This window comes from Mytilus trossulus, chromosome 1, assembly GCF_036588685.1.
Source record: "Mytilus trossulus isolate FHL-02 chromosome 1, PNRI_Mtr1.1.1.hap1, whole genome shotgun sequence".
NCBI classification, from domain to species: domain Eukaryota; kingdom Metazoa; phylum Mollusca; class Bivalvia; order Mytilida; family Mytilidae; genus Mytilus; species Mytilus trossulus.
Window position 1 is genome coordinate 64,632,802 of NC_086373.1, and position 248,349 is coordinate 64,881,150.

General features: G+C 31.5%; 9 protein-coding genes and 1 long non-coding RNA gene across 16 annotated transcripts; 5 read left to right on the forward strand and 5 right to left on the reverse strand.

Annotated features, from left to right (window-relative positions):
* Positions 1 to 1,219: 1,219 nt before the first annotated feature.
* Positions 1,220 to 19,873, reverse strand: LOC134682079 (cilia- and flagella-associated protein 100-like). Its single transcript, XM_063541683.1, has 16 exons — positions 19,781 to 19,873; positions 18,213 to 18,285; positions 17,502 to 17,582; positions 17,017 to 17,108; positions 16,313 to 16,493; positions 15,743 to 15,810; positions 15,191 to 15,354; positions 13,730 to 13,886; positions 12,454 to 12,644; positions 11,467 to 11,515; positions 10,618 to 10,769; positions 9,023 to 9,121; positions 3,506 to 3,622; positions 2,955 to 3,051; positions 2,299 to 2,418; positions 1,220 to 1,739 (listed from the first exon to the last, which is right to left on the reverse strand). The coding sequence occupies exons 2-16, from the start codon at positions 18,271 to 18,273 to the stop codon at positions 1,623 to 1,625; spliced, it is 1,746 nt and encodes a 581-aa protein (XP_063397753.1). The 5' UTR covers positions 18,274 to 18,285; positions 19,781 to 19,873; the 3' UTR covers positions 1,220 to 1,622.
* LOC134682091 (ribonuclease P protein subunit p30-like) lies at positions 19,841 to 38,070 on the forward strand. The gene is made up of 11 exons (XM_063541692.1): positions 19,841 to 19,963; positions 21,232 to 21,314; positions 28,334 to 28,393; positions 29,186 to 29,260; positions 30,838 to 30,903; positions 31,874 to 31,963; positions 32,902 to 33,018; positions 33,468 to 33,497; positions 35,016 to 35,053; positions 36,924 to 37,003; positions 37,747 to 38,070. The coding sequence occupies exons 1-11, from the start codon at positions 19,885 to 19,887 to the stop codon at positions 38,037 to 38,039; spliced, it is 1,011 nt and encodes a 336-aa protein (XP_063397762.1). The 5' UTR covers positions 19,841 to 19,884; the 3' UTR covers positions 38,040 to 38,070.
* LOC134682103 (uncharacterized) lies at positions 21,810 to 24,969 on the forward strand. The gene is made up of 3 exons (XR_010100783.1): positions 21,810 to 22,553; positions 23,956 to 24,064; positions 24,555 to 24,969. It is a non-coding gene; the product is annotated as an uncharacterized LOC134682103 (long non-coding RNA).
* A 1,185-nt stretch (positions 38,071 to 39,255) lies between the features above and the next one.
* On the forward strand, positions 39,256 to 59,872 carry LOC134682125 (MTRF1L release factor glutamine methyltransferase-like). 5 transcript variants are annotated; one of them, XM_063541726.1, is made up of 10 exons: positions 39,256 to 39,369; positions 48,235 to 48,643; positions 49,601 to 49,683; positions 51,069 to 51,162; positions 53,269 to 53,388; positions 54,453 to 54,570; positions 56,768 to 56,873; positions 57,650 to 57,745; positions 58,263 to 58,370; positions 59,394 to 59,871. In XM_063541726.1, exons 2-10 carry the CDS (start codon positions 48,245 to 48,247, stop codon positions 59,422 to 59,424), a joined length of 1,155 nt encoding a protein of 384 aa, XP_063397796.1. In that variant the 5' UTR covers positions 39,256 to 39,369; positions 48,235 to 48,244; the 3' UTR covers positions 59,425 to 59,871. The 5 variants fall into 5 exon arrangements, with proteins under 5 accessions (XP_063397796.1, XP_063397785.1, XP_063397779.1 ...); XM_063541715.1 differs by lacking the exon at positions 39,256 to 39,369 and adding an exon at positions 47,672 to 47,871 and having other exon boundaries at positions 59,394 to 59,870; XM_063541709.1 differs by lacking the exon at positions 39,256 to 39,369 and adding an exon at positions 47,673 to 47,892 and having other exon boundaries at positions 59,394 to 59,869.
* Positions 39,486 to 47,761, reverse strand: LOC134682113 (E3 ubiquitin-protein ligase TRIM71-like). The gene is made up of 2 exons (XM_063541702.1): positions 47,697 to 47,761; positions 39,486 to 43,402 (listed from the first exon to the last, which is right to left on the reverse strand). Exon 2 carries the CDS (start codon positions 43,396 to 43,398, stop codon positions 41,878 to 41,880), a length of 1,521 nt encoding a protein of 506 aa, XP_063397772.1. The 5' UTR covers positions 43,399 to 43,402; positions 47,697 to 47,761; the 3' UTR covers positions 39,486 to 41,877.
* Positions 59,873 to 64,403: 4,531 nt separating the features above from the next.
* On the reverse strand, positions 64,404 to 103,147 carry LOC134682178 (synaptophysin-like). 2 transcript variants are annotated; one of them, XM_063541748.1, is made up of 6 exons: positions 103,021 to 103,147; positions 99,854 to 99,931; positions 77,031 to 77,161; positions 73,724 to 73,928; positions 69,953 to 70,150; positions 64,404 to 68,364 (listed from the first exon to the last, which is right to left on the reverse strand). In XM_063541748.1, the coding sequence occupies exons 1-6, from the start codon at positions 103,033 to 103,035 to the stop codon at positions 68,239 to 68,241; spliced, it is 753 nt and encodes a 250-aa protein (XP_063397818.1). In that variant the 5' UTR covers positions 103,036 to 103,147; the 3' UTR covers positions 64,404 to 68,238. The 2 variants fall into 2 exon arrangements, with proteins under 2 accessions (XP_063397818.1, XP_063397819.1); XM_063541749.1 differs by lacking the exon at positions 99,854 to 99,931 and adding an exon at positions 99,736 to 99,801 and having other exon boundaries at positions 103,021 to 103,069.
* A 4,022-nt stretch (positions 103,148 to 107,169) lies between these two features.
* Positions 107,170 to 115,904, forward strand: LOC134682204 (proteasome subunit alpha type-5-like). The gene is made up of 9 exons (XM_063541750.1): positions 107,170 to 107,251; positions 108,091 to 108,198; positions 110,617 to 110,743; positions 111,582 to 111,649; positions 112,151 to 112,258; positions 113,436 to 113,494; positions 113,937 to 114,039; positions 114,815 to 114,901; positions 115,640 to 115,904. Exons 2-9 carry the CDS (start codon positions 108,103 to 108,105, stop codon positions 115,715 to 115,717), a joined length of 726 nt encoding a protein of 241 aa, XP_063397820.1. The 5' UTR covers positions 107,170 to 107,251; positions 108,091 to 108,102; the 3' UTR covers positions 115,718 to 115,904.
* Positions 115,905 to 119,608: 3,704 nt separating this feature from the next.
* LOC134709492 (caveolin-1-like) lies at positions 119,609 to 123,207 on the reverse strand. Of its 2 annotated transcripts, none has more exons than XM_063569662.1 (3): positions 123,081 to 123,149; positions 122,578 to 122,657; positions 119,609 to 120,099 (listed from the first exon to the last, which is right to left on the reverse strand). In XM_063569662.1, exons 2-3 carry the CDS (start codon positions 122,629 to 122,631, stop codon positions 119,767 to 119,769), a joined length of 387 nt encoding a protein of 128 aa, XP_063425732.1. In that variant the 5' UTR covers positions 122,632 to 122,657; positions 123,081 to 123,149; the 3' UTR covers positions 119,609 to 119,766. The 2 variants fall into 2 exon arrangements, with proteins under 2 accessions (XP_063425732.1, XP_063425724.1); XM_063569654.1 differs by having other exon boundaries at positions 119,623 to 120,099; positions 123,085 to 123,207.
* Positions 123,208 to 128,140: 4,933 nt separating this feature from the next.
* Positions 128,141 to 184,077, forward strand: LOC134682220 (uncharacterized). The gene is made up of 17 exons (XM_063541751.1): positions 128,141 to 128,334; positions 141,960 to 142,023; positions 154,200 to 154,853; positions 156,811 to 157,092; positions 159,825 to 161,099; positions 167,994 to 168,122; positions 170,640 to 170,833; positions 172,982 to 173,122; positions 173,499 to 173,593; positions 175,012 to 175,183; positions 175,952 to 176,173; positions 176,456 to 176,495; positions 177,046 to 177,137; positions 177,683 to 177,807; positions 178,046 to 178,314; positions 178,998 to 179,070; positions 179,911 to 184,077. The coding sequence occupies exons 2-17, from the start codon at positions 141,969 to 141,971 to the stop codon at positions 180,527 to 180,529; spliced, it is 4,437 nt and encodes a 1,478-aa protein (XP_063397821.1). The 5' UTR covers positions 128,141 to 128,334; positions 141,960 to 141,968; the 3' UTR covers positions 180,530 to 184,077.
* A 13,150-nt stretch (positions 184,078 to 197,227) lies between these two features.
* LOC134687541 (ankyrin-3-like) lies at positions 197,228 to 209,393 on the reverse strand. Its single transcript, XM_063547951.1, has 4 exons — positions 209,174 to 209,393; positions 206,140 to 206,366; positions 201,625 to 201,835; positions 197,228 to 200,345 (listed from the first exon to the last, which is right to left on the reverse strand). The coding sequence occupies exons 1-4, from the start codon at positions 209,391 to 209,393 to the stop codon at positions 197,401 to 197,403; spliced, it is 3,603 nt and encodes a 1,200-aa protein (XP_063404021.1). The 3' UTR covers positions 197,228 to 197,400.
* Positions 209,394 to 248,349: the final 38,956 nt, after the last annotated feature.

Genomic DNA, 248,349 nt, shown 5'->3' on the forward strand with positions numbered 1-248,349 from the left:
TTCATGAGCAGAATATTATATAGTTTAGTAAAATACAAACTTTTAATCCCATCGAAGTAACATACATAAATTTCATGAAAAACAACCAAAAGCTGACCAAAAAAGACTTATTTTTGCTAGAGTTATCTCCCCTTCCAATGTTAAATTCCATAGGAAATTAAAAATGCTGATTTTGAGATTTCCTCAAGTCAGATTTTATGGGACATTTTTCTGTGTATGTAAAGGGCATAATGCTATAGATTAGAACTAAAACATTTTCTGTTGCAATTAGTTTTAGGTTAAATCTTAGTTTGACTGAACTAATAATATACATATACAAACTGATAGACTGAACTTGTCACAACATCATCAAAGTGGAGTTAAAGCCTTATAGGATTGTTAGTATGTTTTATTTTATCACCTTGCACTTTCACATTTTGACTGAACAATTTGTTCAATATTCTGACCAGTTGAACAATTTGGTTTAATAAAACAAATTGCAATTTGGTCAAAATTTTGAATGAGTTGCAATTGGTGGAAAGCAACACTAACAGTCAAGTCACTGTAAAAAGTTGTATGGTATTTTGCATTAAAAAGTATGAAACAGATGGTAAAATTATCTTCAGAGTTTTTGTCAGAACAGAGAACATGGTAAAAGAAGACAAAATCACATCCACAAAAACATCACTAATTAAGCAACAGGATATCCAATCATAAATGGATGGGCTTCCTTGGAAAGATGCACATTTGTGCTCCAATATAGCTATAAATAATATTTTATATCATTGGTGTTGAAATATTTGCCTCTTTTACTATGCTTTGCAGACAATTTGGTCAGTTTTAATATAAGATAGAATAAAAATAAAATAGCAAACACTATCAATCAACAGAAATAGTGAAAATAATCAGGTTTAGAATAGCTTTGTAGTTGTGTACAAGCCTCTGATCGTCATGCTTTCTGGCAACTTAAAATTCTACATTTAACATGAAAAACTGTCAGTGTTCAATTTGTATAGTTTTATTTGTTTCTTAGCTACTTTAAGCAACTTGTCAACTATATTTAATACATAGATTGATTGTGGGGTGAATATGTGTGTCTGGCATGGTTTTCTGACCTTGACTTCAAAGTTGTATTTCAAGTTTGGTTTATCTGACCTTGACTGTGTGCACTCTTTTATACAATAATCATGATAATGGATCAAAACCAAAAATATAATAACATGAAGAATGAACATAAAAGAACGTTTAAAATATTGTATTTTGTTTCAAATAAAAAACAAATGTAAGATAAATAGATTTCAATATCACAACAATTTATAAACACCAGTGAAAGATAAAAACTTTCACAAATATTCCATTTTTATCACAATATATAAAATGCATTTTAGTAAGAATACTACGTGTTTACCTCCAAATGCATGTGGAAACAAAATAACACATTTTTAGTTTGTAAATTAAAATTGAAGTGTACTATCACCTTGCTATAGTTACATATGAAATCTGCCACACTAAGATCAATGGCTAGAAATCATAATTGGTTTGGCTTTTCTGAACACTTATGCTATGTCTATTTGAAGTCCATCAAATTTTTATCACATACAACACTCCCTCCTTCTTTAGAATCATTGTGTCCTCATTTTATTCTAATAGTGATACAAGTATTGTTCTTCCTCTAACAAAGCACTGTCTTGGCCAGCACCATCATCTTCTCTTTTCTTCTGTTTTGGTGGTTCTGATCTGAACACAAGTTTCCTTCCAGTCTTAAATATAAATAAACAAGATTTGTATATGATTTTAAAGCAGTCATTCAATAAAATTAGTAAAGACAATTTGAAAAATTCATGACTTTTGTAGAAACAAAATTGCTTGAAATTATGCAGTGTTTGATAATTAACATTTTTGTAATCAAGATTCATCTATTAAATTTTGGAAGAAGAGGCATCAAAATTAAACACGATACATAAGCAAAATGCATGAATGAAATGGAAGTAAAAATAGCAATAAATTCATTCAAAATATATATATTATGTTATCATTCAAAATATATATATTATGTTATTTTGAAAGTACCCCAAAATAGTAACAAAATCCAATATCATAGAAAGATTACTAGTACATAAAAAATTAATGTATAGTCAAACTGATTGAGATAAAAATTAGCAGATGTGGTATGATTGCCAATTCAATAAGATGACTATCCACCATTGATTGAGTAGGATTTAGTCAGCATCAAAGAAATAGTAAAGTGATAGTTTTTTTCTCAGATTTTCTGTCAGTTCCGAGTGATATTATAGATATATATGTTTTTATTATATTTACCTGTTTCTTCGGTTCAGCTCTTGCTCTTTCCATGGCCTTCCTAACCCTTTCTTCTTGTTTTAACCTTTGTTCTTCCACCTTTTCTTCTCTCATTTTTAATCTTCTTTCTTTTTCTTTAGCCTTTAAAAAGAAACAAATTCAATGTAATAGTACGCATATAATACTGTTGATATTGTCTTAGAATGACTAAACAGATTACTTTAACAAGATCAGAATCATGGATTAAGTAATGTTCTATGAAAACTAACATCTTTTGAACATTTGAAGAAGTTTTAAAAAAATAAGAGACCTTATCATTCGTCTTTGAAATATCTAGGTAAAAGCCAAACAAGAATGTTTCCATAATACATGGATGCCCCACTCGTACTATTATTTTCTATTTTCAGTGAAATTGGGGACAAAACTTTAGTTTGGTATTAAACTTAGAAATATTATATCATAGGAAACCTGTGGACTAAGTTTCAAGTTGATTCATCTTCAATTTCAACATAAACTAACTTGACCAAAAACATTAACCTGAAGCAGGACAGAGTGATGAATGAAGGACAAATGAACAAACTGACAAACAGACGAACTGACGCACAGACTGAAAATATTTGAATAAAAATCAACTGAAAGTCATCAACAAAAGACATTAACAGAGAATATATCCTTACCTTTTCTGCAGCTTCTACTTTGTCTGCTGGCATTGTTTCTATCTGTTCTAACAATCCTACTAACTGGTTTTCTAAATTGGTTAACATTTGTAATGTACTGAAAAACAAAATACAAACATATATATATAATAGAAGATATGTGGTATGATTTCCAACGAGACAACAATCCACCAAGTCCAAATGAATTAATTATAGGCACTGTTATGATAGAAAGATTGCAAAAATGGATGTGAAGTCAAAGTAAAATGTATATCATATGGATTCAACTATTCAATTAAATCAAAACAAACAATACAATATTGAATGTACATTTGAATATTAAAATCAAAATTCAAAAGTCTTTCCTCTTGAACTCTTATATTTGACAATTCATAAAATTTTGAATAGAGGAATAATGCAATAACAAACTGATGACCAAGAAGAAAAGAAATGTTCGGGTCACTTCAATGAAACAGCTTCACAAAAACACAATATATCTTAGAATTGTATGCATTTCTTTGCATGAAATGATCCAATTTCATCAAAACTTTAAAAGTTCTTATGTTGCTTACCTAATTTGTGCCTCATTATCTCCTATACATGTTTTATATACATCTTCTACTTTTCTATTTAATTCCAGTAACATTTTCTCTTGGTCCTCTTGTTTGAATTCTCCAAATGAAAACATTCTGTAAATGGAGAATAAATTTACAGTAAGTTAATACAGAAAATGAATTAATAATAAAAAAATCATCAAATACATTTTGGACTAGTTCTAAAAGTTAAAAATTTGACTAAAAATATAAGTGTTCAGCATTTTTTTTCTATTTCAAAGAATGACAGAAAAAAACATCACAACTTTTCCTATGCAGTTTTGGAAACGGGCAGGGGGTTGTTTAAAGAAGAATACACAAAAAAAATAATTTCTGATGTTGATCATATATTGTGTTTATATTGTACATATCGTAAATATAGTTTGATTATAAATGTAGAAGATGAAATTAATATGAGTAATGTATGGGACTCTATACAAGTTTTTGAAAAAGAATATTGGCACCATGAAGTATGGAATGATAAAAATAATGTCAATGGTAATAAATTAAGATTTTATAGATTGTTTAAAACTTGTATTGGTACGGAGCCTTATGTAAAGGTAGTTAATAATAGATGCCACCGACGTATTTTGTCACTATTCAGAGCTGGTTCGTTACAACTTAAAGTTGAAACAGGTCGATATGCTAGACCACCAGAACCTCTACAAGACCGTTTATGTATTTTTTGTGATAGTAACCAAATTGAAGATGAAAAACACTTTCTTTTTAATTGTTGTTTTTACTCTGATATCAGACATGAATTATATGCCAAAGCCTGTCTTTTAAATGTTGATTTTGAGAATTTATGTGATGTTGAAAAACTTTGTTATTTTATGTGTAATGAGAATATGGTTCCTCTTTTAGCTAGTTCCCTTTATCATATGTTTTATCGACGAAAACATGTCATCTAGAAATTATATATGTTTTGTTATTTTTAATTTTTTTTTTAATTTACGAAATACATTTTAAATGTATCAAAGCTGTCCTTTTATGTATGTATTAGATGTTTGTTTTAATGATAGTGTCTCATAAGTCGTTTTCGGCTGGCATCCTTTTACATAAATGTTGGGTTCTTATGACTTTATGTGTATATATATATATTGATATTGTAATGGATGGTGACACTTTAATAAAATAAATCTTATCTTATCTTATCTTATCATAAAAATGACAACATTAATAGCCATTAAAAATGTCAACACAAAAAATGAATTTATTTTCTATCCCTAATTGAGATAAGGATTATGAAGACAGGTGATCATGTGACATGAAATTGACATGTTACAATCTATAACCTTGTTAATACATATATATGAAATAGACACCTGACAACATAAAGTATAAAATTTGACTCAAAGAAAAAATACTAACCACAAACAGTACTTGTAAACAAGATAATTATTAAATCACTCTTGCTGGTTTACTGAGAAATTATTGATCAAACAATCTTTCATATAATTATATAAGAATGAAAAAACTCTGATTTGTGGCCATTTTATATACTACAATGTACCTATGTTATGTACAGTACCATATTTCAAATGAATCTCTTGTTTTCAGTGTAAGAAATCACTCTTGCTGGTTTTGAGTAAATCTAGTGATTAAGAGAGAAAACACTCTGAATTATGACCAAGTTATAATATACTACCTATGAAATAAAAACTAAGAGAGATATTGAAGAAAAAATCACTAACAAACATCAAGATTCACAGTAAGAAATCACTCTTGCTAGTGGTGAGTGAATTAGGGTGATTGCTATTGTTTTAGAGAGACAACACTCTGAATGACGACTATGTTGTAACTATCTTTGTTACAAACAAAGGATTTCAGAAAGAATCATTCAGCAGCATTCACTATAATAGTTCACTAATAAGAGTGATTTTTAGCTCAAGAACTTGTGTGTAATGTAAGATATCACTGTAACTTCCATTATCATGAACCAAAACATAGCATACTGCTTCAGCTAAGTTCATTGTTCTTATAACTTGTTTGTTATTTCAAAGGATATGTGTCAACTTTTTACATCCTTTTTTTTTGTTTGGAACTGTTTTTATTTTAAAAAGGTGCATTTATAAAATTTATAGTGGTTCAAACTTTAATTACTAATGAAACTTCAGTAAAATAAACCAATAATACATTTTGAATCATATTAAAAAGTAAGATGAATATATCATTAAATAGATGCCATTCCATTTAAAATAAATCAAAAAGTTTTGTAGATTGCAACTGAAATGTGATATCCTACACACAAGCTAAAATTTCCAAAAAAAATGAATATCATTAAAAATTTTGGACATCATACAAATACATTTCATTTATAAAACATGAATCTTCATATAAAAGACACCTCTGGTTGAGGTATACCGATAGTTTATGTTGGGGCCCAACATTTCAAGAATACAAAGTTATCTTTTAGAGATATATACACAATTGTTAACACCATAATGTACCCTTTAATATATATAAAATTATAAATAAGTCATGGGAACCAACACCTTCTGACATTATAAGCTGGTTGAGTGAATCGGGATAGATACCAAAATATGCTGCGGTTGTCTTAAAACCTGATTAATTCAAATCTATAAAAAGGACAAAAAACATCCTGGCTACTGCAAGGAAATTATTTTTAATGTGGTCAACATGTTTACCTACAGTTTATGTACTTTTTTACCATCTATTTATTGTCCTTAAATTATCACTGTAGCTGTGAAACATGTTGACCACAATGAAATAGTTTCTATACTGTAACCAGGATTTTATTGTCTTTTAAGGTTTAGATGTACAATTTTAGATCTAATATCAATATTATCGATATACTGTTGGAATACTGTAAATTCAGAAATAATTGCATGAGATTATTTATTTCATGAAATGATGCATATTACTATTCAATCGAAATTAAATATTTCATATTGATAAAAAAAATCACAAACCATAATGAATTTACAGTACTTGAATGTGACTGTAAAAACAAATTAATAATGTACTTCCATAAACCATGAGGCAATTACAACCATCACTTTTTTTTTTATCATTTTTAGCTTAACAAATAAATCATATTTTTCTTATTTGATATATAGTTCAAACCAAAATACACTAGCAAACACTTATAAATCAACATGAATGGTTTAAAAATTATAATGTTATTTCATATCTTAAATCAATTTTCTCTCCAAAACACTTGTTTTCTTTTATTTGATTGCGTTAACTATGAAAATCTTCAAAATACTTCATAAAAAAAAATTGAATGAAAACTTGAAATCAATCTTTTTTTTCTGATTTTGAAATTTCAGTGTTCGATAGTGTTTCTTAGTTCTAAACATTTTATTTATTAGGTTATATTGAAGAAGATTCTTTTCAAAATTTACTTTTAGAATTTAAAATTAAAATATGTTTTCAAAATTGATGTTTTAGTCTTCAAATCAGCATTTAGAAAAACAACATCGTAAACTTTTTTTAAAGTTCAATTAACTTCTTCTTATATTCAGTATCAAGAAGAATAAGTAAAATATGTAATAACAATACAGTTATAACTTTAGATTTGATAGAAATAATAAATGGGAGATAATCCTGAAAAGAATCTAGACATGATTTAGGATTCCTTTATATTTTTACCCCCATTCATCTGCTGTAGTTTTCACATCACTAATATATAAAGTAAACAACATAACAAATTGACTGATTATATGACAAGTAAAGAATAAATCTTTTACACATTGTAAGAACCCCTTTTTCAGATTCATACAGGTACATTTTCAACATACAGGGAGATCAAAGGTCACAATTACGTATGTAGAAGGAGGCCAAATGTGAAATATATACACAATATTAGGTCAATAGAAAAATATAAGCTTTTTTGTATGAGGCTGAGACACTGGGGAAGGGCAAGGTTTTACCGAGCTCTTCCTCAGTTTTGTACTGAGTACAAAAATGTTTTAACGTTTTTCTGAAATTGACTTAATATTGTTTTTATACTGCAATTTAAATTAATACATTGATAGCTATTCAAATTGTAAAAGTAATTTCAAACTTTGTTTCATCCTTTAATGAACCTCTGATTTTGGAAAAGTGATCCATATTGAATTGACATTGCACAAAATATAGCTAATACTATATTAAGAAAATAAACAAAACGAGTTGCAGTATAAAACTTGTTTCAATCATGCAAAATATTTTGTTCACAATTTATATATAGTTTCGTAACAATAACATGTAGAATTGTTAACATTCATTTTTTAGGGTCTGTGTTTCATGCTTAGGTTCAATATGTGCACCATCTTAACATGCTAGGTATTTACAGTACCATGCTTCAACATAACAGAAAAGGAGCCATGTGAATAATACAATACAATCATTAAAATAGGCTGCTCAAACTATGAGATAACTTCACAGTTGACACAAATCTAAATCGTAAAATATCATAATTATGTAATATGGTATGTTTCATAATACCCTATATGCACACAATTTTGTCTATATATTAAAATAAGTAGACAAATCAAAATGATCATAAAACCTGAAACAATCAAAATTTAATCAAGTACCAGTTTTGCATTATAAGCAAAAGAGAATTCAGTATTTTCCAAATTTTCAATGGCATATTATTAATTTGATTAAATTCAAATTGAGTGACCCTGTTCCAGTAAAAGACTGATACAGATTTTTTTTTCACATGAAGAAACAAAAAATGAACGTGTTCATCATATCTGAATCATTTCAAAATGGTGTGCACATCTAGTCATGTTCAGGTAGTTTCAGCTTTTTACTGAAAACAGTTCTATGAATTGTGATGAATTGATTAATTATTGTTTACTTAACATTCATTGGTTTATTTCATGCACTTTCAGGATGACTGCATGTGGATAAAGCTTATGGGAAGCAAATTTCTTGATAGCCGTATTCCATATTTTCTAAACTCATGTTAAATCATGTTAAATCAGGTAATTTTGATATAAAAATGTATTTTTTCTCTTTCAATTATATTCTTTAATAATTTTTGGATCAGTTCTTGACACTTATTATTTCTATTGATTCTATAAAACTACATGCTTATAACATGTATAATAACATTTATAAAAATAAGATTTTTTATTTTTTATTAACCTAAAAGAGAGACAATAATTACAAATATTTTAAAACATGGGAGACAACTTTTGGATATAAAAATATGGAATATGTGCTGATAGCAGGGAGGAAAGCTTGTAGGAAGTGTGTTTGATCTTTGTTTGTGTGTATGTGTAAATACTCAAGTTGATGTGTGATCAGTAAGACTTAACTTACTTGTCTTCAAAATAACTGCATCCAGATTGTCAAATGTAAATTTTACTTATTAGTTCACATTTGGACATTACACTTAAAGTTGTACTGGTTCATACTATTTTTGTTATTGATTCAGAAGTGGAAATCAGTTAAAGCATAGTTCCATTATATCATGAGATAAATGAGTATCAATTTTATTGTGATGATATTCGTTTGTTTGTAAATTAATATACATACTTTGCTCTGATCTTTAAATCTTGTGCCTTGCTTTCTTCCCTTTTGATTTGATTTGTAAGTTTGTTAATTTGTTCTTTTAATATGGCTGTCTCTTTTTCCCTGAAAAGAAAAACAATAATTGGATAAAAATAAAATTTGTTTGATTGAATACATGAAATAAAGCGCAATTACAGGAAAAAACATTGATCCCTTAATAGTTAAAAACAATTATCAACAGTAAAATGTCCACATGACTTTGTGTTTGACTAAAATTGTTAATCTTAAAAAAGAGGTGTATACATTTAAACAGCTTGGGTTGACTACAGGGGTTGTTTAGTGGGTCAGACTTTTTCCCTAATTCCCATTTTTTTCTATAGTAAGTAAGTAAGTAAGTAATTTTTTTATTATAGTGACATGTGTATTGTTTCGTGATTTTATACGACCTGAAGCGTCAACTCGCAGAGCGCGGCCGCCTGGGATATTTCGTAAAACGGCTCTTGCGTTAACTTCTATCAATCGCTTGATTCTTGATTTGCTGCTTTTAATATAGATATTTTTATACGTGTCTGTTTGTTTTAATTTCATTTTATTTCTCAGCACTTTTACTTTTTCATCTAAATTTCTGAAACTTATCTTGACAATAGCTGGTCTATCACTAAACCTCGACGGGAGGCGAACTGCTGCTGTAACATTTACATTATCTGAAACGTCTTCACCTAGGGCAAGTATCAAGTCATTGGCTTTCTCTACTATATTTTCATCATCTGAAAACGGCAAACCGCTTGCTGTAATTGTGATATCGGGATTGTCTAGAGGGTTTTGTGTTTGGTAAAGTGAGTGGGATAATAACGGTACACTGTTTTTTGATGACGTGTCTTGCTCGAGGCTATCTAGTCGAGTTTGTATAGACTGAACTGTGGTTAATAATTGATCTGTTCTATTGGTTTCACGATTTATATCCATCGATATTTCGTCTCTCAATGCTCTAACTTTGTTATCAACATTTGCCATTAAATCCGTTCTTAATTTATCTAATTTTGATTCGAACATACGTTTCATACTGTCTTGGCTTGTTTTTAATTCCTTTATAGAGTTTATAATAGAGTCAAGTTTATTTGAAACATCAGGATCGGGATTTTTTTTGGTACTTTTAGATGCCATGTCTTTCTGTTTGTTATCACTCTTTTTATCAGTGTCTTGCTTAGAATCAACGAAAACAGAACTATCTAGCTCGTCTGAATCATATAACACAGAGTTAGTTTGGTTTAAAATGTCACTCACCGATTGAAGATCGTCTGTTTTGAAGTGTTTCGCTTTGTTTACAGAATCTCTAGAGGGGTTATCTTTGGATTCACTGCCACTGCTACTTACAGTATAGTCTACTGTTCCATTAGATTTTTTTGAATTTTTAAAATACCTTGATACTCAGGGTATAAATCACATTCGTCATTCATATTTGCCTAAACCATAAAATTCTGATTTCATGTAAACATTTCCCCCAACTGTTTTCATTGATCAATGCACCTTAAGACTAATTCTATCCTATGGTGACCATTATACCTTTTCCTATTAAGCATGCATTGTCATGAAATGTAGATTGGTCAGTTAATACTTACATTTTAACCTTTGTCTGTTTAATATTTGTTTTCATTTCTTCTAAATTTTCTTCTGTTTCTTGACTATTTTGTATTAAAGATAAATTTTGTTCCTCAAGTTCAGCAAAAATATCTAACAGTTGCTGGGGCCCAGAGAAGAACAATTCTAATTCCTACAAAATAAACAACAAATTTATAAAGATTTTAACACTCAAAAATCTTGTCCCTGTAAACAAGTTTTTCTTTTACCATGCTATTTTAAATTCTTGTGACTAAGACAGAAAAGTTTACCAAATCAAAGCTTTTATAACAAAGAAATTTTAATTAAATTCATAATGCTATTTTTAATCAGCTAGCTCCTGAAAATTTTTACTGAAAGTAATTTGTTACCAGAAAACTGGTTAACACTGTACAGGATTGATACTATCCAAATATAACTTTTATACATGACAATAAACAAATTAAAAAATTTGAAAAAAAACCTATTCATTGAAATAAAATAAAAAATCAACTTCTTTAGAACTTTGTTAATTTTTTAACTGAATTCTAAATTGCAGATATATCTTGTCTTACTTTATATATTCTAATGATTTTTATAATTGAAAATTGAAATGCAAAAATCACATGATGGTATCAAATAAGTTTTTATTAGTTTTTTGTATTTAAAATTCCTTCTTTTCAGACATTAAAATTAATGGAAGAATTTTCTTTCCCAATTACTTTTCGAGATATTTTTTTAATATTTATGAAAAAGTGATGTGTCACCACAAATTAAATAATGTCTCAAAATGTAAGCTAAAAGGACTAAAATATACTAAAATGCAGTCTTTCATAAAAAAAACTATTCAGATAAGTAAACTTTATACTTACATCATCATCAGATGATTCCTCGGCTGGTGTAGTGGCAGCTGCCTCGGCTCTTCAAAATAAACATGAATAAAATGTTACAAATAATGCCAAAAAATTATACATTATATCATTATTTCAGACTACTTTGGATTCATTTATTTTTTCTGGATACAAATTTTTGTTCATAAGGGAAAAAATGTATTTAGATGTGTATTTGATCTTGTGGATTTGCATGCAAGTATTTAGGAATTTTAAACTTGTCTTTTTGTTGAACAAATTAGTGCTTTTCCTTAACACACAAAAGTTGTATTCAACAAACAAGTATGAAGTCATAGTATATACTTTTCCTTTACAGGTATCTATTGTATGCTTTTTAACCAAATGAACTTTTATCATCTTCTAGTTATGTATATTATACTATATATCTGTATTGGAAAAAATTGCAGAAGATACCAGAGGGATGATAAAATCTCATAAATCTAAGAGAGACCGACTGAACCAAGTAAAAAAACAAACAAAACAGACAAACAACAGTCTTTAAAACACTATAGTTTCAGTTTATGGTTAAGGTTTGTGAGTGTTAAAACCTTTAAATCCGCTTCATTTTTATGCACCTGTCCTAAGTCAGGGATCTGTTGTTCAGTGGTTTTCATTTGTTGATTTGGTTCATAAGTGTTTCTCATTTCTCAATTTTTGTATAGATAAGACCATTGGTTTTCTTTTTTTAATGGTTTTATAATTGTCATTTTTGGGGCATTTTGTAGCTTGCTGTTCGGTGGGAGCCAAGGCTCTGTGTTGAAGGCTGTACATTGACCTAAAATGGTGTACTTTTAACAATTGATACTTGGACAGAGAGTTGTCTCATTTTCATGCATACCGTATCTTCTTATATCTACTTATATTAAAAAGAAAATTATAACCTTAACAATTTTAACACAAGGACCCATCAAAACCAGGGCTGATCTCGTGCTCGAGAAGGGTAAGTGACATCATATAATTAATGATTACTTTTTAGTTGCTGAGCCAGTTTTTTGTGTCTGGAGTCTTCCAACTGGTGGTTTCTTCCTTCCTTTCAATAAATCAGCAGACTTTTCTCCTGCATCTATGCTACCTTTTTTTTCCTTTTTAGCAGCCTCTCTTTCTTTCTTTTTCTCTTCCCTTCTCTTATCTCTCCTTTTAATTTGTTCTTCTCTTATTTCCTGTTGAAATATCACAATATTGTCATATAAAATCAACAAATGGGACATAACTCTATATAAAAAGGGAGGATCTTGTCAACAGTCCATTTACATTGTAGTTGGAAATCATCATAAATCATATAATAAAACAAACTTTCTTTTGCTAAATATACATGATAGGGTGTATCTCAAACCAACTAATTACCAAAAACATAATATTAAAATAACTTATTGGGGCACTTTTCCATATAGTTAAATACATTTACCAACATTTTTTTTATAATTTAGGAATATTCAACTCTGATACAATTGACAAGTTAAAAATGGTAAAAATTTCAAAGCCAATTAATTTCACTCTAAAGGTGTAGGTCCAGTAAGGGCTGGTTTTGGCCTCAAATTTCAAGTTTATCTGACGAAAGATTTTGGACACTTTTTAAACACTTAAATGTCTATTTCAATTAATTCAATTATTTTTTGTGAAAGATTTTAACTGATTCACTTATTAAAACGCTCTGATTCTAGCCTAAATATGTAAAATCTATCAAATATGCCAAAAACTGTCACTTTTCATATGTTTAAAAATGAAAGTGACCTTTATATATATTATGTATTATCATTAAACACAACTTACATTTCAATATCAAGAATGAACACAAATGTAAACCATCTAAAATTTAACTAAAATGGTAAAATTGTGAAGATTTCAGTAATTTAGCATGACTTAATGATGCAAGTACCCGATACATGTGCATTGTAATGCCAAAAACAGCCCATAACAATGTAGCAGAGGCATTATACCTTTCAAAAAAAACCTAAAAGTTTACATTTAAACAATTTTGTAAAACTGCTATATTTTGGGGCCAAAAAGGGTCTTACTGAACCTACTCCTTTAACAATAAATAATATGATTTGGATGAAGAGAGCATTGAAACTTACTATATGTTACATTTGATTCAGATACTTGTTTTGCAAGATTTTCTAACAAACAAAAAACTTGTTTGTGTAAACATTTTTTTTATGAAAAAAAACAATGCAGCATTAAATCTATTTTAAATACAGTGATATTTCATAAAGTATAACAAATATGTGCACCCCATCACACAAACCTGTGGTGTAAGAGTATCCAAGAACTTTTTGTACATGTGATATTCTTTTAAAATGTCTTCAAATTTAGAGATCTCTGATTTTATTGTCATTATATCTGCGTTCACTCTCTTTATTTCTTGGACTTTTTCCAGTTTGGCTTTGGTTTCATTTTCAGCTCTAGAGAAAAATAACAAAAATTGCTAATACCATTAAAAAATTTCTTTTTTATTTCTGACAACATTTTGTCTTCATATCTTATGAGCGTAAATTCAAACCACTGACACTTATAATATTAAAATTCAAACATTTCATTTTATATTTTGGATTTAAGAAAACAAGTTTTCAGTATGAGTATATTCACTCATAAATCAAAATTGTTAAAGTAAATTAAGTGGCATTTTTTTTTATAAATACACAATGAATATCACTGAAAATATATTCACAAGCAATACAACAACCCATGTGCTTTTCTGCAGTCTATATTTGTGTTATTGCCTCAAACTTCTTTCACCTTTTGCACATTTTCAAATCAATAAACAGAAGTGTGCTTTACAAGTAGATTATATAAAATGAACATACTATAGCAATCCTATGTTATGCAACAGGTTTTGAAATAAGTAGACAATTTTAAAAATTTAACCCAATATGATTTTTTTAAAACATAATACAACTTTTTAAACATAATACTGTGATGTGGTCTAACAAAAAAAATACACAACTTCTTTAGACTCAAATAGGTAATTTGGAATAGTGTGAACATAACACACGCATTTCAAAGATAAAATATCAAGCATATACTTTGCAATTAATAATCTATTTTTAAACACACATGTGAAAAAGATGTTTTTTTATTGTTTTGAATCTCTTTAAAAAATGTTGATCCGTTTGAAAAATTACCATAGAATTACTATAGTACATGTAGTATGTGACAAATGTATATAAATTGCTCTTCTTGATATTCCAACCCCTCACAAAATCATTTCTAGAAAATCCAACCTGAGGCGTGACTTTCTCAAGAAATTTCTTGAACAATTTAAATTCTCTAAGGAGGTCTTCGTAATTAGATATCTGAGATCTAATAAGACTCATCTCTGTGGAAAATGCTTTGATCATGGTCACTTTCTCCTGTTTTTCTCTCATTTGACCTTCATACCTAAATATATAGGTTATCACTAAATACCACTTGCTTAACACAACCATGAAAACATGTGATCTACTTGGTTATTTGGACATGAAAAAAATCCATAAACATGTTTTGTGTACAATTGTAGGTCAAAAACAAAAATCAAAAGAAAAACTGTTGTAGTAAATGAGTAGTAAGCATATACATGTATAAATAATAAGTTTTTCACGTAAGTTTTGTTTTTTACAATCAAAATTAATTCTTGCAGAAAATTGATTAAAATATAGATTTTTTGTAACAGCACTATTTTATTAGGTGTTTTTTTTTTTTTTAAATCAGTGTAACCTTGGTGACTTACTCTCTAACAGCTTCCACAGAACCTGTGTCATTTTCTTTTAAGAATTCATCAAACATGCTGGCATCTTCTTCTAAATATAATTCTGCCTGTTCTAATTTTTTCTCTTCAGCCTGAGCTATTTCTTCCAGTTTCCTTATTTCATCTCTTTTAACCCCTAATGAATACTAAAATACAGACTAGACTTTAAAACATTTATCAAAGCCTAAATGAAAGTTTTGTTTTAAATAAATAATATATATATACACATGTTATATATTTGATAGTCACAATCAAATGCAGAGATAGAATTCTGTAGATACAAGTAAAAAAAATATATCCTTTGTGTATACAACTTTTAAAACAATGTTTTACTTACGGTATATTGAAAAAAGTAAATTATATTTTCTTTTGTAACTTTATTTTTATGATGTTAGTTTTAATGTGAAATGTAATGATGTATCCCCTTTAATAGAATAATATTTGTGTAACCCAAAACTTAGTTGTTATTAAGCAACAGAATAAACAAAAACAAATCCTTCCTTTTCTTTAAACTCTAACAATCTATTTAAATACCTGTACTAAAAACATTTCCCTTTTCTTTTGAATATATTCTGCTAATGATTCTTTTTCTACATGTCGGTCTGGAAAGAAAGATTTTTTTTTTATCAAAACACTTATTTGTATACTTTATCACAGTATTTTAAAAGTTTTTAACAAAACTGCAAACTTTGTAATCCAATAAATGACATTTCATATTGAAGTCTTAATTTACATAGAACAAATACTGGTTAATCTGACTATGATACATGTATTGATAAAACTTAAATTTTGCCTTTTGAAATTGCTTTGTGAATACCAACAGTCTTATAGCATGTGTATTCAGAATTTTTTTACTCTATGCTCAATTTTGTACTTTATTAATCTTTAAATTTTTTTTTATTTGAGCATCACTGATGAGTCCTTTGTAGATCATGTCTACCATGCAGACACTTGATTAGTGTCTGCATGGTGCACAAAATTGTTTGTGTTATCTTTGATAAGTTTTTTTTAATTTATGGTTAATTTTTGTGTGATTTTGATAATAAATGTAATTTTTCTGTAGCAAATTTCAACTAACTAATTTCTCTCACTAATGAAACATACCTCTTGTGACAGCTATTGTGAATTGTGGATCATCTTTTACTGCTACAGCTTTATCTGAATCCTCTGCTTCCCCATCTTCATCGGAGTCAGCTGGTCTGATCATAGATGCTGTACGGAAATTTACTTTAGAGGCATATGTTGTTTTCTCATGAACTTTCAATTCTCGCTGTTTCAATCTTTCCTGGAAATAAAATATGCGGATTAGTTTATAATTAAAATTCTCAATAAGGCATATAATCAAGACATGTATGTCGAATGTACATGAATGTTTTGGTGTTTAGAATGATGTCCATTTTCACTAAACTGGTGTACATTTTTATTTAGGGGCCAGCTGAGGCCCACCTCTTGGTGTGGATTTTCTCACTGCATTGAAGACCCATTGGTGGACTACTGAGCACTATTATCTGCTCTTTGTTTAGGTTGTGGTCTCTTTGACATATTCGACTGTTTTATTATCAATTTTATTAATCTCTATCACTGGAAACATAACAAAATGATATTCTAAATAGTTTAAGCTTATATATAATAAGCAAATGGAGGAACTGTAAGAAACATTAAATCAAGTCTGTTTTGATAAAGCAAAATACATTGATTTCACGGTAGGTGATTTTTATGAGCATTGTCTCAATAATTTTAATTTCAAGGGCAGTTAACTTTTGTGTAAAAATAGAAATTTCAGAATAATTATAATATTAAAATCAAACCTGTTTCTTTCTCTGTCTTTCTTTATCTCTAAGGACAAATATGTCAACCTCTGGGGGCATCTTAAAGGGGTTTCCTTGTGGAACCATATCATCTTTTAAATATATACATTTTTGTTGAGGTTAAGCTATTTATGCATGTAACATTGACAATACAGCAATGCGTGATTGCTTACTAAAATAAAGCATTTTAATTGACAAATATATTTATATAAAATAATATCACAAAAAATCAAGTGGCTTTAATTTTTTCACGCTATTACAAATAACCCTGAAATCTATGAAAATGTTAAGACCACTAGCTACTTTCAAGCATAGATTGTCATAAAAAGTAAGTTTCCTAACCTTTAAGAATTGAACTTTATTTTGTTATGGCTGGGTTAGGGTCTCCTAAAATTAACCACGACAATCTTTTTCTATTGATATTCAAAAAGAATGTTTAAATTCAACATCATCACAATTCAAATAAAAAAAATCCACATTTGTACCTGATAAAACAGATTTGTTAGATCCTGATTTTGCTGAATTTGGGAAAGTAACTCTGCCTGACTGTCTTGAACCATCCACTCCTACAAGTAAATATTCATAACTTAAATATCAACACAATAACCTAATGTTCATTGCACTAAATCATTTCATGAAATAAGTCACTACATTATATAAATAAGGAGGTGTTCGTGTATGATTGCCAATGAGTCAACTTTATCCATTAATGTTTCAATTGATAGATAATGTGTGTCTACTCACTAATAGTGGACAAAGGAAACCTGAATAGAAATAAACAACTTATCTGCATTATTTTTATTGTAAATAGGTAAAGTTCAAATGAAATTGATTTATGTTCATGTATCGTTAATTATTATTTAGAAAATTATTGTTTAAATATTAATATCCATTTGTTTCTTATTCTTAATGACAAAATTGCAATTTTACTTTTAATCTAAGTTACTCCAAGCATTCTTAAAATCGTTTCAGATTATTTTTATATAAGCACAAACGTGTGCTAAATTCTATTGGTCCAAAATTTATATTTTAGCAGAATTTTTTTTAAAGAATCAATCTTTTCAAGTCCCTGTCTTTACAATGTTTATGAATAAAATTTATATAGGTAAGAATTTTTAGAAGTGTCTCTTTCGAAAGAAATATATTTTTTGAAGATTTTTAGTCAGATAAAACTTTTCAACTGAGTAACTACTTACTGGACTTTTTCCCTGAAGCGTCTGTGTCAGGAGATGGAGCACCTGTTGGAGAGTCTGCCATTTTGTATTAATTCTGAAATATAACAATATAAAATATGAAGTCATCAGGTTTATCTCATTGAAATCTGTTTTCCAATGGGATTTGTTTGTATATTTTTTTGTATCCTAGCTGCTCTACACTATTCAATGAAGAATTATAATATCCATTCATTTTTGCTAGAACATGTACATTTTTTTTTAATGTTTTCCCATGATTCATTGCATCAAAGCAAAGAATGAATTCTGTTTCCTAAAAAGTTCGAAATATTAAAAAATAAGGACCATTTGATTCACATATCAATTAGAAAATATGTTATGTACAACTGCTGTATTTATATTACATGTGTGTCCTTATTTGGAAATCTGTGTGACCGTTGCTTGACCCTAGGATCTGCACACCTTGAACTATTGATAATCACATTATACAACAATCTCTTTTCCATTGTAACTTCAATACTTTGAGGTCTGAATCTGGCATGTCAGTATACATAACTGCTAGTAGTCTGTTGTTATTTATGTAGTGTTTTATTGTCATTTTGTTTATTTTCTTTTGTTACATCTTCTGACATCTGACTTCTCTTGAACTGAATTTTACTGTGCGTATTGTTGTGCGTTTACTTTTCTTCATTGGCTAAAGGTATGGGAGGAGATCTCAAAAAACATCTTTAACCCCGCCACATTTTTGCGCCTGTCCCAAGTCAGGAGCCTCTTGCCTTTGTTAGTCTTGTATGGTTTTTAATTTTAGTTTCTTGTGTATAATTTGGAGTTTAGTATGATGTCCATTATCATTGAACTAGTATTTAAATTTGTTTAGGAGCCAGCGTCTCGGGGTGTGTGAAGTTCTCGCTGCATTGAAGACCTGTTGGTAACCTTTTGCTGTTGTATATTCTATGGTCGGGTTGTTGTCTCTTTGACACATTCCCCAATTGCATTTTCAATTTTATTGTAACATCAAATGTTTATTATGACCTCAAAATTTTACAAAAACCGTTGTAATATTCGGTAATGGCAATCAAATCATGATTACTCAAAAGGTGTATTTTGACATATGATACATGTATATACAGAAAATGCAGAAAATCCAATTAAAAATATTTTTTTTCTTAGTTTTAGACAATGAAAATATATTTTGTATCCTATATAACCATCAAGAGATCATTACATAGAATACCTCAAAGTATCTGAGCAATTTCAAATGTGTCTTAACTAAAGTCTATATGGTTTATACAAATTTATACATTAATTTTATTTTTGTAATATCTGCAATTACTACTGGAAACCTTTCGAAAGTATCAAATAAACCTACATGTATGGGACATTAATGTATTATGTAATGTTGCTGCAGCATTAAAGGATTTATACAAAGGCCTTTACACAAATCCTTGCTTCAGGGTAAAACAATTTCAAAGTTTACGCTTGAAAAAAGCAGAAACTACTTGCATGATTCCCAAATGTTATGAGTATTCATATCATTTATTCAAAAGAATTATTCATGGGACATTTGCATTATTATAAAAAGCTAAAGTTACCAATAAATGTAAATTCAGGCACCCACTGTTTACAATTTCCGTGGTTACTAACTCCGGAAGTAAATTTGTATGAAAAGGGGAAGTAAGCAATATTGACTTCCGGAATGGCTAACTTCATGGATTTCAACGTGCAGGTTAGCGAGAAGCAACCTTTAGCCAAAACACTTGCTATGGCAGCAAAATGTAAATATCATATTCTTGTTAAATCAAAATATTGAATAAGTTCTTCACTGACAAACCTTGTGTGTTTATGAAATCAAAGCAACATAACTCCAGTTCAGTTGTCCCGACCTAGTCCAAATAAATTATGTTTTCGAGACTTTTGGCCATACACCACTTCGGCATTGGTCGTTTCGACCCATTATTCACTTTTTTTAATTTCTGTGCCTATTAATATTTTGAATAAAAAAAAGGAGGTCAGTGTATTATCAAATAACATGGAATAAGACTGCTAATATAAAACTAATGATTTGAAAACAAAAAAATAATGTATTATTTTGCCTCCTAATCTTATAGAAAAAAACTAGGTCCCTTTGCCTGAAAACTGTTAATCCTCTTAATTTTATTGCTAGTCTTTAAAAAAAAAAAAAGGTTCATCTGTACAATTATGAATAACATTTGTAATTAAGATATATATATTTATCCCGAAATCTCGAGCTTATAAACACGAAATCCCGAAATCCTGGGCTTAAAAAATACGGAATCTTGAGGTCCTGAAATTTGAAAAAAGAATCTGGATCCCAAAAGGGTCAATCCCGAAATCCTGAGCTTAAAAACACCCGATTCCAGAGTCCCGATAAAGGTCCTATCCCCCCTCATATATAGATTTCCAGAGTCCCATATTAGTGTTTTATTATAACACTTTTAAAGCCGATTATATTTAAGGGAGGCGGTGATGTTGCCTTCAAATGCTACATGTACATCTTCATTTGAAATTTGGTGGATACATGTAGTTGTCACATTGGCATTCATATCATTTCTCCTTATTTTTCATATTTTACAGTCTAAGCGAAATTTAAGGTAATCATCGTGATGATGTTGTCCCATATTCCATGTATTCTCGAAAATGGTTTACTTTTGAAAAGTGATATCAGCTTGACATTAGACAAGGATTTGTATAGTAAAATTATACAATGTTAAACTATGTTAGCTAATATACCACATGTACCAGGCATGCCATATGACATGTATGATGGGTTACCTGTGAAAGAGGATTTCATATTGATTCATCAGAAAAAAAGCATAAACGAAAATGACAATAATACAGCTACCCAGCAAATTTCATCTGCAAAAATTTTTACTCTGTTGATAATCATTTTTCTTTATCATTGATCAAGGACCAGCACAATATGAAATATGGCAGCTCTTAATTTTTTTAGAATTATATTATTGTAAACTTCTAAATCTTTGAAATATAATATGGCTATATGTTGTTTTTTTTGTTTAAACAGTGGGCTATAGTGTTGCTGCTGTCAATCATTGTGCACCAAGTATAGACAGTATTGTAAAGAAGAAGAAAAAAGACAAAGATTATGTAAGTACATGTGCTGTAACAAATTTGTATAGATAATGTATATACACATTTGTAGATAGTAACAATTATATTCATGATATATACATTGTACATGTGTAAAATATGTAGATTCTTGTTAGAAAATGATGGATTTGAGAAATGAGTCTTTTTTGCATCATTTACATGTAGATATGTGATCATGTAATAGTAAGTGAAAATAACTGGATCTCAATTTTTTAATGTTTGCTGTAAATATGAAAAAAATATAAAAAATCTGTCTTAAGATTTTATAGAATTTGATTGCTAAGTACACAGTCTTTACTATGATTATATTGAACATGCTTAAGAGGCAATTCCAGAGAAAACCAGGCAGAACTTGGAAATTTTGTTCAACAGCCTTTTTGAGATAAACGTGTTTTTGTAATGTATCCACCTTGTTTTGTTGGGAAATGACATTTTTAAAAGTCATATTGGGTTCTTATGTATAAAAAAATTAATTTGATTTTTCAGTAAATTTGACTGCTTATATAGGGAAATAGGGGTATTAATTTCTCAACAAAAACAGCCTACAATATAACAATTGATATATATTCTAAAAGATGACCATGAATACAGCAGGAAATGATAATAACATCTTTGGTATCTGTTGATATGTAAATGTTCTAATGCAGTAAACTGTCAGGAAACAGCAGTTTACTTTCGTCTTTTTGGTGTTTAGACATACCAAAAGTGATGCTCTTCAATTTAAAAACCGATAAAGGTTGTAACCAGCTGGTAATGTTTTGACAGAAAAATGAACTTCTGTTGTATATTTTTATACATAATTGAACATTTTGATAAGATTTAAGAAAAGTACATAACTTTGTGGTGTTGGGAAACTTATTTCCCTCACCAGGAGATTGTTGCATACATGTACGGGTGATCACTTCCAGACAGAGGCAGTTACAATATCTACGGGAATGAGGATTATTTATAAGACTGAAATTATTGTATTATTTGCTGGAAATGTGGAATATGAGGAATTTAAAGCCATCCGTGAGTAGTTTTAGATGATTCAGCTGGACAAATGCTGGAAATTATACAGTTTTCTCCCACCTTAAAACAGTACATGGTATATCATGGACACCAAAAGCAAACTATAAAGATCTAAATGCCATAATTTTGTGCATCTTGAAAACTGGAAAGGCGGATCACTTTGAAGCAGATGATAGTGATAGTGTTTAAAAGAATTCTTTGCGACAGTTATACCAGTTGGAACAGGTAATAGTTTAAATTATGAAAGTTTAAAATTACTTCTAGAATAAATCATGTGGCCCGTTGAATAATTTTAATACATCCCCCCTTTCCCTCATATTTTTAGTTACAATGTGAAATTATTCTCTGCAAATGTATGATCTGTGCTGAAAGCAATTTTATTCAATTTTATTCATCATGTTCAAACATTATTTGAATAAGATAATGATTTAAAATTAAAAAAAAATAAACTACATGTATCAGACTCAAAAGTTACAAAAAAAAAGAAGATTTGGTTATGATCATGATGATTGCCAATGAGAAAATCACATGTACAACTATCCTCCATATACACAACAGACCATACATGTCTGTCACCTTATTTATTATGCTTATCATTAATATGTACATGTCAGTAAGTTATGTTCATGTGCCAAAATGGATGAACATGTAGGCAAAATGTGACTTCAACTGAATACATTTGCATGTACATGTACATGTAGAATAGATAAATGTATAAAAAGATGTGGTATGAGTGTCAATGATAGATCATGATACAACTCTCCATCCAAGTCACAATTTATAAAAGTAAAGACAATCCTACAGTTATCAGGATAGTCATACATGTATGTATGTTTATGTCAGATATACATGTAAACAGTAAGCTTAATTTGTTAAAAAATCAGGAACATCAAATTTAAATTTTCTGTAATTTTGATTGCTACATATACAGTGTACCTATATATTATGACATATGAAAGACACACATATATTGAAAAGTGATTATCATGATTACATATATATATTTATTTATGAAAATAAAACTTGTATATCAAATCTTAAGATAATTAGATTCTTAATCCACTATTTAGATGGGATCTTTTGGGACGGCAATACCTTTGTTTCATAAAATTGTTGTTTATTGTCCTTCGTGTCCTTAGAAACTAAATTAGACATATGATATATACATGATACAATTGCAAGGATTTCAAACTTTTAACATTTAGTTCAAAACTGAAAAAAATATTTTAAAATTAGCACATTTTGAGATCTTGTCATTATAATTAAGATAAATTTACATGTACATGTACATGTGTGATCCTGAAGCGCATAACATATAAGGTTAATTTGACTCAAATATATCAAGTAAAGTTGTTTAGTAATTAGTTAATCACAATTTACCTTTCTGCTTTAAAGTGTTCATTTAGATCATTTTATACATTAACCTGTCCATTTAGAAATAGAATTAATCATACAAAAAAGTCTTGTAACTTTGAATGTTTTAATGTAGTAAGATGCTAACAGCTCATTATATATTTTCCACTGGTTCTTAAGATAAGAAAATAACTAATTTGATTTTAAACACAATTTTCCAAATTCAATTCCAAGAATAATTGATCACCTTATAATCTGTTATTTCTTTAAACAGATAAAAGATACATCAGATGACAGACTTACATATAGAGGAGCCTATAATTAGAGAAATTGATCAACTTGATTTTGAAGTTAACCTACTGCATTAATATGAAAATTCATAAGTGAGTACCAATATCTCTTAGAGTACATTTTTTACATGTTTATCTTTATTTTGATACAGTACCATATGAGATACATAGATAAAGTATGTGAAATCTTAAATCCTGTAAATATACTAGACATTACATCAGTACATAATGTAAATCAGAATAAGAATGCATAACAAATGAATTGTTAAACATTTTAATATGAACTGTGTCGGCTTAATTTAAGAACAAATTAAAACACAGATGACACACATATAAAAATTAATGATACCAAGTGTGTATTTTCAAGATATGCAAGAAGGGTTTTAATCTCTCACTACAAATGTATTTGAAGTCCTGAATGTGAAATCTTCTAAAAAATTATACTAAACTTCAAATATGTGTACTTGAATATATGTATATAATATTAAAATTCATCTTATTTAACATAATTAATTTAAAACATTTTCAAGCAAAAAACTGATGTATAAATGTATAGCTTGACTATTCCTTCATTTGTTTTCAGGTGACTGAGCTTAAAGAAAATCACACATGAAACTGTAACCAGTTTGGGAGACTCATACAACAGAACATTTCAATACCTATTAAGTTTTTTATGTATATGTTTGACTTTTGGTAATATTTTGGAAGTTACTTTAGTAATTTAGAGACCTCAATGTTGAAAATGAAAATTTTGATAGAGGACAATTTTAAGAATATCAACTTAGTTGTTTATGGATCTTTATCTTTTAAAATATTACTGGGTGTCTGAAAGAATATTTCAAATTTTTCTGAAACTATTTAGATATTTATCATGTTTCATGTGTTTATATAGGCAAATATTTATACATGTCATTTATGTTATGCAAGGGTTTATATGAATTTCCAAAAAGATGTATATGTGTTGATAAAATAAGTTCCAAATTATTACAGAGTAACAAAAAATGGGATTAATGTATATTAAAACAAATCTGTTAAAAGGAAATGAAAGGTCAAAAATTGTATTTTTTAAAATAATTGTGTTAACATTTTTGTGCTATTTAGAAATATGTACACCAAAAAAAAAAAAAATTAATATAAGTATCAATGTAGTATGCCCTCATTATTTTTTGTTTTGTGCAGTACATGCATTTGAATCTTGATCAAAATTTATGGATTGAATTAATAAACAGCCAATTTCAAGGCTACATGTACCTATCACAGTTCTCTTTAGGCCATAATCATTGTGATGTATGGGAATAATTCTCTGTTGTCATATTCTGACTTTTATACAAACCAAGTGATGAAGATAAAGGGTGCTTCTATTTCCAAAGGTTTTGAAGAAACTGCTATGGAACACAATAAAAATGATAAGATGTAGTATAACAGTGGCGGATCCAGATATTTTCATAAGAGGGGGGCCCACTGACTGACCTAAGGGGGGCCCACTCAAGTCACGCGTCAGTGATTCCCTATATGAGCCCCCCTCCCCCCCCCCTAAATCCACCTCTGCATAATTGTAATCAGACAACTCTCCATTAAGAGACCATACAATGTAAAAGTTTATAGTAATAGGTACAGCCTTCAATAAAGATTTAAACCACTCTGCATAATCATATTTGATTTTGCAAAAACAAAGAGCATGCTTATTTATAGATTTTGTCACTATAAATTATATATGTGCATGTACTAATGTATTCATGTGGTGCCTGTCCTTGATTTGAAATCCCCCCTCCAAAAAAAAAAATAAAAATGGACAAGATTGATGGTCATGCCAGTTGGGAGTTCAGAATATATAAGGTTGAGAAATGAGGATCTAATCATTTATTATTCGACCGCAAACAATTTTTGGGAATGTATAATGGAATGATGTCGTCATTGTTGTTGTCTGAAGACACATTGGTTTCCGGACAATAACTGTAGTTTAAATTAATGGATATCTATGAAATTTTGTTATAAGGTTCAATTCCCCTAAAGGAAGGTTTGGATAAATTTGGAGATGATGGTCCTTGGAACACAACAGATTGTCTTGAGGTGCTGCACACATGTGCCAAATATCAAAAGATTTTATCAAAGGGCAAACAGATAATGCTCCTGACACAAAATTGTAAACAAAAGTCATATTTTTACTTTGAGGTCAAAGGTCAAAGTACAGCAAAAAATTGTATTATAGGTATCTGTGGAATTGACTTATGATCTAGATGCCAATTCAGTGAGAATTTTCTTGCATCTTCCAACTAAGAACTTTCATGGTGAAAATTTGTACAAAAAAGGCCTACAGGAAAGGAATAGTGTACATTTTATGCTTGCTATGGCAACCAAAGGAACAAAGTGGCGACAAGACTACAACTTTTTTTCTTTATTTTTTTCATCAAAAACTCACTAAAACATGATAAATACAATAAAGATGCAAAAGTGTATTGGTATTTTGCATCTTAATCCATGTAATACCATTTTGGTTTGCCAAAGCATAATTTTCTCAATATTACAATTTTCCTTATTTTTGGCATTTTTTTACTGAATTGTTTTAAAAAGAGTAAAAAAGATACCAAAAATTGTACTTTCATATTTTTATGCCCCACCTACGATAGTGCCTCCGTTCGTCTGTCCGTTCGTCGTCTGTCCCGCTTCAGGTTAAAGTTTTTGGTCAAGGTAGTTTTTGATGAAGATGAAGTCCAATCAACTTGAAACTTAGTAACATGTGCCCTATGATATGTTTTTTCTAATTTAAATGCCAAATTAGAGTTTTGACCCCAATTTTACGGTTCACTGAACATAGAAAATGATAGTGTAAATTTCAGGTTAAAGTTTTTGGTCAAGGTAGTTTTTGATAAAGTAGAAGTTTAATCAACTTGAAACTAAGTGTACATGTTCCCTTTGATAACATCATTATAATTTTAATGCCGAATTAGAGAATTTATTCCAATTTCACGGTCCACTAGACATAGAAAATGATAGTGCGAGTGGAGCATCCGTGTACTGTGGACACATTCTTGTTTTAAACCAACATAGTTCTAGACTTCCATATCAGTAGTAAGTCATAAATGTTGTTTTCCTCTGGTGATGGATAATTGAAAACGGTTAGAAACTGGCTTTTCTTAAATTTTCTCTATTTTTCTTATTTTAGCATTTTTTTTACCTTATTTTTTTTTTTAAATCAAAAAGATACCAAAAATTTCATTTTCATCATTTTTCACACCAAAATAGTACTAGACTTGCATATAGGTAGTTTATTCATAAGTGTTGTTTTCCTCTGGTGATGGATAATTGAAAACGGTCAGAAAACGGCTTTTCTCAATTTTTCTCAATTTTCCCTATTTTAGCATTTTTTTACCTTATTTCTTGAAAAAAATCAAAAAGACACCAAACATTTTATTCTCATTAGTTTTTACACCAACATAGTACAAGACTTACATATAGGTAGTTAATTCATAAAGGCTGGTTTTCTCCAATGATTGATCATTTAAAACGGTTAGAAACTGGCAGTTCTCAATTTTCCTTATTTTAGCATTTTTTGACCTTATTTTTTGAAAAAAATCAAAAAAGATACCAAAAATTTTATTTCAATTATTTTTACACCAACATAGTTCTAAACTTCCATATAGATAGTTTAGTCATAAGGGCTGTTTTTCTCCAATGATGGATCATTGAAAACGGTTAGAAACTGGCATTTCTCAATTTTCTCAATTTTCCTTATTTTAGCTTTTTTTTACCTTATTTTTTGAAAAAAATCAAAAAGATACCAAAAAATTTTATTTTCATTATTTTTTACACAAACATAGTACTAGACTTCCATATAGGTAATTTTGTCATAAGTATTGTTTTTCTCCGATGACGGATAATTGAAAACAGTAAGAAACTGGCTTTTTCCCCATACATTTCAATGGAAAATAGCGGTTTGAGCCCTTATATTGAATTTCATTTAAAAAAATGTCAAATTCACAAAAAATTGAAAAAAAAATTATATGTTCCCAGTCAGTATGTTATACTGAAAGGGTAAAATATAAGTTAGACCAATTTTTTTTTTTTTAGTTGAACAGTCCTGCCTGGTGCTCTCTGACATTGCCTCTTAAAACATATACATAAAAAAAATAGAGATGAGGAATCTTCCAAAGGGCAAACAAAATACCCTAATTTGGACGAAACTCAAAACCAGGATGAAACTAGTGAATTCCAAGTGGTAACAATCACCCAATTTGTTATGTTTATGTGTTGTACAAAAAAAGATGCAGCTTATTATGAGTCTCTGCCAAAGCACACTCTCAGAAACAACAAACTGTTAATATATAAATTATGTATGACTTTATTTCTTTTCTTTTTTCGTAGCATGCAATTCCATTACCAGAATCTTTGAAAGTTGATGCAGAAACTTTAAAGAATATTATGGTACGTAAGATACATGTATATGTTTGAAATTCTGCGAAGACATCATATTTTTGGTTGCCTGCTGTTATATGATTATTTTAGATAGCCTTATTCATACCATTTATTTAAGATTCATCATTATCATTGTTCATAATCATATTAAAGGATGAAAATTTAACTGCATTATTTTGATGAAATTTTCAAATTGGTGTGTTTAATTTTTGCACTTTATATTAAATAACGAGCACAAAATAAACTAATATTTATGATGAAGTAAGAAAGGGAGATAAATATTGTATATATTTCATACATTGGATTATTTGATATAGAAGTCAGACATATAATTGTGAAACACACTTTAAGTTTATATACTTAAAAATAGTAAAGAATGAACTATATATTCAACTCTAAAGTAAGATGTAGGAAAATTAAAAAAAAGACATTAAAAGGAGAAGATGAATCACCAATACATCAACGAATAAAATTGAGAATGGAAATGGGGAACAACCACATCCCAACCATGCAAACCACTCCAAAACCACAGACAATAACTGTAACAGATCACATCAACCACAGCAGACAAAATGGACAATGCAAACAAACCAAGACAAACAATACACATTATAGGTAGCCTGATTTGGTACAGACACACAATAATGTAGGTTTAACCAAGTTTTGAGGGCACATCAACCTCATTTTACCTTCTTAGACTGTTTTGTAAAACTAAAACACACAATAAAAACAGTGCACAATGCAGCTACCAACACAAAGTCCAGAATCAGAAATTATGATAAAATTAACTTTGCTTTTTAGATAGGAACAAAAAAATTCCGACAGTTATCAAGATTTAGCACCATAATGGAAGATGTTGCACAGTTACAAAAATTAGTAAGTTTAATTACATCAGTTGATATAAAAAAAAAAGAAAAATAAAGTATTTCTGTAACATTTTGACTAAAATGAATGACAATTCAGTAAAGAAGTTAATTAGAGATGAAAAATACTTTTTAACACAAGTCTTGTATATCATAGAAATACATCTTATACTTTTGAATACTTGAATATCATAGAAATACACACAGATACATTTGTGTTTTACATGTTTTATGCTTATAAGGAATCATATCATGACACAATTCCTGTTGTGAACAAATTGTAAAGCGAAACAGAGTTACTTACAGCATAAATGATATCTGTATAAGCACTTTATCGGTAATTCGTATATTTTCCCTTTGATTTTACTGCCTAATATTTTCAAGTATCAACATACTGGCTGTATCACTAAAATTATTAGGCAATACATTGTGTGACATCATAATTACCGATAAACAGAATAATAGGTAGTTTCGTTTTTGATACTGACTATATTATATGAAATATCTCAACTAACCCTAACAGGCTCGTGTAGATATTCCACATGATATCAGAGTTGGGGTAATTGTAATTGTAATTGTTAATCAGCTGTAATTGATTACAATTTTTAAAGTAATCATTGTAATCACATAGATGCCAACCATTACGATTTGCCCTTAGTTTTTCTGATTTTGCAATAAAAACTACGCTATTACGGTCAAAGTCAAATAGTTACGGATTCCCAATCATCACCGTTCAATTTTGTAAAACGCGGATTTTTATCATGACTTTTCCGTCATGGTCCGGTGCTTAGAAAATGCCAATGTAATGCTTCCGGTTTCCCGGGAGTTATCAACCTATTGTTAGGTAACTAACTGACTTCCGAAGAGGCAAACTTGCATTTTATGAATTAGCTTTCCCCCTTTCTCTACTTCTCCTTGACAAAACGAAAATGTACGAGTCGAGAACATCTGAACAATTAATGAATGGAATACATACCACAGACAACATGTTAAACAACAAATTTTAGTGCATATTACTTTGCAACCACTCATCAGTAATTTTTATTGGTAAATGCACGTTTATGAATGATTACTGAAAACTTTTCAAAAATACGGAAAATTTGATAGTTTGTTACTGATTGTGTCAAAAGGGGGTTGGCATCTATGTAATCATTAATTAGCCAAAAATCTGATTACATGTAATTTAATTTAATCAATTACTTTTCAAAATACCCTGTAATCCTGATTACTTTATGATTACATTCTGATTACAATGAAAAACATCTTAAACTGTGTTTATGGTCAATAAAGGAAACTTTTTATTTTTCTTATTCAATTTATATTGAACATGTCATCATGTAAAGATAGTTTGATTTACTTTTTTTTTATAAAGCATGACAATTGGTTTGTATACTTCAGTAAAATAAAAACTGTTACAGTATTGAAAAGTCGTCAATAGCCTAAGAAGAGACATATAAATTAATACAATGATGATATAGTCAGTATCAAAAACGAAACTACCTATTATTCTATATGTTTTTGACATTTAAATTGTATCTAAATCAATTTGAAAAATTGTTACCATTGATACAGATATAATATCTTTTACAGAATACTCCAGAGATACAAGCATTTGATTTGGTGGCAGTACAACCCTTAACAGAAAAGATTTTCCATGTAAGCGAACAAAATATTTTAGCATAAAATTTTGATTGCAAAAGGGAGTATTAAAATTTATTGTATTAGATTTTATAAAGTATAGTTTAACATATGAAAAAGCGCATTGAATAATGTTATTTATTCAAGAAATCAATAAACATAAGTACTGGTCATTATTATTTGAGACTCCAAAAGAAATTAAACAGTTCTATTAAATCTTTTCACTAAAACTTAAACTATGGCAGATCTGAAGTATTTTCTTTACACATGTATGAAATATAAAACAGATATTGGGTTTACAGATTATTTTATAAAGTAGATTAAAAAGGTTTTGCCTAAGAAACAGACATGACGAAAATCATTATCTTTTGATGATATTTTCCTTTATGTCTAGTGGCAAATATTTCATACAAGACATTTAATTCTGAAGTAACATTCAATGTATTTTATACCATTGTCACAGGAGAAATGAATAGAGTAATAAGAATAATAGTTGTAGAATGGATAAGGGGAGATAATTAGAATAAAATCCTATTTGCTACTATTTTGTTAAAAAAATCAACTTATATTACCAAGCACACAAAAAAATGAAGATGTCTGTATATTGTAATGTCAGATTGCCTTATCAATGGAATATACACCACATCTCATTTATGTATAAAATACTTAACATTACCAATTTAAGACAAATTATGTGTTTAGTCGGAATATATTTTTATGCCAAAGTCAGTGTCCAGGACACAGAAAAAATGTTACTTAACAGAGTTTGTCAATGCTTCTGTTTTGTATAAGTTGAGTGACATGTAACATTTTTTCCAGTTTACCCACTTTTCACTTAGTAAAAAGCGCAGAAAATTAGTTACCATCTAGGTCATATATGACATAATCATTCTGTTTGTTTACTATGTTTTTAGAATTTATTATGTTCACTTCTCTGAAGAAGAGTAATACAAACAATTTATGCAAATGAAAATATTCTCTTCATTAGGTTGCAGTGAGTTCATTGAAGATTGACATAATTACAGTAGATGTAACACAGAAGTTACCTTATCCAATAAAAAGACCTCTAATTAATGTGGTAAGTTAATGAAATCATTTATATAGAAGTAACTACATTGTATATAAAATTGATAATGGAAATGGGGAATGTGTCAAAGAGACAACAACCTGACCGTAGAAAAAAAACAACAACAAAACAGCAGAAGGTCAACAACAGGTCTTCAATGTAGCAAGAAATTCCCGCACTCGGAGGCGTCCTTCAGCTGGACCCCAAACAAATATATACTAGTTCAGTGATAATGAACGCCATACTAATTTCCAAATTGTACACAAGAAACTAAAATTAAAATAATACATTAGATAGAAGACTTTTTAAACTATTCATTATAGATAAAGATATATCAAGGGTAATACAACATTTCACCAATTAAGATTTACCAAATTTGAATTATGCAAGAGCAGAGAAACATTGTATTACACTAGATTTTATCGTTTTTGATGTGCAATAATTAAAGTTACAAAATATTGTATTTCACAGAAAATTTGAAACGAAAAGTCCAGTATTTAAATGGCAACTCTAAAAGCTCAAACACGCTCAAATGACTGGACAAACTGACATATTTGTGACAATAATAGGCCAAAGCCATTACAATTTCTAATAAAGTAAACTGATGAAGTTACAGTTCCAAGAAAGACCAATTACTTTACACATTCCTCTTGGGGTGTTTCATCCTTGCCTTTATTACCTTCTCAACATTGCATGATTTTTTTGGGAGCAGCAAATGTCAATTTTAATGTCTTTGTTTGATCTGGTGTGTAATTAAACCCCCAACCTACGATTTTATGTAGGTTGACAACATTTTTAAGGAGCAGTAGAGGCAGTTTAATTTACTTTGATGTATAGCTTGGCTTGCCTGTGCATGCAATCAATTTATAATGATAGAAGTTAAATATCGTGTATGACAAAAACATTATAGATTACTATTCATAATAATGAAATTTCTGATTATTTTTCAGGCATTAGAACGGGGAATATATTTTGAAATCCAGTATAGTCCTGCTATAAGAGATAGTACAAGTAGAAAATATATGATAGCAAATGCACAGACTTTAATAAGAGTTTGCAAAGGAAAGGTTAGTCAGACTGAGTATAAAAGTTATTTTCATTGTTTAGCAACTGGTTAGAATATTTTTTCTTTTCATGTGAATTTCTAACATATTATGAATAATGGATATTATATTTGGTACATGTAATTCTGGCTAATTCTACATAAATTTCAGACAGATATTAACCGTTTTCAGAATAATTAGATTTTTTTCCTGAAATAAATTTTCAGAATTACTGGTTCACCAAAATATTATATTCACATCTATATATTATCCACAACAACTGTGCAAAAAAGTTGAAAATGTTTGGCCTTTTCCCTATACTTTTAGATTTTTTGTATTTACAAAAATTGTTGTCAGAAAAACAAAGTGGGGTTTGCATACCCTCGATGTGGGGTCCTGGAGGATGCAGGGGTTTAATAAAGTCTGAAATGTGTTCATAACTGTACTATTAATGATGAATAATTCTATTGCAGAATGTGATCATTAGTAGTGGCTGCCTAAAGGTAAGTTATATTTTCAAGGTACTTTAACTAAACTTTTTGACAGGATCCCATCAAAACATGATTCATTTGATCCTTCACTTGTTATTTTGGAAACATGATAAAAGGGAATGTGGTATTTATCAATGAAACAGCAATACATGAACACCCAAAAATTAAGAAATTTATTTTACATTAGTTTAGGCTGCGATGAACATCCTCTGAATGTCTGATAAGAAACACTTGAGATGTATTTTCTAAAACCAGTTTTTGAAGTGTTAACAAGGGGAAATTACTGTATATATGAAGGTCAGAATAGGATTTGGGTATTTACTTTTTAAATTTTTAGCTCACCTGGCCCAAAGGGCCAAGTGAGCTTTTCTCATAACTTGGCGTCCGTCGTCTGTCGTCGTCCGATGTTAGCTTTTACAAAAATCTTCTCCTCTGAAACTACTGGGCCAAATCAAACCAAACTTGGCCACAATCATCATTGGGGTATCTAGTTTAAAAAATGTGTGGCGTGACCCGGTCATCCAACCAAGATGGCCGCCACGGCTAAAAATAGAACATAGGGGTAAAATGCAGTTTTTGGCTTATAACTCAAAAACCAAAGCATTTAGAGGAAATCTGACATGGGGTAAAAATGTTTATCAGGTCAATATCTATCTGCCCTGAAATTTTCAGATGAATTGGACAATCGGTTGTTGGCTTGCTGCCCTCCAATTGGTAATTTTTAAAGAAATTTTGCCGTTTTTGGTTATTATCTTGAATACTATTATAGATAGAGATAAACTGTAAACAGCAATAATGTTCAGCAAAGTAAGATCTACAAATAAGTCAACATGACCTAAATGGTCAATTGACCCCTTAAGGAGTAATTGCCCTTTATAGTCAATTTTTAACAATTTTTATTAATTCAGTAAATTTATGTAAATTTTTACCAAATTTTTTTCTCTGTTACTAATGGGCAAGATTCATTATAGATATAATTGTAAGAAGCAAGAACGTTCAGTAAAGTAAGAACTTCAAATTCATAACCATCACCAAAATACAATTTTGTCATGAATCCATTTGTGTCCTTTGTTTAATATGCACATAGACCAAGGTGAGCGACACAGGCTCTTTAGAGCCTCTAGTTAATTATAACGAAGCAATTTACAAATAACTAATATGACAGATGTGACCTAACTAACAACTGTTCTAGTACAGGCTGCCACTTGGGACATGCACATATAAACAAATGTTTGGGATTTAGATAAGTATGTGAACAATTCCTTTAATTTGGACTGTGGTGTATCATGTAGAGCACAACGGGAAAAAATTCGGTACAATTGGCTTTACTCAATAGATGAGTTCAATGGCACAAAATTGACTAATATTAAAAAAAAAATAGACATAGACATGTTAAGTACACAAATAAAAGTTCTCACAACTACTGTACTTTTTTAAATCCAATTACCAGTAGTAAACATGTTCTTTCACACTAAAGTGTATTTTTGTGGATTCTCATAAAAATTTTAAAACAAATTTGTATATTTTTAGGCAATGGATTTGAGAGGACCACATGATGTTGCTAATTTGTATCCTTTGTCATTTTGATAGTCTGTCCCCCACTGATAGTCATGATGATTTCATCTAATGGTTCATTCAACTCATGATTAAATTCACTGACAAGTTCTATTGATCAGATCAGGGAACATTTTTACAATGCATCCATTATATTAGGCGAATGCCTTTTAATGATGTAAATGATAATGTTTAAATTAAAAAAAAAAAAAAAAATAAGAATAATTTTGTGTTTGTGAAATTCAATTGTCAATAACTAGACACACTTCAAATTCGTAGGGACCCTTCCCACAGTGTTTAAAACATGACACACATCAAATTTGTAGGGACCCTTCCCACAGTTTTTAGAACATGATTGACATCAATTTTTAGTTTATTGTTCTTTACACCCATTCATTTAGGTTTATAAGTAAGTAAATTATTTATTATCCTGACATGTGTTTTTCACAAAATATTTTATAATACAGTGAGATATAAAAAAAACAACAACATTAGAACACCTGACCCTTTGGGTCTATCAGTCACTTTAAACATAAATTTCAATGGTATGACGAAAACAAAAATAAATAAAATGTTATCGAAAATTATAAATAATCAAACTCCCAAAATAGTGCCTAATAAACATTTATGGAATTGTTGACAAATCACACATTTCCTGCAGATATTCTTTAATTATTTTAGGTAATTTTTATGCCCAACCTACGATAGTAGAGGGGCATTATGTTTTCTGGTCTGTGCCTCCGTTCGTCCGTCCGTTCGTTCGTCCCGCTTCCGCTTAAAGTTTTTGGTCAAGGTAGTTTTTGATGAAATTGAAGTCCAATCAACTTGAAACTTATTACACATGTTCCCCATGATATGATCTTTCTTATTTTAATGCCAAATTATAGTTTTGACCCAAATTTCATAGTCCACTGAACATAGAAAATGATAGTGCAAAAGATCAGGTTAAAGTTTTTGGTCAAGGTAGTTTTTGATGAAGTTGAAGTCCAGTCAACTTGAAACTTATTACACATGTTCCCCATGATATGATCTTTCTAATTTTAATGCCAAATTATAGTATTGACCCCAATTTCATGGTCCACTGAACAAAGAAAATGATAGTGCGAAGTTCAGGTTAAAATTTTTGGTCAAGGTAGTTTTTGATGAAGTTAAAGTCACATCAACTTGCAACTTTTTACACATGTTCCCCATGATATGATCTTTCTAATTTTAATGCCAAATTATAGTTTTGACCCCAATTTCATGGTCCACTGAACATAGAAAATGATAGTGCAAAAGTTCAGGTTAAAGTTTTTGGTCAAGGTAGTTTTTGATGAAGTTGAAGTCCAATCAACTTGAAACTTATTACACATGTTCCCCATGATATGATCTTTCTAATTTTAATGCCAAATTATAGTTTTGACCCCAATTTCATGGTCCACTGAACATAGAAAATTATAGTGCAAAGTTCAGGTTAAAGTTTTTGGTCAGGGTAGTTTTTGATGAAGTTAAAGTCACATCAACTTGAAACTTAGTACACATGTTCCCTATGATATGATCTTTCTACTTTTAATTCCACATCAAAGTTTTGACCCCAATTTCACGGTTCACTAAACATGGAAAATTATAGTGCGAGTGGGGCATCCGTGTACTATGGACACATTCTTGTTTTCTATATATATTTTTGCCTATTACAATCTTTTTTAATATTTTTTGCCTGTTATATTTGAGCACATTATTCTCCATTCTTTACATTTTGTTATTTTATTATTTTTTCTTTAATTTTGTTTTTTATGGTCTATTTTTCTGTAATATTTGCCCAATGTAATTTATTCTGTAAATCCTACTCAGAGAACAGTAATTTTCTGTAGAATAAATTAAGATATGATCCTTAACACCAACCAGAGGTTTATTGTTTGGTATGTCACAGGAACAGGCTAAAGCTGCCATCTCAACTAACTGTCAATCACTTCTGTTACATTCAGGTAAGTCAACTTAAACATGTGTTAAATAGGCTTAATAAAAAAATAGGAGATGTGGTATGATTGCCAATAAGACAAATGTGTAGATGTGTAAGCATTTATTTGTTATTGTACCACCTTCAACAATGAGCAAAACTTGTAGTCAGTTAAAAAAAAAATTCTCAGACACTCATGGTGAACTGTGTATGTCAATATTTTTGTTGTTGTGAAAACATATTTTTTTTGTATATTATAAGGCAAATAAGGCAATACTTAATGTTGTTTCTACACCTACAAAAAATATAATACTTCTTAACTTCACCATGTTGAAGCTTTCAAGGAGGCACATGCTAGGGAAAATTAAAAATCTAAACTTATGTACAAAAAAATGTCTTGAATAATATATAAGAGAGAAATATCAATTAGATTAGTTCAATTGTCAATTGCAATATGGCAAAGTATTTACAGATCATTTATATTTAAAAACTGTTGTGTATTAAATATTGAAATAAGAAGATGTGGTATGATTGCCAAATGAGACAACTGTCCACCAGAGACCAAATGATGTCAAAGGCAAACATATCTTCATCCTGGAAGATCCCGATCACATGACCTATACACAAGTGACCACAGATGAAGACCAGAATATAGCATTACCTTTGACAAATGTTTGTTGTTTTTTTTTGTTTTTTTTATAGTTTTACTGTATTTACTGTATTTATTGAAAAATTGTTTATTGATTCTTTCATTAAAAATTTTCATTACAGAATCCAGAAAAATAACAAAGTCTACAGTAGGAGTTGTACTTAAAACAAAACTAGAAGAAAAAGACAAATGGATTATAGAACAAAACAGTGCAAATTCTAAAAATAAAAGTGAAAGTAGACTTACAGATAGTGAAAGTAGAAAAACAGACATTAAAACAGACAATGATAACAGTAAATCTGTCAAACGAGTGTTGAGCGGTATACAATCAGAAGATATTTCAGAGGTTAAAAAATTAAAACTTAATGAAAAATGTATTCAGGCTAATGATATTAAATCTGATGTAATAAAGTAGATAACAAACGAAATTTAAAATTATTAATAATGCCTTAACCTTTGATGTGTACTATGAATATGTAAAAACCAAAATTTAAGAACCTTTACACCAACTAGATATGACAGAAAGATTAATTGTTGTGTCCTTGCTGAGTGTTGCTGTTTTTACTGTGATTTGGCTATCTAATCACTTTTATAGGAAGACAGAAAAAAATGTTTGTGACAACTATGACCATAACTTAACAAAACTATGGTCACTTTAGGTCTTCTTCCTTCTGACAGTATGGCAGTAAAGCCCTTGACAATATTGGGCATCTGTTCAACTGTGCAACTTCGCAGCCAAATTATAATTTGCTGGAGATGATAAATCCTATGCCTTGTATAGAGATAGTGCCGTGCTCTTTGTACATTAAGAAACTTTTAGAGGGGTCTATAGTTGACATGTTTTAAAGCAGAATTTCTGTCAAAGGTGACAGTTGAAATTCCAATTACCCCATTGAAAAATGTGTTGATTTTAAATTGTCATTTATTCAAAACCTTGCCTGTAGAACATGACCTATTGAAGGCAAACAGTTTGGATATCTCTTTTTTATCGTTTTTGGTTGAATTGTGAAGTTGGGTGAATGATTTTATACCCTGCTTTTAAAAAGATGGGGCATATAATGTTTTAACTCTGTCCATCCATCTGTCAGTCTGTTTGTCCCATGAATATTTTTTGTCCCATCTTTCTCAGGAACTACATTACAAGGATTTCTGAAATCTGATTTCAGGGTTTATATATGTCAGCTATACTGGTGTGATGTGTTTTCAGATTCATCTCTCAACAACTTCATGTTAACAGTCAAGTATTTGGCCAGGGTTATCATCAGTGAGCTTCCACAGTTTCACCTGTTATTATTATTAAAATGTTTAAGGCTTATAGTGTGTCTTTTTATGTTGTGATGTTACACCATTGTTAGGTTAGGGTGAATATTGCCCGTTAAAATGTTTAAACACTGCATTTGTTTGCACTAATCCTAAGTCAGGAACCTGTTGTTCAGTGGTTGTTTGTTGATGTGGTTCACCAGTGTTTCTTGTTTTTATACAGAGAAGACCATTGGTTTTCATGTTTAAATGGTTTTACACCAGTCATTTTTGAGGTCCTTTATAGCTTGCTGTTCAGTTAGAGCTCAGACTCCATGTTGAAGGCTGTACTTAGACTTATAATGGTCTACTTTTACAAATAGTGATTTTGATGGAGAACTGTCTCATTGGCACAATACCACATCTTCTTATATCTATTTACAATAGAACGATTAAAACTTCAGCCATTTCAGATGACAGATCTATATGCATCAAATGAATAAAAGGTAAGTTTTCATTGAAAACATTATTTATTTGCAAGTAAATGCTCTTTTACAAGTTATAGTCATTTAAAATATTTAAAAAAATAGAACATAAAAAATACTATTTTGTAAATTTTACAAATTGAGAACTATAATGTGTATACATTAAATTAATATGATAATCATTCATGTTGTGCTGATATTTAGTGTAGTTGTAAAGTAAAAAATAATATATATATATGTAAAAAAAGATCTTCAATGGAGACAAATATTTTTAATTTTTTGGTAATCTTATCTGCAAAGTTGCAAAATATAACAAACAAACAATCAAAAACTTCTAAAATTAGTAAATTCCCTAGGAGTTTCTTTTGAGTTCCAAATCTTTTTACTAATTGACTACATTATTTCTACTTTTAGCTGAAATACATTTGTAATAAAATAAAAATCGAATGATTAAAATCATGAATGAATTTATTAACAGGAAACAGGAGAATATTTTCAAAGGGAGATTTGTTCAATGAGACTTTTAGTCCCCTTCATGGGAAGTGGAAGGGGACTTTTGGTTTGCACTCTGTCCATCAATCAGTCCAGCAAATCAGTTTTCCAGACTTTTTCTTCATGCTTGAATATATTGATTAGATATTTGGTGAATTGTTTTATCATGACAGGTTACAGGTCAAGTTCGATTTGAATTCCCTAGAATTTTATATGAAATACTTATTAATTACATGTACTAGATTTCTGTTCAAAGGGAAATAACTATTTTTTTACTTTCCCTAGAATTAATATTTTGATGAAATACTAATTAGTACTCGATTTCTGTTTTAAAGGGAAATAACTCAGTTGTTTGTAAGATTTGTACAAGACATTATTTTAAGATGAATGACAATTCAGTTTTTTCCTTTTCTTAAGTAAGAATTTGGTTCCATTACAATGATTTTTTTAACCATTAGGGAACTATGTTTTGCCATGCAATACTCACAGAAAGCTTGTTAATAATAAAATTGTTATTGCCAGGCTCTGATTTAACTTCTATAACTGTGATGCCATGTTACAAAGACACCATACTTGATGAATATAAAAAATTTAATGCCTAAATATTTATGACGGCTTTACCAAATTTTAGATCTGTATATGATATTTCTTTCTTTAAAATAAGATCTAAGATATGCATATATAAAATGGTTTTAAATACAACTGCCTCCAGTGAAAACAATTCCAACTTCCCAACTTCTCTTCCTTGGATGTGATATCACTGAATGAGACTTAGCAAAGAATTTGAACTTACAATGAGCAATGGTGGGTGCCACATGTTAATTATATGGTAAATTGTTTTATGATTGAGTGCTCTAAAGTGTACAATTCTTGCCAGATATTTATGAAATTCCTATAATAGATTTATATTATCTGTCTTTGTGGAGTTCAAAATTTGTGCTGATCAATTATTTTTAAAAAGAGTAACCTCTAGGAATAAAATTGAGAATAGAAATAGGGAATATGTCAGAGAAAAAAACCTGACCAAAGAGCAGACAACATTGATTAAGTATTGGTTTAATCATGACAGATATGTTCAATTCATTCCAAAATTTTATGAAACTTATATTATAGATTCATATCAGCGATTTTCTACGAGACTTTCAAAAGAAAGTTTTGATCAAACATTTTTAATAAGTTTTGCCCCTTGGAAATATTAATTATATTGGAGATCACATTGCCTTTGCTCTGAAGCCTTCATTTCTCTACGCAGCTAAGTATAAATTGATAAAAAAAAGTTTGTTTTATTTTAGTTATTGCTCTTGAACCTTAGATGGATAAAATATTCGCAACACAGGGGACATTATAACTCTGTTCTTTTATTAAACTAGAAAAAGAGTGACCAAAGATCATATACTAATATCCTATAATGAACAATATATGACATCTATAACTGCTATTTAAAAAGTTTATGTTTTATTAAATTAGAAAAATGCATACACCATTTGGACAAACAAAAAACTGATTTGTTTAGAAATACTTAAAAAATAACAAACAAAACTATACATTGCTTTCTAATATCTAACACTAATACATGTAATAATAATGAAGTTTATAAAAATTATAAAACACTAAAGTATAATGAAAACTTTTTTTTAGTTATTCAAAACAACACAACATTACTTAATGATGTGACAGTGTGTGATGCATCATTTAATAATGTCAATATAAATTTAAATACATTATGTTCCCTGTTTCAAGCAAACAGATTTCGCTTGCCAGACCCAATAGCCATGATAACTTTTTTCAGGTAAATTCATAATCGAAAAAAAATCACTTAATGTTTTACAAAAGTGGCTTGATTGACATGAAGATTCACACTCATTTATTTATGACAGGTTAGGCTTACATTTTGTACACACTTCACACTCAAATGATTTGAACACGTAAAAAGGAATGATCCACATTCGTAGAAATTTTGTATGATCTGATCAAGAATTTTGACAGCTGATTGACAGAACATATACATTTTGTAACGGATTTAAAAAGCAGTGAGACTTAAATCTGTAGTCCCAAACTGTGTAGACTAATTGTGTACAATTTAGCATTATTACCCCCAATCCATAAGAAACTTTTCAAATCTACTGCAACCCTTCTCGGCCAATTTCTTTCCAGTTCCTTGAATTGGAGAAAGGTTATGAAACTTCCATCAGGTTGAAGAACATGGATTGTATGATTTTCGTAATCTGCTATGTATAAATGACCCATTCTGTCATTTGTTACACCATCAGGCTGGAAGGGTTTTGGTCCTGCTGGATTTTGAGATCCATTATAGGTAAACTTAACTTTTGTGAAATCCGGATCAAATCCTTGTAATGCTCTAGTTTCCCCATCAATGACTATGAAATCATCGTTAACATTTTGAATAATTCTATCGGGTTTTTGAAACATTTCTCTTCCATTTTGATTCTTTGAATATTCAGCCATAACATTACCAGTGGGACTCAGTTTTACAATCTTACCATTACTGGTAGTACGATTACTATGAAGGCAAAGCAGAACTTCGCCATTTCTTGTGACACACATACACCTAGTTATAAATGGTGATGCATCATAAAATTCCTGCTTCCATCCACAAAAGGTGAATCTCCAAACTTTTGTACCTTGTTCTTCTGATACTAGTATATCACCATACTTTGTGATCTGCATATCTTTGAAAACAAAACCAACAAGAATTTTCATCTTGTCAGCGCCTTTTTTAGTTACCAAATGTAAAGTTCCTGGGCGCTGAAATCCAATCCATGCTAATTCCCCATGAACTGGAACAACCGTCCCAACATGATGATAATTTGGAAAATTGCTTTTAAAATCGATTGAGGTATTCAGTTCTATTTGACCTTGAAATTCGTCACCTGAGCAAACATGGTCTTCATAACAGACATTTTGGAAACGACCAATCATTCGTGCCATACGCTTTTCATCAATCTCTATTGAATCCAATCTATATTCAGATGGTTTACCCAATGCCATTTCTGTTAAGAACGACCTATCTAAAAGTGGATCAAATCTATTTTTAGATATCCAATGAATTAAATCAGTATCATTGTTAGATAGCTGCTTCTCTATAGTTTCCATATGCTTTTCAAGCTTATCCCTGCATGTTGCAGCTTTCAGTTTACAATAACCCAAAAGAGTTTTGTCTATTTTCTGTAATGCCTTGAATTCTTCCTCTAGTTTACATTTAGCTTCTTCAACTTTATCTCTCACATATTCAGCTTTTTCCGAAATGGCTTTTGAAATGACTGATCTTTTCTGTTCCATTTCATCAAGATGTTGATTATTTTGCTTTTCTCCATCTTTAATCAGTTGTAATTCATCTTTCATGCTTTGAAGGTGACCTTTTAGCTCCCGTCTTTTTGATTTTGCATGTTCACTGAGATCAGATAAGGTGTGACCTCTGTGTATGCCAGTTACACATAATCTGCATGCCAGTGTATCGTCATTTTCACAGTAGAACTGGTACACTTGCATTGGATGATGAGTGCATGTATTGGTAACAGGTACTTGAGCTTGAGCCATTACCCTAAAAAAGAGGGAGATATTGGTAAATGATAAATTTTCACATAGAAAAAACCTTATTTTGCATGTCTCACCAGCTTTTCTTTTCATTATAAATGGTATTTATGAATTTACATTTTAAAGGATAAGGTATTAAGTCAAGTGTCACATTAACTTATTATAATGAATGATCATATACATTTGTAAGGTCAAGGTCAGATGAAGCCTTTCAAAGACATGAAATTTCACCTTATAATCATCCCATAAATCAAATACAAATGACCTAAAAGTAGTGTTTTAAGTACCTGAGAAAAATAAAAAAACATAAAAAAAAATATTGTATACTAAAGAAATTTATCCTGTTGAACTTACTTAAAATAAAGCTAATACTAACAATGACCACTGCCCTTTCCTTGATCTTGATATCTATATCATTAACGAGAAGCTTAATACAAAAATTTATGATAAAAGAGATGATTATTAGTTTCCTATCGTTAATTATCCATTTTTAGATAGTGATGTTCCCTTGTCACCATCTTATTGTGTTTATATATCTCAACTTGTATGATTTGCTCGTGTATGTAACAACATATTAGATTTTGGCGAAAGAAATTTATGTATTACAATGTACTGAAAATTTATTACACCAGGGTTATCGATATCACAAAATAGTCAAAATGTTTACTAAATTTTATCATCAGTATAAGAAAATAATTCAAAAATATAACTAAACATGCAGACATCTTAGACGTTCATGTATTTCACATCCAATCTTTTATGGTAATATTCTTTACATAGCACAAAAATGACAGTGTTCACCTCAAAAGCTTACAAAATCTTTAAACAGACTTAAGAAGGGATATAGTTACGATACTGTTGTCAGGTCATTAAAGATTGCATATTTTGGTTTAATACTGATTTACTCATAGGGTCTTTGCATCAGAACCAGAGGCAGATTTAGAGGGGGGTGGCCCTTTTACAGAAAAAATTGGTTGATTATATAGGGAATCACTGAAGCGTGACTGGCACGGGCCCCCACTTATTAAAATTTCTGGATCTGCCCCTTGGAACTAAACACATTTATTGAAAAAACAGTTGTTGGCATGACACAGGTTATGTTCTTCTCATATATTTTATGATAGTATGATACTAAACTTCTTACGGGAGGGATTGTGTCTGATATTCATATGATGAAGACATAATCTTCTAATCAGTTCAATCGAGGTCTGGAGCTGGCATGTCAGTTAACTAGTAGTCTGTTGTTAGTTATGCATTATTGTCATTTTATTTATTTTCTTTTGTCACATATCGTGACATGGGACTTGGACTTCTCTTGAACTGAATTTTAATGTGCGTATTGTTATGCGTACTTTTATCCATTGGCTAGAGGTATAGGGGAGGGCTGAGATCTCATAAACATGTTCAACCCCGCCGCAATTATGGGTCTGTCCCAAGTCAGGAGCCTCAGATGGCCTTTGTTAGTCCTGTATTATTTTTAATTTTATAGGACTTCTCTTGAACTGAATTATTATGTGCATATTGTTATGCGTTTAATTTTATCCATTAACTAACTTCACCTAGAAATTAGTTTCTTGTGTATAATTTGGAGTTTAGTATGACATCCATTATCACTGTACTAGTATACATATTTTTTAAGGGGTCAGCTGAAGGATGCCTACGGGTGTGGGAGTTTCTCGCTACATTGAAGACCCATTGGTGGCCTTCGGCTGTTGTCTGTTCTATGGTCGGGTTGGTGTCTCTTTGACACATTCCCCATTTCCTTTCTCAATTTTATTACATTGGCTAAAGTACAATAAATATGTTGTAAAGGTCAGATGAATTCTACCAGACAGACATGTTGAATCATTTCGTATATCAAAAATAGATGATCTTTTGCTTATAGTATTTTAGATATGGAATTAATTGGCTGATTAATATACCAACAAATGAAAAATGTGTCCATGAGACACAGATGATACCCCTCTTTCATTTAATATTTTAAAGGGCATAGCTCAATTATGTTTAAAGTGAGGCTGCCAAAATGCTAGGATGAAATTTGAAAAAAATAGGCAGGACAGGAGTTTTGAGTTTAAAAAAAAAAGCAGGATGAGACACTTCAAAAAAAAAATAGTCATGTCGACAATTTAGGTGAAAAAAAGTCAGGATAAATTAAAAAAAAAAGGCAGGACTGAGCAGAGTGAAAAATGGAAAAAATAAAAATGCAGGACAGAGATTACAGCTAAAAAAAAATGCAGGACCAAATTTTTCATCCTCATTCATTTTCATAGCCAATAAGATGGTTTTAAAGAGTATAAACTTCATTATACTTTCATTCTGTGAAATGATTAATTGTCAATGGTCCGTGTTCTACTGAAAAATTCCTCTACACATAGGTTTTCAATGGTTCTAAAAATTACCACCAGTGATGCAAGTCAAAGAAAGCAATTTATAATATTCAGTATTTTTTTCTCTTTCTAATAAACCCCAAATCAAGTAATTTTGTCACATATTGGTTAACATTTGTCTTTGTTTTATTGGTAACAGGAAGTACATTAACACGAATCCATGACAAGTCGCCCCACTGGCAAGTCGCCCCACACCTAATCGCCCCACTTTTCACCAACTCGCCCCACTTTAAAAAAAAAACGCCCCAACCTGGATTACCAAATCGCCCCACTTTTTAAAAAATCGCCCCACTTGTGTTAAATCCCGTTAATATTACTCCTGAAAACTCGCACCACTGAATGAAAAACGAGAATATCTAGATTAATATATTATTAACCAGGATGAATTTAGTAATGCCAACTCTCCCCACTTATGGAAAAAGATATTATTCCGTGAATATTACTCCTGCCAACTCGCCCCACTTATGGAAAAAGATGCTATCCCATTGAAAACCTTATAGAAACTTCTTATATTATTCCTTTTTTTTTTAATATAGCAGTAAGAAGTGAGTATTAATATTTCGGTAATGTGAATGTCAACTAGCCCTACTTATGAATAGTACAAGTATGAATAGCGTTAAAGACTACCAACTATCCCCACTTATGAATAAAATAATTAAACTGAAATGTGTGTTGACTTTCCAATTGGTCCCACTAATGAGAATGTTTGAAATGCTTCCTTTTTTTTGTTCTTTTCTTCTGGATGTTGTTAACTGCTTGGTGTTTAACCCATAAATGAAAGGAATATTTTACAATATTTTTTCTCGTATCAATTTCAGTTCCGTTTTTTAACCGTAACAACCGCAAACTATGTTATATATATACCAAGCAAACATTTTGAAATACCAAAACATTCATATTATTATTTCAGTTGGCAGGAGTTAAACATATATATTAAACATGATTTAACCAATTTCACATGTGGGGCGATTTTTTAAAAAGTGGGGCGATTTGGTAATCCAGGTTGGGGCGTTTTTCTTGAAAGTGGGGCGAGTTGGTGAAAAAGTGGGGCGATTAGGTATGGGGCGACTTGCCAGTGGGGCGACTTGTCCTGCTTCCCATTAACACTATGTCACCATATTAAGTTCCATCCCTTTTTGTCTTTATACTAGTTAATTGTTTAATACCTGCATGTATAGTCTAGCTAGTAGTATTGCATCTGTAAATGTCCTAAATGCTCAATCACAACTTCAGATAAAGACAGAGGCGGATTTAGGGGGGGGGGGCAGGGGGTTGCTTATATAGGGAATCACTGAATTGTGACTGGAGCGGGCCCCCTCTTAGGTCAGTCAGTGGGCCCCACTAATGAAAATTTCTGGATCCGCCACTGTGAGTAAAAGACTTTTTAACCTTTAGATGAGTTCAAACAATTCATACTTAATATGTGTACAACTATATGCTATTATAAACTATACACTTTTTAAAGACACTACTGTCGAATTTGGTTTATTTTACTGTATTAAACCATATACTTAAATAGTCATGAAGTGACAATATTTTTCTGTTGTGATTTTGGTTTCCAACATGTTATTATACTTTTTACAAGTATCATGGTATGATGTTGGTGTTATTAATAAAACATTGCATTGGTAACAGCATTTATATATATTTTTATGTGCTTTCACTTGTCCTGTGTTCACTTTGCCTAGTCCAAATAATTATGACGTCTGGCCATGTAGTCGTCGAAGTAAGGCGTCAAAGTAAAAATTATAATAGCCTTTCAAGACGTCATAAATTATTATTTGGACTACTTTTTTTTCTGGGACGCCTTCCTACAACGTCCTATATTCATTGATATATAAGTTGTGTCCGTAGTTGAGCAAAAAACCTGTTTGATAATGATAACCCTGACTTTAACGTGTTCTAAGTCTTTACCTCAAAACTTAAAGTAAAGTTGCGGACCAGGAAATGGTTCAAAACTCTAAAACCGAAAGAGAAACTAGACCCAAATACCAGAAAACTACCGATCATCGAATCAACCAATCAGTAACAAGAACAATTAAAACGAAAGTAGGAACACATGTGGAGATAACTGTTTTGTTTAGGAAAGGTAACAGAGAATTGTGATTAGGTACCTACAAAATAAATATTATTTCTATATTTTCCTGCACAATGACAATCACTAAGACACTTGATAACATTAAAAGTGCATGAATACAGGCGATCCCCTCTATCTGGTAAATAACACCATAAAGGGTGCACATAATTGAAAAAAGTTTTTTCTGGTGAAGGACAAAATCGAAAGTGGTCTATTGTATCAACAGGAACACTAATATAATGATTATGGTGTTGTAAAATATAACAAAGTTTACAAGTTTCTGCTAGGTGGGACAAATTATCATAGACACCAATACATCTAAAATCATGAACATGCAGGTTTATTTATTGCACAATATTTAATTTTTCTATTTAGGTCATAATAAATGAAGACGTTACAGAGACCAGGATGTTATAAACTTCATCAAATCACAGAACTTATTACTGGGAACATCATTGGTCATCCAAACCGATTAAATAAACCACTAAAGTCCACTGGAATAATTAATCACTGCTTAAGAACGGTGTCCTCTGCTTCAATTCATCACAGAAAATATGGGACAGTATTCCTGCCTCCAAAACAAGGAACAACATATTCTGATGGACACAGAGGATGGTTGTTCAAACAAAGTGTTAAACTATTTTCAACTGGTTCCTTATTTGAGAATCAGTCTGATGTAAAAGAACTGTCAAAATTATGGACAAAAAAGTTTGAAGAGGAAGATGTGTCTGAGCCTCAGACATCTGCAGAGCTAATTATTGCTCATGCTCTTGGAAAGAAAATGGTAAAACATGTATAAAAATAAAACATGTGGTATATTGCCCATGAGACAACCATCAACCAGACACCAAATGACATAGGATAACAGCTATAGGTCACTGTACCGTCATCAACCATGAGCAAAATCCATACCACATAGTATACAGCTAATCTGCTATGAAAGGCCCTGAAATGACAAATTTAAAACAATTACTGAAAAACAAATGTAATATATATAAACAAAAGACAACACTGAATTACAGTATCCAGACTTGGCAAGTTGGGACAGGAAAACATGTAAAAAAGTTAATTGATCCCGCCTACCATTTAGTAAAGATTAAAAGTCAACTCAGGGCAGCTCTCTTATTAGAAGAATTTAAAATGTTTGATGTGAAATATAGCTAATAATGGAAAAAAGTAATATACATGATATAAGCAAGATGATAAGATTATATTGATGTGCAACCAAAGTTAAAAACTAAAACATTGACACTATAAGGGGGGTCTCATTGGGGGGTTCTGATCCTGGATCCCGCTTACTGTTTTGTCAGATCCCGTATCCCGCTTACACTATATACGTAGGCAATTCTCATTTTTTTGTCATTTCCCGGGTCCCGCAAGACCTCATTTCCCGTTTTCACAACACAATAATTTGACTTTCACGCTTACAAAAAATCATCAATTCCGCGTCACGCTTAGACCCCAATGAGACCCACTATAAGTATCTTCCATATTAAAAAGAAAATCTACCATTTATTCATTAAAAATATTTAATAGTTAAAAAAAAAAGAAAGGATTAGATACCAAATGTGTATTCTTTTGTTTAACAAATGAGAAATTTTATGAATTTGCTTAGTTTGGAATCTATATTTGTAAGAGGAAAATATCAACTTTGAATTATATAATATATACCAGCAATAACATTCATGACATTTCTATAATAATTTCTCAACAAATTTGTGATCAATTTTACTTTTTACAGTTGCATGAAGTCCCACCAGAACATACAGTTGACCTTTCTACAAATTTAGTTATTCAAGAACTGTGTCAAAGGCGATTACAAAGGTTAGATTGTGTCAATCAAATTATTTGGTAGCTATTAACATAGTTAGTACCATAGTTTTATGCCTCGTTCACATGTACCTTTAATTCGAATTGAATTCGCATTCACACAACCTTTTTTTTAATTCAAATTGATTCAAATTATCTAATTAGAATTAATTAATTCTCATTAGAAATACGTCTTTGTTAATCCGAATTATAAGTTTATGTTGTTAGGACAGTAAAGCAAATTTGACACACATTCCTATTCAAATTAGAATTGACGTTAGGATGTTAAACATTTAGAATGTGAATTAAACTAATTTGTATTCATTAATGCTAATCGGATTCGAATTTCGTGTGAACTCATCATAAAACTGCAGATTCACATTTTGACATGTTATGTTTGTATTCCATATCTCCTATGCCTTAATGTGGTTGTATAATAATTCTAGAGGAGCTGTTACCAAAATCTCTGTTTTGGGTCTTTTTATTTAGAGGAATTTTGCCAAACATGCATTGTTGACAAGACAGTATTTTACAAGAACAAATTCATAGGTGTTTATCATGTCTGGGTTACAGTCTAAACAGGGACCCTTCATTATCAGGCATGGAATCATGAATTTAATTTCAGAAGGCCTTGGCCAACTTTATATTGTTGCCAAGCATATATCAATCTAAGATCCCTTCCCAAGTATTTATCATGTTGAGATGACTTTCTGTTATTAAATATACTTGAACCAACATTTTAAGGGAAGGCACTACAGGCACTTGTCTTTGAAAAAATACTCTATATATATATATATACATCAATGTATCACATTCACATCTAAATCATATCTTCCTTATATAAGGTTAAAAGACATAACTCCAATAATCTTGTTATAACCAGAATAAATTTTTAAAATGTGAATGTTTGAACTAAAAGTCAACTGAAAGTCTATTTTTTTGTTGAAATCATTTTTTATTTGAAGAAGAAATAGGGACCATATTTATGATAATGAAGCTTTATTAAGAACCTTTTTCTTTTCTTATTTTCCAATATCCTTTCATGTTTAGGTATGTTTTGATTTACAATTTTTAATTTTATTAGTTTTTGATTCAACAGGCAAACAATACTCAAGGGACATTCAAAATCTAAGTTGAAAACCATGGCCAAAAAAAGATAAAAAGACGAGCAACGGTACACAAAACACAATTTATAAAACTAAAAACTGAGCAACACAAACACCATCAAAAACTTGACGACTTCATTTGCTCTGGAAGGGTACTCAAGTCCTGTTCCATATGTTGCAAATGTTGTGTTGCTCATGACAAATTTTTTATACATAGTATAGCAAAATAAAATAAAACTAATTGTTGTGTGTTTTTTCTAGACCATGTATAATGTGAACAAGTTCATATTTAAGGGTACCAGTACAGTACATCATTGGAGAATGGGATTTCCATGATCTTGTTCTAAAGATGAAAGAACCAGTATTTATACCCAGACCAGAAACTGAGGTAGCTATTCATGGTTAAGTATATTTTGCTTCAATAGTGTGAATTATCTCCCTTATAAAACTAATATAAGGGAGATAATCGTTTTTTTCTTTCTCTTTTGGCTTTACTACCAACAGCCAAATTCTGACAAACATTAACAAATATTTGGGCTGGACAGCTTGATTTGGTACAGGCCCTTAATATGGTCGGATTGAAACTATTCCTATTAAACATTCCTATTAATAAAATGATAGGTTGATGTAATAAAACTTACAGTTAAAAAAATTATCAATTCAGCAGTCAACAGAATAGACTATTGGTTGAGATTTAGTAGTGAAAAATGCCACTTGATTTGGAAAACAGTGTCAAAATGAGATATCACAGCTAACTGGCCCAAGAACACAGTTATTTTGAAATTCGTTTCTTTTAGAAAATAAATTCAATTTAAACAAGAATGTACATGGATGCCCCACTCGCACTATCATTTCACATGTTCAGTGGACCATGAATTGGGGTCAATACTTAATTTGGCATTAAAACTAGAAATGTCATATCATATGGAACATGAGTACTAAGTTTCAAGTTGATTGGACTTCAACTTCATCAAAAACTACCTTGACCAAAAACTTTAACCAAAACTTTAACCTGAGCTTCCCACTATCTTTTTCTTTGACTAACTTTCACTTTTAACTATACTATATTCTTATTTTACTTTCACTTTCTATTTATATCTATAACATTGTCATAACAACCTCTATTGTTCAGCGAACCATGCAACCGCAAAATTTGTACTTCACTGTTTGGTTTCATGTGTAATATTGTCCTGAAGACACCACCCTTGTTGGTGAAACATGTTGACCAGAATAAACTTACCATGCGGTAATTGATGGGTGTTGTTGTCTTTATTGTTTTATTTTTTATCTTTTTTTCTTTGTTCAGTGGACCGTGAATTGGGGTCAAAACTTTAATTTTGCATTAAAATTAGAAAGATCATATCATGGGGAACATGTGTACTACGTTTCAAGTTGATTGGACTTCAACTTCATCAAAAACTACCTTGACCAAAACTTTAACCTGAAGTGGGACGAACGGACGCACAGACCAGAAAATATAATGCCCCTCTACTATTGTAGGTGGGGCATAAAAAATTACACCTGCTCTATCTAAAAAAGATTTTTACAGTGTAGTTTACTACTATTAGGACAGATAATGTCAAAATTATAGAAACTTCTACCAGCTCTAACTCAAAATATTTACAATTCTGTGTTTAGGGGTCTAAAATTTAGTTTGACAGCTTCAGACGTACTAATTTTTTACCTTTTTTAACTGGATCAAATCATTACTTTACAGAAAATTTAGCAGCCAAATTTTTTTAACATGTAATTTCATCCCCTTACTTAATATTTCATGCATTTAATATCAAGAAATAAATTGGGGAAAGTGTGACAACCAAAAAATTGCAAGTTATACACTGTTCACACTAAGGACTATATTCACACCACATCTTCCTATATCTATAGACAGCAAAAACAAAGGACGATAACTGTGTCCTTAGACCAACTTTAGCTTTTGGTTAGGCCATAGTTATTATATTTTTTGTTTTACGAAATTTTTTGACAAAACCAATGGGTAGGAGGACGAAAAAAAAAAAAAAAAAAAAAAACTGCTGCTGCTGCTGATTTTTTTTTAATACCAACCGTCAATATCAAATTTGTTTTTTTTTATTTCACCAGGAGATTTTCTACTAGTGTAACAACTATTTTTTTCTTGACACGGTTTGAATTGAAAATCAATGTGCAACAACTTACTAAATCACCAAGAGCATAAATTTAGATTCTTTCATGCAGTTATGAACTAAAATTTATTTATTTTTGCATAAAAAACACTGGGTCGGAGGAGAAAAAAAAATAAAAATCAACATTTTTAATTTTATTTTTTTTCCTATTTGGCAAAAATTAGGGTAGGAGGGTTCGTAAAACTAAAAATAAAAAAACTACGGCCTTACTTGAAAAAAATGAGATATGCAAGATATTTTTGTTACTTTTTGATAATTGACAAATGTCCATGTAAGTGCCTGCTAATTTTTGAAATTAGGATAAATAAAATTGAGAATTCTTTTAATTTTAGGAACTGGCTGATTTTGTATGCAACTATATAAGATCAAATAACCTTCAAAATGGCAAATTTCTTGACATAGGCTGTGGATCAGGAGCTATATCATTACACATATTGAATTCATTCAAAACGGTTAGATATATTATATTATTATTATCGATAATTGTCTTAAGTCAGCTTATATACCCTTAAAAAATGCAGATAACACATTGTGTAATAATCTTGATAATAGCTTTCTTCTGTTAAGTTTTCACCGAAGTTTGAACATTTAGTTCAAGACCAAATTATAAAGATAAAATATATTTTATTTTAATCAATAATTGTCGGAAGTCATCTTCTTTACCGTCAGAAAAAATGCAGAAAACACATTGTGTACAGTGTTCCATTTTGGAGAAGAAGTTACTAATTCGAAAAAATTTTGTCTAATCCATTTATCCTTTTTGAACAATAAAATATGTTTAAACTACATTTTGTAATAATCATGATAAAAGCTTTATTCTGTCTAATTTTTCACTGAAGATTTCCAACTATAATGCAAGATCCAAGAAGAGTCCAATGTTCCTCCTGTTGCACTTATTAAATATTTCCAAAGTTCATAACTCATTTGAAAAACGTCAATCGTCCACCAATATAGAACTTGTCCAAGATATTACTGATAGTACCTCAAAGTATAAGTTTCATGAAAATCTGGCAAGAATTGTACCTGTGTGCATGGTGAGAGTGCTAATGAGCCAATTTTCCATAAATTTAATTTTTCCAAGGGACCATTATAGAACTTGTCTAAGATATTGCTGATATTTTATATAAGTTTTATGAAAATCTGGCAAGGATTGTACCTGTGAGAGTGCTGACAATAACCAGACAGATGGACACCCAGTATTTCCATGTCCCAACTCAACATGTTACTCTGGAACAAAAATAAGAAGATGTGGTAATATTGCCAATGAGACAACTCTCCACTAGAGACCAAAATGACTAAGTTTTAATGACTATAGGTCATGTACAGCATTCATCAATGAGCAAAAACCAAACCACATAGTCAGCTATAAAAGGTCCCAAATGACAAATGTACAACAATTCAAAAGAGAAAAACAACGACCCCACAAAAATACCATTCTATTCCTGGATTAAAAAAAAAGATTATAATATAAACAAAGTAAACCTTAGTCTCATTTGTTATATTTCATTTCTTTCAGATCACTGGGGTAGCAATAGATAAACATAATCATGCCTGTGATTTAACAAAAGAGAATGCCAGAAACCTAGGGCTTAATGAACGACTAAATGTTCACCAAATAGATATCTTCCATAAAGGTAACTATTCAGATACCTAGTGCCCTGAATTAAACAATCAATTTGTTATTTACATAGATATAGGAAGATGTGGTGTGATTGCCAATGAGACAACTCTCCATCCAAATAACATGCATGTGAAATATAGTTCAACAAGTAATATATATGTGAAAGTCACAACTAAGGTTGTTAACTTATATACTGAAATGCTTTTTAGCTCACCTGGCCCAAAGGGCCAAGTGAGCTTTTCTCATCACTTGGCGTCCGGCCTCCGGCGTCCGTCGTCCATCGTCTGTCGTCCGTCGTCCGGTGTTAGCTTTTACAAAAATCTTCTCCTCTGAAACTACTGGGCCAAATCAAACCAAACTTGGCCACAATCATCATTGGGGTATCTAGTTTAAAAAATGTGTGGCGTGACCCGGTCATCCAACCAAGATGGCCGCCACGGCTAAAAATAGAACATAGGGGTAAAATGCAGTTTTTGGCTTATAACTCAAAAACCAAAGCATTTAGAGGAAATCTGACATGGGGTAAAAATGTTAATCAGGTCAAGATCTACCTGCCCTGAAATTTTCAGATGAATCGGTTAACCTGTTGTTGGGTTGCTGCCCCTGAATTGGTAATTTTGAGGAAATTTTGCTGTTTTTGGTTATTATCTTGAATATTATTATAGATAGAGATAAACTGTACACAGTAAAAATGTTCAGCAAAGTTAGATTTACAAATAAGTCAACATGACCAAAATGGTCAGTTGACCCCTTTAGGAGTTATTGCCCTTTATAGTCAATTTTTAACCATTTTTCATAAATCTAAGTAATCTTTTACAAAAATCTTCTCCTCTGAAACTACTGAGCCAAATTAATCCAAACTTGGCCACAATCATCTTTGGGGTATCTAGTTTAAAAAATGTGTGGCGTGACCCGGTCAACCAACCAAGATGGCCGCCACGGCTAAAAATAGAACATAGGGGTAAAATGCAGTTTTTGGCTTATAACTCAAAAACCAAAGCATTTTGAGGAAATTTGACATGGGATAAAAATGTTTATCAGGTCAATATCTATCTGCCCTGAAATTTTCAGATGAATTGGACAATCGGTTGTTGGCTTGCTGCCCTCCAATTGGTAATTTTTAAAGAAATTTTGCCGTTTTTGGTTATTATCTTGAATACTATTATAGATAGAGATAAACTGTAAACAGCAATAATGTTCAGCAAAGCAAGATCTACAAATAAGTCAACATGACCTAAAAAGGAGTTATTGCCCTTTATAGTCAATTTTTAACAATTTTCATTAATTCGGTAAATTTATGTAAATTTTTACCAAATATTTTTCTCTGTTACTAATGGGCAAGGTTCATTATAGATATAATTGTAAGAAGCAAGAACGTTCAGTAAAGTAAGAACTTCAAACACATCACCATCACCAAAATACAATTTTGTCATGAATCCATTTGTGTCCTTTGTTTAATATGCACATAGACCAAGGTGAGCGACACAGGCTCTTTAGAGCCTCTAGTTCTATTTTTATAAAATTATATAGTACAATACATTAAGAGTTATTTAAAAGGTAGGTAAGAAGGGTTGTATGCTCAAAATGTATTATGTGTTTGTCAATATTAAAGTTCAAGTTAAGGTACACAACATTTAACAATGTTTAAAGGGAATAGATTTCGTAACTTCAGGGACTAAACTTGGGAATTTCAAACTGGGAGCCCAGACCAGATATTTCATAATTATTTTCTATATGTTCAACTTAACTTTATCTGAAAGTTTAGGGGCCCAGCTCAAAATCTAGGAGCCATGGGCGACTGGGCTCCCTTTAAGTTTTTTCCCTGAACTTTTTTGACAATACAGGATGGAAAAAATCTCACCATAAAAGAAATTTTCTCTCTACTGTTCATGCCATTGTCTTCTTTTACCTTCTTGGTGGTTTTGTGGTAAAAAGTAAAATCACAAAAATAATGAACTTATATTTAGATAAAATGCAACATTCAAGTGGTAAGAGAAAAGACTGATCAGCTCACAGTCAAAATGATGTGTCAGGGTAGGGATATATTTTTACCTTTTGTACAAGCACGATCAAATTATTGCTCAGTGTGGTCTAGTACAAAGCAAGGTTAATGTTGATAAAACATAAACATTTTCATGTTCCATGTATACATTTCATTTGTCACTTAATGTCAAGCAGATAACCATCATCATAATCATTTTAATTTTCAGATACAGTTGAGAAATTACAGGAATATTTACCAGTGGATGTTGTTATCAGCAATCCTCCTTATATTCCTACCGCGCATATAGATAGTTTGGAACCTGAGGTTGAGAGGTAAGCCCTTGCATTCAACAAAGCCCAGTAGTTTTCAGATCTCATGTATGTAGTAATTGTAAGGCCCTTGGAAACTTATTGATAATTGGTTAGTTTACATGTATAGATGTTTCAAACAAATTCCATCATTTTGATTTGCAGTAAACAATCACAAGTTGTTTTATTTTCCATATAACACCTAACATCCATGACATCACATTCCTACCATAACAATAAAAAAAAACAATTTGTATGGATACTACAAACAGAACAAGAACAAAAAACTGTTTTAGCATATAGTTTGGTGTGCTAAGCATCAAAATGTGGTCATAAGAATTAATACTTCTGTTTTGTTGTTTTATTGGATTTTAAAAAAGGGACTGAGCACATAATTGGGGTCTCATTGGGGGGTTCCAATCCCAGATCCCGCTCATTGTTTTGTCAGATTCCCGTATCCAGCTTACACTATGTACATAAGCAATTCTCATTTTTTGTCATTTCTCGGGTCCCTCTAGACCTCATTCCCCCTTTTCACCTCTCAATAATTAGATTTTCACGTGTCACACTTACAAGATATCGGCGATCCCAAGTCACGCTTAGACCCCAATGAGACCCACTATAATATCATCCTTACAATTCATCAATAAAAGGATCTTTATTTATTTTGATTTAATTATCCAAGTAATTTGGCTCTTATCAAACCTTGCCAACAATACATAATTGAAATAGGTCACATAGGCTGTGGCCCGATCAGCTGATAGATAAAAACAATTGGTAGATATTTTTTTGCTTTTTAGATATGAGAGCAGAGATGCTTTAAATGGCGGTAAAGATGGACTTGATGTTGTAAGACAGATTTTGTACATGGCTCCACAATTTCTTCCTGTTGGAGGGTAGGTCAATATTCAGTGCTGTTCTAATGCACATTCTCAGGATATTTTTTACTAAATTTTCAGTATTTTTCTGTCATTTTATATTAAATACAATTACGTATGCACATGTTTTATACCCAATATATAAAAAGAAGATTTGGTATGATTGCCAATGAAACAACTGTCCACAAGAGACCAAAATGACTCAGATATTAACAACTATAGGTCACCGTGCGGCCTTCAACAATGAGCAAAGCCCATACCAAGTCAATTTTTTTATCAGAAGTTTGCAATCTGATTAAAATACCGATTCTTTGTTCAAGCTCTGCTTACAAGTATGTGACAAAACTTCATTTTACTTTCTGTTCTGGAAATTATCATAATGAGTTCAGATTTATGATACCTGCTGACTTATAACAGCTTCAAATGGCTGGAAGTTCTCTCACAGTTTTAGTTAGTGTTTTTTTTTTTTTATCAGCAATGTGGTGTCCAATATCATGGGGAGATAACTCATTAAATAAGCTGTTCCATTTTTCAGGCAAATTTGGTTGGAAGTTTACCTGGATGAACCAGAAATGATCAAGGAACTGGTAAAAGAAAACAAGTCCATTATATATCTTACAACATTGAAAGATTTCACTAAAAGGTACATACATATCAAATATATTTTCTGTCATTTTTTAGAGTGCATACACAATATTACGTGTCAAAGTGTTTCATTGGAAGTGAATAATTGAAATGGGAAACATACATTTGCACAAATTTGAATTTTGACATGCGTTTGTGGTAAACTTATGGTATTATACCAGCGTGAATTTATCTGTGTTTTCGTCCTGACAATAAGCTGTACTTTATGATTTGTTTTGTTTAGAATAATTATATGGATAGATGATTTATATAATCAAAAATGTCTTTCATTGTTTATATGATCATTTATAAGCAATATATATATGTTGAATAGCAAATTTTTGAAATAAATACATTTGACTTTTTCTTGAAAGGAACAGTCTTAGTGTAAAAACCAAACTCTGGAATAAAACACAGTATTTTATCTCAACAGCAACACTGAGGGAGGATAGGATGGGTCCTGATCCTGAAATCCCGGGCTTAAAAACACGAAATCCCAAAATCCCGGACTTAAAAACATGAAATCCCAAGGTCCCGCAATTCAAATAAAGAATTTCAGGATCCCGTAATGGGTCAATCCTGAAATCCCAAGCTTAAAAACACCCGATCCCGGAGTCCTGATAAAGGTCCTATCCCCCCTCAACACTAGATAAGTCAGTCATTGCTGTGAAAAGACTCTTTTAAGTTTTCATTAAGGACAATCTACCACACTCTAAGACTCACGCAAACATAGTAACTTTTCAACAGTTGAATTTGGAACTTTTGTAACACATTGAAATGGTAATTTTATGCACATAACACATACATTTGTCCTAATAAATGCTCTTAATTCTAAGAGCACCTTCTCTGTTTAATATTTAGTCACCTGTTATAAGTTACTTCTATTTGTCATTATGATGTGCCTTTTAAAATATACTGGAATGACAAAATAGGAAACCAGAAAGGGGGAAGATGATAATCCATGAACACATGTTTTCTTCATTTCGTTTTTTTAAATTGAAAATTATCCAGTAATGTTCATCAATTGATTCTTCCTTTGAAGGGACAGATTTTGTGTTTTACAAGTACAGTGATGGATTCCAAGAAGAGGTGATACATCTTGAGTATTTTGTGTTTAGTAAAATTTCTGAAAGATCTGATAACATGTTGGCTTGAGAACATCACATCTTTAATGAGTTTTTTGTCAAGCAAATTGTGAAATTGACATAATATTTAAAGAACTGCTGAATCAAAGCCTCCGAAATTTCATGTTCTTAAAGTTCTCTCAAAGGGATACTGATGGTATGTAAGGTTGACAAATGAAAATAATTAGTAATGACAAAATATGTATTCTTTTGTTTATGAAGTAAGAATGCATGTTATTTTATATGATATATTTTACTTTTAGTATAATTTTTACTTTTATTTGTTATTGTGAAATAAAGGATATGAATGCCAAATTTAATTCTATATCCCCTTAAATTTTGCTTGTTTGTGCAGAATATAAGGTATACCTTATCTTGTCTTTCTGTCATCCATCCATCAGCCAGTGTTGGTATCTCTATAAATAAACTCATCAAAGATACCAGGACTAAATTTTTTATATACGCCAGACATGCGTTTCGTCTACAAAAGACTCATCAGTGACGCTCGAATTCAAAAAGGTTAAAAAGGCCAAATAAAGTAGGAAGTTGAAGAGCATTGAGGACTAAAATTCAGAAAAAAAATCCAAATCCAGCAAAGGTAATCAATGTCTGAGGTAGAAAAGCCTTAGTATTTCAAAAATTCTAAATTTTGTAAACAGTTAATTTATAAATATAACCATATCAATGATAATTCATCACTATTACGTATCTTCCTGCTTCACATGCATGTTTCATACCCTTGACACATGTCGATATCTTGAAAGTCAAGGTTAAACCATTTGATTTGATTACTGGTTGCTTAATATCCAGTGGCAAATATTTCATGCATGTTCAGGACAAGAACTACAACTGGAAGATTCCGTAATACAAGCAGTCCATGATGAAGGTTGGGAAAATATGAACTGCCACTGGAGAATAAAGGAATATGCAACAGGCGATCTATGATTACCTCAGACCATGATCCAAGAATTTCTTTACAAATCATTGATATTATGTTGATAGTCTTAAGTATGAAGCTTTATTAAAAACTGTCACATAAACTTAACATTAACCAAGATAACTAAACAAAGACCAATGAACCTTGAAAATGAGGTCAAGGTCAGATGAACCATACCAGGCAGACATGTACAGCTAACAATGCTGCCATACAACAAAGATAGTTGACCTATTACTTATAGTTTAAGAAAAATAGACCAAAACACAACCAGATGCTTCGCAGGGCGTAGCTTTATACGACCGCAGAGGTTAAACCCTGAATGGTTGGGGCAAGTATGGACACAACATTCAAGCTGGATTCAGCTCTAAATTTGGATTGTGATTAAATAGTTGACACAGCATAGGTTTCTGACACAGAATGAATGTGTTCTAATGAACTTAAAATTTTTGTTTTCTCTTAGAGCAATTCACTATGCTGTTCAATATTAATCCTCTCAAAAAAATGTTTGAAGAAATTTTCTTTTTATTTATGAAATTTCAAATGAGAAAAATTGAACCCAATTTTTTAATCACATCCCCCTTTCCCTTATTCCAAAACTAATCTCAATTAAAATATTCTAATGGAGTTTGCAACAATAACTACTCATTTAAATACATCATAAAATATTAAGATGTAAAAAAACTGCTTGTTATCACTGAATGGTAAAGATTATTCAAATTTATCAGTTGGTAGTAAAAAGTGAATATACATTGTATATTGTATATAACAAAGATTTAAGTTGATTCTGGACAAAGAAAGATAACTCCAATTAAAAAAAATTCTTGCAATAAGATATTTCTTGCTTACTATTTTGGACAAAGAAAGATAACTCTAATTAAAAAAATAAAATGCTATTTCACAATATTGTGAAATTAGATATTTCTTTCCATTGCACAATACTGTGCAATTGAAAAGACTTGTTATTGCACAATACTTAATATAATAATTTTAGATCCTGATTTGGACCAACTTGAAAACTGGGCCCATAATCAAAAATCTAAGTACATGTTTAGATTCAGCATATCAAAGAGGCCCAAGAATTTAATTTTTGTTAAAATCAAAATTAGTTTAATTTTGGACCCTTTGGACCTTAATGTAGGCCAATTTGAAAACGGGACCAAAAATGAAGAATCTACATACACAGTTAGATTTGGCATATCAAAGAACCCCATTAATTCAATTTTTGATGAAATCAATAAAGTTTAATTTTGGACCCAGATTTGGACCAACTTGAAAACTGGGCCAATAATCAAGAATCTAAGTACATTTTTAGATTCAACATATCTAAGAACCCAACCGATTCATTTTTTGTCAAAATCAAACTAAGTTTAATTTTGGACCCTTTGGACCTTAAGGTGGACCAATTTGAAAACATGACCAAAAGTTAAGAATCTACATACACAGTTAGATTCGGCATATCAAAGAAATTTGGGCCCTTTTTTGGCCCCTAATTCCTAAATTGTTGAAACCAAAACTCCCAAAATCAATCCCAACCTTTCTTTTGTGGTCATCAACCTTGTGTCAAAATTTCATAGATTTCTATTAACTTAAACTAAAGTTATAGTGCGAAAACCAAGAAAATGCTTATTTGGGCCCTTTTTGGCCCCTAATTCCTAAAATGTTGGGACCAAAACTCCCACAATCAATACCAACCTTCCTTTTATGGTCATAAACCTTGTGTTAAAATTTCATCGATTTCTATTCACTTTTACTAAAGTTAGAGTGCGAAAACTAAAAGTATTCGGACGACGACGAGGACGACGCAGACGATGACGCCAATGTGATAGCAATATACGACGAAAATTTTATTCAAAATTTGCGGTCGTATAAAAAATCAATCCCAACCTTTCTTTTGTGGTCATCAACCTTGTGTCAAAATTTCATAGATTTCTATTAACTTAAACTAAAGTTATAGTGCGAAAACCAAGAAAATGCTTATTTGGGCCCTTTTTGGCCCCTAATTCCTATAATGTTGGGACCAAAACTCCCAAAATCAATACCAACCTTCCTTTTATGGTCATAAACCTTGTGTTAAAATTTCATAGATTTCTATTCACTTTTACTAAAGTTAGAGTGCGAAAACTTAAAGTATTCGGGCGACGACACAGACGATGACGCCAACGTGATAGCAATATACGACGAAAATTTTTTCAAAATTTGCGGTCGTATAAAAACTTAACACTGAGCAATGAACCATGAAAATGAGGTCATGGTCAAATAAAACCTGTGCGACTGAAATAAAGATCATAAAATATTTCCATACACCAAATACAGTTGACCTATAGCATATAGTATTAGATAAAAAGAACAAAACTAAAAAACTTAACTTTGACCACTGAACCATGAAAATGAGGTCAAGGTCAGATGACAAATACAACAAATATAGAAGATCTATTGCATACAGTATGAGAAAAACAGACCAAAACACAAAAATCTAACTATAATCACTGAACCATGAAAATGAGGTCAAGGTCAGATGACATCTGCCAGTTGGACATACACCGAATATACTAGCCCTTTTGCTTATAGTATCTGAGATATGGACTTGACCACCAAAACTTAACCTTGTTCACTGATCCATGAAATGAGGTGGAGGTCAAGTAAAGACTGTCTGACGGGCATGAGGACCTTGCAAGGTACACACATACCAAATATAGTTATCCAATTACTTATAACAAGAGAGAATTTAACATTACAAAAAATATTAACTTTTTTTTCAAGTTGTCACTGAACCATGAAAATGAGGTCAATGACATTGGACATGTGACTGACAGAGTTCGTAACATTAGGCATCTATATACAAAGTATGAAGCATCCGGGTCTTTTACCTTCTAAAATATAAAGCTTTTAAGAAGTAAGCTAACAACGCTGCCGCTGTCGGGATCACTATCCCTATGTCGAGCTTTCTGCAACAAAAATTGCAGGCTCGACAAAAAACATACAAGACTAACAAAGGCCAGAGGCTCCTGACTTGGGACAGGCGCAAAATTGTGGCGGGATTAAACATGTTGTATGCAAAAATTGGAAAAACCATGAAATCCAAGTATTCCAAAAAAGTATCCCTCAATCAGGGAAAATAAATGGATCTGCAGTATATATATCTTAGAATGTTCTGTGGGCAATTGGCTGTTATATGTCAAAAAGACAAGACAACAAAAATTAAGTTACATCTAGAGGTAAAGATAAAGTTTTTAACAGTAGTGACTTCTTCAAATCAAGTTATACTTCTCGCATTTGCTGCTTATGACCCAGTACATTAATTTATCTGTTATTGTAAAATTTGCCCTAAATTTCCATTTCAAATTGTCTAATTGGTCTATGTATGTATAACAACAAGGTATTTTATCCCAAAATCAAGATTTTCTGCCTTTGAAGATATAAAACCATTTCCTGTAATTTCTGATAACTTCCTGTAGCAACTTGCAAAACAGAAAATATTCAATGTCGCCTAAAAAAATATTTTTTTGTCAACTTTAGTCAGTCAACTGTTGTAAAATTGAGTTTATAATTATTTTTGTAAAATCCCAGTCATTGATAGTAATGTGTTTTATCTTGAAACTAATGACCATATTTGATGATTTTGGCAGTTGTAACATTTTAAAATAGTTAACTTTCATGGAAAAAAATAAACCATAAGAGAGGTTCTTGATCTTAGTGTTAGGTGTCAACACCAGCAATTGTCAAGATGAAGAACAACAAGAAACGGGGATGTTCATTTAATGTACAGGTATGGGCTTTGCTCAATGTTGAAGGCAGTATTGTGACCTACAGTTGCTGACTTCTACATGTATGTCTGACTCATTTAATCTCTGGTAGAGACTTATCTAATTTGCAATCATACCACATCTTCATTTTTAAGAGATCTTACAGATGTTTCTTTGATATACATGTACAGTCACCTGTTTTCCCTTCCTACGCAAAATGCTTCAAAATTAATAACAAAACAAATGTGCATGATAAATACAAAAACTTTTTAATTCTATAAACAGAAGAATATGTTAATAATGAGCAATATAAAACAATCAACACACATGATAACGAAGCTTTTATATATGTACAACAGTCACACTATGGCATGTATAACAAAATATAATGTACTTTTTCTACTTCCTAGCAGACCTTACGATAGCTGGTTTTCTTAAGACATATACTATAACTACTACTTGCTTTCATTTTTGATGTGGTAGGTAGTTTAAGCTAAGACAAAAATTAATTCTTTATACCAGATTAGTTTATTTCTTTAAAATATTAAATTAAACATGGAAAAATGATGACATGGACATTTTTGTTCTATCCTTGTCCTGTATTACTAACCTACTGGTATACATAAACTAGGCTGCATGTCTTACATGTTGACATGTACTATCATACATAATACAATAATATAAGAATTCTTCTTATAAATCAATTCATGCTTCTTTTAATTGGCATATGCAGAAATTGTGTTGCAGTGTTAGAACAATGAAATGTACAATACAGAGTCATATTTAATTGAATAAAGACGCTCATATTGTAATTTTATCTTTAGTATCATTTAAAAAGAGTGGATTGTATTTTTTAGAATGGTATTATTTATTATCAACAAAATAATGTACTAGGTAAAATATAAGTTTGCCATATTTACAAACTACAAATTAGGGCTATTCCATTTAAATGTATGTGGGAGGGTAGAAAGGGACTTTCAAAATATTCCAACAACCAAGAACCATTTTTAGATAATTTTGCATAAAGGACACAAAATGAAAAAATACCGGACCAACATTCAATAATCTCGCTTCCCTTCCTAAGTATACCCTCCCACATATATTTAAATGGAATAGCTCTTACAAAATGCAAACAAGTTTACCTCAACCAAAAATTTAGTACTGAGAGTATATATTATGCTTTTCAAAAATAAACAACAGATCTATAAATAAGTACACTAAGTCCACACAAAATAATTTCGAAATAAGTGTGATATTGAGAATCTGGATTTATTCACTTTATAGGTTAAAGTTGTAAAAAAACATGATTTAAGTAAAATTATTTTTAGAGGCCATGCATCATATAAATGCTATAAAATACTCTATATATTAAAACTAATATCTTTTTGGAATGTGATGACAAGCTATAATTATACTATACATTTATATTGAGTGGGAAAATTTGTACACCAAATATTTACATGAACTATAGCTATCCTTAAATAAGCCCATACATTAAATAAACCCACTAGTTTAGTCCACTTCAATAATTTTTGGAATCGATAAATTATCAATCTTATTTTTTAAATTCATGACTTTCCTAAGTTTCCTAAATAATCATTTTGTAGGAATTCAAAAACTGATAATCATTTGATAATCCAATTTTATTACACCCAGTTTTCAAATCTGAATCAAAAGCAGTCCGATCAGATAAATGCAGTCTGCTTCCAGGGCTTTTATACAAATAAATATTCATTGTTGTAAGTCTCAAAAACAACTTGATGTTAAGAGAATAAATTGTCTACTTTATAAAAGTACTTGAATCATTTAAAGCATGTTTCTTTCTCTCTATTGTGTGGATTTCATAAAGAACTTAAAAAAATATGACACAGAATAACACTTGCACTCATAACTCTTATGCTTAATGTGTATAAGGCACAAAAAAATCAAAAAATCAACATTAATAACAAATAAATACAAAAGCTAAATCATCCATCTTGATTTCTTCACTAACAATACTTCGCAATTAAAAACTTTCTTATCAATGAATTCCCTCTATTAAGACTACAATGGAAATTTTAACTTACCATATTGAAAAGGTCAAAGTTCAGGAACTTTAATTACCCTGAAAACCTGACAATTGATTGGTGTTGACTTAACCTCCAGTGGCAAATATTTCCTAGGACAGACATTTTCTTTTATCTTATTGATGCCAGTAACAAGAGTGTAATTGCTTAACCCAAGTCATGTAAGTTGACAGAGATTAATTCCCTACAATTATTAATTGTGAATTATAAAATATTTTAGTTTCACTGCAACTGCTACATAAGGAATGGATTTCAAAGGTTTTCAACAAAATTAACAATAAAAATAACTATGCATTTCATATCTATCCTAATGCATAATATAACAAACCCTACACTAGGAATTGTAATGTATTAGGATTAATATAAACTTTTCAAACTTTTCAAAGAACTATATAAGCTAGTCAACACAGAATCTTAAACATTATGAACATGCTTACTTGCAGTACAAAATGATCTGCATATTATAAGCTGAGGTAAAAAAAAATCACAATGAAACGGTAATGTTTACATTCAGCCATAAAACGAACTTTTCAAACTAACATGTCAACAAATAGTTTAAATTTTTCATGCCTAAATATGTAAACAAATTATGCTTTTCAACATCCTCTAACATTTCATGAACATATTCCTGTTTCAGTAAACAAGTCAAAATTCAAAATATATCAAGGATTTAATATCTATATAGTTATTTTAAAATTTTGTTTGAATTTTTCAAAAAATATTGATCACTTATACAATGTATACCAAATACATAATATTTTTTTAATTTTTACCATGGCTTGCTTAGTACACAGGAAAAATTGTAAAGTAAAATAAATTGTTTTCTTTCCATTACATAAGAACAATCAAGTTTTTGATTCACAAAATTTAATCATTCAAAAATAAATATGAATAAATATATCATCATGCAACCTTTTAACATGTCAGATACATAATAAATAATGAACTTATTTATACAGGATTACATTTAAACTTTACAATTCTAAGATATGACAATATTATAGATATAAGTACATATTAATTCGTCCTGATCTACATGGTGTACTACAGTCAATATTCAGGGTTGAAGACATTACAGATCTTACTCTGCAACTTCTTAGAAAATTGGAATCATTCTTTGTGTTGGTGAATTTTAAATCATAAATTTGATTAAGGTTTAAACCTGGGACTATTACATTAATTAAATTTTTCTGTTTAACCTTTTTGCACTTAAATAATAATTAGAAACTCACTTTTTTTTTTCCAAAGCAGCAAAAGCTATAGAGCTTGAATTAAAAGGATTAACAAACCCTGAGCTTGTGAGAATGAATGCTGAAGACTATGTAAGCATGAGAATGTACATGTCATTGTCCAATACAATAAACTACTCTCTTACATTACTTAGGTGTTGTCTGCTTATGAAAATGAAGCATATGAAAACCCCTTAAACTAATGGTAAAGGAATGTAAATTCTGACTAAACACTAACCAAAACTGGTTATTGTTTAGTAGATAACATGAAAATTAATAACCATGGCATGATTTAGTACAAATTGCAAATGTATGAATCAGATGAGGTTTCTGTCAGTGTGCATGTACCATGAATTTATCAATGTTACCCTTAGTAAACAGTTAAAAAAGATTTTTTTTTATTCAGCACAAAAATAGCTATAACTGTGAGTACATTGCTTAAAATCAGTAGATCTTGTACATGTACAAGAATAGGTCAACCAGAAATCATTTGACAAATATTTTTATAGTAAAAAGTTGATCTCGGAGCAGAAAGGCAGCCATTTTGATAACACTCACTGTAAACTTTAGTATTATTTCCTTTTCAGTAAAAGCTTATTAGAACAATCTATAGTAGATCTTTTTCCAGTACATTTACATAGATTATACAGATAAATATCCAAACTAATTATACTACTATCAGAAATATTAGAGCTTTCAGCCATTTCCAAATTTGAAAACTATTTTAAAACAAATACACCATTCTACATTTTTGAAGAAGCAGACGTCTGCTGTTATACACAGACACTCTATATTCGCTGAGGATCTGTGGAAGGTTCCTGAGGAGGTTTTGATCTGACCTTGAACCATGGGGTCTCCTTGTACAGGAACCATAAGTTGCCTGCCCACACCAACATATTCAGAAATCCAAAAATCTGAAAGATAAGACAAAATTATTATAAATGTTATTAAACCACCTTATATTGGAATTGTTTATGCTAGAACCAACAAAGAAACTGTGTATCCTTAACTGTACAAGGTTTTTTTTTTTTAGGTTAACTGATATTTTCCTAGTCAGATTTACAAATAATTGTATATTCATTATATGAATGAAAATCCCAGATTGACTGGTCTCATTGAGGGGAAATGTATCATAGGAAACATAGTGTAATTATTGCTTTACTCCTTCAATATTATTCCAGGACAAAATGCACTCCTTGGAAGATAGTGTACTAAGCCAAAACTTATCACATTTCTTTGATTTGTGCTGCTTTTTGGTTGTTTTTTTTTAAGTTGCTAGCTTTAAAAGACAGAAAGACATCAATAATGTAGCTAAAAACTTAGGATTAGTGGAAACACTCAAACAACATCAAGGTCTGAGCTCAACACTTAGAGTATGTCAGAAAGCCTTAAACACACAGTGTCATAATTTAATATTTCACTAGAGTGTATTGTGAACTGGAGTTGAATTAAATTTTCTTCACAGGACATATAATTTCTCATATAACCCTCCCGAAATGATTTATATCTGTTTAATTACACCAAAATCAATAGAGATGGTTTAGTAAAAAAAATAAAAAATAATCCATTATTCCTCTGCTATCAAGACCTTATAAACAACAGCATATTTTAATGAGTATCTGGACTTTATTTGTTTGCTCTTTATTCTGCCCTTTTTGCCCCTTATTTCCTATTCTGTGAACCCAATCCTTACCCTCTTTAGTATACACACCACATTACCAGCTATAGGTACACCAGATACAACAGGTAACATGGAACAAAATCTGCTATTCATAATTGTAAAGTCAATTATAACGAGGGTCTGGATGGGGATCCTTAATTTCTTAATTTTTATTTTTTAGACAATTTTTCTCTATTCTTTAATTTTATACTTTACTTATACATTCTGTCATTGTGTTATTGTTTTATGATAATTCTTGTATTCTTGTCTTTCATTTTTGCTAAAGTGCTTGATCAGTATGTCTTTTTGTGTTCCCTTGATACAAATGACGTGGCTCTGTATTTATACATCCCATCATTATCATAATAATGTTATTGTGCTATTGCAAATTTTTGTTTTCTTGTTTTTTATTTTAGCTAATGTGCTTTGACTCTATTTCTTTTCTGTGATTCTTTGTTTAATACAGATTTCTTTGTTATTATAGTGATTAGGATTATAACACAATGTTGACTTCTGTACCCATAATTTTTACATTTTAACCTATTATGTTTGTTTAAAAAAATTGATCTCGCACTGTTGTCAATATAATGGAATTTGATGTGACGGTCATACAAGTGAGAGGTTTAGCTCACTATTAAACCAGGTCTACATTAGAAAATGCTTAAGCTTGTTCCAAGTCAGGAATATGACAGTTGTTATCCTTTCCTTTTATCTTTTGATTTTGCTATTTGATTAGGGACTTTCTGTTTTTCAATTTTCCACAGAGTTCAGTATTTTTATGATTTTACTTTTTACATAAGGTGTTTAATTATCATGATTGCCGGTATTTAAAAAATACTTACCACTGAAACATTCAGGCTAGCAAAATTGGGAAACACAGTCTGCACACAGCTGTTACTTGGTATCTTACAATCATCAATCTCATCAAACTGTCCACATTCATTAAAGTCTGTATAGTATTTCAAATTCACTAATCCTTGTGCCCAGGCTGAAGATCCAATCAACCAGAATAGGGTTAGGACAACAGAAATTATAAAGTCCTATAAAAAAAATATTAAACAGAAATTATTATTTAATTATATTGTGCGCTTTAGTGAATTCAATTAAAACAGATACTGCACAAACGTAAATTTTTGGGGTAAAGTTTCATATTTTAGTATCTAAATTTATTTCATGAGTATTAATTTTTGTGGTTTCAGGTTTGTGAAATGTCTTTCTATGGAAGTTAGGGTTTTTATAACGTTGATATTCCCTATAAATAAAATAGACGACATTTAAACCTTGACAATTATTTGTGCCTTAAAATTAACAGTAGTTGAAAACTAGAGGCTCTGAAGAGCCTGTGTTGCTCACATTGGTCTATGTGCATATAAAACAAAGGACAGATGGATTCATGACAAAATTGTGTTTGGGCGATGGTGATGTGTTTGTAGATCTTACTTGACTGAACATTCTTGCTACTTACAATTTTCTCTATCTGTAATGAACTTGGCCCTTTAGTTACAAAGGAAAATATTTTGTAAAAAAATTTGGTCATGTTGACTTATTTGTAGATCTGTTGCTGAACATTATAGCTGTTTAGTGTATCTCCATCTATAATAGTATTCCAAGATAATAACCAACCAGGTGCTCCGCAGCTTTGTACGACCCAAATGGTTGAACCCTGAACAGTTGAGGCAAATTTGTTCACAATATTCCAGCTGGAAACTAGAAAAATGTTTGTTTTGCCCCTTTTTGACCCTTTATTCCTAATTTTTGATCTCATAAGTCATAACCCATAAAATTAATCCAAACCTTCTGCTTGTAATTTAAACATTGCTGTATAATTTCAGAGCAATTGAAATACTTGTACATTGTACACAAGTCTTTATCCTGAAACTAGAAAAGTTCTTGTTTCTGGACCCCTTTTGGGTCCCTAATTAATAAATCGTTGGGACCATCATCCCCAAATCAATCCCAACCTTCCTTTTGAGGTATTGAACCTTCTGAAAAAATTTCATAAAGATCTATTCACTTAAACTAAAGTTATTATTTGGAAACCAATGTGTCTTCAGACGACAACGCAGAAGACAACATTGTACCATTATACGATCCCAAAAATTTTTTGGGGTCATATAAAAACAGCAAAATTTCCTTAAAAATTACTTAATCAGGGGCAACAAACCAACAAACAGTTGTCCGATTCATCTGAATATTCTAGGGCAGATAGATCATGCCTTGATAAACCAGATGCTTCGCAGAGCACAGCTTTATACGACCGCAGAGGTTGAACCCTAAATGGTTGGGGCAAGTATGGACACAACATTCAAGCTGGATTCTGCTCTAAATTTGGATTGTGATTAAATAGTTGACACAGCATATGTTTCTGACACAGAATGAATGTGGTCTAATGAACTTTAATTTTTTGTTTTGCCTTTGAGCAATTCAATTTGTTGTTGAATATTAATCCTCTCAAAAAATGTTTCAAGAAATTTTCTTTTTATTTATGAGATTTCGAATGAGAAAAATCTAAGACAAGTTTGGATTCAGCATATCAAAAAATCAAACTAAGTTTAATTTTTGACCCTTTGGACTTTAATGTAGACCAATTTGAAAACAGGACCAAAAATTAAGAAATCTACATACACAGTTAGATTTGGCATATCAAAGAACCCCATTTATTCAATTTTTGATGTAATCAAACAAAGTTTGATTTTGGACCCTGATTTGGACCAACTTGAAAACTGGGCCAATAAACAAAAATCTAAGTACATTTTTAGATTCAGCATTACAAAGAACCCCAAGGATTACATTTTTGTCAAAATCAAACTAAGTTTAATTTTGGACCCTTTGGACCTTAATGTAGACCAATTTGAAAACGGGACCAAAAATTAAGAATCTACATACACAGTTAGATTCGGCATATCAAAGGGGGTCTCATTGGGGGGTTCCGATCCCGGATCCCGCTTACTGTTTTGGCAGATTCCCGTATCCCACTTACACTATATGTAAGCAATTCTCATTTTTTTGTCATTTCCCGGGTCACGCAAGACCTCATTTCCCGTTTTCACGACACAATAATGTGATTTTCACGTGTCACGCTTACAAAAAATCGGCAATCCCGTGTCACGCTTAGACCCCAATGAGACCCACATCAAAGAACCCCAATTATTCTATTTTTGATGAAATCAAACAAAGTTTAATTTTGGACCCTTTGGGCCCCTTATTCCTAAACTGTAAGAACCAAAACTCCCATAATCAATACCAACCTTCCTTTTTTGGTCATAAACCTTGTGTTTAAATTTCATAGATTTCTATTTACTTATACTTAAGTTATGGTGCGAAAACCAAGAAAAAGGCTTATTTGGACCCCTTTTGGCCCCTAATTCCTAATCTGTTAAGACCGAAACAACCAAAATCAATACCAACCTTCCTTAAGTGGTCATAAACCTTGTGTCAAAATTTCATAGATTTCTATTTACTTATACTAAAGTGATGGTGCAAAAAACAAGAAAATGCTTATTTGGACCCCTTTTTGGCCCCTAATTCCTAAACAATTAGAACCAAAACTCCCAAAATCAATCCCAACCTTCCTTTTGTGGTCATAAACCTTGTGTCAAAATTTCATAGATTTCTATTGACTTTTACTAAAGTTACTGTCGAAAACAAGAAAATGCTTATTTGGGCCCTTTTTGGCCTTTATATCCTGAAATGTTGGGAAAAAAACTCCCAAAATCAATCCCAACCTTCCTTTAGTGGTCATAAACCTTGTGTTAAAATTTCATAGATTTCTATTCACTTTTACTAAAGTTAGAGTGCGAAAACTAAAAGTATTGACGACGACGACGACGACGACGCAGACGACGACGCCAACGTGATAGCAATATACCACGAAAAAAATTTCAAATTTTGCAGTCGTATAAAAAATGAATGATTAAAATTCAGAGCTGCATGCATATTTTGGTCAATACACAAAATGATTCAGTTAAATAAAGTAGGAACCTGTGATGATGCCTCTACTTGTATAGCATAACAAATTATAAAGGGACATAATTGAAGAACATAAAAAAAAAAGTTGAACTTGAGTTTTATTAAGACAATTATTGTGTATAAGTTTGAAGTTAAAAGAACAGAAACGAAAAATATAGAGATTTTTCCATTTGAAGGGAAACAACTCTAGAAAAATAAATGTGATTCAAATTTGATCTGTGTTTTGTGGTAATGAGCATTGTGTATAAGTTTTATAACATTTGTTTGAGGCAAAATAAAGTTAGAGAACTGATACAAAAAAGGTTCAGCAATTTTTCAATTTGTGACCGGGAATAACTCTAGAACAGTAAAAGTGATTCAAACAAAATTCAAACTTGATCTGTGTTTTGTGGTTATGAGAATTGTGTATAAGTTCCTAACATTTGGTTGAGGCAATTTCTATGAAGTTTTTTTATACTGATATAACTCATTGTATCAATGTTATGACCAGAAAATTGAGTCTGAGCCAAGAAATAAATTGCCTCAAATTGATTTTGGCAAACCCAAATCATTCTGTTTCAGCTGGAATGCAGACAAGAATAGAATTTACAGTACAAATTTTGAACCAATGCCTAGCTGATAAACGTAAGGTCCTATGTACTTACTGCAGTTACTATATTGGTGTTCGACCGATAGACTTCATCAAATAGCAAATATAATGCTAAGGCTGCTAAACAATACAGGAACACAAAAACTCCTACAAACACATAGAATTCGGCTGATGACTTTGCTCCTTCCAACAATGGCAGTTGGCTAGGGCCTCCTGCTGGTGTACTGCACAATGGCACCATAAAATACTCATTGTGCAAGCTGAAATTAGATGCAACAAATTTATTAAGGTCAAGGAGCAGAAAATGGGCTTTGTCTCAGATTTTGCTAAAAATTTGTATACAACCTTGGCTCGTTGAACTACAACTGAAAATCGAAAAAATAATACATTTATCTCTTTTATTATCTGAAAAATTGCAGATTGATTTTTTTTAATATGGGTGAATATTTGTATAGAAAGCACATAAAATCGGCGAAAAACCTTCTAAAATTTGTCTTTAAATCGCCAAATCTCTTATTCTACTCCATAGATTTTTCTTAAAAAACTACCCAAGAGAAAACGAAAACGGGATCGATCGGGATCCCAATGCAATCCCGGTGAAATTGTCGGGATAAGCCAGGATAAGCATCTGGAAGCGGGATCCCATTCGGGATAAATATCTGAAACTGGGATCCCATTCGGGATAAATGTCTGAAGCCGGGATTCCAGTATAGATGAAACGGGATAAATATCAGACACTGGGATCCCAATAGGAACTGTTTAAAGCCGGGATCCCAATCGGGAAAATTTTCTGATGCTGGGATCCCAGTCTAGTTAAAACGGGAAATTGTATGAACCATAATTAATTGTTGTTGTTGAAAATATGCAAGTGTTTTGTTTGTGTATACATATGTCTCTAATATGTGTATACATATGTCTCTAATATTAAACATCAAGTATAGGTTATTGGTGTTAATTAACAATGTGTATGACACCAAAGCTGTCAGGTGAAGCCAATCACATTTAAGTGTCACATAATATCCAGTTTGACAGATATTTATAAGTCAGAAAAATGCCAAGATTTTCGCGATATAATGACAAGTCGTCCGAGGAAATTTCAACGGGTGTTTTGCCAGACAAGCTTCGGCTTTTCTAATGTTCCCCAAGTTCTCATAAGTGCGTTTCTATTAGTTGTCGTCCGGTATCAATGATAAGATAATGACTGACGTCGTAAAACGTTGGTTTCTTAACTTATGTAAAAAGTAAAAAAAAAATGATGACCACGTGCTTTGTTTTCAATTGTACTGAACAGTTCGACCCAAGAAAATACTGTCCTAAATAATGGAGCCAATATCTTATCCGCATGCACCAGATGCCGATTACTAAAGTATTCCTTTCTTATATTTAGTAAATACTGGCCAGTAATTAATACTTTTATGCGATAACTTTAATTTATTTATAATACCGTTACGGAGACAGATCAACTTGGCCGATATAATTTGGGGCGAGATTGTCACGTCGACGTTTGTGTACTGGTAAAAACGTCATCAAAATTTGTTTACGCTGAATTATGGATATTGAGGACGAAGATGATGTTTTCAGATAGGTGCATTTATTATTTAATTAAACATGTGTATATGTGCATATAATAAATAAAAATATAAATAATTGAGGAACTATGATTTGTATGGTTTTTATCTGAGCAAATCAACATCAGAAAGTCTTGAAAGCATAAACTGAAAATATATTCCGACTCAGACGTATTTATTTTTAACATATATACAATGAATAAACTTGTTAACTTGTCACATAACAGGCATAAATAGTAGGTATGTCAAAATTTAATTCAGTTGTGTTTTATGTTTATTTGGTGAAAATAATAAGTCGCTAGTTATTTATCGTCAGGGGATATAAAAAAAAGGGGGGGAAGGTAATTAATTTGCAAAAAGATTAAAATAACCTTCCGAGACTTCATAATTATTTGGACTAGCTTCCAATCTACTGTATTCTATAAACATTAACATGCAATAATATTTCTATTGAATTTGTTGCTTCAAAACGTATTGAACAAATGATTCTTTGTGGATTTTTTTCATACTTTTAGTGGATATACTGATCTTTTTAAATGGAGCTGCCAACGAAACAGATTGCATGCAGATATTCCAGTTACCATAATTTACTCAGCAACTTTAGTTGGACGTACAGACAGCAAATTAATTAACAGAAAGGAAAACATGACATGTATCCTTTTGCATAAATAACACAGGAATCCCAGTGGCAGTGCAATTTGAATTGGTGCATGTATATCCTGCTGGTATTTATTTTTGGGATCCCGCTTTTTTTTCCCGGGAATCCCAGTATATTTCCACTGGGATTAACATCGGGATCCCGCTTCTTTAACGGGAATCCCGAAATTTTATCCCAGTACATTACATCGGGATCCCGCTTATTTAGCGGGAATCCCGAAATTTTATCCCAGTGGGATCCCAATTGAATTCCCACAATATCCCAGTGGGATCCCAGTATATTTCAACCGGGATTTACATCGGAAATCCCGGACTTTTGGCGGGATTCCCGAAATTTTATCCCGGTGGAATTAGGTGGGATCCCACTTGGAATCCCATCAAAATTCCAGCTGGGATTCCAGTGGAATTCCAGATTTATTTTCTCTTGGGTATATATTGTTGACACATAAATTTCTGCTTTAATGATATAAAATAATCATAGGGTCACCGACTTGGTTTTTTGTCTAATAATCAATTTGTTACCTTGTAGGTAGTGAAAAACGTAAAAAATCAACGTTTTATGGCCTGCAACGCATTAACTTTACAATTATTTCGACATTTTGTTTAATTTTTTCACAAAGAACGCATCTTTGAGTGATGAATACCGTAAAAATGAAGTCAGTGACCCTATCTTTATTTTGCATCATTATAAAGGAAAGTTATGTATCAATAACATATAGTTTTTTAAGAAAAATCTATGTGTTCTTGACAACACATAGTATGTTACCTTTATCTGTGGATTCATTATTATAATAATTTGTTTGATACCAATTTTCGTGAATTTTCTTGGATACAGGAAAATCACGATTTCAAATATTCATGTAGCCTTTGTAAATGTTGTATGCAGTGATTGGCAATACCATGAAAATCAAATTACAACAATTCGCAAGTTTTCCTCAATCCACGAAAATTTGTACCTATGAAAACAAACAAATCCACAGCACATGCATTTTAATTGTCTTTTGTTTATTGTTGTAATTTTTGGTTGCAAGTGTACTGCCTCTCATTGACATGTACCAAACATCTGTAGTAGTTAAGATATCTGGGGTCAATAACTTAATACTTTTTAATCAACCTTATTATTTTCTAAAAACTTACTCATATGGATAAGCAACCTGAATACTTTCAGTTTTGGTGGTTATATTATGTGTTCCATTTCTACAGACAGCATGAAAAGAAATTCTCTCATCCAAACTAACAGTTGTTGCAAAAGCAAATATTGATAGAATCTGAAATGAAAAAAGATAACTTTCTTTAATTTCTTTTTCAAAACATAATACTTTTGATGTACTCTGAATTGAGAAATTATTCGAAGTTTTAATCAATGCTTATAATTTGAATGGATCTATATGTATGTATGCATATTTTTGGTCCTGTCCTAATAAATTGCAACTATATGCAAGCACCAACTTCTGCAAAAGGATTCACAAAGGGTTAAGTGCTCTGAAACCCATATAACACACTGGATTAACATGTGTCCAATACCTGTAGTCAGCTCAGTGTAGGAGGTTTTAATTTGGAAACAAAAAAACACAAACTAACCCTACCTCCCTATTCCAAGTAGGAACACCCTAGATACCCTCCCCCCCCTTCTTTGATTAAATTCTGAATTGCCTCCAGAGGAAGCTTACAATAAATGATAGCAAGGTCATCTATTACTCATCAGCTTGAGCCAAGTTTATAATGAATTATATATAATATAATGTCCTTGTAACTTGTATGTCTGCATGGTTTCAGATAGTAACAATTTTGATTTCTTCAAATTTGTTCATGTTTATAATACATTTTTTTCCTTCCTTTTTTTCTACAAATGTACATTTTCTTTCTTATTTTTTTATATATATATGTATTGCATGTGTCCTAAATAATTATATACTTCTTAAATGTGTCTGTATGAGATTCCATATTATACTAAAATGCATTATTCAATTGTTGATTGATAAGTTAGGTATAAAACAAATCCTTCTTTGTTGAAAATAGATAGAATTTTTCTAATAAATCAATTTCTAATGAATAGAAACCCTTCCTGCATCTATTTTCAACTGACAGAAGAAATTCAACCACACTTTTAAAATCTTTTAAAAAATTGTCATCATTAGAAACCATAGATTTTCTTCATTCATTATCTTAACAAGTAGAAGATCTTATAAGTGAATTTCATCTCTTAAAAAAATCATTAATAGTAGTAAAGCTTCAAAAGAAAAATGACTTTTACACAAGAATCTCATCTGAGTTTGAAACAAGTGGTTAAACCCCCTATCAGTGCTTAATGATTATAGAATTGTCAATATGCTTCAAGTTGAGAACAATCAAAGAGTATTGCTGATCTTGATTCCAAATCAAAAGAGTATCGCAGATCTTGATTCCAATATGACACACTGTCATACTTAGCTGACTAGTTAGAAATGTGAACTGTCAAGGGATTATTAGAAACCTTTAGCAATATAATCACAGACCATCAAAATTATTTTTAAAGGAAAAATCTTTAATTTTCCCATCAAGGGATTATGAGAATGACAAGCATAAACTTTCCACTTATTTATTATATTAAAGAATAAAAGGATGCTTAAAGATTGTTGTAAGGAGTATGTGAGAATGTGGATATTTGTCATGTATGTACTGGTTCAAGGCAATGCATTAACGGAACAAAAAACATAGAATCACTATTTAAAAGTACTTAAATATTTCTCGGTTTATTTTCAGGACACCTATTCTAATTCAGATTAAACCTCAATTAGAATAAAGTAATATTAATTAAGCCATTGTAAAAAAGAATCCAAAATAAGTCTGCAAAAGACATGCTTCAATAGAAGAATTTATTATGTTTTTTACCAATTGAGGAACTTTTCAAAAGTTTTGTTCAAATTTATTTAGACTGTATAAATGGTATAATGGCCATGAGAAAGCATACATTAACTTCTGACAAAAGTATCATGCATATGACAGGCATTACTTCGTGAAACAGGAAAAGTTTTCTGCTGACCTAAATTCACCAATGGGTATTTGTTGAGGTTCATGATAATGCCGCTTATCTTAAGTTTTCTGTGTCTTGCATATTTTTTCTCTTGGCCATGCCAGGTTTTGTTTATTAAGTTTTTGAGATCCCTGGGTATTTTATCACTTCTATTTCACACCACAGGGTATAAAACCTTAATTTCAGTCCATTGCTTGAAGCTGAATTATAGTTCACCACAGGCACAGATTCAAAGTACTACCGAGTGCATGCACTGCTTGCATGATAAAATACCATTCAAATATATTTAAATCATTAATCATTAATTTCAAAGTGTGTTTGCTGTTAGGTCAATAATTTTAATTCAAACCTGAGTCAATAAAGATAATAGAAGCCTTAGAAGGGTATAATTTAGAATACAATGGTATAATCTTTTTTTTTCATTCAAAATTCAATATTTGATAAAAAAAAACAAAAAAAACATGTAAACAAATACTACTTTAATATTCTTCAAATTAAAGTACTACTAGCTGGTCACATCCTTGTTTGTTTGTGGGTTTTTTGTGGCTTAGTATAGTTTTCTATGTTGTGTTTTGTGTACTGTTATTTGTCTTTTGGTTGTACATGTCTTATGTTTTTGCAATGGCATTGTAAATTTGTTTTCTAGTACGTAAAAGTTTGAATGTTCCCTTAGTATCTCTCCCATCCATTTTATAATATCATGTTTTTATTAATCTTTTACAAATATGAATTACATGTAAATGCAATATCTGTGTAGAATCGTGCAGTGAATTTATGAATTAAATAGAGATTAATACATGGCCTTTTCCATATCAGCCTGGGTATCATCCCGTGACCCTCATATCAGCCCGAGACGGAGTCTGATATGGGTCGAGGGATCTTGATGATACCCAGGCTGATATGGAAAAGGCCATGTATTAATCGCTTTATCATATACTTCCGACAATAGTTTTCTGTAAGGCAAAAAAATAAATGTAACAACTAAAACAGTGAAAATTTGGAAGAGTTTTATGATCATTATTACTCCAGGTTTGTTGAACTATAAAATGATTCATAATTGCCAATGGCATTTGTTAGCAAGTACATAACTATCCCCACAAAAGTTCACGTAAATTTTGACGTCATAAAAAATATCTGATGTCACAATGGATAAGTAAACAACCGATACCAGAAACACGGGAAGTAACTTGCACGAGAAGCACTGTTATGGGTTTTTGCACGAGACGCCCCTGATATGGGTTATCAGATCGAGCTTATATGGGTTATCAGCCTTGGTGGGAAGTTATGGCTTGTGTACTTCCGTTCGTAACACATATGCAAAAGCTATCATATTAATGCTAAGTATATGATAAGCACTTATATAGACTCATCACTGGCTAGATTCAAGCCATATGTATACCAGGATTTTAAAAACTAAATAAAAAGTGAAGCAATTATTCTTGTTGTCAGGATAAAACACCAGGGAAAGGTTTATACTGTTACAAATATTTATTTTTTAATTAATTTGATCAATTACCATATAAATATCATATAATTTAGAAGTGATAGTTTTAGTCTTAGATTTTACAAAGGATAACCCTTTAAATATAGTACATGTTGTAGAAGTTGTAGAACAGTATCATTTAATTCCTTGATGGTTTTGGTTTTTGATTTTAAATTTAACCAAGTTTAAAATACATTTTTATAAAGAACATGATTTTTCATCATCTCATATAACTTTAAATCCACATTTTTTTCTGCAAAATCATTAATTTCCAAATGGCTGAATGTATAATAGTAAGTACATTCCTTTTCCCACATAATTTTGATATATCTGATATGTCTTTTCCTAAAGATTTCAAATAGGAAAAAAAATATTTTGAATTTTAATTGCCATCTTAAAAAAAAATGGTGAGATTATAAAACATTGAATCTATTTTTTGCTGCATAATCCAAAGCTAGATAATACTGGGCTTTTTTTTTAAAGATAAAAGGATAGCACTAAAACCTATGAACAAAAATGTTACAATATAATGGGCTCAGGTCTATACTATCCTTTTTAAATTGAAAAAAAAAAACATTACAAAAACTTAAGCATGACACATTCTCAAAATTCTCAAAATGAATGCACAATAAATAAGTATTTTAGTTTAATCACTATCAATATTCAAACTGCACCTTACCAGATTTACAACTTTCAGAAAAATAATAGTAACAATCATTTTACATCCATCGTCAACTGATAGTGTGAACAATTTATTATCCTCCTTCACAAATAGACAAAGCTTCACTAATAACTCGCATATATCTGATTCTCAATGCTTCCATTAAACAATGACAGTATTGGAATTATCCAACGACAACAACAGAACTGTGAAGGTATTTAGATAATTAAGCCTGTGCCCTGTTTTCATAGTACTTAATGTGGGTTCATTATTATTCGTAGGGTACCAATTTTCATTGATTTTATTACAATAGGGCAACCATGAAATTTAAATTTAAAATATTTTCTTTAATCTAAATGTTATTTACAAACTTTTGTAAAACCGCAAAATCAAATTTTAATGATAAAACAACTTTTTTGCAATTCCACAACAATTGGTATCCAGGCATATAAAAGTTCAGCAATTCCTATAAAATGTCACGTTGCAGCTGAGATGAGACTACACAATAACCTTTACAATGTTTGTTTTTTCTATTTTCAAATTTGATATTTTAGAGCAAAAATTTGAAATACTAACTCTAACTAAAAACTAAGTTTTATAGGTGAAAATAACTTATCCTGTTGGTATAGATTTCATAAAACAACCAGCACATTTATTACTTCTGGTTACTTTTGATGTAGACATTCACAATCTTTTGCTACACAAGTAGAGTTTAATTTCAACACAGATTAAGCCTCACAAATGAAGAGTTTATAGAAAAAAAAACAATTATAGCTATAAACAGACATCTAGATTGTAGGGAAGATATTTTTTCACATCCATTGCAGGAGACATTATTTTACAATAAAGATCAAAGGAAACAGGGTATCTTCCTTAACTCATCCTTTTTGACAATGAAAATGGTTTCCATACTCAGAAACAGACCAGCTAGAGCTGGGACCCCTCAAGAGTTCTTCATATGCAGAGAGTATGGCAATTAAGCTCTTTACACTTGGCAAAAGATTTAACATTATTATTCTGACCAGACATGGCTGTGTACTTCTACATCCAGTATAGCCAAATGAACATCAAACTTTGATAATGGTTTTACTACCAGTCAGAAGAAGACCAAGTGAACATATTTCTATTTTTAAGTCACCATTACAGGCTGGGAAGGATAAGATGAATAAAAGTATATTAAGGTATTTTAATGTAACAACAACCAAACAACACGAATAACAAAAGAAATCTAAAAGTTATCATTTACGAGTCATGATGTCCATAGAGATATTTGAAATAAATTATTGGAGAAGATCATCATTTTGACCTTTTACCAGATATGACATTAATATTTCTAAATAGCTGAAGTTATTTTCATAGTACATTATCTATTAAGGAGATTAATTTCCCGATAAAACCATTTGGTTTGTTTTATACAGAATCCTGGTGACATAGTCTGCTTGACACCTCTTGGTCTGGTGACTTGAACAGAACATATTGATTCTGTAAAACCACCCATAATTGGACTTTGATTTTATGACCTTAATTATTCTCTCTAATAATTTTAAATCTGTCCATTAATTTTCTATACATTACATTTACACACACATCCTATTAATTTGATATCAGGGTGACAATTTAATCATCATTACTGTCCCCAGTAATGGCAATACCATTAAGTAATAGATTTTTAATTCAGGACAAATATACTGAGTACAAAAAGTTTAGCAACAAATACTGTAAATTCAGAAATTATTGTATGCAATTATTATTGCGATTTTGTCATTATAGACTTAAATGCAATTTTATTTTTTACGATTTTGAAAAAAAACATGTTTAAGTCATATAAAATATTTCAAAATGCGAGTTTAAAAAATTGCGTTTACAACTCTGTCGCATTTTTCGCAATAATAAAAACCTCACAATAATTTTTGAATTTACAGTATATTGAATTCTATAAGAAGACACTGAAAATGGATTTGAAAATTTCCTATGAAAAGACCACGAGGATATCAAAAAGATAGCATGCACATTCCACTGGACCTCAGAAGGAAAAAGAAAGAGAGGAAGACTTAAAATGACAAGGAGGAAAACTGTAGAGGCAGTGGCTAGTTAGGTCCAACAGACACATGAGATAAGGGCACAACTGCAGAAAATTATGTCAAAGAGACAACAACCTGACCAAAGAGCAGAAAACAATGGAAGGCCACAGATGGGTCTTCAACACAGCCAGGAAATCTTGCACCTGAAGGCGTGCTTCAGCTGGACCCTTAACAAAAATGTGTACTATGTGCTGTTGTCTGTTTTATGGTAGATTGTTTGTCTCTTTGACACATTCCCCATTTCCATTCTCAATTTTAGTTGAGTGATAATGGACATCATACTATACTTTAGTTGTCAACCAGATGCTCCGCAGGGCGTAGCTTTATACGACCGCAGAGGTTGAACCCTGAACGGTTGGGGCAAGTATGGACACAACATATTCAAGCTGGATTCCGCTCTAAAATTGGATTATGATTAAATAGTTGACACAGCATAGGTTTCTGACACAGAATGAATGTATTCAAATGAACTTAAATTTTTTGTTTTCTCTTAGAGCAATTCACTATGCTGTTGAATATTAATCCTCTCAAAAAAATGTTTGAAGAAATTTTCTTTTTATTTATGAAATTTCAAATGAGAAAAATTGAACCCAATTTTTTAATCACATCCCCCTTTCCCTTATTCCAAAACTAATTTCAATTAAAATATTCTAATGGAGTTTGCAACAATTACTACTCATTTAAATACATCATAAAATATTAAGATGTAAAAAAACTGCTTGTTATCACTGAATGGTAAAGATTATTTAAATTTATCAGTTGGTAGTAAAAAGTGAATATATATTGTATATAACAAAGATTTAAGTTGATTCTGGACAAAGAAAGATAACTCCAATTAAAAAAAAATATTGCAGATATTTCTTGCTTACTATACTGGACAAAGAAAGATAACTCTTAATTATAAAAAAATTTGCAATTTCACAATATTGTGAAATCAGATATTTCTTGCCATTGCACAATACTGTGCAATTGAAAAGACTTGCTATTGCACAATACTTAATATAATAATTTTAGATCCTGATTTGGACCAACTTGAAAACTGGGCCCATAATCAAAAATCTAAGTTCATGTTTAGATTCAGCATATCAAAGAGGCCCAAGAATTTAATTTTTGTTAAAATCAAACTTAGTTTAATTTTGGACCCTTTGCACTTTAATTTAGACCAATTTTAAAACTGGACCAAAAATTAAGAACCTACATACACAGTTAGATTCGGCATATTAAAGAACCCCAATTATTCAATTTTGAAGAAATCAAACAAAGTTTAATTTTGGACCCTTTGGGCCCCTTTTTCCTTAACTGTTCGGACCAAAACTCCCAAAATCAATACCAACCTTCCTTTTGTGGCCATAAACATTGTGTTTAAATTTCATTGATTTCTTATAATTTACTTTAACTAAAGTTATTGTGCGAAAACCAAGAATAATGCTTATTTGGGCCCTTTTTTGGCCCCTAATTCCTAAACTGTTGAAACCAAAACTCCCAAAATCAATCCCAACCTTTCTTTTGTGGTCATAAACCTTGTGTCAAAATTTCATAGATTTCTATTAACTTAAACTAAAGTTATAGTGCGAAAACCAAGAAATTGCTTATTTGGGCCCTTTTTGGCCCCTAATTCCTAAAATGTTGGGACCAAAACTCCCAAAATCAATACCAGCCTTCCTTTTATGGTCATAAACCTTGTGTTAAAATTTCATAGATTTCTATTCACTTTTACTAAAGTTAGAGTGCGAAAACTAAAAGTATTCGGACGACGACGACGACGCCAACGTGATAGCAATATACGACGAAAATTTTTTCAAAATTTGCGGTCGTATAAAAACTTTGTATTTTTAAATTTGAAATTTTTTGAAACTTTGGGAATTTTCAATATTTGTTGCTAAGCTATTTCACTTAGTATAAAATATATGTTCTATAAAGATTCCATCACTCAAAGATCAATCAAGAGTGGTGGCGAAAGAACAGATCTTTAGCTAAGGATAATACTTTAATAGCTAGCAAAAATTATAATCTCCAAAAAAATAATCTGTGAAAAGAAAATGGTGATGATATGGATCATCTTTTATCCATATTTACTTTTTACTTTAAAAGCCATAGGTTAAAAAAACATCTTTTAAAAAATGCAACTAGGTTAAAAAAACATCTTTTAAAAAATGCAACTGATACTAATTGGGACGATTCTGGAAAAGGAAATAAATTTACTATCACCATCAATAGTCAATACGACAACAATATATAACAATGGAGGCCAGGAACATTATTCAGGCTAATAATTAGAATTAGACACACCAGTATAATCAGAAAGGTTTTACTAATGGTATCCAGTCAGGGAGACCTGTCAAACAGTACTTATTTTCTGAGAATTATTATCGCTCCAACAATATTGATGTTGTCACAGTAAATGCACCATTATATGTGCTTTGATGAATGTCATTAATTTCTGTCTCCAAATTCATAAATTTCCCATCCTTTTGACAAAATTTCTCTTGATGAAGTCTTCAGGCTAATCATACAATAATGCACTGTGAAAGATTTTTTGCCAAGTTGACAATGTGTACTAATCTATTGGGGAATTTCAAAGTAAGGAATATATTTTTTAAAGGGTTAATGCTCTGAATGTAAAATAGGACAACAACAATGACACTACAAAGTGTTAGATTTTGTTGATTATTTCAGGGGCCATAACTCCAATTCAAGTTGACAGATTTGTATCCAATTTTCAGGATATCTTGTCATTCTGATCGTTTTTTGAATTTACACGTTTAAGCTAGCTCCTCTACTCTAGTTTTTTAGAACACTGGCAGAGAAATGCAGAAAAAGTTAAACATTGCAGGGGAAATAAATTCAAAAGAGGTGGACTGATTTCCCAAATTTTTTAGATAAGATAGTACAATGTAATTGCTATCTGACCGATTCTACCCTAATTAGTTTTACTTTAGTTGCTATAGTTTTATAGACATAAGCCTAAACTGTAGTTTCACCTATGTTTTATGTTGAGGCATGGCAGTTTGATGGTTGATCAACATGGCTGAAAAATCACAAACTTTACAAATTTGTTTTCAAGCTTTGGTTTGCATCTAAATGTATTTAGGAGTTTCAAAGAGAAGATTTTTAAAGAATTGATTATGTTTACGCAAAGTCACTTTAAATGATGGCAAAACACCTACTTGCCCCTTGGGCCAGCCTGATAATGATTGGACACACAGACCGTTAAACAAAATACAACCTCATAATAAAACTAGAGGCTCTAAAGAGCCTGTGTCGATCACCTTGGTCTATGTGAATATTAAACAAAGGGACACAGACGGATTCATGACAAAATTGTGTTTTGGTGATAGTGATGTGTTTGTACATCTTACTTTACTGAACATTCTTGCTGCTTACAATTATATGCATCTATAATGAACTTGGTCCAGTTAGTTTCAGTGGAAAATGATAGTGAAAATTTACAAATTTTATGAAAATTGTTAAAAATTGACTATAAAGGGCAATAACTCCTTAGGAGGTCAATTGACCATTTTGGTCATATTGACTTATTTGTAAATCTTGCTCAGCTGAACAATATTGCTGTTTAAAGTTTATCTCCATCTATAATAATATTCAAGATATAACCAAAAACAGTAAAATTTCCTTAAAATTACCAATTTAGGGACAGCAACCAAACAACAGGTTCTCTGATTCATTTGAAAATTTCAGGGCAGATAGATCTTGACCTGATAAACAATTTAACCCCATGTCAGATTTGCTCTAAATGCTTTGGTTTTTGAGTTATAAGCCAAAAACTGCATTTTACCCCTATGCCAGGTAAAAAAACACAAATTTTAAACTAGATACATCAATGATGATTGTGGCCAAGTTTGGTTTAATTTGGCCCAGTAGTTTCAGAGGAGAAGATTTTTGTAAAAGTTAACGACGACGGACAACGGATGACGGACGACGGACGCCAAGTGATGAGAAAAGCTCACTTGGCCTTTTAGGCCAGGTGAGCTAAAAATTGTATTATCTTAAGTTTTATTTCTTTCTCCGTTCTATGTAAAAAAACCTTATATCTGATTAATAATTTCATGTAGCAATCATAATGCATAACATCAACTATAAATTTGATATAAAATGTAAAACCTGTAACAAGTGTGTTAATCAGAAACTGGATAAAATATGTCCTAAAATACTATAACAGTTGTCTGTTTATCAGAATTCTAAGAAAGCATACTTAAAACAAGGAAATTAGTTCCTGGATGGCAATCAAATCAGAAAAATGGGGAGGAAATTAAATTTGTCTGATAAATACACTAATCAAAATGAGACATTTTATAATGATGACAGTAATCCAAGCTTGTTACTGTTTGATTACAGGCAAAATAGACAAAAACAGTGAAAACCACATTCACAAACCCACTGAGGAACATTGGATTTTGTTCATATTAGACAAAGGTTGAGTTTATGCAGTTTAAATTTCTCAAGAATTTCATTTTCAGTGTTCTCATAGATTTCATTGTAGACAGGTTTCTCAGGTTACTAGGATTCTTTTATAAAAGGTTTCACTGTACTGCAAATTGCAATGCAAAACAGTGTACTGTCTACAATAACATAGTCTAAGCTATCTAATATAAGGAAACAACTAGATCTAAAATACATCATAACAAAAACTCTGACCTATATGACTCCCAATTGCTTATATAATTAGAAACTAACTCAGACCATTCTCAGCAATTTAGGCCAATTCTCTTTTAAATGATCAAATTCAATATTATCAAGAGCTATTTCAAAAAAATTCAGATAAAATACGAATTGCTTAGATGAAATCTTCAGCAAAGTCACCTGAACCAAAGGTGCATCACTTTAGCTATATTCATTGATATTTCAGCTACAAAAACATTTTATTAACAGTTCTTTTTATAGAATTCAATTGAATTGATTTAGGTATACACAGGTATAGTCTTGGGTTTATCTCTTAAAGTAATATTTCACCATTATAACATTAACATGATTACATGCTTTTACAAAGAATGCTCCAAAATTCCAATCAATATCCATAAAATAGTTATGTCATATCATGAACATGATGAATTTGAATAATAAAACTAAAAGTCTAGCAATTTTCCTTAAATTTAAAGAAATGGCACCTTATTCAAGTAATGCAATAGAACAAAAATGCATTTTCTGCAGTCTTCAGGGAATATTTTGATAAAACAATAACACTATTAAGCATTAACTCCTAATAGAAAGAAACCATTTTGTAACCCATCTGTGTCAAACTGTGTTATAGTTCTCTGTAAATCAATTTTGATATTCATTCAAAATTTGTAAATTTCATTTTGCCTCTATTTCAGGGATGCAAGTTTCATTTATTTATAAATTTCCTTTTCCAAAGGTTTTCCAAGAAATAGTTAAGAAAATAAAAGCTTTCCCGAGAATAAGTTATGGTCTACCTGGCCATTTATAAAATAAAATATTACAATTTGAAGTGTCCAACAACAGCTATTGATCTGTCATAACATGATACGTCAGTTCATAGAATGGAAACTATAAATTTTTCCTTGAAACAATCATTAATTGATTTAATTGGCTGAACACAAAAAATAAACTCCTAGAAATGAAAATACATGTACCAATACTGAACTATATAACACACTGACACTGCATGCGATGTACTATTCATTCAATATCAACAGTTTCATATGAGTTTATTCTACTGTAATAATAAATTGTTTTTTAGCGGGTCACTAGTTTGTACTACAGAAATGTTGACTGCATTGCTATCATACATAACCAGTTTTAAGTTTTATTACTATAAAACCAAAACAATTTAATTTAAATTCATTTGCAATATGCATCTATGATTGATTTTTTTAATAATTGATATGCTTAATAAAAACTGCCTGTAAACAGTTTAACAAAAGTCTTCACAATAAATTTTACATGCCAAAGGCCCATTAACCTCATATTTTTTTGGTTGGAAAAACTAACTGCAGTATGAAAACTATGTTCAAACTTTCAATTCTTTGTACATTGCATCCTTGGACTAAATGCCCCTAATCTAGTTGTTTTTACTCTTGTACTTTTCATATAATAAGTGTTATATTCCAATCAATAATTCTATGGTAGGCAATATCATCCCTAATTGGTGACGGAAATCTTTCAAGTTACAAAATTACATTTTCAATGCTTCAAAGTAATTAGTTTAAATGCCATTTTTTCAGGAAACCAATCAAAACAATCACTTGTAACAATCTTGGAAGACAAATTTGAATAAAAGAATCCTCCAAGCTTTTGGAATTCTAAAATTATCACGGGAAAACATGATGTCTAATTGTATTATATAAAACTATTTCAAGATTGACAGTGATGCAAAAAGGTTACAGTGTACTAAAACATATATAAGATATTTAAGTGCAGCTAGGTATTTAGAAATGCCCAGGATGATAAAAACAATCTTCAGGGCTTTTTTAATCATATTTATGCTATAAGGAGCATCAAAAATACTTTAAAATTTAAACAAGAAGATGAGATATGGTTACAAATCATGCCAATGGGACAACTACAAAAAATAGTACTCTCCATCAGAGAGCAAATTATATTAAAAGAGCAAAAAAACCTATGTGCTCTTCCAGCGAGAGAAAAGTTATATCAAGTTATATCATCATGTTTATTTTATTCTTTGAAAATTCATAAACTTTTGGAGATCTTTGATACTGTCTTAAATCCTGTTCATTCCATTCACAATCTTTCAGACTCAGCAATTTAGTGTTTGACTTATTGATTGATTTGGGGTTTTGTGGTGGCTAATTTATATAGATGGAGGAAGACAGATTGAGTGCCTGTGGAGAACCAACAACTTTCGTTAGGAAAACTAGTTTCACTTATTGTATACACACTTAATAAACATATTGGCTGTTGTCTGTTCTATGGTCGGGTTGTTGTCACTTTGACACATTCCCCATTTCCATTCTCAAGTTGTCTGCTCTATGGTCGGTTGTTGTCGCTTTGACACATTCCCCATTTCCATTCTCAATTTTACACTTAATACATGTATACTGGTCACTGTCTATTGTTACTGTTGACTTTTATATAAGACTATTATGTTCAATATGTTGACCTCTTAATCTCTTCTGACTATGGCATGTTTGTGTGTGGGATCTAAATTCTAATTTTTAATTTTACCTATCATTTATATTATTTTCAAACCTTTCACTAAAGGTGACAACAGAAAAAGAACCTTATAGTGTTTATCTTGTTCTGTGTTTTTAATCTGATATTGAAAATTAAGTAAGATCTTGCTTTCCATCAGACAACCCAGTTCTTACTGAGTGATATCATATAAGGCTATAATTACTAACTTCTTTGTCACTTGTTCCTTTGGTGGAGAGTTGTTTCATTAGCAATCATACTACACCTTCTTATTTTTATATTAACACTGTCCCATTTTATGATTTATGTCACGCTTATTTCCAGGATTTCAATCAGTCTAGAGGCCTGAATAAGGGTATAATTAAGGTAAAATTGTTTTCATTATTTTTCGCTTATGAACCAAAAATTAAATCAGCTTTCTTAATACAATCACACAATTCCGTTATATAAATCCAACAGTATTAACTTTTTTTATTCAAAGTTAAACAAAACATTTGCAATCCATAAAAATCTGTTCTTACTGAACCCCTTAATAGATTTGTCCGTAAATCTGAGAACAAGGCATTAATGAAAACAGAGAAAATTCTAATTGAAAAGGTCGTTCTGTAATTCTGTAGAAACGTGAAATGAAATCCCGGACTGTAATTCCGTTATGATCTATAGAATACTGATTTCCCAGGAAAAACTCCTTGATTAATTTTTCTCTCTACGATCTTGTCCATTTATGAAATACCAATTATTCATCTAATGATAAAGTTATGCTGGTACAAATAAATTAATGGGTAATATTTATTACAATCCTTTTTTGTTAAAAAGTAAACCAAGCTTGACAGCAGCTAAATATAGTATGATTAAAGACATAAAATAAGGGAAAATAAAACTGTGTAGTGATGGAGATGGCATTCTACTATAAATATTCATCTTTCCTGTCACTCTGATTGAAAAAACTTTCAAAAGATAAATGTGCCTAAAGTTAACTCGGTTGTATAGAAGTTTATTCCCATAAAACGTGTACGAGTTTTATCTCAAATAAATAAATATGATGTTATAAATGTTTATTATTATATTTAATTAAAGGCTTATAGATTAGTGCATGCTTAATATTACAACCACAAATATATAGAGAATAATACATGGCAAAATCCGTATCATAATATGTCGTATCATCCCGAGACATCAATATCAGCCCGAGGGCCTTTAGGCCCGAGGGATGATATTGGTCGAGGGTGATACGGCATGTGATACGGATTTTGCCATGTATTATACGCTTTATCATATATTTCAACAGAAGAGTATTATAGTATATGAACTGTTTTCTGATCCAGAGCACTGGGTTACCTTCAGTTCTGCTTTTGTCTTGTTTCAAAGCTTTTAAATAACTGCTCAATTATTTATACGAAGCACCTAGGTTACCTTACAATCTGTTGTTTTGAAAATATTTTGTTTATTATTGTATATATTTAAGTGTTTTGTATTTTTTTATAGTTGCATTGAGTGTGCCAAAAAATATGTTGTAAAAACTTGCTGTTCGTGACGTCACATACAATATGAAAACTTGATGCACGTGACGTTACATACCAAACAATGACGTCATTCAAAAAAATACCTATTTTTAGGAAAAAAAATCTGAAGCAAAAAAAACCCCTAAAAAACTGACTTTAGTTAAAAAAAAAAAAAAAAAAAAAAAAAGGTATGCGATACGGGTTTTACCATGCGATACGGGGTATGCGATACGGGTTAAGCCATGCGATACGGGGTATGCGATACAGGATAGGTGATACAGACTGGAAAAAGAACCTTTATTAGATATACAAAATAGCTGTATTTTGTACTAAATATATGATAAAAAGCAATATTTTACAGGACTTTACGGAACTATGGTGACATTTTACCAATGTTCAAATGACATTTAAAATGAATGTATAATGTCGACCATTTCTCATCAAAATTCATGAAGACTAGTCCTGATAATTTCCTAATTTCCCTGTGGTTGTGATATCAATATTATGATTGAAAACAAATTTTTAAACATTTCATACTGACAGTACAAAATTGTTATTGTACAAATCCTAAGTATCTTTCTATTACCTGATTACAAAACTTAACTAAGATTTAATTGAGGAAAATCATTTATAATTCAAAACCTATAATTTTCAAAGATCTTATTTCAACTACTGTACTGAGAAAAAATCCAGTCAGATGGATAGTTTTTTTTTTTTATAAATAATCAATGATGACTACTGTAAAACAATAAAATTAGTTTAAATACGTTCAATTTCAGTGTACAGATTCAATAAATAGCCAGACAGGAACATCTTTATTTACTATTTTTGTATTTTCATAACTATTAAATTTGTTTTTTATTTACTGGGAGAAGACATTTAATGGATGCAGAACAAGCAAAATATTTCATCCACTGCAAAAAAATACTTCTTCAATGTCAGTTTTCACAAATAACCTCTTTTATATGTCCATCATTTCTCATTGATAAATTCATTGTTCTTTTCTAATGTCTGTGAAGATTACATGTAGTTTACTCTCATCAAAAAGTCCTTTACAATTTATACAAAGTGGTTCTGGTAGAAATCAGCCTTGTTGACCAGTATTGACCAGTACTGAATAAATCTCAGAGCAATAGCTGGCCATTTATGATCCTAATCTCAACCAATGGGCCATATATTGCAATTTATCATTGAAATGAATTATTAGTCATGAACTTCCCCTTACATTGTCTTAGCCTTAAATTCCTAACACAATCTGCAGATCCTACCCTTAGCATGCTTAGAATTAGTGATACATTTAAGATGAATTATAAAATAAGAGATGTGGTATGATTGCAAATGAGTCAACTATATCCACCAGAGTCTAAATAAGGTTGAAAATTCAGGTCATTTGTATATGAGGATTATATAAATCCCAGAGGTGGATTTAGGGGGGTGGTCCAGGTGACAAGGCCCTCCTCCCCCCTTTTTGTGGGAAAATTTTGGTTGATTTTATAGGGAATCAATGAAGCGTTGCAGAAGTGGCCCCCTCTTAGGCAGTCAGTGGGCCCCTACTTATGTAAATTTCTGGATCAGCCGCTGATCCCTTTATATTAAATTAAAAGGACCACAGATTGAAATTAACATCTTGGAGAGCTTCTTTTAGTATCAAATTCTTTATGAAAAAAATTCAAAATAGCAGAATTTATTGCAATTTTCACAATGAATATTCACATGGAAAGAATAAGCAAGACATTAATTTAAAATCTGTATAATAAAAATTGATCTAGAATAAACAGATATAAATATGATATAAAACAAAAGAAATTAAACTTATAAAAAACCATAAAGCATTGCTATTGAAAGATATTGGTATGATATACTTGTATATACAGAATTTCTAGATTGTATTTTGTTACATACATATATCCTATAACATTAAAGCTAAATTTACAACAATTTACCAAGGATTTGTATAGTTATCTAACTATACAAATCCTTGAATTTACTGATCTCCCCAAAAATATAAACTCTTTTTATTTCATCAAAACATGATCAATGTATACTTGTATATTTAAACATCAATAAGACATACAACTAGAATGTAATAAAGATTGATTATGGCGTGACAAATTTGATATGAGTTAATGAATATAATTATTTTACATCTATTTCTAAAATATCTCAAATTGTAACCTGAAAAAAACATTTCTATTTGTTTTCACTGCTTCCAATTGATGATCAATAGTTAAATGACATCTGATAATCAAGAGTTGTCTTTCTTTGATTTAAAAGTACAGACTTCTGTATCCAAATTGAATGTACATTTTGTAATTTGACCTTGACCTTGATGGTATCCTTTGGAATCATTATAGCATAGATTATGAAATGTCAAACCAGTGAAGCATTTACCATGTCTTCACCAGTTTTAACATAAGCAAACACTGCTTTCAACCATGACAGATTTAGCCAACTTTTATAAATGTAAAATTAATAAAATTGAGAATGGAAATGGGGAATGTGTCAAAGAGACAACAACCCAACCGTAGAAAAAAACTACACATGTACATTTGTAGTACATTGAAAACCAGATGCTCCGCAGGGCGTAGCTTTATACGACCGCAGAGGTTGAACCCTGAACGGTTGGGGCAAGTAAGGACACAACATTCAAGCTGGATTCCGCTCTAAATTTGGATTGTGATTAAATAGTTGACACAGCATAGGTTTCTGACACAGAATGAATGTATTCAAATGAACTTAAAATTTTTGTTTTCTCTTTAATAGAGCAATTCACTATGCTGTTGAATAATAATCCTCTCAAAAAAATGTTTGAAGAAATTTTCTTTTTATTTATGAAATTTCAAATGAGAAAAATTTAACCCAATTTTTTTATTCACATCCCCCTTTCCCTTATTCCAAAACTAATTTCAATTAAAATATTCTAATGGAGTTTGCAACAATTACTACTCATTTAAATACATGATGTAAAAAAACTGCTTGTTATCACTGAATGGTAAAGATTATTTAAATTTATCAGTTGGTAGTAAAAAGTGAATATACATTGTATATTGTATATAACAAAGATTTAAGTTGATTCTGGACAAAGAAAGATAACTCCAATTAAAAAAAATTCTTGCAGATATTTCTTGCTTACTATACTGGACAAAGAAAGATAACTCTTAATTAAAAAAAAATTTGCTATTTCACAATATTGTGAAATTAGATATTTCTTGCCATTGCACAATACTGTGCAATTGAAAAGACTTGCTATTGCACAATACTTAATATAATAATTTTAGATCCTGATTTGGACCAACTTGAAAACTGGGCCCATAATCAAAAATCTAAGTACATGTTTAGATTCAGCATATCAAAGAGGCCCAAGAATTTAATTTTTGTTAAAATCAAACTTAGTTTAATTTTGGACCCTTTGCACTTTAATTTAGACCAATTTTAAAACTGGACCAAAAATTAAGAATCTACATACACAGTTAGATTTGGCATATCAAAGAACCCCAATTATTCAATTTTTGATGAAATCAAACAATGTTTAATTTTGGACCCCGATTTGGGCCAACTTGAAAACTGGGCCAATAATCAAAAATCTAAGTACATTTTTAGATTCAGCATATCAAAGAACCCCAAGGTTTCAATTTTTGTTAAAATCAAACTAAGTTTAATTTTGGACCCTTTGGACCTTAATGTAGACCAATTTGAAAACGGGACCAAAAATTAAGAATCTACATACACAGTTAGATTCGGCATATTAAAGAACCCCAATTATTCAATTTTGATGAAATCAAACAAAGTTTAATTTTGGACCCTTTGGGCCCCTTTTTCCTTAACTTTTGGGACCAAAACTTCCAAAATCAATACCAACCTTCCTTTTATAGTCATAAATCTTGTGTTTAAATTTCATAGATTTCTATTTACTTATACTAACGCTTTGGTGCGAAAACCAAGAAAAAAGCTTATTGGGTCCCTTTTTGGCCCCTAATTCCTAAACTGTTGGGACCGAAACTCCCAAAATCAATACCAACCTTCCTTTTGTGGTCATAAACATTGTGTTTAAATTTCATTGATTTCTATTTACTTTAACTAAAGTTATTGTGCGAAAACCAAGAATAATGCTTATTTGGGCCCTTTTTTGGCCCCTTATTCCTAAACTGTTGAAAATAAAACTCCCAAAATCAATCCCAACCTTTATTTTGTGGTTATAAACCTTGTGTCAAAATTTCATAGATTTCTATTAACTTAAACTAAAGTTATAGTGCGAAAACCAAGAAAATGCTTATTTGGGCCCTTTTTGGCCCCTAATTCCTAAAATGTTGGGACCAAAACTCCCAAAATCAATACCAGCCTTCCTTTTATGGTCATAAACCTTGTGTTAAAATTTCATAGATTTCTATTCACTTTTACTAAAGTTAGAGTGCGAAAACTAAAAGTATTCGGACGACGACGACGACGACGACGACGACGACGACGACGACGCCAACGTGATAGCAATATACGACGAAATTTTTTTCAAAATTTGCGGTCGTATAAAAACAGGTCAACCAAGCAGAACATATTATTGCATTCCATTCTGCATCAGGTACATATTTGTCATTGTAATCTAACTCATCATGAGACTAAGATTTATATAGCGAATATATAGTGAAAATAAATATGTAACAACATACTATTAGACATAGCTGAATGACTTGTACAACATATGTATGTAAACCATCATCAATAATTAAAAAACAAAAACTAGAGGCTCTAAAGAGCCTGTGTCGCTCACCTTGGTCTATGTGCATATTAAACAAAGGACACAAATGGATTCATGACAAAATTGTATTTTGGTGATGGTGATGTGTTTGAAGTTCTTACTTTACTGAACGATTTTGCTTCTTACAATTATATCTATCATGAACTTTGCCCATTAGTAACAGAGAACTATATTTGGTAAAAATTTACATAAATTTACCAAAATAATGAAAATTGTTAAAAATTGACTATAAAGGGCAATAACTCCTTAAGGGGTCAATTGACCATTTAGGTCATGTTGACTTATTTGTAGATCTTACTTTGCTGAACATTATTGCTGTTTACAGTTTATTGCTATCTATAAAAGTATTCAAGATAACCAAAAACGGCAAAATTTCTTTAAAAATTACCAATTGGAGGGCAGCAACCCAACAACCAGTTGTCCAATTCATCTGAAAAATTCAGGGCAGATAGATATTGACTTGATTAACAATTTAACTTCTTGTCAGATTTGCTCTAGATGCTTTGGTTTCATAGTTATAAGCAAAAAACTGCATTTTACCCCTATGTTCTATTTTTAGCCGTGGCGGCCATCTTGGTTGAATGGCCAGGTCATCGGACACATTTTTCAAACTAGATACCCCAAAGATGATTGTGGCCTAGTAGCTATAGTTTCAGTGGAGATTTTGTAAAAGATTACTTAGATTTATGAAAAATGGTTAAAGATTGACTATAAAGGGCAATAACTCCTAAAGGGGTCAACTGACCATTTTTGGTCATGTTGCCTTATTTGTAGATCTTACTTTGCTGAACATTATTGCTGTTTACAATTTATCTCTATCTATAATAATATTCAAGATAATAACCAAAAACAGCAAAATTTCCTCAAAATTACCAATTCAGAGGCAGCAACCCAACAACCGATTGACCGATTCATCTGAAAATTTCAGGGCAGATAGTTCTTGACCTGATAAACATTATTATCCCATGTCAGATTTCCTCAAAATGCTTTGGTTTTTGAGTTATAAGCCAAAAACTGCATTTTACCCCTATGTTCTATTTTTAGGGGTGGCGGCCATCTTGGTTGGTTGACCAGGTCACGCCACACATTTTTCAAACTAGATACCCCAAAGATGATTGTGGCCAAGTTTGGATTAATTTGGCCAAGTAGTTTCAGAGGAGAAGATTTTTGTAAAAGATTACTTTAATTTACCAAAAATGGTTAAAAATTGACTATAAAGGGCAATAACTCCTAAACGGGTCAACTGACCATTTTGGTCATGTTGACTTATTTGTAGATCTTACTTTACTGAACATTATTGCTGTTTACAGTTTATCTCTATCTATAATAATATTCAAGATAATAACCAAAAACAGCAAAATTTCCTCAAAATTACCAATTCAGGGGCAGCAACCCAACAACCGATTGACCGATTCATCTGAAAATTTTAGAGCAGATAGATCTTGACCTGATAAACATTTTTATCCCATGTCAGATTTCCTCAAAATGCTTTGGTTTTTGAGTTATAAGCCAAAAACTGCATTTTACCCCTATGTTCTATTTTTAGGGGTGGCGGCCATCTTGGTTGGTTGACCAGGTCACGCCACACATTTTTTAAACTAGATACCCCAAAGATGATTGTGGCCAAGTTTGGATTAATTTGGCCAAGTAGTTTCAGAGGAGAAGATTTTTGTAAAAGATTACTTTAATTTACCAAAAATGGTTAAAAATTGACTATTATAAAAGGGCAATAACTCCTAAACGGGTCAACTGACCATTTTGGTCATGTTGACTTATTTGTAGATCTTACTTTACTGAACATTATTGCTGTTTACAGTTTATCTCTATCTATAATAATATTCAAGATAATAACCAAAAACAGCAAAATTTCCTCAAAATTACCAATTCAGGGGCAGCAACCCAACAACCGATTGACCGATTCATCTGAAAATTTTAGAGCAGATAGATCTTGACCTGATAAACATTTTTATCCCATGTCAGATTTCCTCAAAATGCTTTGGTTTTTGAGTTATAAGCCAAAAACTGCATTTTACCCCTTTGTTCTATTTTTGCCGTGGCGGCCATCTTGGTTGGTTGACCAGGTCACGCCACACATTTTTTAAACTAGATACCCCAAAGATGATTGTGGCCAAGTTTGGATTAATTTAACCAAGTAGTTTCAGAGGAGAAGATTTTTGCAAAAGATTACTTTAATTAACGAAAAATGGTTAAAAATTGACTATAAAGGGCAATAACTCCTAAACGGGTCAACTGACCATTTTGGTCATGTTGACTTATTTGTAGATCTTACTTTGCTGAACATTATTGCTGTTTACAGTTTATCTCTAACTATAATAATATTCAAGATAATAACCAAAAACAGCAAAATTTCTTCAAAATTACCAATTCAGGGGCAGCAACCCAACAATCGATTGACCGATTCATCTGAAAATTTCAGGGCAGATAGATCTTGACCTGATAAACATTTTTACCCCATGTCAGATTTGCTCTAAATGCTTTGGTTTTTGAGTTATAAGCCAAAAACTGCATTTTACCCCTATGTTCTATTTTTAGCCGTGGCGGCCATCTTGGTTGGTTGACCGGGTCACGCCACACATTTTTTAAACTAGATACCCCAATGATGATTGTGGCCAAGTTTGGTTTGATTTGGCCCAGTAGTTTCAGAGGAGAAGATTTTTGTAAAAGTTAACGACGACGGACGACGACGGACGACGGACGCCAAGTGATGAGAAAAGCTCACTTGGCCCTTCGGGCCAGGTGAGCTAATAATAATAAATGTGTACATGAATGTAAGAATGGAATGGGGAGTGTGTCAAAGAGACAACAACATGACTAAAGGCCAAGGCCACCAATGGAACTTCAACAAAACGAGAAAATCCTGCACCATAGATGGGCTTCAGCTGGCCCCTTAACAAAAATGTGTACATAATGTAGTTGACTAGTTCAGTGAAAATTAACATCAAATAAACTTGGAAACATAAAAATAACCTTAAATTAAAAGAACATACAAGACTAACAAAGGCCAGAGGCTCCTGTCTTATGTCAAGCACAAAACTGCAGAGGCCAAGAGAGAAGAAAACATGTTTTGAGTGATACAAAAATGTGAAGTCACCCCCTCCCCCTCCCCCAACTAATATATCTACAAAAAATCTAGCTAATGTAGAAAACTAGAATAAACAAACACACAGCAATATACAACATGTTACAACATCTATGTCACTTACCCACTGTATAACCTTAATGAAACCTCTGGGTTCTTTTAGTGGCTCAATACTGAAGCTCATAGCATTCTGTAAATCATAAAAGATCTTTCAATGTACAAAACTTTAATATAATACTTACAAACTGTAAAAGCTTAATGAAACCAAGAGGTTCTTTTAGTGGCTCAATACTGAATTTCATGCCAGCCATCATGGCATTCTGTAATTTAAAAAAAGACATTTAAATTAACAAAAAACAATTATAGACATCATGCTTTCTAGAACTGTCTGATGATCTCTTAAAGGTGATTCAACATTGCTCAATTATTAATCCTTTAGTTTTGCATAGTTTCTACACCACTATATTGAATGTTAAACAGGATTTTTTCTGTCGACTAATTTTTTTTACACGAAAAAATAAAAATAAAAAAAAAGATTTTTCCTGCCTGCTAGGCTGCTGAACCCTAGAATAACTGTCACATGTCTGGGAAAACCAACATTCATTTTTCCATTCCCCCCCAAGGGTGACTGGGGAATAGAAATATGGTTACTTGGTCTTCTCCCCACAGGCAGTAAAACGCTTGCCAAAGTGGGGTGTCCGTTTGGCTGTGCAATATGTACATGTATCAAGTTCGCAGTCATGTCTGGTAAGAATAGGTACATTAAATATGATGTCTTGTGTAAAGTCAGTGCCACACTCATTGCACTTTAAGAACCCTTACAACAACTCTTTAAGGACCCGTATGTAGGTGGCCTGTAGTAAGGCAAATTTTCTGTCCCTATCCAATACAATGTATACCCTCATTTCTAGTGGCAGTCGAAATTTCCCCGAACAACATCCCTTATGGCTTCTATTATGACAAGACCTACCTATTGTATTTATTGTGAACTTGTTCTCAACAATATGCCTGAAATATTTGCCACTGGACGTTAAGCAATCAACAATCAATCAATCATTTTTCCATGGCCTGCGTTACTAAAACCTAAGTTGATCATGTTGATTAAAATCAATTGCAAACTGAAGTAATACATGTATATTAAAAATCGACTTTGATTTTGATTTTTAGCAGACATGACTGAACAAGCTGAATGCAAGTGATTTTAGTTGATTAAGTCTAATTTACAAATGTACATGTCCAATAAATTTTTATTTTCTGCTGCTGTCTGACATGTCTGCGGATGGTCAGTAGTTTGAAATCAAATAAAGACACTTCTGGAAGTCTGTGATTCTACATTTTGTTTTTCTTTTATCTATAACTAGGGAGACAGATTCATGAAAAAGTCCAAGTGGGACAACATCCATTATGCCGCCATTTAATGCGCCTAGAAATGAGGAACTCAAAAGTCATGTGTAAAGAAAAAATGTCTGTGTAGTGATATTGCACATGTTTCTATTTTTTACAAATGACTGAGCTTAACTATTTGTGGTGATTAGCAAAGAAGAGGAACATAGAATAAATGTGTAAAAACAATGAAGCTATTAAATGTGTTCAAAGTATTAAATTTTCAAAGAACTTGTTGTGTTAAAAAGGGGATATTTTACAACAAGGAGCTGCATTTTGAAAGGATGTTCAGGGTTTGCTAATTTACGGAAAAAGTAATCTCACTTTCCCCCTGAAAATTTAACCACATGTGTGAAAATGTCACAGCTTCCAAATGAGCTATCATACATATCTAAGTTTACGATATGGACTGAGCAACAGGAAAAAATGTTACCATTACCACCTTTGTAAAAACAATTAAAGATATTGACCCAAGTGTATTAAACATAGAACTAGAAATTGTCAATATTGATCACTGTGTCTAAGAAATGGTTGGTTGACATGGTTAATAAAAAACAATAATTGTTATATCTTAGTATCATGAGTATGACATTCTTGAATTGAAAAAAGGATTTTGAATTTTTGAAAGATGATGAAAAAAAAAAAGAAAAATATTTCCATGTACATGTATGATATATTATACCATGTAAATTTGTACAACATGTACAATGTACAAATGTTTCGTACAACTAAAATAACTGAGGCTTTTAGAAAGTTCACTAAAGATAAAACACATTGACAGTATGAAAGATATAAAGACAAAATGATAAGTTAAATTTTTGATAAATTGTTTTGATTTTTATTTTGTTGAGCATGTCATCTGCATGTTGAGAGAAAAAACAAAAATGTTTTAAAGTTTTAAAAGGGAAGAAAAAAGTTATTATTGATTTAGAAGGGAAGAAAAAATAATTGTTTCAGAAGCTTAAGGAAAAGTGAGCAACACTTTACTTGGAAGGGATGTTAAAATAGCTTGTTTCTACTGAAACTTACAGGAAACATACTACAATGTACATGTACATGTATGATCATTGTTGAAGTTGTTGGTTTCAGGCTTTGATGCTGTTGAAATTGGTTTTAAAACTTAGAATATTTGTTTTAAAACCCTTTCAAATGATTACTCAAATGAGGGATTGTTACTCATTTAGGGGATAGTTCCCCATTGGATGGGGTTTTCCCAACCTGTTTGCCTGCTATATTGTATATACATGATATATCTCTTCATGCTCATAATCCCATACATGCATAAGGATGTAATTAATGTCAGCACCTCTCAACAGCTGAAGGGTGTACTTCCCTTTGGAATTCATTTTTCCATGGCCTGCTTTCATGGCCTTTAACTATAAACTAAGTTAATTAAAATTAAATGTAAAGTAATTTATTTAAAAATCGACTTTGATTTTGATTTTTAGCACTGACATGACTGAACAGGCTGAATGCAAGTGATTTTAGTTGATTAAGTCTAAGATGTCTAATAAGTTTTTATTTCCTGCTGCTGTCTGATGGTCAGAAGTTTGTAAGGAAAGTATCAAGGTTTGGCTGATTTGTGTTTGAGACAGTAATATATGGCAATAAATAAAGGGGGATAACTGATTAGTGATTAAAAATATCAATGACTCATTATCATGTTGATGGTCAATATAAATTTTAATTTAAAGTATACAAATATAATGTCAGTTGAAGTTCTACTCATAACATCTTTATTTAAAAACTGATGTTGAGAACTTAGTTATTTTCTCAGAACGAGTCAAGACATTGCACAAATAAAAACCAAAACTGGAAAAGAATATTAAAAGGATAACTTCTTAACTATAGCAGACAGGTCATGCTACTCATTAAGCCGGTCTGTCATATAATTTGACTCAATATCACACTAAGTGTAGATTACGAATAGAAAAAAAAAGAAAATTGAAGCGACCGTTAGGAACTCTAGACAAATTTGTGACCATAAAGAACCTGTCGAATGACAAATACCAAATTCTGACGTTACCTTTGCAGATTCCATTTTCGCTTTTCAAAGGGTATCGCAATCAATATTTTAAGCTATTGTCATTGGTCATTATTTATACCCAATATTTAATATCAAATTTATATATGTGGTCATTTGCAGGCATGATTCATGATTTATTTTCAATTATAACCACTAGTCAGTTAATTTTAATTGATCAATTTTAACTGTTAAAATTTAAGAGATTCAATGCGAGCCTCTGTTAAAACTAATATGCAAAACAATTTATGGTCACAAGAACGTTACTTATTCCGTGTTTTTTTTTCTATTTTATAAAACCACAGATTACTGAGGGTTTGGATGGGGTAAATGATTAAAGAATAATGCCATTAAAATGAAGATTGGTGAATAAGGGGCAAAAAAGAATGACGTGGCTAATTGCTTCTCTTCTCTTTTCCTTTCGTTTTTTTAGTTAAAATTGAAATTTCATATTTATATATGAAATGATCGAACTCATTGCATGCAAACCAGATTCAGGGGATAACTTTTGCAAACACCCTTGTCTTATTCTTTCAGTCTAATTATTAAAAAAAATAACAATTAGATAGACTTTTTTTGATAAGTTATATCTATAACATAACAAATGATTAAAGACAAGAATTTCAGTGTCCACGGATGCCCCGCTTTCATTATCATTTTCTATGTTCAAGGAAAGCGAAATTGAGGTCAAAACCCCCCATTTGGCATTAAAAAAATAAGAAATATCATATCATAGGGAACATGTGTACTAAGTTTCAAGTTGATTGGACCGTTCAATTTCATCAAAAACCACCTTGACCAAAAACGTTTACATAATTGAAGCGGGATAGACGGACGGATGTACACACCAAAACATGACAAAATACTCCTTTCTATCGTTGGTAAAAGATAAACAAAACAAAAAACAAACAGCAACAAACTTGCAACAAACACTGAATAAAAGACTTTGAACAGGCACATTATGAATTTGGCGGGTTAACGTGACATGTTTGCCGGCGCATATATATAAACCCTCTGGCCTACCCTGTGACAGTCAGCATAATAAAAACAATCTATAAACATCGTTTTAAAGGGACTTATTCATCAAATCGACAGACAGCACATCATAACTGAAAAGACACACAAGACACAACTACCAACGTCGTGTATACCACAATCTGAGAGGTAGTAGTACGACGAATAACTGAAGTCTTGTTCAAAGCCAATAACAGCTTATAAACAAATCATATAATAAGACTTAAGGGTTTTTTTACGGCCTTTAATCTTTCCTCTTCTGCGATTGGCGAATTTCAATTTCAGTCAACCATTCTCTATTACACTGCTACTTTTGCATAAGTACTATTTCTGTACTTCAGGTGGCTCGTGGGTTCAAAAATTTTAGCAAAAAATTAAACATTTATTTTTTTCATTACAAATTTTATTTATTACACTATTAGTTGTACTTTATGATATGGTACAAAAAACAACCCAGAAAATGTCTTGGTTTGGCCCCAGATGACTTTAAAAATTGAAAAAGCTCCAAATTATCTCCCTTTGGTACAAAAATGCCATTTTTGGCCCTAAATTTGAAATATCTTTTTAAACTCATCGGTGACCTATATTTTTTATTATTGTTTTCAAATAAGCTGTACACATAAACTAAATAATTGTAAAATTTAAGCAATTTCTTATATTAGGTTATTTTTTTATTTCAATATTTCCTTTTTTTCTCCTATTAGACCCCGTTCACACTAGGACATTTTTATCGATTTAAACTAGACCGGTTCACTTTAGAACGGTTTAAGGGCTAATGTGAACGCATTGAATCGATCTTCAATCGGTCTAAACTAAAACACCAAAAGAGGTAGTTTAGTTTGAATCGATCTAAAGTAAACCGATCTTGCTTTAGATGTGAACGCAGCGATCGAGTACTACATATTTTTGGTACACAAATAGTACCTACGCAAAAGCAGCTCTGCCTAGGATTGTATATATTTTAACCTAGTCTGCTCCATATTTTTAAACAGTAATATAGAAATAAGGGATTTCTTTTTACCGTGTGACACGGGTGCTCCGTTGCGGAGGAATTTACTTAGAGAAGAAGTAGTTACTTTTTAGATACATTTTTTTAGTTGCCTTCCGACTGAGACTACTATAACACAGAGCTGTGTTATAGTAGTCTCAGCTTCCGACTAATATCAGATTAGTTTATTCTTAATATATATTTATAAATATAAATCCTTGGCTATACACGTATAAAATTATCCTATAAATCTTCAATTTTGACAGCACCATTTTCGTTTGATTTGATTTGAATGTATTAACTATTCAGAGACTTTTGGATAAGATTTAGCGTCTTTTCTGAGACTTCAAGTTTGTGGAATTTTAGTGAAAGTTAATATAACTGCGATTATTTTCTGTTTTTATAAAAATTAAACTCACTCTGAAAAAGGCCGGATTCCAAAATAAACTCGGAACACCACGAAATGTTCAAGACCCATTGGTTACCTTCAGCCGTTTCAGATCTGCCAAATTTATAAACTAGATTGGAGCAAGAACACATCAAATGAGTGAAAAACTACAAAATATTTATTAACAAAAATTTAGATACAACTTGAAAAGGGGGGGGGGGGTCGAATCTCAAAGGACCTGTATAGTGATATGTTAATTGAACTTATTTCTTCTACTTAAAAAAAAATTTGTCGTTTAAAAAAGATTAGAGCAAAGAATGAACAAGCAATGATTTATGTACAAAAAGGTGAAATAATTTTTCACTTGAAATTGTAGGTTTGTTGCGTGTCATTATGATCTTTAAGCAAACAAGCCTGCTCTTTGGTCGGGTTGTTGTCTCGTTGACACAATCCCCATTTTTATTTTCATACTAATTTATTATAGATTGTGTTTTGATAGATTTCTGGAGGGAAAAATTAGATTAATGATTTCTTGCAAAAAAACAATTTTTGTTTTGTTTTTTGTTTAAATTGTTTTTCGTTATAAAATATCAGACAAAACGTTTTGAATATAACTAATGTAACTTTTGAACTGTTCATTGGATATTCAAGTAAATGAAATAAATCATGATGTCTGTATTTCGTAGAGTATTTAAAATGTGATTTTGTTGTACTTAAAAGATGGAAGAAGTTAAACGAGTCAGTGCAAAACAATTATAAGAAAACTCATCAACGATACCAGGCTGATTATATGGTGTACGCCAGATGCCCATTTCGTCTACAAACACTGAGACAATCATTTATGGTAACGCTCGCCTGCTGGATAAAAACGGCAAAGACAAAGACAGTGAGAAGTGGAAGAGCATTTACCGATTAAATTTCGGGAGACAAAAGTGTTTGAAAAATACCGGTATCTTGAGTTTCGCCAGCAGTATTTCTGGTTATGTATAATGTCTTTATTTTCGAACGAGTCCCTTTGCCGTGTTTCACTCTCTGGTCCTGCTTTCTGCTGAAGTCACGCTGAGACTACTTTGTGATATAGCAGAGACATATATACTCAATATTTATATGTCTCTGGTTATAGTAGTTTCAGAGTCACGATAATCTCGGCCTCATGCTCTATCACGCGTCACACACTCCCCGAGAAGTGAAGAAAACACAGTTTTTATTAGAGTTTTAATCGAACTTCACTGTCCAAATCTGGCATTCAAATAAAATCAATTTCATTTTTTTTTCATAAAAAGAGTCAGCAAAAACATTCCCACCGCTAAGGCCATAGTTATTATATTTTTAGTTTTACGAATTTTTTTGACAAAACCAATGGGTAGGAGGACGAAAAAAAAACAAAAAAAAAACCTGCTGCTGCTGCTGATTTTTTTTTAATACCAACCGTCAATATCAATTTTTTTTTTTATTTCACCAGGAGATTTTCTACTAGTGTAACAACTATTTTTTTTTCTTGACAAGGTTTGAATAGAAAATCAATGTGCAACAACTTACTAAATCACCCAGAGCATAAATTTAGATTCTTTCATGCAGTTAAGAACTAAAATTTATTTATTTTTTGATTGAAAAACACTGGGTCGCAGGAGAAAAAAAAATAAAAATCAACATTTTTAATTTTATTTTTTTTCCTATTTGGCAAAAATTAGGGTAGGAGGGTTCGTAAAACTACAAATAAAAAAACTACGGCCTAATTGATTAGAAACACGTGCCCGTTGTAAATTTTAACAGATCCGGAGACATTCGGGTTTGGTACGTCGTCCGATTTCGTTAGTTAGTCAATCCTTAGTTGCAAACTGCCGGTGAGTTCATTTTCACAATTTTAAACACATCTTTTAACATTAAACAAAAGAGACTCAGAGAAGCAACGCGAAATAATCTTTTTTCTTTATAAATGTTTAATGAAATTATACGTTGATGATATTTCGTATCTGTTCAATCTATCAATAATTAATGAAAACTTTCAAGTTTTGCAAAACTGCAATATCATGATCCATCATCTTACTCAAAATATAGTATTTAAAAGATTATAGCCACCCACCTAGTACCTTGCCAAGTCAGAGTCATACATTAGGGAGCAGTTACCATCCCTCCTGTTTGGAGCTTCATATATGGTTTATACGTAGATTTTTTTAAGTCACACTAATTACACTTCATTAGAATCACAATGTGGGTTATGGGTCTAGTGGTTAAGACTGATGGCTACATTACTGAAGGTCCCCAGTGAGAATTTATAGACGTCAAATTTTCAGGACACCAGTAGGGTGATTTTCACCATCCCAAGGTAACACACAAAAATTCTTTGGTACCCAGACCGGAGTTGAAACTAGATTACTTCTGGGGCCTCCATATAGGTCAAAGTTGTTCCCAGCTAGCTTGACCTGGAGATCAATCTTTTGAAATCTTTTCGGATTTTCTGTTCCAGCATGAGCTGAGAAGCCCAGTGGTTCTTCTCTGAGTACTTCAGCTTCCTCCATCATAATAACAGACTTCCCAGTGTCCTACACGCTCCCTTGGGAAGTGTTGGGTGGGGATTGTTCTGGTGGTGGAATAATATTGTAAAGGACACATCTCCATTTATCCTCAGGGAGTGTACATTGGAATTTTTTATTTGTGTAAAATAATTCGTTTGTTATTTCAGAGATAACAAAAGATGTTTCTTACAAGATCTGAATATGACAGAGGTGTGAACACATTTTCACCAGAAGGCAGATTATTCCAAGTAGAATATGCCATTGAAGCAATTAAAGTAAGTATATTTTTGTTAATATAATATATCCACTCCTGAAAGGAAGGAATTTAAAAAGTGGGGTATCAATCTGCATTTTACAGGTAAGAAGGTGTTACACAGGCACTTGTCTCAGAAAAAAAATTCCTATATACCTTATTATAACACAAGGTACTTAACTTGCATTTTAGAAAAATGTTGGGTGGTGACCAATCTTTATTTTCTTTATTTTGCACAATATAATTCAAAAGGCATAAATAAACACCATTACTAGTGTTACTTGCTTCATGTTAATATTTAAAATCTATATTCTATGTTATATTAAAGTTTTTTTTAAACCTGACAGGAAACCATAAGAAACCGAAAGCATTTTTTTAGTTTTATTTTATTGCAAAATCTGCTTAAAATAATCTGAACAGTATACTTTTTCTTAAAATCCATCTTAAATGTAACAGTATTATAAAACTCCTAAATATGTGCTTGTTTTGTAAACAATTAGTACAATTTATTCAGAATTTTCCATATTTTCTTCATTGATACAGGATACCATAATCGTTGTATCTTGATGTTTAAGCAAAAAAAATGTATTTATATTTGGTTTTGATATTCCAGTTATATACAATTTATTCCAAATCATAGGCAATGTAACATTCTTTAAATCCAGTAAAGAAAAAAACTTTTAACTTGGAATTAAAATCTTTAAAATAGGCACAATGTGATACTTGTGACCTGTACACCATCTACATGGTTTCCACATTTTAACCTACTTTAGTGGGCTTAAAATCAATAAAGTACTTCCTTTCAAGTCATGCATGGTAAAAGTTTACTTCTCCTTTGACAAGTTTATTGCGTTTCTGATAAGTGTTTGCAGAACATGAATAAAAAATATTAATTAAAAATGTGACAAAGATTCCAACTTTGTACATTCCAAGTGTAACGGTATATTAACATGTATTTTTTATTAAATTATATTTATTCACCTAAAATATCCAGTAATATTTACTGCTGAAGTTAAATCAATCCAACGAGCAATGGTACAATGATAAGAGACGTAATTTCGACTGATTTTTCCAAGGACTCTTCACGTCATTATCGGGAAACGAAGTGTGTTCTAAAGTCTGTCAAATATGAAATCGATTTTGTCAAGTCATTGGGCATTTATTTTCACACAGGATCGTATGTAACATTATGCACATAGGAAAAATAACAGACCACCGGCACAATCTCTTTGACAATTGTATTTTCCTCTTTTAAACAAGACCAAACAAGTCTACAGATTATGTTTGCTAACATCCCGTTGGAAACAAAAACAATGTTTAGACCTAGTATTTCGTACATCCGGCCGTAATGGCGTTATCACATGTAAGTCACATGTTTCACGTATGACCGGAAATGATTAGAACTTAAGGACAAAAACAATTTTAATAAATAACTGGACTTCTGTTTCGTGTGAAATGTAACGCATAACGATAACGTAATTTTCTTACTTAATTATTACGAAGATCAAAACAAGAATGTAAATCATCTCGGATTTACCTGTTTGAACATATTTGCATATTGTTTTTAAGAAATTCTATTACAACAAAGCAGATTACATCATCTAAAAATTGCGTTACGAAATCGGACACAAAAATCACGCCACTGTTCTTACATCTGCTACATAAATACTTATAGTTCTCTGCATTTTCTTCTCACTATTCTTATTGGTCAATGTTCTTTGTTATTTGAAAGCAAAAGTTATGAATTTGCCGGTGACGATTATCTATAAATCAGTCAGCCTTATGCTCTTCGGAAGCAAAAAGTAACGCGAGAAACGACACAAAAATGCGGTTGTAGAATCTTTGAAATTCGTATATTATAAATTTTTTTCTAGGGAAGAGTAGCATACACTTGTATGTTGATAAAAATAATGGCATCTTTAGATGTAGTTACAACTTTTCTTACAGTAATTCACATTTTATCACTTTTCTATAGTTATAGGAAACGGAGCCCAATAGCAAATTATGGTCCATATCCCTTATTTAAGGCCATCTAAAGTGGTGAAGATTGTATGATTTTAATTTGACAAAATTATGTGTTTTAAGATTAGATATGTTAGAATCAAACACTTTTCCTCTCTGGTTAAGTCTGTATATTTTATTGTATGTACATTTGTACTTGTGTATGATGTTTCACTAGTATTTCATTACACATATACATATTTATTCTGAAAGAAAGAACATAACACATTGAACAATGTTGAACTTGAATAATAGTTTTGTTGAGTTTGAGAGGGCAACAATATGGAGAAAACAGTAAAAAAAACCAATTCAACAAAAATTATTCCAAAAATAAACAAAAAAGCATAGAAATATTTTGTTTTCTTTATTTTACTTAATAAATATGATCAATTGTTTTAAAGCTTTGTGAATAAATTGTTCTATTGAATTACCATTTCAGCTTGGCTCTACAGCTATTGGAATACAAACCAGTGAAGGTGTAGTGTTGGCAGTTGAGAAAAGAGTTACATCCCCTCTTATCGAAGCAGCTAGTATTGAAAAAGTATTTGAAATAGATGAGCATATAGGTATTTGATTTACAGACATAGTTTGTATCATTATAATCAATCAGTTATCCAAAACATTATATTTATTAAAACTGAGATATTCCTTTACATGGTCTTCACCGCGCATATGCATGTTTTACCAATTTTGTTTTCATATAGAATTTGATACATTAAAAATGTATGAAAAAATTTATATTGGTTCTATAGTTGGATACCCATCTTTTTCAAATGCCTTTTCTGTGTACTATATATTATATATATATGGTTGAATGGGATATCTAAATTGTATTTGTGTCTATAAATTCCATATCGAATTATCTCCCCTTACTTTTACTTTGTAATGTATATATGTTAGGGACAATAAGTGAAATTAGGCATTTAGCTTAAATCCTAGGCAATAAGCTAACGCCTAGGCAGTAAGTCTATTGCCTAAATGATGTTAGGCATTAGTTTTAAATCCTAGGATTTAAGCTTAAATCCTGAAAAATGTGCTAAAATTACTAAATAAATTACTAAATTTGAAGATCTGTCAAATGAATGTATATTTACACTTGTTATATAAGAAATGAATTAAGTAACTCTGTTATATCAAGAATAAATCACCAAATATGCATTCATTCCAGATTTCACTTATTACCTAAAATTATGTTCGGCAATAGGATGAATAATCATCATAAGATTTCAGGTAATAAGCATAATGCCTAAAAATTTCAGGCAATAACTGCACGTCTGGCGTACTAAATTATAATCCTGGTACCTTTGATAACTATTAATGCCTAGGTGTTGGCTTAATGCCTAGGATTTAAGCTTAATGCCTAATTTCACTTATTGTCGCTAACATATACATTAAATTTTTCAGGATGTGCCATGAGTGGTCTTATTGCAGATTCTAGAACATTAATTGACAGAGCACGTGTAGAAGCACAGGTAAGAATAAAATAACTGTGTTCTTATGTCCCTGTTGTTGCAAACACTTCATTTCTCAACTTCCATAGTTTGAGGTGTCTTACTTGAATGCAAATGAATGACCAAAATTGATCTCTGAATTGATGAACCCATAAAATGCTATATCTGTTTATCCATCCTTTTATCTGTTAGAATTCCCCTATCTACATGATCTACAACTCTTCTTAAAAACAAGGGAATAAACTAGGGTTTAAATTTTAGTCTAAGGCAGTTTACCTTGTAGTGGTGGTCACATCAACTCTAAACTTAGTACTCATGTTCATTATGATATAAACTTTTTAAATAGATAAAATAATGATTTTGGTCTTAATTTCATGGTTCAATGGTCAGGTTATAGTTGTTTAATTCAGGAAGGGTTTTAGTTTCAAGATATTTACCATCAAATTGTGAGCGGAAAATTTTGTCCTATGTCCTGTGGACGTGTTCTTGTTTTATCTCTTTAATTTTTTGTTTATTTTACAGAATCATTGGTTTACCTATAATGAGAAGATGTCAGTAGAGAGTGTTACACAGTCTGTCAGTAATGTGGCCTTACAGTTTGGGGATGATGATGCAGATCCAGGGGCAATGGTAAACATTGATAAATGTATATCCATTTAAGCTGTTATGGGCGTTTATAGATTCAAGAAGATGTAATATGATTGGTAATGAGACAAATATCCATCCAGGTCAAAATTTGTTAAAAGTAAACCATTATAGGTCTAATATATAAAAAAAGAAGATGTGGTATGATTGCCAATGAGACAACTATCCACAAAAGACCAAAATGACACAGACATTAACAACTATAGGTCACCGTATGGCCTTCAACAATGAGCAAAGCCCATACCGCATAGTCAGCTATATAAGGCCCCGATAAGACAATGTAAAACAATTCCAACGAGAAAACTAACGGCCTTAAAAAATCATATATTGGCTCACCTTGTTCTTTGAGAGACTATGGCCATCACTTCTCTCCACAAGAAACTAAAATGGTGTAGAAATAAATGAGCAAAAACATACTGCATATGAAGCTATGAAAGACTCTGTTTGGTAATTATATTAGAAGCTTATATAAATTAAAACATTAAAAATAATTTGCTAAAATTGGGTTTATATCATGCATATTCCAAACTGATAACAATAAAGAAATTACATGAGCTTTTTTCCAAGCATCATTCTAAAACACAAAAATAAGATAGCTTTACTAAATAATAGTTCACAATATCTGCTCTGATGAATGGTTACAAAATAAACTAAAATAGAGTACAATCTATAACAAATAGACAACAGGGTTATCTCCCTGTAAACATTGTATAAGATTTCTTTATAAATCAAAAGCTTTATTTGTTGAGTTTTAAATTAATTTACCATTAGATAAAATGTCTGAATTACTTAAAGTTAATTTTATTTAAATAGATGTTAAATTCATTGAAAATCTATAGCAACAGTGTTTGATCTACATGTAATATAGGCAATCACAACTTTTATCCATTTTAACTACTTTTAAGGACACCTAGGTTACAGAATTGTGAATTATGACATTATAAAAATTGTCATCAATTGCTACAAAGAAAAAATTCATTGATGTTTGAATTAAATTTCTTTAAATGCAAATTTGAAAAAAATCTTCCTTGTTATACAAGATGACACTAGATTTTATATGATATCTTAACCTGATATAAAACATAACTGCAATTTCATATTATGCAAAGACATGATTTAAATATCTATTTTAGATGTACAGATATATTTGTTTTTCTTTCAGAGCCGTCCTTTTGGTGTTGCATTATTGTTTGCTGGTATAGATAGAAAGGGACCTCAGTTGTAAGTGACAATTATTAACCTTTGACAAACTATTACAGACCTTGTCAACTTTAAAGTGGTGACACAAATGTTGACCTTAAGTTCTTCAACTTAAATTTGACTGTTTTAATCAGGGGAGATATGCACCTGTATATTTTTATGCCCAACTGTAGGTTAAGGTGGTAGCATTTAGTCTTTTCTGTCCTTATGTTTATAAATTCCAATATTGGTTGCCATTCGCTATCTCTAGTTTGCCTCAACTGCATTTAATGAAACTTATACCCAATGCTTATTGCCTCAAAACTCAGATGAGGTTTAAATTTAGGACAGGTGGCATTATTTTTACTGTTCTGAAGGTATGCCCCTTTATAACATTTTGTTTTAGTCAATTTGAAACATTATTAGACCAAATGTCATGGTAAGCTTGTAATTTTCCTCACCATAATTAATAATATTGTTTCAGGTATCACATGGATCCATCTGGCACCTTTATACAATACGATGCTAAAGCAATAGGATCAGGCTCAGAGGGGGCTCAACAAGCTCTTCAAGATGTCTATCATAAGGTGAGGCCAAAGAAAAATATATGTGTGATTCTGGTTTCAATAGCAGCCTTCTTTTAATCTCTCAAAAACTCTAAACAATTTACACTTAATTATCAGAAGTGAACAGACAAGAATTATTTCCTTTGTTATGTGAACACAAGCACAGTATATAAATGTACTCGAGAATTACCCCTTTTTTATGCCCCACCTACGATAGAAGAGGGGCATTATGTTTTCTGGTCTGTGCCACCGTTCGTCCGTCCGTCTGTGTGTCTGTTGGCTTCAGGTTAAAGTTTTTGGTCAAGATAGTTTTTGAAGAAGTTGAAGTCCAATCAACTTGAAACTTAGTACACATGTTCCCCATGATATGATCTTTCTAATTTGACTGCCAAATTATAGTTTTGACCCCAATTTCATGGTCCACTGAATAGTGCGAAGTTCAGGTTAAAGTTTTTGGTCAAGGTAGTTTTTGATGAAGTTAAAGTTACATCAACTTGAAACTTAGTACACATGTTTCCTATGATATGATCTTTCTAATTTTAATTCCAAATTAAAGTTTTAACCTCAATTTCATGGTCCACTGAACATAGAAAATGATAGCGCGAGTGGGGCATTCGTGTACTATGGACACATTCTTGTTTTTTTGTATATTAGATTATTTCTTTGCATGAGGTGAAATGCAGTAAAGTGCAAGGGATTTTAAAATCTGTTTCTTATTGTTAGATAAATAATGAGTAATCTACAAAATGGTTTCTAGAATTTTAAATTTTAATATTATCTCTTTCATCTTTTTCAGTCTATGACATTAAAAGAGGCCTGTAAATCAGCTCTTACAATTCTAAAACAAGTCATGGAAGAAAAATTGAATTCCACAAATGTAGAGGTGAGATTATTATCATAAGGTCAAATGTTTGAGATATGTGCCACTGGACATAAAACAAATAATAATCAATCAATCAAATGTTTAAATCATACTTCAAAATGGTATCTACAGTATTTTTGTAGTAATGAGATGTGGTATAATTACTAATGAAACAACAATCCACCAAAGTTACAATAATGTGGAAGTAATTAATACCATACAGCCTTCAACAATGAGAGAAAAAAACGAACTGTATACAATTAGTCAGTTTGTTTATATATATATATATATATACATTAGATGGTGTGTTTTTTTAATGAATTTTGGCTAGTTTTTTCCTGCTTTTATAAATATATACATATGTGATTTTTACTTATGAGCTAAATAAAATTCAACTAATGTCAGTTAAATTTCTTTGATACATTAACAAGTATTATAAACATTTTACTCAGACAGTCAGAATGTAATTCAATTACAACTTATTTATTAGGCAAGAAATTTCAGTATGTGAACTCTATTATTATTGTTCATATTATTGTTCATAATATTTTACCACTATAAATTGTGGTTTCTGGATTTTTTTTTTAAATAACACTTTGATTATCATAAATATAAATAAATGTGAGAAAAAAATGGAATATATTACCAAAGGAAAAATACTAAATGCAGTGATATACAAAATGGTATTTCTATCCTAATTCAGTCTACAAAATGGTATTTTAAAGTCTAATCCAGTATACATTTTTTTTTAATTTTCAGATGGCTAAGGTAACACCAGAGAAGTTCTTTCACATGTTTTCCAAAGAAGAATTAGAAGATGTCATCAAAGATATTTAAACAATATTTCCATAGATTCACAGAACTTTGTTTCTTCATTGTTATCATATACAAGTGCTAGTGAATGGAAAAATTTCATCATCCTATGATGTAAATAAAACTTCTCAATATTATAAGATGATGTCTAATTGAGATTTAGTTGTACATGTTGAATATTCACTTCAATAAAATGTTGAAATACTTGAAATATATTTTTAATGTCAAGTCATCTTAGGGATGTTTCCAGTTTAAAAACATGGGGAGGCACTCAAATTACTAAATTGTGGGTCATTGCTTTATCTATAGAAAATTGTAAAAATTCATTGTTTGAGGTCTAAAAAAAATCCTTCCATCCTACCATCATGCATTTAAACCTGGAACATCCCTTAATTTTCCTGGAATCTTTTGTAGTTCTTGTATTTGTACTAAGTTCAGTGATTATGGATGTCATTCTAAGCTCCAAAATATATAAAAGAAACTAAGATTAAAAATCATACTAGCTTAACAAAGGCCAGAGGCTCCTGACTTGGGACAGACACATACCTTCAAACACATCTGTTCTTGGGAAAACCTGTCTTTCCGGTAAGAATTTGAGATCACTTCTATTTGTCTTGTCATCCATGAGGGATATCAAAATCTCCCTTTATGACAAAAAAAATCACCCTACTATGGATTCATAATTATTCGTGGGATACCAATTTTCCTAGGTTTCGTGGGTACAGGTGAACCAAAAATTCAAATGTTCAACGAATATTATAATTTCAATAGGCTTTGTATAATGAGATTGGCAAAACCACGAAATCAAATATCCACGAAAATGCAAGCTTTCAGCAATCCACGAAAATTAATACCCACAAAATTAATGAATCCACAGTATTTTACCCCCTCTCTTTCATTTGAAATAGAAAAGAAGATGGGGTATGATTGCCAACAAGTCAACTCTCCACAAGAGACCAAATGACAGGGAGATAAACAATTGTAGGTCGCTGTACAGCCTTCAACTGTGTTTTTGTTTGTTTTGTGTGTCTGTTAGTTTGTCTTTCTACTCTGCTTCAGGTTAAAGTTTTTGTTAAAGGTAGGCTATCTAGAATAAAGTTTGTTTCATTTTTAGCTCACCTGGCCCGAAGGTTTATGAATCAGTTTAGAGAGCCATAACTACTTGATTAGGATGAGCAACTTCAGCAGCCTGATCAATGATAGAGAACCAAGCTATGCATCCAATATACTCTCACAATTGAACATGGTTTGGAAATAAAATCAATGGTTTGATCGATATCATTGGCCTTCCATACAGATATGTTTGATATCAATCATGTAAGAAGATCTTACTTTAGCTAGAGCATATATTAAACAACAAAATGTAGTTTGCAGACTATGAATGTACCATGTAAGCAATGGCAGATCCAGAAATCTTCAGGGGGTAATCAAGTCAAGCTTCAGTGATCCCCTATATAGTCAACCTGTCTCTTAGATCTGCAAACAAATGGAAGTTTTTAACGACCTTGACTGGCTATACAGCCCTTGCACGGTCGGTTAGATCTGCATCTGGCCGTATGCTTCATTTATACCTAGTCAATACTTGCATGAAATGATACTGTAAAAAAAAGTCGCCTTGCCAATTACAATAGTATGTTATCTGCATGTCTAGTCTAGTGCGCTTACTTCGGGTTTTTGAAACCTTGGGCTCGTTTTCTGTTAGTGTCAAATGATAATCCCGAAAACTGGTGATGATTTTACTCTTATAGAAAGTTGTATTATAAAGTTGAAAAAGTTTTCTCAGTCTCAGATTGAAGTTAAGACTGACCAGGTTAAATGAATAAATGTGTGTACTGAAATGTATGTTATATTGGCCAATGGACGTTAAATTAATCAATTCAAAATCATAATCGAGGCACTGCTCGCACATGAACCACATTTTTATTGTATGGCTGGACTAAAAGAGGGCGATCTCCCATTTATTTGGTAACAAAATCAGATCAGTAATGAATAAGTTAAGATTTAAAAAAAAAACTATATTTGCTGCAACTCATTTAAAGCCTTCTACTCTAATGAGAAAGGTAAATATGCTAGATATACTTACCGGAGTTGTGATGAGATGATTGAAGCTGTTAATTTTCTCCTTGATAACATTTATGTACGTTTCGGCAACAAAGTTTATCGACAGGTTGTAGGTATCCCCATGGGCACTAATTGTAACTCTTTAATAACAGACTTGTTTTTGTACTGTTACGAATCACAGTTTATGACAAAACTCAGTAAATACCCGTCGAAATCGCATTTAATTGATAAATTCAACAACACTTACCATTATCTTGATGATATTTTTTCGTTAAATAATCCGGATTTTTTTCAATATACTGCTGAAATTTATACCAAGTACATTACTTTAAATAAATGAAATTTATTCGGTAATAACTGTCCTTTCCTGCATTTAGATATTTCGGGTTTAAACGGGAAACTCCACATTAAAATTTACCACAAAAGAGACGATTTTTCGTTCCCTATTGTTAATTTTCCATTTTTAGATGGTGATGTCCCTTTCGCCCCATCTTACGGTATTAATATTTCACAACTTGTTCACTATGCTCGGGTCTGTTGAGACGTTTTTGATTATAACGAACGCAACCTTTGTATTACTGGTAAATTATTAAACCAGGGATATCGTTACCATAAATTACTTAAATTCTTTACTAATTTTTTCCATAGAATAAAGATTTGGTTTTGAAGTTTGATTGTACCTGTAGAAAACTTATTTCAAACGGGATAGCACATCCTCATTTTTACAGAAATGTTGTTACTCGTGTCGCTTTTTTAAATAAACTTATTCTAAAAGGTTACCTATTGAACTATTAATAGTTTAGTCTTATATGCATGAATTTTTTATTAGTTGTTAGTGGCTTTGAACTAGCTGTCAGATAACTGCGGGTACTCTCAGATCTGTTCATTTTGTCTTTAGTGTCGTGATGTATAAGTACCCGGCCACGTCCACTTGTATTTTTGTCCATCTGATGAGTTAAGCCTTTTTGAACTAATTTTTATAGTTCGTTCTTATGTTGTACTATTATACCACTGTCCCAGGTTAAGGGGAGGGTTGGGATCCCGCTAAAATGTTAAACCCCGCCACATTATTTATGTATGTGCATGTCCCAAGTCAGGAGCCTGTGACATGTGTAATTCAGTGGTTTGTTTATGTGTTACCAATTTGTTTTTCGTTCATTCTTACATAAAAAAAGCCGTTTGTTTTCTCGTTTGAATTGTTTTACATTGTCTTATCGGGGCCTTTCATAGCAGACTATGCGGTATGAGCTTTGCTCATTGTTGAAGGCCGTACGGTGACCTAGAGTTGTTAATGTCTGATTGTCTCATTGGCAATCATACCACATCTTCTTTTTTTTTTATTAACATGCCAGCGCAATCTAATTAAAAAAACGATCTCTCATCGCTCCCGTTTTCTGATATGTCGCGTGGCATATCAGAAAACGCCGGGGAGCGATGAGAGATCGTTTTTTAATTAGATTGATGCCAGCGTAACATGCCAGCGTTATGATAGTCATGATTACACATTTTAATTCTTGTCCTGATTAAGTGATTAACTAAATATAAAAAAAAATAAACTAAACAGTTACAACTTTCACAAATAAATTCATAAGCATCAGACACTTAAATGACTTAAGCACATAAGAACACACTATCAATGATGAAAATAATGCACACATATTTTAACATAGTAACCGATGTTCTTGCCATGCATGTTGCTTTTTTGGTTTTGTTAATTTTTCAAAATTGAATTCGAGTTGTAAATAAATAAAATTGATTGCTTTTTATATATTCTATTCTTGGGTTACTTTGATATTACTAAACATAGCACCCACGGATTCATAACATGGCTGACAGGCACATTTAACGAAGGTATTATAAATTCCGCTCCAAGAAATGACGCATGTTCTTATCAATAATTCTGACACGTCGACACATGGAGTGACACACCAAACAGGCTTAAAAATGGACACAGACCAATTAAATTTGAATTCGAGGCGTAATAAAGTTAAAAAGATTGTTTTTTTTATATTTTATTCTTGTGTTACTTTGATATTACTAAACATAGCGCCCACGGATTCATAACATGGTTGGCAGACACATTTGACGCATGTGTTGTAGATTCCGCTCCATGAATTGACGCATGTTCTCATCATTCTGACGCATGGAGTGACACACCAAACAGATTTAAAACTGAGACATGCAAAGTTCAGTCCCCACATCAAAGCACATGGCACTCCACAAACAGCGGTCAAACCTTTGTAACAGCAATCCATACTCCCGGTGAAGACTTTATCAGAGGCCTTCCAAACACAGTACATACTTTCAGCAGTAGGTGGTTCCCCTATCACACCGTCAAACTGGATCTATAAATAAATTAAATATATGTCACTATTACAATGTATTGTACTTTATATATACGAGTCTAAATTGAAAACTACGTTCAAACCTATGATTGCGTTGGATAAAAACCGCAATTTTTATACGTGTGCATGTCAAACAAATTTCGTTGTAGAAGGATCTAAAAACAGCACAAACAACATTTTCCAAAATATATATATGTTACAGTGAATTTGTATAATCAGTGATTATGTAGAATCCCTGAAATTTTCAGGGATTATGTAGAATCACTGGCTAGTTTAGTGATTATGTAGAATCCCTGAAATTTTCAGGGATTATGTATAATCACTAGAAAAAACGTCAGGGATTCTACATAATTACTGAAATGAAGAAATATTTTTATTTATAAAGAAAATGAATAAAAGTAAAATAATTTATTCTATAAAATCACATAAACATCATAATAAAGTAACAAAAATTGTAAAATGTTAAGCTCAATATATCAAAATGATAAACCCATTTTTTTTTAAAGTAGTTAGGTACACTATATTAAAATGTTAAACACAATATATTAAAATTATATGCTTCACATCTGTTTTTACCACAAAATCCACATTTTAAAAATCCTTTTCCTGCACATATCGAATCAGGTTTTAACAACACGCCTAAGAGAAATAAAAAGTTCAATAAAAGCATCCAAAGGTACACCCTCCCCCCCCCCAAAAAAAAAAAATATATAAATGGGAATTTGCAACCTTGAACTGGTTCGAGCAAGAAAGATACCATTAATTTGTGGTCAGGAAATATCTTTCTTCAGACTTTTTTTGTAGCAATTGCCATTAAGTTATTTGGGTTTCCCTTTTCTTTTTTATCCTGTTGAATTGCTATGAGAATATACAAGCTTCCTCTCAAAGTTTGTTCTATTTGTCAATCCCAAGTTATGCCTGTTTTTCTATACATTTAAATGCCTAAGTTCTCACAGTTTGAATTTCTTGCAAATTGTTCTTTGAACAAAAAGAAACACACAAAACAATTGTTCCATAATCTACTTCACCATTTCCTTTACATTTATCACAAACAACATGCTTGTGGATTTACAAATAGAGCATGCATATCCATTTGACGCTATCGTTATAAAGGGAATGTTGATTTTAATAATTTTGAAGTCCTTGTGTTGGTTTTAACTTTTAGATCATCCTCTGTGTTTAAAAGCTAAATTATTTCATCTGGCAAGGAAAATGAAAGAAACTAAAAATTATAATTTGTCTATATTAATTTTGTTTATCAAACAAAGGACCATTAAATTATTCATAATCCCTGAAATCATATTAGGGAATTTGTAGAATAATTATTACAATGTTCAGTGATTATGTAAAATCACTGGTCATTTTCAGGGATTATATATAATTACTAATGAGTTTAGTGATTCTACATATTCCCTGAAAAATCAGGCATTCTACATAATCCCTGATTATACAAATTCACTGTAACATATATACATACAGTATCTCATAAAGGTGTGAATTATTTCTCACTAATGGACAATATTTTTTACTAAAATTCACAATTATCATTGCGCGACGTTTGTCCCTTGGGGTTCTATCTTCTTTTTAGATCGCGTGTAAGAAATGCAACTTGATAACCATTACATAAGCGAATGATTCAGAACTGTTTTTATCAACACAAAATAAGTAAAACTGATTTTCCTTAATAAAAAAACTAATTCCCCTATTATTATTCAGCAACAAAAAATTAACATATTGTATCGTCTTTAGTGTCAAAATAAAGCACCGAGTAACATTTTGATTATTGAAAAAGCATACTAATGTATTTAGATTTAAATATGTTGCATCACATTTCTAATTAGATTATGTATAATTATCAGCCTTTTACTGGAGAAATTTTGGTAATGCTGTCTAATTGAATGTTCATTGTAATCTTCTTCATTTGCTAATTTAAACGCAGCGAACCTATTAATATTAGAGGTCTCGTAGTACATTTCTAGCTTCGAGTGCTGGAGATTGAGGTTCAATCGAAACCTGGTCAAACCACAGAGTTGAACATTTGTAGTAACTGTTTATACGCTAACGCGCCATTAAGGAGTAAGAGCAAAAAATGGTGGGGTCGGAGTTAAAAATAATGTTTTGATATAAGGTATTTAACATTTGAACGAGCACGTTGAAAAAGCCATCAAGCTGATATATAATACAAAGCAACTGTTTCGTATTCATATCACATTCGCGAATTCTGGTCTCATATACTTGTAATATGTTCCACAGAACGACATAGACACCAAAACATAGTCATCGGCATCATCATATGGAAATGTTGTATGATTGCCAATGAAACAACTCCCTTTTTAACGGGAACAATATCATTTCAATAAAATTGATAAAAAAAAGTTGCCTCGCAACGATCGATGCATATGTATAGTTATGGTGAATTACTGTCCCAGCCCTGGATATGGACGTCTCTCCAATATAAAACATGTACATTGCACTTACCATGACATGATCATTAAGAGAGTTAGGGTCCCTCATAGCAGCAATACCATCCATTCTATAAAATTCAGCCGTTATTTCGTCTACAAAAGTAAAGTTTAGCAAATTTCTAAGTTATATGAAACCCAGCAAAAATCTGAATCTAGGAAACCCTTTTCACAAAAAAATGTGACTTAAGTTATCGTCAGATATACTGAAACTTCCATGACTTTTACGAGAATATTTCTAGTAATATTTTTTTTTGTGTGAAATGAGTTCCTCTGCGTTATTTTTTTTATGATATAATTCCTATCGTAAGGTTACCATTTTGTACAATTATTTTGGACTTGTAATTATGCAAGCGCACACCAAAATGTGACAGGATAGTCACTCTAATGGCATCAAAATCTTATTGGTAGAAGCTTGAAGACTATACAGATAGAACTATGTGGAAATCAAGATCGTAACGCTGGGAAATATTATAACTTGATTTAGGGCACACACAACTAAGTAACTTTTGTAAATACTTACTTGGGTATAAGAAAAGCTCTCTCTGCTACAAAACGTTGACAAGGAACATATAGAGTTCTGTTGTTAAGATGGCGACGTCATAAAAAGGTAACGACACAATTGCAAAAGGATCAACAATCAAGTGTCTTGCGCCAACTATTGAGGGTCTGTGGATTATACAATGGCTTTCATAGTGCAGTCAATTGTTACCGATTACTTAAAAAATGTCATAATGTTAATGTGTAAATGTTGTTGAATTAAAAAAAAAATCAAGCCATATAAAATTGAAAATGGAAATGGGGAATGTGTCAAAGAGACAACAACCCGATCATAGAACAAACAGAACAGCAGAAGGTCACCAATAGGTCCATATGTATATTAACGAACACGATAGAACAACAATCAAATTAAGTTTAGTACATTGTAGTTTCAAGGCGGTTCGTTTCCCAAATTATGCCTTTTCTGTATTTTCCCCTACTATTACCATATCAATTTTACTCCTTATATATACCACATTTAAAAAACCGTGTTGTTCCCCTCATAGCCATTACTTCAACTGATGCAAAAACAATTGAAATTTAAGAAAACAATGAAGGGACTTTCAATCAATGTTTTTTTTAAATGAATTATATTTTTTTAAAGACACTTATATGTATTATGTGTATGCAGCACAAGTCAGGTGTAGTATTTTAGTGTTTCGATCTATAATATTTGTTTTTACTTATTTTAATACCATGATTGCTAGACCTCTATGAGCATACTTAACGTCAGTTATAAGTATTGTTATTATATATTAATATATGGATATGAATTAGTGATTATTTTTAACACACCGACGCCGCAATATAGTTCCACAAATAGTTTAAACTGACCGTTAAGTAGTAATATAGATATGTTAAATATTTTTTAATGACAAATGTCACACACCAGGTGCAGGTTTAGTATAGGATACATTGTTTATAGATTAACCCTAATAATTACTCTAGTTTATACCAAAATAATGTTCTTCTTCAGACTTGTGGATGTGTGCCAGTTTTTTTTGTAAATGACCTAGTCAGGTCAACGTCATTATGCTTCACTGAAAACTTTGCTTTGTTGATATTTGAAAGCCGGTTAAAGCATCTACAATATACGGAACGAAAGACAAAACATAAAAAAAATCTTGCTTAATGGAAAATAAATATGTGTTATATGTCTTTAACGGAGGATCACAGATTTTGGAAATTTATATTTCAAAATTCGAGCACGTCTTGTGATAACTTGAGTATATGCTTTATATCGATGTTCTTTTAAAAAAAAAATCATGATAAAAAATTAGAGACACCTATTAACAGGAGTCCACACGATTATGTAAGCAACTGCATGTCACCACTCGGCCTTCAAATTCATATATACCGTAAAGTACGTAAGATATAGAAGGACCCGATATAGGAGAAAAATTAAAACAATTTAAACGTGAAAAAAACAACACCTTGATTAATGATAAAACAATGAACGAAGAGCAAATATAACAGCCAGCAACCACCGTCAACCGCTGAATTATGGAATTATGTGTGGTTCAATCAGAAACATATATATTATAATATCTCTGATTCAAGGCATTTATCTCACTTGCGATATTGTCATTTCCCTTATTTTTCGAACCATATACTTATATATGGCATTTTTTTTAAGATTCAACAGGCTGGAGCTCTAATATTATGATATTTAACTCAAAATTCTTTTACTAATTACAATTTCTGCACAGTGTTTGACAATATACAAAAACTTGCATTCCGATACTGACGATTTCAGGTTATTTAAAAAAGAAAGAAAGAAGGAAAACACCAACTTTTCTTCCTATAATTTATCCCATATCGTTATACTGAGTGTCGAACAAGGAATGATACCTTCTTTTCAATTTATAGTATTTTCATTTTATTCATTCTGATCTAAACGGTTGTAGGAAATAAATGGTTGAAATAAGGCAGCAGACTGGCGTATTATGCACCCATTGCGCCATGGCTTTCATTATTAAAGTATTCGTACTATTCAAATTCTGACAATCTACCATCAATTTGTTCTTTCAATTTTCATTACACATTCGACTTAAAAGATGTGACTCATATGCTTAAATATAAGCTAAAACAGAAAAAATTTAAGAGACAACAATATGCATGACAGGTTATAACTTATTTACCATTAAAGACGTCAATTGATGCCCGTAAAATCTTCAAATACAGTACTGTTTTTTTTTCAACATTTTGATGCAACTGAAAAAGTCTGCAAAATCACACATTTTAAAGTGATAAAACTACGTTTGAGCTTGCGCGTTGATGTCTGGATGATATTTATGGCGGCGGATACCCAAAATGTACGTTTCAAATATTACAAACGTTGAATAACAACGCGAATAATGTGGGTGCAACATAATTTTACGGACCCTGTAAATGTATTGCATGCCATTGAGATATATATTGTATGGTTGACCCCCAATCTAATCAAAATATATAGATCTCTGATTTCGTTATACTTATATGTAGTATAACGAAATTAAAGATCTATATTTTAATTAGATTGGATTGACCCCAAACAACTAAATCATATTATAGTGTTTTAACTGCATGGTTTTTACGAATATCCGCTCAAAGAATACATGCATAATATCTCATTTTCAATTCTTGTTTTTGTATTGCAATAAGCTGTACGTATGTCTTTAAAGCCTGAGAAGAGACTGGTTTGATGAATATTGAAACAAATGTTAATGCAACTTAACGCACATTCTGAATAATTGTTGCTTTGTTTACGTCTTTTGATTTTAACTGACACTAAACGGGATTGTATTTCTTTATACGCCCTCACATCGACAATACAAATATATTTTCTGTGTTTGACAAATTGTAATGAGGCCGAAAGTTTTTAAGCTGAAGATCAAGTATGACTGCTTAAAGATTAAACGCCAAGAACAAAGTAAATCGGCTTTCAAAACGCTTGACCGACTTTTTGTTCTTTGAAAGTGAAAGAAGAAAAGTTAGAGGAAATCTAAGTTATCTATTTTTCCCCTTAATGTGCGAGTATATTTTTGCATGTTCAGATTTGAATTGTGTTAGAGCACATTCCACGACATTCCTCGAGGCTTCTGTTTTTTTCCATACTGATTTTAAATTTGGACTTCCTGCTTCGTTCTTTTCAGTTAGGTTAAAACCCGGTGTTGTTAATAGTTGAACGTAGGGTTCGCGCAAACGGACATTGTAGCTCCGAATATGTTTGTCAGTTGAAGAGACGCGATTCTTATATAATTTAGCATACTATCTATACAAACCCTGAACAGAGCAGAACGCATAACAGTTAGCTTTTGTTGATGTCTTTGATGGTTGCGTACAAAGTCGTTATCGCTAAATAATTGGTTTCATGAATTAATTTTATATTGAAAGCGCTTCTGTATAGTAAAGTTGTAAAAAATAATAGAATTGGCGGGACTACTTTAAAACAGACAGATCGCTTTTCAATATTTGCAGAATTTCTTAAGAGACTTGAGGTAATAAGTATTTTCGTTAATTACCCATAACACTCTAGTATTTTGTGAAGTTTTTTCGCAGACAACTGTTACTATTTCTTTTACATACATCGACGTAAGCCACCGTGGTAGATCGATTTCACTGTTATAAGTCAACATACTCCTGAAATAAGGATGTCAACACCCATTAGTTAAGATGTGTGATTACAATAACTGATAAAACTTATTTTACACTAGTTTTGAAAGTGAATAACCGTGTTTTTTCTAATGTTATTTCTGTTACAAGTTAATCTTGAACAAAAGCCTGGGAGGAATTGTCAAAATATTAATGTAAGTTTATATATATGTAAGTAATTAATCAAATTTATTCATTGAATGAATTAATAAAAAAAGAAATTTAATTGAAATTTACAAGATTGACATGTTACATATCGATCGCTATACTTGATGTATTGTGACATTATAAATAGATATCAAGTTCGTTTCACGGATATCGATAAATCAAAACAATCGAGTGCGAACACTTTAATTCGATATCGTCAATATTGGCTATCGAGTGGTCTTATTTATTTTTACATACATCCACGTAAGCCACCGTGGTAGATCGATTTCACTGTTATAAGTCAACATACTCCTGAAATAAGGATGTCAACACCCCTTAGTTAAGATGTGTGATTACAATAACTGATAAAACTTATTTTACACTAGTTTTGAAAGTGAATAACTGTGTTTTTTTCTAATGTTATTTCTGTTACAAGTTAATCTTGAACAAAAGCCTGGGAGGAATTGTCAAAATATTAATGTAAGTTTATATATATAAGTAATTCATTAAATTTATTCATTGAATAAATTAAAACAAGAAATTTAATTGAAATTTTTCAATAAAGATTGCCATGTAACATATCGATCGCTATAATTTGATGTATTGTGACACTTTAAATAGAAGACTATTTCAGATATCGATAAATTAAAAATAATCGAGTGCGAACACTTTAAATCGATATCGTGAATATTGGATATCGAGTGGCCTTATTGTGATACGAATGAATGTGATATAAAAACCAGGAGATATTGTATGATTGCCAAAATTTAAATCAATTGGATGTCAGCAATTATAGGCGTACGGACTTCGATAATAAGAAAACCCCATATCGTAAAGTCAGCAATAATAAAAGGCACCGACACGAGAAAAAATGAAATGATTCATGTGATAAATCTAAACTAACAGCAATTTATAACAAAACAATTTTACGAAAAGAAAGATGACAAGCGTGAACCAAGGACAACCACTGAACGACGGGCTCCTGACTCGGGACAGGTCGGGGTTAAACATGTTTGTGAGCGAAATGACTGGGTTTCTTTTTACTATATATTTTTTTCAGATTTTTGTCAATCAACGGTTTCTAATATCAAAGATCTTATTGACAAGGTATTAAATTAACTTATTATTTTTTACATATTTTTTATGACTTCTCATTAACATAATGATTGACACATTTACGCACGCGTATTGACAAGGACAGAGTAGTCTCGTTATCTGCTATTTTATTGCTGGAACCATTCATCCGTGGTATTATACAAGTATGGACAAACATTGATGTAATTTTCAAATCAGCATAAAAAAGTTACTTTTTTCATCATATGTTTACATTATTGAATTCTTAAGATGGATTTTATTTTAATTTTCAAACTGGATAGTGAGTGACCCGTTGTAAATGAGGAAAAGGGTATTTGATCTGTCATATATACAGGAGCTGTTTTTACATGTGATTAGGGTAAGTTAACTTATTGACAGCATATTTTAGTATTACTTATTCTCTTTAGATGATAACCGTTTTCAGAATATAAAATAATGGAACCCGTTTAGTCCAAAAGTTTATACTCACACTCCAATAAATTTTATTTCCGCATTCTTTAAAACAAAAAGACTTACTAAGAACTATTGAACTTCTTTTATCATTTTGTGTTTGTTTGTTTATTTTTCTATTTATTCATTTATCATTATATAATTATATTTTTTTCATCATTTATTTATGATCATTTATCTATAAATTTATGATATGAATTTATTTATTTTCTTTGTATCTTTTTATTATTATTTTTACTTTTCATAATCTTTTTTTCCTTCTTCATTCATATCAATTATAATGAGGTTGGTAAACAAGGAGCATGGGACTAGGTGATTTATTTTATAGAAAGTATACTTAAACGCCACAAGTCTTCAACTTTTGTATGTTAGTCCTTTTTTTATTATTATTAAAAAGGTATTACATGATATGATGAAATTTTATCTGGATATATATATAGTCACTATTCGTATTTTTTTACTATATGCATCTTTATTCTCATCACCAAGTACATAGGTACAGAGAATACTGAGGAACTGTTATATCTGAATCTTTATACAACAACAGCAATAATAATAATAATAATAATTTTGTTTTCGTCATGTTCCCCTAAATACACACTGACACAACATAACACTTGAAACACTTAAAGAAAACAATACAATTAGCTGTAAGAACTCTCGAATGTGCCTTAGAAGATCTTTCAGTCAATAAGAAGATCTTATAATCAAAAGCGTGTTATTGTCACGAACTCACTGGAAGTCTAGTTTCCGCGGATATCTTCAAGTTGTTAGGGTCATTGAGAGATTACCATACGATATTGATCTGTTTACTGGTTGATTAAAAACATATGAACCAAAGAGTTTTTGTATAAGGGGGCGACAATTTTAATTCCGGAGGTGAAAAATTTTGAAAATGAATAACTTGTTTTTAGGATGATCAGAAATGAAAACAAATGACTTTACATAAGACTAGATAAATTAATTTAGTATGCACAACAACAAATGAAAAAATACCAATCCGTAACCGGAAAAATCCTCTTAGCCCCCTACAAAAATGACACATGGTCGTCCCCTAACCTCAATTAAGAAATTGTTTCAAAGTTTTTAAAGGAGCAAGATGTATAAAATGTTTATAATCATAAAACCGGAAGAGCAATATAAGAACAGATGCAAACGATCAATGTTAGCTTTCCAAAAGCGAAAGTGGTTCTTCTTCGTTGAGTATTATTTCAATGTCTTTCTCGAAGCTGTTCTATACTATCAGCTCTACATCTGATGTTTTTGTCTTTGTTTATAACACAGGCGAGACGTATTTCTTGGGAAAACAAAACATGTTCTTAAATGAGTCTTTGATAGTCAACTGCATGATAAAGCTTAAAGATAGCAAAAACTAGTTTCATGATCATACGTTGGAAACCTCCCCAGAAGTAATCTGCAATTATCCAGCAATCTATCAAATACATTTACAACGTCACATAACGGCATATATATAGTCCTTATTTGATTTCATATATTGACCTTTATAAATATCTGCACTTTTTTTACATCTAGTTGCTGTCTCATTGACATATACCACACATGCGCTTTCATTCATAAATAATTCATATACTAAAACATTAAAATACAAAAACTTTAATTCAGCATATCGCAATAACCATTTTAGGTAATTTTAGCTCAAGAGTTAGAAGAAAATAAATTAATACAAATAACAAACAAATTTGTTAAATAGAAAAATAAAAGAATAATTAACCTTCAGTGAAAACAAAATTAAAAAGTACAAACATGCAAACAAATACAGAAAGAATACCAAACAAAAAAACTTGATCAAAACTATCTCAATAAAATTTGTTGTTGTATGGCTTAAAACTATGGTGCTGATTCTATTCCACATCATAACCATTTTTCAAAGTATTTAAAAATTCAAAATTCACAGTAGTACAGCTTTATTGTGCCTGTATATCATTATGTTTGGAAAATTTCCAAATTTGTGACCAAATTATAAATGCTGTAAGATAGCTAAGAAATGCAATGGTATTGGATTTTACGAAGTTTTGTGTATATACCCATATGCCTGACTAAAATATTAAAAGAGAACGATCTATATCAACACCAATATTCAATTGAAAGAAAGGCTTGGCATTGTTTTTCAGATACACATTACTTTTACATAAATTTTATTTTTTACAAAATTTGCAGAATGTACAATTTTTACACAATTACCTTTCAAAAGCGATGTTTGGCGCTAAATTACATTTTGATTTTAAGAGTATGTATAATCATTAATAATTTTTTTGCGTGTGTAGTGTTAACATATTTTATTAATTGAATTGAAGTTAAATATCATAAACAATTTGGCATTAACATTTTAGTACAACTGAATAATAAATAGGATCCGGAAACAATCTGTTAGCTTATATTAATCCATTTTCTATGTTATATTAAATATGTGATGTTCAAATTTGTGTAGGTTCGAGTAACTCCCTGCTTCTGAACCAGCGATATCAACAAATAAATTGGATACTGCCATATAACTTCTATCATGTAACCGCATAAACAACTCGTTTGTTAACCAGTTTATTTTTGGAAATGTTCAACTCGAAGCTTACAAATGCGTATAAAAATACTTAAGAGTTACATATGAGTTTCACATATTATTTTAGCATGAATAAAGCAAATTCATGTACAATTCTTACGAGTTCAACTATTGGTGGTTTTCTTAGTGACCTTCTTGAAACAGGAGTTGGCTTAAAACAAAAAACAGCAATGCAACAAAAGTTCCAAAGTCATTCTTGCACGATATGAGGCCACGGAATATAAGCTTTGTCATTATAAAAATGCTGGTCAGTATATCAACTTCGGAATAAAATTGTCAAGTCTCTGTCAAATCTCTGTCAAGTCTCTGTCATTGGACACGTGGATGTTGATATTATTTACGATTCTATACACACAAAAAAAAAGAAGATTTGTAACGATTGTCCATGAGACAACTATCAAACCATAGACCAATACCAATTTGCAAATGACGTAGATTTTAGCAATTATTGGTCACTCAAACCGTATGTTTTAAAAGCACAAAAATATCACCACATGACTAAATGTAAGACAATTCAATCGAGGAAACCAACGGTTTGATTTATTTTCAAAACATTAAACAAACATAAAATTTGCAAGACAGTGGTGTAACAGAACAACCTGTAAAAATAAGTTGAATTAGAAAAATATGAATATTTTTTAATGTATTTGATGTCCCGCTTTTTATGTCTCTACAGGAGTATAGCAATATGACCTCAAAGATTTCTTCTGTCAAATATGAAACAATTCAATTGATAAAACCGCGGAACTACAGGCTACTAATTTTTAGATGGGCATAGAATGTGGCGGGGTTGGATATATGGGAAGGCACAAACACTCCCCTGGCCTGGAACATTTGGGCAACAGAACAACATAATAAAAAAATCAGTTGAAAAGGGCTTTACTCATCAGACTGATACCAATCAGAAAAACACAAATCGGACGTGGCAGTGTATTTATGCATCCCTAAAAAACAAACCTTTTAGAATAGGTTTATTCAAACTGAGACTTCTATATTTAACCAGGAACATATATATTGTTAGATATACTGTTCCCAGATTTAACACACAGTATAATAGTCTCAGACTCAAAAGACTGATAAGGTTACCCGAATCTTAAATATAATAGTCAAATTCGTACAATAAATAAGAGCCGTGTACAAGGGACATATATTCCTCCATTTAAAACAACTACATTGCATGTATGTTTCGGAAGACTCTGTTTTTTTATTGGACAACAACACTTGCGCGTCATACTAATATCAATCTTTATATCCAAATGAAGTGTAACATTCATGATGACACATGCAATCACAATAAGTTGCACAGAAATATGTGATAGAAATCAGTTTTTCATGACTCTAGCATAAAAATGTAATTATAAGAATTGAATGCTTCTTTTTGTAATTTTATAGGGTTGTAAAAGTGTTGATCGTGCGCACATTTCGAGAAATTCAATTCTTAAATGAACTAAAAGAAAATTAACGAGTAATTTAGTGACTCCAGATAATTCTTTAATTCGTAGTTGTACTGCTGTCCTCTCAAAATGATTTGACTATCAATACCTTATATGATTTATTGAAAGTTACTGAAAGTCATGTAAAACTATTGAATTCTATCCAGCTAATCAAGATTTCATGATATACGAGATTTACATATACATTAACAAGATTTAGGAGCAATGTGTCCATACAATGAACCTAAAGTTGACCATTGGATGACCCCTAAAACCGTTCATGTAATCAATGTTTCATTGTATTATGTTGACATCATCATTTGTCCATATGTATAATGTAATAATTGCTTTAACAGGGTGACACGCGGTTGTTGTCATAATTAATGAGATAATAAGATGTTTACATATGTTATATAAAAAAATACATTTCGTTCTATGAGGACAAGCGCATGCGGAATCGAAAAGATTTCGGAAATAGTTGAGTTCCCGTTTCTTCCCATTTACAATTTGAAACACGAAACATTTAGTTTTTTTTTTTTGTTGAATTGAAATAAAGTAAAAACACATTTTGTAAAATGTGAAGGTCCTTTTATAGTTTATGTTTAATATATGTATGATATAATGCTTTTTACACATATAACATGCATATTTAGGGCAAAAAATAAACTATATCTAGTAGCTATTGTTGCATAATGGGTCGACCGGAATGACCGAATAAATGTCATGGAAAAATATAGAAATATAGTACCTATGATAGTGGCAAACTGATGGCCCAAAAAAAGTTTCTATCTTTATTGGACGTGGCTGTGTACACATAGTATTTGTGTATCTCGCACAATGAAGCGGATGCTTCCCTATAAGAGTATATGTATCATTAATGCACATCATTGGAACTTCGTTGGATACTTGTCATTGACAATTATACCACATCTCATTCATTGTATATAGGTTTTATATTTGTTTGATTAGCTTTTCAAATTTGATTTTTTTGCCAGTGGTTCCAAATCAGCAAGTTTTGTATTACCACTTCGAAATCTTGCAAGATTGTCTTTCTTACATTCAACTGAAACAAATATATATTTTTTATCGCAGATTCGCAATGTCACGTCACATTACGAAAACATGCGTATTTCCTTGACTCTATCGATGACATTCTTAGTGATAAAATGAAGAGACCTTGTACCGTGGTATCCGTTGTATCGTAAAAGACAAATAAAAAGTGTCTTTGTATATAATATATACATAATCCATCACGCTTACAGGGAATATATTTGTGTTATTGATGAACATAACCAATTTGGTCTCTTCTATTACATCATGCCCTTCTAACTTCCATTTTGAATTCATCATGATTTTTAGTAACCATGCTGAGATCATTGATGTAAAAAAAAAACCCGAGTTCATGATACCATAGAGTATAGGAGGCAGGGAAATATTAACAAATGATCCAGCTTCAAGCAATGATGATTTGTAAAGTCTTTTAGTAAGGCTAAAGAAACATCTGAAAAAAAGGCAACGTTACATGTGCCCTAAAATGCAAAGAACGCCAGAAATATAGATGGTCATTTGAGGGCCATTAAAAGAAAGAAAATAAGATAATAAAATCCAAATATTAAAATATTTAAAATTAAAATTCGTTACATCATACGTGTTCTTTTCATCGTATAATTGTTTACGATGCGGTACTGTTAGACTCGTGGCCGATCTGTGTTGTTCTGTTCCGTCTCTACTTCCAAACGCAAAAACGAACGTCCAACAGGCTTGCATTATATTTATTTCTAAAGTAATTTTGCTGTATGACAGATATTTTTTTTAGTTCTTAAATTATTAATATTCAAAGTCAAAAACACAATTAACGCCAGTTGAATGAACAGAGGCAGCTTTTTGTAAAGATTTTATAAATAATTTTCGAAAATGACAATTAATTTGTAGGTTATTCATAATGTCAAAAACATAATTATTGACAGGTGGCTGATCAGAAGCAGACGCATTTTGTTTTCTATGTACTATTTTTCCAGCATCCACCCGAACCCCCTCTAAAAATTAAAAGTTTTTTTAATTCCTGATGTCCAGCTCTGTTAGCTCTTCCTTATTTCAATAATGATTTTATAGAATATGTTATTTTCAAAATACTTAAATAATATATCTGTATAGCTTGTTGTTCGGTGTGAGACAAGGCTCCGTGTTGAAGGCCGTAGATTGACCTATAATGGTTTACTTTTATAAATTTTTATTTGGATGGAGAGTTGTCTCATTGGCACTCACACCACACCTTCCTATATCTATCTATTATCATTGTTCGTCTAACAAGGAAGCAGATTTACAGAGTAAACAAGAAAGTAAGAATTTGGTCAATTATTGACATTTCCCATACATTTTAAACAGAGTAGTTGTATATATTATTTGTAGAATTGTTTCCACACAAAGTCATCGGATAACATTATAATATATACTAAGTTTACACTACAAGTGAAGATTATTTACTGTTTTATATCACGGCCGTACCTGTTTGACTCTTCTTACTATAAAAACAAGATTTTAACGTGCTATACTAAATCTATTTTTGACTTGCATCACATGGTTTTCGAAGTTCTGTCTGATTTTTTTTATTTGAGGACTTATATATTAGACACACTCAATTAATTTACTATTGTTCCTGAAATACAATAAGATAAAAAGATTTAATTAAAAGTTGAAACAGGTAACCGCTACCATCTCTAGGTTACATTCCCATTGTACCTGATGGTCTCCTGGTCGCATTCATGTCCTCGACCGGGTCAAACCGAAAACTTTATTGCTGACCATACATGACGTTCGTGGGTATTCAAGGTCTTACAATCCACCAAAGTAGTAAGACTTAAATCTGTCTTCACCGCCTAGCAAGATTTCAGGATATATAGAGAACCAGCCATACTTTGGCATATTGTGGTTTGTATCTAGAGGTTCCGGATTTTGTTTACTGAATAGAATATGATAGGCCAATACTGCAAGAATGGACCAAAAAATATGAGACAAATAGGTCCAAAAAATATTGAGACAAATAGGTCCAAAAAATATTGAGACAAATAGGTCTAAGAAATAAAGAATACACTGAGAATAATGTGGAGCTAAAAATACAATGAATATAGAATAGAGGGCAAAAATATAAAGAATAATGTAAATTGCCTAAAAATAAAAAAAATGAAGAATATCAAGCACCCCATCCAGATATTCTTATAATTCCCGATCCATTCTGTTCTGCATCCTTCAATATCTAATTATTTTTTCAGAAATTTATAACTTTCATCGTGGTTGGTCAATAAACATTACATATTTGGATTTATTTGTTACTTTGACGACGGTAGAAACTGTTTCGAAATTCAAAGCAGGGTATGTTCACCCGAATCGCCTTAGATAATCTTACACATTATTTTAGATTTTTATTTTAAAAGAGGCTCAATTGTGTAAGTCCTTCTTTTCAATGGTGTTAATGTCTCTGTCTAAGTGCGCGTGCTGCTTCTGTGTACATCTTAAGGAATTGACGCAATGTTGTCCTGTCCTTTTTGTTTTCGACAATTTTTATTGTCCTCCTAAAGTACTACTTTACATCTTACTAGAATAGCAATGGTGTATTCGAAGGTTTCAAAATTTCACTTTTCAGTTGGGGGATCCGTGATTTCATAATGTCTTGTAATATCCATTTACACACATCGCCTAATTTTTGTAGTTATGTACAGTTACCCAGATTCGCCCACATTAAAAGTGGGCAGCTTGAGTGTCAATTTTGATGGTCACTTAAACAAGTATGCGCAATAGAAATACCACGCTAATCTCTATCTATGACCATATCATATATGAATCCCTATGATTAGTTCATCTAATGCCTTATTATAAACAAATTTATCCTTATCAAGGGATTGTCGTGTATATGCCCATTCCAACAAATATTTCTACTTCTGAGGTTTACTTAATGATAAATTAAAACTGGTTAAGTATATCACTAAAACAATGTTCTTAATTCTACAAATGATATCACTTGTGTAGTTCGGGTTCAGATATTTTGAAGTTAACTGTCGAATATTGTTCTTACTGGAATACTAAAAAGGATTTTTCCGCAGTGGCTACTTCCACTTAATCTTTGACTAACATTTTAGTGATATTGGATACTTGTTTTCCCCCCCAGAAGTTTCAAGTTTGATTTTTACCCGAAATAACAGAGGTAAGAAAGACACAATTTATGAATTGATTCGAAACACTACGGGTTTTATCCTTAGATAGTCTTAAAATATTGACAGATTGATTCGGCACACTTTTCTGAATTTTTTGTTTTTTGTTTGCTGCTTTTCTATATTACGAAACGAAACGCTGATCGGGATTGCTACATCAAAACCGGGTATCTTATGACCTTATTAATAGGGTTCGGTTCTTACGAAATAACTTCGACGTGGAATAAGATATGTTATCAGCTGGAACAGTTTTAAGATACTCAGTATACTTTGGTACTAGTATATGAACATAAGGATATTTTTGTTGTTGTTGTAAATTTGCTGTTGTAAAATGTAGGAAATAAATTTGAATTAAGAAATGTATTTCCCTTATACAAAGTTCTCATTCCTTTCCCAAATTGACTTTTACATTTTGACCCTTTTTAGTATTATTAGCTTATCAACGAGTGCATTCGATTTGAATTTTCAAACAGTTTGTCCTCAAGCATCAATTAAAAGATATTTAAAAATGTCAAAATGTGCTCTAAGTTCTCAGTCTTGTTCGTCTATCAACTCAACTTTAACCTCTAATGTTTGACTACATTTGATACTTAGTTACCTTCGCCAGTTAGTGCTTAAGGTTATCACTAGTTCAATAGTTCAATTCTTCGGCACCAGCATGCATTTAAGAAAATTGTTCAATTGGAATTTGCTGTTATTAGATCAAGGAAGTATTTTTTAAACTCAGGAATGTATCTCCCTTATGATTAGCATCTGATTTGGCAAGACTTTGTGGCAAGTTTTTGTTTTGTTTAAGCATCTCTTGTCTTTGATTTTCTAATGATTCAGTCCCCAATTAACAATGAGGAGACATTAATTGTCGAAATTAGCAAAAAGTTGAAACAGTTAATGGTAGCCCAGTAAAGGTTGATCGTCAGTCTCTGAGGGTATTCTAAGCCCGGTAGCTCCTTACTTTTGGATTGGCATACAATACTGATACGTGTTATTTTTATGAATGCTGCTATCAAATTGAGAAAATATTTTTTTAATCAAATAAAGTTTCCCCGCATACATAGCTCAGGTTCTTTGTCCAGATTTGGCTATACATTTTTTTGTGTTTTTGCTACGAACAAAATTTGCTGACCTCCATGCTTCACTTTAACTGTACCAATGTTTACACAAGCTTTACAAAATACTATCAGTCTGTACTTCTTTTGCAATGATTCATTTATAAACATCCGACAGCCTCCAAAAAGCCATTATATCATTCAAAGTGTGCATTAATTGTCTCGCTTGGTGCAACTGCACACTTTTATAGATTTAAACCTAGTTGAAAATAGTTAACTGCCACTGCTGAAAACAGATTTATACTTCCAAGTTTATGATTGATGGGAAATTTACATTTCTTAAAAGTGAAATACAACAGTACAGAGTTACTATAATCCCACGCCCTGTGAGAAATTATAACAGTTTCTTGGGTGTATCTGAATGGTCTTATTTCCACAATTAATCAAGATAGATAGAGTAAAATGGTATTGTTTCTACAACTTCTGTATACCAGAATAATGACTTTTCACCTCGGTTTCCTGCCAAAACTATACTAAAGCCGCTAATTTGTTTGTTTTCATTATAGAGTTAATAGTCGTGATCCATAATAAGAAGGACTTTTAAATGCTAATGTTTGTCACTTCCAAGACAACTTTGGATTGTAAATTTTATTCGTAAGATTATATTTATTTCTGCAAAAACGCAAAATTCAAGTAAGTGTTGTTCGTTTATCTTTTGTTATTATTATTATACTTCAGAAAGAATTTTAAGACAAAAAAAACCCTTTTATTTGAATACACTATTGTTAAATTCATTTCAATGGTCTCTGATATTATAAAATAGAGAATGAACATGTGGAATATGTCAAAGAGACAACAATCTGATCAAAGAGCAGACTTAACTACGTATACACGAACATGTTATTGAACCTAAATAAATCAGAAATTTCTAACAGAATCTAAGAAGGTCGAACAGTACATAAACACATCATCGTTTTGTGTCCACTTGGGGCAATGACATTGGCTATCCATGCCTTTTTGTCACTACAATGCTTTGTTTTTATTTTATTTTGTTTATTGTTTGCCTTTTGTTTTGGGTGTTCTGTTTTAGCTTTATTATTTTTAATATGATTTGGTTTATACTTAATAATTTACTAGTATGCAATTGACAATTTTTGAAACTGAAAAGGCAGCATGCGTCTGCTTCCTGATATATGTATTTGTATATTTTGCACCAATTTTACATATATTTTGCTATACTTTTGCATAATTGGAATGTGACTAGTTTTACAGTACACTCATATGTTTGCCAGACATACAACAAATGCAATTTAGAGTTTAACTTGTATTGCTAATGACCAATAGCTTTCTTTTTGTGTCACGGGGTAGTCCGACATTGCGTTGACATATATCTCTAATCTGATTTTATTGATAATCCAATGGTCTTTCCTTTGGTCAAGTACTAATCGTTTAAAATGGACTCTCTATTGAAAAGGAAGTGATTCATTCAAAACAATTCATGGGCAACCTATTGTAACAGCTTGATTTCATTGGAGTCTGGCTGTTCAGAAAGACATACTTTACAACTTGTAACCTATAAGACATAACTATTAACCAATAATAAGTCTATAAATGCTCACGTGTCAGCAATTTTCAGGGAAAAAGCATGCGCATCAAAATGTCGTCAATCGAAACGAAAACTGGCACAAACCAGGATTAAATATATGAATGAAACAATGACTAAGGTTACAGTGACCATAGTTTTTGTTATTGTTTCATGTTTATGATCTATAAATCTGTTTACCTCGCACCTGATCAATATGGTAAATGATTTGTTGTCAAAATATAATCATTACAAACAAATAAATATGTCAATACATGACTCATAGATCTGACCGCTCGATCAGTTGACTAGTCCAGTTTTGTTTAGTACACCACGTACTTAGGGAGCTACCATTTGATTTTTATGGGGGGGGGGGGGGGGGGGGGGGGGGGGGGGCTAGGATGAAACATTTTGTCCTGCATTTTTTTTTTAGTTGTAATCTCTGTCCTGCCTTTTTATTTTTCACTCTATCGGGGCCTGTTTTTTGTTTTTTTTAGTTTATCCTGACTTTTTTTACTTAAATTGTCAACCTGACTTTTTTTTTTTGCAAGTGTCTCATCCTGCCTTTTTTTTTACTCAAAACTCCTGTCCTGCCTATTTTTTTCAAATTTCATCCTAGCCCCCCCCCCCCCCCCCCCCCCATAAAAATCAAATGGTAGCTCCCTTATGACATAAACCATCCAGATGTTGCCGGATTGACAGAATACGCGCGTTTTAAAGCTACATGACGTGGACAGAAGTCTGCCGTTTATTGACACTATTTCTTACCTTAATGATCGATATTATTAGGGTAGGGATTTATATTAGTCCCCATTATATAATGTTATGTGCCCATCCCCCGCTGGAACTCCTTCATGGGTTGGTTGTCTTTATATCTAAGTTACTTAAAGTTTGTGTTTTTGTAATATTTGGGATGGCAAATGTTTGTCCCAGATAAATACATGCATGCTACACGTATAGTTACTGAAGATTTCAAGTGTGTTATGTTGTAAATTCGCATGTCTGTTGTACAATATTGCCCATTTTATATTACTGGGGGTAGTTATCTACTCGACAAAGGCCAACCTTCGCCTTTTTCCTTTATTTGTAAGTACGTGAACGAAAAAACAAGACAAAGCGATAACAAACAACTTCAGGTACATAATTGTGTTGCGAACTGGAAAATGATTATGTATATGCGCTCAACAAACCCTAACTCCACATTGTATAGTGGCATGCAAATTATAAGCAAAAGAGGCAGAAAATACCAAAAAGAGACATTCAAACTTGTTATGACGACGGCAAAGTGACAACAAAACAAAAAAATGATAACGAATAGTCTACAAAACACAACACAGAAAACCAAAGACCGAACAACACGAATCCCTAAAAAACCGGCTGGAATAATAACAAAATATTGTAAGATGTTACAATTCGCCGTTTCTAAATCTAAATAAATATGGGTAATTTTATTGTTTGCATACCAAAATGTAAATTACCAGTCACGTCATCAGGTCAATTTCAGTTGTTGGGGATTTTGATAGGATCTTGGTAGCTAATCACAGCGTTTTTGTGTACGTGTGACACTATGATGGGCTTCAAAATATGTATTCATATTCTTAATATGTTTAATACAAGTCATTGAATTATATAACACAGTGAAATGTCTATCAAGAAAATTATACAAATAAGTTTAAGACTGATTGTTTTTATTCAAGGTTAAAATTACATGTAGATATAAGTACATTTGATATGTACTCTATGGTCGGGTTATTGTCTCTGATGAGTCTTTTGTAGACGAAACGCGCGTCTGGCGTATATACAAAATTTAGTCCTGGTATCTATGATGAGTTTATTTGACACATTTCTCATTTCTATTCTCAATTTCACATTTGCACATGTAGGCTATTTACTGACATGTCATGATAACAATTAGTTAATAAACTGGACATACGCAAGATTCACAACTATAAATTGTCCAGATTGGTAAAAACATGTCAATTTAAGTCAGCTTGATAGATATTCATCTGTGTATCTTTAGAATGATAACTATTATATTGTCAAAGTAAAAGAAATTTTGATAAACTGTTATACTCAAATGTACATAAATTATTGCTTGTACTGTTATGGGAGAGACCATGCATCCGTTATGGACACTGGTCCAGGTCGGCTTGAATAAAATTGTGTCCCATTTAACCTTGTGTTGTGTTACATACGCTGCTGAAAAAATAACCCAGAGTACATTGGATTTTGAAACGGAGAAATTGTAAGTGGACATTTTCTTGTCGTTCAATTTTAACGTTCATTTTTCGATGTAAGTTCACATTTTCCACCCTTCATCATGGTCGACATATCTAGCAGAGCCTACCTGTTGCATTAATCGTTAATTTGTTCTGGTACAGACTATTCGACAAATATTTGCAACTGGACGCTAGGCATTCAAAATTCAATTAACCAGTCCTTCGTGCATATGCATATATGAGAATACGAAGTTTTAAGTTTTAACACAAAGTATAGATTAAATCGTCGCATTGTTTTTTTCTTTATTATTTATTCTGTCAAAGTGTTATTGAAATTAAGTTCAAATTCGTAATTTTACAAATCTGTGATTTAACTGCTGATTGTATTGTATTTTTCAAATTTCAATCAAATGTTAAAACCATGCATCTTTTTTAAAACTCATGCCTCTGATGAATTAATTTGTACTTTTCAGGTGTAGAAGATGTCCCCCTTGGGGAAGGTATTGGTGCTCTTGGTTTTAGTATGTTCAACAATAGGTAAGACAAATATTATTTCTGCAAAAATATAAGGATATGGGTTAATGTATGACATGTATAGACAACAAAAAACTCCTGAAACAAACGAACCAAATATTAAGCCTTTTGTGCTAGTACTTGTTGACAATTGCGCAAAGGCGTTGCTCATAGAAACGGTACCTAATATCAGCTTGTTGTTGTTGCTATTTGCTCGAAGGTCTTGCCTGTGAAAACAATATATAACACCAACTTGTTGTTTGCAGTTGCTGGAAGGCCTTGCACATGGAAATCTTTAAGGGTTTACAATATCAACTTGTTGGTGTTGCCATTTGCCCGAACGCCGTGCATGTTCAATCGGTACCTTACGTCTTTTCAACCTGCACTTTTTTTGAATACTTGCATAGCATAGGTTTTTGTAGATATCATTGCAGGCATAATCTGCTAAAAAAAACCTGGTTAAATCAATTGGTAAATAGTGTAATTTATAGCGAGATAAATGAAACTTAATAACTATTAGAAAAAGCAGAAAGTAAAACAGAGAATAAAGTATTATATACTATATACTATATAATTGATATTTTTAAGTAATTTGTTGACATTTGATTTGAAATTAAGGTAAACTTGTTAACTGCTTAATATACCGATCAGCTTGAACTATTTGAAATCATATTCTGTCTGAGGTAAAAGAAGCAACAGTCAAATTCAATGATTAAAAGCCAGGCTCTAACCTTTAACATTATAAAACATATCACCATGCCTTTACTTAATCTTGAATGTTCAGAAATATTTTACATAAAATATATAATTATCATTTAAATAAAAATATATATTATCGCTAAAAATATCGTAGGACATTTTATTGACTCATACCATGGTAACTGTTGCCTTTATTTACGTGCGTATAACGGCATACTCATCTCGCAAACTGTCGTACATCCCACCAATCTTTATGTTCCTACCAAATTCGAAAATGATTGTTTATCATTTCATGTTATTATTGCACATACATCAATAATTTATCGTTTCACAACCAGCATGCATTCAAATAAAAAAAAAAAACATGTAGAAATCGAGAAAATACAGAAATGTTGCCTTGTCATAGTGTGCAGTCTATGGAACAAGAAAAGCAATGATTTCGCGATTAGCTCTCCGTAGTTACCGACTTCTATGACATTCTTTATATAACTTCAGCTTTACATTCCAAAAACAATATTTAAACATCTGCAAATGCTTTCATATACATCATTTATACCGTCTTAACTTTCTAATAGGTTCATTCAGATTTCCATTGTAAAAATAATTCCAAACTATCAAAATAAAACTTATCACAATTTAGTAGATATTAATTTTCTAAACAGATATTAAACAGCAAAACAGAAGAGTTAATTATCTCTAATCGTATAGTGCATATTTCTTAAATCAATTTTGTGGCGAAAGTTATCGAAATGTGAGGAATAACGGTATCGACACGGTGTAATTATACAGATAACTATTTTATATATAAACTGCAGTTACATTTTACAGAAAGTTGAATTAATTACGATCAGATAAGTATACAAGAGACCCGCCTTTGAATTTCGTAAACAATCTGAAAAATCTTGTTCATTCTTTCGAACTGGAACGGATTATAAAAGCTAGTTTATCAAAGTTGAAAATCTCCCGGGTTATTTTGTGCTTTTAATGTTTTATCCATTAACCCAAAATTTTAGTACAGTCTCAGAGCATTGGTAATTTAAAAAACGTACTTTTCTGTTAAAAATATAGGTACACACTGATGTTTCTATGTTGTTGACCTCTAATAAACAAGATGAAAGATTAGCAAGATTTTTTCCAGCTGCATTTCATTTTTATTTTAATTTATAATATACGCGTAATTTCCCGTTTTCCATGTTCAGAATCTCAAGAATTATGTTATTCCAGTTGATTTTCCAAATTAACACGTATTTTCCCATTTTCCATTTTCAGAGCCTCGAGAATTTATGTCGTATTTTGGTTAGTCAGTTGTCCTAAATATCACGAATGTTCACCAATCAATCAATCAATCAATCAATCAATCAATCACTAAAATAACTATTTAATCAATTAAGTTATTATTAAAATATCAAATACTTTATATGGTTCTACATAATTCACGGTGAACTTGTTTTTACTGTGTAGACAGTTTATAGTTTTTAAATGTAATTTTTTCACATTCTTCTTAACATGCTTTACTATCGTTTTTGCCTGTAGTTAATGCTGGATAATTGGCGCCATTTTATTTAATTTGTTCGTCTCGTTAATTGTCCATTTAACATGTCTGCCATGTCGCGTGTTTGAAATCTGAAGAGGTATACATACATGTCCTTCAAAAATACTTTAAACTTAGTTTATCTTACATGTAATCCTGTTGCTTTTCTTTGTTTATCATTTTGATAGTTATCGTTGACAAGGGATTTGTGTTCAAGATTGACAAATAGCTGCACCGGGTTCACCTTTCAAAAGTTTAACAAGGAAATGACGCATTTGCAGTACGTACATGTATATGCTTTTGTTCACGAGAGAAACCTGGACACGTGTTCAATGCCGGATATTTAATCTAACTGGCTTTATATATTTAATACTACATACAGGTCAATAAATTGAGAACTGCATTCTAAGCAGAGTAACGCTTAATCTTTTGTTGAAACTAGTGTCCTGTAGGTATTTGGGAGTTCGTATGTCCAAGCCTGAGCGTAATTTCGTACGTGTATTTGTTGTTTACTAGTATATCTGTAAGCTAGTCTTCAAGCTGAATTGTGTTTTTCTTGATAAGTTTTGTCATATTGCTTTCGACGCCCCTATATCTCCCCTAGCCCCTCCCGTGGAAAAGAATAAGAGGTTGGATCTCCAATTGAACGTTACATTCCAGTGGCTAATATCACAAACCGTTAAAGAATTTCAAAATAAAAGAACGTTTTTCAGTGTTTTTGAACTTTCAAATTAAACTGTTTCGCAGTTATATAGATATGAGAATATACTTTAAAGTTATAATTGCACAAGACCACAAATTACAGACAGTATGAAGCGACATGAGCAGATAAGCGAGCAATCATATCATTTCATTTCATCTAAATCATTAACTTTTTGGTTCAAAAATATTTTTCGAAAGTGCAAAACCATCATAATTGATTCCGTTGTACTTCAAAGTGTAAAATGAACTTAATTAATTTTACAATGATAAATTCCTTCTTTAAAGTACAAAATGCAAAGTCATGAATTGTGAACATGTTTCGTTTCAATAAATATTTATCAAGGTGGGCAGCGATTTAAGTGAAATAAACTAGAAAACAATTAAGAGCATTCTTGATTTTTGCTTTTGTAAAACATGTAAAAGTTTATGTACAAGTATATACTTATACTTCTTTTATTTAATTTACAACACGTTTGTAGTATGTCAACACAGAAGTGCTGACTACTGGGCTGCTGATATACCGGAGAGATTAATATATCCCATTTAATTTATAAAATCATACCAAAGGGACTTTTTTTACAATCATTTTTTTAAAACAGTTTCTATTTATTTGTCTGCAACATTGACAAGATGGCATTGAACTTCGTAGTTAAGTGCCTCAAGTCGAATAATAATAACTACATGACATAAAGAAGGAAATATATAGGAATACATGTACTTTATAGACACCATTCATGTAATATATTCATCAACAGTGGAATTTATTACAAAATTTATTAAAATGGCACCTATATATAGTTTGCCTGTTTATATATAGATTTTTTAAAGTATTTATTGGTGATTGGTACATAAGAACCATCTGTATATAAACGTGGTCCACTGTTCCTATCTTTATCATGAAAGAAAATATCTGAACCCTGGTGCAGTTGAATTTTGAGGTTGGAATTACAATAACCAGTATTTCTATCACTGAACTAGATGCGAATTTTGACAATTAATATCCCCTAAACGAGGCTCGAGGCTACATCGTGACAATTATGTGAAGAGAAAAGAGTTTGAAGGCTGACAATCTACAAGTTCGACTTTTTAAAAAAGCCTCGGAGTGCTTTGCAGTATCAACAATTACGTCATGAAGCAATGCGTGTTCTTCGGGTCTTGAAAACACATACCATCATTTTATTTCTTATCGTCCGTCTACTCTTGTCTTGGACTAACTCGAATAATTCAAGCCCTTTCCGTGTCCGATTTTCTCCCACACGAAGTTAATGTAGCCTTCGTAGATCAGCGGAATATAACGACTGAATTATTCGGGTTAGTGTTGTGCGGGAAAGAGGGGGAAAGCGCAGACTAAGGCAGTTGCCTCCCCTTTCCCATTGAAGGGTTAATTGTGTTGTTGGTCTTCTGTTTTACATGTCTGTGTTCTCTATTTTTTACTACGATAATTGGGGGACTATCGTATGCGTTCTTTCGAGGCTTCCTGGTGAATAAAACAAAGATGTCAATATATGTTTATTTGGAGTCCAACCATACGAGTAAATTAATCAAATACATAAATATGTAATAAAAGAGTTTGATTCTTAAATGAAATTGAAATAACAATTATCAAAATACTTTATCAATTAATTAAAATAATGTATCATAATAGTTGTGGAACTTTAATCAAGAAAGACTTCTATTATTTAACTTTTCATTAAACAAAAATTATAAGTTTACGAACCTGGTGAATAAAACAAAGATGTCAATATATGTTTATTTGGAGTCCAACCATACGAGTAAATTAATGTCTCATTCCTTAGGGTTTCCTATTTTAAACCCTAAGAACACGTGCTGGTTGGACTTGTTTTATTCACCAATCAAAATGACTTTTAGAATACTTATTTTTATAAGGACCGTTTCTATTGGTTAGATCTCTTTTACCTTATTCACCATTTTGGGGTTACTATTTTTAATTACTTAATACTTTGTTTTTATGACCATTAGGGGAATCCGATTATTTTGATTAGAATGAATTCTAGGTGAACAATAGGAAAGCATTAGATATATTTGCGAAAGGAAATACTTCTAAGAGTTCAAGCTGTCGAACCTTATTTATGTCGCTAAGTGTCAAATAAGAAGAATTTCACATCTAATACTTATATATTAAAAGTTACATAACATTAAAGACTTTCTAATTATATCTTTTTATACAAAAAGCTTTATACAAGAATTAGTTATTTTCTACAATTACATAGAAGATTTACTTAGTTTTATATGAAATATTAAAATTTATTTCTTTAAATATTTTACCTCATTTTACCTTCATTATATATCCCTTTTGTTCGAAGAAATTGCTCCGCAATTTTACATCCAAATTAATTTATTTATTTCAAAACTTGTTTAAATTTAATTTTTTTTTTTTTAAATATTCTCTTAACTGGATTTGACTATTTGAGTTTGTGGCTTATGATAAGTTTATATTAGTTGTTTTGGTTATTCAAGTCGTTATGACCAAGATGACTTATTGCGTTTTAGATATTCTTGTTCTTTTTTTCTTATTAATTAAATAATTTATACTTTACATTTTTCGATCTCTTCATCTTTATTGTAAGAGCGTTGGTGTTTTTTTTTTATTACCATTATTATTATCGTTTCGCTATTTCTTATATGTGGTAAGCCCGCTTTTCTTGGTAGTCTGCTCGAACTCCAAACATACCCGAGTCATTTCCTCTCGCTGGAGTATGCTCATTTCCTGGGTACTTTGCTCCGACTCCAGAACTACCGCAAGTCATACCCTCATTTTCTATTATATTACTTTAGTCGGATTTGTTGTTTGTTTTACAATGGATAGTTTCTAAAACATTTGATTACAGTTAAGATTTTACATTATGGTTAATGATTTGCTTATGCTAGAATACATTATGTTTGCTTTAATCAAGATTTTACATGATGACTAGCTAGGTCAACATATTTAGCACTAAATTAGGTTTGCCGGTACCATCCTAATTCTTATGATTAAACTCACATAAAATTCTTACATACGGGAACCTTAAAACACATGTTTTACTCAACATTTATCGTAATCGCTATAGAACCATTAAAAACTTACACAATTTACCAACATTTTATTCATTTTTACACGTGCATTTCTCTTTAAATTTCTCTTTATTTTTTTCTCTATTTTCATTCCTTATAGGACACTGTGCCTTACTTCGGCAATTTCTGCTTTTTTTTTAAGTCTTAATGAGAGCCGATGTGTGTTACGTAATAATTTCAAGATGACATGGATATCGTATGCAAATAATAGCTTAAATACGTCGAGATGCGAGGCAGAAATGGCGCTACATCATTTGCGGTCCGTCCATCCGACCGACAAGTTATTTCCTTGGTAACCATGCATATCGATCACCAGCAATCTGTCTCGAATACATTTTTTATTTAAACTCATTTCTAAAAATATATTAAAAATTGTGGAAGTCATGTCAAACCTTATTTACCATCAGATTTGACTGTGTTCATTTAAAAGTAAAATCACAAAAATACTGAACTTCGAGGAAAATTCCAAACAGAAAGTCCGCAAGTTATCAAATGGCAAAATCAAATGATAAAACACATCAAACGAATGGACAACAATTGTCATATTCCTGACTTGGTACAGGCATTTTCAAATGTAGTAAATGGTGGATTGAACCTGGGTTTATATAGTCATTACTTGAACTTCTCTTTTCCGAAATAATATGTATTTACGCTAAAGCCGTCTTCTCTGGTAACCCTTTTAGACAATAAAACCTTTTTTTCTGCACTGGTTAAACATACACTTTCCTTAACATAATTGTGATGCCAAATAACTTTACCGACAACCCTCTGAAAAAAAGTTTTATACGTGTATAGCATAATGACTGCAAAAAAAACCCCGCTATGACGTACAATAAGTCAGGTGAATGACACCGAATGTTCTGGTTTGGATGTTAGTCTGAGATTGCTCTATGCTTGAGACCTGTTTGGACCATCTAGTGCTAGAAACATCTCTCAATGACTATCATGATAAAAGATCCACTCAAACTTGTACCTCTTACCTTCAGTTCTGTTTTAGTTTATTTGTTGAGTTTTATAATTTGTATCAGTCTCATTACTGTCAAAACACTCAATTGTTTCGTATCTGAACTAATTTGTTTTTGAAGTTTCGATTTAAATGTATATTTCTTTGTTTAAAGAGAAAAAGAAAAGAAAAACGTTGAATACTAAATTCATTCATCTGTATTTCAAAGATAGGGAAAATAAGTTTCTGAACGAAAAGTTCTGCATTATGTGTTATAGGTAATTATTTGAAATGCAAATGACTTTACCAGATTTGTTTATATTTTAGTTACGTAACTCTTTGTTATGTTTCCAACAACAAATAAAGTTTGCACGCAAGCTAGACAAGACATGTGGTTTACCATACCCCATGGCTGCGTCTCCTGACGTAATCACAAGAAATAATGAGTTCTAAACTATAAATACTACAAACATTTATATCGTAGAATGTTTGTTTTACCTACCACTACTTGAAAAAATGCAGAAATACGGTGACAGCAAGCATTTTAATGGTAGTCTGAACGTTTCGGATTTTAATTTAATAAAAAATAAGTTTTGATATGAATGATGATAATGTTGATGATGATAGTTATAAAAAAAACCTAATTAATTGTTAATGATGTATACAAATTTGTACATGTTTAATACCAAGTTCATTGTAAGTGCCACGTGCTAGAAGTATTTTATTTAAGGTTTGCCAGGTACAGTGATGTGTACGAAACCATGATTTTAGGAAGTCCTGAATGCAGGGAGTTAAAACCAATATAATGAGACACTAAACCATGTCTTGGGATATGAAAACGCATGCATTGCCGATAATCATCAGGAGAGGGGGTAATTTAAACGTTTATTTGGTAAATTTCTTTGGAGTTTACACTTGTTTAAAATCATAAGAATTGTAATTTCGAATAAGAAATTTGCAAAAGAGGGACGAAAGATACCAGATGGACATTCAAATTCATGAATCGAAAATAAACTGATAACGAACTCTATGGCTAAAATAGAAAAAGACAAACAGACTAATAACAGCACACAAACACAACATAGAAAAATAAAGATTAAACAACACGAACTTGTACAACTATATCAAATCGGATAACGCAAAAAGATCAGCCAGACGAAAATAATACACATGACTCTGATGGGTTTTCCCTTAAGTGTTAGTAATATAAAAACTTTCTTCTTGATTTATTTTTTCAAAATGTTAAAAGTCTTCGCCCCTAGCGATAAAAAATATCATTAATAAATCAATCGAATCAATTAGAACATATTTCCGACATAAATTGAAGATATGAAAAGTTTTATGGATAATAAAATAAAGATTTATGACCACTGCAAATCGTAAAAAAATATAAATAAAATATTTTAGTGAAGGTCAGTGCAAGAATCTTATTGAAATAATATGTTTAGTAATGCTAATAGATTAACAATCTTCATCAGTTTATAATAACTGATTTTCGATGCGTCGATATCAATTAAAGCAAATCGAACATCGCATATGGGTAAGGGGATAATACAAATATTTACAATATAAATGTAAATGTTTCGTACAGTTTTTATAAAGTCTTGTTCTGTCGATGGAAACATTATTTGAAGCGAACTTAACAGCTACAACAGTTCAAAGCAATACGTACAAGTTGTTAATTAAAACCGTATCAGACAATCAGAGACGGAAATTAAAATGAACAAAATAATGATTTACATGAAAGACGGAAATATGCGTGCAATATATCCCAAGCATGACATAATCATATTCATATTGTTCAAATGACAAATACATAAAGGTTTCTTAAATGTAAATACATGTATGGAGGATTACGAACTGACACCAATTATTACAACCACAACTTTTTCATTTGTTTATATACTTATGGAATATATTTCATACATATGTTACATTCAATTTGACATGTACATCTACATCAGAGAAACACTACAAAGCATGTATAGTGACTGAAGAAATAATGAGAAAAAGTTCAACATGTTGACACTGTAGTTTAACTAACTGTAAATTGACAAATGGACCATTGCACCTTCAAAGAAAGCATTTTATTCTTTTTTATTTGATTAAACCGTGTAAATAATGAATTTACAAATAACTGAATCTTTGTTACTGGACAATTTGTGTTAAGATAATGATAGTTTGGATTTTCTTATGGATACATGTAAGCCTTGTAGAATCTGTAGAAAGTTTAATGAATGTTCAAATCATTGGAGGCAATCAAACATTGCAAGCACACGGAATAAAAGTGACGTCATCATACACAGGTAAGGTCGCAATATTTCAAATTTCATTTTAACAGCACACAAGTTTTTGCTTCCGATTTCGAGGCAAATTGGAATTTATGTGTAAGACATAAGAACAGTGGCCATCTCATCGTCACCTACTTTGTTTTTACTCAAGCTGATAGTTTTTTAATTGGATAAATTGCAACTACCCAATAAAACCAAACTTGAATCCCCAAAAAATCAAAGTGAAGGAACACTAGTCCAAATAAATATGACGTCTTAAAAGTTTTCTTATGCATCACAAAATACTTGAAGGGAAGGGGGAGTATGTTGAAAAAAAATCATAATTGATTTCGTCTGAAATGTTCACTATAACAAATTAGACACAATTTGAAAAGCATGATACGAAAAAGAAAATAATACACAACACAATCCGAATATTTAATCTATCTGTAACACGAAATGTATTAACTTGATATAACTCGAAGATGATAGGCCTTAAACCTTTTCCAACTTCATATGTTTCTATGTTCACTAAAAGAATTTGACGAGCTGTAAACACAACTATTTTGTCCAATCATTTTAATGAACTTTAATTGAAACGATAGTAAATACCTTTTTGTGTGTCGGTAAATTTGTTTATGCCTTCCTGAGAGCGCTACTATTTATAAATCTTTTTGCGTCTTTCAATCTTTCCAAATTTTAGCTTTCAGCGACAAATTACGAATGCATCAGCGTTTTTATAATTTATTAGCATTTGGCTTCTAACCAATCATGTTATATATATAATAAACGAGGATGGGTTCTCTTGGAATGGATTAAAATATGTTTTGTTTTTTTATTTCAGTCTAGATTTTTAATGAAAAAGTCAACTTTTTAATACAAATATTTTGACTAAAAAGCATAAAGAAAATAAAAAAAAACATTGATCGGGATATTGATATGTAATGAACTTTTGCAACTTCGATATTTTAATCTTTCTTGAAGTTTAATATATCCCAAATATTTCGTATTCGCCATAACAACAGTTAATGCAGACACAACTATTCGTGGTTTTTACTTTTTTTGATCACACGCAGACGTAATGCTGATAATCAAAATGAAAATTATGATTACGAAACTTTTACCAGGACGTAAACGTAAACAGATATATGAAGATTTCATAAATGGTTTATAAAGACTGTTCACTTCAAAGGCCAGAGACCATTCTTTAGTTAGTTAATGGTATATGAAGAACTTGAAAGATCAACAGTTACTAAGAACAGAACAAAAAAAGTTTTATGATATACAAAAGTCGCTCCAATCAATCAAAAGATTTTATTTTAGAAATTAAAGAGGCATTTCCAATAAAGAGGTATGTCATTGTATCCTGCATTTATCATATTCCAAAAACAGGATCAAAAACAGAAAGTTGTTGAGATCAAATAACATGCAGTCTAAATAAAATGCATGAAATGATTTATCTTAACAAACACTTATATATAAATTCAAACCTGGTTCAGTACTATCCGTTGTTGTAACGACACTACTCACTACTTACTTATCATAGAATTTAAACTGTAGGGTCACCAAAGGTTCTTAACGTGTTTTGATTTATATTATTAATATAAATCATATAACATCGTGTTATTCATGATTAATTTTTCGAATTACTTTATTTAGGTATCGAGAACCTTTGGTAACCCCACAGTTTAAGTGACTTTAACAAGTACATAGTGAGCAGTGGTCGTTACAGACAAAAGTTCACATAATCTGTCCCAGTCAATGGGATAATTTAGGATGTCAATCAATGGCCACAACCACACTGTTTTGCATATGATTCTATTGCATTTTAGTTACAATTTCATACAAAACGTTTCAACAGCGGAGAGCATCCCTTAAAATGAACAAGATAGAAGAGGGAGTCTTTATTTGTATCAACGATTACTTCGAACTTGACTGTAGAACTCGTTGATCTTAACCTTGCGGCTACTATAGCTTATACTATACAATTGTCTATTATGTACATATATAAAGATACACGCCCTGTGTGTCCGTTGCACCGATATATACCGATATGTATCATATATTTAAAATAGACATCTAAATTATAAACCATTGATAGCCGAAAGGTTGCATGAATGTTATGATGCAGTCAAAACTTAAGCTTCTTAGCAGCATTCCCGTTTTCAAGCATTAGTAATTAACGGAAAGAGTAAAACTATGGTCAGTTAAAACAAACTCATGTAAAGTATCGCTGTCATTGCTTCAACAGAGCAGAACCAGTAAAGAATGGCATTATTGTTACAATAACTTTTTAAAAGTACTATTATAGTGTTTTCAGTTATCTAAAAAAATCAGTTTTTTAGAACCATGTGTGTGTGTGTGGGGCGGGGAGAGGGTGTAGAGATGTTCAATTCTGTAAATAAGTAAGGTTACTGTGAAGTGTGTTGTGACTTGTTGTTTTTTCTTCTTTGTTAATTTAGTTATTGTGTCTTAAGTCTTTCGACTTCTAATAAATGTTTGCCTTTTTAGTACCCTTCTTTACAATTTAAGGTTGTCCTAATGTTATTTATATGTATACATGTCCATTTGTGATACACATTCATTTTTGTTGTATACCAACAAACACGAAGGACACGCTTTTGCTTTGTACATCAAATATGTCTTTATCAAGCTTGAGAAAACCTTTAAGGCTAAATGTTTGATATACAAACAAATTATATATACAAAACACTTTGAGATTGAACAAAAAAAGAAAGAAAAAAGAAGATGGATTAATTCATCTGTGACATTAGCGGTTATCGACCGACCCTTTTCATTAAAATACAATTATTCAAAGTCGTGGTTTTGCTTTCTGCGTACATTTATGTATTTAGATATAAGAGGATATGGTATGAGTGCCAATGAGACAACTCTCCATTCAAGTCACAATTTGTAAAAATAAACCATTTGTACACTCCTAACTTTATTATATTAAAGTCTTATTTTTCCCTTTTTCTTTCAGCTACTAGATCGTTCAGGAAGTTAATACTGAGTGTCGAGCCAAATCCTGCCTTAATTCATATCAACGCCCCTCCCGGTACCCCAATTCTGTCAATCACTGGTTACGATGCCGCTACTGGACAACGGCTAGAGCAGGTGCAGATAACCAATACGCCTGATGCTAACTATTTCACGCTCAAAGACCCGAAAACAGGAGACAACAAGTGGTACTTATACTCAAAACAGTTCATGAACAAACCACTAAATTATGTCTTCCGATTTCGTGTTTACGGGACTCATCAAGGAACTGTTCAAGACCAGGAAATTAAGATAAAAGTCAGTAAACCGAACTTATATCCACCGGTCTTTGAAAACCAGACGTATGAATTTATCGCTTACAGGAAATCAGCTGATTTGGACATTCAACTTGTTGGAACCGTGCAGGCAACTGACGCTGATTTTGAAATGTACAATTCAAAATTTGATTATTTTATTTTTAATACACATGTCTTAGGCCTGTTTAATGTTGATTCTTCAGGAAAGGTTATCATTGTATCAAAACAAAACTTCCCAGACGATGCAGACTCTTACACTTTTAATATTGTCGCAATTGATGCTGGCTCGCCCCAGAAAATGAGTAACATCACAGTGAATGTTAAAATCTCAGATATACCACGTAAGTAGTGTTTAATCAGTTAGAAAAATAGATCAGATGAAATAAATAGATAATGTATAAATTAAAGGATCCTATATATTCATGTTTTATAGCTGACTATGCGTTATGAGCTTTACTCATTGTTGAAGGCCGTACGGTGACCTATAGTTGATAATTTCGGTATTATTTTTGGTCTTTTGTAGAGAGTTGTTCATACCACATCATTTGAGAGTTTTCATAAAAGGACACTTTAAATAAAAATTCAGTTTAAGTACGGGAATATATTATTGATAAAATCTCTGTTCTACGTTAAAGAACTAAGACTCCCGGCTATTACTAGAATGCTTGATAATCTGTTTTGAAAGCATGCACATTTTTCTCGTTAGCATCTCGGATAACTAACAAAACACACTCAAGTCCGTTGTTTCCATGTGCTTTTCCAACGTGAATCTTGACGATTAGAACAGACAGCGACCCGTCAATCTAATTTAAATAAACCTGTATCAACGCTTTGATGGCACAAGGAACACAAAAAAAGTACCGCGTGGAGAAAGGGTCAGTGTTTTTATCAGACAGCGATCATTTTACTGACAATCTACAACGTGCAACTACTTATGTTTTTCACATATTGCTTTCAGATTGTTATTACTAACCGAATTCTTCTTTCGATTCTTTTTATTCTTTGACTCTAAGATTTTATTATGAAAATAAGAAGATGTGCATGGTAAATTTGCCAATAACAATCAATCTACCAGAGGCCAAATGACGTAGAAGTTAATAACTTTATGTCACCGCGCGGCAACCCTCCACTAACCTAGTTAGTAGTCTATAAAATTGAGAATGGAAATGGGGAATATATCAAAGAGACAAAAAAAAAAACCAAAGAGCAGATAAAACATAAAGCCACCCATGGGTCTTCAACGCAGCGAGAAAATCCCACACTAAAGGTGGTCCTCAGCTGGCCCCTTAATAACATCATGCATTTGTTCAGTTTATTTTACATGTAGGTCGCTGTTCTAGTGTCTGCGCAGATGTCGAATGACAATTGATAAGATATGCACTTTGAACATCTTTAGTAAAATATTTCGGTCAAACTTATATTTACAACTTGGCGAGACGATCAGGTCAAAATACTCTGACACAAACATTCAGAAAAAAAGCCCACGTCTTAATCGGATTAACGTTATGGACGAGTCGGCTGTTACCAATTTACTGTACACTTTCTATGGAACAAAAACTTTCATATATTGACTGAAGACGATTAACATAGCGATATATCATTTGTTTAATAAAAAAACTTTTATTATTAAAACCGTGAATAAATTTGTTTATTTTTGCGGTATTTTGACTTCTTAAAACAAGAGAAATTAAAGCTTTCCGGAAGAGGTGTCAACCTATGATCAATGTGGTATTTTTATGGGACAATCTACCTTATAGATCAAATAATTTGATATCGACATTTTCATAAATTGCATAGTAAAAGAGGAATTATCAGTTGAAGATATTTGAGGTTTCTTTATTACGCCAACGACTTTCATTGACAAATTATCCAATTTTTAAACTTTGTCATTATACGTTAGTTTAGTTGATAAATAGTAGCAAAGAAAGTCGACAGGCGCTTTTGATGTCGTTATATATCCTTTAGTCATTGTATTCGTTCAGCTTGCATGTTTTTATATTCGTCAAGAAATTTATGTCCGCGTGTACGGTCAGAACGTCACTTGTCAGGAGTTTATAAGTAATAGATTTGGTCATACGTGTTGTGTACTAGGACACCGAGATAGGAAATCAAATATTTATTGACAACAAACTACAACTCTCGTGAGAACTTCATCTTTATTAGTTGATAGACAACATATTACGATTTTACCTTCAAGATGCAATAACTTATTTGTTATTTTGGAATTATTTAAATATTCTGGATTAATATACTTGAATAAAATGCTCTCATTGACGTTGACATTTTATTTCACTTTAGCTCCAGATATATTTTGTGTATCCGTTGAAGGAGTTAAAGCCAAATTCTGCTGGAAAGATCCAACACACGGACAGTTCGTTAACAACTACCAATTACAGTTTACTGTTAACGATAAGAACATAACAACACGTCCCGTAGCAATCCATGGGAAACGTAATGAGATCTGTACCAGTGTTAGTGGACAACACATGGAACGATCATACAGATTCACAGTACAAATCTTTAATGGAACAGATAGGAGTCCTGCAAGTGTTCAGAGATTTGTAAACATTTCAAAACCGGGTAAGTTCAAGCATTTTAACATTAAAACATTTTAGGTAGTTTTAGTACTTATTTTGAACATAAATACTTTAATGTCTTAAATCTCCATTGAAAGTGAGAATAGGGATTATTTCTAACACCAAATACCAATGTGTACAACAACAAAATCAGAATAATTTGAATTGGTAACTTGATGCGCAGAGTTCACGATTAAATGTGTGTTCTTCTTAAAAACCTGTTATTAAAAAAATACATTGACCTGTGTACTAAATGCATAATCACTGCATTAGTACACAATTTTGTTAAGGGCCAGCAGTAGCACGCCTCCTGCCCCTGGTGCGGGACTTTCTCGCTATGTTGAAGACCTTTTGGTGGCCTTCGGCTGTTTTCTGCTCTCTGGTCGAGTTGTTGTCTCTTTGACACATTAACCATTTCATTTTATAAGTATAATTACTGCTCAAATTAATGCTTATCTCTAGATCTGTGGAGTGATTTTACAATAGGGGTTTGATTTTCATTCTGCATCATTATTTATTTTCAATCTCAGTAACATTCTTGTACAATCAGTAAATATTTAACGAAATGCTGAGGATTTTCAAATGCCAGGAATTGTTTAACATTGTCATTTCGGGGCCTTTTATAGCTGACTATGCGGTATGGACTTTGCTTATTTTTGAATGCTGTACGTTGACCTGTAGTTGTCAATTTCTGTGTTATTTTGGTCTCTTGTGGAGAGTTGTCTCATTGGCAATCATACCACATCCTCTTTTTTATATAGATTACCTTATCCGTATTTGGCACAACTTTTTGGAATTTTGTGTGAACAATGCTCTTCATCTTTGTACTTGTTTGGCTTTATAACTACATGTATATTGATGTGAATGTCACTGATGGGTCTTACTTATGAAGAAAAACGATCGTCTGGTGTATTAAATTATAAGTCTGGTACCTTTACAAAGTATAATTATTTTATCAATACGATTATAAATGGTACAATGACATAATTTACACAAATCCTGACTAAGTTTTTCATTTTCACGAGTTACATGTACCTCCCATATCAGACATTTTTACTGCATTCTTTGTAAATCTGTATTCTTAAATACTGTTTTTCTAGATCATGCTTTTTTCAACGTTTATTTTTGCTGACAAAAAATATGTTATTTTTAAGGTTTAACTGCATCGATGTTTGCAAGATTGTCAATATTGTTTTCAACGTTGTCCCCTACTTAAACAAAATTAGATCATGTTAGGGTTTACAATAGGGTTTCTTGATCAGTCTTCTTTAGGTAGGACGGGGGCCAAATATACAAAACATAGGAAACAAATATCTGAAAAGTTTTCTGTCCGAAGCATGTAATTCAATACTTCTATAATTTTAGCAATATTGTTACCTTCAAATAAGATAATGACAAGAAACATTAAACTATTGTAAATTAGTAAGAATACAATATATGTAAATTTTTGTCGTCAGAAATGACATTTGATGTTTTATTTGATGTTTAATACATACAAATTGTCATTGAATAGGTTTCATTCATGTCTACATAGACATATTTCAGTTTGCTTGTTATATATTTGAAATATCTCAAGAACAAACAATGAAATATTTCAAAAATGAAAAATGATACAAGGTTGTGAAAGTCATATTTTTTGTACTTATATCATAGAATCATTTGTATATAAAGATTATAAAAGATAACCCGAAGATCATGAATCATGTTTCTTGATAACTTTGTCCATATACAATGTATAATACCGCATTCATAATTAGGATAGGTGATACGCAAGACTGTTTCGTCATTCAAAAAGCTATAGATGGCGATTCTAATTTTCGAATATCTTCGTTTAAAAAAAAAATTGTTAACAGTAAAATATCTTTTTAACTACCTTTGTTTAAATGGGATTTATTTTATTATAATAATCAGAAAGTCTTTTTGTTGTCAGGATATACAAGTACCCGGTCACGTCCACTCTGTGTGTATGCGTATTTCTATGTCTATCCATCTTTTGAGTTCAGCCTTTTTCAACTGATGTTTAGTTTATTCATATGTTGTACTAATACTCAACTGTTAGGGGGGGAGTTGGGATCCCGATGACATGTTTAACCCCGCTACATTTTGTATGTATGTGCATGTCAAGTGAAGAGCCGGTAATTCAGTACTTGTCATTATATATTTATTTTTCGTTCATTCTTTTGTACATAAATTAGACTCTTAGTTTTCTCGTTGGATTGGTTTACATGAATCATTTTGTGGCCTTTTATAGCAAACTACCGCATATGGGAGTTGCTCATTGTTGTAGGCCGTACCGTGACCTATAGTTGTTAAATTTGCTCACATAATGTTGCACACCAATGGCTTACCACGCATAACCTTGAATAAAACCTTCCAATATGCAGATTAATCGTGGTGACTGAAATTAAATCTGGGGTTTTGTATTTGTTGCAGGTCGAGAATAGGGAAGGGAAAGGGGGGCTACATAACTTTTGTAAAAATGGAGTGGGTTTTGGGTAATGAATCAGTGTCAAGAGGATTTAGAGCTTTTCGGCTTCATGAATTCGTACATTAAGGCAAACAAGCGCAAAATCGTTATAATTCACCCTAACACGTTGAATGATATTATAAAATGTCCTTTTTTTTTTTGCATTCACACTAAGTTTGTCTTAACCAGTTCAACAATTTTAAACTTCTATATTTATGAAAAATTGAGTTTGCCTTTTCTGTTTTGATTGTTTCAATATCTTCTAACAGGTTTATATGGGGATTGTCTAAACTTCAGTAACTGCAGTATATGGAAGCCATGTAGACATGGCAAATGTTTGACAAAGAAAGATATGTCGTATGAATGTGATTGTTTCCAAGGATGGATTGGCAGAAACTGTACAGTTAAAGATCCATGTCTTCCTTCTCCATGTATGAATAATGGATTGTGTAACAGGACTGAAAAAAATGGATTCCAATGCCAATGTGCTCATGGCTATTTTGGGAAATACTGCCACCAGAAGGACAGTTGTGTCGGTGACCCGTGTTTAAATCAAGGGTCGTGTTCATCAAAACCTGATGGAAGTTACGAATGTCATTGTCGGCCTCATTTTACGGGGCAACATTGCGAGGTTACAGACCCCTGCAGTCCCAGTCCTTGTAATCACACTGGTTTGTGTCATAGATTAACTAACACTGAATATGTGTGTTCTTGTTTACAAGGTTACTATGGAGATGATTGCGAAAACATAAATAAATGTGAATTACACAATCCATGTAAATCCGGTTGGTGTGTTCATATTGACCATAACCAATTCAACTGCACATGTTACAAGGGCAGTTCAGGGAAATATTGCAATATAACAGACGCCTGCATGATAAATACATGCAAAAACGGTGCGACATGTGTTCCAATAATTGGAAATACTGTCAAGAAATACGACTGCCAATGCAGCCGTGGTTACCATGGGGACGAATGTCAGCATTATGATCCGTGTTCGAGCAATCCGTGTCAGTTTGGCGGAGTCTGTCGAGCTTTGTCCGACCAACTTTACCGCTGTGAATGTAAACAAGAGAGATATGGCGAAAACTGTCAATATGTAGATGGATGTAAGATTCACAAATGTGGCGCAAACATGGTTTGTCAGAACACATCATTGACTGGCGCAGTTGATTGTTTGTGTAACTCTTCGCCCTGTAGGCAAGGTGGAACGTGCACAATAGGCTATAATTCGCAACCGTATTGCAAATGCAAGAGCGGTTACAGTGGCACATCGTGCGAGAGGTCTTGTTCTCGTGATTCTTGCCTGAATGAAGGCACATGTGAAATAATTGATGGATCTTATGAGTGTGTATGTCCGGATAATTTCTTCGGAACTCGATGTGAGAATTATGATTTCTGTAATGCTACTAGAATGTGTATTCGTGGTGCTAGATGTCAGCTAACACAGAAAACCTACCACCACTTAATAGTGATCAACCAAACTATGACGGCAAACGTGACAAATTGGTACACGTGTTCTCACTGTCCTGTAGGTTATACTGGTAAGTTTACAGCAATTTTATTCCTACATTTCGCACTTGTATTGGCAATAGATTCGTCCTGCTAGCCGACCATTCTTTTTCTAGAACGTCTATCCGTCCGTCAATTTATGCCTCAATCTTTAAGATAAAGTTATCTTTCTTTTGTTTTATTGTTTCGATTTATCGAAATTGAATTTCAAATTTTGCTTATATTTAAGGTCAAATGAAACGAGTTACTGATGATTGTTTTTCAAGTTCTTGAACCAATGCATGCACATATCATCTTTTTTTTTATACATATCATAAACTGAGTCTTCTATGCACGATTTTATCATTTTTCACTCATCCATATCATATAATCGTCTCAAACATATTTTACTCGGTCGGTGTTGTTATAAAAATACTGCAGCTTATCAATGGCCGTGTTTTGTAAACAATCACCAAAGAAACATGGATATTTAGGTAAGCACGTATATTACATGAACAATAAGATATAGTTTATTTCGATGACGGAGCGATGTTTACTTTTGTTGACTCTCTCTGCCAATTTGGGTTTCCCCTTCGCACTTGCATAATTGCGATTATTGGATTTTTACGGAAAGGTAACTGTATATATTGAAAACATGTCGGTAAATTGTTGGCTGGAAGCGAACAATTAAAAAAGAATGAAATTTCTTTTAAATTTGGACAAATTAAAGAATTTCCCTCATAAAAAGTATGTGCACACAAGTTTTATAATAAAAACTAGCCATTTAGTTATAAAAATCATGTGCATTATTTATTTTTTAATTTGAACTTTCATATGACTTTTATGGGAACGAACATTTGGTTCAAAATTCAAAAACTAAAATATTTACATGAATTTTGGTTGTACAATAAAGATGTAATTTGAAATCTTTCAATGATCCAATTTTTAAAAGCACATTTACAAAAAGAAATATCCCTGCATTTTCAGAGTAAGTCTGCAGAGTGAGGTTAAAACCATTATTTCTCATCATGATTATTACAAATTTTTATTATAAAAAAAACCTGAACATTGACTTTTGTTTTACAAGTAGTAGTTGTGCTTCGCGCATATCACTTTGAACTTTTGGTTTTAAGACATTTGTATAGACATTTAATAATCTAAGATTTGAAAGAAGGAATAACTAAAAAGAAAAGTAATGCGTTGTGCATCTTTTTTGACAGTTTTATTCGGTCTACAAAGTTCGAACAGGATATAATGAAAATGATAACTACTCTGAATATCAAGATTCAGAAGGTTCTGAGGCAAATGCACGTCGTATGTCCTAATAATACCCCTATCTTCTATAAAGAATTCTAATCTGATGTTGTTCTACCTTGAGAAATTTATATTTTTTACGAAATTTTAAATATCAAATAAGCATGTTTTCCCCCATTCTTTTTTATGTGTCCAGGGACCAATTAACTCGAAAACATCTGTACAGAACAAGTTTTAGTGAGTGAAAGTATTTTATGATTATGTCAAAAGGTAGTAAATTGGTCACTTTACATGTTTACTAAACTGTTACAACTTGTAAAAGATATTTTAAATTCAAAGTAGTAATTGTATGGATTTAATCATTAACAAATGATTTGTAAGGTTCAATTTCGACTTCTCTTTGCACTCTTTTACCCTTTATATGTTGAAAGTACAATGTATATGTTATCATCTAGTTATTCAATCCAGTAAAAGAGTGAACGTTTTCTGTGCAATTTCGTATAAAGGCATCAAGAAAAATAATGACATTACATGTACATGTATATTACATAAGAATTCTTACTTTTGGTTGAAGAACAGAGATATGTGTAAAGTCGATTCTTCCATGAGAAATTGTTTGAGTGAAAATGTGCAAATTGCGCTTTCTACAAATGTGCTTTGGTTTATGTTTTTGCACCCTAAAAAACTAAATTAAATAGTGTTCAATTCATAAATGTCTACTTTAATTTGAAATTCTTTAGGTATTTGTTTTGGTAAATGTTATGATGATTTTTTATTCTATGTCGATTGGTAACATGGCAGGAAAGCACTTTGTATTTTATGAATTAGCATGTTTCAAACCCCCGCTCTGCGCATGAATCAACCATGACTTGCAGGAGTCATACAACTCTTTTGAAAAACCCCAAACTGCCGCTCCTGTATCGCTATATCGATTGGTGAATTTTAAGCCTCTTGGGTGCATTGCCCTTTAATTGTTAATGTCTATAACCAAACCTTCAATTTGTTCATAAATAACGCGTCCTTCCTGTTCATGGTTATGCGAACTGTTAACTAAATCTTTTTTTTGTTTTTTGCTACACAAGGTTATTTTTGCCATGATTAAAGTCAATAGCACCTAGATTTGACATTAAAAGCCCAATGTTTTGCCAGGTAAATAGAAAATAAAATGACATTTATGGTGATTTCTATGATCAAAATATGTGGTTTAGTTTCGCATAAGTTATGGCGCAAGTAATCAATAGTAACAATTAAACACATTGACCTACTTAAATTTAATTAAAATATTTTATAGTGTCAGAAATAAAAAGGTGCATAAACCTTTTATGTAAATTAAAAATCAAAAATAAATCATTCAATCAATTTTTTTTAATTAATAAAAATTATATGTTAAAACGTGTTTTCTCTTAATCACAAATGAGTTCATTTCCGGTTTTCTGAAAATAATTGGAATTCTTTGTTTAAATACCTAATGGTGTTGTTTCTGTTTACTGCAAATAAACATTTTACTGTCGTATGTACATGTATACTAAGTTTGTAAGATAAGTTTTCAAGTTCACGTGAAATAAATGGACAGATATCATGCCTAAATTCTTTTAGTCTATTATTAATTTTTGAAAAGAAATCAAATTTAAGTTATTAAAAATACTGTAGTGTTTTGCATAGAATAAGTTTATGCAATTAACCGCAGTAATTTGTGAGAGAGTCAGAGAAAGAGTATAATTGATATTATGTCCTTTGCCGTCAAAATTTTAAGTTTATTTAAAAAAAAAACTGCAGTTATTTGCATGAGAGAGAGAAAAAAAATATAACCGTTATGATTTCTTTGCCGCCAAAATTGCAGTTTATGAAAAAAATCATCATTAGTTTGTGAGAGATAGGGAAAAACCAACATTATGCAAATTATTTCTTTTACCGCCCTCGTCTGTTACCACCTTATGCACACATACCTTTGTCATTGTCGGAGATTTTAAATTTTTTGATGAAATTGTTCATTTCTTATCTGAGAATCGAATTTTATGTAGTCATTCATACAAAAAGGTATTGAATTAAATCTGTTACCGTTTAGTATCTTGGTACGAGATTGAATGACCACAAATGTCTTAACTACCATAGAATTCTCAAATTTATTGTTGATTTAAGAATTATTTATTACAAATAGGGCTGTTGTTAAGACGCTAAGTGATTCTCCTTCGTATATAAGCATTTGTTCTATTTATGTATGAAACAGTAGTGTATAGTCTTTTAAGTCAAGTAGACGGATAAATAAGACGGGACATATATACTAAAAAATCATTTAAAAAAGTTAAAATAAGAAATTGAATAAGTAATGTCAACAAGAAGGTTTATTAAAAGGTTATCATATAAAATACTCAAGGATTATCTTTTATTTTAGTCTGAAAGTTGACAATCTCGTTTTTTAAAAAATAATCACGCGGCAATTTAAAATTGCACGTTTAATCTTTATAAATTGTTTTGTATTTATTGAACCCCGGGAGTTTGCGTTGCTATGAAATTTAAAGAACGGACTTGCACAAGAACTAAAAATAATTATGCCGAATCTGCACGTTCATGAAAAAAAAACCCGTAAGATAGGATTTCCGCGAGAACAAAACGTGTGTTTGTTTAACCTTCCCTCTAGACCAGGCCGCACTTAACAATATTTGGTTTAGATAGTCATACAGTATGGAAATTAAAAAAAATATATAATAGAATCAGATAGATATATGATACAACTTACACAACAGTTGTATACTATTTTACATACTAACTATATCACATAGTATATCATCTGAAAATGTACCCTCCACAACCCCCCAAAAATGAATATTTTAAAAGTTTCATTTAATTTATTACAATTAAAGCACTGGTGAACTAAGCAAATAGCACATACTACCAGGGACAAATATGATAATTATTTAAGTAATACAATGGTATAAAACCGAGTATAAAACAGGAACTACATTGTTTTTACAATAATGATGGTATAATCACCTTGCATACATGAATTTCCGTCAATTACATCTTTGTAACTTGTCACAAATGTCAGAACTAGGGTTAATGATTATACAGATCGTCTTTCAACTGTCAATCAAACTAAATACACAACCAAATACACAAGAAACATTCATAAAAACATTAATAAACTAGGTCACTCTTGAAAAAGACTCATTCTTTATCATATATCAAACATATTTCAAAAAAGCGTCTAGTTTAAACCATGATCTCATATCTTTTAACAAATTAATTTTCTCCAATCTTTATTAAGCATTAGTCCAGTCATCAATTTCCGTTCAGTGCCTGTACGGTGCACATAATTTTCTGACTTGCAGTTGTTTTCCTTTTTTTTATGAGTTTAAGCTTTTCCCATTTGAATTCGTTTTGGATTTTCCTTGGGGTTCGGTATTTTTGTTATTTTACTTTTTCTTTTACTCTTATGTATAATTTTGTATTTTTTTACGATATTTTTTCAATTAGTTGTGAGCATCTAATTGTTTTTTATATGCTCTTGGGTGAATGCTGAATAGTAAAACTTGTTTGTTTAATTCAACAGCAGTCAATATTCATAAAGGGTTTATTCGAACAGTCCCACTATGTACTACCGATAGATACTTGCATGGATTGTTATATTTGGTTTGTATGGATATTGTCTCTTTTCCTTTTAACAACCTTTTTTTTGCACAAGGAATTGCTTGGAGAAAAAAATATGAACGTCCTATTAATTAATTTATGGTTTTATTGAACAATTTGTAAAACAGAAAAAAAAATTCTTTTGAAATAGAAATACCTTAATGTGACCTACCGAATAAAGATTGTTTACCGGATTTGTTATCACTTAAGCAACACGACTTGTGCCATATGTGGAGCAGGATCCGCTTACCCTTCCGGAGCACCTTAGATCACCTCTAGTTTTTGGTTGGGTTCGTGTTGCTTGTTCTTCAGTTTTCTAAGTTGTGTCATGTGTACCATTTTTTGTCTGTTTGTCTTTTTCATTTTTAGCCATGGCGTTGTCAGTTTATTTTCGATTTATGAGTTTGACTGTCACTCTGGTATCTTTTGTCTTTCTTTTATTGCAAAATATAAATAAAAAATCAAACTCAAACGAAGAGAGATTTACCAGGTTTAGTCAACCATTGTTTAAATAAGAAAATGCCTATACTTAGTCCAGAATATGATAGTTGTTGTCCATTTATTTGATGTATTTGAGCTTTGGATTTTCCCTTTTGCTCATGGACTTTCCGTTTAGAATTTTCCTCGGAGTTCGGTATTTTTATTAATTTACTTTTTCCATGTATGTGTACAGTGTAGTTTAAATAAACAGTCTCTGTAAAAGTTGTTATCTTTTAAACACTTGTTCATATACGACACTTTTCTCAAGGGGAACGATCAAATACATTTTTCATAATTTACGTCTTACATATGATTGCTGAGGGGGAAAAGGATATGTAATTACAATTGATGAGTCATATAGGTTCATTATGAGTCAAACGATTACATTTTTGTGGAGGATTATCATTTATGTATACAATGAATACAATCTATAAAATGGATTTTATTAATTATTTTTTTAGTATATAAACAATGGTCATTTACAAATTCTTTGACAATGTGTTTCACCCTACATTTTAGTGAAAGTACATTTTATGATGATGCATATCTGATTGATGCAGTTTTAATATGATAAAATAAATGTGCATTACAAATCGTAAGAACAATTATCAACAAAGATTCCGTCCATATTAAAACTTGGGGTAAGACAAGGATGCCCTTTATCACTCGTAAATTTTAATAGAAAACAAAGTAAGAAAATGTTAAATAATTGATCTCGGATAATCTGAAGTAAATGAAATATTCAATTTAATTCCGTTTCCGTTTAATAATATGGTAAATTCCATGTTACTTAGATATCAAAAGCATTCTCTTTTACATACACATAAATATTTCACAGGTGAAATAGCTAAGACGAGTAATCATGCTATGAAGTACTTATTGATATTGCATAATTCATGGATTGTTTGACAGTATACATCAGTTACACGTTTTTACGGCGAATAGTACACGGCTGTCAAAATGTATAAGTGATATTTAATTTATGATGATAAAAGACATTGCAGTCATGTTCAAGTATCAATAAAAACTAACCATTTATGCCATTATTGTGGGTTTTTATGATATTAACCATTTCCTGTTTTTATTATTAAAGATGGTTTGAACGTCATCATTATGAAAAAGGTTCAGAATTCTTGGCATGATTTCCTTATTTTGAATCTAAACATTTCTAATTTAAAATCAGAAATATTTGTACAGATTTACTAAGACGCAATAAACATACGAGTTGATTGATATAATTACATACAAACTACTAGTGGTACTTAATTAATAACAGTCGGCCTCCTCAATATATTGTTTAGAAATATAAAGAGGACACTCAGTTAATAGTTCTTTCTTTTTAAAGAGAGACGAATGATATGAAAATGATATTTCACTTATAAGGCAAAGATAAACTGAAACATCAGGGAAAGAAATGAAAATCAACAATACAAAACGCAGAAAGCTAAATATACCAAAAAGAAGATGAATGACCTAAAAATATATAAGTTATAGGTCACCGTATGCAACACAAGCCACTAAAATTACACCGAAAGATGTCTTAATAAACATTTTAAAGCTATTTGAGAATTTTTATTATGTTCCAGGTGTCCGGTGTCAGTTCAAAACAGATCCATGTGACCATAACCTTTGTGGGGCTGGAGTTTGCCAGAAACAAGGGAACAATTATATTTGTATTTGCCCAGATAATACTAGACAAAGGAGATGTAGTGACGGTGAGTAGCCTTTTTAATTTATTACGCCCCTATGGAGGTGTCCAAGTAATCACATAAATACAAAATGATTGCCAATATATAATCATTTAGTACCTTTTTAAACAAGATAGTCAAATAATCAATACAATCATATATTAACAAATAATCTAAGATTTGTGAAATATTATGTCTGGTAAACAAATAGTCACCAAGAAATTATATTATTAAAAACACAATTTAACTCTGTTAAATTTCCTTTTTTTATATAAATGATTAACACGGAGTTAATAAATGTGTTTAAACTAAGAAGTGTTCTCCTGCTTTAAATTATAGTAACCAGAAATTCGAAGTCAACAACTCATTTTTTCGAAAATATAGTCATTTGTGCTTTGGAAAAGATTTTCTTTTTGGCCACCGATTTGCTTATCTCCTTTCAAAACCCCAAAAACTTTGGAAAAGACTTCTTTTTAGCAACCGATTTGCTTATCTTCTTTCACCCCAACCCCCCTCCCCCCCCAAAAAAAAGTATTTAAAGCTAATAATATAACTACAACACTATAGGATAGACACAGATCAGATGTCTTCATACTTATTACAAGATTACATACATTTAATATGTAAATCACGTGCATTCCAAGTTGTTCTGCATTATGCATCATCTAATCCAACATTTTGTTCATCGTTCTGGAGCCTATTTGGTCTTTTGAATGATAACATGAGTGAAGCATAATTTTTTCCTGTTATGAAATAAACTGGAATGCATGACTCTAGTATAATTATTAATGATTTTATTAGAAAATGTCAATCAAATATTCATATCTCCATATAACTTGACAATGATGGGATTGTACACCGAGTTAAATAAAACAAGGCATTTTACATATTTTGAACTATTTTAAAATAGACAGTCATATTCATTTTTATGTACATTTTATAGAATACAAACAAAAGGGATACATTTGCATGTAAAGTTTACAGTATTAAAAAAATATTGATCTAGAATTAGCTATAGCTTATTGGTAGACTACAACAGGGAGATAGACAGTGACGGGGTGATCTTTCTTTCATTCTTCAGCTCCTAAACTTAATTAAGAAGTCAATGAAACTTTCTCATATACACCCAATACCTTTATGCACCTCATATTATGTGATTTTTATTTGAACTATTTTCGGATAACCTTTAGCATATCATATGGATTTTCAATTCCTGCCACTTTTTACGTAATCGGCACTCCTCCTTACCTATTTATTATATTTTAAAACAGTTAAAGACCCTAGGAAATGACCTAGCTACATTGCCAAACACTTCAGATTTTTTTTAATTTTTTAATGCCTTCCAACTTCGTACATAATTTGACCTTTTTAAAGTTTTTAATTCGAGAATCACAAATTGTCTTTGGTAGACGGAACGTGCGTCTGGCGTACCCAATAAATGTATGTACACAAGACGTTTTCAATCCCATTGGAATGGGTTGGCAAATAGTTCATCTGTAAGTCAGTTGCTTTCCTAATTTGTTGTCTTCTAAGACGTCTTAAAAGCAATTGCATTAGCCTGTTATTGTCTATTGAATGATTCAATAAGTAAATCAAATACTTCTTTCTTGTATGAATTAAAAACATGGGAAACATGACTCTTTTATGATTATTAATAATTTTATTAGAAAATGTCAATCAAATTTTCACACATAACTTAGAACCACAGTACCATGAATGTACACAAAAAGAAGAGCAAAGCGTCTTCTATAGTTGTTTCTTTTTAAATGTTATATTTTATTGAATTAAACAGATAAGAATAAAATATAAAATTATCATGTTATTCATTCAGACTAATTAATTGACTTAATCTTAAAAAAAATCATGGGATATACATGTAGTATTCCAGTGAAAATGTTATGAGCGGTTAAATGAACTTATTAAATAATTCCGAGGTTTCCAATCACAGAAGATTATTGATACAGACATTTACCCTCAATGATTATAGCAAAGTGACGACTGCTTCAATATATTACATATCAGCCTAAGTCCCGTGATAATAAATTTCCAAGGATGTTAAAAAAGTTTCAGATTACCGATTAATGCGATTGAGAACTGTCAAGGGAAAAATAAAGGCAACAGTATACCGCTGTTCAAAAGTCATAAAACGATTGAGAGAAAAAAAAATCTGGGTTACAAATTAAATCAGAGGGAAACACATCCACAATATGATTAAAACAACGGAAGAACAGAAACACTGAAATGAGAGAAAGGAGAAACAGAACCTTACAATTCAAATAAATAGACAAAAGGTTCCGGCATTGCATTAAAAACACATATAATACTACAATGTAGTATGACCAAATGTTTTTTTTTTTTAAAGTTTGAGGTTGCTGATTTTCTGTTTTCTCAAAACAACGTATATGTTTTTTGTTAAGGCAAACTTAACCTTTCAAATCATATTGCTACATGAACAAATCATTGTTTTGATGGTCTTAAAACGGTCAGGATATACATAAAAAAAAGGTGATATTCTTACTAAAACACTTTCATCATTCACTATAGATTCCTGCCCTGATAGTAAATATCATGATAAAAGTGGACGATATATATGGCAAGAGACTAAAGTGGGATATATGGCAAAATCAGTTTGTCCACATGGCAGTACAACAACGATAGAAGAAGTGTTTCGTATGTGTCGAGTAGACTCAAGAGGACTTCCAAAATGGGCGACACCAAACACAGCGCACTGCAAACAGGTAGGCATATGTTTTTTTTGTTGTTGTTTGGAACGTTTTGGCCTCTCCGACAAGTCAAAATAATCTCCAAAGCTAAATTTAGAATACTCACGACGCAATGAATAATTGCAGATGATATCATTTAGAGTGTATGAATCTTATATACTATTTTTTTGTACATGTATTTTTGCACCTTTTTACTCATTTCTATTTAGTATTCTTTTATGCAATTGTTTGTTAATTTTTGTCTGATTATATGAATAATATTTTCCCTTTTGAATACTTTTATCGATATCTTGAAATCTGCAATCTGAAATATGTGTTTTTTTTAATTATAGTTCTACCAAGCTTTAGTTTTCTAAAATGACTATTATTTGATTGTTTTTTTTATTGATCCTTAACCTTCAAATATAGTTCTTAAATTTTTAACAAATCATGCTTTAGAAATAATAATTTCGACAATTACACAGAATGTTAAAGTTAAACGTATGATGTAGATTTATGTGCGTTCTATACAAAAGTCTAAAAAGTAAAATCACAAAAATGCTGACTCCGAATAAAATTAAAAACGGAAAATCCCTAATCAAATGGCAAAATCAAATGATAAAACACATCAAACGAATGGACAACAACTATCATATTCCTGAATTGGTACAGGCATTTTCAAATGTAGAATATATTTTATCATGTACACTAAAATCCCATTAATCAATCATTTGAGAGTATAATAGTCAACGGCTTAACTAAGTTGCTTTAAACAGCTGACCAAATCATAAGACATGTTTTCTATAGCTTCAACTGAAGTTTACTCGATGACCACAGTTTTTGAACATCGGTATACTATACAAGTACCCACTGTTGACCCTAGTTAAGCTTATTTTTGAAATGCGTCTTCAACATTTTTATGAGAAACATTCAGATGATTAATTCGGGAAATTATTAAAGATTATCGTTTATATTAACACAAAATCAGAATGAAATACTGTTATTTGTTTTTAAAATGTCATCTTAATTAACAGAAAGTCAAACTAGCATGCTTATTTAATTACGAAATATTGTACAGGATGTAGAAAACATATGATACCAATCATTATTTAAGAGTTGTTGCCAATGATCATTAATTTGTTTAATTATAACTAGGTGTAAAACAAACCATATTATGATGTAAGGCAATAGATACACGAGAATTGGTTCAAAGATCCTGAAGCAAAATAAAATGGAGACTTGTACCTAAGAAAACAAAATATACCATAAATCATTTTACAAAATACAACGTATTTATTTTAACTAGAAAGCAACAAGATTTATATTGTATAACGACAAATTTGATAGTGAAAAACAACAAGATTTTCATCAAAAGGCCTTTTCACCTTTACATTATCCTAGGAAGAACAAATTACGCACAAGGAAAAAAAATCTTTTATCCCACTCTGATAAAGACCATGAGCAAGAATAGGGAATTTATGAAATATTGTTGTTTCATTCAGATTACTAATAAAGCACTTATAAAGATTATGTTGAAATATACAACGAAATCAACTCCTTTGCCATGATTTGAACAGTCATACTTAGTTTTGAAACGTGCTTCATACTTGATTAGATTATTTGGCAGACAAAAACTACAACTTATCATACTATACATAACAGATATTAAAAATATCAGAAAGAAAATAATAACAACAAATTGTAATTATAATTAAAGAAAGATGAATCATCAGGTGATTTGTACTTTGAGTTATCTATCTTATTGTTGATAAAAAGCAGCAAGATAAACTAAATAAATAAAAACATCGTCCAAATAAAGAAAATATGAATAAAACTGTATAGTTTTTGGAACATTTTGCGTAGATTGCTTGCCTCATAATATACATAAAAGTTTTAACACGATGAATAAACTCCCCATAGGCAAACCTGTTTACTAATAGCAGACACTACAGGACATGTTTCTCAGAACAACTACAGTTAGACCTATCAAATTTAACCCCAGAAATGTAGATTTAGTAGTGTGTTTTCTTTTATAAACACTGTATTACAATTGTAAGATAAATATTACTTGCTCATAGTATAATAGCTTCTTTAAATTATAGATCGTTTAATATATTTAAAATATGGCATGTATACTGACAATTACAACTAAGAATACATTTTTTTCTGCATGTTTCTAAACAGTTGACTGCATCTGAAGCTGATATGGCACTGAGAAATCTTGTCGCATACACAGGAGATGGAGTTCATCTGACGTCACAGGAAGTTGCGAATGTGACCAATCAACTTGAAGGATTAGCAGCGTATGCTGTAGACGATGTTAAGGTATATCTATATTCTCGTTATCACCAGCTGTATGACAATCAAAGTCGTAAATTAGTTTTGTAATCGAACTTGTTTTGTATACTTTACTTATCAAGCAAGATGGCACCTATGTTATAAACTAGATTGTTAAGGTCGAAAGAAAAACATTAATTTGTTGAAACAAAATTCAATATTTTGGAAGTTAGCCTTTGTGCGCAAAGTAGATTTATTATTCATGGGTTTGATTCACTCTCTTTTTCAAAACAGTTGGTGTCACTTTTGCGTTTTTTCAAATTCCTAATGACTAATTTTGAGTTTAAATTTTATATAAGATATATGTAAATTACAATATTGTATACATTTTACACACATTGTAAAACATGTTTCAATTCTTTAGATTGCCAAAGACATGACTATGGTTATCAGTAACCTTCTTGAAGCCAGAGAATCGGTGTTGATAGAGAGTAACCACAACAACCACTCTAGTGAAAGGTAATGAACTTTTTTGCATAGTTATCCTTCTTTGCCAATTCAATTCGGCTATTCAGAATTATGGCTCAGTTGTTTTCAACTTGATTACCCGGTGTATAACGTCGACAAACGAAACTGAGATATACAACTGGCTAACGTAAAACACAAATTGTCGAATGGTTTGAAATAGTAGTGGTGTATCATTGGCACTTCATTGTTTCCAACGTTGTATGACGAACGGCCATTTTGAAGATGATTAGACTATTTAACCAAAGTGATGAGGAAGGACCTGGACGGTTTAAGTTAATTCATTTCAATAAACAGAACTTGCAAAACATAACTTTACATCTATAATAGTTACAAAATTATTTAAAATGCCATACCATTTTCTCATGAAAAATTCAAGATAGAAAAAAAAGGAAAAACAACGAATAAAATTAAAATAAATAACACGAGACTATTAAGGTGTTATTAATAACAACGAATAAAATTAAAATCAATAACACGAGACTATTAAGGTGTTATTAATAACAACGAATAAAATTAAAATAAATAACACGAGACTATTAAGGTGTTATTAATAAAATTTATCATAAACAATAGTTATCATCATGATTCTCTTATTACTACTATATTTGAACCACATATCTTAGTTTGATTCCAATCGCATATAAGGTTGCAGAAATTTTCACCCGCAAACCCTTTTCTACACTGCATTAGGTTCATTTAAAGTATCTGTGAACTTGACATAAAACGTGTTGACCACATAATTAATAGTTTGATTCCAATGCAGAGAACGGTTCTATATGCTCAACTTTGTTTTGACGTTCGAACCTTTTTGATCTGAGCGTCACGGATGAGTCTTTATGTAGACAAATTGAAAACGCACGTCAGGCGTATTAAATTATACCTTTTGATAGCTATTATTTGTGTGTTTCTCTGTAGTGTATGTTCTCCCATTTATTTGTTTTGTAGTCCTGTCATGTATTGTTGTCATTGTAATGTTATATTTAACATTGCCATAAAAGCGGGAGGTTTGGCTTACCACAAAACTAGGTTCAATCCAACAATTTAAATAAAAAAATGTCCTGTACCAAGTCAGGAAAATAGCCATTGTCATCTTATAGTTCGTTGTGTTTTTGGTGTGTTTTTGTTCTCTCGGATGTGATGTGATTCCCTCAGTTTTGGTTAGTTTACCACTTTTGCCTTTATATACAGTTAGGAAAGGACATAAATGGTAGTATGGAAGGACAGGTCAAAACCAAGAATTTAGGCGGCTAAGTTTCATTTTATTTATTATGATAATACAGGCAACCACTGATTAAAGAATTAAAACTTTGAACATTTTACGTTTAGTTTTTTACCCCGATTTACATACTACTGTTGTCTTTATTTACGTAAAATGAACAATTTCTTTGATTTCTTATGTATGTTTTTAGATTGGTTGAATTGCTGCACGAGTATACAGAAGATGTACCAATGAACACCAACTCAAATGCTACCATTGAGACAAAGAACATCAACATTATGGTTGTCAATCATTCATTAACCGACAATCATAAAGACTTTCACTACCAACCATACCTTTCGCACAACAGCTCTTTTGAACAGGTTAGATTTCTAATAGTATTTACATATTGGTAGAAAAACCAAAAGGTATTTTAAGAAAGCCCTTTGTTAACAAGCGAGAAGCAAATTCAGCTGGAACAGTACTAAATAACTCATAATTGACCAGAAGTAACGTAAAAGAAATCAAAAAAGAAAAAGCAAGAACTTTTTGATTGTATACAATTTCCGGGAATGAAAAAAAAAAACTTGCATTTTTGTGCATATTTAATTTCGTTGTTTTGCATACGTTGATAATATGTAATTAGTTGAATATTGGATTTTAAAATCGTTGTTTACTTGTGCCATGCAATCCATAAAAATTGGTACCACACGAATAATAAATAACAGTTGTTTACCAATGCTAATATCTCGAAAAGTATTGTCGGATCATACAAATTTTGGTAACAGCCGAACCTGAGGAAATACAAAACAATGAGCGCGATTTTTCGACATTACACATCTCTTGCACTGCATACATCACACAATCATGCATACAATTACTCGACATATATGACATACATACTATATGTCTTCAACTTCGTACTTTATTTGGCCTTTTTAACTTTTTTGGATTCGAGCGTCACTGATGAGTCTTTTGTAGACGAAACGCGCGTCTGGCATTTATGCTAAATTTGGTCCTGGTATCTGTGATGAGTTTATTTGATATCATATAACTAGGGAAATGATTTGATTATGCATGCCAGTTTTAGTAGCGAATCTTACTTTCTAAATTGGTTGCTTAATAATGATTTGGTCCTTATACTTTCACAGGGTGGAATTAGCATGATTGTGCCTGCGAACGTTATGCGGCAGACAAAAGAATCCAACGTACGATTACATTTCATAGCATACAGAACATCAGCCTTTTTCATACCAGAAGCTGCTGCGCCAGAAGAAGTAGTGCTTAAACAGAGAGTAGTAACTGCAGAAATAAGAGGGAAAACTATAGCAAATTTATCAACTCCTATTAAATATAGTGTTGTCAACATGGAGGTATGTTGTTTTCCTATGCAACTTTAAGATTAAATATGAAACAGAATTCAAAATATATCGCAATGTAAAGAACCATATGAATTTAGACTAGATAGATTGTTTTACAATTAAATTTTATATGCGTAATTTTTCAATTGATTAAATAATTATAGTGATAAGGAACATAAATGTTTATAATTTTATCATTGTTATTTTAGTGTGTGGGTAGTTGTTTAATTGGTAATTATGCCACTTCTCTTTATAGTTCATACTAAACGACCTTTATGTCTATTCTTTTTTCAGAATGGTAGAAATCATACATGTGTATATTGGAATGATACAGGTGAGTGACGAAGTTTGACGTTTCATATTGTTATCTTATAAATTGTTGATTATTATGATAGTATCTTCCATGAGTAAATAAAAATGTAAAATGCATGTTGTGTCATTTTTAAAGAGATTCTAAATCATAACTTTCTGACATTTTTGGAATGCCAGAGTTACAATAAACTTTTGGTCTATTTACGTTTTGTCATTATCATAAAAATAATTGTACGACAACTCACTTTTCATCCCTTTCTCACACTTATTTTTAAATACTATAGAGTTTTTTTAGAACATAGCTAGATGAACAAAAAGCATTTCCTAAAAAAACTATAAACTTTATTATAGTCAAAACTATAAGAACTGAATACAGACTTACATAAATTAAAATAGGTCAAAATGAATCATAATAACGCTATTTTAAGGTATTTTAAGACAGACTTAAATGTTTAGGTAACTGTAGTTAGTACGCATTAAATATATTTGTAAATACTTCGATTTGATAATTGTTACATCTTGTAGTAATTGAATTTAAGAAATCATTCAAACGATGTGTTTTGTTTTTCAAGACTGGTCTACAGAAGGAGTATACACAGTTACAACCGGTGGAAACAAAACAGAATGTCACACTACACATTTGACAAGTTTTGCTATCTTAATGGTACGATATAATAACATGTTAACAAAGTCAATTCCAGTTTTGCTAGGCTCACAAATTATACAGTTGTTAGTTTGTTTGGATTTGTATGCATTCATAGTAAACAGTTTTGTGTAATGTATGTATAACTAAACAGATCTAAATTTGTTATCTTATACAAATTTTTCTTTATTATTCATTTTCCAAACTTTATGTCCGGCGTACTGCATTATAGAACATATATCTTGAATAAGTTTTTACGTTAACCATTCGGTACATCTCGTGTGACAAAACAATAAAGTACTCAGTGCTTGGTACAAAATCAAGTCACATATGTTAAACGTTTTATTGCGAAAGAAGGGAAAAAGTATGTATAACAAATATCCCTTGTAGTTAAAAAAAATGTAAATAGGACGAGAGTAACCCTTAGAAAAATATTTTGCAGAAAAAAAAGACAGATTAAATAGAAAACTCATGAATTTTTTTGTGTTGTGATTTGAAATATAGATACATGCATGATATATAAAATAAAAATATACTATAACCTCTATTTTTTCATATTATTTAAGGATCCAGTTCCATCATACGAACTTGATGAAGTACATGACAAGGCCATGACGTACATCTCATATATCGGTTGTGCAGTATCTATTTTTGGATTGGCTGTTACCATCGTAACATACAGCATGTTCAGGTAAGGAGCTGCTTTTAAAAATATTTTGTATTTTAATGAAACTTGGACCACCTCCAAATGTATGAAATAATTTATTTGCTATTGTTAATTGCATTTACATAATTTTAACAGATTTTACATGAAATAAATCCGTAGGTATTTTACAAATAAACTCGTTAAGTGTGATCCGATGAAAAGACAAAATGTTCTTTGTATTTTTGATTCTTACTTATATCAAGTTTGTTTAAATTTATTATAGGTCCTTGAATAGAGAAAAATCTAGCAGAATTCTTTTAAACATGTGTGTCTCTATGCTTCTAATGAACGTAGCTTTTCTAATGATGGCTGAGACTACAAAGTCCGAGAGTTCTGCTCTTTGTACAACTATAGCAATTCTACTTCACTACTTCCTTTTAACATCATTGATGTGGATGTTGACAGAAGCTATCAATATGTATCATGCTTTGATAACTGTATTCACAACATATTCATCACAGTTCATACTGAGACGTTGTGTCATAGCGTGGGGTATGTATAGTTTTGAAAGTACTCCATTCTTATATTTAATTTTCCGAATTCGTCTGCCAAAAAAACCCAGGATATCAAATACCTTTCAGTACTGTTCACTTGTAATTTTTTTTTATATTATTTTTATTTTCTCTATTAGTACACTGTTTTATATTATACGGAGGGAACATAGGGGTACCTTAATGTTATTTCATTCATAATATATCAAAACCGAGTGACAATTTTGGTCTTTTTGATCTTCTGAACTTTATTTTATGTGCTTTGTTTTATATATGAAAGGTGGACTATGCGGTTTACTATTCGTCTGAATGGCGGCTATTGTTTGACGTACTATGAATACGGTTGAGGTTTTTTTTTTTTTTTAAATATGAAATGCTTTTCATACGCAGCGGTAATTATCTCGTTTGACATATCCATTCAGATTCCAAATGCGATATAAATAAGAAACTAAGATATTCAATTCTTATCGATTGATAGGACAACATGTAAACTGTGTTCTGGAATAATTCGAGTGATATTTGAAGGAAAGCAGCTTCAGACAAAATAAATGTATGATCCAAAACAGCATTTTCAAATTACCAGTTCTTTTTAAAAAATATAATGTTGAATGGACCATCCAGGATATTCATGACGCATATGATTTAAATGATGTTTGAAAACTTAATTATTTTTTTTATTTTTAGGCATACCATTACTTGTTGTGGCTATTACTATGGGTGTCAACAAAATGGACAATTATAACTCAAAAACGGATTTGTAAGTATCATAATTTTGTTAAAACTCATCATAGATACCAGCATTGACATTTTATTTTAACGCTAGACACACGTTTCTTCTACAAAAGACTCATCAGTGACGATCAAACAATTTTTTTTTTAAAAAGCCAAATAAAGTACGAAATTGAAGAGCATTCGTAACAACAAATTGCTAAAATTTTTACCAAATAAAGCTAAGGTAATCTATTTCTGAGATAGAAAGCCTTAGTATTTCAAAAAAATCATTTTTGTTAACAGTTAATTTATAATTCAAGTCAACACAGAAGTGCTGACTCCTGGGCTGGTGATACCCTTGTGAAATTAAAACTCCACCAGCATTGGCATCGACCCAGTGGGTGTAAATAAACTCATCATAGATACCAGAATTGAAATAAGAATCCCTGAATAGATTTCAATGACTACTTAATCGAGTTCCCGTGGTTTCAGAAAAAAAATATAGCGACGACACTGTTTTGATCGTGGGCTCTAATATATTTTGGTTATCTTTCAGATGCAATATGGTGTTTAATTTAATTTGTAGTGTAAAATTAACACATTACTGCTATTTTTTCCTTATAATCAAATAAACTTTAACGTGGAAATTATTCTAAATTGAAAATGTCCTTATAAGGCTCCCTGTACATTATGGAATGGTACAGCAGGCAAATATTGAAAATGGTTGCTTTTCTACTCAATTTTTTTTACATAACCAACTCAAAAAGAACAATGTAATTATTTTAAAATTTCAACAATAAATGAGCACTTATTTAAGTACAGGTACAAAAAAACAGCAAAAAGATATTGTATTATGCATAACATATTGTTTTGTTTTTATTTTCAGTTGTTTCATATCTCATGCAAGCACAATTGCATTTTATATTGCCCTACTTGGACCTGCTTGTTGCATTCTAATCATTAACACAGTCGTCTTTACTCTAGTAGCCAGGGTAATTTTAAAACCAAAGTTTAGAGGTCATCCGAATGGAGGAAGAAGGGAAAAGGTTACACCTACTCAGGTACGCGGAGCATTCACAGTAATGGTTCTTCTTGGAGTTACTTGGGTTTTTGGACCAGTAGCGATCAACGAATCAAAAGTAGTTTTCAATTATATATTTGTGGTGTTAAACTCTTTGCAAGGATTTCTTATATTTATCTTCCGATGTTTAATTAATACAGAAGTGCGTCTATCCTGGCTTTATCTACTGAAGACTGGAAAGTTCAAAAGAAGAAGAGGCCCAATACCATCAACGACGGATTCTTCTTCGTCTTCAAAAGCTTTACATGACTCAAGGATAAACAATTGTAGTACCATTGATAGCACTGTTGACACAAATAGTCCTAAAAGTCCCCGAAATTCAGTTCAAAATGGCGATGGACAGGGTAGTAACGGGTTCAGCGAATATGACAAGAACAAAAATAAACAAAATGGGTTAGGAGTAGACAACTTCACAAAGATATGAACTTCCAGTAGTACATTTTCAAAAGAAAAGATAGTTGTATCTGTCTCACAAATCAGAAACAATGCCGTGTGTGAATTGTAACCGGTTGAAAATGTAGTATGAAAAATGAAGGAGACAAAATATATAGTTCAGTTCTTTTTTGTAATCACCAATCAAAGTGAAAGTCTGAGCGTGTCAAATGACTTAAACATTAAAGATAGCAATACGTTTTGACAATCAGTAATGAGCTCTAACCTTATGTTAGTAATAAGAGTTGTTGATTATGATACAGTCGGGAAAGAATTCATGATAATTTACCTATTAATTACATACTATGCCATATAATAGCTTTTATTAAGGAAATATATGACAATAAACTAAATAGAGATAAGTCATAGCAAACAACTTTATTTAGCCAGCGATGCAGAACCCATATTTGAAGTCTGAGAACAATGAAATATTATGGAAAATACAGGAGATGCCAGATAGACTTAGTAATAGGAATATATTTCCTAAGTCCCTGTCTTGCCAAATTGTGATATCTTGTAATATAAATTGTCCCTAATTGATAGATAGAAAAAAACTTTTATTTTTTCCAATGCATGCATGTTTTGTTATCATCTGAATAGTTTTCTTCATGTTTTTGTCTTTTTTTACCATTTAGATTTATTTAAATACGATTTTTTATAATTCATTCAAAGAAATGTGCATTATTAGAATCCGTCATCAATACATTTTTTTATGTTTGTAGTTTCAAGTTTAGTTATAAGATTTTTTAGTTTACTACACATCCAATGTAGCTGTAGATCAATTGGAGTGTTTTTTCTCCTACTTGCTTTTGACACACCCGCTTTGTACTGGAGTTAATCAATACCAAGGATACTGTCAATTTTGCTATAATGAATGATAATAATTATCAATGATACAAACAATGCATAATCGAGTGCACACAATGATTATATGACTGTTATTGCTTGCCAATTATGTATGAACTATACATAAACATTCAGTTAATATTCTTATGATGTTCTTTTGTAGATACCTTCATTTCTATAAATGAAGAAAGAAACACGTATAGAAACATTTATCCATTAATAATTTGTCTACAGTACTAAGATTTATACGTTTCAGTTTTTTATGAGATCAAGATAAAAAAAAGTACTGTATTTTTTAGTTTGAACTTGAGTTTGAGACAAAAAAGTTTTATATAAAGACATTACAACTTCTTTGAAAATAACTCAAAAATATTTTTGTCAGATGTGTATATTAAATTATGAATCATTGGTTATCATTCAGAAATTCTCGACGACTTAATATGTTTGATATTACAACTGAAAAACCATTTGTATATTTTCATATTCCTACATGCTGGATATTATATTTGAACTGTTCTCAAATTCATATCATTATTTTTAATTGATGTATAAATAAGCATTTTCTGATTCATTTAAACATATGAATACTCAAAACAATGGTTCAATTTCTTTTAAATAAATTTAAAAAATAAAAACAAAAATCATTATGAATGGATCCTATTCATATATTTAATAATTGATATTAATCATTTGTTTATATTGAATTTATAGCTTAAGGTGCTGTCAGCGTATTTTAAGTATAATATATTTTATATAACTACTATTAGGAGTTGTAATTTTATTGTCAACGATGGAGCAGAAACGAAGGTTGAAATTATGAAAGTAGATTGTTTTCATTTCTTGATAACTATCGATTAGTTGGCTATTATAATCAAGGTACTATTTTTTTTTGAATTTTTCATTAATAATCATACCATGATGTGCAATGTGTTGTTTCCATTTTTTATGAGTAAAATATGAAAACAAACTTCCCTCAAAAGACGTGAAATACTTTCATTACATCACTTGTTTATTATTTAATTTATATAAAAATATATTTATGTTCAGTTTCCTGAAATTGAATCAAAGTGACATTCATATCTTATTAAATCAATAGGTTGTATCTCGATCTCACACTTTCATATTTATTATTTATATAACGAGACAACTACAAATCGTGATTTCTGTTATGTAATGGAAATCTATTTAACACATCAACTGGTGTGAATAATCGTCATAAACTATTTAATAAGTTCTCATTAGCATGTTTATGTACACGCATTGTGTGCATTAACAACTTGGGTATGTTTGAGTATAGGCTTTTGATCCCTTATCTCACCCTTTCATTTTTTTCCGCTGTGCAAAAATGACTAGTCTGAACACAATTACCACTCTTTCATTTATTTTCCTTGCTGTGCACTCGTACTGGATCTGATAACACAATTACCTCCCTTAGATTTGGGAAATCTACAAATATGGTCTTTATGTGGTCTGTGTATTATTTGCTTTAATTACCATACACCTTCCAACTTTAACTATTCATGATATGTGCAAAACTTGCGAAAGAGGGGTGAAATTATAATGTTAAATGATAAGTACAAAGGGTTTATTTGCATAACTTTTGGGAATTTCGGGTCCTCAATGCTCTTCTTTTTTGTACTTGTTTGGCTTTATTACTATTTCGATTTGAGCGTCAATGATGAGTCGTATGTAGACGAAAAGCGCGTCTGTCGTATTCAATTTTAATTCTGGTACCTTTGATAACTACTTATATATATATATATATTTAGTGAGTTCTATCAGTTTAAAAAAGCAAAGAAATGAGTAGGCCTGATTGTGATAAGACTAATTTAACATAGCTTTGTTTATATTTTGATTTAGAGGCGATGAAGTTTTCTCTTATTCGGATCTAATGTGTCCTAAAAGTAGTTAATTAAATGGAAAAAAAAACCAAAAAAAAAAACAAAGGGTTTTAAAAATTATCAAAATGAGTAGGCCTGATACTGTTGTCTTGAATTGAAGACCACTTCGAAAAAATAGAATCGTCTATATTTTGATTAAGATAGGATAAAGTGTTATTATTGTTTAATAAATATGTCCCTAATTTATCAACTGTAAAAAAACAAAATTTTAAATAAACCATATTAATTTGTTTTTAAATTTGTATTATATAGTTCTATGGAATACACATCAAAATAATTGTGTTATCGGATCAACAAGTCATGTTTATTGACATATCTTAAAGATAATAAAACGATCTATGTGCTTTAGTAAACAATTCATTTTTTTCTTTTAAATTGTAGTTCGAGTAGAGACTGAGGATGGTCTTTCGAAGTAAAGTTTTCATTTCTGATATTTCGTAATCGTTACTGAACCATCACTTTTGACATGAAGTCAAAACAGTTCTATTTTTATATTTACTCATGTTGTTTTCTGAAGAAGTTGTTAAATTTCTTTATTTCATTTCATCTTTTTTTTCAAATCCAATTTACTATCTATCATGTTATCATAGTTTTTTACGCATCATTCGTTTGTTTAGAAAGTACGTTTTTGTATCATCTATAGTAAATTTTATTTATGCCCAAGGTATCATTTGCATTATAAGTTTGATAAGTGCATTCTCATTAGTGTCACTTGCATTCGATGTTATCATATAATTTATTGTTATATATACTTAAACATGTTAAATATACAATAAAATATCATTGTATAGAACTGTGTTACTAAACTTATTAAAAAAACTGATATAAAACATTCAGTCAACAGGTTTTTTTGGTTTAATTTGCAATTATAAATTTGATATTTTATGGCTAACCGAAAGGCAATTCAGTTTGTAATCCAATTACTGTAATAAATTTAACTAGTGCGACCCTTTTCTCCAACATGTAGGCATTTCCATTCTCAATTTTATTTGAAGATTTCCTTTTCATGCGGGTCTTCAAATTTATTGGTGTTTATAATTAGGTTAACAAACTATAATCCACTTAAAAGATAAGGTCACTTAGTTTTACAATTAAGTAAGCATACCAGATTGTTATATTTTTATCATTGGAATAATTCTGGTAGAAAACTTACACCATGCCAAATACCAGAAAATGTATCAGATGCCTGAGACAAATCATTAGGTGTCACTCGGGGGTTGTCAATAATACAAATGTGGTAATAATAAATATTTTAACATAAATTTCATTTAATTGTTATTTGCGACTTTTTTAATACATTTCCTGTTGCTGAAAATTGAGTCTAAAACGAAGACTTTCATAGAACTAGTTCGTATGCCAAGTAGTAAAATTGAGACTGGAAATGTGGAATGTGTCAAAGAGACAACAACCCGACCATAGAAAAACAACAGCTGAAGGTCACCAACTGGTTATCAATGTAGCGAGAAATTCCCGCACCCGCACCTTTTTATCTACAAAGAGGACTGACGACTGAAAATAGAAGTATTGGGTCATAATAAGTTCAACCATAACACCTCGTAATTTTATTATGCAACTTTTTCATTTTAAGATCCGAGATTTCAGCAAACACCTCTAAAGATTGCTAAAATCTGAAAATAAAGCTTTATTTTCATTGATATATTCTTAGTCCGATGGCCTTAATTAGGTTCTGAAAAGTATGCCCAACAGAATGAGGATGACGGACGTTTAGTGACAGCAGTAACTCACAATGACTCTATGTCAGGGGAGCTTCCCTAACCCCATAAAAACAAAACAAAGCTATTTTACATAAACGTATTCAAATGTGAACTTATATAACAGAAGTTGTCAATATTGTTATTTCTTGGCACACTTGTACATATTCAAAACATTTCATCCTACTTCTATGGCCAGTTTCTTTGCTTGATTTTGATATCACACTTGTCTCTGTGGATGTCAATACCTCTAAGCGAATATTTCACATGCATAAACATTAACAGAGTTTGGGAGTTCCTGACTAGTAAACGTTCCACTTACTGAACGCCTGCTATTATTGATCACGTTGGTATTGAAAAACAACAAGTTCATATTTGACGGCGATTATTACATACACATCAATGGAAATACAATGGGCACTAAAACATCATCTACAGGTGATGTGGATATGAAATGGAAGAAAAGTGAAGGGGATTTTGAAACATATACACTCATACTAATAACATACACCAAAGTATTACATTTTCTTAAGAGATATATATTTCAACGTCGCTTTCAAAATCCAGCTCTTAAACAGATGGCACGATATCAACTGAGAGTATCCTAAAAAGTCAGGCAGAATCCAACACAAATACAACTTTATAAATGACCAAATATATTTTACTAGTATATACACAATTCAACCATTGAAACATACTAATGCCAATAATTTAAAAAGTTTTGATTAAGTTGTCATGAAAGAAACAAAACCAATTATTCGACTTGCATATATTTAAAAAAAAATGTTTCTCGAAAAGCACCACATTCCGACATTTTTTTTGTAATTGTGATTGGTAAACTATTCCACACCTTAGTTACAGAATATTGAAATGTGTTTTAGATTTTATTTCGTTGGGTCTTGAAACAAATAGATTATTTTAAGAGACATATCGTAAGTCGTTATGTTGAACATAATTAATATTTAGCATCGATTTATCAGGTACGTGTTTGTCTATTTACAATTTATACATTATAATTGAATCAAATACATAAGCCGGAATAACTCTAATATGGAGTCTCCGGATAGCTGCGGTCAAAATAAAACGTAACATACTCAGGATATATAATGTGGATTTCTTAAAAAAAAAATCTGTCGCTTTCTTTTACGGTTGCAAAGGAGATTTCATAACAAGAAAAACAGTGTTTGGGGAGATGACTCTTACACAGAAACAGGATCGTTTCAAAGTCGTAAATGTATAGACTATCATAATTTATATAAAAACAACAAAGCGAAATCTTTCGAAATAAAAATACAGCGCAAGCAAATGATTTGGAAGAAGAAAAAAAAAACAAAACCAATTGATCAGAATGTCCTTACGATATGTTTTGATATGAAAATACTAGAATTCGGTTTAGAATGTCAGTTCCAGGGTTAAATGATAGCTCATTGTTGCTGATTTAAAAAAAAAAGATATGGTTTCTATGCATTAATTAAATAAGGTAGTTGATATGTTCCTTCCGGTCTGTAAAAATGTGATTTCCGATTTCATTTAAGTCTAAGTTTGACACTGATTTCGAAATTATTTTGTTGTATAAAATTTACATGCAAAAGTACTTGAAATAGCCACTTCTAGTTTACACAAGGTCACCTCTGGTTTGATAATTCAAGGTCATATGGCTTTACACCTAAGACAGAAAGTCCTATGACTTCATGATGTATAAATATAAATTTAAAGCAAAGGTCAAAATCTAGAACATCAGGTTTAACTATGGCATTGAACTCAATTTCAAGGTCATAAACCAAGGACCTCGAGTCAAAAGCCCTAGGTCTGATACATGCAAGGCAAATGAGTTAGATCACTTTACGCACAATTCTTAATTTAATGTCTAAGCTTTCAACAAAAATTTATGAGTGGCCATATGTCACAGATCAGATATTGATAATAATATGTTGTCGTTATCTTACGGTTTATTAAAGGATGTGGGAATAAGACGAAATAAAAATTTGGAAAAACCGGTATGACCTTTACCTTTGACCGTCATCTATTTTTTTTTGTTTGGATCAAGGACCTCAAATCAAGATACTTTTGTCTCTATAACTTATGGTTCATGAGTAACATTCATATGTCACTTATGTAAAATACAAAAGGGGAAATACCTCTCATATGGAGTCTGCGTATTGCTTTGGACAAACTAGGACAAACCATCCCAGAAATAACGAGCAATTTGAACATGAAAGTGGCGGAAGAAAACAAAATAATGATAATCAGAAGAAAATCGGTTGGTATATATTTTAATGATTTACCCTTAAATGTAATCATTTCAGGGACAATAACTTCTATAAGATGTCATTGGATTATTTCATACCAAATGTTTCATATCGTAATCACCAATTAGACAATCATTTTGCACTAGTTCTTTTGTGTATTTCTTTTTAATACAACGACAGCAGGACAAAGTAGATAAAAAACAAAGAAAGTCAAAATTTAGAAAATGACCTTGTTCTTATCCTAAAGTTACTTTTAATGAACCAAGGACGTCAAATTAATATACCTCAGGTCCCCAGCACTTGCCATTCATGATATACACTTGTATATCTCTTATGAAAAATACAGCAGGTGAAATAACTTTCTATGAAGATTTCGTATTGCCTTGATTAAAATTAAACAAACATCCTTAGGCTACAACGAGCAATTTGGTCAATATATTTGTGGCTTTCTATCACGGTACGGAGTGGATGCACTCACAAGGAAAAAAAATTTTTTTTGGGGGGATAACTCGTACTATGAATACGTTTCGGTAAGGCAGGGTCAATCTCACGAATTAACTGTTCAATGTCATATGCCAAACAAAGAAGAAAAATAGAGAAAATTTAAAAAATAATTTCTCTATTGCAGGTCTGTCCGCATCAATTTTCTAAATTATTGATGAGAAGCGACCTCTGGTTTTCTCAAAGTTAGTATTGACGTACAAGCACAGGTTTCTTCATACTGATTAAATAAATAAATGTTTCTACATATTTCTGCCTGAAATAAGGCATACAATTGTCGACTTCCGTTTAAAAAATGACACTTCCGATCTCACATGATAGCTTTATTTACAGATTCCAAAAATGAATGGTTTCTATATACTTTTGTCTGCAATAAGGGAGATATTATGTACTTTCGGTTTATTGAAGTTATTTCCTGTCTCACATAATAAGTTTTAGTATGCATAAACATAAAAATAAAGTTTGTAGGTCCTTTTCCATGAAAATAGTGCAACAATTGCTACTTCCGGTTTACTCAATAAATTCAGGTAGGTATGTGTCAAAGTCATATGTTAACCAACAGTTTGTAAAAGACCATATGGCTATGTTATATACTATGTTGGGGAAATAATCATCTACCTAAAAATGAATCATTTCAGGAACAATAACTCCTTTAATATATTAATGGATTGTTTCAATTTTTTTTTTATCTCAATCAAAATTTGGCAAACTTTGTACACTATTTCCTTTATATGAATCTTTAAATGTGAAAGAGGAGATCATAAAACAAGGAAAAGTCAATATTTTGAAATGACCTTGACCTTTACCCTTGGCCTAAATTTTATTTAAATGAACCAAGGACCTTAAATCACTATACCTTAGGTCTCTAGCACATACCATTTATGCTATACATTTATATATCCTTTATGTCAATAATGAAGGAGAAATAACCCTCATATGGAGTTTTCATATAGCGTTTCGGTCAAAATTGGACAAAAAAATCCTGAGGATATAATGAGCAACTTAGACTGTTCGATATCATATACCAAACATCTAAGCGACATTTTGCGAGATAAAATAAAATATTCTCAAGAAATAAATGTGGAAGTAGAACTAGAAACAAACAGAAAAATGGAAAGTCATAGTTATAATCATAAGTAAAACAAGAGATCTTTCCCCAGAAAAGTGGAAAGAGGTTATAATAATAATAAAAAGGCCATAGATGGGTCCTTATCCAGCTATTAAATCTGCTATTGAGCTTAATATAATGTTATTACAAAATTCATTGAGAAGTCACAAATAACAGAGAAAATATTTTCTATACTGACATTCCTATCTTTATCATATGTTTTTTTTTTCAAAATGAAAATATGAGTACATGCAAATTAGTTGGAATATGTAGGCTCATATTCACATTTAATTTGCTTAACTGGTATGTCAATAAATAAATAAAAATACAGACGTCCAATCTATCGCACACAAAAAACGCTCACACTTATACATTCACTGAAACTCAAATGCTTTTTGTTAAAATATATTTTTGCACAGTTTTGGTCTTATCGACAATTTTATCTGTGCTGTATTTAAAGACCCCTCGTTGTGGGAAATTCGTATATCGATAGAGAAAAAAACAAATCCGGCTTACAAACCAAAGCTGAGAGAAAAACATCAAATATAAGAGAAGAACTACGGCACAACAGAAACACAACATTAAAATGTAACAGATACGAACTATAATATAACAATGGCCATTTTCCTGACTTGGTACAGGACATCTTAAGAAAACGGTTTTGTGAAATGCCAAACTTCCAGCTTTTATGGCAATGTAAAATAAAGCATTAAAATGACAACATTACATGACATGACTTATATACAAATAAATGGGAGAACATATAGTTAGAGAAACACACGAATAGTATGTAACAAAAGATACCAGGTATAAAGTTAAATATGCCAGACTCGCGTTCCGTCCACACAAGACTACCAGTGAAGCTCTGATGAAAAAAGTTCGAAAGGCAAAACAAGTCTAAAGTTGAAAAACATTGAGGACCATAAGTTCCAAAAAGTGGTGCCTAATACTGCAATGGGTTTCTGCCTGGGATAATAACATCCTTATCATTTGAAATAATTCATTCTTTTGCAAACAATGATTTTTTATGAAATGACTATATAATAGATATACATGATAAAACCGAAGTGGTGACTAACTATAGAAGGCGTACTTGAATTTTGTAAAGTTTAAGATAAAATTGGTCACGAGATCGACAGTTCACGTTATCACTTTTAAAATATCTAAAGATTATAAGCTTGATGAATTACTACTTGATGTAAAAGATCCATTAGACTAAAGGAACTGTTGTATATAATTTTATTCCTTGTAACATGATATCACGCCTTATTGATATCAAACGTATTGAATCACATAAGCTTCACGTCAAGCCGAGAAAGAAAATGTAGACGAAATGGTGTGCAAATAAATCATCTTTATACAGACCGTAACAAAATTCCACTAAAAAGTTCCGCAACCGTTAATTTCCAAGACAAAAACGAATTCCAGTCAACCCCTCCTAACAACATGGTTGTCAATTTGTCAACAGTCTTTTTATGAGGATGAAGTCTTTTATAAGGGATTGACCTTTTGCCCTACTCCTATTAACATAGATGATATGAAACTGAGAGATGACCTTTATAATTGTGCCAGAACCTAAAGAATTAAAGAAAAATTTGGTGACAAGGATACTTAGGAGGATAACAAGGAAGATCTAAACACTAGGAGGAAGAAATCAGAAATCCGCACTGTAAACAGAAGAGTTCATTGTTCTAAAACCAAGCAAATCTGCTACACTGGAAGATGTTATCGACAAAATCAAATCGGATGATTTATCTAGCTAGCAACAAGTACTCTTCGTGTTATTACACCTCTTCTGATGAAAAAAAAACCCTTACAATCGCTGAGAAACATATATTATATTGTGATAAAACCAGCAGACAAGGAAAGTGCGGTTGTGATAATGAACAAAACTAACTACATTGCGGAAGCAGAGCGTTAGCTCTCTGATGAGAAATTTTATAAGAAACTTGACTATGACCCTACTACCGAGTTGAGTTCCAAAAATATTACTGCCTTACAAACACTAACGGTCACATATACATAAGGATAAAATCTGATATCTACAATCAGAGAACATGGAGAACGCTATGCCTAGTGGATTGTATCTTCTTCCTTAAATACACTAGGTTAACAACCCTGGTAGAGATCCATTGTATCCGAAACGTCCACCCGACTTAGACAATCTTGGAATTCTTAGACTTTCAATTAAGATCTCATGTAGAAAATCTTCATTCTCACAACCAAGACACTACATATTACCTTCGTAAAAGGGAATCTACGAACCCTCTTCCTCCGGAAACTCTCCTTATCACTTTAAATGTCGTTTCATTGCATACCAACAAACCTCATGATGACGGAATACAACCGTGTAAGGAAATGTGGGCTCACGCAACATTTTAGATACACCTACCGAATGTTTAATCCAGCTGCTTTCTCTAATTCTGAAAAACAGCAATTTCACACTTAATTGTGAACTGCTAGAAAGAACGCGATTTAGATGAACGGATAGCTATTGTTAAACGTAACAATTTATGCTTCAACTGCCTCGGCACACATCATATTAAAGAATGCAAATCGAAAAGCTCATGTCGTAACTATGGTAAACGACACCACACTAGTTTATGAAATAAAGTTAAACACAACCGACCAGAGAAGTGAAAACCGTTTTACTGACACGAATGATTCTACTCACAGTTGTACAAACGAAAGTACATCAACTGAAGTAAACCTTGTAAAAAATACCGACCTACAAGAAGACTCAACAATATTACACTTGTCAGCACAAACTCACTCAAAAGTATTTTTGGTCAGAACTTCATTTCAATGATACGAATATTTTGTTAGATGAAGGCGCTCAAAGGTCTTTTGTAACGGAGAGTCTTGCGCAAAAATTAAACCTGCAGAGAGAAGGATCCGAAAAGATTCATCTCTCATCATTCGGAGAAACCAACACTTATGCTAGACGACTCGATAGAGCCACAGTTCTGTTGAAAATGAAACTGGACATAAAATCTTAAAACAGGTTTTAATCGTTCCAATGATAGTCATGCCGTTACAGAATCACATTCGTTACATTGACAGGAACAATAACTATTTGAAAGGACTAAAACTCGCACATCCATTTACGCAACAAGATACCTCCGAAACTTAATTATTAATTGGAGCTGATTTTTATTGGGAAATAGTTGAAGATAAACTTGTACGCGGAAACGGACCCACCGCTGTCAAATCAAAGTTGAAATAACGTAGTTCATAAAACAAAATCGCATAACATTACCAGTTCATTATCATGGCGAAATGCATTTTTCAAACAAATATGCTCGATCACTTTACCTCGAAAGTCCATAAAATGTTTAAATGTTGTCTTTCGCACGTTTAGATGCTTTTCTGGTGGATAACTGTCGTTCTGTTACATCGTCTTTCTTCATATTCAATATATAATGGAGATAAACCGATATGGATCGTATAAGGGACTGTTACGTATAACTACTTATGTACAACGTTTAGTTAATAATTGTCGTAAGCAGCGCAATTTAAGACAAACAGGACAATTGAAACCACCGGAAGTACAGAAATCCGCGAAGTTATAGATAAAGCACTGTCAGGAGACGACTTTGCACAAGAAGATAAGGCGCTGAAATCGAAAACTACAACAAATTTGCAACAAATAGAATAAGACAACTACGTTTATTCTTAGATGACAACAATCTGATGAGATGTCAAGGACGAATACACAACGTACCAATATCGGAATTCGCAAAATTCCCCTATATACTACCATCAAATCACGCATTATGTGAACTCGTCAAAATGGACGCGCATAGACAAGTTTTACATTCTGGCTGTAATATGACAATAACTCACATAAGACAGGCAATTTTAGATACCTGCAATTCGACAAGTTGTTAGAAAAATGCTGAGAAGATGTGTTACATATCGTAAAATAATAGGAAAGCCATATTCAGCACCCGACACTCCTCCTTTACCGAAGATAAGACTGCAAAAAGCTACATCGTTAACGGCTACAGGAATAGATTTTACAGGAGCACTACATGTAAGACAAACAGACAAGTCGTTAGTTAAAGCATACATTTGCTTATTTACGTGCGTTTCAACTAAGCAATACATTTGGAAATGGTAACAAATACAAAAGTGGACACGTTTTGACAAGCGTTTAGGCGTTTTGCTAGCAGGAAATCTTTACCGCGATTGATTCTATCAGACAATGCATCTACTTTCGTTTCTGATTCAGATGAAATAACACGACTATGAAAAGCTGAGAAATTACAGGACGCATTTTCTTTACAAGGAATTGAATTGCGATTTATACCGAAACGCGCACCATGGTTTAGAGGCCGGTGGGAACGCCACGTTGGTTTAACAAAAAATTGCATACGAAAGGTACTTGGAAAATCGCTAATTGATTTAGAAACACTCCAGACAGTAACAACGGAGATTGAATCTATTCTCAATGATCGACCCTTAACTTACATTTCCTCAGATTTAGTGGATTCGGAACCTCTTACTCAAGCTCATCTTTTATACGGACGACGCATTAATACACTGCCATATCCTAGTGGAGAATATATTGATATTGAAACCTATGATTTCATGAACATTACGAATTTAGATAAACGTGCAAAGAGACCATCGTTAATAATTCAGCAATTTTGGAATCGATGGAAATCAGAGTACGGGACTTCCCTCAGAGAATTTCACAAAAACAAACGGGAATAATAATGAAAGAAGGATTGAAACTGATACGAATATTTTGTTAGATGAAGGCGCTCAAAGGTTTTTTTTGTAACGGAGAGTCTTGCGCGTGAATTAAACCTGCTTTCCTTATTCGGAGAAACCAATACTAAAGCTAGGCGACTTGATAAAGCCTAAGTTTATGTTGAAACTGAAACTGGAATACAATCCCAATACAGGTGTTAATCGCTCCTATGATAGCTACGCCGTTACAAAACCCAATTCGTTATATCGCCAGGAACAGTAACAATTTGAAAGCATTTAAGCTAGCACTTCCAATACCGCAACAGGATACCTTCGAAATTTTACTACTAATGAAAGCGGGTTTTAATGGGAAATAGTTGAAAATAAAGTTGTACGCGGAAACGGACCCACCGCAGTAAAATCGAAACTAAGGTACTTACTCTCTGGACCATTACATTCAGAGAAATCACAGCTATCAACAGCGTCAAGTTTGTTCAATGTACCTATTTCAAACAAAATAGAGGATCACAACTTAGACATATTTAGAACTTTGAAGCCCGATAAATAGAATCTCAAGAAGTACAAGAAAAAGAAAACTATATAATTATGAACTTCAATTGATTTTTGCGACAACAAAGATTATGCAAAGTTACCATGGAAACACGTCAACGATTAAAGATAAAATTTAAACATTTTATAGACTTTCGAGGAAAAAGTGATCGAGCATATTTGTTTAAAATATGATGCGTCATGGTTATGAATTAATAATGTTATGCCATTTTTGTTTTATGAACTACGTTAGTTCAACTGTGAAGGAACTGTGAATGTTTTTAATTTAAGAGACATTAATCTTAATTCAATATAATGTATATATTGTATTTCAATTTTCTTTTCTACGTTAAGTAATTTGGTTAGGCTCAAAGAATGTCAAAAAGACCGCGTGACCAGCAACTTCTCGGAAGAAACATTGTATCCAAGGTCGACGTCACAACGGCAACGTCACCTTTTCTTTTGTACGTAACTAGTAAACGTCAAACTGCAAAGCTGTTGTTTATTTATTCAGAATTAGATTATAGAAAATCGTCCCCACCAAACAGTTAAATAAAAAGTTATTGTGTCAAATTTAGAGGTTCGCGTGTAAAATAATTAATGGCATAAGAACGATGTCAGGTAAACTCTGTCTGACAGAAATGTATACGTTGCAAGCTGAATTATTTCATAAAATATAGTCATTCATTTGCTTGTAATAATTGAGCATTTCACATAACAATAGAATATAAAACTTTGTCAAGCAGTCGCTGAACCATGAATGTGAGGTCAATAACAAATACATTTGACAGACAGAAACTTCTTTACTTAAGGCAATTGCATACGAGGTACAAAAATACAAGTCTTCTATCAACTGCAATGTCAAGCTTTATTCAAATAGTTTACACAATCGCCGCTGCCACTGTCGCCGGATTGTAAGTAAGTCCTATGCCTCACCTTCTGTAACTTTTGTCTTAGACGAGACAAAAACTCGAAAAACACAATTTGGAGCAGTGATACATGAATATTTGGTCAAGGTCAGATGATACTGTAACGTTTTTTACTCTTTTTGACTGACGATCAACGCAAGCAAGGTATCAGATGTATTTCTAAAATCCTATAAATTCTATGAAGTTGGTAATGAATTTTAAAACGTTATTAAAATGAACTATTCATTTGAACAGTAAATATTTATTTTATGTAACAAATATTCAATAGACAATAATCGTAAACAATTTTAAGCAAGCAATACAACAGGGATAACTCTGGTTAAGTAATCAGGTTCTTAAAATATTGATACAATACGGATAATTGTAATTTGATATTTATCTATTGGATTTGTTTATGCTCATTATTGAGACCATCATAAAATACAGATTTGTTAGCATATCACCCAACTGAATCGTTTATTAATGAATAGAACTAGTGCATCTCCACACTCATTGTTTGACCTTGAGAAGTGCGTCTCATAAATACGGTTTTTGTGTAACTTATAAATCTACTGAGTCGTTCATTTCTGTAAACAAATATTGTTTCTATTTATTATATTTTTAGAGATTAATTCATGACTGTTTTCAAAATACTGACTGGGTCACTACAAATAAATAATACCTTGAACAATTTGTGTCTTTATTCAGTATATAGAATCAAAGAAAGTCTGAGACTTAAGGTGGTACCTAACACTACATGAAGATAACTCTGGGTACCACCTTAAGCGTTTTTGCTAGACCTTATTATCAAGTGTACTATGTACCTCGGGAGTCAATTCACGACTGAAGAAACATAATAATATGTCCTTTATTTATACTACGTAGCAACGCACCTACTTATGACGTCATACTTATTGATAACAATATTAAGACGGTTTATGGCAATGCTGTAAACAATGCTGGACGACGTTACATTTGTGCTTTTGGCCAACATGAATATTGTATGCTACGATTAAACTATAGAATCCTCGTCTCGGAGCAATAGATAAAATAAAAATGCCTCATTCAAACACCGGTTTAACAACTATCCAGTAGATTACAAATTGGAAGAATTATTTCAAAATGTAAGTTAGTAAAACGACGACCTTAAATGCAATGTAAGAATGGCGTTTTTCTAAATAAATACAACAATTTAACTTTAGTGACCAATGTTTATGAGTTTTAAAAAAATGATTCAGTCATCATGTTTTATGCCAAAAGCGTATTTTCTTTTTATAAACCAAATAAGGTTGTTTGACTATAACTGTTACAACGGTTGTCAGAAAAACGGCTGATCAACGTCAATTAACGTTGTGTACGTACCAAATATTGTCCAGGTTATCCCTTTTACATAAATTATATGCATTTCTAGACAATAATAAATAATATTCTAATTATATATAAGCTTGTGTTCTCAATAATTTATATATTCTTAACCAAGAACAATATATTATCTATAATAACAACTTAAGGTAGATTGATGGTATACCGCCATCTTGGATTGTACAATCACAGTACAAAATCGGTCTAGTTATTTGCATAAATCTGCAAATTTAGAGACAGATTTGCAATTCAATAGTTAGACTGATTTTTCTATTTGAGCAACCTGTTAATTAATCGAATTATACAAAATGTTTTAACAAATATCAATTTTTTTGGTTTTAAAATATATTTTTTCAAATGAGCCATTTCGGGGGAGATATCTCTTTTAGTACAAAATTTATACTGGACTAATAGAGAAATTTTTTATTTTTACTTGTAGCAAGAAAACAAGTCGGTGACACCATTTTTTCTTTTTATTTTCTTAAAACATATTATGAAACCTTTCTTCTCACAATTTATTTCAAAATTCTATCTCATAGAATTTTTTTTATGCACACGTATGTGTTTTTTCATGAACAAACTAACCAAATTTTGGCAATTTTCAACGACTCATTGCTTGAAAAATAGCACGGTGACCCATACTTTTTATTAAAAGTTTGAAAACAGCGTAGTAAAATCTTCATTTTGGCAAATTATAAAAAAAATCTGTTTCAAAAAATATATAATTGTGATCTACCTTAAGTACCATGACGTCATTTGCTATATTTAAATCACATTTGGAATAATAATATATAATCAGCATGAAAAATTAAAACATAATATCACAAGTTCTGTACAGCACGTTTGTATACCATGAATCGTCCAGTCAAAATATTGACAGCGTAGAAAAAGTAATTATTTCATCTTATCCTTACTTTTTCTGTATGTCGATATCTACCTGGCAGCTCTCAATACAGGTCTACAACCGTCATTGTCACATTTATTATAATCTGCTCCTTTATCAAATAACATCCTTACTATTTCTGTACGTCACTCAATATAAGCTCCCATTAAAGGTGACATACCATTCCAACTGCATTTATTATAATCTGCTCCTATGTCTAACAACATCTTAACTACTTCTGTATGTCCAAAAATACAAGCTTTCATTACAGGTGAACAACCATCTTTGTCACATTTATTATAATCTACTCCTTTGTCTAACAACATCCTTACTATTTTTGTATGTCCATATCTACTAGCTCCAAATACCGGTGAACAGCCATCATTGTTACATTTATTATAATCTGCTCCTTTGTCTAACAACATCCTAACTATTGCTTTATTTCCATATCTACAAGCAATCAATACAGGCGAACAACCATCATTATTACATTTATCATAATCTGCTCCTTTATCTAACAACATCCTTACTATTTCTTTATTTCCATATCTACAAGCAATCAATACAGGCGAACAACCATCATTATTACATCTATCATAATCTGCACCTTTGTTTAACAACATTCTTACTATTCTTGTATGTCCCTTAAAACAAGCTCTTATTACAGGTGAACAGCCAACAATTTTACATTCATCATATTCTGCTCCTTTGTTAAACAATAGCTCTACGACCTCTGCATGTCTATTTTTACATGCAATCATTACAGGTGACCAACCTTGATTGTTACATTTATTACAACTTGCTCCTTTGTCTAACAACATCCTTACTATTTTTGTTTGTCCCTTAAAACAAGCTCTTAATATAGGTGACCAGACATCTTCATTTTCACATTCTTCATAATCAGCTCCTTTGTTAAACAATATCTCTACTATTTCTGTGTGTCCATATCTACAAGCAATCATTACAGGTGACCAACCTTTATTGTTACATTTTTTATAATTTGCTCCTATGTCTAACAACATCTTTACTATTTCTGTATTCTTATAAAAACAAGCCGAATTTAAAGGTGACCAACCATTATTGTCACATTTATCATAATCTGCTCCTTTGTCTAACAACAACCTTACTACTCTTATTTGTCCAACACTACAAGCCGACTTTAAAGGTGACCAACCATTGTTGTCACATTTATCAAAATCTGCTCCTTTGTCCAACAACAACCTCACTACTTCTGTATGTCCAGCACTACAAGCGATCTTTACGGGTGAACAACCATTACTGTCACATTTATCATAATCTGCTCCTTTGTCTAACAACATCCTTACTACTTCTGTATTTCCATATCTACTAGCAACTTTTACAGGTGACCAACCATTTCTGTCACATGCATTACAATCTGCTCCCGTGTCTAACAACATCCTTACTATTTCTGTATATCCATATCCACTAGCAACTTTTACAGGCGACCGACCATTTCTGTCAAAGCAATTAAAATCTGCTCCAATGTCTAACAACATCCTAACTATTTCTGTATGTCCATGTATGCAAGCACTAGTAATAGGTGACACACCTTCGTTGTCACATTTATTATAATCTGCCCCCTTGTCTAACAATACCCTTACAATTTCAGTATTTCCACATCTACAAGCTCGCATAACAAGTGATACACCTCTGCTGTCACATTTTTTGTAATCTGCTCCTTTGTTTAGCATCAATTTTACTGTTTCTGTCCATCCTTCATTGACAGCTAATATCAATGGAGTTTCCTCATCATTGCTACACTGATTAACATCCACATCATGATTAAGACACCAGTGAATCATGGGAATGTCGCCTTTTAAACATGATATTAACAGAGCAGTATCGTTGTTTTCCACATCACATATATGAGCTAATTTTCTCTGGTAAGATGTGTCCAGTTTATTCAAACAACAGAGAATTTTTTTTCTGAACTGAGGTATCTCCATATTGATGTTAGAAAATACAGCATTGACTTCACCCTTTGACCAGTCCTCAATTATTCTTTGTGTATATATTTGATGGTATTTACGGGGCACAATTGTTATAAATTGATTCATATTATTTTGTCGTTCTAACAAAAATCTTTCACTTATTAAACCACTTTGTGCATTCTTTATCAAGCAGCCAATTATTTTCTTTCCAAAGTAGTACACCAGAAAGTCAAATATTTTATCATGTATAGCTTTGTATATGTTTTGTTCCTTTTTCAAGAATGTATGTATGAATGAGTTTAGGTCATCCTGTAAAGTAAGCCTTGACGTCCCTCTGTCCAGTCTGCATGCCTCACATGTGTTCTTAATTATAGCTCTTGTTTCTCTGTTCATCTCCTCTGTTAATATTTCTTTATTCAAATTATTGTTAAATATGACACATAGAGCCAAAGCACAGTATTTACTGTAAAATCCCTTTTTCTGTAACATGTCAATCTCTGCTTCATACACTGTAAAAGGATTTTGGAAGAAATCTTTTATGTTATATGAAGGATTTGCATGATACAATTTACATAAAAGTGGGAAACAATCATATAAATCATAATATTCTATAACCTCAGGAGCTTTTGTTTTAAGATAAAACTCAGCTATTGACCCCTTTTCAGCTTTTAACAAGCGCATGTCTGCTGATTGTAGGTTACATACGTATGACATGAAAACCGACAAAGATTTAAATTTTTCATCCTGATACACTTGTAATCGACATGCTACAATTATTTTAGAAAGTTTATTCGAAAGGATCTTTTTGATTCTCTCCATGTAAGGTTCCCAAGCCTTAATGTCGATCTGGTTTAAAGAATAGTTTCCACATAAATTATCTATAACAAACAGTGTTTTCTGTTCTGGGTTATTAAACTTGATAATGTCATCTGGGGCTGTCACTGGAAGTAAATAATACTCTTCTAGTTCCATCTGCAATGCCACATGTTTGAGTGTGGCCGTCTTCCCTACGCCAGAACTAGCAGTAATAGTTACACAACTGTTCTCCTTTATATATTTTAGTACGTTTTTTGCAGCCATGGTTGTTATAAACATCTTATCATTATCCTTCCACTCATCAAGGATCTCTTTAATTTCAACTGAAAAATTAGCAGTAAAACATTTATAACAATAAAAACAGGGTGTGGTATGGTCTACACCAGAGACCAAATTGTGTAGAAATAAACAACTATAGGTTACCCTACCTTTTCTTAAGGTCAAATAACATATTAGAAATTGACAGTTGATGATTAAAACGATGTTTAAAGTTTCTACAAGTCGTAAAACATATATTACCTAATTTCATGATATTACTTCAATTTAGTATTAAACACCATCTCCAAAACCAAAGTGATCGCATAATTTCAGCATGGCTGAGACAACAAACTGTTGACACAGAGATACGTCTTGTCTGTACGCAGAAAATTCGATACAAGACAATTTGATGGTCATCAAAATTGCATCGCTGGGCAATAATAGGCATTTATATGTTTGCTTTATTTTTTTATATTGCATTTTGAAATAAACAGAGAAAAGGTTAAAATTGTAAAAAAAAACACCAATAATTATGCCAAACATTGATCTGAAAATATTCAAATCTCCAATCTTAAATCTGCAAGTCTGTCAAACATTTGAAATGTTATATAACATGTTATAAAAATATGGGGCAGTATATATTTCTGTTCTAGAGATTTAGATCTACAATTAGCCATGCGCGTTTGTGTTGCTCAGTCTTCTGTTTTATATATTGTATTTTGTAGACTGATGTTTTCGTGTTTTTTTTAACTGATATTTACTGACAGAAATGCAACTTTGCAAAAATTATCATTGATCTATCAATAGAAATTCCTATCTATTAAACTGACTTCCAGAAGACTTTATCATTGAAAATTGCTACTTAATCATATTCATTGGACCTTGACCTAGTAAGGAAGTAGGCCTTCAAAAATTTATAAGTTGTTCCCATGACTACATTTAGCAGGAATCGTTGACTCTGATGCTGCTGCCACCGGAAAAGCAACAGCTTGATAATGTAAATGTGAACTAAGTTTGTCACCTTGGTCATGCAGATGGACATTTAACCTTACTTGCTACAAAGTCTCTCATTGTGAATAACAATGTTTCAAGGTTCGTTTATAAGCTTCAAGATTTTGATATTCAAATATTTTAACTAGACACACTAACAGAACCAATATGGACAGAATAAGCATTATTTCTATTTCATATTATAAACATCTCTAAAAAGGACTTATTGACCTCACCTTTAAGACAGAATCCTTGTAAACCTATTGAACCTATTCAATAAAATTACATATACAATTTATCGCATCATACATGTAGTTTTATCATGATATAAAAAAAACACTGTCAAATATTTACCCCTAATATTCCAAGGTACTGTATTTTCAAGAGACATTTCTAACTTTTTCATTTCTGTGCTCAAGCTCTCCATTGACTTTTTCAGTTCCTTTATTTCATCATTTGAACGTTTAATTTGTTGGATTATTTCCCGACTACTCTGGTCAAGTATCTTCACCTTCAAGTAATCACACTCCTGCTTCATTGTTATTCCACCTAATCTACTGATAGCCTGGAATTTAAAGAGAATAGCCGTTATGAGTTTTATACATTTTAAGGTTATTGTAACATTAAAGGTTGAACAGTCCTGTACCAAGTCAGGAAAATGGCCATTGTTTTACTATAGTTCGTTTTTGTGTGTGCATGGTATGTTATATTTTAATGTTGTGTTTCTGCTGTGTCGTAGTTCTGCGTTTCCCTCAGTTTTAGTTTGAAACCCGAATTGATGTTTTTTTCTCTCAATCTATTTATGAATTTCTAACAGCAGTATACTGCTGTTGCTTTTATTCTCACTTATTACATAGGTTGCAATGAAATACTTTTACATGTGAACAAAATTCCATCATTTCTCTCCTCTAATACGTCACGCAACAATGGTTACATTGCGGATGACATTAAATCAAAAGAATCATAAATGTGTAGAAAACAATATGTAGATTCTTGTAATTTTCTTCTTGATTTCCATTTTTCCAATAAAAAAAGTTCATGGTAAATGTTTTAAAAAGAATAACTAATCCAGAAATTCAAATGTCAGAATAAAATTATTCAACTCATGACCAAACATCACTGATGATAAAGTTATGCACTGCACCAATTCACTAATTAATATATTATTGTTAGGTCTCTTATCAAGACATGAGTACAATGAAATCATCTGCATGTGACTTGGTTAATTATATCTGACGTTTACGAATCTTATTCTAACAACGTTTTGTGGTTACCACTTAATATTACTGCAATATGTTTTTAAAATACTAAAGTAGTTAGTGTGAGTGACAAGTCTTAGAAATAGTCTTTCCAAATCACTGCAAATACAACTACTGGACAAGTAATTGACTTTTATTCATTATTCAATTTAAAAATTTTATTTAGTAAAACACTTGATACAAAGCAAAACATTCTTATGTTGCTTGGTTTTTTTAATGCCCTTAATAAAAAAAGAAAACGGCAACACTCACACCTGTAACATTTGTTATGTGATACACATTTAGTTTGTCAGTTAAAGTATACAGTTTATATTTATATCTGTAGATCCGCTGATATGACTGTAAAGTAAATATTTAAAAAAAAATATGGGGGAATGTTTCCATTGGACACGACTATGTCCCCGCTTGCATATCACTTAAAGTTACAAAGGGACATTAAACTAAATAACAGTAAAAGTGATGCTACTCAATTTTTTACTTTATCTGAATTTTGTGGTAACAAGTAGTGTGTAGATAAACTCATCATAGATACCAGGACTAAATTTGGTATATACGCCAGACGCGTTTCGTCTACAAAAGACTCATCAGTGACGCTCGAATCCAAAAAAGTTAAAAAGGCCAAATAAAGTACGATGTTGAAGAGCATTGAGAACCAAAATTCCTAAAAGTGTTGCCAAATACAGCTAAGGTAAATCTATGCCTGAGGTAGAAAAGCCTTAGTATTTCAAAAAATTCAAAAAATTGTAAACTGTAAATTTATAAATATAAACCATATCAATGACAATTCATGTCAGCACAAAAAGTGCTGACGACTGGGCTTGTGATACCCTCGGGGAAATAAATCTCCTCCAGCAGTGGCATCGACCCAGTGGTTGTAAATAAACTCATCATAGATACCAGGACTAAATATAGTATATACGCCAGACGCGTTTCGTCTACAAAAGACTCATCAGTGATGCTCGAATCCAAAAAAGTTAAAAAGGCCAAATAAAGTACGATGTTGAAGAGCATTGAGAACCAAAATTCCTAAAAGTGTTGCCAAATACAGCTAAGGTAAATCTATGCCTGAGGTAGAAAAGCCTTAGTATTTCAAAAAATTCAAAAAATTGTAAACTGTAAATTTATAAATATAAACCATATCAATGACAATTCATGTCAGCACAAAAAGTGCTGACGACTGGGCTTGTGATACCCTCGGGGAAATAAATCTCCACCAGCAGTGGCATCGACCCAGTGGTTGTAAATAAACTCATCATAGATACCGGGACTAAATTTAGTATATACGCCAGATGCGTTTCGTCTACAAAAGACTCATCAGTGACGCTCGAATCCAAAAAAGTTAAAAAGGCCAAATAAAGTACGATAGAAGTTTCATAACATTTAGTTAATGCAAACTTAAGTTAGAGAAGGGAAACTAAAAAATCAGCAATTTTTATACGACCGCAAAAATTGAAAATATTTTGGTCGTATATTGGTATCACGTCGTCGTCGTCGTCCGAAGACATTTGGTTTTCGCACTCTTACTTTAGTAAAGGTTAATAAAAATCCATGAAAATTCAACACAAGGTTTATGACCATAAAAGGAAGGTTGGAATTGATTTTGGGTGTTTTAGTCCCATTAGTTTAGGAGTTAGGGACCATATAGGGCCCAAATAAGCATTTTTCTTGGTTTTCGCACAATTACTTTGGTGTAAATAAATAGAAATCTATGAAATTTATGACCACAAAAGGAAGGTTGAGATTGATTTTGGGAGTTTTAGTTCTAACAGTTTAGGAATTAGGGGCCAAAAATAGGTCCCAAATAAGCATTATTCTTGTTTTTTGCACAATAACTTTAGTATAAGTTATTAGAAATATATGAAATTTTAACACAAGCTTTATGACCACAAAAGGAAGGTTTGGATTGCTTGTGGGAGTTTTGGTCCCAAGGAATTAGGGGCCAAAAGGGGCCAAAAGGGGCCAAAAGGGGCCAAAATTAAACTTTTTTTTGATTTCATCAAAATATTAAGTATTGGGGTTCTTTGATATGCCAAATCTAACCGTGTATTCAAATTCTTAGTTTTCGGTCCTATTCTCAAATTGGTCTATATTAAGGTCCAAAGGGTCCAAAATTAAACTTAGCTTGATTTTCACAAAAATGAATTCTTGGGGTTCTTTGATATGCTGAATCTAAACATGTACTTAGATTTTTGATTATGGGCCCAGTTTTCAAGTTGGTCCAAATCGGGGTTCAAAATTATTATATTAAGTATTGTGCAATAACAAGAAATTTTCAATTGCACAGTATTCTGCAATAGCAAGAAATCTTCAATTGCACAGTATTGTGCAAAAGCAAGAAATTTTCAATTCCACAGTATTGTGCAATAGCAAGAAATCTTCAATTACACAGGATGGTGCAATAGCAAGAAATTTTCAACTGCACAGTATTGCGCAATAGCAAGAAATATCTAATTGCACAATATTGCGCAATAGCAAGAAATTTTCAATTGCACAGTATTGCACAATAGCAAGAAATATTCAATTGCACAGTATTGTCCTGTTTTCAAATTGATCTACATTAAGGTCCAAAGGGTCAAAAATTAAACTTTGTTTGATTTCAACAAAAAATAAATATATGGAGTTCTTCAATATGCTGACTCTAACCATGTATTAAGATTTTTAATATTTGGGCCCGGTTATCAAATTAGTCCACATTGAGGTCTAAAGGGTATAAAATTGAACATTATTTGTTTTCATCAAAAATTGAATTCTTGGGGTTCTATAATATGCTGAATCTAACCATGTATTTAGATTTTGGGTAATGGACCATGATAGGTAAATGTCCAATTAAATTTTTTTAAGTTTTTAAGTGTAAGTTCTTAGACCACATTCATTCTGAGTCAGAAACCTATGTTGTGTCAACTATTTAATCACAATCCAAATTCAGAGCTGTATCAAGCTTAAATGTTGTGTCCATACTTGCCCCAACTATTCAGGGTTTGAGCTCTGCGGTCGTATAAAACTGCGCCCTGCGGAGCATCTGGTTCAATTGAGAAAGGATCATAAATCTAGGAAGGTTAAAGTGACACAACCAAAATTCAATTTTGATCTGTGTAATGTAGTAATTAGCTCTGTGCATAAGTATCAACACAGTTGGTTGCAGATAACTAAATTTAGAGAGCCTAAAAATCCGGCAATTTGAGTGGGAGTTGAAATCATTATAAAACTTACCAGCAATTCTATGTAGTAAATCAAATATTGTTGTTACAGCGAAAGGTAAAATTCTGTATAAAATGAACAGAACATTCACCGGAGTGATGCCCAGTGACACGTTTTGGAAAGCTTTTGGATAAAGGAACTAAATGTACTCCTCCAAACAGCATCAGTAAAAAGTATTAGCAGTTTTATAGAGATGCAAATGTCAATGCCTTGAAAGTAAACAAAAATTTTTTTTTCGTTTTCTTTTATATCTGGTCATCTCTATTTATCTTAACTATAACTTAATATTAGGCAAAATAGGGCCCTTACCGAAATTACTCCTTCAAAGAAAAGAAATCAAATAATTAGTTGAACCAGTAGTATCTACAGAACATTGATGTGATACGCAATGTACAAATTGAAATGAACTTACATTAGTGACAATGTCCCATCCTGTGAGGAACTCTGTATCTTCTATTTTCTCCTCAACCAGGTGAGCTAGGAAGTTTCTGTAATATTTTATTCTGGCTAAATCTGATAATGGTGTTGTTTCATTAGAAGATGGTAGAAGGTCATATCCACCAGGAGGGGTCAGATCTGTTAGGTGCCTAAGTAAAGTTATCATTAGAGTTACATCAAACGTTTTAGAATCAGGAACATCTAAAAATAAAATATTATATATACAATACAAATTTTACATGAAACATTTTACCGTACCGTTGCATGTAAAAGCGCGTGCATTTAGCGCGGTGAATAATACTTTCTCAGGTGAATATGCTTTTTTATTCAAAATCCATTTCATATAGAGAAACCTACTAAAATATTACCAATATGGAATAATTCTTGCTATTGCGCAATACTGTGCTATTGAAAATACTTGCTATTGCACAAATACTGTACAATTGAAGATTGCTTGCTATTGCGCAATACTGTGCAATTGAAAATTTCTTGCTATTGCACAATACTGTGCAATTGAAGATTTCTTGCTATTGCACAATACTGTGCAATTGAAAATTTCTTGCTATTGCACAATACTGTGCAATTGAAGATTTCTTGCTATTGCTGAATACTGTGCAATTGAAAATTTCTTGCTATTGCACAATACTTAATATAATAATTTTGGATCCTTTAGTTTAGTTTAAACATATTTTATTTGCAAAAGTAGCAAAAGGGATTGGACACAAGTTATAACAACATTAGAGACGTCCTCTCCCAATATAAATATAAACACAAGGTACATTAGATAGTGACGAAAAAAACATAGTAGGAATGCATGTAATACATACTACAAACGAAAATTAGAAATAAAAAGAAAAAAAAAACAATATAATAAGGAATAATACTGAAACAACTGGACTGGAGTGAAAGGTTGTAAAGTAGAAATTTAGAATGTTAATTGATTGTTTTAAATCTTGGCGTTATTCTGGTATAAGATTGTACAGACTCAAAAAATGTCTTTGTTTTGATGAAAAGAAAGGTCACCGTCACCAGCTAATAGAAGCTCAATTGATAAAGCATATGTTTCTAATTTTGAAAACAGTATTTCTCTTGCTTCTTTGTGAAAAGCGCACTCTAAAAAAATAGTGTATACTATTCTCAACATGATGGCCACAGCTGTATGCGGTACTGGGTTAAATATTAACACGATGTAAATCTGAATATAAAGAACTGCACATATTTCTCAAACATGTATGAATGATATTAAGTTTTCTATCCCGACAACTAAAAAAGGAAGGTGGCTGTATCAATTTGGACTTCATCTTTCGTTTAAAAATATCTATATTTTTGGACGTACGTATGTCGGGGTTAAGGCTATTCCATTCAATAGTAGTGGATGGGAAAAAGGATTTTCTAGTTATGTCTAGTCTATAACCAGGTACTACATAATCATTACTGTTTCGCAAATCGTAGTTTGATACTTGACCAACAAGCGGGTGCATTAAATCACAGAGATAATCAGGGGCCGTCCCATTATGTAAAGAATAGAACCAATCGAGTATTCTTGACTTTCTTCTGTCCACAAGAAATTGCCAGCCAGTTTCTAAATATATAGCTTCCCGACTAGCAAACACGGACAACCAAGTTACTAACCTCCCTGCTTCTAACTGAACATGTTCTAAATTGTCGGCTTCTTGTTGAGTACAACCATCCCAAAACTCACATGCATATTCCATAACGGGTCTTATAAAAGTTAAATATATACGAGCAAGATAATTTCTATTCAATACATATTTCAATTTTTTAAGCACATTTAATCTCTGTACTTGCACACTTTAAAACATTTTCTATATGAGTATGGACTTTACCATTGGAATCAAAAGTATTCCCTAATTGTTTAAGACAGGAGACAAATTCTACTGATTGGTTTTGAAATTCTATTTTAATATCATCTGGGGAAGTATGGCAGGAGAATATCATAGCCTTTGTCTTATTAGGGTTAAAATCAATTAAGTCAATCTTTAGACCATACTGAAATTTGTTCTAAATCGCTATTTAAGACATCCTCTATAGTGTAAGGGTTATTGCTGGAATAAGATAGAGATGTATCATCAGCAAATAATCGAGTTAGACTTGTCAAATTATCAGCTATGTCATTTACATAAATAATAAATAGTAGGGGACCTAACACAGAGCCTTGCATTAGTATAACAAAGGCGAAAAGGTATTTGAAACAAAAACGCTTTGTTTTCTATTTGAAATATAACTTTCAAACCATTTATACAGATTTCCATCAATACCATACGCTTTTAGATTTATTAAGAGGCCACTATGCCATATCCTATCAAAAGCTTTCGAGATATCATATATATTTTGTAACTTACCAGAAAATTGGGGAACAAGAGTTTCCATTTGTGCTTATGGTGGATCATAGGTATATATTTCCTCAAATAGAATTTTCTTTTATATTGCCAAAATGAAGATTTTACTATACTTTTTTCAAAAATATAATAAAAAGTATGGGTCATCGTGCTATTTTTCAAGCTGAACGTCATGAAAAAACACATTTTTGTGCATAACAAGAAATCTATGAGAGAGAATTTAGAAATAAAATATTAAAAGATAGGTTTTATAATATGCTTTTAGACAATAAAAATTAAAAAAATGGTGTCACCGAAGTAAAAAGTAAAAAATTTAAAATTTCCTATTATTCCAGTGTATTTTTTTTTTATAAGAGAGTTATCTCCCCTTAAATGGCTAACTCGAAAAATTTATTCTGAAAACACAAATATTTGATATTTGTTTAAACATTTTTCACTTATTTTTCTTTATATAAATAAACAATTCTACACATAAATTGCAAATCCATCTCCAAATTTTCAGGTTAAAGCAAAGAACTAGACCAAATATGTACTATGATTGTACAATCCAAGATTGCGGTATACCATGAATCTAACAAGCTAACAAGAAATCTTCGGAAATATCGGGTTTAAGCCCGATTTATATATAAAATGGCTTTCAGAACTTACCAGGTTTATTCCGGAACAGGAGATTCCACTGGATCTGGTTTATTTTCCCTTCATTTCGAAGTTTTTTCAGTATGTTATACTTTTTATTCAGTGTGGAATTCAAGCATGATGGAGCCATTTCATGATCAAATACAATTCTTGCTGCACGAGTAGATATACCCGTCATCAACAAGCACATTCTGACATAGTTGTCTTCATCTTGAGAAAGTGTAGATGCCATATTCTTAAATATATAGTTTTCTTTTGTTCAGACTAAGTTAATTACTAAATAATTAATAATCATTATAGCTTTTCATACATGTTTGGATCTTAGTTCAGGTCATGGCTTTACTTCTGGATAACTTTTAGATCAGAATATTATTCTAAAATACAATAATAAAAATATAATAATATATCATCATCCACTATTTTGTAATTATGCAATCAATTATTGCTTTCATTTATATGAAAACCCTATCATTATTCTCTATCTTTATATTCGAGCACCCAATTATTCTGTTTAGTTTTGTTTTGTTTATTTTTGTCCTGACTTTTCACTATTCTTGAAGTTTGATCCTATAACACGAAAAATAGGTAAAAGACATATACTGGCAGTAAATTGATCGTGATTTATACATAATTTTTAAGATACCGGTAACAATACAGTCATCTGATCTGTAATGTATGTGTCCTTAATTCCCAATTGTGACTTTTTGACAGAGTGTGAATTCACATGGCAGGTGATGCATTCCTATCATTGTTGCACACCGTAGGGTGAGCTACAGTTGTTTATTTCTGTGTCCTCGGATTTCTTGTGGAGAGGTGTCTCATTGGCAATCATACACCTTTAGTTTTATAGCAGAAGACAGTCATCCTGTTGCCATACGTTGACTTGTTCTTGTACTTTTTGGAAACCATGCTATTCCGTCATGCTTAGTTTGTAATTAGCTTGATATGTATCTTTTTATTCAATTTATTTAAAGCTAAGCTACTGTTACATCGTTAAGCTACTGTCACCTTTATCGTGTTGAATAATTTACATCAACAATCGGGAAATAACAGGCATTGTGAAGGTATTGCATGACAATACATAGTCCCAAAAGCAACCAATTAAAAAATCACTGTACTGGAACAAAATGCTAACTGTTCAGATCAGAATATATTCTATCACTTGACATGGTGTATACAATGTAACAAATATATTGTCCGTATCAAGGACCATAACTCTGCACAAAATCTTCAGAACGGAACAAAATTCGAACTTGACCTTTAACTTCATGGTGACAAAACAATATACTGAATATGAAATTCATATTTTCAATGTTATAAACTATTTCTCCTTAGGTTCGGCATTGTGATTTACGCTAATTTTTTAGAATGGCAATATTTAAAAGAAATCCTAGTGTATTTTCAACAGTAGTAATTGAAAAGAGGTCTTACACAATTTTGTCGCTTATGCTAATCATCATAATGAATACATTTTTTGATAACATGTAAATACAACGCACTACCCAAAAGTCTTTTGCAGTTTAATTGATTACAGTATGTCAAAATGTACTCATTGCTGTCAATTAGGGGTAACTTTCATCTTTTTTACTTGAAGATGTAGATTCGGATTCAATATTTTGTTATAGTCTCACTACTTGCAATACATATATATTCTACAACTGCATCGAGTGTGATACGATATTTATCCACTCGAGACAGATAAATTTACAAATTTAAAACGCGAGGCTCGCCGAACGTTTTAAATATTTAAATTTGAACTGTCGAGAGTGGATATATATCGTGTTACACGAGATTTGGTGGTGAAATCTATTTCTCTAATGATTTTCTAACATTATGCAGGCAAACTTATTCCTTCTTTTAGAATGATCTGCCAAAAGATGTGTTCTTTCTATGTACCGTCATCAGGCATGGTTGCCTTTTTAGCTCACCTGGCCCAAAGGGCCAAGGTAGCTTTTCCCATCACTGTGCGTCCGTCGTCCGTCGTGGACCACTTATACAAAAATCTTCTCCTCTGAAACTACTGGTCCATATTAAACCAAACGTGGCCACAATCATCATTGGGGTATCTGGTTTAAAAAATGTGTCCGATGATCCGGCCAACTAACCAAGATGGCCGCCACGGCTAAAAATAGAACATGTGGGTTAAATGCATTTTTTGGCTTATAACTAAAAAAAACCAAATCATTTAGAGAAAATCTGACATGGGATAAAATTGTTTATCAGGTAAAGATTTATGTGCCCTGAAATTTTCAGATGAATCGGACAACCTGTTGTTGGGTGGCTGCCCCTGAATTGGTAATTTTAAGGAATTTTTTCTGTTTTTAGTTATTATCTTGCATATTATTATAGATAAAGATTAACTGTAAACAGAAATAATGTTCAGCAAAGTAAGATCTACAAATAAGTCAACATGACTGAAATGTTCAGTTGACCCCCTAAGGAGTTATTGTCCTTTATAGTCAATGTTTAACCATTTTTCGTAAATCTTAGTAATCTTTTACAAAAATCTTCTCCTCTGTTACTACTGGGCCAAATTAATCCAAACTTGGCCACAATCACCACGGGGTTTCTAGTTTAAAAAAATATGTGGCGTGACCATGCCAACCAACCAAGATGGCTGCCACAGCTACAAATAAAAAATACGGGTAAAATGCAGTTTTTGGCTTATAACTCAAAATCCAAAACATAAAGAGCCAATCTGACAGGCAGTAAAATTGATTATCAGGTCAAGATCTATCTGCCCTGAAATTTTCAGATGAATCCGACAACCTGCTGTTGGGTTGATGCCCCTGAATTAGTTATTTTAAGGAAATTTTGCTGTTTTTGGTTATGATCTAGAATATTATTCTAGATAGAGATAAACTGTTAAAAGCAATTAATGTCGGCAAAGTCAGATCTGCAAATAAGTCGACATGGCCGAAATGGTCAATTGTCCCCTTTAGGAGTTATTGCTCTTTATAATCAATTTTTAACCATTTTCTTAAATCTTAGTTTTCTTTTACAAAATCTTCACCTCTGAAACTACTGGGCCAAGTTTATTATGATAAAGATAATTATAAGCAGCAAGAATGTTTACTAAAGTTAGATGTACCAACTCATCACCATCACCAAAACTATAGACCAAGCTGAGCGACACAGGCTCTTTAAAGCCTCTAGTTTCATGTCGTCACAATAGGAAATTCAGAAAGCAGGAAAATTCGACGTCATAATCGGATTTTAACCAATGAAGTACTGAGATCAAACGAACCACACGTTGATTTAACCTTTTTTATACAATGCAGAAAGGGATAAATTGACGAAGAATTAGAGAAATAAATATACAGTACATACAGAGTATATACACAATATAAAACAGACACTATACAAATATAAAATACAAGTGCCATTTTATTAAGATTTATGAGAGACTGTATAATAATTTCTATATAAAACTAGTTTTAATACATACAATCATTATAGTTTATAAAAATAATTTCATTTTAAGAATATAACTAGATGCTCCGCAGGGCGTAGCTTTATACGACCGCAGAGGTTGAACCCTGAACGGTTGGGGCAAGTATGGACACAACGTTCAAGCTGGATTCAACTCTAAATATGGATTGTGATTAAATAGTTGACACAGCATAGGTTTCTGACACAGAATGAATGTGTTCTAATGAACTTAAAAATTTTGTTTTCTCTTAGAGCAATTCACTATGCTGTTGAATATTAATCCTCTCAAAAAAATGTTTGAAGAAATTTTCTTTTTATTTATGAAATTTCAAATGAGAAAAATTGAACCCAATTTTTTTAATCACATCCCCCTTTCCCGTTTTCCAAAACTAATCTCAATTAAAATTTCTAATGGAGTTTGCAACAATAACTACTCATTTAAATGCATCATAAAATATTAAGATGTAAAAAAAATGCTTGTTATCACTGAATGGTAAAGATCATTTTAATTTATCAGTTGGTAGTAAAACGTGAACATACATTGTATATTGTATATAACAAAGATTTAAGTTGATTCTGGACAAAGAAAGATAACTCTAATTAAAAAAAATCTAGCTATTGCACAATATTTTGCAATTAGATATTTCTTGCTTACTATTCTGGACAAAGAAAGATAACTCTAATTTTAAAAAAAATTGCTATTTCACAATATTGTGCAATAAGATATTTCTTGCCATTGTGCAATAGTTTGCAATTGAAAAGACTTGCTATTGTACAATACTTAATATAATAATTTTAGATCCTGATTTGGACCAACTTGAAAACTGGGCCCATAATCAAAAATCTAAGTACATGTTTGGATTCAGCATATCAAAGAACCCCAAGATTTCAATTTTAGTTAAAATAAAACTAAGTTTAATTTTGGACCCTTTAGACTTTAATGTAGACCAATTTGAAAACAAGACCAAAAATGAAGAATCTACATACACAGTTAGATTTGGCATATCAAAGAACCCCATTTATTCAATTTTTGATGAAATCAAACAAAGTTTAATTTTGGACCCCGATTTGGACCAACATGAAAACTGGACCAAAAATCAAGAATCTAAGTACATTTTTAGATTCAGCATATCAAAGAACCCAACCAATTCATTTTTTGTCAAAATCAAACTAAGTTTTATTTTGGACCCTTTGGACCTTAATGTAGACCAATAAGAAAACGGGACCAAAAGTTAAGAATCTACATACACAGTTAGATTCGGTATATCAAAAAACCATGATTATTCAATTTTGATGAATTCAAACAAAGTTTAATTTTGGACCCTTTGGGCCCCTTATTCCTAAACTGTTGGGACCAAAACTCCCAAAATCAATACCAACCTTCCTTTTATGGTCATTAACCTTGTGTTTAAATTTCATATATTTCTATTTACTTATACTGACGTTATGGTGCGAAAACCAAGAAAAATGCTTATTTGGGTCCCTTTTAGGCCCCTTATTCCTAAACTGTTGAAACCAAAACTCCCAAAATCAATCCCAACCTTTCTTTTGTGGTCATAAACCTTGTGTCAAAATTTCATAGATTTCTATTAACATGAACTAAAGATATAGTGCGAAAACCAAGAAAATGCTTATTTGGGCCCTTTTTGGCCCCTAATTCCTAAAATGTTGGGACCAAAACTCCCAAAATCAATACCAACCTTCCTTTTGTGGTCATAAACCTTGTGTTAAAATTTCATAGATTTCTTTTCACTTTTACTAAAGTTAGAGTGCGAAAACTAAAAGTATTCGGACGACGACGACGACGACGCAGACGACGACGCCAACGTGATAGCAATATACGACGAAATTTTTTTTAAATTTTGCGGTCGTATAAAAAGGTAAACGTACTTTATTTGGCCTTTTAAACATTTTTTGATTGGAGCGTCACTGATGAGTCTTTTGTAATATAAACACGCGTCTGGCAAAAAATAAAATTTTAATCCTGGCACCTTTGATGAGTTTATTTCTTCTACTTCTAAAATATTAAAACAGGTTTTGGCAACCATATCAAAACCATAAATAATGTTTTGAATAATTACACAAATTTATCAGCATCAGACAAAATCTAAGAAATAATTGATGCAAAAGAGGGACGAAAGATACGAAAGGGACAGTAAACTCATAAATCTAAAACAAACTGACAACGCCATGGCTAAAAATGAAAAAGACAAACAGAAAAACAATAATACACATGACACAACATAGAAAACTAAAGAATAAACAACACAAACCCCACCAAAAACTAGGGGGGATCTCAGGTGCCCCGGAAGGGTAAGTAGATCCTGCTCCACATGTGGCACCCGTTGTGTTGCTGATGTGATTACAAATCCGGTAAATAGTCTAATTCGGTAGGTCACATTCATGAAAGGGAAGGGGATTGTAGTAACGACGTAAGGAACATATCCGATATCATTTATCATTTATGTTATTCCATAACGGTCAACCAACTCGTAATGGCGTCTGTAAAATTTACGAAGGGATGATTTCAACTTCACCATTTGGAACTCTTTGTTTAATAGCTTCCTTGTGAGCAGTAACCCTCAATCAAGAAAATCATGATAGGAAGTGTAAGAACGGGAATATCGTATCAATTGGGAGATATATACCACGTATGCAGGTGCTGCTGGAATGTTATTATGTAATTGTTGCTACTTAGAATGGAAAGTTCACAATTGGAAAGCTGAAATCATCACTTTTGTCGTAAAGTTTTGTTTTTAACCGACCCTTCTTGTCAATTTCTAGATGTAAGTCAAGATATGAAGCCGACTTAACTGTATCTGTAGTATCCCTTATCTCCAGTTCGATGGGATAGATGCGTTCCACATAGTCACCAAATTTTGAATTGTTTAGTGAAAGAACATCATCTATATAGCGGAAAGAAGAGTTAAAGGATATTGCTAACTTCTTATCTTTCTTCCTAAGAAGTTCCTGCATGAAGTCAGCCTCTTGATAATAAAGAATCAAATCGGCAAGTAGAGGGGCACAGTTTGTTCCCATTGGAATGCCGACAGTCTGTTGAAAAACACGTCCTCCGAACGTAACAAATATACATTATTGTTAACATGGGTAGGCATTATATTCGTGATTATTTTTGCCCGAAGGTATATGCGAACTTTTAGCGAGCCACTTCACCTGTTTCGAGCCGAGTAAAAATACAGCATATTTGAAGACACTATACAGTTATTGTCTTTATCCTGCAATTAATTTGTATATTATTTGTGTTTTGAAAGACACAATAGCATATGTTTTGCATTTATTTTCGATTTGAAATCCCTTGAGGCCTGTGTAGTAATACGATACAGTAATCACACATTCAGCTGAAGACAGGTTCGCAAAAAAGAATCTCGAATGTTCAACAATAATACATCGCTCAAGGTGAATAATTGTCTATTTCAACTGCAACTTATTTAAATAGTAAAAACAAATAACAAAACATTGTCCAATTTGAAACATAAGTGTACGAGTTGTCCTACGCTTCAGACTCGACATTCACTTAACATGCATGCGGAAATTGACATGATTGTTTTTGTTACACAATCATACACATATGGTAAGAACACTATTACTAATACTTATACTGAGACACATTATAAGTAGAAGATGAATTTCATTTCACTTTAAAATGTACAAAACTAAATATAATTAGAGACCAACTGTTTTCCAGAATTAGTGAAATAGTTCCCTCTTTTTTAAATATGACCAATGAAGCAAGATTTAAATGTTTTTATCCTGCAATTGGGTGTCCTACTATTAGTGGAGCGGCGGAGAGGACAATTTTAGAAATTTAAATTACATAAATACCTCATGGGATTTTAATAGCTCATTGGAAAGCTGAAATCCTGTACTTTTTGAAAATATTTGTCGTCAATATTAAATCTGGTACAATAATAACGAAAATCAAGGTCAAAGGTCATCACTTAAAAAAATCCTACTTTCATCTAGAGAAACAATACCATTGATATTTTTCAAAATTAATAATCTATTCAATAAATTATACGAGTAGTATTATGTAGAAAAATGTTAGTTCATACACAATCTTTTTCATATTTGCACATGACGTCAGAACAACGTTTAATTTAAATTTTTTAAAGGTAGTCCATGGTACATACAAATAGCATTTCTTGAATACTTTAATAGTTGAAAAGTTTTCAAAGAGTATCTGAAATGCATAGCTAATAAATCAAACCAAATATGCAGCCATGAAAAAATTCGTTTCAGTTTTCAAGGAGTCGACGTGTCACTGAGCTTTCTTAAATTAAATTCAAACTATCTCAATACAATATACTTTTTTATTTAATATAGTTAATGGAGTTTGATATATATAACTCAATTAGTGCAAGCGTGTTGTAGAACACATTCCTAAAATTGAGACATGACCGTTATGGTATCTATGACGAGTTTATTTTCATACAAAATGAAACATTATAGCAAATTAAAATAAAGTTACCAAATATTACAAGAACTATTTTCATGGTATTTCATTACAACTACCTACATTGTGACAAAAAAACATAAATCAATGCAAGGAAGACCCTGCTCCTTGCAAACACGTACTGCCTAGCATGTTTTCCCCCTTACATGAACTAATTAGATCTTGTAAAATGTCCAATGCCATTTGTCCCTCAAAGAAAACTGGCTCTAACGTGTCATGTTGCGCAGTTTTCCAACAAAGGCACATGGGGAGCCATTACTTCGGTTGGCTAGATTTGCCGACAACCAAACTTTGCTTTGCCACATTGTACGTAGTACGTGATGCTTAAATACGAATTCACATGCCGAAAGCTTTTCGGTTGAATTGTTTTACACTGTCTTATCGGGGCCTTTTATAGCTGAGTGCGGTATGGCCATTTGGGCTTTGCTCATTGTTGAAGGCCGTAAGGTGACCTAAGGCTACATGATTACCGAAACGGCGTCTCTAATGAAAATATCGCTAGCAAATACAATGCTAGATTTATATTGTCCTTGTTGAGCAAAAAAGGCAATGACATCCCTGTAGTACCTCTCAAGTTTAGTCTTATGTTTAGAGGAATTACAGTATGTCTTACTTATTTTATCAGGTAAAAAAGACTGATACCTTGTCAAAAGTGATGATTAAACAAGATACTTTTTGTCAAGAATAAGGTCTTTTTTGGCATCTAGCGGGACCCGTTTTAACGAGATTGTTAAATTGTTCATGTGATTGAATAAAAAAACAAATCAAACACACCTGAAAACCAAACGAACCCTAAAATGAAATTCACATTCCCAGTTCAATTCAACAAAAACGAGTATACAACAATACCAAACAACATAAATTAATCACAAGGCTTTGGAAATTATACGATGAACAAGAAATATGCTTCAAAATGACTACAAATGACCTTCGCTAAATCGCTGAATGTGTGACTATAACTAGAAACCACAACAACGTCGGTAAATCTGTGACAAATATACGGACTTGAAATCGGATAAAAAGCAGATATTTAGTCAAATATTTATATTTTTAGGAATTAACTTCAAAAAGTAAATCGGGTCGATTGAAGTATTATACGGCGGCTTCATTGTTGTGCCTTTAAAATATACCTATACTGCACGTGCAAATAATGCTAGATGAAAAACGATGATTTTTACAGGGTTATTTTCAACCATTTTCAGATGCATTAAGCATTAAATTTAGGACTTTTTGGAAATGCCCTTACATTGTATGAAGTTCACGAATAACTTAATTTACCAATTTCATTTAAAAATTATTTTTTAGAACGGGTTTGTTGTGAAATTTGACTACCGAAATCGAATCGGCAGTGGGGTATGCGATGCAAGTTGGGTAACGTCAGTAAAGGCTATTTTAACGTCATTTGTACCACATTTGATATTGACGACAAATATTTTTCTAAAGCTGAATAATCGATAAACATTTTAGGACCTTAAAATTCCATGAGGTATTTAGGTAATTTAAAATCGTTAACTAAGCGACTTTTTCAACATTCGCCGCTCCACTATATACAGATACAGCCATACATATATCGCTATGCTGTATCTGTATACTATACAGATGTCGCTTTAAAGCTCTGCCCACTGCCGGACAGAGTTTTGTTTGAACCAGTGTGACCTCAGAATGTGTATTCCAGTTCCATTCCAATTACAATGACAATTGTCGATTTCAAATAATTATGTTACAAAATCAACCATGTCAATTTCAGCATGCATGTTCAGTGAATGTCAAGTCTAAAGCGTAGGACAATTCGTACACTTCTGTTTCAAATTTGACAACGTTTTATTATTTGTTTGTACTGTTGAAATTAGTTGTTATGTTAAAAAAGATAATTATATTCACCTTGAGCGATGTATAATTGTTGACCATTCGAGATTCTTTTTTTGCGAACCCGTCTTCAGCGTAATGTGGGATTTTGATATTACTACGCGGGCCTCAAGGGATTACAAATCGAAAACAAATGCTAACTATGTTAGTTTTTGTGTCTTTAAAACATAAAAAAATATACAGAATTAATTGCAGGATAAAGACAATAACTAAAAGCTCGCATACACCTTGTTTCCTAGCCTCGTACAAATACAGCTGATATTTAAAGACACTAAACAGTTATTGTCTATGTATACATGTGTTACAAAATGACTGATATAATTAGAATTATTGTTAAATTTATAAGCGACATGTACATTTCAAAAAAATGCTTTATTAAGCACTAAATAACTCTATGGTACCACCTCCTCACTAATGTTTATGAATTTGGTATGATATATATATATATATATGTTTGTATGTTTGTGTATAAAAAATTGTATTGTCTTGGTTTCAATCCAGTAATTTTGGATTTAAAACCAATACAAATTACTTACTTACTTACTTACTTACTTACTTACTTACTTACTTATGTGGCAATATTGGAATTAAGGGTTATTTATTAGCTCCCTTTTAAGTTTAAGCATATTTACATTTTATATAATTACTATTGTTTACATGAAAACTTTCACCTGTGTTTATGTACACAATAACTGTACTCCTTTTCTAAACCGGTTATTAATAGTTAAAGGTAAGATTGTGTTGGTTAAATTGCAAATCTTATTTTAAGAAAGTACCATTTGTTAAGTCATTTTGTTATTAATTATATACTGAATTCACATTTATTACATTGTCCAGAATTCATACTTTCCTCGAAGGTAATTATCAGTTTTCATTACAGCCATGCTGTTTACTATTACTGTTCTGGACCATTTCGTCTATTAAATGTGTTGGCACTAATTAGGGTTTAAACGTTAGGACTTGGGACTAAAATGGTTTAAATGGTACAATTTAAAAGCCCTAATTAAAGTAATACATTTTCCCCCTTTATTTAACTTCTGTATTGTTGTACAACTTACTGTCATAATATAAGAATATTTATTGTGTATTTTGGTATGAAATAAATATGATAATTTAGGTATTATTTCTTTAAGACTTCCCTTTCTAGAATGCTGGCTTATACTTGTCCAAATCATTATCCGGTCAAGTATTAGCTTTGTCCTCCCAGATAATTGTCCGTTATGTCGGTTGTTGTAGACACTTGTCCCCTAGTGTGACAAGGTGTCCAGGGCAGAACTGGTCTTCATAGTTTATGTAAAGAACCTGGGTTTATTTGGTTATTTCGTGACTGCGCTAGCATTAAGTAAGAAGGTATCCAGGAAACGTTACTTTTACTTGAATGTTAGATCAGTCCGTTCACATTTTGGTGCCGTGACCATACAAATTGCCCTTAAACATTTCTGTTATTTTGTAAAATGGCATATTCTATGGATTATGCAAGCGGTATAAGCCAGCAAGATAAAGCAAAAATTGAGCATTCTGATAGATTTTCAGATAAAGATGAAGTTAAGTATAGACATGAAAAAGATTTCAATTTTAGTACTCCATTAAAATCATTTGTTACTTTATCTGAAACCTATGATGATTCAGTAAGGGATAAATCTATATTGAAACATCCAGATTATAAAGTAGATAGAAAATTTACTCCAAAAAGATACCAAGAGCCACATTTTAGTAGGAGACCAAGCTATGAATTGTATGATGTATGATGATAGGGATAGATTAAATAAGAACCAAGGATCAGATTATCTCCCAAACAAGAGATACGTTGATAAGGATACATTTTCAGAGGACTATCAACCCTTAAATAGGTATTCAACTGAAAAATACCCCAGTTATGATTTAAATAGGCATGAAGGGGTTAAGCACACATCTTTTCTTGATAACTTGCCAAACCCTGTTACCTTACATGAAAAACGTATAGTAAGAAGAGAAAAAGAGTCTCAATCATTTGATGGCAAAACTATCGACTGGCAAGACTATTTGGTTCATTTTGAACAAGTTGCAGAATGGAATGAATGGAATGATTTAGAAAGAGCTAAACAAATTGTTATGAGTCTAAGAGGTCCTGCTCAGAAAATTTTGAGTACTTTAAGTAAACAAGACCTTGGAAATTATAATAAAATTAAAGAAAGTTTAAATAATAGATTTAATCCTAGAGAAAGAGAAGCCGCATATGTTTGCGAATTTGAAGCAAGGAGACATTCTAAAGATGAAACTGTTTCTGAGTATGGTCAAGCTTTAAGAAGGTTAGGTTACTTGGCTTTTCCAAATGAAAAACAAGATTCTGAAATGATGGAAAAAGTTCTTATAAATAAATTCATTAGAGGATTAAATAACTTGGATTTACAAAAGCATGTCCAGTTCCAACGTGCAAAAACGTTGGATTCTGCAATTTCATACGCAATTGAATATGAAGCATTTATCAATCCTCAAAATAATATGAGAAAGCCAATGCTAACTAGCAATGAAGTCCCCATTCAAGCAATTAAGGATAATAAAAAGGAAAGTACAGAGTTATTAACTCTTGATCAAGTTACTAAACTAATTGATGAAAAATTAAGTCAACTTAAACATGTTAATACAGAATCTGAAAATAGGAACGGATATTATCAAAATAGGCCTCCTAGGTTTAATAATAGGGGCAGAGGAAGGTATTATAGGAATCAAAATAGCACGACTGACAGAGTCTGCTATAAATGTAATGAGATAGGACACATTCAGTACTATTGTCCATTGAACAATCAGGGAAACGATTAAAAGCTGATTTAGAGGCCAATACTTCAGCTGTTGAAAATTTAGAAAGGCCACAAACCAAAATTGAAAGTTTGATATCAGATCCAATTAAGAGAGTCCAAATAAATTTAGTGAATCAAAATTGTCTTTTTGCCTTTTGCAAAATTGATGAAATTGATGTTAAATTTCTTGTTGATACTGGATCACCAGTTTCTTTGATTTCTTTTGATACTTTTGAGAAATTAAAACTAAGTTCTCAGTTGATTAGCCTAGATAGTATATTAACAACTGCCAATGGCAATGTTTTAAGTGTTAAAGGCAAATGTATTTTGAATATAGCAATAGGTCCTTTATTAGTTAAACAAGAAGTTATTGTAGCTGATATAAAAGGGTCATCTGGGATCTTAGGAATGAATTTCTTTGAACAAAATCAAATTGACATTCAAATTAAAAGCCAATGCTTAAGTTTCAATGGTCAGAGTATTCCTCTTTTTAAAGAAAATAGTTCCCAGTGTTCACGAATTCAGATAGCTAGGCAAGTTTCAATTCCTGCAAATAGTGAAATGATTATTGAAGCTTTTAAAAGAGATTCATTTGTAGATGGTATTGGCATTATTGAACCATTAGAATGGGTGAAAAGTAAAGGTCTTTTGGTGGCAAAAAGCCTAGTTGATACAGAAAATACAATTTACCTAGCTATCATGAATTTGAATTCAAAATCAGTTAAACTTAAACAAGGTGAACAGATTGCACACTTGATGACAATTGAACAAGTTTTTGATGAGGATAATGCTGAGTCACAAACAGATTCAAAATCTAATGACATATCAGAACAAGTTAATACTTTAAAAGATAATGAATTCCCCGAGCATTTAAAATCTATGTTAGATAAAGTATCATCAGACTTAAAAGATGAAGAGAAGCAAAAACTGTCTTCACTTATCCATGAGTATAAAGATATATTCGTTGGTCCTGATGGTTCTCTTGGGCGAACTGATAGAGTAAAACACTATATAGATACAGGTGATTCAAAACCTGTAAAGATATCCCCACGAAGAGTAGCTTTGAAACAGAGGGATGTACTTGAGGAAGAATTGATTGACAAAAATTTAATTGAACCCAGTTGTAGTCCATGGGCAGCACCAGTGTGCCTTGTGAAGAAAAGGGATGGGTCTATTCGAATCTGTGTGGACTTTAGAAAATTAAATGAAAGAACAGTTAAAGACGCCTACCCTTTACCACGTATTGATGACACTCTTGATACCTTGAGCGGCGGAAAGTGGTTTTCATGCGTTGATTTAGCCAGTGGTTATTTTCAGGTAGAGGTTGCTGAAGAAGACAAATACCAAACTGCCTTTTCGACACATAAAGGCTTGTATGAGTTTCTTGTAATGCCGATGGGTTTATGCAACTCTCCCGCTACATTTAGCCGGCTCATGAACCAGGTTTTGGGTGGTTTACAATGGCATCGTTGTCTCTGCCATCTGGATGACGTCATAATTTATGGAAAAGACTTTGAAACAGCTTTTGATAATTTGAAAACCGTATTTCAGTGTTTTAGAGAAGCAAATCTTAAACTGAAACCGAGTAAATGCTCGTTTTTTCAAACAGAAGTCAAATTTTTGGGACGCATTGTCTCTGCAGAAGGCATTAAATGCGATTCAGAAAAGATTCAATCCGTTCAGAATTGGCACACATTATCAAATGTCAAAGAGTTACGAAGTTTTTTAGGCTTTGCGGGTTATTACCGCCGTTTCATACCAGATTTTGCAACTATCGCTCATCCTCTGACACAGCTAACTCAAAAGAATAAATCATTTATTTGGGATGATAAATGTAAAATCGCGTTTGAGACTTTAAAAGAATGCTTAACAACTGCGCCAACATTATCATTTCCAAGTGAAGATGGCGCTTACATACTAGATACAGATGCTAGTCAAACAGGAGTTGGGGCTGTTCTTTCGCAAATCCAGAATGGTGAGGAACATGTCATTGCGTATTCCAGCCGGACTTTAAACAGAGCACAAAAACAGTATTGTACTACAAAGCGTGAACTGCTCGCGGTCATTATTTTTTTGTGCCAATTCAGACATTATTTATATGGCCAAAAATTTACTTTACGTACAGATCATGCGTCGCTCAAGTGGCTCAAAAATTTCAAAAACCCGGAAGGTATGATCGCAAGATGGATTTCTATCATAGACACCTACGACATGGAAATTCAACACCGCAAGGGTTCATTGCATACAAACGCAGATGGTTTATCTCGCACACCAAAACGGAAATGTAAAAGAAGCAATTGTCCTGAATGTACCGAAATGAAAACAGATATAGAATATTTTGAAAATGTCAAAACTACGGATTGTATTGATGACTTGAATACCGTCAAGGATGGCCATGCCTCCTGCTTAAGTATTCAATCAGTTATCAATGACACGGAAACTGACGGCGACACTGATAGCGTCAGAGGTTGTCTTGCGACCCATTTAGCTATCAGACCGGTCAATGTCAATACAGAAGAACTTAGTTTTGACATAACATCAAACTGGCTCAGTTATTGGTCGAATTCGCAATTAAGAGAAATGCAAGAGAATGACCAAAATATAAGTTTTATATTGAACAATTTGTTACAATCTGATGAAAAACCCAAAAAGTCCGAAATTCAAAACAAATCAAAAGAAACAAAAATTCTTTATGGGTTATGGGAATCCTTGACCATTCAGAATAACCTGTTATGTAAATTTTTTGAAAGAAAAAATCAGGGGCTTGTTTATCAATTTGTAGCTCCGGAACAGATACGAAATTTCATTTTTCAACAGTTACATTGTACAAAATATTCAGCTCATTTTGGAAGAGACAAAACTTTAGATCTCATAAAGAAAAGATTTTATTGGCCAAATATGTCAGATTCTATAAAGTTATGGATTAATAGTTGTGATATTTGTGCTAAAGGGAAACCTGGACCAGGGAAAGGGAAATCACCTTTGAAATCCAGTGTTTCTACATATCCTTTGGACAGAATAGCAATTGACATCATAGGTCCTTTGCCCATTACTACGGGTGGAAATGAATACATTATGGTAGTGGAAGATTATTTCACTAAATGGACAGAATCTTATGCAATACCAAATCACCAAGCTCTTACAGTAGCTGACAAACTTGTTACAGAATTCATTTGCAGATTTGGCTGTCCATTCCAAATTCATACAGATCAAGGCCGAGAATTTGAGTCTGGCCTATTTGCCGCCATTTTTGACAAATTAGGAATTGACAAAACTCGAACGTGTCCATACAGACCCCAGTCTGACGGAATGGTTGAACGTTTCAATCAAACTTTACAATCAATTCTACGTTTATTTGTTAATGAACATAGAAATGATTGGGACGATCACATTCCATTTATTAACATGGCATACAGAGCCACTCAACATGCAAGCACAAAATGTTCTCCAAATCTCTTGATGTTTGGACATGAATTAAGATGTCCAATTGATGTTATGTTTGGCTTACCTCAAGGATATAAAAGTATACCTTGTCCAATTGCATATGTTGAGTGGGTTCAAGAAGCTCTTAGAAATGCATTTCAGTTAGCACATACACAATCTGGTTTAAGTGCAAATAGACAAAAAGAAAATTATGATAAAAACTTGTTTATATAGATTAGACCGTTGGTTTTCCCGTTTGAATGGTTTTACACTAGTAATTTTGGGGCCCTTTATAGCTTGTTGTTCGGTGTGAGCCAAGGCTCCGTGTTGAAGGCCGTACTTTAACCTATAATGGTTTAATTTTTAAATTGTTATTTGGGTGGAGAGTTGTCTCATTGGCACTCACACCACATCTTCCTATATCTATTGAGGAAAACTCATTTGTTTGGAGATGGTATCCTCCAGAAGCAAATAAGAAACTTGGATTAGGCTGGACCGGTCCATACAAAGTTATTAAGAAAATCACTGATTTGACATACAGAATACAAAAAGACACAAGTACTAAACAATTAGTCGTACATGTAGATCATTTGAAGCCATACCAAGCTGCACATACTCCAACTATACAAGAGCATATCGTTACACCACACGAAAATGTACAAACGTTAACTCCACCAGTGACAACTCGCTTTGGTCGTGTTATTAAACCAAGACAAATATTTACTCTATAATTTTGTTTTATTGTTTCGCTCATTTACTTTTAGTACTTGTCTACATTACTGTTTGTGATGTTGTGAAAGGGCCCACACGGCATCATAAATGGTATTGTTGGAAGGTATGCATATATACATAATTTTTGTGTTTGTATATAATATATACAGGAATAATGAATATTTTTTCTTTACTGTAGATTTTTGCAGATTGATATATATATTACTGTGAAAAGATTTATTGATAATAGACAAGTTTATATGTTTATTAATTATGTATTTTCAGAATGGAGTTACAATTACATGTATGTGATAATGAGTATAAAAGTTTTCAAAATGATCACTTGAGAGATTTATGGCCAGCTGTGGGAGCATATTGTAGCATAGAAGAATGTGGAAAAAACCAATTCTTCCGCTCATTTAACGAGTACAAGTCACACTTTGGAGGTGTACATAAAGAAAAGTTGACCTTATATACCTGCCAGATATGTGATTTGTCTAGAAGGAAATTACAGGTACTGAAGAAACATCTCGTTAAGGACCATAAATGCTCTGAAGATAGATATAGATGTATAGAGGTTGCCAATAAAAATTTCATTGACCCGAAGAATGTTTTGCCTTATCGAGTGGGAGACGTAAAGGAACGGGAAGAAGCAAAACAATTGAGGGAGAAAGTTGAGGAAATGAAGCGAAAAGCCAAGGAAGAGGCTCAAGAAACCCGTAAACAATATGTTGAGAAGGGAAAAAAACCAAAATTAGAGGACAAATACTATGATTCGAGGGACGAACATTTGAAGTTTAATTTCGCGAAGAATACTCTGACAAGGACAATAATAAAAGCGAAAAAACATTGACATTAGGTGAACAATTTTTGTTTACATTCCGTATATATCTTTATGGAATATTTTGATACATATTTTTTAATAATTTGATACATATTTATTGAACTTTTGTATACATATTTCTTGAACATTTTGATATATTTTTTTATATACATGTTACATTACGTTTACATATTTCTTCATTATTTTTGTTAGATAAAATGATGACATTTGATCTTTAAGTGGGGAGGAATGTGGCAATATTGGAATTAAGAGTTATTTATTAGCTCCCTTTTAAGTTTAAGCATATTTACATTTTATATAATTACTATTGTTTACATGAAAACTTTCACCTGTGTTTATGTACACAATAACTGTACTCCTTTTCTAAACTGGTTATTAATAGTTAAAGGTAAGATTGTGTTGGTTAAATTGCAAATCTTATTTTAAGAAAGTACCATTTGTTAAGTCATTTTGTTATTAATTATATACTGAATTCACATTTATTACATTGTCCAGAATTCATACTTTCCTCGAAGGTAATTATCAGTTTTCATTACAGCCATGCTGTTTACTATTACTGTTCTGGACCATTTCGTCTATTAAATGTGTTGGCACTAATTAGGGTTTAAACGTTAGGACTTGGGACTAAAATGGTTTAAATGGTACAATTTAAAAGCCCTAATTAAAGTAATACATTTTCCCCCTTTATTTAACTTCTGTATTGTTGTACAACTTACTGTCATAATATAAGAATATTTATTGTGTATTTTGGTATGAAATAAATATGATAATTTAGGTATTATTTCTTTAAGACTTCCCTTTCTAGAATGCTGGCTTATACTTGTCCAAATCATTATCCGGTCAAGTATTAGCTTTGTCCTCCCAGATAATTGTCCGTTATGTCGGTTGTTGTAGACACTTGTCCCCTAGTGTGACAAGGTGTCCAGGGCAGAACTGGTCTTCATAGTTTATGTAAAGAACCTGGGTTTATTTGGTTATTTCGTGACTGCGCTAGCATTAAGTAAGAAGGTATCCAGGAAACGTTACTTTTACTTGAATGTTAGATCAGTCCGTTCACACTTACTAACTTACACATTCAAGTTTTGAAATCGATAGTTGTCATCGTAATTCACAAATAATACGTCATTGGAATGCGACTGCAATACACATTCTGGGGTCACGCATGTTCATACAATACTCAGTCCGGCAGTGGGCGGAGCTTTAGAGCGATATCTGTATAGTATACTGATACAGCGCATAGCGATATCTGTAGGGATTTATCTGTATAGTAGAACACCCAATTAAAGGATAAAATCAGATAATTGTTTATCTTAATGACAGATCCATGCATATTGTGATCACCGAACTTTTACGAGGAGGGTTACGCTCAGGTCACTATGCATACGGAAAATATGCCGGCGAATTGCTTGCTGAAAGTAAGCAATTAAAAGTATGTAAACTTCATCTAAATGTGGACAAATTAAAGACTTAAACTCAGAAAAAAGTATATGTACATAAGTTGTATAATGAAAACTAACCATTTAGTTATAAAAAAACATATGCACATTTTTTTTTTAATTTGAGGTTTCTTGTCATAAGTTTTATTCTGGACTATTTAAACCTTAATGTAGACCAATTTGAAAACGGGACCAAAAACGTAAATTCTAAACATACAGTTAGATTCGGCATATCAAAGAACCCCAATAATTCGATTTTGATGAAATCAAACAAAGACTTATTTTGAACCTTTTGACCTCAATGTAGACCAATCTGATAACAAGGCCTAAAAATCAAAAATCTAAATACATGGTTAGAATTCGCGTATCAAAGAACCCCATACATTCAATTTTTGTTTAAATCAGGGTTGAATTTTGGACCCGAATTCGGACCAACTTGAAAACTCGGTCAATAATTAAAAATCTAGATACATATTTGCATGGATTCAGCATATCAATGAAACCCAAAAATTTTATTTTGGAACATTCGGACCTTATTGTTGAATAATTTGAAAACGGAACACAAAATTAAAAATCAAAATACAGAGTAAGATTGAGGTTAGATTTGGCATATCAAAGAACCTCAATTATTTTTTTTTTTTAAATCAAACAAAGTTTAATTCTGGACCTTTGGACCTCATGTGGACCAATTTAAATACGGGGACCAAATTCCAAAAACTTAATACATGGTTAGATTCAACATATTTAGGAACCCCGATAATTTTTAAGAATAAATCCCATTGAAATTGGTAAAAAAAAAAATATACAAAGTATTAGAAAAGAATTGATTTTGGCCCCTAATTCCTAAATAATTTGGGCCATAGCCGAAAATCATCTACATACTTTGCCACTTTCAATTTAGTTGATATCAAATACTTTGTTGATCAATTGGATGATCTATTTATAGATATTATAAAATTTGGGTATTTTTCATGATCTATCTATATATATAATGAAAGTTGGGTATTTTCCATGATCTATATATAGATATATTATGAAAAGTTGGGTATTTCCCATGATTTGATCTTAAATTAATACAACTTTATCTTGTTTAAACAATACTTTCATCACATTAAGCTGCATTATCCTATGGTGTTTAGTTCTCTGTACAATATAAAATTGATATTACAGACATTATTTTGTCCTCATATAAATCTGAAAGAAAATAATAGCAACTGATGTTCAACGGTATATGAAAAAGGGGAGACTATTAAAGTATCGTATTTTATCTTTTCAGCGAACAATAATATGGGTTTAATTATTTGAAAAGTATAAAATGCAACAAGTGTTTCGCGAACCTTCAAACATATCAAGTAACAAGGTGATCCTGTTGACAGAAAAAAATTATTTCCACTTTCGGTTTCGCTGTATCCATGATGGCCTCCATGGTTATTTCTCGATTTTGTATTCTGTTGGTGACTGTGTCTCTCTTGACACTTGATCGTCGCTCAAAAAACACATACAAAAATCTTCTTGTTTTTTTCTAATTGCACTTGTACCAAAATAGTTGGCAATTGTATGTAGAATAAATCAAAACCAAACAAAACACTTCTAAAATTCCCAAAACAAACTTGAGTTGTCGTTCTTTTATACAGTTCATTTCAGTTTCGTGTGTGTTCCTCCATTAATTTGTGGTGCACTACCAATAAGGTAGAATTGTATATAACAACTTTATATTATACACCTTGAAACATAAGAAAACATATAAACTTTTTTACAGATTAATGAATAAAAGCAATATTATTATTAATTCAAGGTTAGTGATTACAGTTTTAAACCATAGAATTTATAAACAATCATAAAGAGGTGTAAGAAAAGATTAAGAAAGAACTGAATATACATGTAATTAAATTTAGATTTTAATATCTAAAAGTTTTTTCCCACTCTGTGTATGTGTGTTGAAACTACTTGGTCTGTTTTATTTAACTAGGGTTCAACTTATACGAACTCTTGTTTGAAAATTGAATGACTTTTACGCGTATGAGTCGCGTATGTACTTTTGTTTTTTTTATGATTTGCTATGGAAATTTATAATATTTAGAACTACAAACGGACAGAATGTGATAAACAAACCCGGAAATATTCCGATCGGAATTTGTAAAAATAAGGACCGTCATTCAAACTTTTTAGAAAAAAGCGGTTTAGGTATTCTACAAACACTCACTAGATCAGATATTTGGTATCGTCCAATGATTAGTATAAAACCTGATAACTGTCAGAAAATGCAGTGTGTTGTTTGCTTGGCCAAGCTTTCCTCCTGTTCCTACTTCTGGTGGCATCGTGTTTATTAATTAATTATTTATTTTATTTTATCTTATTTTCATTTTTATACAAAAATATTTTTTCAATTTTTATTTATATTTATTTTTATATTCTTTTATTTTTTTTTATTATTTTCTTAATAATAAAGTCTTTTTTTGTTATTCATTTATTTATTCAAACTTTTGCTCTTTAAAATTTTTATTTAACTTTATTTATCATTCTAAATTATGTCAATTATCACATGGTAAAAATATAAATTATCTAATGCCCAAAAAGGCGCAAGCCAGGGCATACCGTGCAAGGGCTGTATAGCCAGTCAAGGTCGTTAAAAACTTCCATTTGTTGTGTAAAATGCAGTGGTGGATTCAGGGGGAGGATTCTAGGGGTTGGATTCCCCCTTTTTATGGACGATCAGAGCATTTGAATGGGGACATATTGCTTGATCCCCTCTTTTATCTTTGGTTAGGAACCCTCTTTTGAAAATGGCTGCATCCACACCTGAAATTGGTCGCCTAGTAAATTGTCAAGCTATCTAGGAGAAGCAAAAAGGTACTTATTTACCCTTCATAATAAATTAAATAGGTTTCGAATAAGAATCTATCTGCGTAACTGAATAAATTTGTAGGAGTATATAAGTTAGTTTAAACATATTTATGTACTAGTATAGTGAAATGGGAAACAAGTCTTGCAACTTATATTAATCTCTTTTCACTTTGCGGGTGCGAGTGCTGCCTTATAGCGGCATTAGCCGGTTCTTTTTCGAAATCTACAACGGTGACTTTAACGTGCAAGATATATGTCTCTCTTTAACTTTTGACACCACTGGGTCGATGCCACTGCTGGTGGACGTTTCGTCCCCGAGGGTATCACCAGCCCAGTAGTCAGCACTTCGGTGTTGACATGAATATCAATTATATGGTCTTTTTTTAATAAATTTTCTGTTTACAAAACTTTGAATTTTTCGAAAAACTAAGGATTTTCTTACCCCAGGAGTAGATTACCTTAGCCGTATTTGGCACAACTTTTTGGAATTGTGGGTCCTCAATGCTCTTCAACTTTGTATTTATTTGGCTTTTTCAACTGTTTTGATCTGAGCGTCACTGATGAGTCTTATGTAGACGAAACGCTCGTCTGGCGTATAAAATTATAATCCTGGTACTTTTGATAACTTTTAACACGAGTCAGCCATGTATCGTCCGCTTCCGACGGACTATTATCGTTTCCTCAGGACCATACTCGCAAAAGGTATCAAGGAAGAGCCGAAAATTCATACAAAAAGAGTATGTAAGTTGAACATACGCACCGGGTAATATGCATATACTACTGTGCGGTTATAGTAAAAAGGTACATAAGTGTACAAATATTAAACACATATACTAGGGAGTGCACTGGTTAAGCAAAACACAGACGGAACAGACCAGAAAGTGCAGAGGATAGCAGTGCATAGGTAGAATATATAAAAATTTTGATAGTGCACATGTTAGCACTGAATGCTGCTGGACACATAAGGACTTCGCAAAAAACAACTACACGTCCCACACCTAGTGGGTGACAGAGACCAAATTAACAAGTTAAAGATATATATCTAAGAAACTGTGCATCTTCCCATATCCAGGGGTAAACTCTGGTATCACCCATAAGTCACTAACCCGAATATTTGACATAATGTTGGTGGTTGCGGGGGAATATTTGTAATTGCACCGATGATTCATTAAACATGGACGATTTACAAGAGCATAAAAGTATGTTAGAGGAAGAGGTTAATCAATAGATGGATAGGCTTAAAGGGAAACTTCGCAAAAAAATCAAAAATTGATATTATGTCCATTCTGTATAAAAAGGCTCAAATTTATAGATATTAAAGTTTTATTCCTCTAGATAAGAGATCAACATCGATTTTAAATTTTGAGTATCAATTTTCTACGCTCCGCCATTTTGTAATCTTCTACGATTATAATCACGATATGTCTATAAAACACAAAGGACCAAAACTACAGTAACCGATGTAGTCGTAATTGCGTGTCGATATCTTGTCAATTGTACGATTGTTTTATCTGACTAACTGTAAACTTGATACGGAAAATGTTCTTATTTTTTTTTTAAATGACCATTATTATATATCTGTTATTTTTAAACTGTTAATATTGGAATTAGTTAAAAAGTCAAAGTTCAAATAATAAATAAGTGTTCCGTGAAAATACTCTACCCCAAAAGGGCAACATAGAAATCTGAGATCCTGGTATTATTTAGACGAGGCGCACGGATGCCAGCAATATCGCAGAGCACACAGTTCAAACACAGCTTGAACGAGCTGGTGATGCTTTTAACTTGTCTTAACCTTACGTAAGCGAGCATGACGGGAGTCGTTCTAACCAAGTGCAACACGGCACAACTAGCGTCGCGTCCGGGACCAGTAGCGGTAGAGAATTCTTCTATCTTAAGATATAACAAAGGGAATGCAAGAACAAGGAAAAAATGTCTGGAATAAAAAAAAACAGAAAGGGTATCAAACTAGACTATCATGATGGGTCTTGTGTATGGGCTATTCAACAGAAAGGAAAAGATGCCAAAGCTCAATCAAGTGGTTCAAACTATTATGTTAACAAACGGAACTGAACAAAACGAAAATATAGAAATTTCATATATTTGGATTGAACAAAAGGAATACTTATCAGAGGCAGAAGTAACGGATCTTGCTATAGAATGTTTAATTGGAAAATATTTTCTACGGAAAATGATGTCTGATTAATTCAAAAGAAGAGAATAGAGTCACGAAGCTTTTGTCCGAGGACACATTACCGAATATCCGTCAACAAAGAACGAAGGAGGATTAGGAATAATTGAACCCTGTGACAAATTCATAGCAAAGGATAGAGCCTTAATGGAGAGAACTTAAGCGAAAGCGTACCACTGCGAGTTATAATTGTATTAATTCATGTAGTGAAAACTATTAGAGCTGGGACAATTATAGGAAATATTAGCCCCATCTAGGATGTGATAATCGACAACAAAAATATTTCTGTTAAAAAAATTATCAGGATCTCAGTATTGAGTTACAAAACTTACTGTTTGGCTTTATAACTATTTTGATCTGAGTGTCACTTTTGAGTCTTATGTAGACGAAATGTGTGTCTTGCGTATTAAATTATAATCCTAAAGGATACAAAGATCTTTTTGCAGCACCTGACAGGGAGTTAGATACATGTAGAACTATTTTGGTTCTCTACCTTAGACCTGTGATCGGGATACTGGCAGGTGGAAATCGAAGAGAAGGATTGCTAAAAAAACTGCATTTGCCGTAAGATGGGACTGTTTCATTTTTGATAGATCCATTCAGTCTAACCTGTGCACCAGCAATCTTCTAAATGTTGATGGAAAGGGCATTTGCGGCAGTACACTGGAGCAAAGATTCTCATTGCTGTTCAACTTTTTACTTGTTTGGCTTTATAAATATTTTGATATGAGTGCCACTGATGAGTCTAATGTAGACGAAACACACGTTTGACATACTAAATTATAATCATGGTACCTTTGATAACTATAAATGTCTAGCTTGTAATTGTAGTTGGAAAGTCATTTGAAGAGACGCTCAAGAATCTTTGATTGATTTTGATCGGCTGAAGGTGTTGGTCTAAAGCTTAAGCCCAAAAAGTGTACAATATTTGCAAAGAAAGTCAAGTTTCTTGGGCATGTCGCCACTGCTGAAGGGTAACCACACACTGATAAAAGGTAATGAGCATCAATTATTGGCCCATTCAAGTTAATTCGAGCGAATTACGTTAAATTCTTGGGTCTTTGTGGTTATTTTGCAAAAATCAACAAAACCGAAAAAGGACGGAAGTACTAATAGATAGAAGAATGTCAGGAAACTTTTGAAGCCTAGAAAGGAAAGCAGAAAGTGTAAAAATAAACAAACACTTGAATTATTTGATATTGTCCACTCAGTTACTACCTTTAACTCACAGAGTCTGAAATTTAGATACAATCTTATTCAAGTAAAAATGGTGATTGACATATATTGTTAAACTATAACTGAAATTAAATAGACTTAGAAGAAAGAGCATCAGTGTTTTTTTGAAAGTCAACTTGACAATTAATTAGATGGGGTCTAGACTAAAATACACACGAAACGAAGCTATATTTATCATGTCAATGCCCTGTAAACCGTTTTTGTAAAAAAAAAAATGGATAAATGTTTTGAATTTTTTTAAAACAAATATGAGAATTTGAGTCAAATCGGTGAACATGAATTTGACAGCTAGTGCCCCTTTAAATAAACTTATCTAAAAGGTCACCAATTGAACATTGTACTTAAATCTTTGAATACTGTTTTTATTTGTATTAATATTGATTTTGTTATCAGTAAATTAAAATCATACTAACTACGGTTTTTTGTAAATTCAGAAATTTTTGTGATGTTTTAATATTGTGAAAAATACAACAAGATTGCAATAATACAAACTCACATTTTGATTTTTTTTATATGAACGAAACGGGATCTCTATCAAAATCGCCAAAATAATCGTATTGATAAATGCACACAACAATTTCTGCATTTACGGTTAAATTTTACACATATGCACATTCATAGCTCGAAAATCTGTCAATCCCTGTATCTTGACATTGCACAAGGTCCTGTTTTTCCCTTACTGTTAATGAAAACTTTACACTTAATCTATTGTATGTTGCATCATTTGTTGTTAGTTGTTATTGGCTTTGAACTAACCATCAGTCACTTGAAGTACTTTCGGTTAGATCTCTTCTATGTAAAATTGAGAATGAAAATGGTGAATGTGTCAATGAAACCTGACCATAGAGCAGGCAACAGTCTTTTTGATGTGGGGGTATATATAAACCTGTCAAGGCCGGTGGAAGAAAGAAAAAAAGAAAAGTGAAAAATGTACCCTTAAAATAAAGGATAACGTGTTAAGAAAGCTATAAATAAATAAAGAATAGAGGATAATGGGAAGGAAAAAAAAAGAATAGAGAATAATAGGTAAACAATATAAATAAACAGCTGCACCGTAAGCGCATGATACGCCAAACGTCTTGTGTGGAAGTTTTATGCAATAATATAGTGTTATTAACTGGCTGTTTCTGTATTGGCACTGGTATAGATTCAAGGTTTGCTGTATTGGCCTCGAGACCATTAGGGTCAAAGGCCAATACAGCTGACCGAGAATCTATCACTAGTAACCCGAATTTAACTTGATCGGACAAAAACGTGTTAATGCTGTTTAAATGAAATTAATCGTCATTTGATAAAGATTGACAAAAATTAAAAATCATTTTTAATTTATTTCAATGTATATCAAATCATTTTAATGCCAGTCAAATAGCTTCGCTTGCAGTCGTTCAATTTAAATCAAGTTGGTGGTAAGTTACGTCAAACAAATAGGCCACGCCCCCGTTAAACTATTTCAAACTGGTATCAATTCGTTTTAAACCGTGTTGCGACCCGAGCTTTTAACAGGTAAATCACTCAAGCAAAACAACATCGATGTATCTTTCGTTTATTTGTTTCAAACTTTATCGACTTTAAATTATATATATAAATGCGTGTATTCTCATTAAGGTAATATACTTCACAATTTAAACAAATGAATGACCAATACACGTAACATATAAGGAATGTAAATAAAAAAATTATAAAATATTGATGCACGGTTTAAAAAATCAAAACTTATGAATCTGTTAAAAATAAAATAGTTAGATGTTTAACATATTTTTGATTTGCCCAAATGCAGTAGATCTTTATCTCAAATATTCGTTTCAAAACTCGCTGAGTGCTATGAAAACTTGTGACATGTAAGTAACGTATGGTCCATTGCAATGTCTTACGAAACTTTAGATATTCCTGTATATTTCCTTTTCTCATTTTCTGTCTTACTATAGTGTACTCGTTAATTAAATATAGACACGGAAATTAAAGTAACTTACAAAAAATATTTATTTTTCACATAGTTTAAATCGATGTATCTTATAGTTTCGGTCAACAACAATTATTCCCTAGCTGCATATTGGTATATGAAATAGCTTGTAATAAAAACAATGATGTGTTAAATAATAAAATTAATGAACATAATGTTGACATTTGTTGAGTCTTGCACACAACATTGTAAATGAAGGAACAGCTCAATAAACTTTTAAAACTGTGTCAAATTGTAATATCGGTCGCTGACGCGAAACGGGCGTTAATTGTGGAAAAGTACACACTACGAAAATTGTGAATTGTGGTTCCGATCTGTAAAGGGATTATTGTGCTGTCATGCACCGTGACTTACAACAAGTCTTGCTATAAATGAACATATATTCTGTTTATTTGAGATCAATTTTAGTCTGCGATAACGATGGGTTGGTTGATTTAAGTTTTACGACCTTGACTTGCTCTAAGTCGACATTCTTTTACGTCTAATGCATTTAAAAAAACACAACGTATATTTACGTTCAGGGCATATAATATAAGTCTACCTACAAAATTAAAATCAACATCAACATTATTAAAATAAACAAGAATGGAAAAGAAACAATCATGCACTGTTGCTTTGATATATTTTTTATTAACAATATTTAAAGGGAAAAGGTCTAAAAAAAAAACTAATTGTCGTACAAATAAAATATTTCATTTAGGTGCTTTCGTTGAAGTTCGCGTTACATATCAAAATGAATGTCATTGGTCGGAACTTTTGCAAACTTTCAATCCTGGTGTTCTCATCGAGGTCCGCGTTCATTTTTCAATTCAATACACAATATTTCATCTAGGTGCTTTCGTTGAGGTTCGCGTTACATAGTAAAATGAATTTCATTGGTCGGAACATTTGAACACTTTCAATCCAGGTGTTCTCATCGAGGTCCGCGTTCGTGATTCAATTCAATACACAATATGAAGTCCGATATGGTAAAAAAAATAATTTTAAACTCTACGAAGTCCGAGTGAATAAATAGAATTTAGAAAATAAAACACTTTTACGATTCTTCAAACACAATACAAATACTATCCTTTTCGCTGATGAATAATTATTACTATGATTTGTATACTATTCAATTTGGGAACAGTATACCTTACAATATATATGTTCCTGATTTGATTTATTCCTCGAGAAAATAAATTTGATTTATTCACTTAAATCAATAATTGATCAACTTGAACTTTGAAAAAAATACAATTATATACCTTTTCACATCCTTTAATTTAAGGTAATTTAATCCAAAAAACTAAATAAAATTAATTGTATTATTTAATTTAGATTCTTTATTTCTTATAAAACCAAGTTAACGGTAAAAAGAAAGATATTTTTACATATAATATTAACATACAGATTTTGCGTATGACAATTTGCACAACTTGAAACGAGCAACAAGAATGAGCGATTGGTGATCAGATTTGAGAACATACTTTTATTTATATATGATTCAAATTAATTTACACAAAATTTTCAAAACACAATATTTTTTTAAATAAATAAAGTGCCCAATTTCGAAACATTTACTCTGCTTACATAGTTAGGTTTAAGAAAAGGTCTTCTACTTTCTGTTAGAGTTGTGCAGTTAAGAATATAGTGAAATATATCAACCAATCTCTTGAGAGTTACAAAGTACATAGTACCTTTCCTGTCTCATAATTCTACGCCATCTACCGGTTTCTATAGGTAACCGATGATTTTCAGTTCTAAACCTTCATAACGTTATCTTATCTTTATAACGTAATACGTCTAAATATTCTTCAAATTCAAAGTTATCTTTAAACAGTTTTAAACATAATACTTTTGGAGAATATTCCATTTCTGATTTCCAAGTCTGCTGAAAATGATAAAACAATCTGTTTAATAGTTTGGATTAAAACTATAGTTACTCTGATTTAACCAAATATTTTAAAATCCATATTTTTTTAAGATATTTTTTATACAAATCAACCAATCGAAAGTATATATCTTTATTACCAAAGTCTATATAAACTATAGGTATACAATTATATCAATAGCAATAATACATATAATACATACATAAACACAGACTATGTGACAGCAGAAGGTGTTGTAGAATAAACAAACATTATTTTAACATTTCGGATCTAAGCTCAAAAGATCTAAATGTAAATTTACCTAAATTACACAATTCTTCTACATTATTAGTACTCATCAGTTTAATAAATTTGTACATCGACGGTTTTTTCCAATAAAATGGCTTCATATAAATTGTTCTAAAACCTTGAAAACGTGGACATTTGAGGATGAAATGAAACTCATCCTCTATATCATTTTTACAAAAAGTACATATTCTATTATTTCTTGCTATACCATAAACTCTTCCACTTTCTATAGCTAAGTAAATCCACCATCTACGTTGAGTTTATAAATATATCTATATAGTTTACTATCAGAACTGTTTACAATGTTAGACCAAAAAATATACCATACGGTGTTCCACATATACTGACATAGGATAAGCGCCTAGCTCTCCATAAAGCTAGGATTGATTTTTTTCAAGTTTAACTTTCTAATGCATCAATAAAACTAAATCTCCAAATTTCACAGCCAAATAGCAATATATAGTCTTACAATCTTATTAGAAGATCGTACTGACATTTAATTACTGGTAGATTAACTAAAATATTTGCTTCGTTTTTTTATTAATCAATCGATAAATTGAAGATCTGAATGGAATAAAAACATAAATAAAGAAATTATTTGTTTAACGCCATTATCTTTGCCTATCCTACAGGTATACTAGCCAGGAGACTGTACAATGGCGGATCCAGGTTTTGTCCTGTAGATAAGAACTCCCGTTTGTTTGACGAAATTATTTTTCGATTGGGACACATGGTTTGAATCCCCAGTGACCAGTGGTTGTCGTTTTTGTATATATTTTTCTATAAGTGCTGTACATCAATCAGGCCGATAGTTTTCTTGTTTGAATTGTTTGAATTCATATTTGTAATTTTGGGAAATGATATAAACGTTTATGCGGTTAGGTTTTTGCTCGTTGTTGAAGGCTGTACGGTGATCTAATTCATTGGCAAGTACACCACATCTTCTTACATTTATTCGTTAAATAATGTAGATCTTCATCAAGCCTAAATGAATAAATGATTTTGAAAATGTACTTATTGTAACTATACAACTTTTAATTCCAAATAATTATGTTTATCTAACATAGAATTATTATCAGCGGAGACATATATACACCAATTCTAAATTGGTTTAAAAAACAGACACATTATTATTGTCACATGAATATGTAATAGTGTGTTTTTATGTAAAAAAAATCTGTGAATATCTACCACCACTGTTACGGCCTTAAGAGATCAGCTGTTCTCGCGAGCTTTGAAAAATCCAAACCAAAACAAGTACATAAAATGCATATTTTTAATCACAATCTTAATATAGAAACACTTAAATTGTGATACACATTTTTATGAATAATTCAATTTTATTAAATCTTTGTCAATCAGGCATGTACAGCAGCATCAAGGGATTGTAAATATACAATTCCTAATATACAATTCCTTGGCAGTATGACTTTGTATTCTTCTATATGGTGACTTTATTTGAATTAAAAGAAAAAGAAGAAGAAGAAGTCTGGAATTATCGCTATCTGTTCGACGGTCTAAAGATTACAGTGTGTTATCCATCTAGGTGTTCTCGTTGAGGTCTGCGTTCTAAATCTAAAGCATTTCATTGGTCAGTAGATTTGCAATCTTTCAATCTAAGATGTTCTCAATGTAGTCCGCGTTCATGTTTCAATAGGATAAACTATATTGTAAGTTTTCGATCCGAGTTAACAAAGTAGATTTTTTTTTATCCGAAAAAGACGGATTTTCTACATGTTCTACAATAAATTTGTACAACGATTGAATATTGCTAAATGCATCAAATTGTCCAGGTCTAGATCGAACTTGCTTTGCTTCGTCGAAAGTACGAATATAGAAAAATCACAGATTTATATTAAAACAAGAACGTTCAAGAACAGTTAAAGAAATCATCACAATTTGTTTATTGTTAGTTATTTTGTACAAATATAACTATAATGCGAACCCGAAGTTGTAATAAAATTAACGGTACCAATCTTCTTGCACCAGATGTGCATTTCGACAAAACATGTCTCTTCAAAATAGCATGTGAAATCGCAACTAAGCGTGAATTCTTTGGAAAAGCGACGGAATACCTATTGTCAATTTCAAGTTCTGTTTCGACATCATTGTATTATATGTCACTGGACGTTAAAATTCAATCCTTAATTTCGTCTTCGTCAAATAGTGCTGTTGGTTTCTTTTTATTATCATTACATACTAGTATACATGAATACACCCCAAGTTATTCCCATGTAAAGTCATTTACTAGATATTTAGTTCAAAGTAAATTTGAAAGAGAAATTTAAGTCGTATTAGTTCGATAATGCTTCAAAATAAATATAAACTGAGGATACATGTATAACTGCCATATTCCGAATTCCCGACATTCATTTATGTAAATGAAGAAAAGATAACTATGATCGGTATCTGTGTGAATCTACGGCTCAATCAAGCTTCATACAGAATATGAATTTTCTTGAATATGATTGCCAATGGAATAAACCATGCAGGAGATTAAACTAGCCCAATTGATTTGTGTGTGAACTATAACAACTGAAATCGTAATTATGCTGTAGTGTACGCTGGTGGTTTCTGTAATATGAAGGCGTATGGCAACCATTCTACCATACTTAGTTCAAAATTTTAAAGTACACCACAACCCCTTTCTTTGTCCATAATACGCTCAGGAGCATACATCTTACTATTGTGCATGGATTGGTAGTAAATGCAACTTTTTAACTGTAGTCCATTTGATATCAAAGTATCATACTACTACTGAGGCTATCGTGCAATACCCCCACTCCGCATTCATAATAGTTTAAACATACATAGTTAAAATTTTAGATCCTTCCTTTATGGTTTAGTTCAACCTGCAACACATTTTATTTGATGTTATCAATGGTAAACATGTAAAATGAAACAATAACTTACTGTAATACTAATATATAAATATGTTGTATGGTCATACAAACCGAAATCACTACTAGACTAAGTGTTGACACGCTCAAATTAATACGGGGTTCACACATTGCCGATTATTACTCCCGTTTGAGATCAGACAGCAATACGATATGAAAAGTGAAAAAGTCGGATTGGTATCCTCAATTATCTGGAATGTCCTATCATTGTCTGAACGCATTCGTTTTAGTTCGTAACAGATTCCTACGGATCGGGAAGGGTCCGAATAGTTCGGCAAAGCATCCCGACAGTTAGGTGCGTCCCGTAACATTCGGGGCAACTAAGCCGATTTTGTCTAATCAGATTACAATCGTGGCTATGTCGTGACAGATTCTGCTGTATCGGATCGAATTCCGAACAACGTCTTGTGTATTCTGGACGGTGTCCTGTGGAACGGGAATGATCCGAAGTAATTTTTCATAGCTGTTTTTCTGCCGATTGAGTCCAGATTGCATCCAGATCTTGTCGATTGCGAAACGTTTTTTGCCGAAACCGTTCTGAAACAGTCCCGTTATTAATACGAAATTCGTCAACGATACCCACGTCAGAGTCCCGAAAACTACAGAATACAATACGACTGAGACCAGACAAAGCCGTTTACAATGCGATAGAGCGGACCGTGATAGGATTACGTTCCGACAGTACCTGATCATCCCGAATATGCCGACAGTTTTCGAACAAATAACTTCCGTCAGCGTTGGTTCACAGTCTGGTCACTGTCTGATCTCAGTCGGATTACATTCGGTAGAGTCGGGACGCAGTCGTGACAGACTCGGTCGAATTTTACCTGGCGAAAAATACATATCGGATTAGAAGCGGATTCAGAACGGGATTATCGGGACTTATTCGCTTAGAAACGGTTGAATATCGGTGCTTCCTGAACACTATCTGATTGTTGTCGTGATCAAATTATTTTTTTTACAAATTTTAATTTATGTTTGAATTTCCATCCACGATTCACAGGATCTTGATCAGACTTTTGATAAATTTTAATCGGGAATGGTCCTGTCAAGAACGGTAGTAAAAATCGTGAATGTGTGACCCCAGCTTAACAAAATTGTGTTTCAAAAAAACAATGCACAAAATTGATATCATAGGATTTAGTTAAACATTTAAACCAGTTCAAGGAATGTATTACTTGACAAGAACAATTAAAATGTAGGACAAATTCGGTTTACATCACGAACTTTGTTCAAATAATAGTACCAAACATGTGACAAAATGACGGGTATGTAACAGACGTATCGCAATCACTGATGGATTGGTGGATAGCTACTGTTTGTTCAACGTTCAGTGACAAGTATCTCATGTGCATATTACAATACCAAATTAAACTAACTTGAGCAGACGACAAAAGCGAAATTGTGACAAATTTTATTTCCTATTGTTATTTAGGAAGTCAAACATGTGTATGGAAAGTAAATTTTACTATTTTTTATTGAACAAGATAAGAAGACTACTATTATTTATTGAACAAAACAAGAAATTCAAATCCGGTAAAAGAAATTAAACCCGGTGAATGACACTCCTTATTGCTGAATTTGGGTTTGGCTGACCTTTATTTCTATTACGTTTTAAAACAATTATTCAAATCAAATATACAATTATTTTACTACTTTTTTTTTTGGGGGGGGGGGGGGGGTAAGTCATTGACCCTTTTACAAATACAAGGAAAAAGCAAGTCTGTCCGAAAAGGATTGATATTTCAGAAAAATGTATAGTGTGTTCTTTGTAAACGTAAACCAGAATGCATATAGTTGTCTATTATAACAGTCACAAACCATGTCTAGAAATAAAAATCAGCAGTTTACCATCCATGCAATAATATTTTGTCGACAGTGATCGAGATAACTTTAACTGATAATTCAAATTATCGGACACTTAATTTTTTCAGAACATTTTATTGTTAATATCCGAGCCATAAAATACATACATTATATTCTCTGGTAAAATGCATCCTTCATTTAAAGTCTTGTTTTTCTTAAACACTTTACATCGTATATCAGGGGCACTGCCGAAAATAATCTTTCAAAAAGCAAATTCAAGTTGTAACCTTTAGAACTTGTATGTCTGATAATTTGCTCACATGACAAGAAATTTTACAATAAACATTGGTCACGCACGATAGATTCTGATGTAAGACATGTGCCGTTACAATAGCCAGTTTGCACGCATCAGCGCACATATGTTTGTCGAATAGGCCAGTTGATTGGAGGAAAGTTACCGAAAACCACACATGTTTGTCGAATAGGCCAGTTGATTGGAGGAAAGTTACCGAAAACCACGCCTACCTTTAACTAATATCCAATCAAACGCCTTTAACATAAACATAAATAATACATGGGTAAAATTACAGAGATTTTGTTGCGTATTCAATATTTGAAAAAAAATAAACTCTTTATAATTCAAACTTAAAATTATAGAATATGCTCGTAATGCATTTTCGCAATTTACAATACATTTGATGTTAAACATAATTTCACCTACCTAGTGAGGAAAAATTACAAATAAAAATTGCAAATTACAACCAGGTTCAATGTTCAGTGTTAAGTATTTCATATATGCGCAGGTCCTGAGGCAGAAAATCGAATTATTCATTCACTTATATGATCTTCAAAAATAACGATTGCGGGATGATGGATAGGAAGACTTCAAACGTAGGAGTGTGAACTATAGCTGTCAGTAACTTAAGTACTCTTAGCTAGTGTTTTTTTGTTGTTCTGGTAAGGGACGACATCGAAAGTTCAATGAAGAATACAAAACTGAATTCACCTGACCTCCACACACCCCCCTCTTAACTTAATTTGGTAAAAATTGATTGACCAATAGGGATATATGTAAAATCGATTTTAGATTAACAAAACTTGCAGCAAAGTTGATCCCCCCCCCCCCAAACTATTTGATTTAAGTTTTTTTTTATCCTACATCGATCTTTTGATGTCATCCCTAAACAAGTGAATCTTTCATTGTTGAAGACCCTTTAGGGAATATAAAGATGAACAGGAATAAAAACGCTGACCATTAATTATTTGTATTTTTGTTAAGCATTGACTTTGTGTGCGATTACTGGTTCCGTATACGTTTACTCCGTATTCCTTTATTTTCTATAAAAGCGTCTGTCTTGACAGTAAGTTGACATTACGCCACGAGTTATCGTTCTTGGCGTTATCGAATAACGTTCACACATACAAGCCAATGCAGCAGGTTCTGCAATCACAAAGTGATTAAATAATCTGATAAAAAAAAATTACTACATGTAACCAAACTTATTTAATGCCAGCTACAAGTAAACAGACGGATTTGAACAGAAATTATTTTTTTGTGCGTATGCTATAATGGTTCATTTTCAAAATTCATTATCATATGAAGAACACGTTTGAGCAATATATTTCTGGACAATCTTTGTCGGAATTAAAATAAAAACAAAAAAGTTATTCATTTTGTCTTCATGTCTCTCACATAAACATTTTACCAAGCTGACCACACTCTTACTTATTAGTTAGGCGCACATCAACATTAAAACCTATGGCAAATAACTATGTCGGGAAATAAATGAAACAAAAGCAAAATTATTTGTCCTTTTAATCATTTTAACTTTTAAATAAGAACAACACATTTTATTAAAATAATCAAGTATTAATCTTTTCGATACAATTGATAATTGCTTAGATTAAAGAATATATGATTGTTTAATCAGTTGTTATATTATTTGGCACGTGTCAATCGGTTCATTGATTTTCGGTATATCAAAGAAAAATGGGCATGTGCCTAGAAAATGTTGAATATCTTTTTTATTTATGATTATTTTTCTATAAAATTTGAAATTTATGCATTAAATATCAATCTTTAACATCATATGTAAAAATAACACGTATAACAGTACTCTTTCTAGTCCTTAGTGGCATTGTATAGTCCTTAGTGCACCGTTAAGGAGTCCTTAGCAGTGTTTAGACGTACCGCCGTAATACAACCATCAAAAACCGAGCAATTATAAAACTTTTTACTGAATCATATTTTTAAAGTACTCTATTTCTGCATGGATGAAGCAACGACACCACCATTGCCTTAAATGATGGAGTAAAAAACTCAGTAATTCAAATGAATCACACGTGAAATTTTTCATGTTCTTTTCACTTGAACTTTGCAAAAATATGAAGGTATTTTTAATGATTTCAATTAAATTTAAAAAAAAGATATTATTTTAACAATGTAATTTTTAAAAATTACGTGCATTTTACGTGTACCAAATTCCGGTGATTTATGCATGAACTATTATAATAAGATGCACGTGGAACCAACCAGTATAAGCAAGTTTAAAGTATTTCAAATGACAATTAACACTTAGACTATAGACATACAGTAGGACAGTAAATGAACAAAAGACAAGTAAATCAGAAACATGCATGGATCACGAAAAAACATGCAGGGGCGACACTGAAGTAATGGGAGTTTGCTTCTTGCAAGAAATTGGCCGCGAAGACAAGCCTTTGTTTCAACTTTGTTTTAAAATTTCCAACATAAGGCTGTTACGGCCCAGATCAATGTTCTTAAGCATCACATATTTTTCTTTCATCTTATTGTTAGCTTTCTTAAATAAATATTTACATATTATAAACTATATTTTTTATAATTTCTTTTTTGTTCAATTTCAGTTTAAAATTCTTTTTTTTTACCATATTGGACTTCTTATTGTGTATTGAATTGAAACACGAACGCGGACCTCGATGAGAACACCTGGATTGAAAGTTTGCAAATGTTCCGACCAATGAAATTCGTTTTACTATGTAACGCGAACTTCAACGAAAGCACCTAGATGAAATATTGTGTATTGAATTGAAAAATGAACGCGGACCTCGATGAGAACACCTGGATTGAAAGTTTGCAAACGTTCCGACCAATGACATTCATTTTGATATGTAACGCGAACTTCAACGAAAGCACCTCGATAAATTATTTTTTTGTACGACAATTAGTTTTTAATTTGACATTACCGCTAAAATATAGTAAATAAAAATTATATCAGAGCAACAGTGTATAATTGTTTCTTTTCCATTCTAGTTTATTTTAATAATGTTTATGTTGATTTCCATTTGGTAGGTAGACTTATATAATATGCCCTAAACGAAAATAAAATGCATTAGACGTAAGAGAATGTCGACTTAGAGCAAGTCAAGGTCGTAAAACTTAAATCAACCAACCCATCGTTATCGCAGACTAAAATTTATCTCATATATACCGAATATATTTTTATTTATATCAAGACTTTTTGTACGTCACGGTGAATGACAGCACAATAATCCCTTTACAGAATCGGAACCACAATTCACAATTACCGTAATGTGCTGCTTGTCCGCAATTAACGCCCGTTTCGCGTCAGTGACCGATATTACAATTTGACACAGTTTTAAAAGTTTTTTGAGCTGTTCCTTTATTTGCAATGTTGTACAAGACTTAACTGTTTATTAAATTCAACAAATGTTAACATTATGTTCATTCATTTTATTATTTAACACAACATTGTTTTTATTACAAGCTATTTCATATATCAATATACAGCTAGGGAATATTTGTTGTTGACCGAAACTATAAGATACATCGATTTAAACTATGTGAAAAATAAATAATTTGTGTAAGATACTTTAATTTCCGTGTCTATATTTAATTAACGAGTACACTATAGTAAGACAGAAAAGAAAAAGAGAAACGGAAATATACAGGAATACCTAAAGTTTGTAAGTCATTGCAATGGACCATACGTTACTTACATTCACAAGTTTTCATAGCACTCAGCAAGTTTTGAAACGAATATGTGAGATAAAGATCTACTGCATTCGGGCAAATTAAAAATATGTTAAACATCTAACTATTTTATTTTTAACAGATTCACAAGTTTTGAATTTTTTAAACCGTGCACCAATATTTTATTGTTTTTATTTAAATTCCTTATATGTTACGTGTATTGATCATTCATTTGTTTAAATTGTGAAGTATATTACTTTAATAAGAATACACGCATTTATATATATAAGTCGATAAAGTTTGAAACAAATAAACGAAAGATACATCGATGTTGTTTTGCTTGAGTGATTTACCTGTTAAAAGCTCGGGTCTAAAACACGGTTTAAAACGAATTGATACCAGTTTGAAATAGTTTAACGGGGGCGTGGCCTATTTGTTTGACATAACTTACCGCCAACTTGAATTAAATTGAACGACCGCAAGCGAAGCTATTTGACTGGCATTAAAATGATTTGATATGCATTGAAATAAATTAAAAATGATTTTTAATTTTTGTCAATCTTTATCAAATGACGATTAATTTCATTTAAACAGCGTTAACACGTTTTTGTCCGATCAAGTTAAATTGGGGTTACTAGTGTATACCAGTGCCAATACAGAAACAGCCAGTTCATAACACTTTTATTAAATGATTATAAGAGAATTAAAAACAGGAAATGAACGTCCCCTATTAGCCCATGGGCCAATACAGCTTTTTTCACGCTTTTTTCTGTATTTTTGCTTTGTTTTTTCCGTTTCAAAACTTTAAGACGTTACAAAGCATTGCACATCATTTAACCTGTTTATTTTTATGACTTTAATTTAAAAAATATTATACAAATGTTTTTATGCATAACGATACTTCCATAGTTAAGTAATGGCGTAAGAAAATTGTAAAACCGGAAGTGAACGTCCTGTATTAGCCCTAGGGCTAATACGGCTTTTTTCCCGCCTTTTTCTGTATTGGCCCTGTTTTTTTCCATATTGGCCCTGTTCGAAGAGCAATATTAAATCTTGATTTATATCGACAGTGGAACGTTTTTAGTATTGCACATGCTGATTTATCCGTATTAGGGCTTATTTGCTCATATCATTTAATAATCATAAATAGTTTCTG

Excerpts from the sequence above, each read along its gene's own strand:
- LOC134682079 (XM_063541683.1), bottom strand. The coding sequence starts at position 18,273 with ATGGCAGACTCTCCAACAGGTGCTCCATCTCCTGACACAGACGCTTCA. Across the intron at positions 17,583-18,212 it reads CGCTTCAGGGAAAAAGTCCA|GAGTGGATGGTTCAAGACAG; the intron begins GTAAGTAGTTAC and ends ATTTACTTGTAG. Across the intron at positions 15,811-16,312 it reads CACAATAGCTGTCACAAGAG|ACCGACATGTAGAAAAAGAA; the intron begins GTATGTTTCATT and ends CTTTCTTTCCAG.
- LOC134682091 (XM_063541692.1), top strand. The coding sequence starts at position 19,885 with ATGGCTAACTTCATGGATTTCAACGTGCAGGTTAGCGAGAAGCAACCT. Across the intron at positions 19,964-21,231 it reads ACTTGCTATGGCAGCAAAAT|TGGGCTATAGTGTTGCTGCT; the intron begins GTAAATATCATA and ends TTGTTTAAACAG. Across the intron at positions 21,315-28,333 it reads AGAAAAAAGACAAAGATTAT|CATGCAATTCCATTACCAGA; the intron begins GTAAGTACATGT and ends CTTTTTTCGTAG.
- LOC134682113 (XM_063541702.1), bottom strand. The coding sequence starts at position 43,398 with ATGGCTCAAGCTCAAGTACCTGTTACCAATACATGCACTCATCATCCA.
- LOC134682220 (XM_063541751.1), top strand. The coding sequence starts at position 141,969 with ATGTCCCCCTTGGGGAAGGTATTGGTGCTCTTGGTTTTAGTATGTTCA. Across the intron at positions 154,854-156,810 it reads TAAAATCTCAGATATACCAC|CTCCAGATATATTTTGTGTA; the intron begins GTAAGTAGTGTT and ends ATTTCACTTTAG. Across the intron at positions 178,315-178,997 it reads ACGTTGTGTCATAGCGTGGG|GCATACCATTACTTGTTGTG; the intron begins GTATGTATAGTT and ends TTTTATTTTTAG.
- LOC134682178 (XM_063541748.1), bottom strand. Across the intron at positions 77,162-99,853 it reads TCATTAAGCTTTTACAGTTT|ATTCTATCAATATTTGCTTT; the intron begins GTAAGTATTATA and ends TTTTCATTTCAG. Across the intron at positions 70,151-73,723 it reads ACACCAATATAGTAACTGCA|GACTTTATAATTTCTGTTGT; the intron begins GTAAGTACATAG and ends TTTTTTTTATAG.
- LOC134709492 (XM_063569662.1), bottom strand. The coding sequence starts at position 122,631 with ATGGATGGTATTGCTGCTATGAGGGACCCTAACTCTCTTAATGATCAT. Across the intron at positions 120,100-122,577 it reads CTCTTAATGATCATGTCATG|ATCCAGTTTGACGGTGTGAT; the intron begins GTAAGTGCAATG and ends ATTTATTTATAG.
- LOC134682125 (XM_063541726.1), top strand. The coding sequence starts at position 48,245 with ATGAAGACGTTACAGAGACCAGGATGTTATAAACTTCATCAAATCACA. Across the intron at positions 56,874-57,649 it reads TTGGAACCTGAGGTTGAGAG|ATATGAGAGCAGAGATGCTT; the intron begins GTAAGCCCTTGC and ends TTTGCTTTTTAG. Across the intron at positions 58,371-59,393 it reads TTGAAAGATTTCACTAAAAG|GGACAGATTTTGTGTTTTAC; the intron begins GTACATACATAT and ends CTTCCTTTGAAG.
- LOC134687541 (XM_063547951.1), bottom strand. The coding sequence starts at position 209,393 with ATGGCATCTACACTTTCTCAAGATGAAGACAACTATGTCAGAATGTGC. Across the intron at positions 206,367-209,173 it reads CCTGTTCCGGAATAAACCTG|ATGTTCCTGATTCTAAAACG; the intron begins GTAAGTTCTGAA and ends TTTTATTTTTAG. Across the intron at positions 200,346-201,624 it reads AGTACCTTGGAATATTAGGG|TTGAAATTAAAGAGATCCTT; the intron begins GTAAATATTTGA and ends CTAATTTTTCAG.
- LOC134682204 (XM_063541750.1), top strand. The coding sequence starts at position 108,103 with ATGTTTCTTACAAGATCTGAATATGACAGAGGTGTGAACACATTTTCA. Across the intron at positions 114,040-114,814 it reads TTCAAGATGTCTATCATAAG|TCTATGACATTAAAAGAGGC; the intron begins GTGAGGCCAAAG and ends CATCTTTTTCAG. Across the intron at positions 114,902-115,639 it reads TGAATTCCACAAATGTAGAG|ATGGCTAAGGTAACACCAGA; the intron begins GTGAGATTATTA and ends TTTAATTTTCAG.